Source organism: Chiloscyllium punctatum, chromosome 3 (assembly GCF_047496795.1).
Source record: "Chiloscyllium punctatum isolate Juve2018m chromosome 3, sChiPun1.3, whole genome shotgun sequence".
Taxonomy (NCBI): domain Eukaryota; kingdom Metazoa; phylum Chordata; class Chondrichthyes; order Orectolobiformes; family Hemiscylliidae; genus Chiloscyllium; species Chiloscyllium punctatum.
In genome coordinates this window covers 93,022,124-93,292,539 of record NC_092741.1, presented here as the reverse complement: position 1 = coordinate 93,292,539, position 270,416 = coordinate 93,022,124, and the positions used below count along the sequence as shown (strand labels likewise).

The following is a 270,416-nucleotide window of genomic DNA, read 5'->3' as shown; positions in this document are numbered from 1 at the left end:
AAGGTTGGTGAAGGGCAGAGTTGGTTATCAATTAGGCTTGTGTTAGACCGTACCTGGCTATACCTGCATACACAGCATGAGTCAATCCTTAACAACTGGAACTTTCACTTCTAGTGATAGCTCACCAAAGACTTGGTGCATTATGTTAAGCAAGGTAAGTGCTGTGTCCACAAGTGATAGTCACAACTCATTACATGGCTGTGTGGTTGACCCCGTAGACTGTTTGGCTGGATTGTTTGTTCCCGATATAACGCTTTAAAAAAATTGCCTTCAAGGAAAGCAAGAAACAGTTGTTCTCTATACTTCTGTCCAGGGGCAATCTAATAGCTTTCCCAAAATACACCCTGTTTGAACATTACCATTCTGGGTACAGAGTAACAACAGCTATGATAATAACTAAAGCGATCTGTGGGATTTAGTGTCTCGGAAATGCAGGTTTCCTAGAGGTTCTGCAAAACTTAAAAGAAAGGCCTGATGTATCTATTTTTAATCATTCTCCAATTGCAGCCAGGTACACAGAGGCCTATGTGACAGGGTGGCAGACAGCAGAGGCAAGAAGTGAAGATGAGTTGGAAACTGCTGGGAAGGGTGTGGGTATTGAACATTCGACCCCTGGATGAGTGTTGGGCACAAGATGTGAGGGAGCTGGTGGTAAAGAAATTGGGAAGTGAAGAATTTAGACCACAGACATTTTGGGTAAGCATTAAACAGCAGACAGTGGGGTTGATGGAAGGTTAGACATTGCAGGCTATTAAGGTAGGTGTTACACTCAGTCATGTTTATCGGACAGCTGATTACTGCAGCGTTAGATTGAGAACTGCATAGATGTCACTGTGATGACCCCTGTGGCTATGTAGCCAGTTTATACTTGTCTACACTTTTATATAAAAAGTATATTTGGACCAAAAGCTCGAGACTTTCTGGCGGCACCGAACAATGTTCAATGTGACTCACTGCCAATAAAGAGGATTAAAGGAGGTGGTTCCATAATAGCAGAAACGCTCAGCACAATACAGTTTCTATTTTTCAAAATGTCTACAATTTCTAGTAATGTTTTGCATTTCCTTATTTTAAAACTTTTGTTTTAATCTTAACTGACCTAGGCTACATAAGATATAATAGTAAAAACTGTATGAAATACAGTCTTTATCATGTAGTGTTTTCTGGACAGGCAAAATGATACCTGCTTTTTAATATTTTCCAAAATGTTTAGAAGAGGGACAGATTACAATGTGTGAGCAATGAAGTTGGGGAGGGGGGCTGAGAGATTTGTGTTTTTTGTTACCAAGGGATACAGTTCTTTATACGTATGAACAAGAGTAGGACACTCACCCTTTCGAGTCTGCTCCACCATTCAATATGATCATGGCTGATTCAGCATTCTTTCACATTCACTGTCTGTAACCCTTGTTAATGCTATTGATAATTCTATCAGTCTCATCCCTAAGTGTACACATGGACTCTGCCCATACAGTTCTGTGACAAGGTGTTCAAAGGTACTGAATCCACAGTGAAGACATTCCTCCTCATCTCAGTCTTAAATAACCGGAAACAACGCCCTCTGGTCCTAGACACTCCTGTGAGAGCAATTATGCTGTCAAACCAGTTAAGAATCCAATATATTTCAATGAGATCACTACTTGTTCTTATAACTCCAGTAATTGGAGTTCCCTTTAGGCTTTGCTCATTAAACAATTCCTGCATACCAGAGATCACCCTAGTACTCAGTAGTCTTGTAGTGAAGCTATTACAGTTCAGGGGCTTCTAATCTACCTCCATCAGTGAATCCTTTATTATTTCTATCCAAACTAGTTTACATTTTTGATCCTGTGAACCAAAATCAATATCTCATACCCTCAAATGTTTTGGTTTTAGCGGTTGTCAGCTTACATTTTTTTAAAGAATAGCTCACGTTAAACCTTTACTTCTATTTTACTTCTATTTGTGCTATCAATTCCCCTGACTTGGGGTAAATGTTGTGTGTATTCTGAAGAGGAGTCACAGGACTCATAATGTCAACTTTGCTTTCTCTCCACAGATGCTACCAGACTTGAGTGTTCCAGCAATTATTGTTTTCATTTGTGCGTTCAATAAAGAGCCTTTCCCTGCCTTTTTGCCATGTTTCACTACTTTTAAATCTTATATAGTGGTGCATTTTTATGTTTGCACATTGTCCCTTCCTATGACATTAGTTATCATTATCAATACTCTGTATTTTGCACTCTTTTTCTATTTAGAGCTGTATAACATGGAAACAGATCCTTTGAACCAACGAATCAATGCTGACCAGATAGCATAAAATAATCTAGTCCCATTTGCCAGCACTTGGCCCATATCCCTCTAAACTCTGCCGACTCATACCCATTCAGATGTCTTTCAAATGTTGTACCAGCCTCCAGCACTTCCTCTGGCACCTAATTCTGCACGAGCACCACCCTCTGCCTGAAGAAGTTGTCCCTTAGGTTCCTTTTAAATCCCTCTCACCTTAAACCCATGCCCTCTAGTTTTGGACTCCCTTAACTGAGGGAAATGACCTTGGATATTCACCCTATCAGTGCCCCTCATGATTTTATAAATTTCTATAAGGTCACCCCTCAGCCTCCGATGCTCCAGCAAAAATAGCCCCAGCCTATTCAGTATCTCCCTTTAGCTCAAATCCTCTCATCCTGGCAATATCCTTGTAAATCATTTCTACACCCTTTCAAGTTTCAAATCTTTCCTGTAGCATGGAGACTAAAATTGAATGCTGTATTCCAAAGGTAGCCTAACCAATGTGTTAGCCACAACATGCCCTCCTAACTCCTATACTCAATGCACTGACCAGTAAAGGCAAGCAAACACTGATGTCACTATCCTGTCTACCTGTGACTCCACTTTCAAGGAACCATTAACCTGCACTCCAAGGTCTCTTTGTTCAGTAACACACTGCAGGACTTTACCATTTAAGTGTATACATTCTGCCCTGATTTGCCTTTCTGAAGTGTAGCATCTCCCATTTATCTAAATTAAACTCCATCTACCACTCCTTAGCCCATCTGATCAAAATCCCATTGTAATCTGAGGTAACCTGCTTCGCTGTCCACTACACCTCTAATTTTGGTGTTATCTGCAAACTTACTAATTATACCTCCCATATTCATTGCTGAAAAGTAGTGGACCCAGCACTGGTCCTTGTGACACACCACTGATCACGGGCCTCTAGTCTGAAAAGCAACCCTCCACCACCATCCTCTGTCTTCTACTTCAGAGCCAGTTCTGTATCTAAGTGGTGAGTTTTCTCTTAGTGGTTCCCCGTGCTAACCAATCTACCTTGTTGAATGCCTTACTGAAGTCCATGTCGATCATGCCTACCACTCTGCCATCATCAATCCTCTTGGTTACTTCTTCACAAATCTCAATGAAGTTAGTGAGGCATGATTTCTCATGCATAAAGCCCTGCTGACTATCACTGATCAGTCCTTCTCTTTCCAAATACATATAAATCCTGTTTCTCAGGATTCCCTCCAATAACTTGCCCACCCTCTATGTCAGGCTCACCAGTCCACAATTCCCTGGCTTCTCCTTACCACTTTTCTTAAATAGTGGCACTAATGTGAGCCAACTTCCAGTCTCTGGCACCTCACCTGTGTCTTGCTCTTTTAATGTTCAAAATCATCTCTCATTTGAACCTTTCTCCCCCTTAGTATTTAGTTAAAGCCCATAATATTCAATTTGCTAGAACCCTGGTTCCAGTGTGGTTTTGTGGAAGCTGTCCCAATGGCACATTTCATAGAGGCTGGGAACATCGGACCTACAAGCATGAATTGGCCCTTCATGCTTATTTGGCCCTTCTCCCAATCTGTGGTCTCATCACCACATTCCTGTCTAAACCTGACAACCCTTGAGTCTCTTGATAAAAAAAATCTGTATAATTTAGCCTTGAATACATCTAAAGACCCAGCTTCTACTATCTTCTGGGTAAGCCTCTTATTTTTGCAGTACTGGTACAGGTAGACAACCCTTTATCCGAAATCTGAAAAGCCCCAAAGTCCAGAGGCTTTTTATGAATTTTTTTCTCATTAACAAGGTTGTTTGGTGTGCAGTTAGCCCAAGTCAGCAGGCACTCTATGCGTGGTCACTCGGATGCGATATGGGAAGGCGTGGCCCAGCACTGGCAGGCCTCCATTTTTCTCTCAAGGCCTGTTTTACTCAGTGAGTCTGCTCCTCCAGTAAGGTTTTTAAAACTTTCACCATCAAACTATCACTTATTCTGAAATTCGAAAAATTCTGAATTCCGAAAACCAGCTGGTCCCAAGCATTCCAGATAAAAGATTGTGCACCTGTACCAAAGTCATATGACTTGGAAACTCTTTTTCAGATACTAATCTTTGAGTCACCCATTTAGAACTCCCAGCCTAATGACATTTTAAGTCTACCTACCCCTATTGGACTGCGGCAGTTCAAGCAGTTAGCTCACCATCACTCTTCCAATGGCAATTCGGTATGAAGAATTCTGAGGAAGGGTCACTGAACCCAAGACATTAATTCTGATATCTATCCACACATGCTGCCAGACTCACTGAGCTTTTGCAGAAACTTTGGTTTTTGTTTCTGATGTACAGCATCTGCGTTTCTTTTTTTAATGAAGAATGGGTGGCACGGTGGCACAGTGGTTAGCACTGCTGCCTCACAGCGCCAGAGACCCGGGTTCAATTCCCGCCTCAGGCGACTCTCTGTGTGGAGTTTGCACATTCTCCCCGTGTCTGCGTGGGTTTCCTCCGGGTGCTCCGGTTTCCTCCCACACTTCAAAGATGTGCAGGTCAGGTGAATTGGCCATGCTAAATTGCCCGTAGTTAGGTAAGGGGTAGATGTAGGGGTATGGGTGGGTTGCGCTTCGGCGGGGCGGTGTGGACTTGTTGGGCCGAAGGGCCTGTTTCCACACTGTAATGTAATCTAATCTAATTATTGCTGGCTCAGCCTGTAAAACTCATATCCACAGAGTGAACAAACAGAGATAACTCTTTGATCTTGTTTACTATATGCAAATTTGCTAATAGCTCAGACAGTACACTTTTGTGGTTCAACTTTTCACTATGATCCCTAGATATTCAAATTTCTTTAATCACACTTATGTTATTGGTGTCTGGGTGCACCATGACTTATTTATCACCACCTCTGTTAATATCTTAATATGCCATAGATAACGGTGGATAAGATAACACATTCTATGGTCCAAATGATCATATTTTTACTTGGCATATTAGTTCAGTCCTTTCTTGCTAAAATATTCTATACTTGCTTTTATTTTCAGCTTTAGTTTTTCATCTCAAAATGCATATTTTACTTACCTTAAGACTGTATGAGATCAAGGTGACAACACAGACGGTTACCAAGATGATGCACTGGAATTTAAAACATGTCCACATAGAGAAGATTGTACATGCTGCTGGAAGAACAAAAATGGACCACTTGACAAAAAGAATGCAGTACAAATCTGGTTTTGAGCTAAAACTAGTAATATTTGTTAACTTGACAAATAACTGTGCTGCAGCAAGGGAATTTGGTGTTAGTGAAAAACTGATAAAGAAAATGGAAGAAGGAATCTGCCCTGATGCTCAAAGTCAAATACTTCAGGAAAACATGGACTAATCTGTGGTGTGATCCTGAGAAACAACTATTGGGATAGGTCTTGGAAAATCATCCAAATTACCAAGCCATTACTGGGAATGGAATGTCTATGCACTTCAGTGGGCCAACCCAAACCTTAAAGGAAACTTTTCACAGCAATAGCTGGTAGGTGTAGCTTATATAATGTCACAAAACTCTGGTGTGTGGTGAAAGTCCAAGATTGCTCGGAGACTAACAAGACTACAGACTGAAGTTACTAGTTTCTAGTAATTTGTTACCATGTAGTTGCAAAAATATAAGTACCCGTTCTGCTAACTTGGGTGGAAAACCCATGAATTTCAGTATTCTCAAAAACTAAACTGTGGAGTAGAAAGGTTTGAAACAATTCTAGTGAATAATTGGAGGAAAAAAAATCTTTTCACTTAAAGTGGAAATGTATGTGTTCTCCCTAATTATAACTGCCATCAGATTAGGCTAAAACATATGTGGATTATGCATTCAATAGATGGAGAAGATGATTATTTGTTATGGTAGGATGCTTCTGAAACTGCTAACTTTGCATCATTGTAAATATCCCACTTTGGATCAAAGTGAATTAAAATCAAAAGACTATGAATCTGATGGTTTTACAATATTTTATAATTTAAGGTCTTCTTGGAGAGATTACTTAATAAAATGTCACCTTGATTTGATTTGAATTTACTTCACAAAATGAAGTGCCCCACAACAACTCCACTTCATTCATATTTGAAACTTGACACATATGATAGATCTCTTTTGGTACTGCAATCATTCTATAGAGTATTTAACCTTTGTAAGAAAACTTTGCTTAGCATCCATGCCTGTATTAAGTGGCAGTCAAGAGGGAGAGAACATCATCAATAACAACAGAGGAAGAAAATGATTAAGGTCCAAGTTCAGGTCTATTGTACAATTGTGAAGTGTAGTCACAAACCTGGGTAGTTCTCATGCACTGTCCTGGTAAATAGTTTTCCCAAAAAGCAGATTCTTTGGTCATTCTAATATTGCAGTTTGTGGCACCTTGCTGCGTAATGTGGTTGCAACGACCATGGCATTCTGACAGAGCTATAATCTCAGAACTCTTTCACTGGAAGTGTTCTGTTGTATCCTAAGATCATGAAGGTTGCTTTATAAATAGAAGTTATTTCTTTGATTGTAGTTGGCTGTATTCAGTGGAAAGGTTGTCATGGACCAGGCCAAACCCCTTCAAAAACGTTCAAGAAAGTAGCCTCGACCCTAACTTTTTCTTATTTTAAGGGCAGATGTGAAGTGGATATTCCTGGGGTGAAGCAGCTGGTCAAACCACTTGGCTTTAAGCAAAACATAATTTATTTTAATGCTACAGTGCAAGCACGATCAAAAGAAAACAGACTTTGAAATAACAACTATTTGAAAACTCAACTGACTCAAAACTGCAACTTAACTAAGGAGCTGTTCCAGTAAACATCCCATAAACACACCTTTGGCAAAAGGTAAATCAAAATACAGGTTCTTACAGGCAGGAGAGGTTTCAGGAGAAACATCAGACAGGGATCATCTGCGGAAGCATAGACCTTTTTCTCTCCAGCAGCTATAACTAAACCAAACTAGAAAAATGTGAACTGGAAGAACTGACCACTCACTGGCATTGTTAAACAAGGCTCTTTGCCAGGCATTTCAGTACCCCTGCCTTTGCAACCACTTCTAAAGAAAAACCCAAGGACAAAATAACATGTTAAAGTGACAGGCATCGTCACAAGGTTTCCTGAGTTATGTTTAAAGGTGATGAAGTAACAATGTAGAGACAAGGAAGTTCTCACATTTGTTCTCCAGTTAATACTGATATTATTGATCTATCCCTCTCGTCCACTCCCTATACCACCAATGCTCAGTATCTACAAGGTGCACTGTAGAAAATCACTGAAGATCCTTAGACAGTACCTTCTAAGCGAATGACCACTTCCTTCTTGAAAGATAACAATGCATCACCTGCATTTTTCCTTCCAAGCCCATTCACCATCTAGGTGTGGAAATATATCACTGTTCCTTCACTATCGCTGGGGTCAAAATCCTGGAATCTCCTCCCCAACAGTATTGTGGGCTTACCTACAGCATGTGGACTGCAGCAGTTCAAGAAGGCAGCTCACCACCACCTTCTCAAGTGTAACTAGGTATGGGCAATAAATGCTGGTCTAGCCAGCGATGCCCACATCCCACAAGTGAATTAAAAAAAACAAGGAAAATTATGAAGGCATTACAAATGGCCATAATGTCTTGAATTAGTGATGGTAATTGGTCTAACATCCTGAACACTTCTGAAAATGTATTTGGGATTTTCAATTATCAATATGGCTTACCAATATTCAATGTCTTATCTGCAAAAAATCAATAGTTGGATGAGGTATTTCAGGTCTCTCGGTTTTACTCAGCATTTGCATGGAGAGAGTGATATATAATGTTGTTAAATCTCTCTTACAACCTGTTGTCAGGGGATATAGAGAGTGTTATTATTACAAGAACTCTTGCTCTGTGCTGAATCCCTTTGGTGAGATCATCAGTAATATTTAAACAATATTTTTTTCAGACAAGATCAGATGGGAAAATTGAAATAAACAAAAGATGGTTTCAGTTTATCCATGATTTTTGCAGCCAATTGTTTTTTGAATTGATATACCTCCGAGACCCCACAGCCCCATGCAAAGATATTTTGAAAGTTAAAGCAACCATATGTTGTTATACACATAAGACATCTAAAAGTAGTAAAGATGCATGAAGCTGTGACTAAATGTGACAAAAACAATCTTTCAGAACATTTGGGAAAAGCGAGAACCCGCTTTTCTCATTTAGACAGGTTTAGAAGCATGTTGTAGCAGAAAATACCAGAAAGGCTTAATTCTACATGATGCCTCTGCAGGCTTTTTAGCAGCAATCACATTGTACATTGGCACCACTAACAGGTCAGAAGGAAGCATTGCAAAAGCAACTCACATTGCATAATAATGTTGAAGTCTGTATGAGGTGGCAGTAGCTGACACCATGCACATTCCGTTTGGAACTCCTAATAGCTAGCAATTTTTTTTCACAGTATGATATTTTAATCCATTCAATATTGAACATATAATCTAGATTTACATTAAGCACTTCCCTTGTTTTATTAAATTAAGACAAATTTCACTCAGTTGTTGGTATGAGGCAACGGAAGGGCTTCTACGTGACTGCCTAGACTTGGTGGACTGGTCCATATTCAAGAACTCAGAGGCCAACGAAATGAGTATGCCACCACTGTCACAGACTTCATTCGTGAGTACGTAGAAGTCTATGTACTGAAAACGTTAATCTGAATGTTCACTGGCCGGAAACCATGAATGAACTGAGAGATCCACACCCTACTGAAGTCTAGGTCTGAGGTGTACAAGTCGGACAACCCTGATGCATACAGAAAATTTTAGGTATGACTTTCGTAAAGCCATCAGAGATGACGAGGCAATACTAACTATGCTTGAGACCCAGACCAACACTGTCATTTGTGGCAAGACTTACATGATATAATGGGCAACAAAGCAAAGTCGAACAGTATCATGAACAACAGTACATCCCAACTTGACAAGATCAATGTATTCTACACTCGCTTTTAACAGCTATCCCAACAGCGTCAGGTGCATCTGTATCCCCAGTTACCATTGCAAGTGTTAGATTGGCCTTCTTGAGAGTGAATTCATGAAAAGCGACTAGTTATTGACTAAGTTCTGCCTCCAACATCATAATTTTAAACAAACTCATCTCTACACTAAAACACTCTGGATTTCAGCTCCCTGCTCGGTAACTGGATCCTCGATTTCCTGACCCCACAGACCACAATCAGTAAGGACAGGAGACCACGCCTCCTTCTGCATAACCCTCAACACCAATACTCTGCATGGCTGACTACTCAGACCCCTAGTACACTCCTTATAAACTTACAAATGTGTCGAATTCCACCCAACTATATTTGCAAGTTTGCTGATGACATTACCATTATAGATTGGATCTCAAATAACGATGAGACAGAATACAAGAAAGAGATTGAGTACTTAGCAGCATCATGTAAAGAAAAATCCTCTCCATCAACATCAGCAAAATGAAAGTTGGTCACTGACTTCAGGAAGCAGAGTGGAGAACATGTCTCAAACAATAGTGCTGAAATGGAGATGGTTGAAAGTGTCAAGTTCCTGGGAGTGATGATCACTGACAATCTGTTCTGGTTCACCCACATCAACACGACAGTCTAGAAAACACAACAACATCTCTACTTCCTCAGGAGGCTAAGGAATTTCAGCATGTCTCACCAATTTTTATAGATGCACCCTTCCTGGATGCATCACAGCTTGGTATGGCAACTGCTGTTCCCAAGACCACAAGAAACTACAGAGAGTTGAGAACATGGCCCAGTCCATCACATAAACCAGCCTCCCATCCATTGACGGCATCTTCCCACTGCCATGGGAAAACAACAAACATAATCAAAGAACTCTCTCATCAGAGTTTTCCTCTCTTCCATACTCTTCTGTCAGCCAACACACGGTTTAAAACACAGTCATGTTTAGAAACAGCGTCCCCAGTTTGAAAATCGTGTTACAATGAATTCGCATAAACGAAACACACATTATAGCAGATGACCTGTACTTCGTAATTTTCAAGAGGTGCAGGAACTCTTGTTTATTTTAGCCTTCATAAGGTGCAGTGCTGGAATTAAATATTTACTGTCTTCCACTTCTCTTATAAACCACTGTCTCAGAAACAATTATGCTCACAAACAACCATTCTGGCATAAAACTATCAATATTCTGTTTTGAAGATGTGGGTGTACTGTACCTTTAAGAGAGTTAAAAGCGAGCAGAACTACCTGACAGCACCAAGTGTTCTGAATAAGATACAATGTAACATGTGGTCCAGCAGCTAGGGTAGCTAGTTGCCTGGAGACCAAAAACAAATTTGAATTGGGCCAATCAGTTTAAATTATACCCACAAAAAAACCCAAACTCCAATTAAGTTTGAATTGAGTATATTGACAATATTAAAAGCCAATGACACAATCCAATGCTTTGGTGGTATAAGACAAGGAACATTGAATAGTTGGAGGAGAACTGACAAAAGACCAATAGATATAGGTTGCTGGCAGAACTGGCTGAGTGATACCTGTCTAGAGAAGGGAGTTTGCACAGCAAGAAACATCAACACTGACCTGGAGAGCAAACCTGCAAAGAGAGGATTCGACAGCTGGCTGGTTTTGAAATTTGAATTTTTCAGTAAATCTTAATCAGGGGTTTTATCAAACTAGTATTATAGAAGGGAAAGTAAAAGATAGATAAGAGGAAGGCGTTGTAAATAGTTGGTTAGTTAATTATTCTCTGTTATACTTCAAGAAATAAAGTTGTTAATTTTTACTTAAATAGTTCTTGGCCTCTCGAGTTTTCACAGATTTCTGCACAGGATAAATCTTTCTCTGTTGCTGGCTTAAATTAAGCAGTGGGGGGGGGGGGGGGGTGGGGGGGGGGGTTTACCCGTGTCAGAAATGTTTGGGGGCTCATTGTTGGGATTTGAATGGTTTGGGGGGCTTTTGTCCACGATTTGAACAGTTTGGGTCTTGGATTTGGGATTTGAACTGTTTAGACAGATTTGAATAGATCTGGGGGTACGAAAAATCCCAACAGATTTAAACACTTAGTCATAGAGTCATAGAGATGTACAGCACGGAAACAGACCCTCCAGTCCAACCCATCCATGCCGACCAGATATCCCAATCCAATCTAGTCCCACCTGCCAGCATCCAGCCCATATCCCTCCAAACTCTTCCTATTCATATAACCATCCAAATGCCTCTTAAATATTGCAATTGTGCCAGCCTCCACCACTTCCTCTGGCAGCTCATTCACGTACCACCCTCTGTGTGAAAAGGTTGCCCCTTAGGTATCTTTTACATCTTTCCCCTCTTACCCTAAACCTATGCCCTCTAGTTCTGGACTCCCACACCCCAGGGAAAAGACTTTGTCTATTTACCCTATCCATGCCCCTCATAATTTTGTAAATCTCTGTCAGGTCAGCCCTCAGCTTCCGATGCTCCAGGGAAAACAGTCCCAGCCTGTTCAGCCTCTCCCTATCGCTCAAATCCTCCAACCCTGGCAACATCTTTGTAAACCTTTTCTGTACTCTTTCAAGTTTCACAACATCTTTCCAATAGGAAGGAGACCAGAATTGCACACAATATTCCAACAGTGGCCTAACCAATGTCCTGCACAGCCGCAACATGACCTCCCAACTCCTGTACTCAATACTCTGACCAATAAAAGAAAGCATACCAGACACCTTCTTCACTATCCTATTTACCTGCGATACCACTTTCAAGGAGCTATGAACCTGCACTCCAAGATCTCTTTGTTCAGCAACACTCCCCAGGACCTTACCATTAAGTGTGTAAGTCCTGCAACACCTCGCATTTATCTGAATTAAACTCCATCTGCCACTTCTCAGCCCATTGGCCCATCTGGTCCAGATCCTGTTGTAATCTGAGGTAACCTTCTTCGCTGTCCACTACACCTTCAATTTTGGTGTCATCTGCAAAGTTACTAACTGTACGTCTTATGCTCGCATCCAAATCGTTTATGTAAATGACAAAAAGTAGAGGACCCAGCACTGATCCTTGCGGCACTCCACTGGTCACAGGCCTCCAGTCTGAAAACCAACCGTCCACCATCACCCTCTGTCTTCTACCTTTGAGCCAGTTCTGTATCCAAATGGCTAGTTCTCCCTGTATTCTGTGAGATCTAACTTTGCTAACCAGCCTCCCATGAGGAACCTTGTCGAACGCCTTACTGAAGTCCATATAGGTCAAATCTACCACTCTGCATTCATCAATCCTCTTTGTTACTTCTTAAAAAAACTCAATCAAGTTTGTGAGACATGATTTTCCAGACATAAAGCCATGTTGACTATCCCTAATCAGTCCTTGCCTTTCCAAATACATGTACATCCTGTCCCTCCAACAACCTGCCCACCACCAACGTCAGGCTCATTGGTCTATAGTTCCTTGGCTTGTCCTTACCCCCTTCTTAAACAGTGGCACCACGTTAGCCAACCTCCAGTCTTCCGGCATCTCACCTGTGATGATACAAATATTTCAGCAAGAGGCCCAGCAATCACTTCTCAAGCTTCCCACAGAGTTCTAGGGTACACCTGATCAGGTCCTGGAGATTTATCCACCTTTATGCATTTCATGACATCCAACGCTTCCTCCTCTGTAATATGGACATTTTCCAGGTGTCACCATCTATTTCCCTACATTTTATATATCTTCCATATCCTTTTCCATTGTAAATACTGATGCAAAGTACTAATTTAGTATCTCCCCCAATTTCTGCTGCTCCACACAAAGGTCACCTTGCTGATCTTTATGGGGCCCTATTCTCTCCCTAGTTACCATTTTGTCCTTAATGTATTTGTAAAAGCCCTTTGGATTCTCCTTAATTCTATTTGCCAAAGCTATCTCATGCCCCCTTTTCCTTCTCCTGATTTCCCTCTTAAGTATATTCTTACTGCCTTTATACTCTTCTAAGGATTCACTCAATCTATCCTGTCTATACTTTACATATGCTTCCTTCTTTTTCTTAACCAAACTCTCAATTTCTTTAGTCATCCAGCATTCCCTATACTTACCAGCCTTCCCTTTCACCCTGACAGGAATATATTTTCTCTGGATTCTTGTTATCTCATTGCTGAAGGCTTCCCATTTTCCAGTCGTCCCTTTACCTGCGAACATCTGCCCCCAATTAGCTTCGAAAGTTCTTGCCTAATACAGTCAAAATTGGCCTTTCTCCAATTTAGAACCTCAACTTTTTGATCTGATCTATCCTTTTCCATCACTATTTTAAAATGAATAGAATTATGGTTGCTGGCCCCAGAGTGCTCCCTCACTGACACCTCAGTCACCTGCCCTGCCTTATTTCCCAAGAGCGGATCAAGTTTTGCATCTCCTCTAGTAGGTATATCCACATACTGAAGCAGAAAATTTTCCTGTACACACTTAACAAATTCCTTTCCATCTAAACCCTTAACACTATGGCAGCCCCAGTCTATGTTTGGAAAGTTAAAATCCCCTACCATAACTACCCTATTATTCTTACAGACAGCTGAGATCTTCTTACAAGTTTGTTTCTCAATTTCCCTCTGACTATTAGGGGTTCTATAATACAATCCCAATAAGGTGATCATCCCTTTCTTATTTCTAAGTTCCACCCAAATAACTTCCCTGGATATATTTCTAGGAATATCCTCCCTCAGCACAGCTGTAATGCTATCCCTTATCAAAAATGCCACTCCCCCTCCTCTCTTGCCTCCCTTTCTATCCTTCCTGTAGCATTTGTATCCTGGAACATTAAGCTGCCAGTCCTGCCCAATCCTGAGCCATGTTTCTGTAATTGCTATGGTATCCCAGTCCCATGTTCCTAACCATGCCCTAAGTTCATCTGCCCTCCCTGTTGAAATAAATGCAGTTTAATTTATTAATCCTACCTTGTCCCTGCTTGCCCTGACTGTTTGACTCACTTCTGTTATCAACTGTACCAGTCTCAGATTGATCTCTTTCCTCACTATATCCCTGGGTCCCACCCCAATCGAGTTTAAATCCTCCCGAGCAGCTGTAGCAAATTTCCCTGCCAGTATATTAGTCCCCTTCCAATTTAGATGCAATCTATCCTTCTTATACAGGTCACTTCTACCCCAAAAGAGATTCCAATGATCCAAAGATGTGAATCCTTCTCCCATACACCAGCTCCTCAGCCATGCATTCATCTGCTCTATCCTCCTATTCCTGCCCTCACTAGATCGTAGCACCGGGAGTAATCCAGATATTATTACTCTCGAGGACCTCTTTTTTAAATTCCTGCCTAACTCTCTGTAATCTTCCTTCAGAATCTCAACCTTTTCCCTTCCTATGTCATTGTTTCCAATGTGGACAATGACCTCTTGCTGGCCCCTCTCCCCCGTGAGAACGTTCTGCACCCTCACTGAGACATCGTTGATCCTGGCACCAGGGAAACAACACACCATTCTGCTTTTTCTCTGCTGGCCACAGAAACATCTGTCTGTACCTAGACAGTCCCTAACACAATTGATCTCTTGGAACTCAACATACCCTTCGTTGCATTAGAGCCAGTCCCAATACCAGAAACTTGCCTGTTTGTGCTACGCTCCCCTGAGAATCCATCACCCCCTACATTTTCCAAAACAGTATACTTGTTTGAAATGGGGATAGCCACAGAAGACTCCTGCACTAACTGCCTACCTCTCTTACCTTTCTTGGAGTTAGCCCATCTATTTGACTGTATCTGAGACTTTCCATCCCTTCCTATAACTGTCATCCATCACATACTGTTGCTGTTGCAAATTCCTCATTGTTTCTAACTGTCTCTCCAACTGATCCATTCGATCTGATAAGATTTGCAACCAATAGCATTTATTGCAGATATAATCTGCAGTAACCCCTAAACTTCATTTAAACTCCCACACCTGACAAGAAGTGCATTTCACTCTCCTAAAGGCCATTTTTTCTCCTTCACAATTTACAGACCAAAAAATTAACATGGTCTTATTCCTCTACAAAACACTGCCCCAGGTTAAATTAATAGTTATGGCTTATATTTTAAGTTTAATCAAGAGACATATCTCAAAAAACATATAATCAAGAAAGAAGCCACTCTATTCACTATTGCAGACTTTCTGTAGGCCACACTTAAAACAATTCACTTATCTGCTTCTGTGCTGTGAACTTCACCCAAACAGTTCCTTCAAGATTAGTTGTGAAATTCACTGTTAGTTAATTTTCCCAGACGCACTTCAATGTACAGCGATACATGAATTCAAACAGCAAAGGTAGTAACTGTGCAAAGCCATTGTGATGTCAGTTTCTTTCTCTCTCTCTCTCCTGCACTGACCTCACCATGTGCTTCCTTTGCCTGTTCTTCTCCCTTTTAAAACTGCTGTTGTTTTGAGGTTTTTTTCCAAAGTTCCAAAACAATGCAACAGCATATAAAACAGTAATTGCTGCTCCTGGAATTCGAGGAAATCACCTCCAGCATCTAAAATACCTCAAAAAAAGGAGCAGCAGTTACAGCCAGAAATTTTTCCCATCCTCCATCTTGGATTACCCAGAAACCTTGCAGGTTAGTGTCCTAGATCTTAAAATAAAACTTAGGTGAGGCACTTTGTTTAATTTCAGTGACTTGTGGTTGATTAAATTCAAAGTGAGAGAAATGTCTCTTAAAATTGTAAATGAGGTTCTGGGATTTGAAGATTATTCCCAAACTTGCCAAGAAAGCTTAGAAGGAAAGAGAAATACTCTTAGAATTAGCAAAGAAGTTAGATTTGGATTTAACCAAGGACAAAGTAAAGCTGAAGTTGTAAGAGAGTTACTCAAACACTTACATGTGTCAGAGAAACAGACAAGTGCAGTAGAGGTAGAAAAACCTTAATTACAATTGAGGAAAATGGAGTTGGATGATAAACAGAGAGAGAAAAGAGAGAGGGAGGGAGAGAGAGGAAAAAGAGAGAGAGAGAAGGTCTTGGCTGAGCAAAGAGAGAGATGAAAGGGAGAGAGACAGAGAGAGTGAGAGGAAAAAGAAAGAGAGAGAAGGTTCTTAGCTGAGCAAAACAAGAGGGAATTTGAACTTGAAAAGTTGCAACTTAGTCAGCAAAGTCAAGTTAACAGGATGGAGATTAAAAGAGAAGGCAGTGATATATACAAATATGTCAACACTCTACCATATTTTGATAAGAAAGATGTTGAAGCCTTCTTTATTTCATTTGAAGAATTGGCGAAGCAGATGGAGTGGTCCAAGGATTTTTGGGTCATGCTAGTTCAGGCTAAACTGGTCGGCAGAGCTGGTGAGGTATTTGCTGCGCTGTCAGATGAGGGCTAAAGTGAGGACTGCAGATGCTGGAGATCAGAGTCTAGATTAGAGTGGTGCTGGAAAAACACAGCAGGTCAGGCAGCATCAGAGGAGCAGGAAAATTGATGTTTCAGGCAAAAGCCCTTCATCAGGAATGAGGCAGAGAGCCTCCGGTCCAACCCTGGAGGCTCCCTGCCTCATTCCTGATGAAGGGCTTTTGTCCAAAACGTCGATTTTCCTGCACCTCGGATGCTACCTGACCTGATGTGCTTTTCCAGCACCACTCTAATCTAGACCCTGTCAAATAAGGTGTCAAGAGATTATGAAGAGGTTAAAAAGGCTATGTTAAATGCTTATGAATTGGTACCAGAGGCATATAGACAGCGATTCAGAAACACAAAGAAGGAACCAAGTCAGAGTTATGCTGAGTTCAAAGGGTGTGTGCTTTAAAAATAGATAAGACCTCTGAAGCTCTAAGAGAGATTATTCTGCTGGAGGAGTATCAAAACTCTCTTCCAGAGTTGGTAAGAATTCACGTGGAGGAACAGAAAGTTCGGGAAGTGAGAAGGGCAGCAGAATTAGCGGATGGGTACATGCTGGTGCGTAAGACAAGCTTCCAGTCAGAATTTCGTCCTGTGAGGGATAGAAGTTGGGAGAAGGGGAGATCCTACACTACAAAACCAAGAGTAGAGAGCACTGGTAAGAATTTACAAGTTTAAAAAGAAGTTTAAAGAGAGTGGAAAGGAGGTGAAAAGCCTCAGGTGTTTCCACTGTGGTAAAGTGGGACATGTAAAGTCACCGTGCTGGTCATTAAAGAAAGGCACTATGGGAAAAGATGTGGTAAAAGAAGCTAAGCCAGTGGCATTAGTGAAGGTCGTAAAGGAGACCCCCAAGAAGAGCCAAGGAGCTGCAGGAGGGTGCACAGCCTAGGCAGGGGCTGGGTATGGAGTTAGTACCTTATCTCTACAAAGAATTTGCCTCTGTGATTAGATTAGATTAGATTAGATTACTTACAGTGTGGAAACAGGCCCTTCGGCCCAACAAGTCCACACCGACCCGCCGAAGCGTATACCACCCAGACCCATACTCCTACATTTACCCCTTCACCAACACTACGGACAATTTAGCATAGCCAATTCACCTAACCTGCACATTTTTGGACTGTGGGAGGAAACCGGAGCACCCGGAGGAAACCCACGCAGACACGGGGAGAATGTGCAAACTCCACACAGAGAGTCGCCTGAAGCGGGAATTGAACCCGGGTCTCTGGGTAAAGTTTACTCAGAAAGAACAGGGGGAGAAGGACAAGAAATTATAATTTTGAGAGATACAGGATCTAACCAGTTGCTGATAGTAAGGGATGAGAAAATATGCACTCTTACCGATCTGTTACATGAGAGTGTGGTAATTTGTGGGATAGATGGACAGAAATTTAGCAATTCCCTATGTAAGGTTAGGCTGGAGTGCCAACTAAAGACTAGGGATGTTACAGTGGGAGTGATTGGTAGAGTGTCAGTTCCAGGAATTCAGTTTGTTATTGGGAATGATTTGGCAGGATCCAAGGTGGGAGTGATACCCCTTGTTGTGGAGAAGCCCAAGGAAGACCAAGAAACTGAGGACTTAGAACAGAAATATCCTGGTATTTTCCCAGATTGTGTGGTAACTAGATCCCACTATCATAAGTCACAGCTCTAAATGAAAAGTAAAGAGAAAGATGAAGGAGTTGACATTCAGTTAGTGGATACCCTGTTTGATGTAATGGTGCAGGAAAAATCGGCAGAGGATCAGACAGAAATGTTTAGTCCTGAAAGCTAAGAGACTTGCAACAGCAAGACAATATGATAAAAGATATATATGTGGATGCATACTCCGAAAAGGAGGCAGGGAATATTCCAGAGGGTTATTATCCAAAAGATAGAATCCTAAGACGGAAATGGAGACCATGGCAGGTTAGTGCAGAGGAGAAATGGGCTGAAGTGCACTAGATTGTGTTGCCTGTAGCATACAGACAGGAGGTGTTATGGGTAGCACATGAACTATCCGTAGGAGGTCACCTAAGGGTATGAAAGACTCAGGCTAAGGAACAAAACATTTTTATTGGCCTAGAATGTACATGGATGTGGTTAATGTTTGCTGAACATGTCATACATACCAAAACCAGCACCTTTGTTGCCAATTCCCACATTCAAAGAACCTTTCACGTGGGTTATAATTGATTGTGTAGGTCCCCTCCCGAAAACTAAAAGTGGGAACCGGTACTTGCTAACCATAATGGATGTGTCTATCAGATTGCCGGAGGCAATTCCATTACGGAGTCAGAAAGGGTAGTAGAGGAGTTAGTAGCTTTCTTCACACGGTCTGGGCTACCCAGAGAGATTTATTTGGACCAAGGGTCAAATTTTACTGTGAGGCTGTTTAAGGAGGTTATGGATAGCTTAGGGATACAGCACTTTACATCCAGCGAATATCATCCTAAATCTCAGGGAGCTTGAGAAAGGTGGCATCAGACCTTGAAGACCACGTTGAGAACATACTGTCAGGATTACCAGAATGATTGGGATAAAGGTATCCCATTCGTTTTGTTTGCCATTGGAGATGCCCCAAACAAATCTACTCAGTTCACTCCCTTTGAGTTAATATTTGGGCATGAAGTTAGAGGTTCTTTGAAATTAATTAAAGAAAAATTGACAGGACCAAAAGTCGGGGATCTCACACTTAGATTATGTATCAGAGGTGAGGGAGAGATTAAATTGAGAAGATGAATTAGCTAAACAGCACCTAAAGAGGGCATAGTATAGAATGAAGCAGATGGCAGATAAAAGCTCTGAGACTCAGACGTTTTCCCAAGGAGATGGTGTGTTATTACAGTAATCAGTGATAAGAGATCCCTTCAAAGCCAGGTTTAGTGGTCCCTATCAAATTGAGAAAAGGTTGAGTCAGGTGAGCTATTTAGTAAAGATGCCAGATAGAAAATAAAGTATCAGGTATGTCATGTGAACATGTTGAAACCGTATTATACTAGAGAGAAAGAACTAGAGAAACAGGTGTTAGTTACTGCCCCGCAAAGTGAGGAATCAACTCTGGATGAGGTGGATTTTGATGTACCTCAAAATAGATTTTAAAAGTGGAGAAGTTCTTGAAGAGTGAGATAGGTTAGTATGCCATCTGTATCAGAAGCACAGAACACAGTTGAAAGATTTGTTACTGCAGTATGAGGACATATGCAAGAATCAGATGGGGGGGACAAATGCTAATAGTACATGAAGTAGACATAGGAAATACCGTTCCAATGAAACAACCCCTATCAGCTTAATCCTTTCAAAGCCATACAGGCCCAGATGGAGGCGGAGGCCATGCTCGACGAGGACATCATCGACCCAAGCCAGAGCGAGTGGACTTCACTGATCGTCTTAGTTCCCAAACCGGACAGGACTCAACGATTCTGCGTGGATTATCAGAAGGTCAATGCCGTTACAAAATCGGACTCATATCCAATTCTTAGATTGGAGGACTGTATCGAGAAATTCGGACAAGTCAGTTACACCACCAAATTGGACTTAATGCGTGGTTACTCCAACTACCTTTATCAGAGTTGGCGAAAGAAATTTCTGCATTTGTAACCCCAAATGGGCTATATTAGTTCCAGCTGAAGAACGCACCCGCCACATTCCAAAGACTCATGAACAGATTTGTGGCTGGGTTAACAAACTGTGCAGTCTCTTTGGACAATGTAGTGATCTTTAGTAAGTCCCAGAAAGATCACATGGTACAGTTGGCAGAGCTCTTTGAATGACTACAAAATGCAAAACTGGTGATAGACCTAAATAAAATGCAATTCGTGAAAGCAGAGGTCACATTCTTGGGACAGAACATCAGTCATGGAAGGTTGACCCCACAGAACGCAAAGGTGAAGGCCATCGAGGAGTTTCCATGACCAACCTTGAAGAAAGAGGTGCTTCAATTCTGAGGACACAATGGATTCTATCGGATGTTTATTCCACACTTCACCATTGTAGTGGCACTGTTAACCAATTTGCTGAAGAAAAACAAAGAATTTCGGTGGACAGAACCATGCCAGGAGGCATTCGGCCATTTGAAATCAATGTTAACCACCAAACAGTTACACCAAATTTTTAAAAACCTTTTAAATTTGCCATCAGTACTGGTAACATAGGAGTTGGAGCTGTACTCCTACGGGAAGATGAGGATGGGATTGAACTGCCAGTTAGTTACTTTTCGAAGAAGATCAACATTCACCAGAGGAAATACTCCATGATTGAAAAGGAACCATTGAGTTTGGTACTGGCTTTACAACATTTTAATGTGTATGTCACAAACAATGTGTCGGAGACAGTGGTGCACACGGATCATAATCCACTTACATTCTTAGAACAGTTTAAAGACAAGAATATGAGACTATTTTGTTGGAGCCTTATGTTTCAGACTTTTAATTTAAAAATCGAACATGTTGCAGGTCGTAAGAATGTAATCACAGATGCGTTATCATGGATTTAACTCATAAAGATTAGATGAGATTTGTATTTATTTAATGTTTGATTTCTATACAGTTACATGGGAAGAAGTTAAGGTGAACTTAGATTAAAGTTATTGGTATTTTAGAGTAATGTGTTCAAAGAATAGAATAAAAATGAAGCCATCTTTTCATTATGTTAGTTCATGTTTTCTTAAGTGGGGGAGGTGTTTTGAAGATGTGGGTGTACTGTACCTTTAAGAGAGTTAAAAGCGAGCAGAACTACCTGACAGCATCAAGTGTTCTAAATAAGATACAATGTAACATGTGGTCCAGCAGCTAGGGTAGCTGGTTGCCTGGAGACAAAAACAAATTTGAATTAGGCCAATCAGGTTAAATTATACCCCCCCCCCTCCACCCCCACACCAAAATACAAAACTCCAATCAAGTTTGAATTTAGTATGTTGGCAATAGTAAAAGCCAGTGACGCAATCTGATGTTTTGAGGATATAAGACCGGGAAAAATTCAACAGTTGGAGGAGAACTGACAAAAGACCAACAGATGTAGGCTGCTAGGCAGAACTGGCTGAGAGGTACCTGTCTAGAGAAGGAGTTTGCACATCAACACCGACCTGGAGAGCAAACCTGCGAAGATTCGACAGCTGGCTAGTTTTGAAATTTGAATTTTTCAGTAAATCTTAGTCAGGGGTTTTCTCAGACTAGTATTATAGAAGGAAAAGTAAAAGATAGGCTAGAGGAAGGAGTTGTAAATAGCTGTTAGTTAATTATTGTCTGTTATACTTTAAGAAATGAAGTTGTTAATTTTAACTTTAATATTGCTTGGCCTCTCGAATTTTCACACATTACTACATGGTATAAATCTTTCTATGTTGCTGGTTTAAATTAAGTGGGGGGTGGGGGGGTGGTTTACTTGTGTCATAACAATTCAACATCATCTATGTCGTCAGCCTTTTGATTAGTATTCCAATGTGTTACCTCTGTTGTTTCTTACAAATCTTCTCAATCTCTGTTCCCATTTTCTGACCACAGAATTCAACACACTCTGTTTCCTTTGTCAGTCTTCCATTATGTTCAAGACTGCAATAAAAATTCTCAGGAAGCAAATCCATTTAGTAAATCAAAAAGCAAACCATTTATAGATTCAAACATAATAGGAAACATTGGCCAAAATCTTCCTGTCCCTCGATAAACAGCAATTGCACAGACAATTCTACAAAGATTAGAATAAAATAAAATGACCAAGAATGTTGTTGTAGCAAAATTAATAAAACTTAAATTTAGGAGCAAGTCAATCAAATGTAGAAAATCAAAAGCTTTTGGGAGGGGCAGTGTGATTCTGACCCTAACTGCGGAACTTGACCCCGCCATCTCTCCCTGAACAACATGTACAGCAGTTTTTATAGTCTGGATGATGTGTACAACAAAAGCCTGCAAAAGATGGTTTCTTGTGTTCTGTGCATGTCTGCGGTGACTCCCAGGCAACTCAACGTGGAAGCTAGCACCCAGCATAATTTCCGCTGTCAAAACTTTACAACATGAGTAAAGGACAGCCATAACAATGAACGTGATGAAGGCATGCAAAAGCCACAAGCCCCAAGATCTTCCTTGTAGCCACCCGAGCCACCCCAGGGGATTATAATCATGGGTGGCAATTACCCCACCCAACACCTGTGCTAACAGCTGCAAAGCCATTGGCAGTTTCATTAGCCAGCCTTTCCAAGGTTGAGGCCATATTGATCAGTTCCCTAGCAGCCTAAGCAGTCCCATAGGCAGGAAAGGTGATCATAATGAATCGCTCAATCTCAGTGATGGACTGTTTGGATTGAAGTAGGTGTAGGTTGGGATAAAGGTGGAGGAAACTGTAATGGCAACCAAAAGGGACCACATTAGCAAGGTAGCAAGATCCCGACCGATCTGGAGGGAGCCAAAGGTAGGCCTTGAGACCACAGACGGAGTAAGTATCATTACAAGTCCTCAGGTAATCAGTCTGAATTATGGTCCAACTGGATTTGAATGATTTACCTGTAGTCATGTTGACAACCTCCAGGCTCAGAATACTCAGACTGGAGGCCTGTGACCAGTGGAGTACCACAAGAAGCGGTGCTGGGTCCTCTACTTTTTGTCATTTACATAAATGATTTGGATGCGAGCATAAGAGGTACAGTTAGTGAGTTTGCAGATGACACCAAAATTGGAAATGTCGTGGGCAGCGAGGAGGGTTACCTCAGATTACAATAGGATCTGGACCAGATGGGCCAATGGGCTAAGAAGTGGCATTTGGAGTTTAAGTCAGATAAATGCGAGGTGCTGCATTTTAGGAAAGCAAATCTCAGCAGGACTTATACACTTAATGGTAAGGTCCTGGGAGTTTTGCTGAACAAAGAGACCTTGGAGTGCAGGTTCATAGCTCCTTGAAAGTGGAGTTGCAGGTAGATAGGATAGTGAAGAAGGCATTTGGTATGCTTTCCTTTGTTGGTCAGAGTATTGAGTACAGGAGTTGGGAGGTCATGTTGCGGTTGTACAGGACATTGGTTAGGCCACTGTTGGAATATTGAGTGCAATTCTGGTCTCCTTCCTATCAGAAAGATGTTGTGAAACTTGAAAGGGTCCAGAAAAGGTTTACAAGGATGTTGCCAGGGTTGGAGGGTTTGAGCTACAGGGAGAGGTTGAATTGGCTGGGGCTGTTTTCCCGGCAGCATCGGAGGCTGAGGGGTGACCTTATAGAGGTTTACAAAATTATGAGGGGCGTGGTTAGGATAAATAGACAAAGTTTTTTCCCTGAGGTTGGGGAGTCCAGAACTAGAGGGCATAGGTTTAGGGTGAGAGGGGAAAGATATAAAAGAGACCTAAGGGGCAACTTTTTCACACAGAGGGTGGTACGTGTATGGAATGAGCTGCCAGAGGATGTGGTGGAGGCTGGTACAATTGCAACATTTAAGAGGCATTTGGATGGGTATATGCATAGGAAGGGCTTGGAGGGATATGGGCCGGGTGCTGGCAGGTGGGACTAGATTGGGTTGGGAATCTGGTCAGCATGGACGGGTTGGACCAAAGGGTCTGTTTCCATGCTGTACATCTCTGAGACTCTATGACTTCCAGAAAGAAACGATTGGCAGGTGACCGGTTGAGGAGCAGGAAATGGGTACGTTCACTGGTTCCAGCATTCCACCCTGACGTGCGATTACATATAAAACAAATAGTCCCCGTGGGCGTTCCTTCACCTGTGGTGTGTGTGAGGGACAGAGCCGGGGTGTTTGCAAAAGGTTGTAGTGAGGCTGGAACCGGCCTTTATAGTTTTGCCCGTAATCTCTCAGGTGACATTATCATTAGCAGCATAAATGTTCTGGTCAGGGCCTCACATGAATGACTCGTCAGATATACCCAACCCCCCCCATGCCACCCCCAAAAAACAAGGATAATTGTGAGGATCGGGCCTGGTCCAACCACCAATCCGCCATTTCAGATTTATTAAACGGAATAGGTTTTAAGGGAGTCCCCTTACTAGAGTGTGCAGGGATTCAAATACAGACCCAGCATTTAGAGATGTTATTTTGCTGTGCATACATATAGGACATGTATAGGTAAGTATTAACATGTAACCTGTGCCTACTCTGGTGAAAAGTACCTGGATTGGCACAATTCCTTCGGTGCTCCCTCCCAGTGGCTACTAGGCAGAAGGCGAAGATAAAAATGAACAGAAACATCCCGGAGTTTACCAAACGGAGTTATACAATTGTCCAAAGGCTATACTGCCCGTGCACAACAGCCCGTGTTCTTGGTCTGTCTGCAACAACTGCGCACACACAAATGACGTCAGCAGACCTTGAGAAGAGTCAGTCTGTAAAGAAAGCAGAAGGTGAGGATTATCATCCAGTGTCTGTATATTACTTCAGTTGTGACCAGTGCTTCCAGATCCCCTTCCCTCGCATGTCAATACAGGTCACTGTTAATAATAACCTCATAGGAACCATTCCACTTCGGGGCGAAGCCAGGTTTAGTGGGTAGAGTCTGAACCATAACTTTACTAACCACCAATGGGACCTCTGGACAATTCTCTAATTGCCTCTATTCATCCCCCACCTCCTGTTTGTCCCTGACTGTTTTTCACATCTCCTTCAGCTGGGCGTATTGTATCGCAGAGAGGGCTAACATTGGAATTCCCCATGATGATGGACTGAGGCATTTGCATTGCCCTACCTGTCATCAACTTGTAAAAGGTCAAACCAGTTGACCAGCTTGTGATGGACCAGAGTTGCGTGAGTATAGCAAGCAGGATCTCAGTCCAGCGTTTGTCAGAGTCCTGCATGGCCTTAGCAAGGGAGGTTTAAGAGTTCTGTTCATTCGCTCCACCATGCCAGAACTTTGTGGATGGTAAGGTATGTGAAATTTCTGTTTAACACCCATCAGCTGACATATGGTTTTCACAATTCTTCCAGTAAAATGGTTCCCCTGGTCGGCGTCAATCTGGGATGGCACTCCCATTTGGGAATCACCTTCTCAGCTAAAATCCTTGCCACAGTGTTAGCTGAGTAGTTCCTGGTAGGGTAGGCCTTGATCCACCTGGTGAATTGGTCAATAACCAGAGGCAGTCCACTTTCCCATGGTATCGGGAAAGAGATCCTGTAAAATCTATCTGTCCATGCTCCCAGAGCCCCTTTGGGCGTGGCTCGTGCCCTATTCTAATTTTAATGGGCCTGCCTGCGTTGTGCTGGGCATACGTCACACAGTGGTGACAGAATCGAGCTATACCTGTGCCCATGCCCTTCCATCATCATTCCTTTCCGATGCTGATCAACATAGCATCATGCCCCACATGGGAAATGCCATGGTGTAATTGTGTAAGATAATGTTGGAACCACACGGGGGCCAGGACCTTGTCATTCAATCTCTAGGCATCTTTCTCATCTGGCGTGGCCCCCTGCGCCTTCCACCTGGCACATTCACCCTCAGGGATATCAGCGTGCAGTTGGGTAATGCTTATGGTGGAGCCATCTTCAGCAAAGGTGGCAGACAAAGGATGGATGTCTTTTGTCTCTTGAGCTGATTGAGCAGCTTTGTCAGTGGCCTGGTTCCCCTTAAAAATGTGCCACTCGGCATTCCGTTTATCTGGTTCTCTCTGGTGGGCCTTGACCTTCAACCCTGCAGCCTCCGATTGGAACTCGCTGGCCTCCAGGAAGGTCTTTATTATCTGCCCATGCTTGACAGGGGTGCCCCTGTGGTGACAAAACTCTGTCTTCCCCAAATAGTCATATAAACATGGACAATCCCGAACACGTATCTACTATCAGTGTAAATGTTAACCCTCTTCCCTGTGGCATCCATGAAGGCCTGATTGAGGGCCACTAACTCCGCCACCTGGGCTGACAGGCCTCCCTCTATTCACCGCGCTCTGACAACCCGTAGTTCCACGTTCACTACTGCCCATCCCATTCGTGACAAACCGTCTACGTATCTCCGCGAGCCGTCCAAAAACAGGGTCTCATCTGGTGCCTCCATGGATACATCCTTTATCCCATTTTCTTCTACTTTGTTGTCCACATTCCCACACACATGGTTCACCACCGCCTAACATCCCTTCCGCTGGGTTTTCCCGGGTATCTTGTACTATGGTAATGGATTTGGTGGGTGGCAAAAGAACAGCCCCCATTTTGCCCTTCTCATGTTAGAAATATTGCATAGTGTTCTCGTAATTAACATTTCTACGAGGGCGTATTTGGTATGCAAGACTGAATTCCCTGTCATCACAATAGGCTCACTAACTCTCACAGCCTTTGTAGCACAGTCTAAAGCAGCTATACATCTAGGCAAGCCGTTCACTATGGGACCCTCAGCAGTAGAGTGGTACCCTATAGGTCGCTGTTTATCGCCATGGAGCTGGGTTACTACTGCCGAGTAAAAACCTCCCTCTTCATTGCAGTAAACGTGGAAGTCTTTACGAGTATTTGATAATCACTGTCCTGGTGCTGACATTAACTCTGCTTTCAGTTTTGTATAGGAGTCGTCTTGCTCCGGTCCTCAGTCAACAGGGTCCGTTGCAGGTTTATCACCTTTTGCCAATCGTCGTATGGATTCGACAACTTTGGCAAACTCAGGGATAAAATCCCTACAGTGATTAAACAAGCCCAAGCCCCTTCTCACACCACGGACTGTCACGGGCCATGGCATCTGTTGTACAGCTAGCTTCCTGTCTGCAGGCATTTCTTTCATGCCTTGGGAAATTAAATGTCCCAAGTAAAGAACTCTAGCTTTCCCAATTTGAACTTTCTTTGGGCTGGCTTTTAACCCTCTGTCCTGCAAGTGCTTCAGGACTAAGTACAGCACTGCCTGATGTTTTGGTTTGGATTCAGAAGCCAGAAGGATGTCATCGACATATTGGAGTATGGTACTGCCATGGGTCAGGTCGATCTCCCTGAGTACCTCACTCATTGCACAGTGAAAGATGGCTGGACAATTATGGAATCCATGGGGTAGTCCGGTCCAGGTATACTGTTTATCCCTGACGGTAGATGCAAACTTATCTTAGGAGTCACGATGGAGGGGCAAATAGACCAGGATCCATTTGTAATATTCCGTACAGTAAAGGTTTTGTGGGTTAGGGAGAGCCCATTTAAGGTTATGGGTGGACTGGCAACTATAGGGTATAATTTAGAAGTGACCCTGTTTAGGGCTGTATAATCAATTGTGAGATGGTAACTTCTGTCAGGTTTATGACTGGCCATGTGGGGGAATTAGTAATGCTCATAGTATCTCGGAGAATTGCCCTCTCCACTAATCCTTTCACAGTTTCCACAACCGTCCTTCTGGCTTTGGGTTTTATGGGGTATTAGCAGTGCAGCTTGTGTTCCGGACTCTCCACGACTATGAGGTTGATTTTAATCAAGCCTGTATCTAATTTAGTCTTTGCCCATACCCCTGGGACGGAGGTGCAAATGGCTCCAAAGCCATTATCCTCTTGCTGCCAATCACATCCCATAGAGGAGGCGACTTGGACAGTGCTCAAGTGGCACACGTAAGTCCCCATTGTTTCCTTTCTCCCATCAGGATGGGGCCAGATTAATTCACCCTTCCCACAGTCTATAAGGACTTTGTACTCCTTCATTAAATCGTTTCCCATCATAGTTCCATCATTGTTTTTACATACATAAAATCGCATCGGTGCATACAGATATTGATTTCTACTAGAGTGGTCTCACTCAAGTACGCAGGAGTTTGTTGTCCATTAATCCCCTTCACATAAATCATTTTGTTAGTTGTCGGCAGGGGTAGGTAGTCATTGACATGGAGGCACCCGTGTCCACTAGCATCTCACACTGTCTGGCCCCTACCAGTGCAGACACGTAAATCCTTCCCTCCCTATCACCCATGTCCATGAGGGCTGTCAGATGTCAGGCCAATGTATTTTTGGTGTTTGTTGGTTTGTCGTGTTTTTCCCAACAAGTGTTTTCAGAATGGCTCCTTTTGCCACCGTCCTGACAGACACAAGTGGGCTTCCCATTGTTCTGTTTCCTTGCCCTACAACCCCGGACAAAGTGACCTGTCTTATCACAATTGTGACATGTGGGTCTGGATTTTGTCTTTGTGACGGTGCCTAGGTTTTCCTGCTTTACATGCACAAGAGGTTTTCCTCCTGTGTCCTCCTTAATGCTTGTTGCCCATTCTACCAGTGTCATAGTCTTGGAGAATGATGACCCCCATTTTTAGGACTTCCTGCTGCGTGGGACTAAGCCCATCCTTGAATGCCTGAACGAATGCACGGTTCAGAGCGGTCTATCTGGGGAATCCCTGAGCATTCTTGGTCAACCCTAAAAGGTCATTCCCCATATTTGGAGGTGGCCTCCCCCTTCTGTTGTCTGGTGTTTGTTATGTTTGACCAATTGGTGGGCTGTTCCCCTGGAACTGGATTTCAGTCTCAAATCTGTCGAAGGGCTCCTGCTGATCCTCAGATATTTGTTTTAATTAGGGTGCCCTGGGTCCATCTGCCTCTCCTATAATCTTGAATTTGTTGATGTATGGCATCGGCTATGTCAGACCCATCAGATACCAGACACCACTTGTCCTGATGACATGTAATCTGGACCATTTGGTGGATGTCCCTTAAATGTATTGGTGGCCCGCCCAGATCTAGCAAGCAACAATCTGATTTCAGATAGTCAGCATGGTTTCGTCAAGGCCAGGTCATGCCTCACAAACCTCATTGAGTTTTTTGAAAAGGTGACCAAGCATGTAGATGAGGGTAGAACAGTTGGCATGGTGTACATGGACTTCAGAAAAGCCTTTGATAAGGTTCCACATGGTAGGGTCTGGGAGAAAATGCAGCGGCATGGAATTGAGGGTGATTTAACAGTTTGGATTAGAAACTGGCTTTCTGAAAGTGGTGGTTGATGGAAAATATTCAGCCTGGAGTCTGGTTACTAGTGGTGTGCCACAAAGATCTGTTTTGGGACCACTGCTGTTTGTCACTTTTATAAATGACTTAGATGTAGGCATAGGTGGATGGTTAGTAAATTTGCAGATGACACTAAAGTCGGTGGAGTAGTGGACAGTGTGGAAGAATGTTACAGGTTGCAGGGGGACTTGGATAAACTGGAGAATTGGGCTGAGAGGTGGCAAATGGAGTTCAATGCAGCTAAATGTGATGCACTTTGGGAAGAATAACAGGAAAGCAGAGTACTGGGTCGATGGAAAGATTCTGGGTAATGTGGATGTTCAGAGGGATCTTGGAGTCCATGTACATAGATCCCTGAAAGTTGCCACCCAGGTGGAAAGTGCTGTTAAGAAGGCATGTGGTGTGTTAAGTATTGAGTTCTGGAGCCACAGTATCATCCTGCAACTATACAAAGTGCTGGTGCGGCCACACTTGAAATATCGTGTACAGTTCTGGTCCCCATATTTCGGGAAGGACATGGAAGCATTGGAAAAGGCGCACAGGGGATTTACCAGGATGTTGCCTGGTCTGGAGGGAAGGTCTTATGAGGAAAGGCTGAGAGATTTGGGTCTGTTCTCATTGGAAAGAAGAAGGCTAAGAGGGGATTTGACAGAGACATACAAGATGATCAGAGGATTAGATAAGGTAGACAGTGAAAGTTTTTTTCCTAGGATGATAACGAGGGGGCAGAACTACAAATTGAGGGGTGATAGATCTAAGATAGATGTCAGAGGCAGATTCTTTACTCAGAGAGTGATAAGGGTGTGGAATGCCCTAGTTCCTACTGTAGTCAACTCAGCCACATTAGGGAGATTTAAACAATCCTTAGATAAGCACATGGATGATTTTGGGATAGTGTAGGGGGATGAGTTGAGAATGGTTCACAGGTTGGCACAACATCGAGGGCCGAAGGGCCTGTTCTGCTCTGTATTGTTCTATGTTCTATGGTATCTAATTCAGCCCAAACCTTTGTATTATTACCGTGGGGCTGTTCGCGTCCCAGGGAAGCTAGGCTCTGGGGCAATTCATCCGGTGTAAATGGCTTATATTTTGCATTCGCATTAGCTCCTTCCTCACTGTGCGTCACCGGGGCCGAAATAATTCCCTCAGGAGGGCGTCCGAAGGTTCAGGGGGTATGACCAGGCCCTCCTGAGCATTATAAGGTGACAATGATCCCCACTGACAATCCTCCAGGAACTGATTTTTCTTTTCCTGTTCCCTTAGTCGGGATTGAAGCATTTGTTTTTCCTCGGTCCAGTTCTTTGTGGAATACACAGTCTGACCTATGAGGCCAGCCAATTGATGGAGCAAAAGGATGCCTATTTTCTTGGACTTACCTTTCTTTTCACCAATGAGCTAATTTTGCTGATGATCTAGGGTCTGGGACGGATCCCACCCAAGCTTTCTCATCTGTCTAATGAGTGAATGCCGGTCTATCATATACTAGTTAATGAGAGATCCCGGGGGTCCCCATTAATCTCCCTGCCCTGCCATAACACTGATAGGTTTATACTCACAGTTCCTCTGCTGGTCGATCGCGTTTACCCACCAGCCACAACTGCTGCGTGTTTTCCCACCGGCTGCGTCTCACCTGGAATCGTTCCTATCGGAGTCCGGCATTACTTGTTTCAGGGAGTGATCATTTCCCCGTATCCCGCTTATTTAAGCTAGGCCTTTATCTCAGACAGGAACAATCACACTGGCATCTGAATATGACTCAACTCAGAGACCACACAACTGACCCTCTCTCATTCACTCTTACCAGATCAACAGCTTCTGTAGTTTCATCTGCTTTTGTCTGATATCCTACCCTGACTCCCAGAAGGTGGCCACTCTTCCTGGGACCGTGAACAACTTGTTGTAATAAAATTAATAAAACTTAAATTTAGGAGCAAGTCAATCAAATTTAGAGCATCAAAAGCTTTTGGGAAGGGCAGCGTGATTCTGACCCTAACAGCAGGACTTGACCATGCCATCTCTTCCAGAACAACAGTACAGTAGTTTTTATAGTCTGGATGACGTGTACAACAAAAGCCCATGAAAAACAGTTTTTTGTGTTCTGCTCATGTGCACGCAGAGGAGCGATATACTACACCGTTTATTCTGTCAGTATTTCTTTTTTAGTTAGTTTCTGTCTTCAATACATAGGAAGAAAATATTAGAATGCAGAGACAGCTAATGCATGTAAAGAATTTCCACAAGTATTTAAATACCTGGCTTTCATTATCAGGACACTGAGTATAGAAATTGGGATGTTAAGCTGTAATCTTACAGGATGTTGGTGAGGCCGCACTTGGAGTATTGTGTTCAGTTTTGGTCACCTTGTTATAGAAAGGATGCTACTAAACTGGAAAGAGCACAGAGGAAATTTAAAAGGATGTTGCCTGGACTCAATTGTGTGAGTTATAGGGAGAGGTTGGACAAGTTAGGACTTTTTTTTAGAGTGTAGGAGACTGAGGGGTGATGGTATAGAGATGTATAAGATCAAGAGAGGCATGGATAGGGTGAATGCAGTCAGTGTTACTCCCAGGGTTGGGGAATCAAGGACTGGAGGGTATCAGTTTAAGGTTAAAGGGGAAAGAATTAGAGGGAACGTGAGGGGCAACCTTTTTACACAGTGGGTGGTACGCATATGAAATGAGCTGCAACCAGAAGTGGTTGAGGTGAGTACATTACCAACATTTAAAAGGCATTTGGACAAATACATGGATAGGAAAAGATTAGAAGGATATGGGTCAAATGCAGGGAAATTGTACGGATTATAATTCTAAATGGGGTTAGTGTGGATGGCCATTTTGGGCAGCATGACCAGTCTGGGCCAAAGGGCCTGTCTCCGTGCTGTAGGACCCTATGATTCTATGACCCTAAATAGGAACAGAGTAACCAGTGAGAGTGTTAGTCTTCTGGATGGCGAATCTGGGGAATTAATAATGAAAAATAAGGAAATGACAGATGAAATGAATAACTGCAAGAGGAGACAAATAATAACACTGAAATGAATGTGCATCAAGAGTTGAAAGGAAAGGTAGAACTTAAAAATGATTACAAACTAAGAAAAAGGTTCTGAGAAAATTATCAAAAGTCCTCAGATCTTGATAAATTTCATCGCAGGCTATTAAAAGTAACATCTGCTAAGGTGAATCGGTTTTCATTTTCTGAAATTCCACTGATTTAGGAAGGTCCCAACAAAGTACGGAATGTAACTTTTCTTTACAGGAAAGAATTGAGACAGGAAAGAAAAAGCTACAGGCCAATCAGCACATCATCTGAGATCATGACAATAAATGAAACTACTGTTGCAGAAAATATCAATGCAGAGTTAACATGGTATTATGTTTGATTCATTTACTTGATTTCTTTGAAAAAGTAACAAGCAATAAGTAAAGTTAAACCAGTGGATGTACAGAGAGAACTAGCCATATGGATACATAACTGGCTTCAAAGTAGAAGACAAAGGGTGGTGGTGGAGAACTGCTTTTCAGACTGGAGGCCTGTGATCAGTGATGTGCCACAAGGATCAGTGCAGAGTCCATTGCTTTTTGTCATTTATATAAATGATTTGAATATAGAGAGAGGAGACATGATTAGTAAGTTTGCAGGGACACCAAAACTGGAGACGAGGTGGACAGCGAAAAAGATTACCTCAGCGTATAACCGGATCTTAATTAGATGGGCTAACGGGCCGAGGTGTGGCAGAAGGAGTTTTTTTTAGGATAAATGTGACATGCTGCATTTGGAAAGGGAAATCAGGGCAGAGCTTATACACTTAATGGTAAGGTCCTGGGGAGTGTTGCTGAACAAGGAGACTTTGGAGTGCAGGTTCCTAGTGAAGAAGGCATTTGGTATATTTGCCTTTATTGGACAGTGCATCGAGTATAGGAGTTGGGAGGTCCTGCTGTAGTTGTACAGAACATTGGTTGGGCCACTTTTGGAATACAGCATTCAATTTTGGTCTCCATGCTATAGGAAAAATTTGAAAATTGAAAGATTTCAGAAAAGACATATAAGGATGTTGCCAGGGTTGTAGGATTTGAGCTAGAGGGAGAGGCTGAATAGCCTGAAGCTATTTTCCTTGGAGCATCGGAGTCTGAGGTGTAACGTTATAAAAGCTTATAAAATCATGAGGGGCATGGATAGGGTGAATAGCAAAAGTCTTTTCCCCAGGGTAGCAGAGTCCAAAAATAGAGGCCATAACTTTAAGGTGAGAGGGGAAAGATTTAAAAGGGATCTAAGGGGCAACTTTTTCATGTAAAGGGTATTGCATGTATGGAATGAGTTGCCAGAAGAAGTGGTGGAGACTGGTACAATTACAACATTTAAAAGAGATTTGGATAGGCAAATGAATAGGAAGGGTTTAGAGGGATATGGGCCAAATGTTAGCAAATAGGACTAGATTTACTTAGAAACAAAAACAGAAATTACTGGAAAAGCTCAGCAGATCTGGTAGAATTTGTGGAGAGAAATCAGAGTTAATGTTTCGGATCAAGTGATCCTTCCTTAGAACACTGTGATTTATGTAGGATATCTGGTCAGCATGGGCAAGTTGGACTGAATGGTCTGTTTCCAAGCTGTACATCTCAAAGACTCCATGACTCTATATGGGGCACTTGGATTTCCGGAAGGCATTTGACAAGATACCACATTAAAATTTAACAGCTGTTTGGGAAACAGCTTGCATGTTTAAGAAGATTAAAATAAGGCACATTGGAAATCTAATTTCAATGAAACAGAAAGATTTGGTTTTGTGATTACTTCCTCAATGAATTCCAATAAAGTACCAAGCAATGTAGATAAAGGGGAACTCATGGATGCCATACTTTAAATTTTAGAAGCATATTGAGCAAAGTGCCCTGTACTTACTGTGCAAAATAATTCATGGTGGATGATAACTTATGAGCTTGACTGAATGATTGGTTAGCTAATAGGAAACTGAGTAGGTATAAATGGTTCATTTCAGGATAGCAAAATGTGGCAAGTGGTGTGCCACAAGGATTAGTACTGGTATTGCAATTATTTACTTTTACTACATCTACAGAAGTAAATATGCAATTCGAACAATATTTGTCAATTGGGAAATGTGTTTCAGGAATTTATGGTTGATCTGACCATATATTAGGGATTGCCCGAGAAGGTTAAAGTTCTGATGGACTGAAGGGCTAATGTTGAAAGCCTTGGAAAATGTCTGTTTGGAGACTTGGACTAGATACACAGAATGTAACTGTGTGCCTACCCAGGAAATATTAGACAGCTCAAAACCTAGTCCAACAGCTGCCTATTTCCATGATCTATCTCCACCAATTACCTTGCATGCCCCTGAACACCTGACATCCCCCTGAGTATGACCTCCACTGCTTGACATGGGTACCCAACCAAGTCACCTTAGTCTATTGCGCTTGCTAATTGGTATTCCAATTTGGAAACTGGTGAGGCTGATGGTTCCTCAGGGGAATTCAGCAAAGCCAAGCTCACAGAAACATGGGTGACTCAGCTACACAGGAGGAAGAGAAAGAAAAATGGAAGAGTAATAGTAATTAGAGATTCCATGGATAGACACACATTTCTATCGTGGTAAATACAACTTCAGGATGGTGTGTTACCTCCATAGTGCCAGGGTCAAAGATATCATGGAGCAACTGCAGGGCATCCTTCAGAGGATGAGCACTTAGCCAGAAGTCCTGGTCCACATTGGCACCAATAATATAATTAAGAAGAGAAATGAAGCCCTGAAGGGAGATTTCATGGAGTTTGGAAGGAAATTAGAAAACAGGACTTCAAGAGCAGTCATCTCAGGATCACTCCCAATACCACATGCTAGTGAGCATAAGAACAAGAGGATTTATCATTTGAATGCATGGCATCAGATTTCTGAGGAACTGGGACCACTTATGGGGCAGATATAATAATCACAAGCTAGAATGGTTGTACCTTAACAGGATTTGAGTACCAACTACAGTTTTGGTCTCCTTACCTCAGGAAAGATATTATTGCTATAGAGGGAGTTCAACTAAGGTTCATCAGGCTTGTTCCCAGGTTGCAAGATTGCTCTGTGAAGAGAGATTGGATCAACCGGGCATGTATTCTCTCGAGTTTTACACAATGACATGTGATCTCATTGAAACCGACAAAATACTTAAGAGCTAAACAGGGCAGTCACAGGTAACAAAAACTGAAATTGCTGGAAAAGCTCAGCAGGTCTAGCAGCACCTGTGAAGAGAAATGTTTGATTCGAAATGTTTAAAGCACTGGCTCCTTCCATCAACAGCAGCTTTAATGGGGAACAGGGGAGATCACTGACACACTGTCCACCAGATGAGTCAACATTTCAGGTCCAGTGACGCTTCCTCACAAGTAAGATGTTTCCCCTGACTGGGGAGTCTGAAACCAGGGGGAGTAATTTAAGAATAAAAGGAGGCTGCCACTTAGCTCCAAGGAGAACTTATTTTACTCAGAGGGTTGTGAACGTTTGGAATGTTCTACCACCAATGGCTCTGGAAGTACACAATCTTTGAGTATGTTTAAAGTAGAGATTGACAGACTTTGGATTATCAATGATATATAGGGTTATGGGGATGGGGTGAGTAAAAGGCAGTGAAATGTTCAATCAGCTACGATCATAATGGATAGTGGAGAAGGCTTGACAAACTGAATGTCTTACTCCTGTACCCATGATCCTGATCTCTCTCTTCATAAAACAATCCCACAATCCAAGATATTAATTCAGTGAACCTCCATTGCTCTCCCTCTCAGAAAAGTATTTTCATTCTTTGATAAGAAGACTAGGTGTTATTTCACCAAAGATATATACAATCACCAAGAGTGATAATTACCTGTACTCAAATTAATACAAATGCATGGTTGGTCTTTCAAATTGCTTGCTGTATCTGCATGCTAGCTTTTAATGATTCTTGTCAAGAACACCTAGATCATTTCTGCCAGCTGCATTTCCCAGCATCTATCATTTAAGAAATATCGTACCTGTATTTTTTCTACCAAAGGGAATAAAAATATATTTGTCAGAATATTATATTTCAATTCCCCGTGTTCTAGCCCATTCATGGAGTCTATCAACTTTCTCAGGAAGTTTCTTGCACCATCCTCAACTTGTGTTCCCATCCAAATTAACATCATCAGGGAATGTGGAAATATTACAATTGGTCCCCCACATTCAAATAATTTATGCAGTTGTTCATCTAGCAATGACCTTCCACTATCCCACTCGTAATAGCCTATGATTCAGAAAATGATCTGTTTATTTCCCAACTGTCTGCTTTCTCTTAACCAATTATCAATCCATACCAGTATAGTTACTTACTGCTTTCCAGTCAGCAGGAACTTTTCTAGAATCTGTAGAATTATAATCATCAAGTAACATCCATAATCTCTAATGCTACTTCCTTCAACACTATTATATTGATTGATGCTAACACTTTGTTCAATCTACACTGTGTCCCTTGTTGCAACAGCATGCAACTTAATGATCAAACCTCTGTCCTCCATTAAAATGAATGGCAATCCCAATGTTTTTGATTTGTTATTAAGTTGTTTCTCTCCACCAGTTAGAATGAAAAGTTATGGAGCAGACCATATCCAAGTTTCGTAAATGAAATTTTGGTTAAGGTCGCATGTTAGTCATGTTACTTTGAGTACCTTCCAATATGTTAAACTTTTATTGATTTCATGGAGATTTTCTGTACCAAAAATTCCTTGGAATTGATCATAATATGAATTCAAATTCTGAAATCCAAAGACAATTGGGACATCAGATTCAAATGGATGCCAGTCAAAATGTTGCATTTGTTAAGTAACAATTCCCACAAAAACAGCTAGAGTTCCTGAGCCAGTTGGTGAGGAGGTACTTCTTGTCCCTCAGAGAGTAATCTGCTACCTAATATTCTGTTCCACCCAGACTAGGTATTGACAATGAACACATAATTAATACATCAAGACTATCAGAAATCAGGCCCAGACCTGCATGACCTTCTGTTGCCAGTCACAAGTTTGAATATTGAGTGTATGAACTGAGCCAGACTCATAGATGTGGTCTACAATGCCCAAAATCCCGAAGTCCAGGCAGTTTCACAAACCCCAGCGGTCTCTCTTTCTGCTTGTCAGCCTCTTTGAGGAAACATGATGAGCAGCTGTCATCTGGTGAACAGTGTGTCAGTGATCTGCCCAGTTCCCCATTATAGCTGCTGTTGATGTTGCACAATGTTTGTAAGGAGCCAGTGCTTTAAACATTTCAAACCAAAGTGGCCTTTACTGTCAGGACATGATCTTAGGTTGGGCTCCAATTCACATTTCCACACGTGGCACAGGTCAGGGACCTGTCTACGTGCAGAAATGCAGTCACCAGCACACTGTTGCTCTGGGACAGTCATCTCTAGTGTTCTGTTTCTGAGCATGTAGGTATTGTAACGACTCCTTAGCTTTTTTCTTAAAGCCCACACAAGTCTTTAGTACCATCTTTGTGCTTGACTTCCTTCTGAATTGGGAGCCTCCAGGCATAATCATGTTCATCAATAGAAAATGAGCAGATCTCATATCCTGTTTCACTAACAATATTCTTTTTGGGCTTTTGTGGCACAATTGGTCAGTGTGTTTGGCTGTTAACTGGAAGTTGTTTGTTTGAGATCACCCAAAAATGAAGCCATGGATGTTTTAGGGCCCACCTGTTGTGCAATGATAGTGTCCCTGCACCTGTACCACAAGACCGAGGTTCAAGTCCCACCCGCTCCAGCAGTGTGTAATAATATCTCTGAACAGGTCGATTAGAAAAATTGGTTAAAAACAATGTGCTTTATCGGCTCTTTTGATGCAAAGGCAGCATCCCCACTTCTGAGACCAAGACACTGGGTTCAAGTCCCACCTACAGAGGTGTGTAACATCTCTGAAAATGTTGATTAGCAACGTATGAAACATTGTTCTGTTGTCTTTGTGTTATAAGACAGTGCCTTTGTTTAGCATGAATTTCTGTAAAAGAATGGGAATTTGACAACCTTTGAGAATACTTTCTCTTCACCTTGCTCACACACTGCTATCAATGCCGGTGTTGAGGTTCTTGAATGTTTTATATATCTCTGCGGGAGGAAAGCTTTGGAGGGATATGGGCCAAAAGCAGGAAGGTGGAACTAGTTTAGCTTGGGCCTATGTTAGTTTTGGACCGGCTGGACCAAAGGGTCTGTTTCCGAGCTGTATGACTTTATGACTACGCTTCTATGTAGCTGTCCCACTGACCATCTCCGCTGTGCTGCCTCGGCGGTTTCTGCTTCAGGGATCCCCCCCCCCCGTTTTAACCTGGGGCTAGTGGGCGGTGCCTCGATCTGCCTGAAGTCACTCTCAGTGACTCTGGAACAGAGGAGGAAGTACATTACCCAATTGGACTGGACTCAAAACTTGCCAGCGATCCTCACACGGGGCAAGAACAGCTTTGATGTAAACCGAATCAGCCTTTCTCTCGGAGGAAAATCAAAGGTAAGAAAGACTGCCCGTTTCGGAATGAGAAGTGTTCGTAAACATAAGTCTTTAAAGAAAACATACATTAGAGCTGAAATACATTTCCAGATTGACATTGTGATAGGTGGAAGATCTCCTTTGTGTGTGATAGTCAATGAGATCGTAACCTGGTTGTTCATAAACAAGTTTACCATTCACCCAACAAGAGGTCATTCTCCCTCTTCGAAATAGTCAAGCTCTTTATATCAGGAAACATTGGAGGATTTTGAAGGAATAATACCTTCTTTAAAGTTCTTGAAGTATTCTTGTACTTCTATTTTGACTTTCTTAGTGTTGTAAACGGAGTTCTGTGTGAATCTAGAAGTAACGGCCTAACTTTAGACTGGTCCTGATGTGAAACGAGGATGTTCTAAGATAAAGTGCCGGGTTTGCCACTATTGGAAGAGGGGAGGTTTAAAACTGCAGAAGTGTGCTATTAAATTTCTTGGGTGCGTGAAAAAGATGATCTCTGTGCTTGTAGAAACATGAATACATGGAGTTCTATTCAAAGTGGGTATAGTGTGTCATAACCAGGTAAAAGCTGCAGTGTGACTCCAGTCTTGAGAGTTCCCCAAAGTGGAGTTCCCCACAATGGCACCTCAATGAAAAAGATTCTTGGACTTAAATTAAGCCACTGCAGATTCTCAGACCGATTGTGTTTGCTAGATGACAATCTTGTAAAAGACTTTGAAGTTTTTAGTCAATTAAGTGCAGTGCTTAAATGCACTTGTTGTTAGAAACTGCTTTGAATAGGGGAAAAAAGTACACATTAAATACTGCAGTACACTTTAGGTTGAGGTGTTGGAGCAAAAAAAAAGCATCAAAAGGTAGAAATCTCAAATTAGTATTTTTTACAGTCTGTATTTAGAAGTGAAAAATAGCTGAATATTTTCGGTGTAGCCCATCATTAAAGTTGCCATAAAGTGTACTTATCCAAAAATAATAAACTGTCTTTGCTCTTTTCTATTGTGGAAAAACCTGCAATTAGTTTCTGACATATATGGATTCTGTTTTTAGATCTGATAAGGAATGGAACTGTTAGTATCGATAGTAAAATTTGAATAATGAATATGTACAAGAAACTGACTGGGATAGAAAAAAATAGGCATAATTTGGATAATACACAAGTCAAACAATAAACAAGTTTTGGGACCTGTGTTGAAGGTTTGAAAGATAAAATTGGCTACCGTGAAATTCTGAAGAAGAATCAGTGGACCTGAAACATTGACTTTACTATTTCTCTGCAGATGCAGCCAGATCTGCTGAGTTTTTCCAGCTATTTCTGTTTTTGTTTCAGATTTCCAGAATCTGCAGTTTTGTTTTTTCAACAAGGGAATCAATGTTGTTTCAGCACAACTGATTTTAAATCTGTTCTTCCTGTTTGATTATTCTTCCTATTTTTCCACACATGAAAAGGTTTGGTCAAGGGTTTAATTCAGAACATTACCTAGTTATCAAAACACTTCCAGATTTTTTTTGTTTAAATGTCCCTGGCATTTACTGAATAGAGGAATCTTGTTTCCTTTGTAAAAAAATTCTAATTTTTTTCTGTCTTTAGCATTTAACTGAAATTTCCTGTTTTGGTCCTAAATTTCCAAAACTTAGCATAGTTTTATGAGGTCTCCACTGGAATAACAGTTAAAGTCAAGTAATAAAGTGAATCTGCTGAAATCATTTCTTCTGCAATTCTGGTCAGCTATGTCTTTCTGTTCAGAAGAATATGAATTTTGGAATGCCAGTGCAACTGAGTACAGGGTGCACCTTAGAAAAGGTTGTTGGTGTTCCTTGAAAGAGATTTTCCTTGGTTACTGGATGCCAATGTGAGCTAGGGAAGATGTGTCCCTGTTCAGTAATTGCAATGAGAAGAGCATCAGATCAAAGTTCATGAGCTGGACATAAAGTTGCAAACACTGACACGTTAAGCAGGGGAATATTACCAGGATCCTTTGTACCAGGAGGCCAAATGATAGAACAAGCATCAATTTGGTCAGTGGTAGGGTGTAGGAGAATATGACTGTAAGTGAAGCAAGTAAGGGCACCTAGAGGGCAGGAGCAATGTGGATGAGCAAACTGAACATTCAAGTAGAGGGGGCATAAAAAAATATAGTGGCCATAGGGGAATATATAGTGAAGAGGACGGATACCGTTCTTTTGCAGCAAAGACTAAGAATCCAGAAACCTATGTTGCAAATGTCTGATAGGCTTAAGATGCTTTCAGCTTAGTTGGATGAGAGCAAGGGATGCGATGTGGATGAGCAAACTGACCATTCAAGTAGAGGGGATATAAAGAAATATAATGGCCATAGGGGATTGTATAGTGAAGAGGACTGATACTGTTCTTTTGCTGCATAGACCAAGAATCCAGAAACCTATGTTGCCTATCTTGTGTCAGGATCAGGACACAGCTCCAGGCTGGAAAGGAACTTGTAAAGGGAGGGGAAAGATCCAATTAGGTCCCAACATATACACAGAACACGAAAAGAGATTCCGCAAGGTTAGTGGGAGGAGCCAGGCATCAAATTACAAAGCAGAACCTCATAAAGATAATAGTCACTGAACTATCACTCAAGCAAGAAGCAAACTGGCAAAGGACAAACATAATTAGAGAAATGAATGTGTGCCTCAAAGACTGGGAGAGGTAGTTTCTGATTTGTGGGGCACTCGTGCTGGGGAAACTGAGAACCACCTGGATCTACTACAAACCTAGAGAATCCCATAACTACCTGGACCACACCTCCTTCCACCCCATATCCTGCAAGAACGCCATCCCATTCTCCCAATTCCCTGCCTCTGCTGCATCTGGTCGGACGAGGAGAAATTTCACTCATGAGCCTCCCAGATATCCACCTATTTCGCACAACATGCTCTTCCTCCCTCTGTCATCCAGACACATGCTTAATCCTTCCTCATGGTTATGCCTGTCCATCTAGTTATCCCAAATCTAAAATGATTAAAGTCATCGATGGTTATTGCATAGCCATTTCTTACATTCCTTCATTACCTCCCAATTTATTCTCAGTCCTACTGAACAGCTACAGTTAGTGGGTCTCTTGATTATTCATACCAGTCTTCCTCTCCTTATTATTTCTCATCTTCACCCGTATAGATTCTACTCATTCTAATCAAGACCATTTCTTGCTATAGTGCTTACGGCACCCAATACCAACAATGCTACTACCAACCTTTCCCTCCTGTCTGTCCTTTCGAATTTAGTTACCCACTTTGCTCTCCTTATTACCATGGTTATGTAATGGCTGTAAGTTCATACCCAGTTACTGTGTTTGTGCCATTAATCTGTTTATTTTGTTTTGAATACTACCTGTATTCATAAAAAACCATAATTCTGCCTCTTTGCTACTTTCCCCTTTTACCCTATTTACTGCTGTTAATCTATGTTTGAATACTGTATCTCTTCCCAGCCCACTCTTGGGTATCAGTATCCAAAGAACTGTCCTGTAATACTTTGATATCCTTTTGTTCTGTTTCCTGAACCCTTCCTTCACAATTAGTTTTAACCCTCTCTACAGCCCTAGCTACTTGATTTACCAGGACATTGGTTCCAGCATGGTTCAAGTGAAGCCCACTCGAGTGGAACAGCTCTCTTCCAGCCCAGTACTGCTACCGTTGCCCCATGAACTGAAACGCATTCCATCACTACCAATCTTTGAGCCATGCATTTAACTCCTTGGCTTTATTTACTTTATGCCAGTTTGCTCATGGCTCAGATAATAATCTGAAGTTATTATTTTGGAGGTTCTGCTTTTTAATTTAGCTCCTAACTGTTCACAATCTTTCAGCAGAATCTCTTTCTACTCCTACCAAAGTCATTGGTACAGATCTGGATGACAACAATTGGATTCACCCCCAACTCCAAGTTTTTTTCAGCTCCAAAGACATGTCCTTAACCCTGGTACTGAGCTGGCAACACAGTCTTCAGGACTCCTGACCATGGCTGCAGAGAACAGTATCTATTCCTCAACTTAAACTGTCCACGACCATGACTATATTCCTTTTTCCACTTTCCACTTTAATGGTTCCCTGTCCCAAGGTGTTGTGTCACTTCATTTATCCTCCCTATAGCGCCCATTCTTGTCCACACAGCTTTCAAGAACCTTGTAACCTTTGGTCAACGGCAAGGGCTGGAAGTCCTCAGTTGCAACCCCTTTGGCTCACTTGCAGTCAAACCCTCCTGTCCCTGGTCACAGACCAATTTTGAATTACTTTATCTATGCCGTATAACCATGTCCTGGAGCAAAATGTTCAGGTAACTTACTCCATCCATAATGTGTCACAATATCTGCAACTCTCGTTCCAGGTCCTCAACTCTGATCCAAAGTTCCTGAAGCTGCAAACACTAACTACAGATGGATCACTTTGGGTATCCAACTGCTTCCACATGTTTCAGCAACTACACATCATCTGTCCTGTCATCACTTTTGTAATTGATTTACTTTAAAACATCTAGGTTGCCTGGTTTTTAAAAATATACTAGTATTTTTAAATCACAGTGTCAGTCTTATATTTGAGCATCTATTTTTAAGGAAAGAGAGAGGGAAAACACATTGACGATCTAAGCACAAACTGAGCAGCTTATTTTTAAAAACTAGAAAAATTCACCAATAATCTACTCATCAATCCTGCACTCATGTCATGCTGAGGTGGGTGATGTCACTCCACTGGTCTCACTGCAGGTTGAACTCTAAGTCCACAGCATTTATCCGCTCCTACTCAACTCTTTCACTGAAGAGTTTTCTTCTTGCAGTAAACATTCATGAAAGCATCTTTGTCCCTTCCTGCACAACCGTTTCTAAGAGTATATTTACTCAACCTCCATCTCACTCTACTGAAATCTCCTGCACACTGACTGTGTGGTGTAAGAATTCTCTTTCTTATATGAATTTGATCAAGTCATACTTACACTGACCAACACCTCATTTAGACAAAGCAATTCAGATACTTGAATTCTAATTGCTACCATCAGGCAGCTACCTCCTTTAATAAGACTATTTAACTTATTTAAAGGCTACTGTCTTAATTGGACTTTAACAAAAAAAAATGAATTTGGAAAGGATATATTCATTTAAGCCCTACTGTGAACCAAAAATCTTTCAGCAGAACTTCCTTTTTAGTCCAACCAAGATCTCTGGTGCAAATGTGGATAATGACAACTGGATCCCAACCCCCTGCCCCCAAGTTCCAAGAACTCCAAGTTCTTCTCAGCTCCAAGGGCGTGTCCTTAATTCTGGCAGTGGGCAGGCATACTCATTTGGCCTTCATCTCACTCTGCTGAAGTCTCTTCACACGGACCATATCCTTTTCTGGAGACTCTCCATTTACATAATAGTCTGTCTTTTGATTCTTCCTGCCAAATTGCATGACCTCACACTTCACTACATTAAACTTCATCAGCCAAGTTTTGCTCAACGCACTCAACCTATCTATATTCTCTTGCAGATTCCTTATGTCCCCATCATAATGTGCTCTCTGACCTATTTGAATAGATTACACACCACACCCTCCTCCAAATCATTAATATAGATAGTAAATAATTGAGACCTCAGGGCTGATGCTTTTGGCATTCTAATAATTACACTTTTTTGGGGGTATTTGCATATAATTCTTTGAAGGAGGCATGGGTGGAGAGTGCAGTCAATATCACATACAATATCCTAGGCTTCATTAACAGGTACATAGAGTAAAAAAGCGAGGAAGTTATGTTGAATTTGAATAAGTCACTAGTTTAACCTTAGGTCAGTACCATATTAAGAAGGATGTAAAGGCACATCAGAGTGCAGAAGAGGTTTTTGGGAATAGTTGAATAGATGAGGAATTTTAATTATGAAGGCAAATTAAGTTAGAACTGCTGACCTTGAAGAAGATGAAACTGAGAGGAGAACTATTAGAAGTCAATATCATGAAATGTCTGAACACAAAGCATTCCCATTTGTGACCAGTTTGAGAATGAATGGGCACAAATGTTTTAAAAAATTAGTCAAACAAACAAAAATGATTTGAGGAGAACCTTTTCACATCGCCAGTGGTTAGGGTCTGGAATGCACTTCCTGAGTGTCTGGTGGAAGCAGGTTCAAACAATGTATCCAAGGGGAATTGGATGCTTTTTGAAATTTTGCAGGGTTATAGGGAGAAGGCAGATGAATGGCATTAATTGAGATGCTTAATTGGACAGCCAGCATAGACATGATGAGCCAATTAGCCTACTTCTGTGCTGTAACAATTCTATGAGTCTGTGAATACCAAAAACTGCAAGAACAATTTTAAAAGGAACTTTGTTTAATTTATATAATACAAAGCTTCATACACGTGACAGGCAATCTGTCTCTATAGCCTTCAAAACTGAAAAGAAGCATATTGCCTTAAGTACTGATTTCAAAATAGTTTTTAGATAATTCTTTCACAACATTTATGAAACAAAGCTGATACAACAAAGGAGTACAGTTCTAAGTCAGATGGTCCAGTACATTAAGTAACTGGCATTCTTGCACTTCATAACTTCATATTCAGCATTTGCCTTTTTGGTGATGGGTACTCTGTTGGGCTGATTTCTCTGACTGCAGTTTGTGATGGTGCTGGCTGACTGAGGGCACACGAACTTCCAAGTGAACATTAGGATTTTTATTTCCATATACAAAGGTGCAAATTCCTACAGGCATAGCTAAATTATGCATTTTGTTTCTTCTTAACTCCATCAGGATAACATAATGGTTCAGTGGTTAGCACTCCTGTCTCACAGCACTAGTGACCTATGTTCAATTCCAGCCTTGGATCACTGTCTGTGTGGAGTTTGCACATTCTCCTGGTATCTGCATGGATTTCCTCCAGGTGCTCTGCTTTTCTCCCGATCCAAAGATGTGCAGGTTAGGTTGGTTGGCCATGGTTGGTCGTGTCCAGGGATATGCAGGCTAGGCGAATCAGCTGTGGGAAATATAGGGATGGGGTGGTGGCTTTGAGTGGGTTGCTCTTTGGTTGGTTAGTGTGAACTTGGTGAGGCGAATGGCAATTCTATGTCAAATATTGTGGGTAGCATACTTTCAAGACAGAGCTACGTGTATGTGGAGAAGAGGCCATATAACCTGAAAAATTTGTAAAGACTCTGTTTTTCCACCTCAGTGCCTCCCCAAGAGGCTTATTATGTCATACCTGAACTCTCATCCTTCAATTTGCCATATCTAATATTGTGCCCTTAATATCATATCTTACCTCCTGCTTTAAGTCAATATTTTGGCTCCCCCTTATTGTCTTTTTCCTTATAAATAATGATGCAAGGTTGTTACATATCAAGGGGAGGTGATGGCACAGTGGTATTGTCACTGGAATAGTAATCCAAAGACTTGGGCTCATGTTCTGGGAATATGAGTTTGAATCCCTTCTTGACAGATTGTGAAATTTGAATCAATAAAAATCTGGAATTAAAAGCTAACCCAATGGCAGCCATATAATGATTGTTGTAAAAAATCCCATCGGGTTCACTAATGTCTTTTAGGGAGGGAAATCTTATTTGGCCTGGCCTATGTGTGACTCCAGACTCACAGAAATGTTGTTGACTCTTAACAACCCTCTAAAGCTAGTTAGTTGAATAAGAGATGGGCAATTAATGCTGGCCCAGTCAGTGACTCTTGCATATTTCTTACAAATCAGCCAATTTTCTCTTTATTTCTTATAGTATTCATTTCTCAGCAAACTTCCATTTCATATTGGTTCATTCTATTTTCACCAACTTGTGTGCAGATTACTTCACATTATGTCCTGGCATCTATTTTGTTATTCATCTGGGATATAAGCATTGCTTGCTGTTTTCTTGAATCATTGAAGTTCATCTGGTGTAGGCAGACTCTCAATGCTGTTAGGAAGGACTTCTAGGATTTTTACCCTGAGACAATGAAGCCAAGATGGCATGCATCGAGGAGAACTTGCAGATGATGGTGTTCTCTTCCCTTTATACTTTATTCTGTAAAAGGATGAGGACGTCACTGACTAAGCAGCATTTATTGCCCATTCTTAATTACCCAGAGGACAGTTGAGAGTCAACCACATTGCTGTGGGTCTGGAGTCACATGTAGGTCAGATAGGTAAGGATAAAGTGAGGACTGCAGATGCTGGAGACCAGAGTTGAAAAGTGTGGTGCTGGAAAAGTGCAGCAGGTCAGGCAGCATCCGAGGAGCAGGAGAATCGACGTTTTGGGCATAAGTCCTTCTTCAGGGATGAGGCTGGGGTGCCAAGTGAGCTGAGATAAAAGGTGGGTGGGGGGGAGTTTGGGGGAGGGGCGCTGGGAATACGAAAGGTGAAAGGAGTTGAGGGTGAGGGTGATAGGCCGGAGAAGGGGTGGGGGCGGAGAGGTTGGGAAGAAGATTGCAGGTCAAGAGGGCGGTGCTGAATCCAGGGATTCCCAATTCCTTCACCTCTGCCGCATCTGCTCCCAAGAGGACCAATTCCACTAACGAACAGCCCAAATGGCCTCCGTCTTCAAAGACCACAATTTTCCCTCCGACGGGGTCAACAATGCTCTCCACCGCATCTCCTCCACTTCCCGCACTCCCACCCTTGAACCCTGCCCCTCCAATCGCCACCAGGACAGAACCCCACCTTCCACCCCACTAACCTCCAGAAACATCGTATCATCCTCCGTCATTTCAGCCACCTCCAAACAGATATATTTCCCTCCCCACCCCTATCAGCGTTCCGGAGAGACCACTCCCTCCGCGACTCCCTCGTCAGGTCCACACCCCCCCCCACCAAACTCCACTCCTGGCACCTTCCCCTGCAACCGCAAGAAGTGCAAAACTTGCGCCCACACCTTCCCCCTCACCTCCCTTCAAGGTCCCAATGGATTCTTCCATATCCATTACAAATTCACCTGCACCTCCACACACATCATTTACTGTATTTGCTGCACCCGATATGGTCTCCTCTACATTGGAGAGACAGGCCGCCTACTTGCGGAACGTTTCAGGGAACACCTCTGGGACACCCGCACCAACCAACCCAACCGTCCCGTGGCTGAACACTTTAACTCCCCCTCCCACTCAGCCAAGGGCATGCAAGTCCTTGGCCTCCTCCATTGCTAGACCCTGGCCATACGACGCCTGGAGGAAGAGCGCCTCATCTTCCACCTGGGAACCCTCCAACCACATGGGATGAATGTAGATTTCTCCAGCTTCCTCATTTCCCCTCCTCCCACCTTATCTCAATCCCAACCCCCGGATTCAGCACTGCCCTCTTGACCTGCAATCTTCTTCCCGACCTCTCCACCCCCACCCCTTCTCTGGCCTATCACCCTCACCCTCACCTCCTTCCACCTATCGTATTCCCAGCGCCCCTCCCCCAAACCTCCCCCCCCCCCCCCCCCCTACCTTTTATCTCAGCCTGCTTGGCACCCCAGCCTCATTCCTGAGGAAGGGCTTATGCCCGGAATGTCGATTCTCCTGCTCCTCGGATGCTGCCTGGCCTGCTGCGCTTTTCCAGCACCACACTTTTCAAGACAGGTAAGGATGGCAGTTTCCTTCTCTAAAGTACGTTAGTGAACTAGATGAGTTTTTCCAACAATTGGCAATGAATTTATAGTAGTCTTCAAATTCTTAGTTCCAGATATTTTTTGAATTCAAATTCCACCATCTGCCATGATCATACCACTGGCCATCGCCTCCCCATTCATTTGTTGTCCTTGACCTAGAGGTAGAGGTTTGCAAGGTGCTGTCTAGGGATCCTGCGGAATTTCTGCAGTACATCTTATAAATGATACACACTGCTGCAACTCAGTGTTGGTAGTGAAGGCAGGCTGCTTTGGCCTGGTTGGTGTCAAGCTTCTTGAGTGCTCTTGAGTTTAGTTTGACTCTAATTTAGAAAAATTGTTTCTTCATCCCAGCAGAAGAACAGGATTTTTAGTTCAGGCAAGTGGGAATATTCCATCACATTTCTGACTTGCATCTTATAGGCTTGGTGAGTCAGAACCTGAGTTACTTCCTAGATTTTGACTTGTTCTTGTAGTCGAAGTATTTATATGGTGATTCCAGTTTAGCTTCTAGTCAATGGAAACCTTCAGGATGTTCGTAATGGAGCATTCAGCGATGGTAATGTTGTTTAATGTCAAAAGAGATAATTAGGTTTTCTCTTGTGGAGATGGTCAATGCCTAGCATTTGTATGATGTGAACATTATTTGCCACTTATCAGCCCAAGCCTCGATATTGTCCAGATCTTTCTGCATATTGACATGATTGCTTCAGTTTTTGGAAGGTCATACTGAATTAAACATTATACAATGTACAATGAACATTCACTCTCTGACTTACAATGGAAGGAAGGTCATCGAAGAAATAGCTGAAGATGGTTGGGCCTATGACACCACCTTGAGGAATTTCTGCAGTGATGTCCTAGGATTGAGATAAATGACTTCCATAAAGAAAACAAAACTTCATTTGTGCCAGGTATGACCACAACTATTGGAGGATTTTCTTGTGTTTCTGGCCGTAATGTTAATAGAGGACCAGAATCATCTGGATTGATAGACCAAGAGTTTGATTTTTGCGTTTAGTTACACTGGTGGACAATCACTGAATATACTGACATGAAATTGCCAAAGTTCTTTTAATACAAGAATATGTTTGTTACAAAAAAGAAACAAAAATAGCTATTTGAAAAACCTCAACAGAAATACCAAAAACATTGATTCAGTCTTTTCCTCAGCAGTATCTTTTCCAGATACTCCATCCCAGAGAAATATCACTCCTGTTTAAGCTCTTTAGTTTCTTACTTAGCATTCCTGCTGGGACTGCTAAAACAGTTTAATATTCATTTAAAATTAGAATGGCCTGAACCTCATTCCAGTTCCAGTGACATAAACCACTTTTCCATTCTGGCAGCTTGATCACTTCTTTACAAACTCTTTTAGCTTGTGACTTTGCAAATGGACTTGCCCTTTTGCTGTGAAACTGTTGCTGTACTAAAAGCCCTATTCGTCTGCTGGGATGAAAAAAAGATTTTTCTAAACTAGAATCAAACTAAACTGCCAGTGTCCCCTTCCATTTGTTTTTCCACATGTCATAAACTCAGCAGCATAAACACTTCATCAGTTGACAACACTAGTATCATGTCACATGCTTTGTTGGAAATTAAATATTAGGATCACTCTTCCAAATTACTTTCTTACCTCCTAAAAAAGCTGATCTTTAAAGACACTTCATGAATCTTAAATTGAAACCTATCTGACTCTATTTTAAAAATTCAAATTTCCAAATTATATTAATTATTATTTTACAGATTTGATGCAACATAAAGCTCCTGAACATGAAGCTCCTGAACTGCACATTCAGTTAAATGCAGCCTTGATGTCATCTCCTCTTGGGAGTTCAGTGCTTTCTTCCATGTTTGGGCCAAGTTTGTAGTGAAGTCAGGAGCTTTCAACCTGGCAGAACCCAAACTGAGTGTTAGCGAGCAGGTTGTTTTTGAGTGAATGCCACCTTGTAACACTCTCCCTGATCCCTTCTATCATTTTGCTGGTGATCAAGAAAGAACAAATGGACGGTAACTAGGTTGGTTTGTACAATACAACAAAAGCGAACTATATCCCATATTGTTGGTTAGATGCTAGTTTAGTAACTGTGCTGGGTTAGTTTGTCTAGGGGCACAGTTAAGTCTGGGGCATGTGTCTTGAGGACAATTGTCAGACTATTGGCAAGAATCAAATTCTTTGTTATATTCAGTGACCTTAACCATTTCTAGACATCATATGGAGTGAATCAAATTGGATGAAGACGTGGCATCTATTGTACTGCAGATGTCAGGAGAATGGATTGACATGGCTGGCTCGCTATGGTTGCCAATTTGCGAAACTTATCTTTTACAATGATCTGTAGGACTATTCCATCATTAAGGATGGGGATATTTATGGCGTTTCATCATTTTTTTTAGTTGTTCAAGTTTGTACAACTTTTCATGGCTGGATACACAGTATGCAGACCTACAATCTGATCAGTTGGCAGTGAGATCTCTTAGCTGTCTGTTGTAGGTTGCTTACACTGATTGGCTGGCAAACAGTCCTGGGTTTGAGCTTCACCAGGTTGATACCTAACCTTTGGGTATCTGGAGTAGCTCATTGCTAAGAAGGGAAGCAGAGTGACTGCATAGTCAGCAAAAAGAGTGTCGTATGACAAATTTGTCATGTTCAAAAAGCATCTTGATGACAAAGACATAGCAGGAGATGCACCATCTGTAAGAGCTGAGGGAAAGCTGACATCCAGGAGATCAGAAATATAAGCAACAATTTATGGTTTACCATCCAGAGGGAAAAATGCATCAGATTATTGTTGGGTGAGCTTCATGGTAGCTGGTCTGCCCTCAGTCTCTGTTGCCTTCTTTCACATAATCTTCTGCCCTTCAGCTTGTTCATTATGCAGTTGGACTCTCTCCCTCCCAGCCTATGGAATCATGAATATGGGAGGTGGAGGTGCTAGCCACTGTCAGGATTTTACGATGTCAGGCCAGTGACAACAAACCTAAATCCCGTTTTCACTTTAGCTGCTACAAGCCAAGAGATGCTGTTCTCATTGTGGTCCTGGACCCACTTTCCTGAAGGAAATGAATTAGAATGGCAGGTTAGCTTCTCGGTTTGCCGATACAGGCCTTCAAATGCTGGTAGACACAAGAGTGGAAAGGCAGGCAGTGACAGCAAAGGAGGTCACCCAACCAGGCTCACCCAGCTTCCGCCAAGATATTGGCTTTGGACACTGCAATGAGTTAAAAGAAATACGCAACAGTGCTAAAAGAATGGTAACAACCTTCTGCGCTGAACAGGATGAATGCCACCATTTCCTCTCTACTACCATAAACCCACAGGGCCACACATACCTATCGCCATGGCTCATCGACTGTAATTCTCACTATTCCATTCATCACATCAATTCATTGGCTCTAATCCACTTAATCCTCCTAAACTACCAACCTTTTTGACCCTCTGCCCTTCCTATTCACTCACTGGGGACACAGTAACTCCTTTCCTGCTCCTGTAACACCAGCAAGTCCTGTTGCACCCACTAAGTGCAAAGTAGCAAGATCTTTGGGTGTAAGCTAATAGCCACAAGATGCGTTCTGTGTAGATTTCTGACACGCATGTTCCCTTAAACACAAAGTGACCACAAAGCAGAATCCAGGGTGTAGGCCTGAAGTTATGCTTGAATTGTCCAATGCAGCCATGATGATGTAGTGAGGCTGATGGTTTGGTGATGCCAACTTGCCAAATTGTCGGTGAAAGAGGACCGTGTCTATAGAACCTGCAGGGACATTGAAGTGAAACCAGAACAGTCTGAAAGTCTACAGAAAATAAACAGCAAACTGCAACTGCCAAGGAATCACACTGACATATATGGCAGGAATTGGTGCCTCAGTTTTTAGGGAAAGAGGAAAAGAATTGGAAGCTTCACAGAAATGAGGCAAGATTAGCTCATTATAAAATACAAATGCATGGAACCAATGTAGATGCCACTCATGTGAGTGAGATTCAGAATTCACTGTTTAAATCCTCCTTGATATATAGAAACTGCTTTATCCATTTGCACCATATTTTCCAACCATTACCGTCACTACCAACATCAGGTTAGTAAATAATTCTGCCCATAGGATTCAGAAGGGCAATGAAACTTTATAATCCTAACGTGATAACCAGTGTTCCAAAGACAGCAGGGCAATCCTCAATGAGAGAGGAGACCACCAAAGCAATATGAAGATTTATGTGATTTAATGACAAGATATGAAATTGGAAATCAGTTTGGTGCAATGATTAGTGATTGAAAACAAATGTGATCTGAAGTTGGAAAATAGTAGTTATTGACACAAAACATGTGCTTAGATATGAAGATTTTTTTAATTCCTGATGAAGGGCTTTTGCCCAAAACGTCGATTTTACTGCTCCTCGGATGCTGCCTGAACTGCTGTGCTCTTCCAGCACCACTAATCCAGAATGAAGATCTATGTACTGTGATTTTTCAAAATTGAGGGTGCATGTCGAATATGCTTTGATTTCTAAGTTCAGGAAAGTGAAATACCACTTCAGGGTTTGAAGCTATATTGGACTATAATGCCATTCACAGTTGAAGTTACTCAAGTAGACAAAAAATAGTTTTATGTTTGTTTGCAAAATTAATTGCCGTATATATAGTAAGGCAAAACTGAAAGTGATGAAGGAAAATTTGACTGGCATGTAAATGTCATACTCCAGTGACTAAATAAATTTAATTTACATGTAAATGTAATAGTCAAATTTAGAACATTGTAAAAGAAATTTGACTGGCATGCCATTATTAGAATTATATAATCTAATAATCAACACACCATCAGTCATCATCATAAGATCCCTCCTTTACCAAATTGGAAAGCCACCATCTTTGCTTTGTTTTTATTTCTTCATCATTAAAACTTTTCTCATTATTCTACATGATAGCTTTTCAAACAATGACATGAATACCCAAACTCTAATAATTGCATGCAAGTCAAATTTATTTTACAATGTTCTAAATTTGACTATGACATTTGCATGTAAATTAAATTTATTTAGTCACTGGAGTATGACATTTACATGCCAGTCAAATTTTCCTTCATCACTTTTAGTTTTGCCTTACTATATATATGGCAACTAATTTTGTCTTTCTTTAAGGTCAGCTCCCATGATGACATGCCGTTCTCTCTTACATTTCAGAATCTTTTCTAGTCATTTGGAAATGTCCTTCACCTTGCACTTGGAAGACAGCAAAGTGCACAGAATTCTTGAATGCTCTGCTAGAGCAAGTGCCCATCTCTCTCACCATTGAATCTTTACCTCCTGATAATCTGTTTGCTTGTAGATTAATGTTAGGTCTGACTGGTTGAAAAAATCTCACCTTCAAACTGTTTCAAAGATGAAAGTAATATTGTGTTAGTAGCCTGAGGTGGGTTATTCCAGGATGTATATCCAGCAGGGTAAAATTTACATTATCTGACTGTCAGTTATATGGTACAGTGGAACATTGAATCAATTAATACGATGCGGAACTGAGTGCACTTGCATCTTGAAGTGAATATAAGTTGGAATGTAACAAGGATTCAAGAGGTCAAGGCAAAATAACCAGTTATTCCATTAAGGTAGATAGCAGGTATAAATAGAAGTTTCTTTGGTCCTTTTCTGAGTTGGTCCTGATTTGACAGCAAGCTATGTTGCAAAATGGAATCAATTATTGTAATCTGGTTCACAGTCCACATATTTATAGCATGCTGTGACCTAATCATGGGATTCTGTATTGGGTTTATCCCATTTACATTTGATATTCCTTTCACCATTATCTACCTATCAACCCAGACCTTCATATCTTATTCATTTATTTATGGGCTGGGCTATTGCTTGTGTATCATTTTTCAAAAGGGCAGTTTGGAAAGTTTTCTGGTGATTGTCAATTAAATAGAATAAATAGTGAGTTTTGAGAAGATTTGTAGCTCAGATTGAGGTTTTGGATGTAGGTTTGCTCGCTGAGCTGGAAGGTTCATTTCCAGACGTTTTGTTACCCTACTGGGTAATATCTTCAGTGGGCCTCAGGTGAAGCAATACTGAAAATTCCTGCTTTCTATTTATATGTTTGGGTTTCTTTGGGTCAGTGATGTCATTTCCTGTGGTGATGTTATTTCGTGTGGGGAAGTCACTTCCTGTTCCTTTTCGCAGGGAGTGGTAGGTGGGGTCTAACTCGATGTGTTTGTTGATAGAGTTCTGGTTGGAATCCCATGCTTCTAGGAATTCTTTGTGCGTGTCTTTGTTTGGCTTGTCCTAGGATGGATGTGTTGGCCTAGTCGAAGTAGTGTCCTTCCTCCTCTGTATATGAGAATACTAGTGAGAGACGTCCATGTCTTTTTGTGGCTAGTTGGTGTTCATGTATCCTGGTGGCTAGTTTTCTGCCTGCTTGTCCAATGTTGTGTTTATTACAGTCCTTGCACAGTATTTTGTAAATGACATTAGTTTTGCTTGTTGTCTGTATAAGGTCTTTTAAGTTCATTAGCTGCTGTTTTAGTGTGTTGGTGGGTTTGTGGGCTACCATGATGCCAAGGGGTCTGAGTAGTCTGGCTGTCTACCACCCCCTGAGAAAAGGAACCGGAAATGACTTAGCCAAAGGAAATGACATCACCACAGGAAATGACATCGCAAACCTAATGAAACCCAAACATATAAATAGAAAGCAGGAATTTTCCGTATTGCTTCGTCTGAGGCCCACTGAAGATATTACCTAGTAGGGTCATGAAATGTCTGGAAATGAACCTTGTAGCTCAGCGAGCAAACTTACATCCAGAATAAATAGTTTTCTGGCTGTCATGTAATGGAACAATCTGTTGTTAGCATTGCTTTGTAGAAGGGTCCACGAAACAATGCAGATGCTCTTCAAATTCTGTTCTTCAGTTTTGATTTTAAGAAATCAATGATGAAGTGACCGATGATCTATCCTCACAATAGGTTTGCATATATTCTTGGTTTTATGGATCAGGATCTTTCTAATTTTCTGAAAAATCTGTATGCACTTTCCAGCTTTTCCTGAGGAGACAGTCAAATAAATTCACCTGTATTTCACTATGCAGAAACTTTATCTTTTAGTTTGGCTCATAGAAACACTGATCTTACTTTATCCTTGCACCTACCAGACATTAACCTATTTTTGTAATGGTCATCTGGCCCATGGAGCAGCTTGTGCACATTTGATGGTAACAAAATAGTTTTATAAGCTGAAATCAAAGATTTTTTTGCATTATGTACTGGCACTTCCTTTGATGCAACATCGATTGTGAATTGTGATCAGATGGCAGACGATTCAGAAAAGAAATGCTGAACACTCTATTCTATTGGTCATTCTATACTGATGCATTTCTCTTTGGAGGTCAGCAAAGAGGTAATAAATAACAGAAAATACATAAGAAGGTTTAGGGCTGTACAAAGAGCCCTGGTGTTATCAGTGAGGTAATTTACAGCCCATTGAAAAATCAAGCTACAAATCACTACATTGCATTGTTGTATCAGTGGGACCTTCCATGTGCCTGCCAGAATGTTGTTGGGAATCTCAGCCATATAAGAAACCATAAATTTTTGATATACCTGAAGCTCCTTACTGAATGAGATCGCAACTCTTGTTTTCAGCAAAAAGCACAAGTAGCAGGAATGATCATTTGACCAGATAACAGAACATTGTCAACTGCACCTGCTGTGTGCTACTTTGCATGCTTCCTCTTTGACCAGGACCAAATATGGATGTAAGATACTTTAAATTTCTAAACTTACTGAGGCAATGTTGAGGCTGCAGCATTTACAATGTGTTTTTGCTATTCTTTATTGACTACTGTAAGTCCACAAACTTCATCAGTGGCTTTCCTTTTTTAAATGCAATTGTTGAGCTAGTGTGATGCTCAGTAACATGTGTCCTGGCAATTAAACCCCAACCTTTGATCCTATGACAGTCATGAGTGTGCATTATCAAGAAGGATGGCGTTGACCACAGTCAGGATGTTGCACCCATTCTGTATGCATTAGCATCATCCTCGTTATGTAACAGTAGGACTGCTAACTGCATAACTCAGTAACAGCTGCAGGCGTGTGAAAATGAACCCCTAATTGGTCAGTTTCTGGTGATTACATCATGGGACTTCCACCAATTCAGAGTCCTTTCCAAGTAAGGGGTAGTGTTTAAATTGATTCAAATACTCTGTGTTATGGTTTATTGTTTTTGATAGTCATCCCATCTAGTTTGGGTAAGAAAAACATCTTGATACAAAGAAAAGTTGATAGTGTTCAATCATGTGAACTGATTTGCCATCTATCCTTTTGTTCAGAATGAACCCTAGAGACAGACAGACTGAAGATTCCATCGTCCTTTTGGTTAGTCCATCTTTCAAGAAAGGTATATTTGAATACTCTTTATCTCCAATCCAGCTGCCTCCATATCATTCCCAATCTGCAGGAGTCACCAAATCCAAATTTATTTTGGCTTAGAGCTTTGTGTCAATTTGTAGTCGTCAGCCAAGATGACTTTTGAAGCATCTTCTTCTTTGAGGTGAGCTTTTAGCTGTAGGGAAGACAATTCTTCAATTCCTCGACAGTACTACTTCTCTTAAACCTTCATAGATAACTCTGTGCTATTGTTAGCACCAGAATGATTCCTAATCAAGAAAAGATACAACTTGATTTATTAGCTGTTCTTTCAATCCCTTCCCTTTCTGAGAGCTTCTGGCAATTTGCTATGGCCCAATGAGCTTGTGCATAACAACCTTTGGTTACCTGTAGGAAAGGCTCAATACACAAGTACACTTTAATGGCACTTTTAAAAATATTACTATTACTTTTTATGAAAGTCCTAACAGTAATATATAGAAATTTGATTTAAATGATGTTTCTGAAAAATCAGTCATTCCTCCACGATGGTGTAGAGAACACACAAACTTGGGAAACACAGGCAGTGGTAATGTTCAGTCAGGAGATTGCTTTATTATGATAGGCAATAAACTGTTATGAATGTATGTGTTAACAGCAATTTACAGCGAAGCTATGGCTTGTGAGAAGAAATGCAATATCATGAGCAAACATGGAGCCTATTTCTTTTAGCAATCAATTACAGCATTGGTTAGATATAAAGAAAGATTTGATTTTCATAGTACCATTCACAAACTCAGGATGTCATTAAGCACTCAAAAACCAATTAAGGACTTTTAAAGTGGAGGCACTATTACTTTGCAGGAAATGTATTAAAGCACCAGATAGGTTGCACTCAACAGAAAGAAAACTATAAAAGATAATAATGTCAGACAGATATCCTTTGCTTTGACAGTTGAAAAGATCCCTCCTACCTTTCTGATCCTGGGCTTGGAGAATTCATCTTCATGTGACCATGTTAACTCCATGCACAGCATGTTTTGGACACAGGACAAATACGCACAATGCTGTCTGTTGCTTTGGGGGCTTAAGATGAATTTTATGATGAACTGAAATGAATGACCAAACACATTACAGTCAAAAAATGTCGAATCGACATTTCAGGCATAATCTTTTCATCAGGAATGTTGGGGGGAGCAGGAATAAAGATCTTATGTCTGAAACGTTGATTCTCCTGCTCCTTGAATGCTGCCTGACCTGCTGTACTTTTCCAGAGCCACATTTTTCGACTCTGATCTTTAGTATCTGCAGTCCTGACTCTCTCCTAGTTGCTGAAACATACTACAGTCCCTACTTGTGCAAATCTTTTCAATGGGTAGAGATTTTATTTGACAGCGACCAAGGAGGTGCTGTGTGTCAAACTATACATTTGACTTCACATGAAAATACATTTATTAACTAAGTCAGCATTGTTAGAAGCTGCAAAAGGTTGATTGAGATGATAAATCAATAGAAACTGCCTGAGATACCTGAAGTTAAATCCAAAGGCAGGAGAGAGTGCTGAATGCCTTTGAAATCTCTTTCATGATATTACAGTTTCAAATATTGGAGTGTTTCAAGTACAATCACATCTATATTTATATTTCTTCGCATCTGATTAGACTTGAGAGTCTAGAACTACCTTATTCTATACTTTCTGGTATGTTACACCCATCTACAAAAAGGAAATGGGGCTAAATATTTTTTAAAAATTGGCCAGTTAGCTTAAATTTGTACTTAAGAGTCATAGAGTCATAGAGATGTACAGCATGGAAACAGACCCTTCGGTCTAACCCGTCCATGCCGACCAGATATCCCAACCCAATCTAGTCCCACCTGCCAGCAGCTGACCCATATCCCTCCAATCCCTTCTTATTCATATACCCATCTAAATGCCTCTCAAACGTTGCAATTGTACCAGCCTCCACCACATCCTCTGGCAGCTCATTCCATACATGTACCACCCTCTGCATGAAAAAGTTGCCCTTTCAGTCTCTTTTATATCTTTCCCCTCTCACCCTAAATCTATGCCCGCTAGTTCTGTGCTCCCCGACACCAGGGAAAAGACTTTGTCTATTTATCCTATCTATGCCCCTCATAATTTTGTAAACCTCTATAAGGTCACCCCTCAGCCTCCGACGCTCCAGGGAAAACAGCCCCAGCCTGTTCAGCCTCTCCCTGTAGCTCAGATCCTCCAGCCCTGGCAACATCCTTGTAAATCTTTTCTGAACCCTTTCAAGTTTCACAACATCTTTCTGATAGGAAGGAGACCAGAATTGCACGCAATATTCCAACAGTGGCCTAACCAATGTCCTGCACAGCCACAACATGACCTCCCAACTCCTGTACTCAATACTCTGACCAATAAAGGAAAGCATACCAAACACCTTCTTCACTATCCTATCTATCTGCAACTCCACTTTCAAGGAGCTATGAACCTGCACTCCAAGGTCTGTTTGTTCAGCAGCACTCCCTAGGACCTTACCATTAAGTTTATAAGTCCTGCTAAGATTTGCTTTCCCAAAATGCAGCACCTCGCATTTATCTGAATTAAGCTCCATCTGCCACTTCTCAGCCCATTGGCCTATCTGGTCGCGATCCCATTGTAATCTGAGGTAACCCTCTTCGCTGTCCACTACACCTCCTGGGAAAGTGTTAGAATCCATTTCAAAGGATTTAACAGCAAAACATTTAGAAATACATCACATGATCAAGCAGAGTCAGCGTGGCATCTAACATGTGAAATCATGCCTGACAAATTGATTAGATGGTCATGAGGGGTATAGATAAAGGGGAGGCAGTAGATGTAACATGTTTGGATTTCTAAAAAAAAATTAGAAAGATCATAAGATATAGGAGCAGAAGTGACACAGTCAAGCAATTAAATCTGCTCCACCATTCAATGAGGTCATGGAATATTAGTTAATTAATTAAAGACAGAGAGTTGAGATAAATGGAGCATTTTCAGGGTGGTGACCTGTAACTAGTGAAGTGCCAGATGGATCAGTGCTGGGCCAAATTTATATACAAAATATATTGATGATTCGGCTGAAGAAGGTGAATGTACTATGGCCAAATTTGTGGATGACACATAATCGGGCTTTGTAGGTCCTGGTAAAATCTGATTTAAAAAAATACTTGATGAAAGAAGATAGATTCTGCAGTAGCATCATTTGGAAGACTGTGTACCCTGATCACAGATAAGTTAAATTTTGATATTCTTGAAAGCACTTTGGGCATGTATTGGTGACTTGCTCTATTTTTCAGTTTGATTTGTTGCATCCTTTCAGGTACAGCACAAAATCTGGTGACTTGTTCTCACACAGGCAGCAGAAGGTGGGGAAGCAGTAACTGCCATGGCTTGAGGCCTGTAATATGACGGGGAGGCAGCACAACTGCCTCTAATGTTCCCTCTAATAAGCACAACCTCTCCACAAAATAAAGGTTCATCTGACTCATTCAGCTGAAATGGCAGGATTGACCTCTAAGGATATACTGAGGAGACTGAGCCCATATTCTCTAGAATATAGTTCAATCAAAGGCGATCTCATTGAAACATGCAAACTTCTTACCAGGTTTGAAGGGTAGACTCAGGAATGATATTTCCCTTCTCTGGGCACCTAAAACGAGGGAGCAAATTGTCAGAATAAGGGACAGGCTCTTTTACATTGTGACAAGGAGGAAGTTCTTCGCTCAGAGGTTAATGGAACTTTTGGAATTCATTTTACATTGCATCTGAGATACATGATCATCTATTGTGAGAAATCAGGCTCAAGTAAGGATACATTACCATTCACTACCTGGATTTAGTACTAGGACCAACAGCTGGAACTCTCAGATACAGACATGAAACTTCATCCTAGCTTCAGTTCTTTATACATATTTTCTAACCAACTTGTTCCGAGTTGCTGTTACACTCCCTGGAAGCAGGTGGGACTTGGACACTGGCCTCCTGGCTCAAGGGAGAAAGGACATCAAAAGTTAATTCTGAGAGAAAACTCAGAGAGAGAATGTAACAGATGGGAGAGATTTACTGCCTTCCGACTCTGCTGAGAATGCAACAACAACTGCTGAAAGCTAACAACAAATCCTGCATCAGTGAGAACTTGACCACACCCATTCAGGTTGCTTCGAATGTTGCAATTTTTAAAAACCCCAAGGTTTCACAAATTGGTAATCTTCTCAGAGATTGCCCGCCTCCTGTCCCCCAATCTCTCTCTTTGAAAGAAACCAGGAAAAGACACACCTCTTAAAGTCACAGTATCGTCACAACTGGAATTCTGTTCTCTTGCTGGGCAGCTGATAGTCATTGTTCGATGAAATTGAATAATTTGTCTGTCAGTCTTAAGGTGTACTTGATGGATTGGATTATATCCACGATAACCACAACCGTTCTTAAAGGTGAAAGAGTATAATTTTGACTAACAAAATATCGTAAAATTGTAAAAAAAAAATCAGCTGTCGAGGGGTAATAAATATCTACCCAGTGCCAAAGATAATATGATGAGCTGACCCAAAAGTGACATATTGCTAAATAGCGAAATTTACAATAGTGATCCTCACTAGGTAGTCGTGCAGTGGCAGAATTACATTGAAGTTCCAATTGTGACTGCAGTCTAGGAGAAGTACCAAAGAAAATTAGGTCTTGTGGCTCTTTTTACCAGATTTTGGAAAAGAATATTTATTCATTCTTAAGGTCTGCTCGCAGCGTTGACAAGCACTAGAGTATCAACCACCTTTTCTTGGTTTAAAAATTTGTTTTTCACTGGCAATTTCGAACAAACAGAAGGTGAGAGGAGTTGTAAGCTTATGAATGAAGACCAAAACTTTGACAAAGGGCTACAGAGGATTGTGGACATCTGAGGCAATGCTTCAATTTTGAGGCAGGAGAGGAAATAAGGGGTCAGAACTCAGTTTGAAAACTTCATGTGACTTGATCTGTCATACAATCCTGATGAAGGGCTTTCGCCCGAAATGTCGATTTTCCTGCTCCTCGGATGCTGCCTGACTGGCTGTGCTTATCCAGCACCACTCTAATCTAGACCATCATATTACTTTACTACCTGGTCTACCATCCCCACCGTGATCACATGTGGAACTCCTAAACAACTATATTTCAGAACTGCCTGACTGCACATTGTTGGAGGCTCGAATAATTTCTTCATTAAAAATATGTGTTCAAGATCAATATGTAATGGGAACATTCTGATTTCTGTCCACAGGTACTTTCAGATCTGCTGACCTTTTCCAGCAATTTCTGTTTTTGTTTCTGATTTCCAGCATTCACAGTTCTTTCAGTTTTTTTTGTCAAATATACACTACTTTAACAAAAAACAGGAAACTGCTTTTTAACAACAGATTGCCTTACCTGGAACATACACTCTGTTTCTCCATCTGCAATGTTGTCAGACCACATTTGGAATATTGTGCACAGGTTTGGGCCCCATATCTCAGGAAGAATGTACTGACTTTGGAGCGTACTCAGAGGAAGTTCACAAGAACGGTCCTAGGAATGAAAAGCTTAACATATGAAGAACGTTTGAGGACTCTGGGTTTATACTCAATGGAGCTTAGAAGGATGGAGGGGGGGATTTAATTGAAACAAACAGAAAGGCCTGGACAGAGTAGAAGTTGGGAAGACGTTTCCATTGGTAAGAGAGATGAGGACCCAAGGGCATAGACTTAGAGTAAAAGGAAGACCTTTTAGAATGGAGATAAGGAGAAGCTTCTTCAGCCAGAGAGTGGTGAATCTATGGAGTTCATTGCCACAGAAGGCTGTGGAGGCCAGGTCATTGAGTATATTTAAGACAGGGGAACCTCGATTATCCGAATGTGATGGGCGGGCACTATTTCGTTTGGATAATCACTTAATTGGTTAACCGATTAAATGCCTTTCCTCTGGGGCTCGGACTTTTTAAGGCAGCAGCACACCGGGTGCAAAGGCCACCACCCCCAAACACCCCGCCCTCTATGCCGTCAGACACCTCCCCTGCCCCCAACAACGGCCCCTCGCCCCGAACCACGTGCAACACCTCCCCCCAACTCCATCACCTCTCCCCACCTCGAACCTGCCCCGCCACCCCCAACTTCGTGCAACACCTCCCCCGCCCCAACCCCGTGCAACACCTCCACCCGGCCCCAGCCCCGCCCCCCAACCCCGTGTAACAACTCCCCAGCCACCAACTCTGCTCCCAACCACGTGCAACACCTCCCCTGCCCCCAACTCCACCTCCAACCATGTGCAACACCTCTCCCCAGCCCTACTCGGCCCCTAACCCCGTGCAACACCTCCCCCACTCCCAAACCTGTGCAACACCTCCCCTGCCCCCAACCCCATGCAACACCACCCCCCCAGCCCCACCCCAACCCCGTGCAACACCAACCCCTGGCCCCCAACTCCACCCCAGCCCTGTGCAACACCTCCCCCGCCCCTAACTATGCCCCCTGTGCAACACCTACCCCACCCCCAACCCTGTGCAACACCTCCCCCCGGCCCCAACTCCGCCGCCAACCCCGTGCAACACCAGCCCCCCGTCCCCCAGCCCCACCTCAATCCCATGCAACACCATCCCCCGCCCCCAACCCTGTGCAACACCTCCGCCTGGCTCCAGCCCCACCCCTAACCCCGTGCAACACCTCCCCCCAGCCCCAGCCCCACCTCAACCCCAACCCCGTGCACCACATACCCCACCCCCAATTCCACCCCTAACCCTGTGCAACACCTCCCCCCCGGCCCCAGCCCCACCCCAATCCCGTGCAACACCTCCCCTACCTCCAACTCCACCCCTAACCCCATGCAACACCTCCCCCTGCCCGCAGCCCCGCCCCAACCCTGTGCAACACCTCCCTGCCTCCAACTCCACCCCCAATGCCACTCACCCGCCCCCAACCCCGTCCAACACACCTCTTGCCCTCAACCCCACCCCCTCCTCATCCCATGCCCCATCCAACATGCCCCCATTCACCCCCCAACCCCATACACACCTGCCCCCTCTCTCGGGCAGCTGGACTGGACACCAACAATGATTGCTGCAGTTGCCTTTGTGGGGTAAGTCTCCAAATAGCACACACACACAGCCACACATGTAACTTTTTACTGCAACATTTTGACAGGTTCCACTTTTGCCCTGTACAGGACAATGTTGGAGAGATTATGTGGGGAAGGTGGGTTTAGGGTACGCCCTGTGTAGAACTCCAGGGAAAGTGTGGAGAGAGAGAGTGAGGGTGGGAGATCAGTCATTTGGAGCCGGTGCCTATTTAATCACTGTAAACAAAAGATGCGATCACTGTTGGAAACACGTCTTTGATGTAATGTTTCCATTGGGACCTTGAGATCTCCTTTGGATAATCCAATTTTCAGATAATTGTTATTTGGATAATCGAGGTTCCTCTGTAGATAGATTCTCAAGTACAAGGGGATGAAGGGTTATGGGGAGGAAGCAGGAGAATGTGGTTGAGAAACATATCAGCCATGATTGAATGGTGGAGCAGACTCAATGGGCTGAATGGCCTAATTTCTGTTCCTGTGTCTTATGGTCTTATGTGTTAGGTATTTTACGTCAGATTTCTAGCACCTGCAGTATTTTGCTTTTGTGACTATGCTGCTGTATTCTAATCATGTCTTTTTATTGTTTTCCAGTATATATCAATATATCTCTTTGGATTTGGACACTGCAATGGCGAGGCAATATAAGATTATATTACATTGTCTGTTGCTGTTGCTTGCCAGTCAACATGCAATAGTTGAAGTTGATCAGCCACATAATTCAAATGTTTCTCTTTTGGTGAGTAACTATTTTCTTGTAACAAAGAGGAAAGACACTAAAATACAAGCTTTCAAATCATATTTTTAAACTCTGGTCTCCTTCCTATCGGAAGGCAGTTGTGAAACTTGAAAGGGTTGATAAAAGATGTTGCCAGGGTTAGAGGGTTTGAGCTATAAGAAGAGGTTGAATATTATGGCGCCGTTTTCCCTGCAAAGTCAGAGGCTGAAGGGTGACCTTATGGAGGTTTATAAAATCATAAGGGGCGTAGATAAGTAAATAGACAAGATACTTTCCCTGTGGTGGGGGTGTCTAGAGCTCGAGGGAATATGTTAAGATGAGAGGGAAAAGATTAAAAAGGGATCTGATGGGCAACTTTTTCACACAGTGTGTTTATGGAATGAGCTGCCAGATGAAGTGGAGGAGGCTACAAAATTTAAAAGGCATCTGGAAGGATTTATGAATAGGAAGGATATGTAGGGATAAAGGCCAAGTGCTGGCAAATGGGACTCGATTAATTTGGGATATCTGGTCAACATGGACAAGTTGGACCTAAGGGTCTGTTTCTATCTTGTACACCTCTATGACTATGACAAAGAGGACTACCCTTCCCTCAAACAAAAACAATCAATGCAAAATTTGATCTGTACTTCATAAGTGAAAGGTACCTCGGGCTAGTTGGTGCAATTTGCCTCATGCATAATCAAACTATCGAGGTCATGGAAGCAGCTATGTTGTGCCAGACGTTTTCAATCATCTTTCTCTCAACTTTGTATGCAGTTAGAGTCCACAGTCTCTCTGGCTCCTTCTTACAATACCCTCATCAGTGACCAAGTGTCAGGCTGGAATCTGGTTATATATCCTTGTCCTGGAAATAAGCAGTTCTTGAATGACCCAGGAATGGAACCCCTGACAGGTTTGTGAAGGGCGGTGCAGCTTAATTTGAAGAATAACAATAATTATTTAACTTGTTATAATATAGTTATTATATTATTAATTTATTATATCCTTATTAGAACCATTTGCAAGTTAGCTACTTTCAGAGAGTGCCTCATGGCAAAGATCACATATTACAGCTAAGAAGCTCATTCATGCATTTTCCATCTCAACAGCTCCATCTATTCTGAAACAAAGGGATGAAGGATCAGGGCTCTGGCAGGCAACGCCTAAATGAAGGGATTCTTGCATGTATAGCTGATATTGACTCAATATTTCAATGGCAGTATGTCTGTAACTAACAAAGACTGAATTGCCTCTCTGCCAACTGATACCAAGTCTCAGAATACTGTGGCAACATATGTCATCATTCAAAAGGCCTCCACCATGCCAGGGAACTCAAACATAGAATGCCCATCTATGCCATCCCAGGATGGCATTCTTAGGCAGTCTGGCTCAACTTGTAGATGAGACAAAGATAGGTGGAGGGACAGGTAGTATTGAGGAGGCGGAGAGACTGCAGAAGGATTTGGACAGGTAAGGAGAGTGGGCAAAGAAGTGGCAGATAAAATACAACATGGGAAAGTTGTGAAGTCATGCACTTTACCAGGAAGATTAGAAGCATGGACTGTTTTCCAAATAAGGAGAAAATTCAGAAATCTGAAGTGCAAAGAGACTTGGGAATCCTGGTCCAGGATTTGTCTTAAGGTAAACTTGCAGGTTGAGTCTATAGTTAGGAAGGCAAATACAATGCAGTCATTCATTTCGAGAGGACTAGGGTATAAAAACAGGGATGTATTTCTGAGGCTTTATAAAGCTTTGGTCAGACCACGTTTACAGTATTGTGAATAGTTTTGGGCCCCATATCTCAAGAAAGATGTATTGGCCCTGGAACGGTTCCAGAGGAGGTACATGAGAATGATCCCAGGAATGAAAGTCTTAACATACAAGGAATGTTTGAGGACTCTGGGACAGTACTTGATGGTGTTTGGAAGGATGAGGAGGGGGTGTCTGATTGAAGCATACGGAATACTGAATGGCCTGCACAGAGTGGACCATGCGACCATGGACCAGAGTTTCCAGCAGCAGGAGAGACGAGGACCCGAGGGCACAGCCTTAGAATAAAGGGAAGGCCTTTTATAATGGAGATAAGGAGAAACGTCTTTGTCTAAGACAGTGGTGAATCTGTGGAATTCATTGCCATAGAGGGCTGTGGAGGCCAGGTCAGAAATAGATAAGTTCGTGATTGCCATGAGGTTCAAAGATTACGGGGAGAAAATGGGAGAATGTGGTTAAAATACCTATTGGCCATGATTGAATGGCAGAGTGGACTTGATGGGTTGAATTGTCTAATGTCTGCTCCAATGTCTTGTGGTCTTACAGATCCCGTGTGCAATTTAAGTCTGGTTTGTGGCTCAATCATTACGCTCCGAGCAACCCTGCAAAGAATGTCACTTATCAATGAGGTCACCATATAAAAGAGATTGTCAGAATCAAACTTTGCATATTCTATGGTCAAGGAAGTCAGGTACCAAAACAGTTTAAAATTGTTGAACCTTCTGGTAGGATTTGCACATTCTCCATCACAGAAGTTAAAACAAAAAATTGTGCTAGTGAACTCTGTCTCCTCACCTTAATTGGAATGTTTTGGCTTTTAAGGCTATGGACATGAAAACGTCTTTTCAGAGCATGACCTATGAAAACACCGTGCTGAATGTTCCTAAAATAAACTCCTTAACAACAATTGCAAATTTACTGCACCAAACCTAAACAAAACTTGAGCTTAATGCTGAGGCAATAAAACTTAATAGAAAAGTAATGGGTGATTGTTTGGCATATTGATTGCCAGTTAAGGGTGGTAAGTAATAGAAACCCTCAATAAGGGAGAAGACAGAAGGTGGTGGAGGGTTGTTTTTCAGACTGGAGGGTTGTGACCAATGGAGTGCCACAAGGATTGGTGCTGAGTACACAACTTTTCATAATTTATATAAATGATTTGGATGTGAGCATAAGAGGTACAGTCAATAAGTTTGCAAATTATACCAAAATTGGAGGTGTGGTGGACATCGAAGAAGGTTACCTCAGATTACCATGGGATCTTGATCAGATGGGCCAATGATAAGTGGCAGATGGAATGTAGTTTAGACAAATGAGAGGTGTTGCATTTTGGGAAAGCAAATCTTAACGGGACTTTACACTTAATGGCATGGTCCTGGGGAGTGTTGCTGAACAAAGAATGCAGGTTCACAGCTCCTTGAAATTGGAGTTGTAGGTAGCTAGGATAGTGAATAGGCATTTGGTATGCTTTACTTTATTGATCAGAGTATTGAGTACAGGGGTTGGGAGGTCATTTTGTGGCTATACAGTTCATTGGTTCGGCCACTTTGGAATATTGTGTGCAAATCTGGTCTTGCTATTGGAAGGATATTGTGAAAGTTGAAAGGGCTCAGAAAAGACTTACAAGGATGTTGCCAGGGTTAGAGGATTTGAGCTAGAGGGAGAGGTTTAATAGGCTAGGGCTGTTTTCCCTGGAGCGTTGGAGGCTGAGGGGTGACCTTATAAAGGTTTATCATCAGGGGCATGGCTAGGATAAATAGACAAGGTCTTTTCCCTGGGGTGGGAGAATCCAGAATTAGAGGGCATAGGTTTGGTGTGAGGGGGGAAAGATATGAAAGAGACCTAAGGGGCAATTTTTTCATGCAGAGCGTGGTACGCGTATGGAATGAGCTGCCAGAGGAAGTGGTGGAGGCTGGTACAATGACAACATTTAAGGCATCTGGATGGGTATATGAATAGGAAAGGTTTGGAGGGATATTGGCCAGGTGCTGGCAGGTGGGATTAGATTGGGTTGGGCTGTCTGGTCAGCATGGATGAGTTGGACTGAAGGGTCTATTTCTGTGCTGCACTTCTCTATGACTCTATAAGTGTATGGATATGCATTTGCAATGCCAAGGCTTTGGGGAGGTGCTGGAAAATGGGATTGGAACAGTTAGGTGATTGTTTTTGATCCTTTGATACAATGAACCAAAGGGACTTTTTCTGGCTTGTAGATCTCTTTGACTCTGTGATTCATTTGAAATTTCTCCCATCACTATCTAAGTGGAGGTGCCAACCTGACAAAGAAAAAGTAAATTAATGCTGAAACAATCGATCAAGCAAGTTAGGCCCCTGTATTAAGTGTCTATGCCTGTTATCTGGAAACGTTGTTGGAATGTACACAGAGAATGAAACAGTATTTTTGTCCAATTTGAAAGGAACAGGTATATTTTGGCTATTTATTTAAATAGATCAAAGACTATTCAAAAGCATGAAATACTCCTGATCTACACTTTTCTTACAAAAGTGCTCCGTGATACCCAGTTTGGGATCCTGCAGGATCACTCAGCTCCTGACTTCATTACAGACTTGGATCAAACATTGACAAAAGAGCTGCATTCCAGAGAAGAGGTGAGAGTGACGGGCCTTGATTTTAGGCTGCATTCGACTGTGTGAGGCAGTAAGGAGCCCTAGCAAAATTGGAATCAATAGATTTCAAGGGTCAACATCTCCTCTGGTTGGAGTCATACCTGGCACATAGGAAGATGGAAGAAAGTGAGGACTGCAGATGCTGAAGAGTCAGAGTCAAAAGGTGTGGTGCTGGAAGAGCACAGCATTCCTGATAAAGGGTTTATGCACAAATCATCAATGTTCCTGCACCTCGGATACTGTCTGACCTGCTATGCTTTTCCAGTGCTACACGTTTCGGCATAAGAAGATGGTTGTGTTTGTTGGAGATCAGTCATTCGAGCTCCAGGACAGCTCTACAGGAATTCCTCAGGAGCATCCTGGATCCAACTATCTTCAGCTGCTTCATTAATGACCTTCCCTCCATCGTAACGTCAGAAGTGGGGATATTTGCCCCACTGAATATTGCACAATATTCAGCACCATTGATGACTCCTCAGACACTGAAGCAGACCATGTTCAAATGCAACAAGATCTGGACAATATCCGGGCTTGGGCTGGTAAGTTGCAAGTAACATTTGAGCCACACAAATACCAGACAATGACCATATCCAATGAGAGACAAGTTAACAACCAACTATTGGCATTCAAAGGTGTTATCATCACTGAATCCCCCACTATTGACTTCCTGGGATCAACTATTGATCAAAGACTCAACTGGCCTCACCACGTATACACAGCGGCTACAAGAGCAGGTCAAAGGCTATTAATACTGTGATGAGTAACTCACTTCCTGACTCCCAAAACCTATCCACCACCTACAAGACACAAGTTTGGAGTGTGATAGAATACTCCCCACTTGCCTGGTTAAGTGCAGCTTCAACAACACTCAAGAAGCTTGACATCATTCATGATAAAGCTGTGCCTACTAACTACAACATGCACAGCAGAAATTCACCCCAGACAGCTCCTTTCAAACCCATGGCCACTTGCACCTAGAAGGACAATGCCAGAAGATACGTGGAAACACCACCACCTGCAAGTTCCCTCCGATTCACTCACCATTCTGACCTAGAAATATGTTGTTGTTTCTTCAGTATTGTTAGATCAATATCCTGGAATTCCCATCCTAAGGGCATTGTGGCTCTATCCACAGCACAAGATGGCAGCAGCTTAAAAAGGCAACTCACCACCAGCTTCTCAAGGGAAGTCAGGGATTGGCAAGAAATGTTCGCCAGCCAGTGATGCCCATGTCCCATTATTAAATTGAAAAATGATCAGTGGTATCTGCGTAATTTGGAATCTCAGAAGGGAACTCAACTTTTATATATAGTTGGACTGTAGAATAGAATCGAGTCCATACTGACCCACTGAAGAGCGTCCCACCCAGACCCACTCACCTATCCTATCCCTGTAACTCTGCATTTCCCAAGGGTAATCCACCTAGCTTGCAGATCCCTGGACACCATGGGCAATTGACATTTGTGTCAGAAGTTATTATACCGTCAGCGCGAAACTTGAACTACTGTGGGAGGGAGTATATTCCAGAGTGTGCCACATTCTCCAGGATTACTATTCTCTGTACAATTGGAATGAGCAATGAGGCGAATCATTAGGTTTGATTATTCCAAAGTACTTCAGGCTGACCTCCTAGAATCTACTCTCTGTAAATTGATGTCATAAAAAAACTCTGTAGCCAATTTCCAGACTTAGAGTCCTGTTCAAATTCCTCCATCAAGCATCATATCACTGTAATCCCTTTCAGATGCACAACCCTCTGAGCTATTGCATATGTTGAATTCTGATCTCTTCTGCATTCTGGATTTTCATTATTTCAGGATTGATGGCCATACCTACATGTGGGTTGGTCTTGAGTCCTGAGATTTCTGTGTTTCTCTCTCCTACCTACTTCTTAAAAAGATTTCGACCAACCATTTGGTCATCTGTCTTAAGAACTTTTTATATGGCTCGATCATATATTGTTTTATTTTCTCTTAATTTCTTCAGTACTTCTTCTCTGCTGATATTACTTACCATAATTTCATAACATCTTAGGCTCTATGTTACCCCTAAGTTCGGGACTGCAAGTTCTATCAAGACTAACACAACATTTATTCAATGCCTCTATTTCCATTTTATTTTCCTGTTTCTGCTTCTTAGGGACCAATATTTACTTTAGTTGTTCTCTTCCCCTTATTATTTAAATAAAAGGTCTTACATTTTATTTTTTATGCTTCTGGCTAATTTCTTCTCATTCCATTCTTTTCCTTTTTTATCAACTTGTTACACACTTATTTCTAAAACATTTCAAATTCTGAGACTAGGTTCCTTTCATTCATATGAACCTCCTTTATCAATCTAATAGGGTATCGTTGATTCCAAGATGAGACACAGACGTCATTTATTGAGATTTTGTTTCTCAATGCAGTGTTCTTATGTGGAACAGTGTGAATTGTTTCTTAAATTGTTCCCCACTGATATTTTCCATCATGTCTGACAATCTAATTGTTCAACTGACCAGCACTCTGCTCATCAATATGTCAGTGACTTTGTTTAAGATATTTGCTTCTGATTGACGTATGTCATTTTCAAATCTTCTTATGAAATGACAAGGTTTTATGATCAATATTTCCCAGTGAATTGTTTACCATGAGATTACTAATTAACCCAGCCACATTAAATAATACTATGTTGAGGATAATTCTATCCCTAATTTGTTCCACAATATATTGATGCAAGAGACTGTCATGGAAACATTCGAAAAACTCAGCACCTGGTCTTAGGCTTGCCCTTTCAGCCTAAGGAGCATCAGATTGCTTGTTGGCTTTGTCAACAAGCCAGTGCTGCAGGGTTTTTCATTGGGCCTTCCACCTCAGGAATCCACCCAATAGCTTCAATTTGAAGCTGAGTATAGAGAACGCCATTAAGGGACCCATATCACTTGAAGCTGAGCCTTGAAAACATTTATTCCAGGCCCCAAGAAATTTCAAAATTATGTCAAACATTGCTTGAATACAATCAAGTAGGGCTTCAGATTGAGTAATTCTTTCAAAGTAGGATTGTATGGATGCATTCAGCTGATCATGTTGGTTAATAAACTTTGTTACAAAGACATTTTATGTTTAATATTGCTTGGGGGTCAATGGATTTGAAAGATCATGGAAAAAGGAGTCTGTTTCAAGGTTTGTGGACATTCCTGGAGTGGTTTCTTTAAAAGAGGTCATTGAAACTTCACTGTAAACATTGGGAGTTGTTTATTTCAACAACACTTCCCAGGAATTATGTGACTCATGATCGCAGACAAAGTGGATAAGATGGGGTGAATAGCCTCTGGCTGTGCTGTGAAACCCTGTTGGTGCTGTTTTGAACAATGACTAGCTCAGTGAGGTTCCTGTATTCTCCAAATGAGTTGGAAGAAAGCCTATTAAAACAAGCTCTGTTGGAAGGAATATTAATCAGAGCACACTTATCAGTCCTACATCTAAAAATATATGCTCCATATCAGTTTAAGGTTCTTTTGAAAGGGTGACAGAAGAACATCTTAAGATTGTAAGCCCTGAGAGATCTGTGTCAACAGCTCAATGGTAATTATGCATGATTAGTGACTGCCCAAGTCAGAACACTGAAGCAACAGACTCTGGAATGTCCTATACTTAATCCTTTTGCCATCAAGAGTGACCCATTGGCCAAGATGATACTTTTACATAAAGACAACCTTTGCAGAGAGATTTCTTTCTGTCACCCTCTATTCTGGAAAGATGTACATGTGTATTTACGTGTGCATGTTGGGGATACAGGGATAAGGATTTTTTACATTACTGAATGAGTTTGTTGATAAAATATAGCAGCATTATTGATAAGCCCATAATTGTTTATTAAGAAACATGGTTAATCTCCTTTATATAAAACCTTACGTAGACAAGATACTTATTTGGCTATCTTGGTAACTGGAAAAGGTATATTTATTTTGAAATTGCAATCCTGGAGTGGTGGGACTACAGTGATAGCTCTTTCCTTCAGCCTTGTTCATAATAATTTCCAAACTTCAACTTTTAATAAGTACTCTGCTTTTCATGTCTAGATTTCTTTAATGTAGTTGCATTCCCATCACTTCAGCTAGCCTAGGCGAAGTAACAGTAGAGGAATTGTGAATAAATCATTGCTCTGTAGAGGAGCTATTGATATCAACTACACTTTTTAATAAGTTTTGTAAGTAGCACTATAGTAAATTTCTGCAGATTTCCACTATCTTCTCAGATATTCACATTCTTGTGGATAAGTGATAACAGAGAGCTGTGGCCATGAAAAGAAGAAAGTAGAAAATTAGAAAAAGTGAACATCATTAATGTCTTATTGTTAATGTCTTATTTTAAAGTCAAATTCTGAAGGCAAATATATGCTAATTTTCTTGATCACTGCTGCTATTATTTAATAAGACAAACATCCTGAAATTGGATGCATGAATTAAATATCACTACATCTTTACTGTTGTTTCTGAAGAAACAGTGAGTTTTGTGAATTAGCAGCTCTTTATCAAATCAAATAACATTTATATATTCTAATTTAGGCAGATAGGTCTTCCTTAACAGAAGACAATAAGATTCAAATCCATCACAACAGAGTGGAAAGAAATGGTAAGAAATAAATGCATTACTATTGTTGGATTTTCTGTGGTGTTCATAATGATTAAGATAACATTTAAAAATGGTTTCCTAACTTAATTTGTCTTTTCAGACCAAAGATTTGTTTAATATTGTCAAATTGACTTTGCAATAATGACATTCTGATTTTGCTAGTTAATGTAAAAACAATGCATGATTGAGGTAACTAAAGTTTGAATTTCATTGCATTAGGAGGAATAGCACAATAATTTGTTGTCAATCTTCCACTGGCAACATTTAAGCTTGATTTGTTGTCATTAAACTTGTTTTGTTTATAAAAGTCAGGCAATCAACTCAACAGAGTATCATCCAGGTGTGTACCATAAAAGTCACTCCATGGAGTCTTTCCAATGCTTTTGGGAATTGGTGTTTGATTAATAATGTAGCAGAGAGACGTTCATTCCGAGGAAGCATTGAGCCAGTAATAAGTAATTAATCAAATACTAGGCTCTTGTAGTTTGAGGTCTTTAGTTAACCTCATATGAAAAACAGTTTTCAAATAGTTTCAGTTTCCCATGCTCTAGGAGATTTAGCAGATTATCTCCACAATCTTTTTGAGTGGATTCGTATGTTATATATTCACGTTGTTGAAGATTGAGCCAATAGTTGAGGATGTTGACAAAGCAATAGGTTGAAGCCCTGCTCTACTTCTCTTGTTGTGCAAAAGTTTGTAAACATCAGATCTATTGCTTTTAATTTACAAACATTGTACAAATATTATACCTATCATCAAGTGAGACTGTAGCAACTTACATTCCCGAGTTAAAGAAATTCTGTGATACAAAGTTAGAAATCGATTTTTGAAGTATTGTCATAGGAGGCCTAAAGAACAATTAAATCCAGGCCAAGCTTTTAATTAAGGCAATATGTTGATGCAGAAGGAAACCTGCATTGAGACCACAGTCAATAAAATGGCAGGAAGAGTTGTTACAAATTGCTAGGGAGCTTTTGTTTTTCAAGCTTACAGGCAAGGTAAATCAGAACTGATTTGATTTATTCCAGTCACATGTACCTAGTACAGTGAAAAGTTTTGTTTTGCGATCAGTACAGGCAGATCATAGCAAAGAAGGATATACAGATCATTGGGTGCTTTGCCAGAGCACGGAGTACAAGTTTAGGGCTGCATTGGAGGTGCACAAAGCAAGATCAACATTAGCAAGCTGAGCATTATTTGAAGTTAGAGAGGTGCATTCAGCAGTCTAATAACAGGAGGGAAGAAGTTGTTCTTGAACCTTAGGTATATTTGTTCAAGCTTCTGTATCTTCTGCCTATTGGAGCCAAGTTCACAGTCTCAGAGTCAGAAAATTAGATTTTAGAACTCAAAGGAGGAGCACCAAGAAACTGATGAAGAAATGTAGAATAAAATTTGCATGTAAACTAATAAGAAACACACAAAATGAGCTATAGGAGCTTCTATAGGTAAGTAAAATGCTAAGCTTTGCAAAGACATGCAGGTTCATTACAGATTGGGACAGGAGAAGTTTCAATACAAAATCTTGGGTTGTTGTAGCGTGAGAAGTTGTAAAGTTTGTATGTTAGTGGGTGTTACTTATTCTGTGAAGAGTTTTCTTTAAAGGAAGTACGAGATCAGAGAATCCTTCCAGAACAGTGATTTAAGTTCAATATTCCAGAAGAGAACAGGTAACTGCAAACCCTTGTGGTGTAAATGGAATATTTATATTATTGTTTTTTATGACAGTTTGGAGTAGGCATGCAAAGCCTTTAGCTTTGTTTTCACTTCAGAAAATCAAGGATGAACAATTATCTTAAAAAAAACTAGTTCAGTAGCAAGTTTTTCATTTTAATTCATGTGTTCTTTGTTCAGAATACATCAATGTTGAGTTTAGAAGCCATTTTAGTTTATCTCCTAGGAATAATTTGGGTGTCAATTATTTCCACAAGAATTTAGTTTGTAAAACTTCCAAACTTGGAGAGTTTTGTTCGAAACCTTCAGATTATTAGAACTCAGAGTTACAGCTGTCAGATTTTAAACTTCTATCTCAGTAACCAATAGCTTGGGATACAAGTTAGAACTTTTGTTTAGCCATATGTTTTGAGATTGTTCTAACTATCATATATATTTTGAAAGTTTGTTTTGTTTTGCTCTTGTAGAAATGAAGAACAGCAATTACTATTAGTAAAAAAGAGTAGAATTGGGCAAGTTAATGCGACTGAAACATAAATCCCTGGGACTCAATCATCTGCATCCTAGAGTGTTGAGATGGATGGCTATGATGGCAATGCAGATATTGCTAACCATTTTTCAAATATCAATAGATTCTGGAAAAGTGCCTGCAGAATGGGAGATCACAGGTTAAACCCATTATTTAAGGAAGGATGAAGGGAGGGAGAAATTGTGGACCTACAAACATGTTATCTTGCCATTTCTTAGGAAAATCTTGGAATCTATTATTAAAAATGTGATAACTGGACATTTAGAAACCAATAACATGGATAAGAAGGGGAAATAGTGTTTCACAGCCTATTGGGTTTTTTGAGAACATTACTATTAGAGTAGGTAAGGGGGATCCATTAGATGTGGTGTATTTGGATTTCAGAAGGCTTTTAATATAGTCCCACATTAGGGATTAATAAACAAAATTGGAGTAAAAGTGATAGAAATAATATACAGGCATTGATTGAGGATTGGTTTACTGAAATTAAGTAGAGACTAGGAATAAGTTGTTCATCCTCAGGTCAGCAGGCTGTGACTAGTGAGATATTGCAAGAACAATTGATTGGACCCGAGCAATTCACAATTTACATTAGTGATTTGTATGTGGTGATCAAATGTAATATTTCCAAGTTGTGGAAGATAGAAAACTATGTGTCAACATATGTTCTGAGGAGGAAGCAATGGGGTTTCAAGGAAATTTGGATAGGTGGAATGAGTGGACAAGAACACGTCAGGCGAAATATAATGTGGACAAGTGTGAAGTTATCTACTTTATTAGGAGTAAAGAGGCTAATTTAGCACAAACGTATCTCTGCAAGCACAGAGAGTGGGTGGATTTTGACTAATGAAGGCTTAGCATAGCACAAACATGTCTTAACCTACAAGGAGTGGGTGAACCCTGGCTGACAGGTTAGGCAAATAGCCAAACAACAAGTATGCAAACTTTGATTGAGAAAAGATATTGCACCAACTGCATTCTACAAATTTGGATGCAATCTTTTGTTTAATAGATTGACGGATCATGCAAAAATTGTATGCTTCACACTAAGATAATATAACATATACTGCCACCAGTTTACTGGGAGTCAAAGGAGAGACATCACTCGACCTTTTGGCTCCCCTGCGTGTGCTTGGACATTGGAAACCAATAAAAGAAACCTTGCGCTTCTTAACTGGGTCATTTCTCCCACCAGAAAACAGCTGGAACCGAGGTGTAGGGCATTTCTTAAATGGTGGGAGATCATATTATCATTGCCACAGTAGCCACCAATCATCTAAATTCTTTATTTCATTTAAAACTTCTCAGGCTGTGGAACAGTCATTCATATCCAGAAGAAACTGAAATGTTCGAGATCACAATTAAACTCAGCAGCATTTGTAAGGAGAGGAACAATGTGAATGATTTGAGTCCATTTGACTCTTCTTTGGATCTTAATTTATAATGCTGAATTTGAAGTTAAAAGTAACACAGTCATTAAAGTGGAACTTTATGAAATGTCTTTTCAAAGTCCAGTGTCATTATGCTGCAGAATTTATATAATCGACCAAGGGTGTCTAGTCTTGAAAGAATTTGAGGTGATTCAATAGGCAGTTGCTTTTATATGTGAATCTATATCAAATGTTCACTATGAGGTTATTGTTGTCTAGATATTTCTCATGTTTTCTCCAAGTAAACAATTTCATTAGTTAACATAAAATTGGTGCATGAACAGTCAGTCCATAGTTTCTTGCATTTGTTTTGTTCACTGTCTGAACATGAGCGCCAGATCAGGCTGTATCCAATTTTCATGGATGTTACAAATGTTATTGAAGCTGATACTTCCGGGAGGTTAAATTATTCATCAGATTTGATATTTTTCCTTTAAAATATTCTGTTCATTGTTTGACATTGAGCCAACTGTTTATTTTGTTTGTTAAATGCTATAGTCAACCAACAACGTAAATATGAACTGGACATTGCATTACCGATATCAGAAAATAATTTGTCTCATAATGACCTGACGTTAATGCTGGAAGGTTTTATGAATCCCATTACATTGTCTCCTGATGGAAGCACATTTAATATCACTGACATCACCCTGACAACAGGTGAGTGTGACTGCAATATATAATAAAAACCTTAAAAAATAAAGAGCATTGTAGAAATGGTATGTTTTGTGATGAAGGCAGATAAAATATTTTTGTTATTTATAAACTTAGGTTATAAAATAGAGGAAAATTGATTTTAGATTTCAGACCTGCCTGTGAAGGTCTTGCTTTTAATTAGTATTTTGCAGACGCGAGTTTTACAAAACAGTCCAGATAAGGCAGGAGGAGGTAGATAATTGTTGAGAACAAGACTCCAAAAAGAGGACTGAGGAAATTTCATTTGAGGTTGACATCCTACAAAGATGTTGAAAACTTGAGTTCAAAGAGGCATTAGCACAAGTTTCCAACTTGATAAAAGATATCAGGGAGAGACATCAGGGGAGGGAAAAAGTAATGACTCATACAAAGAAATTTATCAAAAAGTACATTGATTACAGCCATGCAAGCTGAGCAAGAGCCTTTAGCATGGAGGTAAGTATGAATTTGTTAAATCCAAAAGACACTGGAGCAGACGGCCATTCATCCTATTGAGGACGCTCTGCCAGTCAATGAGATCATGGCTAAACTGATAATCCTCAAGTCCATTTTCATGGCATTGCCATCTCACCCTTGATCCCCAGTCTGATTAAAAATCTCTCTATCTCAGCCTTACTTAATATATGTAAATATATGCAACATATAGTTAATCACCCAGACATCTGTGGCAAATATTTCTACAGATCCAGTACTCTCTAACAAAAGAAATTTCTCTTCCCCATTGCATTAAATAGGTGATTCCTTATTCCAAGTTTACACCCACTGGTCCTTAAGTCTCCGACAAGGGGAGACAATCTTTCCACATCTACCTGAAAGTCACGTAGGAAACGTATATATTTCAATATGTTTTGCCTCGCATTCTGCTAAATTCCAATTAGTATAGACCCTCTCAACCTCAGACCCTCCATACCCGGGTTCAGCCTAGATGAAACTTTTCTGGACGGCGAATGTATCTTTCCTTGAAAAACATGATCCAAACCTTTTACTGTGTTCCAGATCTGACTTGTGCCTTGTCTAATTTTGGCTAGACCTCCCTAGTTTTAAACTTTTTGTTTTTAGTACGTAATAACTGATGGATTTGTACACTAGTTTTTGTGATTTATGTATGAGGGCACCCAAATCCATCTGTGGTGTGGCTTTCTGCAGTCTTGCTCCATTTAAATAATATCCCACTTGTCTGTTCTTCTTACCAATCACCTCATATTTTCAATCTGACAAGTTTTTACCCACTCTTAATCTGTCTATATCCCTATGCAGACTCTTTTTGTATAATTCTCAGTACTTGCTTTTTCACATTTGTGTGTCATTCACAAACTTGGTTGTAAGTACATTAACCCTTCTCACCCAAGTCATTTATGTATATTGTATATATTTGTAACTCCATCACTGATCCCTGTGGCATTCCACTCGTTACAGGTTGCCATTCTGAAAATGTCCCACTTATCCTAAATCTCTTTCTTCTTTTTGCTAGCTGATCCTCTGACCATGCTAATATGCAACCCTTAATATCAGGGACTCTCATTAAATAGTCTAAGGTGTGATAATCTGTCAAACTCTGAAAATCCACATATATTACATCCTCTATTTTCCCTTTATCTATCTTGTTTGTTACTTCCTCAAAAAAATCTAAGAATTTTATCAAGCATGATTCCTCCTTCCTGAAACTATTCTGCAACTCTTCAATCATATTATGTATTTCTAAATGCTTTGCTGTTACATCAGAAGCTGAAAGGTATTCCCCCACCTCCCATAACCATATTGGTCAACAAGACTCAAATTTCTTTATTTTAGTATATGTAATGGGGACTATCCACATCACAAGATAATGAACAGTTTTACTCGTTAATTACACAGGGTTATGGTTATACTATTTTCAGCTTTCCAAGGCTGGTACACTTATCCAATTAAATGTTTTTACACAACCTTGTTATACTATCCCATCACAATTCATTGCACTTTCATCATAACATCATTACATATTCTATGAAAAGTTATTGACTATATTCTTGCGTTATCACTTGGTCTTTATGCCAACTCTGACAGTCATATCTTACTGGTCTTAATCAGTTCTCGCAGCTTATGTTTCTGAACTTCATTGTACTTTTCCTATTCATTCCCCCTTTTGGTCATTGGAAAAGCCCAATAATGCCATCCGTTTATGTTGAGAACTCCTCTCGCTTCTTCAGATTGATCGTTGTCTGAATTGAACAGGAATCCCACTGTCCTTCTAGGTAAGTGGAAGTTTCCTTAGAAAGAGAAATAACTGCACACAGGCCAGAATCCCATCACCAAGTCACCCTTTATTTGCTTGTGCACATTACACTGCCTGTGGCTAGCCAGCTCAGAGTCAGTCATGTGAACTGAGGAGATCTAATATCCTGGTAATAGTGGTCAGCCAGGGCTTTCCTGAGTGGTCCAGGTTAACAACCTTAATAAATGACATCGTAGTCAACCAGGTCAACCTGGTTCCAGTCACTACCGAAAAAGTTCAACAATCTGGGTGAAGAAACTTGCATACACCACACTCATCAAATTACCAATCGTGATTGCATTTCACTTGACCAGTGAATCAGGAGGAGGAAGTGAGGACTGCAGGTGCTGGAGATTAGAGTCCAGAGCGTGGTGCTAGAAAAGTACAGCAGTTCAGGCAACATCCGAGGAGCAGGAAAATCGACATTTCGGGAGTAAGCACAAGTTGGAATTGCTTTCAAGAGGGCAGTGTACCATTCAAGAGTATAGTCCCTGTCCATCCACATCCTGGATTGATGAACCTAACTGGTTTCCAGATTTAGTATAAGTTACGTTCATTGGTCATATTACTTTTACCAGCTTGAGTCTGATGATTGATGGGAGTCACCCTGTCCGGTACCCAAACATTTGGCTTCTTGATTCACTTTCTAGTTCCTCCTAATGATAGTTAGCCATATTACCATGGGTTTTTCTGTGCTCCCAGCTTTCTCAATTAATCACTCCCCCTCAGTCGCTCCCCGAAGCCAGGTTGTGTTGATCCCATGAGTAGGTCTTTCACTGCCACTACATGTTTTTCTCCTTCATTGTCCATTATATCCCTTGTAACCTTAGCTGCCTGGTTATTTCCTAACTTTATTGTCCTACATGCCTTGGTTTTAATTGCTGACAGCTCCTGTGGTTGCTGGACAGCCTCCAACAAAACTTTGAATATTTCATGTTGAATGGTATGGCCACTAGATGTCCTGTATTCCTTTTGGCTCCATGGCCCACTGCAATTGTACACTACTCCAGGTGTGCACAAACTGTCAGTATAATTATTCACTCTATCACCTTTTTAAAGCCTCAATTAGCTTTGTGCATTCTGCTACTTGAGCTATATTTTGCTCTGATGTGGCTTTTGTTCTTCCTTTATTCTCTAATATTGCCCATCACAGTTCAAGAACTTCCCTTCACTATTATCTGTGATCCATCTACATATTAGGTCAGATCCAGTACCACAAAGGCTTCCTCCTTGTTTCTGTCCTTCTATATTCATAAAATCTGAAGCGTTACTGCCATTACTTCTGACTACAGAAATTCAGCCATTTGGGGGAGCAAGCATGTCTTCCATTGTGTTCAAATGATTTGTTAACTTGTGATGACTTGACACTTTTCACAGATTGCCTGCCTGCCAAGGGAAGGGTAGATTTAATCTTACATTATATTAGCATATTCATACCATAGAATGGTGACGCAGACATTCTCACGTATGTAGTTTAATTAAGATTGGAAGAGCTGATGCAAAAGACGTGGTTACAGAATTCAATCATTTTTGATGTCATAAATGTTATTTACAACGTGGGTGAGTCATTAACAAAAACCTTTCTTGTAATTTTCAACTTTCTCATCTCACGTCTCAACATTATTCAAGATCATTTTCTTTAACCTTTGAGTGTGGTGATCTTCTTAAATCGTCTGCATTTCTTTTTAGATTTTAATTTCTGCACTTCCATGATTTGTATAAAACTGGTCAATAATCTCTAAATAATGTGAGGTCAACTTTATGCTCCTGAATTCAATTTGGTATTCTTCAGTTCCTCACCTGCAGATCACTTCACTACATAACATTAAAATAACATCATACACATACCTTAAAATTCTCCGCTGTGCTTTCATTGTTTGTATCTTGTAGATACTTCTTAATAACTTACTCCCAAACCCGTAATTATTCAAAAGCTTTTTTTTCTCCTTTTACTTTAACTTTACTCTGTCAATGTGTTTAGCTCAATTCTAAATGTTTTACGGTCAGTTTTTCCACAGACTTTACAGGCCACATTAACCATTTCAGGCTGTGCTATTTGTCAAGTAGTTACATATAATTACAGCCCAGTGCTTCTAGACACACAAACATCCTTCTAGCACTGCCCTGTCTCTCTGACCACTAGCCCAATTGTAGCTTCAACTTGCCAAGTCAGCCTAGATCCCATGTGCTTTTACCTTCTTTATCACTGTCCCATGTACTTTTACCCTGCCTAAGGCTTTGCTAAAATTCATCCAAACTAACCATTCCTGGAAAATTACTACCAGGGTATCCACTATCTCTGTTACTACTCCTTTTAATAACCGAGGGTATATTCCATCAGGTCCTGGGGACTTATCCAAGTTTAGACCAATTATTTTCCCTACCATATTTTCTCAAGCTTTAGGTATTGCATTTATCTCCTCTCTTCCTTTTTGCCCTGAGATTATTTAATATTTTTTGGAATGCTATGTGTGTTTTTCTTCAAAGACTCATGCAATGTATTAATTCAATTCCTCCTCCATTATTATTTCGCCAGCCTCATTCTGTAATGCGCCTACCTTTGAGATGGCCTATCTCTTCCTTTTCATATATTTGAAGAACATAGGGCATAGAACATTATAGCACAATACAAGCCCTTCGGCCCTTGATGTTGTACCAATCTGTGGAACCAATCTGAAGCCTATCTATAGTACACTATTCCATTTTCATCCATATGTTTATCCAATGACCATTTAAATGCCCTTAATTTTGGTGAGTTTACTACGGTTGCAGGCAGTGCGTTCCATGCCCCTACTGCTCTCTGACATCTGTCCTATATCTATCACCCTTCAATTTAAAGCTATGTCTCCTTGTGGTAGACATCACCATCTGAGGAAAAGGGCTCTCACTATCCACCCGAACTAACCCTCTGATTATCTTGTATGTCTCAATTAAGTCACTTCTCAACCACCTTCTCTCTAACAAAAACAGCCTCAAGTCCCTCGGTCTTTCCTCATATGAACTTCCCTCCATACCAGGCAACATCCTAGTAAATCTAATCTGCACCCTTTCCAAAGCTTCCACATTCTTCCTATAATGTGGTGACTAGAACTGTACTCCAAATGCAGCCTCACCAGAGTATTGTACAGCTGCAGCATGACCTCATGGCTCTGAAACTCAATCCCTCAACCAATGAAAGCTAACACACCATATGCCACCTTAACAATCCTATCAACCTGGGTGGCAACGTTCAGCGATCAAATGTACATCTGCTCATCTACACTACGAAGAATCTTACCAAGTTAAAAATCAACCACCTGATGAAGGAGCAGCACTGCAAAGGTTAGTGCTTCCAATTAAACCTGTTGGACTATAACCTGGTGTTGTGTGATTTTTAACTTTGTACACCCCAGTCCAACACCAGCATCTCCAAATCAAGAATCTTACCCTTAGCCCAGTACTCTTTCTTCCTTTTGCTCCTTCCAAAGTGAATCTTTCTGCGTTAAACTCCATTTGCCACCTCTCAGCCCAGCTGTGCAGCTTATCTATGTCCCTCTGTAACCTGCAACATCCTTCAGCACAATCCACAACTTTACTGACTTTAGTGTCATCTGCAAATTTCCTAACCCATCCTTCTATGCCCTCATCTAGGTCATTTATAAAAAGCACAAACCGCAGTAGATGCAAAACAGATCCTTGTGGTATACCACTAGTAACTGAACTCCAGGATGAATATTTCCCATCAAACATTACCCTATGTCTTCTTTCAGCTAGCCAATTTCTGATCCAAACTGCTAAATCACCTTCATTCCCAAAGCCGCCATATTTTATGCAATAGCCTACCATGGGAACCTTACTGATACCCACATACACCACATCCACTGCTTTACTCTCATCAACCTGTCTGGTCACCATCTCAATGAACTCAATCAGGTTTCTGAGGCATGACCTACCCTTCACAAAACTGTATTGACTATCCCTAATCAACTTATTCATCTCTAACTGATTATAAATCCTATCTCGTATAATCTTTTCCAACATTTTATCCACAACTGAAGTAAGACTAACTGGTCTATAATTACCAGCGTTGTCTCTACTCCCCTTCTTGAACAAAGGGGCAACATTTGCTATCCTCCAGTCTTCTGGCACTATTTCTGTAAACAATGATGACATAAAGATCAAAGCCAAAGACTTTGTAATCTCCTCTCTGGCTTCCCAGAGAATCCTAGGATAAATCCCATCTGGCCCAGGGGACTTATCTTCTTTCACACTGTCCAGAATTGCTAACAGCTCCTCCTTGTGAACCTCAATCTTGTTCAGTCCAGAGGCCTGTATCTCAGTATTCTCCTCGACAACATTGTCTTTTTCCAGTGTGAATACTGACAAAAATTATTCATTTAGCACTTCCCTTATTTCCTCAGACTCCACACACAACTTCCCACTATTATCCTTGATTGACCTTAATCTTACTCTAGTCATTCTTTTATTCCTGACATACTTATAGAAAGCTGTAGGCTTTTACTTGATCATATCTGCCTGTCTGGTGTCCTCTCTTATGTCCCCTCCTGGGTCTTCTTAGCTTTCTCTTTAGGTGTTTCCTAGCTAACTTGTAACTCTCCAAAGCCCTAACTGAACTTTCATGACTCATCCAAACAAAGGCCTTCTTCTTCCTCTTTACAAGAGATTCAACTTCCTTAGTAAACTGCTGTTCCCATGCTTGACCACTTCCTCCCTGCCTGACAAGTACATACTTATCAAGGACACATAGTAGCTGTACTTTGAATAAGCTCCCCATTTCAATTGTGCCCATCCCCTGCTGTTTCTTTCCCCATCCTATGCATCCTAAATCTTGTTTAATTGCATCATAATTGTCTTTCCCCCAGCAATAACTCTTGTGTTATATATCTATCCCTTTCCATTGCTAAAGTAAACATAACTAAATTGTGGTCACTATCACCAAAATGCTCACCTATCTCCAAATCTAACACCTGGCCAGGTTCATTCCCCAGTACCAAATCCAATGTGGCCTCGACCCTTTTTGGCCTGTCTACATACTGTGTCAGGAAACCATCCTGCACACACTGGACAAAAACTGACCCATCTAAAGTACTTGAACTATAGTATTTTCTGTCAATATTTGAAAAGTTAAAATCCCCTACAACAAATACCCCGTTAAACTCGCTCCATCCAGAATTATCTTTGCCACCCTTGCCTCTGGACCTATTCGAAGGCCTATAGAAACTTGCAACAGGGACAACTGTTCCTAACTTCAGCCCATTATACCTCAGTTGACAAGTTCTCTGCCACTGTAATGCTGTCCTTGACTAACAATGCCACACCTCCCCCTGTTTTAATCTCTTCTCTGTTCTTACTGAAACATCTAAATACCTGAACCTGCAACAACCTTTCCAATCCCTGCTTTGTCCATATCTCCAAAATGGCCACAACATTATAGTTGCAGGTACCAACCCATGCTGAAAGTTTACTCATCTTATTCTGGATGCATCTGGTGTTGAAGTAGACACACTTCAAACCATCTTCTGGCTTGCCGGTGACCTCTTGTGACCTTGAAACCTTATTTCTGACCTAACTACTTTCAATCTCTTGGACACTGGAGCTACAATTTAGGTTCCCATCCCCCTGCCAAATTAGTTTAAACCCTCCGGAAAAACATGGGCAAATATCCCCCCCAGGATATTGTAACCCTTTGGTTCACGTGTAGACTTTCCAGTTTGTAGAGGTCTCACCTACCCCAGAATGAGCCCCAATTACCCAGGTATCTGAAACTCTCCCTCCTGCAACATCCCTGCAGCCATGTGTTCAACTCCTCTCTTCCTTATTCCTTGCCTCGCTAGCACCCATCTGCCTCTTTCTTGCACCTGAGGTGTGACTACCACCCTGTAACTCCTCTAATATGTTGCCTCCCGAATGATCTGAAGTTCATTTAGCTCCAGCTCCAGATCCCTAACGCGGTTTTCGAGGAGCTGGATTTAGTTGCACTCACTGCAGATGAAGTCAGCAGGGACTCTAGTGGTGACCCTTACCTCCCACATTCTGGAGGAGGAACATTCAACTACCCGAACCACCATCCCCACTATTCTAAATTCCCAAAGAGACTGTAGAAAAATAAAGAGTAAATAAAAACTAGATACCTTATCAATCCAGCATACAGAACCTTGCTTTTTGGCGGAGCACGAGGATGGGTGGGAGACACTATCCGAGTAGTGTTTTAGGTAATGCAACCACCCAAAGATATTACTTCACTTACTCAGCAGTCCGTGTCTGCTCCTGCTTAGCGTGCGCTCCACCTGTTCAGGAGGTAGGTTTTTAACTCAGTGACTCACTCAAGAAAGTCTTGCTTTTGCGAGTTTACCCTCAACATTTATTTCTTCCTTTTTTTTGGTCATCTTTTGTTGTTCTTTAAAACTTTCTCAATCCTCTGGCTTATAACCAATCATATATTGTTTTTCTTTCAATTTGACGCTAACCTTAACTTCCCTAGTTAACCATGGCTGGCTTATCCCTTTCCTAACATCCTTATTTCTTTGTGGGATATATTCTTTTTCTGTGAGCCGTTGACTATATTTTTAAATGTTTGCCATTATTCCTCAACTGTCTTTACTGCTGAAATCCTTTACCAGTTCACTCCAACTAGCTCTTCCCTCACCTTTGTAATTACTCTTATTTAGCAGTTGTTTCTGTTCTAACTTTTGCCTTCTCAAACTGAATACTAAATTCGAACATGTTTTGATCACTGTTTCTGAGGGGATCTTTTACTCTGACACCATTTAATAAACATGCTTCAATACACATCACTGGATCCAAAATATCCCAAACCTAATAGGATCCATGCACATATTGTTCAAGGAAACTACCCAAATATGTTATGAATTCTTCTTTGTAGTTGCCTTAGCCAATCTGATTCTCCCAATCTGCCTGGAAACAGTATTAGGCCATTCAGCACTTCATGCCTGTTCTGCCATTCAGTGAGATCATGGCTATTGTGTAACCCAGCTCCATATACTTGCTTTTGGTCTGCATCTCTTAATACCTTCGCTTAACCAAATTTTAGCTGTCTCAGATTTAAAATTAACAACTGATCGATTATCAACTGTCATTTGTGGGACAGACCCCAAACGTCTACCACCCCTTTTGGGTAGAAATACCTCCTGAGTGGTCTGGGTCTAACCTTTAAGACCATGTCCCCTAGTTCTAGAATCTCAAACCAATAAAATATCTTTATCTATCCTGTCTTTTCCTGTCAACATCTTAAGACTTAATCAGACCATCCCTCAACCTTTTAAATTCTAGAGAAAAAAGGCCTGATTTGTATAATCTGTCTTCATACTTATCTCCTAAAGTCCAGTGATCATTCTTGCAAACCCTTGTTGTGCTCTCTCCACGGCCAGTATATCCTTCCTAATGTATGATGCCCAGATCTGCTCACAGTTCACCAAGTGGGGTATGACCACGTTTTTGTATAACTGCAGCATAATTTCTGCACTCTTGTACTTCAGTCCTCTAGATATAAAGGTCAGCATTCCATTGATTATTTTCTGATCCTGTTCATGGCATTTTAAAGATCTATGCACTTATAACTCAAGACTCCTTCGGTACCTAATTTCACACCATCTAGAAAGTATCCTGATCTATCCTTTCCTGGTCTAAAAAGGATAACCTCACACTTGCTTACACTGAAATCCATCTGTCACACTTTTATCCATTTATTTAGTCTCTCCATATCCCTCTGTAATTTTATGCTATTAGCAAGACTGTCTACAATGTCTCTTAACTTTGTCATCAGCAGATTTGGACATATGGCTTTCTATGTCATTATCCATGTTATTAATAAGTAATGTGAATAACTGAGACACTAACATAGATCCTTATTTCCCTACTTTCTGTTATCTTCCACTCAAACCAATTTTCAACCCATGTCAGTAATTTCTCTTGAATTCCTTTTATGTGGTGCTTTATCAAATTGCTTCTGAAAATCCATATGCAGAGGAATCTCGATTATCTGAATGACATGGGCGGGGAGTATTTTGCTCAGATAATCAAATGCCGGATAACATAGCTTAACCAAGCATCGGGACCTTGCGATCTTGTTCGGATAATCTGAAATTCGGATAATCGAATGTCGAATAATCGAGGTTTCTCTATAAACAATATCAACAACACTCTAAGGTCCACAACATTCGTTACCTCTTCAAAATTCAATTAGGTTTGTCAGGTATCACCCAGCTGTCATGAATCCATGCTGGCTCTCCCTGATTATCTGAAAATGTTCAAGATGTTCAGTTACCCCATCCTTGATTGTAAACTTCAACAATTTCCACACCACAGATGCCAGGCTAATTTACTGGTTTGTAATTTACTGGTTTTCCTCTTTCATCCTTCTGAAAAAGTGACGTGCAATTTTCCAACCCAGAGAGATGACTCCTGTATCTAGGGAACTCTGAAAGAGGGCATTGATAATATGTTCCCCTATTTTCTTTTAGCTCTTGGATCAAAATCATGAGGTCCTGGGGATTCGTCCCTCTTCAGTTCCACTATTTTCCTCATTGCCAATGCTTTATTTATGTTAATTTTAGTCCCCAATCCACTATTACTTTCCTCAGGACTTCTGGCAGGCTATCCTCCTTTCCTACTGTAAATACTGAGGCAAAGTAATTATTCAACATGTCTGCCATTTCTTCATAGTCATTGACAATATTCCCAGTTCAGATTTTTAGTGGGCCAACATTACTCCTGACCGCCTGCTTTCCCTTTACATAACTATAATATTTCTGCTCATTGATTCTGATGTCCCTGACAAGTTTTTTTTCTTAATCCTTTCTCACAGCTCTAATAAGCTACTTTGTGGCCCTTTCCTGGTATTTGTACTTTTCCCAAACAGCAGGATCTATATTTCATTAGCTGTTTTTACTGTGAAGTGGAGCTTTTCTCTCTCAGATGTGTAAACGAGTTTTGTGTTGTGTTACATGTTTCTTTAAACATACTCCATTAGCAGATTTTCCCAATTCACCGTGGACACTCTGTCTTATTTCATTAAATCTAAAACTCTAGGAGCTGATTTCTGCTTTTTGCTTTCAAACACTATGCTGAACACGATTATCATTTGTTAAATTTTCACACCCAATTTGGTTACTAATTAAATCTGACTCTTTACTAAAACCAAAGTTGCTTGTCCCCTTGTTGCATCCATGACATACTACTGTAAGAAAGTATTCTGGACACCTCCAGAAATTCACCGCCTTTCTGACGGGTCTTGTCTGCCTCTCCCAATCTATGTTAAAATTTTTAAAAACCCCATTACTTTGGCTTACTTTGCATTTCCTCTTTTATGCACTTATACTTCAGAGCTGCTACTCAGGATCTGTATACAACACCTAGTAGAGTTTAAAATCCTTTACAGTTCCTAGTTCTACCCATATGATCTCCAGTGATTGCTTTCCCCTCATTATATCCTCCCTCATTATTGAAGATTTTTTAAAAAATCAGTAAGGTTACACCACATCCTCTGTTATTCCCCCAATTCATCCTGTAAATCTTATAACTGGTATATTTAGTTCCCAATCCTGATATCCTAAAGCCACATCTCAGTAATGGCTATGTGAAGATTAAAACTATGCATGATTACTAGTGCTTTTCTTTACATACCCTCACGATGATACCAAGCTGGGTGGGAGGGTTGTAAATGTTGTAATTGTACCAGCCTCCATCACTTCCTCTGGCAGTTCATTCCATACAAACATATCACGCTCTGCATGAAAAAGTTGCACCTTAGGTCCCTTTTAAATCTTTCCCCTCTTGCCCTAAACCTATGCCCTCCAGTTCTAGACTCCCCTGCCCCAGGGAAAAAAGACCTTGTCTTTTTATCCTATCCAGGCCCCTCATGATTTTATAAACCTCCATAAGGTCACCCCTCAGCCTCTGATGCTCCAGGGAAAATAGCCCCACCCTATTCACCCTCTACCTATAGCTCAAACCCTCCAATACTGGCAAGATCCTTGTAAATCTTTTCTGAATCCTTTCAAGGTTTGCAACATCCTTCTGATAACAGGGATACCAGAATTGCATACAATATTCCAAAAGTGGCCTAATCGATGTCCTGTATCGTTGCAAGATGGCCTCCCAACTCCTACACTCAATGCTCTGACCAATAAAGGAAAGCATACCAAACACCTTCTTCACTATCCTATCTACCTGCAACTCCACTTTCAAGGAATTTTGAACTACAATCTGCACTCCAAGGTTTGTTTGTTCAGCAACACTCCCTAGGACCTCATTGTGGATAAATGTGAGGTTTTCCACTTTGAGAGCAAAAACACGAAGGCAGATTATCTTGTGAATGGCTGTAAATTGAAAGACGTACAATAAGACCTGGATGCCCATTCCCTGATTGTCAAGAAGGCAAATGTTATATTGTCCGTCAAAGTGTAAATTTGTAGACGGTACTACCCATAGTAGATTTGTGTACAGGATCAGGGATGCTTTGCTGCAATTATACAGGATTTTGGTGAGGCTGTGCCAGGAATATTGTGTGTAGGTTTGGTCTCCTTAGCTGAGAAAGGATATTCTTGCTGTAGAGGGATTGCAGTGAAGAATTACTAGACTGATTCCTGGGATGATGAGACTGATGTACAAGGATAGGTTGAATTAGTTAGAACATGTTTCACTGGAGTTGAGAAGAATGAGGAGGATCTCATAAAAAGCTATAAAGTTCTAACAGCACTAGACAGGATAGATGCAGAAAGGATGTTCCTGATGATAGGAGTCACATTCTAAGGAGAAAGTGAGGACTGTAGATACTGGAGAGTCAGACTGCCTGACTTGCTGTGCTTTTCCAGCGCCACACTTTCCAACTTAAAGTGTAATGATACAAGGCAAACCATGAGGGATTGAGATCAGAAAAAAATGTCTTCACCCAGAGAGTGGTGAACCTTTGGAATTCACTACCACCGAAAGCAGCTGAGGCCAAAACATTTTGTGACTTCAAGAACGAGTTGGAAATAGCACTTATGCTGAAAAGATCCTTCCTATATTTAAGGAAGTCACATACTGCTGAATATTTAGATCCCAACTTAGCACTCCTTGTAACCATGGCTCTGTTAATGCTACAATATTATACCCAGTTAAATGTGTTTGTGTCATTAATTCATCTATTTTGTTTTGAATACTACCCTCAGTGACTGACCTGTGCAATAAACAAAAAAACTTTAGTGATTATTTTGCTGCGTACCACTTTAGGATCTGACTTCTCCAGCCACACCATCAGGTATTATCATAACAAACTGTGACCTCTTTGCAAATTGGTAAATGCTTGAATTTAAGAGAGATCTATGAGTTTTTCAAAATGATTTATCTTCTGAATGAATATTCTTGAACAAGATTTTTTTTACAAAAATTGATGATCGTTTCATGGTTGTCATTACTGAACTAGCTTTATATTCTAGATATTTATGAATTGAATTTAAATTCTAACAGTTTCTGAATTACTAGTCCAAAGACATTAACACTAATCATGTTCTTCCCTCCAAAACATACTACACAAACTAATCTCCCCCCATAGATCACGAGAAATTTTCAATTTTCTTTTTTCTTTCACCAGTTTGTCAGAACGTGAACAATGAACTTCAGTGCATGTGCAAAGAGGGATTTACTTGGAACTCAGCGTTCTGCAGTAAATACCAGCCTTGCAGTGGGAATTTCACATCGGGTCAGACCTGTGACTGCATCAGGGGTGAACCAACAGAAGGGACATTCTGTGAGCCCACTGCCATAATGACAACCACTACACCAAGCGTTATGTCCACATCTACACCAAGAAGTACAATACCCACAACTGTGTCAACAACAACAATGACCCCACAAGATAACCTAGGTATACTGAACAACATTTATTCCTTTCACTTACACAGTTCTGAGTAGGAGTCATACTGTATTCAAAATAGTAACTATTTTTCTCTCCACAGATGCTGCCAGGGCTGCTGCGTTTCTCCAATGTTTTCAGTTTATATTTCAGATCTCCAGCAAGCAGTGGTTTTTGCAGTTATATAATATTATGCATGAATTGAATGCCTTATGGCTAAGCTTATTTCAAAAAATAAACAGTGACAATGTTGAGCTGTGTTACAAACTTTTATATTAACAGTTTATTTGCAGAAGAAAAAATTGAAAATTGATACTTAGGCCTAGATTTCTATGGAGGCATGGAGAACAAATAGCTCCGGGAACCTAGACCTAGAAGTTCTGCCCCCACTTCTGATAGATTCCAGGGAAAACATGGCATACACATGATGGAATGCTGTCTACTGCTCGGACATGTGCAGTTCCAACAGCACATAATAAGTTCAATATCATTCAGGACAAAGCAAGCTGCTTGATAATTATCCTGTACACAACCTCCAATATACAATTTTAGCAATGTTTGCTATTTCTAAGATGCAGCACAACAGATCAGCTAAGCTCATTTGACAAGCATCTTTCAATCCATGACTTTTATCATCTGGAAGGACAAAGGCAGCAGATGCATTAGATAACAGTACTTGCAAGTCCCTGTCCATTGCACACACCATTCTGACTTGGTACTACATCACTGCGGCTTTCTTTTATGGAGTCAAAGTCCAAGGCCTCCCTTCCTAATAGCACTCTGGTTGTACCTAAGACCATAAGATATAGGAGCAGAAGAAGGCCATTCAGCCCATCTGCTCCACCATTCAATGAGATCATAGCTGAAATGATAACCTCTTAACCTGTCCCACAAGACAGTCCCTCCATACTCTGTATAACCTTCTCTGGGCTGTCTCCAATGCCAGTATATTTTTCCTTAGATAAGGAGGCCAAAACTGTCCACAGTATTCTAGCTGTGATATGATGAGTACCTTGTATAGTTTTATTAAAACCTACCTACTTTTATACACTATTCCCTTTGAAATAAAGGCAACATTTTATTTGCTGAACTTGATTGCAGAAGGACTCCCAAATCGCTCTGTGCTTTAAAGTCACCATACTCTTACCAGACCATAGAGTTGTTCTCCCATTCGAGAAAGAGAGACAACTTATGGTGGTTTTAACTTGAGGGTTACCACACCTCAGACAAGGGGAGTGGTGGAGAAGGAGATATCTTCATGAAACCTCAGCTGCTGTGGCAACTGAACACATGTTGTTGGTATTATTCTGCACTACAAACCAGCCATCCTGCCCACTGAGCTAACCACCACTCCACCCCAAGCTGTTGTATTCTGCAGCCTTTTTCCATTTACTGTAAATGTTATTAGCTCTTCTGTTCTTCCTGCCAGACTGCATTATCTCACAGTTGCCCACAATATTTCTTCTGCTAAGTTTTTGCCCACTCAATTAACCCATCTGTATCCCTCTGCAGACTCTTTGTCGCATCTTCACTGTTTGCCTTCCCACCTTTTTTGAGTAATCCGCAATGTTTGCGATAGTAGTTATTTTCCTTGTCCAAATCATTAATACTTACTGTAAATAATTGTGATCCCAGTAATGATCCCTGTGGCATACTACTGGTTACAGGTTGCCGTCTTGTAAATTTCCGTTATTATAACTGCCTGTCTCCTAATGGCTTATCCCACTTGGACTGCAATGGTTCAAGAAGGCAGTTCACCATCCTTAGAGCTATAAGGGTTGGGCATTAATGTTGGACTATTGTGTGATGGCTGCATCCTGTGAAAGAACAAGGGTATATATAGGGACCTGATAAGTGAAATGTAATTTGAAAAGTTCTGACCAGGCCAAATGCAACCTTCCATTTTCATCTCCATTGAATTTTGACTATGTATTTCATTAACTAGGAGCAAGTCTTGTTTTACCAGAATACCAAAGGTCAGTTTGCAGGAATGAAGTTAGAAACTGAATATTGGCTAGGAATGCAGTCCTTATAGATCAGAAACTAAAGAACATAATAGAGGGAGCAGGAAGGCACCATCGGGCATCTGGGGTCTGCTCTGCTATTCAATACCAATCCGATGACTGATCTTGAACTCCAGCTCCACTTTCCTGCCCAGTCATCACATCCCTCTATTTCAGAAACATCTCTCTATTTCAGAATTAAATAAATTCATCAGTGAAACAGCCACAACCACAAAGTGGAGAATTCTAAATATTTGCAACTCTTTGCAGTGAAGACATCTGTCCTCATTTCAATTCCAACTATTGACATGCTACAGTACTATTCCTGTATTCTAGTTCTCTTGCATTTAGATTGAACAACCTTGCTCATTATACTCAATCTGTCATTTTGCTCTGCACTCAATTTAATGAGTTAACATGCCTTTATAACCATTCTATGTTTTCCTCATACTTTATATTTCCATGCAACAACACTAAATTTAGACACGTAGATGTTTGTCTCTCTCTCTCTCAGTAGGTCATTGCTTCAGATTATAACTAGTTGAAACCCCAGCACTGACCCTTGTGACACTCCACTTGTCACAGCCTATTAACTTGAGAATGATAAATTACTATGTCCATTTTAGTTCCTATAAGTTAACAAATCCTCTATCTATACTGCTATATCACCTTCTACATCATGACCTCCTTATCTGGTGTGTAAAACGTTTGGATAACACTTTATCCAATGCCTTTTGGAAATCCAGGCATACTATTATCTACAAGTTTCCCTTTGTCAATCAAATCAGTTAATCCTCAAAAACATATTAGAAAAATGTTGAACAATAGTTTTGCAGAAGCCCAATCTTCATTTTTCTGAATATAATTTGAACTTCTAGGTACATTGTTAAGACTTTTTAAATAATACATTTCATCACTTGACTGCAGTCAAGTCAATGCCAGTAGTTCACTGCTTTATCCCCTCCCTTCTTTCTTGAATAGCAGTGTTATATTTGCTAACTTTCAATTTGCAGTGACAGTTCCAAAATACAGGGGAGTTTGGAAAATCATGTCTAGTGCATGTTCCAGTGCTATAGATTTCTCTTTTAGAACCTAACAATATAAGAAAGCAGGAAAAGTTAATGCACAGAAATTTCACCCTGCTCGTAACATATTTGTGTCTTAACAGTGGCTAACATGAGGGTCATAAAATAAGCCAAAAATTGAAATTCAACCCCAAGATTACATAATCCTGTTACAAGTGCACTCTACATTACAATGTGCTGAGAAGGAGGTAGATGTGTGTAGTCCTGACAAATTTTGTATAATTACTATTTGAAATAATAAAGTAAAAATGATTTTATTTTGCAGTACGTCAGAATCATGCAATCAGAGATGGAGAATTGGCCTTTGTAGAAGAATTAAATAATCGGTCCTCGTCTTTGTTTAAAAATCACTCAAAACGATTTAAGGAGTTGGTATGTAACAATGAGTAAAGTTATAAACTCAAAGTGTTTTATTTGTTACTGTCTGCTTTTGGTAAGTAATCTTGCATTTCAGAAATGTCTGATTCTGTAAATGAAAATCATTGTTTGAGATCTTAAAATTTTCAAATGTGAGTATGTAAGCCTGCCACTGTGCAGATCTGATGTTTTTAATTACTGTGAAAATTAGTTTAGCATCTAGCCTAAGAAACAAACGATTCATTGACTTGGTGCAAACCTTTTTCACAAAACATTTTGAGGGCATCAGTAGTTTCTCTAAACAATTGTGCCAATAATACGTTTCATGTTATGTTTCCATTTTAAAAAAGTTTCCTTATGGCTTCCGTTTTAAGTGTTCAAATGAGAAGTCTTGCAGAAAGTGATGTTTCTGATGCAAAGCACCCTGAATACAGATTGAGATTTTAAAATGATAGCTGAAAATGTGTTGCTGGAAAAGCGCAGCAGGTCAGGCAGCATCCAAGGAGCAGGAAAATTGACGTTTCGGGCATGAGCCGATACACAAGCAAAGCATGTTTTTAATATAGAAATGAATCTGACTTGCTAACTGTGAAACATTTGTATAAAGTGGTTTGCAGTCTTCTGCTGAATCACAGAAACTGACAGATCTTGATCACTCAGGTACCCAGGCCCTGTTTTGCTTTGATGAGGTCATTAATATGGTGGATAATTGAACCATGAGATCCAATCAAAACCCAGGGCTAGTTTTCTTTTTTACCGTTAATAAATTATTCTTGCAATAGTTCCTTCTCAGGTTATGTTACTTTAATTATTTGATGCGTGTGTTTATTAGCTGCCGTAAGGGATTATGCCGTAAAGTGGTTATGTTACTGAACAAGTAATTCAGAGGCTGGACCAATAATCAGGTGACACAACTTCAAAGTGTCTTGCAGCATTTGGGAAATTCAAATTTCGTCAATTCAAGAAATCTGGAATAAAAAGCTGGTATCAATAATGGTGATTTTGAAACTATTAGACCCAAAATATGTTTACTCGTGTCCTTTAGTGAAGAAAATCATTGCCCTTACATCAACCAGCCCATCTCCACAGCAAAGTTTTTGACTTTTGACTTTTGACTGTCCTGTAATTCAGTTTCGCAAATTATTAATCTCTCTCTCCCACTGTGACCCTGATCCCTTTTATCTGTCTCTTTTTCTATCTCTCTGAGACCCTAGTTCATTATGTTAGTCTCTCTCTCTCTCTTTCTCAAGAAGAACATCTCAAGGAAAATTAAAGACAAATAATAAACATTGACCGGTTAAAAAAAAATGTTGCTTTGATGGGTCGTGTGGTACAGTGGTAGTGCCCCTATTTTCAGGCTAGAATGCCCAGGTTCAAGTCCTACCTTTTCCAGAGGTGTGTCACAATATATCTGATGTGGCGAGGAGAAAAACAATTGGCTCCTGAAAATAAATAAAGCAATGTTGGTCTTATGCATTTTTGTGCCTGCAACTGGGTTGGAGGATAAGAGTTTGGGCCTCATCTGCTATGGATGTAAGTCTTTACATTTCTCAATCTTTTTGATATATACAAGGCAGACTAGCAAGTTTTAAAAAGAAAATAATCAATGTTGACATGGTGTTGTGGCACAGGGGTAGTTTCTCTACCTTTGGGGCAGAAGGGCTGAACCTGCGATAGGGATGAATTGTAATATGTACAAGCACGTTTGTTAGAAAAAATGCTGGCCTGCCAGCAATGCACATGTTCTGTGAATCAATCAAAACCATTGACATTAAACCTTTGCCACCTTAATGTTTATGAAGAGATATTATTCAACATCCAGGTGACATTCTTCTTGGGTCGAGATAATAACTCAGTACATTAAGTATGTTTCAGAAGAGTGGCTCACTCCTGGTCATTATCTTACCATTGGTAATATGTTTTTAGCAGCCAAAGTGGTATAAGTATAAATTTGAAATCAGCTTAATGTCTATGAATTGCTCCATTCTCAAGAATCTATTAATAATGCTCAGGATATAGTTTCGGGAAATTTGTACTGTTTGTGCAGTTCCATCTAGTGGTGGAAATATGAACTTTGCAAGCTGTAACTGCTTTAAAATACTAAATCCTATTGATCAGCTGTTACAATGTATGGTGATGTTGCTGGATGATAAGGAGTGTGTGTCATACAAAGTGAATTTAATGGGCTAAAATTTGCTGTCAGAATAACTTTGAGGATATGCAATTTACGCTTAAATGTGACAATGATTTTGCACAGGAATCATGTAGAGGTTAAACTCAAGAATCCAACTCTTGCTGTTTACAATCCACTGCTATTCCATTAGCTTTGCAAAAAGGACATTGTCTGCCACATAACTGACATTCATTGACACAAGCTAATCTCCTCAAGAAGTTTTAAATACTGTTCATACCAGTCTAGCTAGCCTACAAATAACATGCTAAATATTTCCGCCAAGATCATTGCCAATCAACTTCCTGCCACTGAAGATTAGTTATTCCAGTTAGGGAGTTTTATTTCTTCAAGTTTTGATACTTGTCAAACATTTTAAAAATGTTAACTTTAAATTTCATTCATAAGTGGAATCCTGCCAGCCCTAAATGACATTGTTGAGAAAATATGGCAAGGGCAGAAAAATGAGAGTCTTGACATAAGGGGATAAATACATTCAGATTTTCCATCCAGTTTGAACGGTGAGTTTAGAATCTCACTGATAAACACAGAGATGGCCTACTCATATGCATTTGAATCTCATTATCACCTATACTAACCTCATTCATATGCACTTTCCTATTCCCCCACATGTCGGAGAGAAACTAAATGCTGTCAGTTCACATCATGACAGTCAGTGCAGGTGCATGGTGATGCTAACTTGCTGCTTGTTCCTCTGGGCCTCCATCCTAACCAGCAGTAATGAGCATGATTAAGAGGTAAAGGTAAAAACAATGACTGCAGATGCTGAAAACAAAATACTGGATTAGTGGTGCTGGAAGAGCACAGCAGTTCAGGCAGCATCCAACGAGCAGCGAAATTGACGTTTTGGGCAAAAGCCCTTCATCAGGATTAAAGGCAGTGAGCCTGAAGCGTGGAGAGATAAACTAGAGGAGGATGGGGGTGGGGAGAGAGTAGCATAGAGTACAATGGGTGAGTGGGGGAGGAGATGAAGGTGATAGGTCTAGGAGGAGAGGGTGGAGTGGATAGGTGGAAAAGGAGATAGGCAGGTCGGACAAGTCCGGACAAGTCAAGGAGACAGTGCTGAGCTGGAAGTTTGAAACTAGGATGAGATGGGGGAAGGGGAAATGAGGAAGCTGTTGAAGTCCACATTGATGCCCTGGGGTTGAAGTGTTCCAAGGCGGAAGATGAGGCGTTCTTCCTCCAGGCGTCTAGTGGTAAGGGAGCGGCGGTGAAGGAGGCCAAGGACCTCCATGTCCTTGGCAGAGTGGGAGGGGGAGTTGAAATGTTGGGCCACAGGGTGGTTTGGTTGATTGGTGCGGGTATCTCGGAGATGTTCCCTAAAGCGCTCTGCTAGGAGGCGCCCAGTCTCCCCAATGTAGAGGAGACCACATCGGGAGCAATGGACAAAATAAATGATATTAGTGGATGTGCAGGTAAAACTTTGATGGATGTGGAAGGCTCCTTTAGGCCTTGGATAGAGGTGAGGGAGGAGGTGTGGGCACAGGTTTTACAGTTCCTGCGGTGGCAGGGGAAAGTGCCAGGATGGGAGGGTGGGTCATAGGGGGGTGTGGACCTGACCAGGTAGTCGCGGAGGGAATGGTCTTTGTGGAAGGCGGAAAGGGGTGGGGAGGGAAATATATCCCTGGTGGTGGGGTCTTTTTGGAGGTGGCGGAAATGTCGGTGGATGATTTGGTTTATGCGAAGGTTTGTAGGGTGGAAGGTGAGCACCAGGGGCGTTCTGTCCTTGTTACGGTTGGAGGGGTGGGATCTGAGGGCGGAGGTGCGGGATGTGGACGAGATGCATTGGAGGGCATCTTTAACCACGTGGGAAGGGAAATTGCGGTCTCTAAAGAAGGAGGCCATCTGATGTGTTCTATGGTGGAACTGGTCCCCCTGGGAGCAGATACGGCGGAGGCGGAGAAATTGGGAATACGGGATGGCATTTTTGCAAGAGATAGGGTGGGAAGAGGTGTAATCCAGGTAGCTATGGGAATCGGTGGGTTTGTAAAAAATGTCAGTGTCAAGTCGGTCGTCACTAATGGAGATGGAGATGTCCAGGAAGGGGAGCGAGGTGTCAGAGATGGTCCAGGTAAATTTAAGGTCAGGGTGGAATGTGTTGGTGAAGTTGATGAATTGCTCAACCTCCTCGTGGGAGCACGAGGTGGCGCCAATGCAGTCATCAATGTAGTGGAGGAAGAGGTGGGAAGTGGTGCCGGTGTAATTACGGAAGATCAACTGCTCTACATAGAGACAGGCATAACTGGGGTCCATACGGGTGCCCATGGCTACGCCTTTGGTCTGGAGGAAGTGGGAGGATTCAAAGGAGAAATTGTTAAGGGTGAGGACCAGTTCGGCCAAACGAATGAGAGTGTCAGTGGAAGGGTACTGTTGGGGATGTCTGGAGAGGAAAAAACAGAGGGCTTGGAGGCCCTGGTCATGGCGGATGGAGGTGTAGAGGGATTGGATATCCATGGTGAAGATGAGGCGTTGGGGGCCAGGGAAACGGAAGTCTTGGAGGAGGTGGAGGGCGTGGGTGGTGTCTCGAACGTATGTGGGGAGTTCCTGGACTAGGGGGGATAGGACAGTGTCAAGGTAGGTAGAGATGAGTTCAGTGGGGCAGGAGCATGCTGAGACAATGGGTCGGCCATGATTCAGAGGTAGGTTTTGCGCTTGGATATTATTAGAAGAAGAAGACTTAAGTTAAAGAGTTGGATGGGAATGTTTGATTGACCTCACTGCCCCAATTGAAGCCAGCAAGTTATTCATACAATTTGAGACAGATCACACCATATAATCTCTTTTGCCCTGATGAGATCCTTGCTTCAGATGGGCAATGGGCTTTACCATGATAGCTGGTTTCCTCCAGATTGAGATTGTACACTTGTGTAATGTACATACAGCATGATTGGTTCTGTTGATAACAGCAATGTACAAGTCATCTGTGATCATCAGGATCTCCGTTTAGAAGAATGCACCAGGAACCCTGGAAACTGCCATGATGCCTATGTCCTTGAGAAGCCTCAGGTTCCTGCTTCATTTCAGGGGCTGGAATTCTTATGAGGATGGTTCCAGGGAGACAATGACTGCTGACTGCACCATGGCCTATGACGCCATTGCACAACCCCCTGACTGAGGCATAGCGTAGATACAATGCAGTCAAGATTAGAGTGGTGCTGGAGAAGCACAGCAGGTCAGGCAGCATCTGAGGAGCAGGAAGATCGACGTCGCGGGCAAAACCTACCTCTTAATCATGCTCATTATCATGATGCACTGTTTCTTTGATGAAGCCACGACAGTAATGATTATCAATGAGCCTCCCTCCTGCAGTAGACTTTCAATGCACATTTGTCCTACTCTTATACGTGTGTTGCATTGTTCATTCTACATCGCAACATGTTGCTTCTAATCCTCACAATTGATTTGCCCGACTTCCTTAATGCAGCAACAGCTCCGATAACAACTTTGACGTCGCGTGAACAGACACCCCAGGATGGACTGTGACACATTAGCCAGACTGTAATGACATGGAATCCCTGATTCTGCCTGGTCCAAGTAGCAGCCTTGTCTTCTGCTAGGGACATCATGGAGATGATGATGGGCCTTCTGAAGGTGAGGTTATGATATATGGATTGGTGTGGGAGGCTTTGCAGTATGATCCAGAGGGAACGTCCTGCATAATCCTGCCACAGTTGAAACCGGTAAAAAAGGATGTGATGGAGGGCTGAAAATCTGGGACAGACTTCTAAGGGGGAAGATAAGGAGATTGAGTAGGAGCAACAATAATGAGGACTATAAATCTTGAAAGGCAAGCAGCCCCTGTTTATTCCCAGAAGCAAATGCATTTTTTTAATCTTTGTTTTTCCTTTTGTTCAATATAAGGTAAGTCTTTCAACCCTTTGAAGACTTTGCAACATATAATATTTCCTCATTGAACAATGAAAAGGTATTATGTTACAGTAACATTTCGCAAAAAGTAGTAATCCCTAAGACATAGCTCTAACATGATATGGATCATCAGCGTAGCTTTATTGTTATGGCTGCAGTAACAGTAATAATCGTTTAGACAGGTGATCATGTAAAGTAGCAATTCATTTACAGATGTGAGTTTCTGTTTCCATTTCATACAACCTTTTTGCCCTTAGAGAATGTTCAATTTCATTGCCCTCCCACTACGTGCATTGTAAAGGGCTATTCATGGCTGGCAATGATTGACCTCGTACACAGCTGATTTTTAAACATGGTGCCAATGGTGGAAATCCTGGAAGGTCCCATGTGAAATAATGTGCTTGAACTCACTGAGGCAAAACCCTCCATGGAACTTCCTGAAATTGACACTCGGTCAAGTTTTGGTAAAATTCAGCTCCAGGTTGCAAATGGTTTACCTTTCTATGCAGTTAGTAAGTCATGCTACCGGCAATGTGGCATTTAAAATATAGCAACTTGGCATGGAAAAGAACATGATAATGTACAACACATTAGGCTCCCTAATAAAGTAAGAGTCCATGGTGTTGAAGGCTGTATTTTAGCATGAATAGAGGATTGAGTACCTAATATAAGACAAAGAGTTGACAAAAAAGGGGCATTTTCAGGATGGCAGCCTCTAACTAATAGTTTGCCACATGAGTCATTGTTGGAGCCACAATTATTTACAATAAATATTATTGACTTTGATGAGGAAAGTGACTATATTATAGCCACTATTGAAGAATAGTTTGGAAGGCAAGTGGTAAGGCTGACACAAAGAGTCTGAAGAGAGATACAAGCTGGTTGAGTGGATGGACAAAACTTGACAGAGGGAATATAATGTAGGAAAATGTGAGATTTTGCACTCTGGCAGGAGGAATAGGGGAGCTAAATATTACTTAAATGGTAAAAGGCTGCAGAAAGCTACAGAACAGAGGGATTTGGTAGTCCATTAATCATAAAAAGCTAACATTCAACTTCTGTAGGTAATAGGGAAGGCAAATGCAAATTTGCCTTTATTTCAAATGGAATTGAGTATAAAAGTAGGGAGATTTTGCTTAATCTATATAAAGCACTAGTCAGACCACAAGCTGGAACACTGAAGAATTTTGGGTCCCTTATCTAGGGAAAGATATACTGATGTTGGAGGCAGTCCAAAGAAGATTCATTAGGCTGATACCAGTTATGAAGGGACAAGCTTATGAGGTGAAGTTCACTAAGTTGGTCTATACTTATTGGAATATAGAAGAATGAGAGGTGACCTTATCGCAACATACAAGACTCCTGGAGCACTTGACCAGGTAGATGCAGAGAAATTGTTTCCTCCTGTGGGAGAGACTAGGACCAGAGGGCCTCCCTTTAGAATTTATGTGCCCATTTAAGACACAGATGAGAAGCAATGTCTTCTCTCAGTGAATTGTGCATCTGGATGTTTTTATTACAGAGGCTGTCGAGACTTAGTCATTACGTATACAGAGGAACCTCGATTATCTGAAGGACATGGCAGGGAATTTTTTTTTGGTTAATCAAATTCTGTATAATTGAATACTGGATAACATAGTTTAGCCGAGCATCCGGACCTTGCGGTCTCGCCAGATAATCCGATATTCAGGTAATGGAATGCTGGATAATCGAGGTTCCTCTGTATTCTGGCTGAGATGGATAGCTTTTTAATAAGTATTGGAATCAAGGGTTATGTGACAAAGAAGGGAAAGTGGAGTTGAGGATTACCAACATCACACTGTAAATTTTTGCTATAAATTCTATCCCTTATAATTGTGTCCTCCACAACTACCTGATGAAGGAGCGGTGCTCCATAAGCTAGTGTGCTTCCAATTAAACCTGTTGGACTATAACCTGGTGTTGTGTGATTTTTAACTTTGTACACCCCAGCCCAATACCGACAACTCCAAATCAAATCAGCCATGATACAATTGAATGGCAGAGCAGACAATTGGGTTGAATGGCGTACTTCCCTCCTACATCTTATGGTCTTATGGTATATATTTACCAGGAAAGCAAATACAGCTCATTGAGGATACCAGAAGATACCATGCTACTATAATCTCTTTGTCTCAATATTGATGAGTGCTGATATGAAAGTATTTTATTTATATACCTATATTCTGGTAGAATTTGAATGTTTTGTTAAGTCCAGACATTTATGTTTTAGAATGTCACATTTCTAATCTAATTCCCTCCCTTTGTCTAGTTGGAAAATGCTTACCGAATTGTGCACCGTGATGCTGTGGTAAACATTTTAGGATTCACGTAAGTGAAGTATTTTGAGGAGAGATTTCTCTCCTCATTATTAATATGTGATATAAAGTCTAACAGAGTAGGGAGGAAGTATGGAGGTGCAGCAGTGACAGAGGTCTAGGATAGTTGCATCTTGTCATTTATGATGACGTGTAGTTCCCTGCGAAATAACATGGCTGCAGTCTGTATTAGATTACGATTTAGGTTCTGAAAGAACTTTCGGTGGCACGGTGGCTCAGTGGTTAGCACTGCTGCCATACAGCACCAAGGACCCAGGTTCGATTCCAGCCTTGGGCAACTGTCTGTGTGGAGTTTGCACATTCTCCCCATGTCTGCGTGGGTTTCCTCCCACACTCCAAAGATGTGCAGGTTAGGTGGATTGGCCATGCTAAATTGCCCATAGTGATAGATCATTAGTAAAGCATAAATGTAGGGGAATGGGTGTGGGTTGGTTACTCTTCAGAGGGTCAATATGGGCTTGTTGGGCTGAAGGGCCTGTTTCCATACTGTAGGGAATCTAATCTGATCAAAGGCGGTTTTAATGGGATGATATATGATACCTATCCAGGTCACTAATGTCCTTTAGGGGAGGAAACTTTCATTTTTATATCTGGTCTTGTCTACATGTGACCTCAGGCTCACAGCAATATGGCTGACACTTAACTGCCATCTGGGCAATTAGGGATGACAATAAATGATGACACCCTTGTCCTGTGAATGAGTAAAAAAAATCACCCTGAATGTCCTTGACAAGGTGGAAAGGATGTTTTCTCTTGTCGGTCAGTAAAGAATTATGGGGCATTTTTTTCAAATTATGGGTCACCTTTTCAGGACAGAGCTGAGAATTTTTCTTCTGAGGGCCGTGCTACTTTGGAATACTCCACATCAAAAGGCAGCAAAGAATATTTTTGAATGTTTTTTAAATGAATATTCATTAAGTATTTTTAAGGCGGAGGTGGATAGATTCTTGTTTCAGAGGAGATGGGAATGTGGAATTTGAAGCACAAACAGATCAAGCATGATCTTATTGAATAAAAGAGCAGGCTGAGAGGCCAGATAAAAACGAGGTAAAAACAATGACTGCAGATGCTGGAAACCAGATTCTGGATTAGTGGTGCTGGAAGAGCACAGCCGTTCAGACAGCATCCAAGTAGCTTCAAAATCAACGTTTCAGGCAAAAGCCCTTCATCAGGAATAAAGGCAGTGAGCCTGAAGCGTGGAGAGATAAGCTAGAGGAGGGTGGGGGTGGGGAGAAATTAGCATAGAGTACAATGGGTGAGTGGGGGAGGGGATGAAGGTGATAGGTCAAGGAGGAGAGGGTGGAGTGGATAGGTGGAAAAGAAGATAGGCAGGTAGGACAAGTCCGGACAAGTTATGGGGACAGTTACTGAGCTGGAAGTTTAGAACTAGGGTGAGGTGGGAGAAGGGGAAATGAGGAAACTGTTGAAGTCCACATTGATGCCCTGGGGTTGAAGTGTTCCGAGGCGGAAGATGAGGCGTTCTTCCTCCAGGCGTCTGGTGGTGAGGGAGCGGAGGTGAAGGAGGCCCAGGACCTCCATGTCCTCGGCAGAGTGGGAGGGGGAGTTGAAATGTTGGGCCACGGGGCGTTGTGGTTGATTGGTGCGGGTGTCCTGGAGATGTTCCCTAAAGCGCTCTGCTAGGAGGCGCCCAGTCTCCCCAATGTAGAGGAGACCGCATCGGGAGCAATGGATACAATAAATGATATTAGTGGATGTGCAAGTAAAACTTTGATGGATGTAGAAGGCTCCTTTAGGGCCTTGAATAGAGGTGAGGGAGGAGGTGTGGGCGCAGGTTTTACAGTTCTTGCGGTGGCAGGGGAACAACGACTCCCACAGCTACCTGGATTGCACCTCTTCCCACCCTACCTCTTGCAAAAATGCCATCCCGTATTCCCAATTCCTCCGCCTCTGCCGGATCTGCTCCCAGGAGGACCAGTTCCACCACAGAACACACCAGATGGCCTCCTTCTTTAGAGACCGCAATTTCCCTTCCCACGTGGTTAAAGATGCCCTCCAACGCATCTCGTCCACATTCCGCACCTCCGCCCTCAGACCCCACCCCTCCAACCGTAACAAGGACAGAACGCCCCTGGTCCTCACCTTCCACCCTACCAACCTTCTCATAAACCAAATCATCCGCCGACATTTCCGTCACCTCCAAACAGACCCCACTACCAGGGATATATTTCCCTCCCCACCCCTTTCCGCCTTCCGCAAAGACCGTTCCCTCCGCGACTACCTGGTCAGGTCCACACCCCCAAACAACCCACCCTCCAATCCTGGCACTTTCCCCTGCCACCGCAGGAACTGTAAAACCTGTTACAGTCATGTAAGTCATTGGTGAGGCAGCACTTGGAGTATTGTGTACAGTTTTGGTCATCTTGTTTTCGGAAAGACATAGTTAAACTGGAAAGTGCGCAAAGAAGATTTACAAGGATGTTTGCCAAGACTAGTAGGCCTGAGTTATAGGAAGAGTTTGGTCAGCATAGGACTTTATTCCTTGCAACATAAGAAAATGAGGGGGTGCCCTTATTGAGGTAAATGAAATCATGAGGGGCATAGATAGGATGAATGAATATAGTCATTGCCCGAGGGATGGGGAATTGAAAATGAGAGTGCATAGGTTTAAAGTGAGAGGGTAAAGATTTAGGAAGGACTTGAGAGGCAACGCGGAGAGTGGTGCGTATATAGAATGGGCTGCTAGAGAAAGTGGTTGAGGCAGGTACAATTACAACATTTAAAAAAACATTTGGAATGGTACATGGATGGGAAGAATTTAGAGGGATATGGATCAAATGCAGCAATTGGATCGAGTTGCGTGAGCATCTTGGTCAGCAGGCGAAAAGGCCTGTTTCCATGCTGTGTTACTCTTTGACTCTATTTGGCCCACTGAGTCCACGCTGACCTCCCATCCAGACCCAGTCCTATCCCTGTAACCCTGCATTTCTCATGGCTAACCCACATAGCCTGCACACTATGGGCAATTTAGCATGGTCATTTCACCTAACTTGCACATCTTTGGATTGTGGCAGGAATCCAGAGCATCCAGAAGAAATCCCTTGCAGACACAAGGACAATGTGCCAACTCCACACAGTCACCAGAGGTTAGAATTGAACCCAGGTCCCTGGGGCTGTGAGGCAGCATGCTAACTACTGTGCCACCAATGTGGACTCCCTTCTGTTGCAAATGCTCATTTCTTGGTACTTATTTATCATCATCCTGAACATTGTTTAGATCTTGTGAATGAGCACATAGACTACTATAAGAAATGTAGTGGGCAGCCGATAAATTACAGAGATAATTTATTAATATATAAAAGCAGTACTAAATTAGGCAGTAAAAATGGTGAATAATTGTTCTGTTAATTGGAAAACAGAAAAGAAACAGCTTGCATTTGTGTAGCATATTTCATGACCCCAGTGTTGCTGTGCTAGACATGGGAAGAGTTTATAAAAGACTTTCCCTTATTGAATTTGCACATTAATTTCAAGGCAGCTGTTAATGGATTCCCTCTACCTCTCCTATGTGCTATTGATACTGATAAAACATAATAAGAATTACAGTAGAAAGTGAGGCCATTAACCATGTTTTGTGTCAGTTGGAAAAGAGCATTTTTTTTTCAAATTTCAACTTGCATTCCTTGTTCTGTACCCTAAGGAATTAAACATGGAAAATGCATATCCAAATAGTTTTAAATTCATTGAAAGCTTTTCCTCTATCATCTTTTCAGACAGCAAGTCTCATATCCTAAACAAACTCTATGTTTTAAAAAAAATCAATTCTCTAATTATTCTTCCAAACATTTTACATTTGTGTGCTCTGTTTATTTGTTCTTGCGATCCCCTAGCCCTTTATAATTTTAGATAACTGAATTAAATCTCTACCTAGTCTTCTCTGTCTTAAAGTAAACAAATCCAGCCTGTCAATTATCTGCTTCCAAATAAAATTCTCCATTCCTATCAACATCCTTGTAAATCTCCAAAGTTCACTCTGATCATTTATGGGCAGCACGGTGGCACAGTAGTTAGCACTGCTGCCTCACAGCGCCAGAGACCCGCGTTTAATTCCCACCTCAGGAGACTGATTGATTGTGTGGAGTTTGCACATTCTCCCTGTGTCTGTGTGGGTTTCATCCCACAGTCCAAAAAATGTGCAGGTTAGGTGAATTGGTCTGTAGTGTTAGGTGAAGGGGAATGGGTCTGGGTGGGTTGTGCTTTGGCAGGTCGGTGTGGACTTGTTGGGCTGAAGGGCCTGTTTCCACACTGTAAGTAATTAATCTAAAATTCTACTGTTTTGATCCTTGCTTCGCATTTCTCCAAGTCATATACAACAAGTTGTTTTTGTGAACTTGTGTGGAATACAATGTACAATAAAATCCTTCCAATGATTTACTTACAGTTTGAAAGGTATTATGCTACTAGTATGTCATGTGTTTTTGAAGACTGAAAAATCTGACAAGGAATCCTTTTCACTTGTCTCTCTTCGATTATGGTCATGCATGGGTTTTTGGCCAACCTGTCAAACTGGTTTGAAGTGTTCTCGTAAAGTGTGTGAGAGCTTTAGTTTCATACGGGAAAGTAATGATGAGTCAGCATAGTTTCAGATCTCTACAGTCACATTGTTTGCTATGCTTGCACTTCTGAAATGTTGTCAGTATTTGAATGTTAATAATGCAGAAAATTAGGGTTGTTTGCCATGTTCAGTTGCAGTATGACAGGTTAAGAACCTGTATTGAGATTTAAGAAAATCTATATATAAAAACTTGTTGCGTGGTTGAGTCAACCTAGACTCTGAAATAGTGGGGTGATACTATGTGAACTCTCCTAATCAATATTTCATTCATAGAACACAAGAAGGACCCTTTAACCAGGCTGGAGGCTGACCTAAACAAACAAGGCACTTAAACCTGCTTGATGTTCCAGCTTCAACAGCTGAAGGAGGCAGCACTGTTGCTGGCTATACTTGGAATTAGCTATCGAGGTTTTCTTTAACAAAAAAATTATATAGCTTATTTGAATATGGAATCAGAGTCTACAGTGTCCAGTTTTTACTTTCAACTATCATACCTCCTGTTGTTACCGTAACCTCCCCCTGGTCCTGGTCCCTAGACTCCCAATCCAAATCTTCCAGCCCTAATTTCCCTGTCCCAAGATTGTTGAGCTTCTGAAATGATGATAATCCACAGTTCTTTTAGTCTATCACCTTCCATTCTTGGCTGACCCTTAGATGTAAATAACTGAGGATGGCCGACACCCTAACGCTGGCCCAAATTTGTGCTGATACTTTATGTTTTGTTTTAGTAAGACATGAGGCCCAACATCAAGATGACTCAGACTTTATCAAAAGTGTGTGTTTCCCAATTTCGAGGTACTGGATTAGAGAAAAGAATTGGTGATGACTGAGCACATTTGCTCTGAACACTTCAATCAATATTGAAGCAGTTAGAGAAATGTCTTAGTTGCTACATGGTCTGAAGATACCAACCTACGTCATAGAGTTGACATTACAGGCAGTGTCCATTATTCTCAACTTTTGCCTTCTATTCTAAGGCTGGAGGATTGGAAAGAAAGCTATTAAGCTTTATGTAGGGAAAGCATGAACTATGAATTGCTGAAAATGTGTTTCTGGAAAAGTGTAGCAGGTCAGGCAGCATCCAAGGAGCAGGAGGATCGATGTTTCGGGCATGAGCCTGGAGAAGGGCTCATGCCCGAAACGTCGATTCTCCTGTTCCTTGGATGCTGCCTGACCTGCTGCGCTTTTCCAGCAACACATTTTCAGCTCTGATCTCCAGCATCTGCAGTCCTCACTTTCTCCATGAACTATGAATTGATCAGGTAGTTGAGAGGCCTTTATCCAGGATCACTGCTCTGGTGGCAGAGATCCAATTGGTTAACCAGTTCAACCAGAAATAAACACTTAGCATTCAACAATGGGAATGTTATATTCTTATAATTTGTACGTGTGAGCAGGTTAAAGAAAATGCAGCCAATATTTTAACCGTAACTACTCCAAGCTATACAAATTCAGAACCTCTTATTCATTTGCACCTTTATTTAATAGTTAGTTAGGATTTTTACTTTAAAAGATATTTGCAATAATTGCCTTTTCATATCTTTTGAATTTAGACGGGGAAGTACAATTATACTCCATCAAGTAGTCTCTAAAATGACTTTTAATGCAAACCAATTCACCACAATTCGTCAAAATCTGTCAAAACATTACAAGATTAGCTTTTTACCCGGTAAGCGGTCATTTGAATAATAAAATATTTTTACGAGAGAGATTTTGATTTTAAAAATGTGTAGAAATTGAATACCTGTTGTACTGCTAAGTGGAGTGCCTACATTTGTATCATTGCATGTTAAAGCACTTTGCCAACTGTGTAATTGTAAGTACATTTATTTATTTAGGGTGCTGAATAGCATGAGTCACAACAGCTATGATGCACATTGAATATCCAAAAAATCAGGACTCCTATGGTCTGGAAATATTTGGAGCTGGATGGTTATGAGAAGTTAAGAAATTCAACTGAACTTTCATAAATTTTCAGGTTTTGTCATTTTGGATAAATTGGAACATGCACTCTCAAATGATTTTGGCCCAGTACTACTCTATGCACAGTTCCTAAGTGCAACTGTTTTTTCCTTTGGTGTTTGGAAGTTGTTCTTGCCAAAACATGCATGTGGCTGAAGGTAGCTCAGTTCAAATAGCTGACGCTTAAGTTCTGAGTGTTTGTTATTTTATGAGGACGAATTTTCCTTCTAGACATCCTGTTCGGTGGATGCCAGGTATGTTTTACCCAATGTCTACAGTCAGAGAGGTCTTTTCATGACACCAGTCTAGGATGGTCTGTTCTCGAATTAGTTCCTCAATGTCATGATCCAGAAAACCATTGTGTAAACATTCCAGGAATTACTGTTCTACAATTAATATTGTTACTAATTTGATTTCCCAGTTTATATACAGATTAAAGTCAGCTATAATTACAGATGTTCCTTTACTGCATGTGTTTCTAATTTCCTGTTTAATGCCTAATATCACCCCTACACTTTCAGAGTCTATGTGCAACTTGCACTCAAGTTTTTTTTACACCTTGGTGTTTCATAGCTCTGTCTTTTCTGTTTCCACATCATCAGAGCTAATATACTTACTCTCTTTGGTGTTAATTTCCTCTTTAATGAGCAATGCAACTCCATTGCCTTTTTATTTTTGTCTGTTCCACCAAAATTATGAATACCCTGCATATTCATCCCCACTTTTCCAGTTACCACAATGCCTGGTCTCAAAAACAAAACGATTGTGTCTTGTACCTCTGTTAGAACTGTCATATACATCTCCCCTTATTTCTACTTATTTTGTTACAATGTAAACTCTCATCTCTCCTCATTTACTGTTGCACAAGCAGCTCACCCATAATGGTTTAATTAATCTAAGATATAAAATGTCTCCTGACTGCATCAGTTGGCAAGAAGGTTTCCTTGAATTACACACTTCAAAATCACTCACATTGTATCCTGAGTCTCCTTTGTCCCTTTCATTCCTTTTAGTTTGTCTTTCCTGTTTTGATTTGATTTAGTTGATTTGATTTATTATCGTCACATGCACCTAAGTACAGTGAAAATCTTTGTTTTATGAACAGTACAGGCAGATTATAGCAAACAAGGACATATAGATCATAGGGTGCTTAGACAAAGCGAAGCATCCAAGGTTATGGCTGCGCAGGAGGTGCACAAAGCAAGATCAACATTATTTGAAGTTAGAGAGGTCCAATCAGCAGTCTAATAACATCAGGATAAAAGCTGTTCTTGAACCTGCTGGTGAGTGTGTTCAACTTCTGTATGTTCTGCCTGACGGAAGAGGTTGGAAGAGAACATTAGCGAGGTGGGAATGGTCTTTGATGAGTTTGGCAGCCTGTGGCAACAGGAAGTGTAAATGGAGTCCATGGATGGGAGGTTGGTTTCTGTGATGGTCTGGGCTGTGCCCATAACTTTCTGTAGTTTCTTACAATCCTGGGCAAAGCAGTTGCGTACCAGGTTGTTATGCACCTGGATACAATGCTTTCTGTGGTACAACAGTAAAAGATGGTGCAGTTTCTTATGGACATGCCGAATTTCCTAAGCCCCCTGAGGAAGAAGAGGCATTGTTGTGCCTTCTTGACCGTCACGTCTACATGGGAAGTCCAGGAAGGTTGTCAGTTATCGTCACTCCTAGGAACCTGACCCTCTCGACTCTCTCCATAAGGGTCCTTTCTTCCTGAAGTCAATGATCAGTTTTTTTGTTTTGCTGACATTGAGAGAGAGATTGTTATTAGTGCACCATAACACCAAGCACTCTATTGCTTTTCTCTATTTTGAGTCATTGTTATTTGATATCTGGCCCACCACGGTGGTGTGGTCAGCAAACTTGGAGATGGCATTTTTACAGGATTTAGCTACATAGTTGTGGATGTACAAGGAGTACAGTAGGGGGCTGAGGATGTATCCTTGGGGGCATCAGTGTTGAGGATTATCATGGAGGAGATGCAGTTGTCTATCTTCACTGATTGCAATCTGTGGGTTCGGAAGGTGAGAATCCAATTGTAGAGAGTGAAGCCGATACCTGGATCCCGGAGTTTTGAGGTCAGTCTTGAGGGGATTGTGGTGTTGAAGGCGGAGCTGCAATCAATGAGTAGGAGCCTGACGTAGGTATCCTTGTTATCCAGATGTTCCAGGGTTGAGTGTAGGGCTAGGGAGATGGCATCCGTTGTGGACCTGTTTTGCCTCAAGGCAAATTTTCATTCCAATTCCAGAGGAATCATATGATGTTCATAAAATGCTCATGGATAGAAATACTTGACAATCATTAATTGTTCCACATTCTGCTTCTGAACATATCTCATGCTGTGGCACATATCCTCATCTCAGTAGTTGAATGTGCATTGAGCACGTGAGTATGGAACAGATGACCTACAGTTGCTGGTTGGTGGTAATTCTGTGCTATTGCCAGTGAAGATTTTCCAACATGATGCTTCTGTGCACTTCCTCTGGGGTATTCGGATCTTGCCTGAAGAAGAAATGCACATTGCAGTGTCTCCCAGGGAACTCCAGATCATATAGAGTTGAGGGAGGATAGGACACAACTGCGTTTTACAGTACTATCAGCCATATTCTGGTTAGTATTTAAAGCTCCAGTTTTATCATATATGTGTGAATGTCTGAGTGAGTGTACATGTAAGCTGGGAAGGCGGTGAGGTGCATAGGCAGGTGAGGTGGATTAGTTAGTAGCTAGATAAGTAGCAAATGTAAAAGAGGGATGGGTGAGTGAGGTGAATCGGGTGATGGGGTCAGAGTAAGGTGAATGGGTAGTCACGTTGGCGAGCTAGATAGGTTAGGTCGGTGAGGTTAGGTACTCACATGGTCAGGAGTACTTTAGCGTTAAGGGTCATTTGGGTCTGGTCTGAAGGTGGGAGGGTGGTTGGATCTATAGTTTAGGGATCAGAAGGATAGTTAGATGCTTGTGCACTTTAGTCAGGAAGTTGTGGAGTAGTAAGGTTGGATCAGTGGGCAAATCTGATTAGTGGCTAGTCGGATTGGGTCAGGAATAAACGATTGATCAGGGGTTAATTGGCTAATTGTCAGGGACTGGGCAGGTTATTATGTTCATGGAGTAGCCGAGTCTGTTTGAGAGCAATCAAGGGTGTAATTAGGTTGGGGTAGTCTTGTCTGATTGGGGGAGTAAGTAGTCATTGATAAGTTGGATTGTCAAAGGTTGATTATGGAGTTACTTATTTGGTGGGCTAGCTTTTCTACTGTCTAACAATTCTGGAGTAACTTTCAAAGCATGTAGATCAAGCCCAAGAATCCAACTCGAGCTCAAAGAGACTCATGCGTACAAGGTCTCGGGAAATAGTTAACCAGTCCATTGGACGTTGAAACTTCTCATACAATTTCCTCATTGGTCTACATATCAGGATTTCTGCAGGGCCCTGATGTATATCTTCCATTGTACATCCAATCTCCAACTGCCTGAGCAAGGAATTACTAAATTATGTAGCTTTTGAATGTTGCTTTCTTTAAACAGATGATAAAATACCATGCATTGATGAAAAATATGGCATAACAAATTATAACACTTCTGCAAAACTCCAGTGTGAAAATATGATGGGAACGAAGACCAGCAGATGTGGAAAGAATGGACTGTATGAACTGGAATTAAATTTCTGTGTATCGGAAGAAATCTACAGAATCTGTGAGGTATTAATTACGGGAATAGAAACTGCATTCAGAGCTGTTCTTTTAAAATGCACTTGCACCAATATCTTCATTGTCTTATTTTAGTTATTTAAACAAATTTTGCTCAAAAACACAATTTATCCTTGTTTAGTGGATTACATAATACAGAATGATGGAGCTCACATAACCACTGCACTTAAAGTATCTAACACTTAGCATCTCATTAGAAACATCCTGTCAGTGATACTTTTGTAAGATCTCCCAAATCCAGTGGCTGGAAAGGCATACAACAATAGCATCCTCTCCCAAACCAGGCATTAAGTACTGTCTCCCTCAAATCCTGCTTTGCTGGGCAAGATATATCATTCTTATACTTGACTCCAGTTCCTGAAGCAATTGCTGTATTTCAAACTCACATTTCAGTAAACTGGAAGGAAGACACTGCTTTAGGGATGTCCTCAAGGCACTCCTGAGGAAGTCAAAAATGTATGTTGACTCATGGGAGTCCCTGGCTTGTGGTTGACAAAAATGGAGAAAGTAGAATAAATAAGTAAATACAGAGGCTGTAGGTCACATATTGTATTTATCAGCCCTCTCATTGACTTAGAGCAGAACAAGTCATCCTTGATCCTGAGGGGTGCCTAAGAAGAAGAAAACATACCATCCCTGCCCAAGTCTGGATGCTGGACACCCATTGGACAATGATCATTGTCGAAAAATAAAGGCCAACTATATTCCTTTCTCTTTCCAGAGCAGGACAGTTGACATATCATTGCTATATTCCAAGTTGATCTGAAGTTTAACTGAGCCAGCTGCATTAATATTGTGGCTGTCTGATCAGGGTCGTGGATGATTACATCTGAGTCCTCAAAATCTCACTAAATCTCTGAAGGCTGCAAGTCAGGGATTTGAAGAAACCCAATTCCATCCATACACAAAAATTGTTTTCTTGCATAGTTGCCAATGACTTCAGTATTTAGCCCCTTTACTACTGATGAATTGTGGCAGAAGTGCTTAAATCCTCAACACTTTGACTCTTCAATCTTGAGTTTGGGCTCCTGTCTGCATTTTGTGTGGTGACTGACAAGTCCAGAATTTTCTCTGCTTAAGTGCAGGACAGTTTGTCTTGATCTTTAAGTTCTGTGTGGTTCAGCAACCTACAACCCCCTAAACTACCTTTCTTCTCTCAAAGCCTAATTTTGTGGCAATGATTGACATGTTATACTTTCTACTAGAAAGTAACATATCATAATATAAAAGTGGAATTTGTTCATACATGAGGAGCTTTCTTTCTTTCCACACACTGAGATCAGTTTTTGCAAGATGTTGCCACCAATGTAGACTAAGAGTGAACTTGTTGCACATGTTCAGATGGGATGAGTTCTTGTCTTTGGCTGATATAACAGCCTAACAAAAGAAAGTGAAGGATTTGACAAAATGTCACAAAGCCACTGTCCTCTCTTCTAATGGGGAGGCAAATATTGCTATTAATCCAGAGACCCAGGTAGTGTTCCGGGGAACAGGAATTCAATTTTTTAAATATCTAACATTGAACCTGTTGTTCATTGTCAGAGAAAGCTCGTCTGGATCACTAATGAGCTTTAGGGTCGGAAACTGTCACCCTCACCTGATCTGGCCTACATGTGACTTGGACCAACAGCAATGTGGCTGGTTCTCAATTGCCCTCTGAGCAATTAGGGAAGGGTAACTAGCCAGTGATGCCCACATCTTGTGAATGAATAAAAATTATTTTGATTGAACTTGTGGACGAGAGAAGTATTTCCCAAACATTTCCCCCAAACTTCCATAGTGCTTTAAGAAGTCATTTTTGCCCCCTTTTTGAGGAGATTGTGTAACAGATAGTGGGGTGGAAGTGGAGTGTGCACTAAGGATCATAATGATCAGTTGCACCATGACTGCTTTTATTATTTAGCTTGTTTGTCTCCTAGTCTACCAACTTTGTTTATTTCTGTAATACTTCCTAATTTACTTTTTTAGGAGTTAAAAACAAATGACTTGGAAAAAACTTTTCCCAGTACTCTTCAGCAACTCTCCTGTGCCACACGTATGGACAATATAACCAGCCCTGGTAATGTCAAAGCTGTGGTTGATATTCTGTCAAACATTTCAACTGTGAATTCCACTGTTAATGAAACAGATATGAAGGTAAGAACTGACATCTTCCAGAAACAATATCAATATAGCATGTTTTGACATGATGTTTGTTTTGTGATTAAGTGAAACTTGGGAAGGTAGAATCACTTTTCTTGGTATTACAACACACTAGGTAATTACGTTAATCTATTACCTCAATAACCAGGTCCAGGGCCTATGTGATAGAGTAAGGTGTGCTTTTTTTGGCTGCAAAGAATTGACTTTGCTTAAGTTTAGATTGTTACACCTCCTTTATCGTAGTACAAACTCTCCGTAAATTGGGGATGAGCATCCCATTTCGAGCTTACACTACCTGGCTTGTATAGAGAATGAAAAATGTGATCACAAATGATGCTTTGGGATTATTCTTTTGAGGTTTAAATGGAAGTCACATGCTTTAACTTTCACAATATATAGTCCAGGATGATTGGCATGTACGTTTAATTCATAATTATGAGAAACTACATAGGTGCGCTATTGTAGTCGAGATTGTTCAATTTTTAACCAAGAGACTTCAGTTGAAACTAAGGTTTATTCAACCTGCCAAAACTCTTCATCTTTTCCTGAGGGGTCTTTCGTCTCAACAACTCTTTATTTGTCAGAGTCTGTCATGATTCATGCATGCATGATTCATAGAGGTAGATAGCTATTTCAATCAACAACTGTGTCCACCTAAAGCAGATTTTAGTAACCTCAGAATATGAAGTGCAAGTGTACAGAATAGGCTTGGCAAGTGCAAGTCTGAACTGACCTTTATACATTTAGTTAGATAGCCATAATGCCCCTTTGGAAAGGTTACGTTCCTTTCCATATGGTCCTTGGACATCTTTAATTCCAGTATGCTATTGGAGAAGTAAGATTGACTTTTGGATTGTTAAAACGAGGCATGAATGAGCATAATTATGCATAAGCTCAGGAACTATCACGTTCATACGAACTGTCAATGGACCTGCCAAAAGAAGCCAGAAACAAATATCTAAAATATTTGTTAGAGCCCATAACAAGAAGACCTGCCAAAATTATCAAGAGGACCTGTTTCAAATAACCTGGTAAAGGGTATTATCAAAGATATGAGGAAGAACTCTCAAAATTACTTGCCAAAGGGAATTGTCAAGCATTTAAGATATATAGAAATCCTGGCCTTTTAAAAAAAAGTCTGGAGTATTTAAAAACACAGTTTTTTGTTTTCTTCCTCTGTCTGTTGACATGAACCTAAAGGCTTTCATTTTAGGATTAGTGCTACATGACTGATTTCACAATCATGTTTTACTACACTTGAGTCAATTTCAAAATGCATTAGACAGCTGTGAGTGGTTATAAATCTTTGATGTGTGACTTTGAATTCCAAGGTTTGTTTTAATAGATGAAGCATGTAGCTTGGCATGGAAGATGTGAGGAGCAATGGGGATGGGTAGTGGCATGGCTTCGTATGGATGATGCATGGAGTGTTTGTGTGAGGTTAAGGATGAATAAATGATAGAGATGGAGGGCCATTTTATGTTTTATTCTTTATTTAAACTTCAATGTAGTGCCCGTGCATACAGGCAGCTCTTCTGTTCAGTCTGCCTCTGCACATGGTGTAGTCCTCAGTACTGAAAATGTGTTGCTGGAAAAGCGCAGCAGGTCAGGCAGCATCCAAGGAGCAGGAGAATCGACGTTTCGGGCATAAGCCCTTCTTCAGGAATGAGGAAAGTGTGTCCAGCAGGCTAAGATAAAAGGTAGGGAGGAGGGACTTGGGGGAGCGGTGTTGGAAATGCGATAGGTGGAAGGAGGTCAAGGTGAGGGTGATAGGCCGGAGTGGGGTGGGGGCGGAGAGGTCAGGAAGAAGATTGCAGGTTAGGAAGGCAGTGCTGAGTTCGAGGGATTTGACTGAGACAAGGTGGGGGGAGAGGAAATGAGGAAACTGGAGAAATCTGAGTTCATCCCTTGTGGTTGGAGAGTTCCTAGGCGGAAGATGAGGCGCTCTTCCTCCAACCGTCGTGTTGCTATGGTCTGGCGATGGAGGAGTCCAAGGACCTGCATGTCCTTGGTGGAGTGGGAGGGGGAGTTGAAGTGTTGAGCTGCGGGGTGGTTGGGTTGGTTGGTCTGGGTGTCCCAGAGGTGTTCTCTGAAACGTTCCACAAGTAGGCGGCCTGTCTCCCCAATATAGAGGAGGCCACATCGGGTGTGGTGGATGCAATAGATGATGTGCGTGGAGGTGCAGGTGAATTTGTGGTGGATATGGAAGTAAGGAGGGAGGTGTGGGTGCAAGTCTCGCATTTCTTGCGGTTGCAGGGGAAGGTGCCGGGAGTGGAGGTTGGGTCGGTGGGGGGTGTGGACCTGTCGAGGGGGTCACGGAGGGAGTGGTCTTTTCGGAACGCTGATAGGGGAGGGAAGGGAAATATGTCTCTGGTGGTGGGGTCCGTTTGGAGGTGGCGGAAATGACGGCGGATGATACGATGTATATGGAGGTTGGTGGGGTGGTAGGTGAGGACCAGTGGGGTTCTGTCTTGGTGGCAGTTGGAGGGGCAGGGCTCAAGGGCGGAGGAGCGGGAAGTGGAAGAGATGCGGTGGAGGGCATCATCGACCACGTCTGGGGGGATATTGCGGTCCTTGAAGAAGGAGGCCATCTGGGTTGTACGGTTTTGGAACTGGTCCTCCTGGGAGCAGATGCGGCGGAGACGAAGGAATTAGGAATATGGGATGGAGTCTTTACAGGGGGCAGGGTGGGAGGAGGTGTAGTCTAGGTAGCTGTGGGAGTCGGTCGGTTTATAGTAAATGTCCGTGTTGATTCGGTTGCCCGAGATAGAAATGGAGAGGTCTAGGAAGGGGAGGGAGGAGTCTGAGACGGTCCAGGTGAATTTGAGGTCGGGGTGGAAAGTGTTGGTAAAATGGATGAACTGTTCAACCTCCTCGTGGGAGCACGAGGCAGCGCCGATACAGTCATCGATGTAGTGGAGGAAAAGGTGGGGGGTGGGGCCAGTGTAGCTGCGGAAGATGGACTGTTCCACATATCCTACGAAGAGGCAGGCATAGCTGGGGCCCACGCGGGTGCCCATGGCTACTCCTTTGGTTTGGAGGAAGTGGGAGGATTGGAAGGAGAAGTTGTTCAGGGTGACGACCAGTTCAGTCAGTCGAAGGAGGGTGTTGGTGGAAGGGTACTGGTTGGTACGGCGGGAAAGGAAGAAGCGGAGGGCTTTGAGTCCTTCGTGATGGGGGATGGAGGTGTTACAGGGACTGGATGTCCATGGTGAAGATAAGGCGTTGGGGACCGGGGAAGCGAAAATCATGGAGGAGGTGGAGGGCATGGGTGGTGTCCCGAACGTAGGTGGGGAGTTCTTGGACTAAGGGGGACAGGACCGTGTCGAGGTAAGCAGAGATGAGTTCGGTGGGGCAGGAGCAGGCTGAGACAATGGGTCGGCCGGGGCAGTCAGGTTTGTGGATTTTGGGCAGGAGGTAGAAATAGGCGGTGTGGGGTTGTGGGACTATGAGGTTGGAGGCGGTGGATGGGAGATCCCCTGAGGTGATGAGGTTATGGATGGTCTGGGAGATGATGGTTTGGTGGTGTGAGGGGGGGTCATGGTCAAGGGGGCAGTAGGAGGAGGTGTCCACGAGCTGGCGTTTAGCCTCAGCGGTGTAAAGATCGGTGCGCCAAACTACTACCGCGCCTCCCTTGTCTGCTGGTTTGATAGTGAGGTTGGGGTTGGAACGGAGGGAGTGGAGGGCTGCACGTTCCGAGGGTGAGAGGTTGGAGTGGGTGAGAGGGGTGGAGAAGTTGAGGCGGTTAATGTCGCGGCGGCAGTTGGCTATGAAGAGATCGAGGGTGGGTAAGAGGCCAGCACGGGGTGTCCAGGTGGATGGGGTGTGTTGGAGGCGGGAGAAGGGGTCGTCAGAGGGTGGGCGAGAGTCTTGGTTGAAGAAGTAGGCACGGAGGTGAAGGTGGCGGAAAAATTGTTCGATGTCACGCCGCGTGTTGAACTCATTAACCCGAGAGTGTAGGGGAATGAAGGTGAGGCCTCTGCTGAGGACTGATCTTTCATCCTTAGAGAGGGGTAGTTCTGGAGGGATGGTGAAAACATGGCAGGGCTGGGAGCTAGGACCTGGTGTGGGGCTGGAGCTGGGAGTGGGGGCGGGGTTGGGCGTGGGGGCAGGGACGGAGATCGGCGTGGGGGCGGAGTTGGGTGTGGTATCGGAGATTGGCGTGGGGGCGGGGTTAGGCGTGGGGCGGAGTTAGGCGTGGGGGCGGGGTTAGGCGTGGTGACGGAGATCGGCGTGAGGGGGGAGCGTTAGGCATGGTGACAGAGATCGGCGTGGGGGTGGAGTTGCTCACCCTGGCATCCAATAGAGCTCTTCACCTGGGCTAAAAATCTGACTTTGGCAGAAATTTTAAAAAATTGAGTTTGCAGAGCCAAGAGCTGGCCTGACTCTGTGCACGTGACTCACAAATGACAATTCAGGCCCTCATGACTGATTTGGTGGTTGTGCTTTGTTCCATTGTAATATACAAATTGTAATCAAGCAAAAAAAATGTCAACCCTGGACACAGTGCTCCAGAAAAAAGATATGGAGATGTTGGACTGGGGTGGACAAAGTTAAAAATCATACAACACCAGGGTATAGGTTTAATTGGAAGCACCAGCCTACGGAGCGCTGCTCCCTTATCAGGTGGTTGTGGAACATAACATCATAAGACACAGAATTTATAGCAAAAGATTACAGTGTCATGCAACTGAAATGATGTATTGAATAAACCTGGATTGTTGTCAAGGGTATCAACATGGATACACCCATTACCCTTGGGACACCACCCACCCCGTACACGCCAGGTACTCGGGATTTGGCCAACGTTGGCGACCTCATATGCTGCAGGCAAGGATGCCCCAAGGCATGGTGCATTGGCAAGACCAAGCAAACGTATGACAACGGATGGATGTACACCATGCAACAACCACCAGGCAGGGGTGTTCCCTCCCATTTGGGGAACACTTCAGTGGTCAAGGACATTCGGCTTCGGATCTTCAGGTGACCATCCTCCAAGGCGGATTTGGGATAGGCAACCATGCAAAGTGGCCAAGCAGAGTCTGACAGCCAAGTTCGATACCCATGAGTATGACCTCAACTGGGACCTTGGGTTCATGCCACACTACAGGGATCCCCAGTACACTACACATTCTCTCACACACACACACACACACTTACATACGCACACACTCATGCAGACCCTCTCTCATATGTGTGCTATCTTCAAACGCACACACATGCACCCCCACAGTCTCACTCATGCACTCACCCTCTCACAGGCTTATACTCCATCACACCCACACACACACTTTACCAAGCTTTCACACATGCAAACACACACTCTCTCACATGCACACACTCACTCTCTCTGTCTCTCTCTCTCATGCACGTGCACACGCAAGGGGTGATTTTGTATTTGCAGCATTATATTTGCAGATACATTCTATTTTGCTCAAAAAATGCACAATTTGCAGGCAGTCAGTGTAGCCAGTTAATACATGTAATATTTTGGAAATTCCACTTTGGAAATAGGACCAACCTGATTTAGGATTGGGATGCAGACAGACTCTAACCTCACGCCTTTAATGCATTGTCTGAGCTGCGATGTCACCTTTTGTTATAAAACCTTAAGTTATCTCGAGAAGGTGACTTAAAATAAGTTCTGGGTTTTACATATTAATGAACTGAAACCTGCAACCCATTCTAAAAGATGAAAGAGTAAACAACAATCCAGGTTTGTTCAATATATCATTTCAGTTCCATGACAGTGTAATCTTTTGCTATAGATTCTGTGTCTTATGTTGTTATGCTCCACAACCACCTTATTAAGGAGCAGTGCTCCGAAAGCTGGTGCTTCCAAGTAAACCTGTGGACTATAACCTGGTGTTGTGTGATTTAAACAGAAAGAGGGTGACACTGAAGTGAGTTGCAATCTGTTGTTGTGCATACTGCCAGGAAAGACTGACCTGAGAAGAGCTCTTTTTTTGAGGAAATGTGAGGGATGATTTGAACCAAGATCTATAAGATAATTGAATGGTTTGATCGTGTAAGTTTAAATTAGATGCTTCCATTTGTTGGGAGAATGAATCTAGGGGGACAATAATTTAGGATGGCCACTCATGAATTCAATGGGAATTTCAAGGAGAAACTAAAAAATTAGTGATTCACATTTAGGATTTGCTACCACTGATTAATTAATGCTGTCATTAGAATTAAGTTAACACTAATTTTCATCTGCACTGTAGGTTTTGTATAGGATAGTTAATTGAGCTCTCAACAGCTCTCTATTTCAAGTGATTTGAACCATTACTATTCACATTGGGTTTAGCTCTGAGGAATCAACCGAACAGATACTTATTAAAGGTCAATTTCCAACTAAATGTAAAGAAGAATAACTTGGTTAAAGTTCCTGAGGGTTGCTGAATGGTGTGAAGTTACAGTGTAGTTTCACTTAGTCCACAGAATCAGTATGACATCATACTTAAAGGGACCACATTTCCAGTATAATGCTATAGTATTTTAATTCCAATTCTTTGATGAAAGTTAATATTAAATAAAATTCCTGCTGGGATGATCTTTAGGCCTCAGAATTTGTCATTTCGTTTCAGATAATATTCTATTTACTTTATTCTTCCCAACTATGTGAACAATTTCACATTACTCGATCTCTTCCCATATTGTACTCAAACTGCCAGGTCTCTGCTCTTTCACTCAAATATATCAATATGTAAATGCAATTTTCATGTGTCCCATTCATAACATAGCTTCCTACTGTTCTTTGAAGAGTAAACTGAGAGACTTATTGAGTTGGTCATCATCAGCACACCAAATTAAGCCTTTAGGCAGGATCTGTTGGGTAAGAAAAAAGGCCCTCCCATTCACACATTACTTCAGGGTAGACACAAATATGAAATCAGAATTGCAAACTGACAACAATTACATGTTTTAGGTAAATCCATTGCTGCAGTCAGTGAAGTTCATTAAACCAGCAAAATCTGTAACACATGTGATTTGTCAAACTATTCAGATTTTCTTGCTATCTGTAAAGCATTTGGCACAAAAAGGCAATGAGCACGTAGGCAATCTCATTCCAGAGATCAAACTGAACCCAGAATGACACAGATTGTGCAACAAAGTCCCTACAACACCAATACATCAGCAGCAAAGAGAATGTTAAGAAATCATACAAACAAAACACTTCAATGAAGTTCAGAGTTCACCAAGTGAAAGGCTATTTCAGAAGATGCCCAACCTATCTATACTCTTAACTCCTCCGCCATGTAACTTCTATGAGGTGATCAGAAGCTTTTACAACCACCACAATCACCATCAAGATAAAACAAGTCCACAGATATTAAAAACTAAGGACAACATGGGAGCTAGTGCCAACATATTACTAGTACACATCCTGAAAGATATGTACCTCAACAAGTGGTGCCTCATTGTACACCCTACAAGAGACCATTTCACAGTGTAGATCATCAACACCGTGCATTGACAGAAATCATGACAGTACCAATACCTAAGCTTTTAGTAGTTTCTTGAAATCTTTTATCTTGTTGATACCAATGGTCCAGCAATAGCAGGACCACCAGTATGCACAGATTCTCAGTATCATCACAATTCATGATATTCTACATGATATTCTAAACCCATTCACTATGGCAGAACAGATCACACATGACACAATCAAATCAGTCAACAATCGCCAAGGATGTGATTTTTGATGAGGTATGATATGTACGTGATATATATGAGATATCAATGAAATTACAAACAGAGAATGCTGGAGAAACTCAGCAGAATTAGCAGCACCTGGAGAAAAGCAGAGTTAATATTTTAAGCCTGGTACGAGTGTTTTTCAGAACTTTGGGATGATTATATCTGACATACTGCATGCATTACAACCCACACAAAGACTAAGATGTTCCTCTTGATCTTCACATTGAAAGTCTTGACTTCGAAGCTGAATGCATTCTCAAAGTTAATCTGTGATACTTTGGCCAGAGTCAGCATGAGCAGCCATATTCAGCAAATGCCAAAGATTAGCAACTAAAAGATTGCAAAAGATTATTATTCAGGGATGGCCTCTCAGTATTAAAAATAGCTGAGATGAATTAGACATTTTGTCCATAAGGAAGCAAACTTGGTGTATCACAACATGTCATTTTCAAGGGTAAACAAGTTGTTGTCCCAAAAGCATTATGCCAACATATCATATACATGCTTCACTAGGGACACTTGGGTATTGAATACATAAGATCGCTAATCTGTGTGCGGGTCAGGATTGAACATGATGCATACTAAACAGATTCACCTCAGCATTAGAGGGAACCACTCTAACCACTCGATCTTCCATCCATTCCTTGGATCAGTATGGCAGCTGGATCAGTATCACAGTCCCCAGGGAAAAATGTGATGGATCACTTTTTCAACTTTTCCATTGATACAAATGCCATGACTGTTACTGATACAATGAGTACTAATTTCAATTTATTCAATAATCCAGAACAGAGAGTGTCTGACAATAGACTGCAGGTAAACTGTTTCAAGGCATGTACTTTGTGGGAATGATCCATGTCACTTCATTACTCTACTAATTATGCCGAGACTGTTTAGCCAAATATCTGGAACATATTAATAAATCAATTATCATTATGTACTGAGCGACAAACCAAGTTTTTGTAATGCTGCATCTTAATGCAACATCACTGGTGAAGAGATTATCCCCCTCCGTGCTTGATATATGCTTGAAAGGCAAGTGTGAATGATCTGGCCCTAGCAAACAATTTTCGACTCATTCTTAGTCACAGACATTGATCAATAAAGATGGAGAGAATGAGAGATACGCAATGAGTGAGTTTGTACAGAACTGGCCAGGGTCCTTGTCCCCAGTAATCCTTCCTTTGGTGGTCAGTACTGAAGGGATGGAGTGCAGGGATGTGTGGCTCTTTAGCAGACCCTGAAGGTCTGGCTGTCTATGGCAGCTGTCAAACCATTCGTGGGAGCACCCGGACAATCATTTGCTTGAGAAAGCTGCATTCCATACTGTAGCTGCACTCAGGTAGCTTCTGGGCAATGAAGGTCATTGTATCCCACAGTCTTGTTTACTGCTGCTCTTCTTCCTGTGCATGTGGATGAAGTCTCTAATTACTGATACTGCAGGACCTGCTATTGCATTGGGGCTGAGCAGGTGCCTGATCTCCATCAGAGTCAAGATTAGAGTGGTGTTGGAAAAGCACAGCAGGTCAGGTAGCATCTGAGGAGCAGGAAAATCAACGTTTCAGGCAAAAGCCCTTCATCAGGGCCCGATATGTCAATTTTCCTGTTCTTCAGATGCTGCCTGACCTGCTGTACTTTTCCAGCACCACTCTAATCTTGACTCTGATCTCCAGCATCTGCAGTCCTCCCTTTCGCCTGGTCTCTATCGGTCCTCTTGAGTGCCAGCAGAGTTGGGGCATTCTCCTGTGGCCAGACATGGAACTGTCACAGTGAGGTACTCAGAAGAAAGTGCTCCAAAACTTTCTAAATATGACATTCCTAACAAGAAGTCAGGATAAACTGGTCGGGGGTACATGAGGCAGCTTTCCTGAACTCTTTCCTCCACAATACCCTTGTCCTCACAGATCAAGAGATGGCATCAGGAGAGGCAGGCCGTTTCTCTGATCTGTGTGGCCATGCAGCTGCTCAGTGAGCCCGGGCACACTGGTGTGCAAATGTTGTTCCCAGCATTAACTTCCAGTTTCTGAAGTTGCTGTTGCGCATTAATGTTAGAAGTCCACATATATGAAAACACAGATAAGAGGCAACGTAGGTGGTAGATATCCCCAGATACCTGAAAGACCAAAGGGAGACAAGGCTTTGTCGCTGCCAATGGTTCGAAAGTGGTGTGCAACGCATGCAACTGACAATGGGGATAATATAAGAGTTGCAATGGAATATAGAGTGGTACTTAATCTGTTGGCAGAACGTGGATGTTTCTGTATCTCCACAAGAGTGATCTGAGTCGTCTTCTGCTAAGGGCTGAATTTTCTCTTGATAGTGGGTGAAGAATCTGATATTGGCACCCCTCCACTTATCTGGACCATTTCTGCCCTACTGTGAGCAGTTTTCTCTGACAATGACAGAAAGTGAGGGGGTAGGGGAGGGGTTGTGTGAGATGAAAGTGGATGGTATTGCTAGTGCAGGTAGAAAGCTGGTAGGTTTCTGGAAGGAATGAGTAGCCAGCAGAATGCCCATGCAGGATGAATGGTGTGGGAAGTTGGTCATTTGGCAGCATGTGAGAGAGAGTCTTACAGGAAATAATGATTGTGGCATTGTCATTGAACATCTTGTGGCCCTGCTGGCCATTCTTTCACACTGTGGATATGACACTGAGCTGGATGGAGACCTTGGAGGTGGCTGCCAGGGTGTAGTGTCATGGCCTCTTCCGCTGTTTCTCTGGGAAGATGGTAACTCACTCTGCCAGATCCTCCAAGTCTGTCAGAGAATCACTGCACCATCACTCTCCTCTTCACCATCTTCACACTGTGTATATCACCGAGAGGGGCAGCTCCACACTGTGTATATCACCGGGAGGGGCAGCTCCACACTGTGTATATCACCGGGAGGGGCAGCTACACACTGTGTATATCACTGGGAGGGGCAGCTCCACACTGTGTATATCACCGGGAGGGGCAGCTCCACACTGTGTATATCACCGGGAGGGGCAGCTACACACTGTGTATATCACTGGGAGGGGCAGCTCCACACTGTGTATATCACCGGGAGGGGCAGCTACACACTGTGTATATCATCGAGAGGGGCAGCTTCACACTGAGGGACAGCTCCACACTGTGTATATCACGGGGAGGGGAAGCCTCACAATGTTTATATCGCTGAGAGGGTCCATTTCACACTGTGTATACCATTGGGAGGGGCAGCTTCACACTGAGAAGGGCAGCTTCACACTATGTATATCACTGAGGGGGAAGCTACACACTGTGTATATCACTGGGAGGGGCAGCTACACACTGTGTATCTCACCGGGAGGGACAGCTCCACACTGTGTATATCACCGGGAAGGGCAGTTTTTCATTGTGTATATCACTGGGAGGGGCAGCCTCACACTGTGTACATCACTGGGAAGGGCAGCTCCACACTGAGAGGGGCAGCTTCACACTGTGTATATCACTGAGAGGGGCAGCTTCACACTGTGTATATCACTGAGGGGGGGCAGCTTCACACTGTGTATATCACTGGGAGTGCAGCTTCACACTGAGAAGGGCAGCTTCACACTGTGTGTATCTATGGGAGGGGCAGCTCCACACTGAGTATATCACCAAGAAGTGCAACTTCATACTGTGTATATCACCGAGAGCGGCCGGTTCACACTCTGTATATCACTGAGGGGGAAGCTACACACTGTGTATATCACTGGGAGGGGCAGCTACACACTGTGTATCTCACCGGGAGGGTCAGCTCCACACTGTATATCACCGGGAAGGGCAGTTTTTCATTGTGTATATCACTGGGAGGGGCAGCCTCACACTGTGTACATCACTGGGAAGGGCAGCTCCACACTGAGAGGGGCAGCTTCACACTGTGTATATCACTGAGAGGGGCAGCTTCACACTGTGTATATCACTGAGGGGGCGCAGCTTCACACTGTGTATATCACTGGGAGTGCAGCTTCACACTGAGAAGGGCAGCTTCACACTGTGTGTATCTATGGGAGGGGCAGCTCCACACTGAGTATATCACCAAGAAGTGCAACTTCATACTGTGTATATCACCGAGAGCGGCCGGTTCACACTCTGTATATCACTGAGAGGGGCAGCTTCACACTGTGTATACCATAGGGAGGGGCAACTTCACACTGAGAATGTCAGTGGGAGGGACAGCTTCACACTGAGTATATCACCGGAAAGTGCAACTTTATACTGTGTATATCACCGAGAGCGGCCGCTTCACACTCTGTGTATCACTGAGAGGGGCAGCTTCACATTGTGTATATCACTGAGAGGGGCAGATTCACACTGTGTATATCACCGCGAGAGGCAGCTTCACACTATGTATATCACGGGGAGGGGCAGCTTCACACTGTGTATAACACTAGGAAGGGCACCTTCACACTGTGTCTATCTATGGGAGGGGCAGCTCCACACTGAGTATATCACCGGGAAGTGCAACTTCATACTGTACATATTACCGAGAGCGGCCGCTTCACACTCTGTATATCACTCAGAGGGGCAGCTTCACACTGTGTATATCATCCAGTGGGGCAGCTTCACACTGTGTATATCACCGAGAGGGGCAGCTTCACACTGTGTATGTCACTGAGAGGGGCAGTTTCACGCTGTGTATACTACGGGGAGGGGCAGTGTCACACTGTGTATATCATTGAGAGGGGCAGCTTCGCATTATGTGTATCACCGGGAGGGACAGCTTCACACTGTGTAAATCACTGAGAGAAACAGCTTCACACTGATTAGATTAGATTATTTACAGTGTGGAAAGAGGCCCTTCGGCCCAACAAGTCCACACCGACCCGCCGAAGCGTAACCCACCCAGACCCATTCTCCTACATTTACCCCTTCACCTAACACTATGGACAATTTAGCATAGCCAATTCACCTAACCTGCACATCTTTGGTCTGTGGGAGGAAACCGGAGCTCCCGGAGGATACCCACGCAGACACGGGGAGAATGTGCAAACTCCACACAGCGTGTCGCCTGAGGCGGGAATTGAACCCGGGTCTCAAGCACTGTGAGGCAGTAGTGCTAACCACCGTGCCACTCACTGTTTATATTACTGAAAGGGGCAGCTTGACATGGTGTATATCACTGAGACGGGCAGTTTCACAATGTGTATACTACCAGGAGGGGCAGCTTCTCACTGTGTATATTACTGGGAGGGACAGCTTCACACTGATATATCACTGAGAGGGGCAGTTTCACAATGTCTGTATCACTGAGAGGGGCAGTTTCACACTGTGTATACCATTGGGAGGGGCAGCTTTACACTGTGTATATCACCGGGAGGTGCAACTTCACACTGTGTATATCACTGAGAGGAGCAGCTTCACACTGTGTATATCATCCAGTGGGGCAGCTTCTCACTGTGTACATCACTGGGAGGGACAGCTTCACACTGATATATCACTGAGAGAGGGCAGTTTCACACTGTATATACCATTGGGAGGGGCAGCTACATACTGTGTACATCACTGAGGAGGCAGCTTCACATTGTGTGTATGACCGGGAGGGGCAGCTTTACACTGTGTATATATCACTGAGAGGGGCAGATTCACACTGTGTATATCACCGAGAGGGGCAGCTTCACACTGTGTATATCATCCAGTGGGGCAGCTTCACATTGTGTATATCACTGAGAGGGGCAGCTTCACACTGTTTATATCACTGAAAGGGGCAGCTTCACACGGTGTATATCACTGAGAGGGGTAGTTTCACAATGTGTATACTACCAGGAGGGGCAGCTTCTCACTGTGTATATCACTGGGAGGGTCAGCTTCACACTGATATATCACTGAGAGGGGCAGTTTCACAATGTCTGTATCACTGAGAGGGGCAGTTTCACACTGTGTATACCATTGGGAGGGGCAGCTTCACACTGCGTATATCACCGGGAGGTGCAACTTCACACTGTGTATATCACTGGGAGGGACAGCTTCACACTGATATATCACTGAGAGGGGCAGTTTCACAATGTCTGTATCACTGGGAAGGGCAGCTTCACCCTGTGAATATCATTGGGAGGGGCAGCATATGTGTATATCACTGAGGGGGCAATTTCACACTGTGTATACCATTGGGAGGGGCAGCTTTACACTGTGTATATCACCGGGAGGTGCAACTTCATACTGTGTATATCACTGGGAGGGACAGCTTCGTACTGTGCGTATCTATGGGAGGGGCAGCTCCACACTGAGTATATCACTGGGAAGTGCAACTTCATACTGTGTATATCACCGAGAGCGGCCGCTTCACACTGTGTATATCACTGAGAGCGGCAGCTTCACACTGTGTACATCACCGGGAGGGACAGCTTCACACTGTGTATATCGCTGAGGGGGCAGCTTCACACTGTGTATATTGCTGTGGGGGCAGCTTCACCATTGGGAGGGGCAGCTTCACACTGTGTATATCACTGAGATGGGTAGTTTCACAATGTGTATACTACCAGGAGGGGCAGCTTCTCACTGTGTACATCACTGGGAGGGACAGATTCACACTGATATATCACTGAGAGGGGCAGCTTCACACTATGTATATCACTGACAGGAGCAGCTCCACACTGTGTATATCACCGGGAGGGACAGCATCTCACTGAGAGGGGCAGCTTTACACTGTGTATATCAATGACAGGCGCAGCTTCGCCATGCCACTGTTCGTTCTGGTGCAACATTACCTGTCAAAAATGGCGCAGGCCTCAAGGATATTAACCTTTTGCCAGGTTTCTGGTGAGTGGCAATTGTTCCCACATGGTAATTTGGGATTAAAGTTGAACAAGAGGTCCACCAGAGGGATGAGGAAAACTAAGTGATGGGATGACGAAAACAGGAATTGCTGTAAAAACACAGCAGGTCTGACAGCATTTGTGGACAGGTGTTCTGAAAAAGGGGATCACAGAATCCGAACATCAATACTGCTTTGTGGAGAGAAATCGTGTTGACATTTTGTATTCAGTAACCCTTCTGCAGAATGTCTCTCCACAGGTGCTGTGAGAACTGTTGTGGTCTTACAGCAATATCTGGTTTTGTTTTGGATTTTCAGCATCTGTACTTCTTTTGGGTTTTAATTATTGGGGTGAATTTGGGAAGATATGCTGGGAATTCCTGTTAGGCCGCACAGCAAAAGACCCTCCAAAAAGCTCAATGCAACTCATTCTTAGCTAAAAGTCATCATCAGATTCAGATCATGGATCTTGTTGCATTAATTATTATGAATATCTAGCTTTGAGAGGTCGAGCTAATTATTGCCTTGCAGCCCTCTCTGGACTCTGTTTGACAAACGCAAGAGTCAGAATAAGGAAGACAAGCCAGAAGCTACAAGGGTGTATCCTGAACTGTTAATATAGGTGCAAGTTTCTTCAACTTGGCAGGATTTCCAAATACTAATATTTTGCCACCCTTGTTAAACCTGGCATGGTGGCAGACTGGAAACAAATAACATGAATAAATGTAATAGCAGACAATGAGTACCACAGGGATCAGTGCTTGGACCCATCAATTTACAACATGAAGACTAGATTCCCTACTGGATGGAAACAGGCCCTTCGGTTCACACGTACCCTCCGAAGAGTAACCCACCCAAACCCCTTTTCCCCTCTGACTAATGCACCTAACACTATGGGCAAATTCGCTTGGCCAATTCACCTAACCAGCACATCTTTGAACTGTGGGAGGAAACCCACGCAGACACTGGGAGAATACACAAGCTCCACAGAGACAGTCGCCCAAGGCTGGAATTGAACCTGGCTCCCTGGTGATGTGAGACAGCTGTGCTAACCACTGAGATACCGTGCTGCCCGTGTGATTTAATTAAGTGAACCAAATATATTTCCAAATTTGCAGGCGAGACTAAGCTGGATGGGAGGCTGAACTGTGAGGAGGATGCAGAGACACTTCAGTGTGATAGGAACAAGTTGAGCGAGTGTGCAAATGCTTGGCAGCTGAAAGATAATGTTGATAAATGTGGGACTTTTCCACTTTGGTAGTAAAAGCAGGAAGGCAGATTATTAGCTAACTGGTGGCACATTGGAATATGGAAAGGGATAACAGGACCTGGGTGTTCTCATACACAAGTCCCTGAAAATAGGTGCAGCAGTCAGTGAAGAAGGGAAATGGTATGTTTGCCTTCATAGTGAGAAGATCGTAATTTAAAAGCAGGGATGTCTTCCTGCAATTGTATAGGGTATTGGTGAGACCATACCTCAAGTATTACGTGCAGTTTTGGTCTCCTTATCTGAGGAAAGATGTTCTGGTTATGAAATGCGATGAAGATTCACTAGACTGATTTTGGATTGGTAGGACTGACATATGAAGAGAGACTGGATCAGTTAGATTATACTTATTGGAGTTTAGAAGGATGAGGAAAGATCTCATAGTAACCTACAAAATTCTAACAGGACGATACAGCAAGCATGTTCCCTCCTTCCTATTGGAAAGATGTTGTGAAACTTGGAAGGGTTCAGAAATTATTTACAAGAGTGTTGCCAGGATTGGAGGATTTGAGCTTTAGGGAGAGGCTGAACAGGCTGGGGCTGTTTTCTCTGGAGCATCAGAGGCTGAGGGGTGATCCTAGAGAGATTTACAAAATTAGGAGGGGCATGGATAGGATAAATAAACAAAGTCTTTTCCCTGGAGTGGAGGATTCCAGACTAGAGAGCATATGTTTAGGATAAGAGGGGAAAGATATAAGACACCTAAGGGGCAACTTTTTCATGTAGAGGATGGTACGTGTATAGAATGAGCTGCTGGAGGAAGTGGTGGAGGCTGGTACAATTGCAAGATTTAAAAGGCATTTGGATGGGTATATGAATAGGATTTGTTTGGAGGGATATGGGCCGGGTGCTGACAGTTGGGACTAGATTGTGTTGGGATATCTAGTCGGCATGGACAGGGTCTGTTTCCGTGCTGTACATCTCTATGACTCTCTGACTCTATGACTGAGAAGTCCAGAACTAGGTGTCACAGTCCAAGATGCAGGATTGGCCATTTATGACTGAAGCAGGGAGAAATTTCTTTACCCAGAGATTTGTGCGTTTCCTGCCACAGAAATAAATAAAGGCCAAACATTTAGTGTTTTCAAGAAGGAATTAAATATAGTTCTTAGAGCTAAAGGGATCAGAGATCTGTATAGAAAGCAGGAACAGGAGACTGAGTTGGGATAATTAGCCATGATCATATTGAATGGTGGAACAAGCTATAAGGACAGAAAATAACCTACTGTAGTTCCTATTTTCTCTTTCTTTTACGTTATATTGTAGCATTAAAGAAAAGTAATTGCCAATGCTGGCAAATAAATCAAGTTATTTGTCCTAATGGTGGAAATCATAGAATTGTAGATTCATAAAATCCCCACCATTCAGTCCATCAAGTCCACACTGACCCTTTGAAGAGCATCCGACCCAGATCCATCCCTCTATCCTATTTCTGTATCCCTGCATTTTCCATGGCAAATCCACCTAGCCTGCAAATCCTTAGACACTCTCGCAATTTATTATGACCAATCCTCCTAACCTCCCCATCTTTGGAAATGGTGGAATATTACATCTTGATTATCAGTGCATTCCCCAGTCACAGTGTTAGCGCAGTTTAAGGGTTAGTCTGCGATATTGAATCCAGCAATGTGAAAAATACCAGAAATCAGGTTCCTCATATTGTTAGATCAGGATGACATTGGAAGTAGATGAAGGGGATATCCTTGACTGGTTTCCCTAATTCAACCGATACTAAACTAGTTGAATTGACAAAGAAATTAAAGGTTGGAGTTGCCTATACAATCTATGAATACTGAGGTAATTCATATATCACAGAGTATTTGGGACTGGTGAAAATAGGTTGATCATTAAAGAAGCCTGATAGACTTTCTTTTTATTCTAGATAATAGCACCAATGAGATGCAATTAGTCATTCCAATAATTGAATCAACAGACTTACACCAGTGGTAAAACTGTTGGAGTTGTGGAGCTTGATTATTCGAACTTTCTTCATTTAACAGTTGTTACCATTATATTAAATTGAAGAGAATGCATACATTATGCAGGCCAGAAAATTGGGCAGTAGAGTCCGATTTGATTAGATTACTCACAGTGTGAAAACAGGCCCTTCAGCCCAACAAGACTATACAAAGAGTAACCCAGCCAGACCCATTCCCCTACATTTACCCCTGACTACGGCACCTAACATGACAGATAATTTAGTACAGCCAATTCACCTGACCTGGACATCTTTAGACTGTGGGAGTAAACCCACGCAGACTCGGGGAGAATGTGTAAACACCACACAGACAGTCACCCAAGGCTGGAATTGAACCTGGGTCCCTGGCGCTGTGAGGTAGCAGTGCTAACCACCAAGCCACCACCCTGTACGTAGAGATGTTCAGCATGGAAACAGACCCTTCAGTCTAACTCGCTGACTAGATTTCCCAAATTAATCTAGTCCCATTTGCCAGCACTTGATCCATGTTCCTCTAAACCTTTCCTATTCATACACTCATCCAGACGCCTGTTAAAATATGTAATTTTATCAGCCTCTACCACTTCCTCTGACAGCTCAGTTGCCTCTTAGTTCCATTTTAAATCTTTCCCCTCTCACCCTAAGCTAATGAGCCCTAGTTCTAGACTCCCCCATCCCAGGGAAAAGACCTTGGCTATTTACCCTATCCACACCCATCATGATTTTAGAAACCTCTATAAGATCACCTCTCAGTCTCTGATGGTCCAGAGAAAATAGCCCTTGCCTACTCAGACTCTCCCTATAGCTCAAAACCTGCAGCCCTGGCAACATACTTGTAAATCTTTTCTGAATCCTTTCAGGTTTCACAGCATCCTTCCCATAGGGGGGAGACCAGAATTGCACACAATATTCCAAAAGTGGCCTAACCAACATCCTCTACCACTGCAACATGATCTCCCAACTCCTATATTCAGTGCTTTGACCAATAAAGGAAAGCAGACTAAACACCCTCTTCACTATCCTATCTACCTGCGATTCCACTTTCAAGGAGCTATGAACCTGCACGCCAAGGTCTCTTCATTCAGCAATGCTCCCTATGTCCTGACCATTAGGTGTATAAGTCCTGCCTCTGATTTCCCTTTCCAAAATGCAGCACTTCATATTTATCTGAATTAAACTCCATCTGCCACTCCTTGGCCCATTGGCCCATCTGAGCAAGATCCTGTTGTAGTCTAAGATAACCTTCTTCACTGTCCACTACACCTCCAATTTTGTTGTCATCTGCAAACTTACGAACTATACCTTCTATGTTTACACCCAAATCATTAATATAAATGACGAAATGCAGTGGACCCTTGTGGCACCCCACTGGTCACAGGCATGCAAGTTCCATATCCAAATGGCTAGTTCTCCCTGTGATCTAACCTTGCTAATCAGTCTACCATTAGGAACCTTGTTGAACTCCTTACTGAAGCCCATATACATCACATCCACCACTCTGCCCTCATCAGTCCTCTTTGTTACTTCTAAAAAACTCAATCAAGTTGGAGAGATGTGATTTCCCTCACACCAAACTATCCTTAATCAGTCCTTGCCTTTCCAAATGCATGTATAACCTGTACCTCAGGATTCCCTCGAACACCTTGGCCACCACCGATGTCAGTTTCACCAGTCTATAGTTCCCTGGCTTTTCTTTACCACCTTTCTTAAATACTGGCATCACATTGGCCAAATTCCAGTCTTCTGGCACCTTACCTGTGACTATTGATGATCCAAATATCTCAGCAACAGGTCCAGCAATCCCGCTTCCCTAGCTTTCCATAGAGTTTTAGAGTACGCCTGATCAGGTCCTGGGAATTCACTCACTTTTATGCATTTTAAGACATCCAGTACCTCCTCCTCTGTAATATGAACATTTTTCAAGATTTCACCATCCGTTTCCTGACCTTCTGTATCTTCTATATTCTTCTCCACAGTAAACACTGATGCAAAATATTCCTGTAGTATCACACCCATCTCCTGCAGTTCCACACATAGGCTGCCTTGCTGATCTTTGATGGGTTCTATTCTCTCTCTGGTTACCCTTTTGTCCTTAGTGTATTTATAAAATCCCATTGAATTCTCCTTAACCCTATTTGCCAAAGCTATCTCATGTCCCTTTTTGCCCTCCTGATTTCTCTCTAAACTATACTCCCACTGCCTTTATACTCTTCTAAGGATTCTCTCGATCTCTGCTATCAATCCCTGACATATGCTTCCCTCTTTTTCTTAACCAATTTCTCCAGTCAGCCGGCATTCTCTGCACCTACCAGGCTTTTCTTTCATCCTAACAGGAATATACCATCTCTGGACTCCCGTTATATCATTTTTGAAGGCTTCCCATTTTCCAGCTGTCCCTTTACCTGCGAATATTCATATCAAATCAACCTAATACCGTCAAACTTAGCCTTCCTCCAATTTAGAACATCAACTTTTAGATCCAGTCTATCCTTTTCCATCATTATTTTAAAGCTAATAGAATTATGGTCGCTAGCCCCAGAGTGCTTCCCCACTGACACCTCAGTCACCTGCCCAGCCTTATTTCCCAAGAGTTGGATCAGATTTTCTACTTTCTCTAGTATGTACATCCACACACTGAATCAGAACATTTTCTTGTTCACACTTAACAAATTCCTCTCCACCTAAACCCTTAACACTATGGCAGTCCCAGCCTATGTTTGGAAAGTTAAAATCCTTGCCATAATCACCCTACTATTCTTGCTTTTAAGTGAGATCTCCTGAGAAATTTGTTTCTCAATTTCCCGCTGACTATTGGGGGTCTGTTGTACATTCCCAATAAGGTGATCATAACTTTCATATTTTTTAGTTACACCCAAAATAACTTCCCTCGACGCGTTACCAGGAATATCCTCCCTCAGTACAGCGGTAATGCTAGCCCTTATCAAAAGTGCCACTCCCTCTCCCTTCTTGCCCCTTCTTTCTATCATTCCTATAGCATTTATATCCTGGAACATTAAACAGCCAGTCCTGCCCATCCCTGAGCCATGTTTCTATAATTGCTATGATATCCCAGTCCCATGTTCTTAACCATGCCCTAAGTTCATCTGCCTTCCCTGTTAGGCATCTTGCATTGAAATAAATGCAGTTTAATTTATCAGTTCTACCTTGTTCTCTGCTTTGTTCCTACCTGCCCTAACAGTTTAACTTGCTCCTTTTCGCAACTGTAACAGTCTCAGATTGATCTCTTTCCTCACTATCTCCCCGGATCCCACCCCCCACCCCCCCACCTTACTAGTATAAATCCTCCTGAGCAGCTCTAGCAAATCTCTCTGCCAGTATATTAGTCACCTTCCAATTCAGGTGCAATCCGTCCTTTTTGTACAGGTCACTTCTACCACATAAGAGATTCCAATGATCCAAAAATGTGAACCGTTCTCCCCTGCACCACCTCCTCAGCCGTACATTCATCTGCTCTATTCTCCTATTACTACCCTCACTAGCTCGCAGCACGAGCAGTAATCCAGATATTAATACCCTTGAGGGCCTCCTTTTTTAAATTCCTGCCTAACTTCCTGTATTCTCCCTTCAGAATCTCATCCTTTTCCCTTCCTGTGTCATTGGTTCCAATGTGTACAGTGACCACCTGATGGTCCCTCTCCCCTTTGAGAACACTACACCATTATAACTTCTTGCTGCTCCAGACTAACTTAGTGCCTATATCTAATATTTTTAAATTTTAATCGAGAGACAGATCTCAATAAAATATATAACCAAAAAAACACTCTACTCACTATTTAAGAAAGACACCAAGGTTACACTTAAAAACTATGTTCTTATCTGTTCCTGTGTTATGAGCTCCCCCTCACAGGTTCCTCCAAGGTCAGCTGTGAATTTCGCAATTTGTTAATTTTTCTTAGACACATTCCAATGTCCAGAAGAACTTGAAGTCAAACAGCAAAGGTAGTAGCTGTGCAGATTCACTGCTGTGTCAGTTAGCACTGTAGGTTTCTCTCTCTCTCTCTCTCTATCTCACTCACCCTCACTGACCATGCAGTCTCTGCCTTTGTCTATCTTCCTCTTTTTTAAAATGCTGTTGTTTTGGTCTTGTGACCCCAAAGTTCCAAAACAACGAAACAGCTTATAAAACATGCATTAATGCTCCTGGTATTCAAGGAAATCAGCTCCAACATCAAAAATACCTCAAAAAAGGAGCAGTTCTCACAGCCACAATTTTTTCCTGTCCTACATCTTGGACTACCCAGAATCCTTAGTAGGTACAAAAAGCAAAACACACATAATGACTAAACAAATATTTACGTTGAACAGTAGGATGGCTAGAAATATAAAAACATTTTAAAAGCATATAGTAAAGAGTTTCTAGAGATGCTTAAGAAGAAAAGTGAGTGTTGAACCTATAAAAATGTGTCCATCAGTAATGGGAAAAAGAATCAGGAGATGGTAGATGAATTGAACATTCGTCTGACCCACTATTACAAGTGTACAAGAAACATTGGAGAAATAGCTGAATCATAGCAAAAATCAGGAATTTGATGGGAGAGGGGAACTAATGAAATCTGTTATCACCAAGGAAGCAGATTGAGCAACTTGTTGGAGCTGCAGACTGAGAAGTGCCCAGGTCTTGATGAACTTCATCCCCGGGTCTTAAAATAAGTGACGAGTGACAGGTTGCATTTATTGGTTTGGTGGAAATACAGGTGATCTCAATGAAACATTCAAAATTCTTAAGATAGATGCTTGACAAGATAGATGCTGAGAATATATTCCCTCGGGGAGAAAGTTAAGTCTGCAGATGCTGGAGATCAGAGTCCTTCCTGATGAAGTGTTTATGCCCGAATCGTCGATTATTCTGCTCCTCCGGTGCTGCTTGACCGGCCGTGCTTTTCCAGCACCACACTCTCCCATATTCCATCTGACCAGAGAATCTAAAAGCTGGGGATCAAGAATACTAAAACGAGGCAGGTAGCCATATAGAATAGACATTGCATCGCTCAAAGGTTTGTGAACCTTTGGATTCTCTATAGATGTGGATTTATAGTTAATGTACATATGGTCAAGATGACCAGCTGGAAGTGATTTGACCACCTGAAGGGTTCAAAGAAACTCTTCCTCAGTTGATTTTACTTTACTCAGTTCGTCTCTTTTTTTTCAAAGGATATATATAATTGTGCAAGGAGGTGGTGTCAATAAGGTTTTTTTCCACCTTTATGAATGTGAAACAAGTTTAAAGGACAGTGTTCTATCCATGCACACAATTTATCTATGTTCAAATGTGTATCTTTTAGCAATTTTCAAATGCTAAGAATATTTGATTTCTGCGAATTTGCAAATCAATAGTTGAGTAATAAAGACTTCTTGTATTTTTCAGAATTTCTTGCAAACAGTGAGCAGAATGATCTCTTCTTCATCAAAGGATACATGGGAAATTCTCTCAGACTCAAGTGAAAATACTCGCAACTCTAGTTTTCGATTAGTAAAGTCAGTGGAAAATTTTATCACTCGTTTCAATATGCAGAATAATAGTTTAGATATCAAAGAAGAGAATCTTATGTTCAAAGCTCGTAGAAATGTCCATCAAGATAATAAAACATCTATTAATTTAAACTTTGATAATATTTCCACTGCAGAATATGACAATTTAAGTGCAACTCTATTCATTTCATCTGAAAAACCGAATGAGGCACCAAATGTCACAGTTATCAGTATTGCATATCCAACCTGGATTGATATTTTACCCAATACCACAACTTTTGATGGAAATTTTTTGATTAATAGTCTCGTCCTGACAGTAGTAATAAACATTAAGGAACCTATTAACGTCAAGATGACCTTCTCACTAAGAAATCGCACACTAGATTTCAACACTGCAGTGTGTGGCTTTTGGGATTTTACAGGCAGGGGTGCGTGGAATGATACTGGCTGTGAGCCTGAAATCAACGAAGAAAATATCACATGTCACTGTGACCACTTGACATCCTTTTCGATTTTAATGTCCCCTGATATCAAAGACAGCCCAGCTTTGAGTTATATCACCAGTATCGGAGTTGCCATCTCAATCGGAAGTTTACTAATCACTATTGTTATAGAAGCCATAATGTGGAGGCATGTGACCAAACATAAAACCTCATACATTCGCCATGTTGGAATTCTGAATATTGCAGTAAATCTGCTGGTCGCTGACGTATGGTTCATTGTGGCTTCAGCTGTAGAACCAGGAACACGGGCTTGCACAGCTGCTACTTTCTTCACTCATTTTTTCTATCTTGCCTTATTCTTCTGGATGTTAACCCTGGGCCTGCTGCTTGTCTATCGTTTACTATTCCCTTTCCATGATCTCAGCAGATCAGTTATGATGGGAATATCATTTGCCATTGGTTACCTGCCTCCATTGATAATCTCGATCATCACAATCGGAGTTACCTTTCCAAGAAACAGTCACACCAGAGAAGGTGCCTGCTGGCTCGGTTGGGAGACCGAATACCCTCTGCTTGCATTTGTTATACCTGCATTGGTTATAATCGCAATCAATGTTATCATTCTGATTATAGTCATTTTTAAGTTGCTGCGACCAACAATTGGGGATGGATCCAGAGCCAATAATCAGGAGAGAGATGTATTCAAACAGATTGTGAGAAGCATTGCTGTGCTAACCCCAATCCTTGGACTCACCTGGGCATTTGGAATACCAACCTTTCAACAAGGTTCCCCTATTGCTTTCCATTATATATTTACAATTCTCAATGCTTTTCAGGTATGTGTCAGTTATGTTTCATGACTTCTGACTTCTCTTATGTTAGATCAAAATGCGCAATAGACTTCACAAAAAGCATGACCAACAACTGAACATGTAGATTAGGAGTGACAGTGGAATAGTGATATTGTCACTGCATTGGAAATTGAGAGTCCCAAGCTGACTCTCTTTGAATGTCATAAGGCAGGCAGTGAAATTTAAATTCAACTGGTAAATCTGGAATTAAAAGCAGGTAGATAGGATAGTGAAGAAGGCGTTTGGTATGCTTTCCTTTATTAGTCAAAGTATTGAGTACAGGAGTTGGGAAGTCATGTTGCGACTGTTCAGGACATTGGTAAGGCCACTGTTGAGATATTGTGAACAATTCTGGTCTCTTTCCTATCGGAAAGATGTTGTGAAACTTGAAAGGGTTCAGAAAAGATTTACAAGGATGTTGCCAGGCTTGGACGATTTGAGCTATAGGGAGAGGCTGAACAGACTGGGGCTGTTTTCCCTGGAGTATCGTAGGCTGAGGTGTGACCTTGTAGAGGTTTACAAAATTCTGAGGGGCATGGATAGGGTAAATAGACAAAGTCTTTTCCCTGGGGTTGGGGAATCCAGAACTAGAGGACATAGGTTTAGGGTGAGAGGGGAAAGATATAAAAGAGACCTAAGGGACAACTTTTTCATACAGTGGGAGTACGTATATGGAATGAGCTGCTGGAGGAAGTGGTGGAGGCTGGTACAATTGCAAGATTTAAAAGGCATTTGGATGGGTATATGAATAGGATGGGCTTGGAGGGATATGGGCCGGGTGCTGGCAGTTGGGACTAGATTGGGTTGGGATATCTGGTTGGAGTGGACAGGTTGGACTGAAGGGTCTGTTTCCATGCTGTACATCTCTATGACTCTAATATTCCGATACTCCCTTAGTGAAAGTTCTCCATTGTTGATCTCTGCAGCCACCCACTTCAAACCTCTACTCTTGTCACATCTACACCTCACCCCATATGATCTCCTGACGCCTTTGTTCAGTGTCTCCTATGTGATCGCAGAGTGCATTCAAATTTCATAATCGCTTTCCACAATCTTAATACTAATCACCCCCAATGATTTCTCCCCCTCTCAATCTCCAGACATTGTCTCCGCTCTCCAGCTACTCTCTTGTGGGGATACCCTTCAGTTTGGCCAGTTGCCATATTCTTTACCTCCCCACTATTTCCCAGTCACTGCTCTTCTCCTCAATAACCATTCATGGTAAAAAGCAGAAGCAAGGAACTTAGAGGGAGATAAATCCAGATTCTAGGGCTCAGGCAGCATGAAGACGTGGTTGCCAGTGATGTCGTGAAAATATGTTTAACATTGTAGCCGAAGGACCACCAGACCCAACAAAACTTTGCTTTGATCAACATGTTAGTGTACTTTAAAAAAAGCTTGGATTTTATTTTCTATTGTAACCTGATTAAATTATTTACAAATGGTCAATTTGGAATAATTAATGGGCTATTAAAGAAGTGGTTGCAATTAATTAAAGATCCATTGGTTAACTGCTTAAGAATATCTTTCTGTTTTTAGGGACTCTTTATTTTGGTCTTTGCAGTGTTGCTAGATAATAAGGTAAGCTGCAGATGCTATTTTGAGCAGTTTTCTGACATGTTCTATTTTCACTACATCTAACAATTTGTTTTCTTGCACTACTAATTTAGGTACGGCATTCCTTGATGAAGAAGTCTATGTTGTCACAATCCTCTTCCAAAGCACAGGTGAGATTAATAAAATTGAGCATGACACAATGTTGCCATCTGAAATAGAAAAGATACATCAATGCTTTCGATAGGAAGACCTTTCCTCAGAATTGGTTGGAATTGGTTGGTCAGAGTGATTAAACCAATGGGAATGGAAGGACAATAACAATGTTCATGATGTCACAAGGTAGTGTTCAGAGAATTAACGAGACGAATGGTTGGTTAAAGGTCACATATAAAGAATGCTGCAACCAGTGTTGTGGCCTTATTCTGATCCTAACCGATATTGCTACTGGACAAGATTCCACAATATAATCTGGCTTGACAGATCATATTTTATTTGTTTAACATGGTGATCATTACCCAACACAAAGTACATAAAACTGCAGATTTTCTTTAACAATAAAATAGATTTTATTACATGAAATAAAAAGATAAAGTAAAGCAAACCAAGCTATTTAAGAATAGAACACAGATTGAAAATCTTAAAACACACAGCTAAACAAAGTTTCATCTGTTTCCCAATACCATCACTTTACAATATTTCAAATCTAGAAAAATTACTGTTCTATACTAAACTTCTAGGTTGAATTTAACTACTTCTCCCCAAATCTTCCCTGTCCTCTGTATGGTTTCCTTACAAGAATACTCAGAAAACTGAAAGTTTAGACTTTCTCAGTCTAATAGAAATCAACTGGTTTCTAACTAACACTCCTGGCCTGCAACTAACAAACTAAACTTTTACATTAAGGCCTGGCACTCTTTTATAAGAGGGAAAGTTTATTTGCTTTTGACCCAGTCAGGTCTCCCTCAAAACTGCCCTAAAAAGCTTTCAATTTATAGGATTTCAAAGCTAAGTTAAATCCCTGACTATTCTAAACCAAAACAAGGAAATGGATTCAATGTTCACAATCTGTGTTGTAAACCCTAGAAAATAAAGTGGCAGGGTGGCAGAGCTCAAAATCAAGGGATCAGATAAATGCTACAATCCTGACACATCAACTTGTCAATGGTGGTGGGCTATTCACTCACAGGTGGAGAAGGCTCCATAAATATTCCCATTGTAATGATGGGAGAAAGCTAGAATATTAGTGCAAAAGAAAAGGCTGAAGCATTTGCAACAATCTTCAGCAAAAGTGCTGGGTGGATGATCCATCTCAGCCTCCTCTAGAGATCCTCAGCATCACAGATACCGGTCTTCAAATAATTTGTTTCACTCCACATGATATTAAAAAATGGCTGGAGGATGCAACAAACTGAATACGTCAAAGGCTGTGGACCCTGACAATACTCTGGCAATAGTACTGAAGACTTAGGCTCCAGAACTTATTGTGCCTCAAACCAAGCCACTCCTTCCTCCTGAATGTTAGAAGTGCAGTTGTATGCTGATGAATGTATTAATATTCAGCATCATTTCCAAATGCTCAGACACTGAAACAGCCCTTTTCCAAATGCAGCAAGACCTCAATAGCATCTGGATTGGGTTGCCAAGTGGCAAATAGCGTATACATGCATTTGCACTTCACAAGTGCCAGGGAATGACCATCTCCAACAAAAGGAGATTGAACCATCTCCATTTATGGTCCTATAAACATTCAATGGTATTGCAATTGCTGAAACACCCTCTATCAATTTCCAGGGCATTACCATTAACCAGAAACTGAACTGGACTAGACATATAAATAAATTGACTATAACACCAGGTCAAAGGAATCAAAGTAACTCACCTCCAGACACCCAAAGCTTGTCCATTATCTACAAGGTACAAGTCAGGAGTGTGATCAAATACTCATCACTTGCCATGATGGGTGCAGTTCCAACTAACACTCAAGAAACTTGCCATGCATTCAATTCCACGGGATCTAGAGAGGAGAGGGGAGATCAGGTTCTAGTGACAAAGGTGGATTGGGGGCACATCAGAAAAGGGGCAGACATGGAATTTGTAGTGGGAAATTTGAAATTCCTTGAAGTTAATTTTGGGAGTTTGTTTTCCTCCATCATTTTTGTAAAAGAAGAGAAATTCTTAGTTGTTATTAAAATTGCTCCAGAGGCTTGTATCCAGAAACCTATTGTCTGAATCTCCCACCTGCCACCTTTGTAGGGAGCAAATGGGGATATTTCTGATTTGCTACTTGTGGTTCATTAAAGCAACAGCATAAGTTAATATATAATTAATCAACTGATCTGATTTTCATTCGTGGGATGTCCAAATCATGGACCGGTTAGAGAAGATCTTATACTGCTAAAATTTCTTTGAAGATGTAACATACACTCTTGGAGAACATAAGAAATAGGAGCAGGAGTAGGCCATCTGGCCAGCCAAGCTTGCTCCACCACTTAATAAGATTGTGGATGATCTTTTCATGGACTCACCTCCATTTACCCACCCGCTCACATAAACCGTAATTCCTTTACTATTCAAAAATCTATCTTTCTTTGTCTTAAAAACATTCCATGAGGTAGCTTCAACTGCTTTACTGGATAGGGAATTCCACAGATTCACAACCCTTTTGGTGAAGAAATTCCTCATTAACTCTGTCCTGAATACGTTCCCCCTTACTTTGAGGCAATGCCCCCTAGTTCTAGTTGCATCTGCCAGTGGTAACAGCCTTCCTGTTTTGAGCTTAATTATTTCCTTCATAATTTTATATGTTTCTGTAAGATTCCCCTCTAATTCTTTGCAATTCTAATGGGTATAGTTACAGTCTACTCAATCTCTCCTCATAAGCCAACCCAATCAACTCTGGAATCAATCCAGTGAACCTCTGTTGCACATCCTCCAGTGAAGTATTTTAGCCTTTTGGATATCATTATGGGTCACCTTTGGAAATCTTAATTTCTATCTCCTTTTTCATCCAGGGAACTCTGAATGTGTTTGATGTACTGCCTTGATGATATCCAAACATTCCCTCTTTGAAAGTAGCCTACTGTTCACTTACAGCTTCTCCTGCCAACTGCTGGCTTCCAGCTCTATTGCTCCATTGAAGTCATGCCACTGTTCCTGTCTATATTCAGATAATTAAAGTCTTCCATTATAAATATTCCATAATGTTTGTGTATCTCTTTAATATCTTTGCTCACTTGTTCTTGTACATCCTTCCTACCAGTTCCTTTAATTCTGGCCCTGAGTCTCTGGGTTCTCTATCTACAGCATTACATTGTTCCCCTTAATCACTACCACCAATTCTCTTCCTTTTCTTCCTTTACTGTTATGGCCACAACATAATAATTTCACATGGCAGTCTGCCTGTAACTTGCCAATCTTATTTACTTATACTCTGTGTGTTCCGGTTTAGAAAGTGTGAATTTCTCTCTTATTCTTACTGCACCTTAACTTATTGTTCTGTATTCAAGTGCTATCTGTCACACAAAGTTTGCAACTTTAATTAGGAATGCATTTTCCACTTCAATTAATCATGTAGCACAAAATTGAAACAAATGCTTTCTAAATGAGGAGAAACTCAGAAGTCTGAAGTGAAAAGAAACTTGAGAGTTCTGTCCAGGATTATCTCAAGGTAAACTTGCAGGTTGAGTCTGTGCTTAGGAAGGCAAATGCAATGATGACATCTATTTTGAGAGGGCTTGAATATAAAAGCAGGGATGTACTTCTGAGGCTCTATATGGCTCTGGTCAGGCTACATTTGGAGTATTTTGCACAATTTTAGGGCCCCATATCTCACAAAGGATGTTCTGCCCTGGAGTGTGTTCAGAGGAGGTTCACAAGAATGGTCCCAGGAATGAAAAGCTTAACATATGAGGAACGTTTGAGGACTCTGGGTTTATACTTGATGGAGTTTAGAAGGATGAGGGGGGATCTAATTTAAAGATACAGAATATTGATTAGCCTGGACAGAGTGGATGTTAGGAAGATGTTTCCATTGGTAGGACAGACTAGGATCCGGAGGCATTGTCTTGGAGTAAAAGGAAGTCCTTTTATAACAGAGATTAGAAGAAACCTCTTCAGCCAGAGAGTGGTGAATTTATGGAGTTCATTGCCACAGAAGGCTGTGGAGGCCAGGTCATTGAATATGATTAAGACTGAGATCGATTAGTTCTTGAGCGTCAAGGGGATCACGGGTTACGGGGAGAAAGCTGGAGAATGGGGGTTGAGAAACGTATCAGCCATGATTGAATGGTGGAGCAGACTCGATTGACTGAATAGCCTAATTTATGCTCCTATGTCTTATGGTCTTAACAATTTTTATTCCAATATAATTGTTTATAGGTCTAATAAGTCATTTCATATTATTACTGTCTGATTTCATGAAGTAAATGTTTAAATGTACTTTGCACTAGAGTGAAACCTTCATCTATTGGTAATATTTCTAACTTTAAGTTAGAAAGTGAAAGTTATTAAACGAATTCTGTCTGTTGCAAATGGAAACTATTTTATCTGTTCCGAATCTTAAATTATGTTTGGAATGACAAATTGTATTCAACAGCTATGGGTGGATACAATTCCTAACACCGCTGATGACTGGAGATTGCAACTTAGCGACTATTACATTACCTCTGACAGTACTAAAACATCCTACTACATGTTGGAAATCATTCCAAGTATTCTCCATCTATCTTAGATACTACAATGGGTTGAAGTTATATAGTGATAAATGAAAGACACAACATTATTGTTTCTTTTTATGATGACTTGCTAATCTTGGTTGGTCAGAATGATAAATCAAGTGAAAATGTTTCTATCAGGGCAAGGAAAATGAATTACCTTTGCCATTCTCAAATTCTAAGTGTTGGACCAAAATAACATGGAGACAAACTGTCTGTGATGGCTTCCTTTGGGAATATCATACATTTTAAAAATAATTGTCATAATCTTATGTCTCCAGCAAGCAACTGTGCTTTTAGAGACAAGTCACAAGAATCCCCAGGCAGGTTGCTGATAATTTTTGTCACGTGTCTCAGTGATCGCCGTTGTGCTACTGAGGCTTTATAAAGCTCTGGTTAGGCCCCATTTGGAGTACTGTGTCCAGTTTTGGTCCCCACACCTCAGGAAGGACATACTGGCACTGGAGCGTGTCCAGCGGAGATTCACACGGATGATCCCTGGAATGGTAGGTCTAACATATGAGGAATGGCTGAGGATCCTGGGATTGTATTCATTGGAGTTTAGAAGATTAAGGGGAGATCTAATAGAAACTTACAAGATAATACATGGCTTGGAGAGGGTGGACGCTAGGAAATTGTTTCCGTTAGGCAAGGAGACTAGGACCCGTGGACACAGCCTTAGAATTAGAGGGGGTAAATTCAGAACAGAAATGCGGAGACATTTCTTCAGCCAGAGAGTGGTGGGTCTGTGGAATTCATTGCCGCAGAGTGCAGTGGAGGCTGGGGCGCTAAATGTCTTCAAGGCAGAGATTGATAGATTCTTGATGTCACAAGGAATTAAGGGCAATGGAGAGAATGCGGGTAAGTGGAGTTGAAATGCCCATCAGCCATGATTGAATGACGGAGTGGACTCGATGGGCCGAATGGCCTTACTTCCACTCCTATGTCTTATGGTCTTATGATCCTTATCCAATCACTCTTCAGAGAAATAGGAAGTACAAAAAGAAAATGAATAATCAAGGACAGCTTCAAACATTAACACATGATTTTCTTTGTACTTTTCAAACTCTACAGAGCACTTCTACTGCAAACTCTCCCCCAAAATCCAATCATTGGTTTCATTCTAGAAAGAGTAAGTATAATAATGAAGCTGAACAAAATTGGAAATAGTTTCTTGATAAAAGTTACTGTAAGGAAATATTCTGTGTCGTTATCTGTAACTTAATGGCTACTACTGAGGGGAAGGGATTCATGTTCTGGATAATAAGTGATCAGCTTGAGTCTGAATTTTAACTGCTAACAGATATCTGATGGGAAACTGCATTTGAGTTCATTCTGGGCCAACTTGAAAACCCGGCAGTTTTTAATGGAGAAGCCTCATATAAACACTTTTTTCCTGAGTGAAAGTCTAAAGGAAGCTGCCCTTAATGCTCAGCAGGTACATACTTTGTTCTCAGACTCATCTTCTGAGGGTTCCTGTGATTGAGCAGGATTAGGGGTGATAGTCACAAGTCTGCAGCACACCAGCTTTTCCTGACCATCTCAAATGAAATGTTTTACACTTCACATCAAAAGTGTCTCTGTCCTTAAATCTGTTTCTGCCTATCGCTGCTTCAGCTCCCCTACTTCAATTGTCAATCACATTCTAGTCTAAATTGTATTCAATCCTATTAATGTGACAGGACATTGATTTGCATAAATTTCTTAGGTTTTTGTCTGCTTTAAGCAAGCATTTTTCACTTGCAAAAGCAGAAGTGATTAGAGATCTGCATGGGTAAATAACCTAGTCTTTCTAATCAATGGGTCAAATTGGGAAAACGTAATTTGCAGTGTACCAATCAGGATGATGTACTCTGGAGGTTTAGCTTATTTTAAAAAATACTGAAAACAGAAGAATACACTAAATGCATAGTTAAATTCTCCTGGATGAGAGCGTGATAACTGATAGATCTAGATTTTGCATAGTACAAGATGTATCACCCATATCTGCATTTCACACCCAAATTCTTTACACAACAAATTCTTTACACAATCCTACATTTCCCATGGCGAATCCACTCAATAATCTTTGGACAGTGGGAGGAAACCCACACAGACATGGGAAAAATGTGTAAACTCCACCCAGTTAAAAATCACACAACACCAGGTTATAGTCCAACAGGTTTTATTGTAAGCACACTAGCTTTCGGAGCGACGCTCCTTCATTAGGTGGTTGTGGAGGGCTCGATCGTAACACAGACTTTATAGCAAAAATTTGCAGTGTGATGTAACTGAAATTATACATTGAAGAATTTATTGTATGTTAAGCCTTTCATCTGCTAGAATACAGTGATAGTTTCACCTCTTTCATATGTAAATCACAAAACCCTTCTTTTAAAGTTGCATTCTCGGGTTAGCTGTTAACAATGGTGATAGCTAGACAATATGTTGAAGGTAAAAACAATAACTGCAGATGCTGGAAAACAAATACTGGATTAGTGGTGCTGGAAGAGCACAGCAGTTCAGGCAGCATCCAACGAGCAGCGAAATTGACGTTTCGGGCAAAAGCCCTTCATCAGGAATAAAGGCAGTGAGCCTGAAGCGTGGAGAGATAAGCTAGAGGAGGGTGGGGGTGGGGAGAGAGTAGCATAGAGGACAATGGGTGAGTGGGGGAGGAGATGAAGGAGATAGGTCAGGAAGGAGAGGGTGGAGTGGATAGGTGGAAAAGGACCTAGGCAGGTCGGACAAGTCCGGACAAGTCAAGGAGACAGTGCTGAGCTGGAAGTTTGAAACTAGGATGAGGTGGGGGAAGGGGAAATGAGGAAGCTGTTGAAGTCCACATTGATGCCCTGGGGTTGAAGTGTTCCGAGGCGGAAGATGAGGCGTTCTTCCTCCAGGCGTCTGGTGGTGAGGGAGCAGCGGTGAAGGAGGCCCAGGACCTCCATGTCCTTGGCAGAGTGGGAGGGGGAGTTGAAATATTGGGCCACGGGGCGGTTTGGTTGATTGGTGCAGGTGTCTCAGAGATGTTCCCTAAAGCGCTCTGCTAGGAGGTGCCCAGTCTCCCCAATGTAGAGGAGACCACATCGGGAGCAACGGATACAATAAATGATATTAGTGGATGTGCAGGTAAAACTTTGATGGATGTGGAAGGCTCCTTTAGGGCCTTGGATAGAGGTGAGGGAGGAGGTGTGGATACAGGTTTTACAGTTCCTGCGGTGGCAGGGGAAAGTGCCAGAATGGGAGGGTGGGTCGTAAGGGGGTGTGGATCTGACCAGGTAATCACGGAGGGAACGGTCTTTGCGGAAGGCGGAAAGGGGTGGGGAGGGAAATATATCCCTGGTGGTGGAGTCTTTTTGGAGGTGGCAGAAATGTCGGCGGATGATTTGGTTTATGCGAAGGTTTGTCGGGTGGAAGGTGAGCACCAGGGGCGTTCTGTCCTTGTTACGGTTGGAGGGGTGGGTCTGAGGGCGGAGATGTGGGATGTGGACAAGATGCGTTGGAGGGCATCTTTAACCACGTGGGAAGGGAAATTGCAGTCTTTAAAGAAGGAGGCCATCTGGTGTGTCCTATGGTGGAACTGGTCCTCTTGGGAGCAGATACGGCGGAGGCGGAGAAATTGGGAATATGGGATGGCATTTTTGCAAGAGATAGGGTGGGAAGAGGTGTAATCCAGGTAGCTGTGGGAGTCGGTGGGTTTGTAAAAAATGTCAGTGTCAAGTCGGTCGTCACTAATGGAGATGGAGAGGTCCAGGAAGGGGAGCGAGGTGTCAGAGATGGTCCAGGTAAATTTAAGGTCAGGGTGGAATGTGTTGGTGAAGTTGATGAATTGCTCAACCTCCTCGCGGGAGCACGAGGTGGCGCCAATGCAGTCATCAATGTAGTGGAGGAAGAGGTGGGGAGTGGTGCCGGTGTAATTACGGAAGATCAACTGTTCTACATAGCCAACAAAGAGACAGGCATAGCTGGGGCCCATACGTGTGCCCATGGCTACGCCTTTGGTCTGGAGGAAGTGGGAGGATTCAAAGGAGAAATTGTTAAGGGTGAGGACCAGTTCGGCCAAACGAATGAGAGTGTCAGTGGAAGTGTACTGTTGGGGACGTCTGGAGAGGAAAAAATGGAGGGCTTGGAGGCCCTGGTCATGGCGAATGGAGGTGTAGAAGGATTGGATATCCATGGTGAAGATGAGGCGTTGGGGGCCGGGGAAACGGAAGTCTTGGAGGAGGTGGAGGGCGTGGTTGGTGTCTCGAACGTATGTGGGGAGTTTCTGGACTAGGGGGGATAGGACAGTGTCGCGGTAGGTAGAGATGGGTTCAGTGGGGCAGGAGCATGCTGAAACAATGGGTCGGCCAGGGTGTTCAGGCTTGTGGATCTTGGGAAGGAGGTAGAACTGGGCAGTGCGGGGTTCCCGCACTATGAGGTTGGAAGCTGTGGGTGGGAGATCTCCTGAGGTGATGAGGTTCTGTATGGTCTGGGAGATGATGGTTTGGTGATGGGGGGTGGCGTCATGGTCGAGGGGGCAGTAGGAAGAGGTGTCCTCGAGTTGGCGTTTGGCTTCAGCGGTGTAGAGGTCAGTGCACCAGACTACCACTGCACCCCCTTTATCCTCTGGCTTAATGGTGAGGTTGGGATTAGAGCAGAGGGATTGGAGGGCTGCGCGTTGTGAGGGTGAAAAGTTGGAGTGGGGGAGGGGGGTCGACAGGTTGAGGCAGTTAATGTCCCGGCGGCAGTTAGAAATGAAGAGGTCGAGGGCAGGTAATAGGCCAGCGCGGGGTGTCCAGGTGGATGCAGTGTGTTGGAGGTGGGCGAAGGGGTCCTCGGAAGGTGGGCGGGAGTCCTGATTGTGAAAGTAAGCTCAGAGGCGGAGGTGACGGAAGAATTGTTCGATGTCACGGCTTTTGCCCAAAACGTCGATTTCGCTGCTCGTTGGATGCTGCCTGAACTGCTGTGCTCTTCCAGCACCACTAATCCAATATGTTGAAGGTGTTAGCCTCCTGTGTTCTCTGTCTATGACCTGATGTTTAGATTAATTCCAATCTAAAAAGTGAGATAACAGAGTTTTACATAAATTCATGCAGTTTTTGTCCTCAGAGTTCTACATGAATGTATGTGGTTTTTGAGCAAAGTGCAATGTAACTCTGCAAGTACAAAAAAATTCACCACACAAAATATATGTGTGCATGTGGGTCTTTATCTGTCTGTGTGTGTGTCTGTCTGGGGTGGGGGTTGTGAGTGTGAGAAAGTGTGTGTGTGTGTGTGTGTAGTGAGTGCAGAGTGTTTTAAGTCTGTGAGGGGGTGCATGTGTGGGAGTGTGTGTGTCTATAAGGGTGTGTGTGGGTGTCTGTGTGCGCGTCTGTGTGTACCTGTGTCCGTGTGTATGTGAGAGTGTGCGTGTGTAGGAATATCTGTGTGTGTGTGTAGTGCAATGGTGGTCACCTGTAGTGTGACATGAACCCAAGGTCCCGGTTGAGGCCCTCCCGATGGGTACCGAACTTAGCTATCAGCCTCTGCTCGGCCACTTTCCTCTGCTGCCTGTCCCGAAGTCCACCTTGGAGGATGGTCACCCGAAGGTCCGAGGCTGACTGTCCTGGACCACTGAAGTGTTCCCCAACTGGGAGGGAACCCTCCTGTCTGTTGATTGTTGTGCGGTGCCTATTCATCCGTTGTCGTAGCCTTTGCTCGGTTTCCCCAATGTACCATGCCTCCGGGCATCCTTGCCTACAACGTATAAGATAGACAATGTTGGCTGAGTCACATGAGTACCTGCCATGTACAAGGTGGGAGGTGTTCCCACGCGTAATAGTGGTATCTATGTCCACAATCTGACACGTCTTGCAGCGTCCACCATGACAGGGTTGTATGGAGTTGTCCTGAGAGCCGGGCAGTTTGCTACGAACAATGATCTGTTTGAGGTTTGGGGGTTGTTTAAAGGCAAGTAGTGGAGGTGTGGGGAAGGTCTTGGTGAGGTGCTCATCCTCATTGATAATGTGTTGCAGGTCACGAAGAACATGGCGTAATTTTTTAGCCCCTGGGAAATACCGTGTCTGTCTCCTGAGGAGGTCATTACGGTTCCTTGCTGTGGCATGTCGGAACTGGCGGTCGATGAGTTGAGCATCGTACCCCGTTCTTGTGAGGGCATCCTTGAGTACTTCCAGGTGTCCGTCACGTTCCTCCTCATCTGAGCTGATCCGGTGTATGTGTAGGGCTTGTCCATAGGGAATGACTGTTTTTATATGTTTTGGGTGGAAGCTGGAGAAGTGTAGCATTGTGAGGTTGTCTGTGGGTTTGCAGTAGAGTGTGGTGCTGAGGTGTCCGTCCTTGATGGAGACGCACGTGTCCAAGAATGAGACAGACAGTCGAGAGTAGTGCATGGTGAGTTTGATAGTGGGATGAAACTTGTTGATGTCACTGTGTAGTTTTATCAGTGACTCCTCGCCACGGGTCCAGAGGAAGAAAATGTCATCAATGTACCTGGTGTACAATGTCAGTTGGAGATCCTGCATAGAGAAGAAATCTTGTTCGAACCTGTGCATAAAAATGTTGGCATATTGGGGTGCAAATTTGGTCCCCATGGCTGTTCTGTGTGTCTGGATGAAGAATTGATTATCAAAGGTGAAGAACATTATGATCGAGGATAAAGCGGATGAGTTGTAGGATGGTATTTGGAGACTGGAAGTTGTTGGTGTTGAGTACTGAGGCTGTTGCCGCGATGCCAGCATTGTGGGGGATGCTGGTGTAGAGTGCGGAAACGTCCATTGTGACGAGGAATGTTCCCGGTTCGACTGGTCCATGGATGCTGAGTTTCTGTAAGAAATCCGTAGGGCTACTTTAAATCATTTATATCCAGTGTGCAACAGTACTGTCAGTAGCATAATCTTGGCATCAATTCTTCAATGTATAATTTCAGTTACATCACACTGCAAATTTTTGCTATAAATTCTGTGTTATGATCGAGCCCTCCACAATCACCTGATGAAGGAGCGTCGCTCCGAAAGCTAGTGTGCTTCCAATTAAACCTGTTGGACTATAACTTGGTGTTGTGTGATTTTTAACTTCATCCTAATGGTTAGCAAACATTGAGACTGTAGTGTTGAGCTGTTCAGTATTTGTTGGTATTGCAGGCTTCAGTGGCAAGGCCCAAGGCTTTATCTTATGGTTGCCGAAGGTTGTTTCTTGCTTTCCTAAATCTTGTTCAACATCAAGTCAGGAATAATTTTCAGGAAAAAGTTTCCTATGACCTTAGTGTTCAGCTACACCAAACAAAGTCAACTCTATTCATGTGAGATATTAAGTGCCTCTTGGCAGCCAGTCTGAACCTTCTCTGAAATCTTTCCAATGACAATATACCTTGCCTTCCATTTGTCTTCCCTGTTACCTGCTGAACTTGTATTCTAGCTTCTGTGATTCATGGACACAGCTGTAGCTTTACATAAAACATCGAATATTACAGCACAATACAGGCCCTTCGGCCCTCGACGTTGCACCAATTGGTGGAACCAACCGGAAGCCCATTTAACCTACATTATTCCATTCTCATTCATATGCTTATCCAATGACCATTTAAATGCCCTTAAATGTTGGCGAGTCTACTACTGTTGCAGGTAGTGCATTCCACACCCCTACTACTCTCTGAGGAAAGAATCTACCTCTGTCTAATATCTATCACCCCTCAATTTAAAGCTATGTCCCCTCATGCTAGCCATTGCCATCTGAGGAAAAAGGCTCTCACTGTCCATCTTATCTAACCCTCTGGTTATCTTATATGTTTCAATTAAGTTACCTCTCAGCCTTCTCTATAATGACAAAAGCCTCAAGTCCCTCAGTCTTTTCTCATAAGACCTTCCCTCCATACTAGGCAACATCCTGGCATATCTCCTCTGAACTCTTTCCAAAGCTTCCACATTCGTTCTATAATGTGGAGACCAGAACTGTACGCAATACTCCAAATGTGGCCACACCAGAGTTTTGTACATGATCTCATTGTCCCAAAACTCAATCCCTCTACCAATAAGAGCTAACATACCATATGCCTTCTGAACAACGCTATCAACTTAGGTGGCAATTTTCAGTGATCTATGTGCTGGGACAGTGAGAGATCTCTGCTCATCTACACTACCATGAATCTTACCATTAGCCCAATACTCTGCATTGCTGTTGCTCCTTCCTAAGTGAATTACCTCACACTTTTCCACATTAAACTGTATTTGCCATCTCTCAGCCAACCCTGCAGCTTATTAATGTCTCTCTGTAACCTACAACATCCTTCGTCACTATTCACAACTCTACCGACTTTAGTGTCATCTGCAAATTTACTAACCCACCCTTCTACGCCCTCATCCAGATCATTTATAAAAATGACAAACAACAGTGGACCCAAAACAGATCCTTGTGGTACTCTACTAGTAACTGAACTCTAGAATAAACATTTCCCATCAACCACCACCCTCTGTCTTCTATCAGCTAGCCAATTTCTGATCCAAACCATTAAATCACCCTCAATCCCATGCCTCCGTATTTTGTGCAATAGCCTACATAGGGAACCTTATCAAATGCCTTACTGAAATCCATATACACCACATGAACCGCTTTACCTACATCCACCTGTTTGGTCACTTTCTTAAGGAACACAATAAGGCTTGTGTGGCATGACCTACCCTTCACAAAACCGTGCTGACTATCCCTAATCAACTTATTCCTCTCCAGATGGTTATCGAGCCTATTTCTTATAACACTTGCCAACACTTTACCCACAACTGAAGTAAGGTTCACAGGTCTATAATTTCCAGGGTTGTCTCTCTCCCCTTCTTGAACAAGGGAACAATATTTGCTATCCTCCAGTCTTCTGGCATTATTCCTGGAGACAATGACAACATAAAGATCAAAGCCAAAGGCTCGGCAATCTCCACACTGGCTTCCCAGAGAATCCTAGGATAAATCCCATCTGCCCCAGGGGACTTATCTATTTTTTACACTTTCCAGAATTACTAACACCTCCTCCTTATGTGCCTCCATCCCATTTAGTCTAGTAGCCTGTATCTCAGTATTCTCTTTGACAACATTGTCTTTTTCCAGTGTGAATATTGGCAAAAAGTATGCATTTAGCACTTCCCTTATCTCTTCTGACTCCATGCACAACTTCCCACTACTGTCCTTGATTGGCCCTAATCTTTCTCTAGTCATTCTTTTATTCCTGATACACCTGTTAAAAGCCTTCAGGTTTTCCTTGATCCTATCCGCCAATGACTTCTTATGTCCCCTCCTGGCTCTTCTTAGCTCTCTCTTTAGGTCTTTCCTAGATAACGTGTAACCCTTAAGCGCCCTAACTGAGCTATCACATCTCATCCTAACATAAGCCTTCTCCTTCCTCTTGACAAGCGATTCAACTTGCTTTGTGAACCATGGTTCCCACGCTCGACAACTTCCTCCCTGCTTGACTAGGAGGAAGTTATCAAGGACCCGCAGTAACTAGTCCTTGAATAAGCTCCACATTTCAATTGTGCCCATCCCCTGCAGTTTCCTTCCCCATCCTATGCATCCCAAATCTTGCCTAATCACATTATAATTGCCTTTCCCCCAGCTATAACTCTTTCCCTGTGTTATATATCTATCCCTTTTAATCGCTAAAGTAAACATCACAGAATTGTGGTCACTATCACCAAAGTGCTCACCTACCTCCAAATCCAACACCTGGCCGGGTTCATTACTCAGTACTAAATCTAATGTGGCCTTGCCCCTTGTTGGCCTATCTACATACTGTGTCAGGAAACCTTCTTGCATACATTTGACAAAAACTGACCCATCTAAAGTACTTGAACTATAGTATTCTCAGTCAATATTTTCAAGTTAAAGTTCCCACTAATAACTACCCTGTCACTCTTGCTCCTATCGAGGATTACCTTTGCTATCCTTTCCTCTACATCTCTGGAACTATTCGGAGGACTATAGAAAACTCCCAACAGGGTAACCTCTCCTTTCCTGTTTCTAACCCCAGCCCATACTACCTCAGTAGATGAGTCCTCAAACGTCCTTTCTGCAACTGTAATTCTGTCCTTGACTAACAGTGCCGCACCCTCCCACCTCCCCTCCCTTTTACCATTTTCTCTGTTCTTACTGAGACATCTAAATCCTGGAACCTGTAATAATCATTCCTGTCCATGCTCTACCCCATGTCTGTGAAATGGACACAACATTGAAATCCCAGGTACCAACGCATGCTGCAAGCTCATCCACCTTATTCTGGATACTCCTGGCATTGAAGTAGACACACTTCAAACCAGCTTCTTGCTTGCCGGTGTCTTCTTGTGATCTTGAAATCTTAATTCTAACGTCACTACTGTCAACTTCCCTTATACTTGAACTACAATTTTGGTTCCCACCCCCTTGCTGAAGAGCATTAGTAAATTCCACCCCCCCCCCCCCCCCCCCAACTCCAGGATATTTTACCCCTCTGGTTCAGGTGAAGACCATTCTGTTTGTAGAGGTCCCATCTAGCCCAGAAAGAATCCCAGTTGTCCAGGAATCCAAAACCTTCTGCCTGGCCCGTCCCTGTAGCCACATGTTCAACTCCTGTCTCTCACTAATCCTCGCCTTGCTAGCATGTGGCATGGGCAACAAACCAGAGATAACAACTCTGTTTGTTCTAGCTCTAAGCTTCCACCCTGGCTCCCTGAATTTCTGCCTTAAATCCCCATCTCTCTTCCTACCCATGTTGTTGGTGCCTATCTGGACTATGACTTGGACTACTCCCCCTCCCCCTAAAGGATCCTTTGAACACGATTAGAGGCATCATGAGCCCTTGCACCTGGGAGGCACACACCAACCGTGAGTCTCTCTCATTCCCACAGAACCTCCTATCTGTCCCCCTAACTACGGAGTCCCCAATGACTATTGCTCTGCTCCTCTTCTCCCTTCCCTTTCTCTACTTAAATACGAGTACTTAAGAGTCGAGCTCCTCTACTCTTCCTATCAAAGTTCATAGCACCAAATTTTCCCACATTTTATTCTATCTGCAAAGTTTTTGCCTACTTGTTTAACCTGTCTATATCGCTCTGCAGACATTTTCTGTCATCCTCACGACTTGTCTTCCCACCTATTTTTGTGTCATCTGCTAACGTGGTGCTAGTATATTCATTTTCCCCTTCCAAGTCATTAATATATTGTCAATGGTTGTGGCCCAAGCACCGTTCTGTAAGACATGCCACTAGTTACAGTGTCCTATTCTCAAACAACATAAAATACTCCTCTTTTTATCTAAAGGTACTAAGTCATTGTTGCCATAGGATCCAGAGCTATGTGCCCAAAACTGGAAAATAAGATTAGTACAGACAGACCTTTGTTGACCAGCGTGGACATAATTGGCTGAGCAACCCCCTTCAGTGTTGTAAATGGCTGAATCTATAAGTTAATGCAGATAATGTTGCTGAGTTGTATCAAATTTATTGATAATTTTTTGCTTCAATCTTTCAGAAAGCTACAACTTAACACACGAATCATGCTCAAGCAATAAAAACCCAACTTTATTGTTCTACTCTGAATTAACTACCGGAGCTCAATAGATAACACTGCTGCTCTTCGTCTGTAGAAGAAATTAAAAAACAAAGATCAATTTACTGTATGTGAAGCTATTTTAAAAGTTATTTGAGAAGAAATTATTTTTCCTCTTAGAAATATATAAGAATTGTGGCATTAAGCACCTAATAAACACCTTTAATTTATTGAATGGGGATAACAAAGTTTTCATTGATCACTGGGGCTATAGTTCACATCAACTTAAAAACAGAACATTTAGCACAGTCATGGAATCCTTACAATGTAGAAAGATGCCATTTGGCCCATTGAGTCTGTACTGATATTCTGAAGATCATCCCACTCAAACCCAGCCCTTTACCCTATCCCTATAAGCCTGAATTTATTGTGGCTAATCTAACTAACCTGCTCACCTCTGGACACTGTGGACAATTTAGGATGGCCAATCCACTTAACCTGCACAAACTTTGGACTATGGGAGGAAACCAGAGCACCCGACGGAAATGCACACAGACATGGAGAGCAATAGGGTTAACCACTGAGCCACCATACCACCCAAGTGACACTTGGTTGCAGAATCATTCAGTTCATTCTAATGCTGTGTTAATAGTAATGGAATTATTCATTCCTCGGTATGTAAGTAAACCAGATCATCTGGTTTTGCAGATAATATCATTATACATTGTCAGAGGGTGTTTTTGTATCTTAGCTCATTTTTTAGAGTGAAATTCTTTCTTTCTATCCTTCCCGCATAAGCTAATTCCTGCTTTGGGTCTGCTAGGTACTCATGTATTTGTGAATTTCAAATGTTTCCAACAATGAACTATAAAGGGAGATAGATCCCCAGGACCTGATGAGATGTATCTGAGATCTTTGTAGGAAGCTAGGGAAGTGATTGCTGTCTCCCCCGCTGAGATACTTATATTATCAAAAGCCACAGGGGAGGTGCTGGAACATTGGAGAATAGCTAATGTGGCACCATTTTTTAAGGTCGGTGGTAGAGAAAAACAGGCAACTATAGACTGACATCAGTGGTGGGTAAGTTGTTTGTGGAGGGGTTTCTGAGGGACAGGATGTACATGTATTTGGAAACACAAGGACTGATGGCCTCCTTCTTCAAAGACCGCAATTTCCCCTCCCCTCCCCTCCCACATGGTCGATGTTGCCCTCCTGCACATCTCCGACACTTCCCACACCTCCGCCTTTGAACCTCGCCCCTCCAACTGCATCATCCTCCACCATTTCCACCACCTATAAATGGACCCCACCACCAGAGATATATTTCCCTCCCCACCTCTATCTGCATTCCATAAAGACCATTCCCTCTGTGACTCTCTCGTCGGGATGACGCCCGCCCCCCTCCCCCCCCCCCCCCCCCAACAATCCACCCTCCCCTCCCGGCATCTTCTTCAGCCACTTCAGGAATTGCAAAACTTCTCCGTCCAAGGCCCCAAAGGAGCTTTCCGCATCCATCATTTGTTTACCTGCAATTCCACATGTCATTTACTATATCCATTGCTCCCGATGTGGTCTCCTCTACATTGGGGAATCTAGATTAGAATGGTGCTGGAAAAGCACAGTAGTTCAGGCAGCGTCCGAGGAGCAGTACTCTACATTGGGGAGACAGGATGCCTACTTGCAGAGCGTTTCAGAGAACATCTCCTGGACACGTGCATGAAGCAACCCAACTGCCCTGTGGCTGAACACTTTAACTCCCCCTCCCACTCCACCAAGGACATGCAGGTGCTGGGCCTCCTCCATCACCAAACCTCAACTATCTGACGCCTCGAGGAGGGACATCTCAACTTCCGCTTTAGCACCTTCCACCCACAAGAGATTATTGTGGACTTGACCAGTTTCCTCAATTCCCCTCCACTCACCTTATCCCAGATCCAACCACTCTCATGACTTGTCCTACCTATCCATCTCCCTTCCCACCTATCCGCTCCACCCTCTTCTCTGACCTATCACCATTTACCCCATCTTCATCTATCTATTGCACTCTCAGCTACCTTTCACCCAAACCACCCAGCCGCGCCCCTCCCCCCCTCCCATTTATCTCTCCACCCCTTGGCTTACACGCCTCATTCCTGATAAAGGGCTTATGCCTGAAATGTCAAATTTCCTGCTGCTCGCATGATGCCTGACTTACTTTTCTGGCACGACTCTAATCTCCACCTTTGAAATATTCCATTCACTTCTAGTCTCCCTACTATAGGAAAGCTGTTGTTAAACTTGAAAGGATGCAGAAAAGATTTATAAGGATGTTGCCAGAGTTGGAGGGTTTGAGATATCAGGAGAGATTGAATAGGATATGATTGTTTTCTCTGAAACATTGGAGGCTGAGAAGTAACCTTAAAGAGATTTATAAAATCATGAGGGTCATGGATTGGGTAAATAGCCAACTTTGTTACCCAAGATAGGGAAGTCCATGGGTGTAATGTGAGAGGGAAAAGATATAAAAGGGACCAAAGGGGCAACATTTTCATGCAGAGAGTGTTGCGGGTCTGGAATGAGCTACCAGATGAAGTGGTGGAGGCTGGTACAATTAGAACATTTAAAAGGCATCTGGATGGATACATTAACAGAAAGGGTTAAGGGGGATATGGGCCAAATGCTGGCAAATGGGACTAGATTAATTTAGGTTATCTAGTGGGCGTGGATGAGTTGGACGGGAGGGGCCTGTTACATGCTATATGCCTCTATGACTCTAGGTCACTGAAATTTTGCTTGACTTTATTGAAAGTATAGAAACCTTTGCAAAGTTTTTCCTCAGGAAATGAATGGACTGGGTTGATTTCCTGCCTTAACTCAGGTGAGCATGGAGCAATTCAATTGTTAATAAGAGTAAACCTTGGTATTGAAGGAAGGGGCAATAACTGCAAAGTTTGATCACCATTTCCTGGCTCCTACCACCAAAGGTGCTTGTTAGGACACATGATAATGCTTTTGTCCCTGAACCCTGCTGCCCCCAACCTCTGCAGATAGACACTCCTTCCCATGTTTGTGTAGCTTGATGTGACATATTCACTAGGTTCCATAAAAGCAATAATAAAATTGCTGGGAAAACCCAGCAAGTCTAGCAGCTTCTGTGGAGAGAAATTAGAGTTAAGTGACCCTTCTTCACATTGGTTGTTGCTTGGAAAAGGATGGTTTTTGTACAGCAGACTGGGTCAGGGAATGGAGGAGTAAACAATTGGTGGTGGTAAATCCCAAAGAGAGAGAAAAACATTTGGACAGACAAAGGAGTGGGTAAAGATCAGCCTGGGAGAATGAATAGTTGCCAGTGGGGACTATTAGTGGCTAACAATGGGTTGTGTGTGTGGTAGCAGCCCATGTGATGACAAGGCCTGGTTTGTTGGGGTTGGGGTAGGGTCATGGGAGAAAGTGTGTTCCCAAGTTGTAAATGAGGTGTTGTTCCCGGCATCTGCAGTTCTTTCATTTTTTTGGGGAGAAAAAAGTGCTGATATGGGGGCATCCCTTGTATCCTTGAACCTTTACAACAAAACCTTCTACAGTTAAGAAGGGAAAATTGACAGGATGCAGAACTAGACTGATAAGTGCCAGTGTTCAGCCTGGAAAAGTGTGAAGTCATTCGTTTTGGAAAGTTGAATTTTAATGCAGATTACCAGGTTAAAGGCAGGATTCTTGGTAGTGTGGAGGAACAGAGGGATGTTAGGGTCCGCGTCGATACATCCCTCAAAGTTGCCACCCAATTGTTGGGGTTGTTAAGAAGGTGTATGATGTATTGGCTTTCATTAGCAGGGGGATTGAGTCTAAGAGCCATGAGGTTATGCTGCAGCTCTACAGAGCCCAGGTCGCCCCATTCCAGGAAGGATGTGGAAGCTTTAGAGAGGCTGCAGAGGGGACTTAACAGGATGCTGCCAGACTGGAGGCCTTGCCTTATGAAGAAAGGTTGAGGGAGCTAGGGCTTTTCTTATTGGAGCAAAGAATGATGAGAAGTGACTTATTGGAGGTTTTCAAGATGATGAGAGGCATAGATAGAGTGAATAGTTAGAAAATTTTTCCCAGGGCAGAAATGGCTATCACAAGGGGACATAATTTTAAGGTGATTGGAGGAAGGTTTGGGGGAGATGTCAAAGGTCAGTTCTTTACACAGAGAGTAGTGAATGTGGGGAATGCACTGCCAACAGTGGTAACAGGCACATAAATGATAGTAAAATGAAGGTATGTAGGTTAGTTTGACCTTAGAGTAGGATAAAAGGTCAGCACAACATTGGGCGGCATGGTGGCACAGTGGTTAGCGCTGCTGCCTCACAGGTTCAGTTCCCGTCTCTGGCAACTGTCTGTGTGGAGTTTGCATATTCTCCCAGTGTCTGCGTGGGTTTCCTCCGGGTGCTCCGGTTTCCTCCCACAGTCCAAATATGTGCAGGTTGGGTGAATTGCCCATGCTAAATTGCCCATAGTGTTAGGTGAAGAGGTAAATGTAGGGGAATGGGTCCGGTTGGATTGTTCTTCGGAGGGTCGGTGTGGACTTGTTGGGCCAAAGGGCCTGTCTCCATATTGTAAGTAATCTAACATCAAGGGCCAAAGAGCCTGTACTCTTCTATGTTCTCTGTTCTAAAATAGGAAAGTGAAAAGAAATCTTGTTGTTTATCAATCAAATGGATTTACATAGCCTCTGGGTCAGTACAAAATACTCAATGAACTTCAAAACACAGGAAAACTGGGTAAAATACTTTATTAAAGGCCATATATTAGAAAGAATTTAAACACTTTCACAGATAATGTAACTAAGACTTATGGCTATTTTAAATGTTATAACTGCTGTTTCAATGCAATAAATCATTACTGCGATAAGTTTGCTGTAAAATTGTTGCATGTTGCTGTGTAAAAATCATTTGTGGATTGTTATAATGTATTTCTTACTTGGATATTTTTTTAAAATTAAGTAACACATTAAGCCTTAGGAAAGGATTTTGAGAAGTAGTTTTGTTTTAAAGATTGTGAATATATTATTGACAGAAATACAAGTTGTTTGTGTACAACTGGTGTTTAGAAATTATCATCAGATGCAATTGTGATTTTTCTTTGTTCATTCTGGTGAAGCTTACAAGATACAACCCTTTGTGAAAACTTAATTGATGATTTGAGTATGGAAGGAGTGGCATAGATAAATAAACAAAACTGCATTTAACGCACTAAATATAATTATTGCCACATGAATGCAATACTTTTGTTATTCTTACACAGGATGTGGGAGTCACTGGCTAAACCAGTATTTACTGCCCATAGACAATTAAGAGTCAAACATAGTGCTGCGAGTCTGAGGTCACTTGTAGACTAGACCACGTAAGACAGCACATTTACTTTCCTGTAGGACATTAATGAATCAGATGGGTTTTTACAACAATGGTTACACATAGTTGTCATTAAGCCAGCTCTCTATTTTAGTTTTTATATAAGGTACACTCATATTTCATCATCTGCCATGATCAGATTCTGAATCCCTATGCCCACACATTAACGGTGGCACAGTGGTTAGCACTGCTGCCTCACAGCACCAGAGACGTGGGTTCAATTCCCGCCTCAGGTGACTCTGTGTGGAGTTTGCACATTCTCCCCGTTACTGCGTGGGTTTCGCCTGGGTACTCCGGTTTCCTCCCACAGTCCAAAAACGTGCAGGTTAGGTGGCCATCTTCCGCAGCTACACTGGCACCGCCCCCCACATTTTCCTCCGCTACATCGATGACTGTATCGGCGCTGTCTCGTGCTCCCACAAGGAGGTTGAACAGTTCATCCACTTTACCAACACCTTCCATCCCGACCTCAAATTCACCTGGACTGTCTCAGACTCCTCCCTCCCTTCCTCGACCTTTCCATTTCTATCTCGGACATTTACTATAAACCGACTGACTCCCACAGCTACCTAGACTACACCTCCTCCCACCCTGCCCCCTGTAAAAACGCCATCCCATATTCCCAAATCCTTTGTCTCCGCCGCATCTGCTCCCAGGAGGACCAGTTCCAAAACCGTACAACCCAGATGGCCTCCTTTCTCAAGGACTGCAATTTCCCCCCAGACGTGGTCGACGATGCCCTCCACCGCATTCCTTCCACTTCCCGCTCCTCCGCCCTTGAGCCCCGCCCCTCCAACCGCCACCAGGACAGAACCCCACTGGTCCTCATATACCACCCCACCAACCTCCATGTACAGCGTATCATCCGCCGTCATTTCTGCCACCTCCAAACGGACCCCACCACCAGGGATATATTTCCCTTCCCTCCCCTATCAGCATTCCGAAAAGACCACTCCCTCCGTGACTCCCTCGTCAGGTCCACACCCCCCACCAACCCAACCTCCACTCCCGGCACCTTCCCCTGCAACCGCAAGAAATGCAAAACTTGCGCCCACACCTCCCCCCTTACTTCCCTCCAAGTCCCCAAGGGATACTTCCATATCCGCCACAAATTCACATGCACCTCCACACACATCATCTATTGCATCCGCTGCACCCGATGTGGCCTCCTCTATATTGGGGAGACAGGCCGTCTACTTGCGGAACACCTCTGGGACACCCGGACTGACCAACCCAACCACCCCGTGGCTCAACACTTCAACTCCCCCTCCCACTCCACCAAGGACATGCAGGTCCTTGGACTCCTCCATCGCCAGACCAGAGCAACACGACGGCTGGAGGAAGAGCGCCTCATCTTCTGCCTAGGAACCCTCCAACCACAAGGGATGAACTCGGATTTCTCCAGTTTCCTCATTTCCCCTCCCCCCACCTTGTCTCAGTCAAATCCCTCGAACTCAGCACCGCCTTCCTAACCTGCAATCTTCTTCCTGGCCTCTTCGCCCCCACCCCACTCCGGCCTATCATCCTCACCTTGACCTCCTTCCACCTATCACATTTCCAATGCCCCTCCCCCAAGTCCCTCCTCCCTACCTTTTATCTTAGCCTGCTGGACACACGTTCCTCATTCCTGAAGAAGGGCTTATGCCCGAAACATCAATTCTCCTGTTCCTTGGATGCTGCCTGACCTGCTGCGCTTTTCCAGCAACACATTTTCAGCATCTGCAATCCTCACTTTCTCCTCCAGGTTAGGTGGATTGGCCTTGTTAAATTGCCCATAGTGTTAGGTAAAGGGGTAAATGTAGGAGAATGGGTCTGGGTGGGTTTCTCTTCGGAGGGTTGGTGTGGACTTGTTGGGCCAAAGTGCCTGTTTCCACACTGTAGGGAATCAAATCTAATCTAAGCTATAAGAGCAGGACAGGAGTTGGGATGTTTGTGACAAGTAAATCTTCCATCTTCCTCAAGCCATTCCACTATCGACATAGCAGAAGTCAGGACTGTGATGAAATGTTCTCTGCTTGATTGGATGAGTGCAGTTCCAACAACACTTGATGCTCAATAATATCCAGGGCAAAGCAGACTACTTGCTTGCCACTCTTCCCATGATCTTAATCATTCACTCTGTCCCACAATAAAACACAGTGGCAGCACTGAGTATCTTCTACAAGATGCATTGCTGCAGAACCCACTCCAAGCTGCATACTATCCCAACATGGAACTGTATCTCTGTTCCTTCATGTTAGCTGGATTAATATGCTGGAATCTGGATTAGTGGTGCTGGAAGAGCACAGCAGTTCAGGCAGCATCCAAGGAGCAGCTGGATATCCCTCCCTAATAGTGTGTCAGCTCTCATGGAATGCGGTGGTTGTAGACAGAAGTTCACCATGACCTTTGTATGGGCAATAAATGCTCAGCCGGTCATTAACACCCTGAATAAATAAAGCACCAGTTCAAATCCATTGGACCAATTATATCCTTCAGTGTTGTAATCGTTTTGGGTGTAGAATCATTGAGGCCTGAATGACATGAACAAAGGCAAGAAATTTCACAACATCATTCAAGAAAGACAGAGAGGCCTAGCTCATTGTTGGGAGCAACTTTCTGCCTCTTTAACTGTGCTCAGGGCATCAAGGCAAAATCCTCACCAGGCAGTGGTGAGTGTCCTATAAAGGGGAAATTATTGTTAGTAACCTTAATAACTGTGCACTTCACCTTATTAATAAGCAGTTTCTTATCTTTCCATCTGCCCCAAGCAAACTAGATGCTGAGAATTCTCAATGTGAATGTCTTAGCAGGCATCTGGCAACTTCAGCTCACCACAAGGTGTGAGAAGCCTCTATGGTGCTCGACACACAACAAGAATTCAGGGCATAATCTATGGGCACCAGCTCCACAACCATCCCCTTCATCCACATCGACCCCAGACATTGGCATTTGATAATTGTCAGCCACTCAGGATCCTCTCTGATCCGCACATGCATAGGAAGTTGAGACCTGCATTTCAGGGCACATCAACAACTAGCGTTAGGCTGCTGCATGATCATTTTGTGTACAGGACAGACATCCAGCTCATAGATTGAACCAGGTTGTATCTGAGGGTGGCTCACTCACTCTTCTTGCTCTTGCTCACTTGGTATTTATTGCAAGTATCCAGCATCCCTGCCTTACGTGCTAATTAGTGCAGTCAAACAACCAGGTGGCTTACTTTGCTAGTCAGCAGCCTTCAGTCATGAGGACAGGTATCTTTCTGTACAGCAGTGTATGCCAATCTGCATGCCAATCTCATGCCTGCAGCTAATGTGCCAAATACATGGCAAGTAAGTAGCCATGTCTGAAAATCTTGAGATATTTCTTATTAACATCCATGGAGACAGCCCTCTGTAAGTCAAGGACAGTCCCCAATATCAGTCCAGTGGATTGGCCATGTTCAGTGTCCAATCGAGATGACCTTGGTCAGGGGTCTGCGCCTCTGGTGTCTCAAAAATACGTCATAGTAAGTACTGCGGTTCCATAGCGGCCACTCTTGGGAGATGTCCAGCAATCATTCAAGGGTCTGGGTACCTTTCAGCTGGAGAAGTCTTTCTAGGTTGGTGGGCCATGGTTATCAGTTGGGTCCATTCAGAGAAAATGGGGGAGAGGAGGAATGGTGTGGGAGAACAAAGCGAGATGTTATTGTTGCAGGAAGTTGAACTGAGAACCAGTTTGTGGGATTGGGGCTTCAGGCTCCAGCAAGAGGGGGCTTACAATTGTGAAGTATTTGTAAAGGAACAATTTGGTATAATATGGATAAAAACAGGACAATGTAGGAGGAGGGTTATCCACATCCCCAGCCAGGAACACCCTAGCCTCAAGGGTACCTGGCATGGCGAAAGGTGGGCAGGTGTAAGCTTATGTAGATGGGTTGAGCTACGATCTGGGGAGGTGTGAAACCTGTGGGGTTCACAGGACTGTCAAGAAGGGGAATTTGATGTTTGGGGCCTGGTTGACATTGCCTTTCCATATGCAATATAGAAGAAAATCCCACTTGCAGCAGTTGGGGTAAATGTCTTGACCTGTGAGGGAGGAGGCTTCAAGACCAACTGATGTGAAACATGTTAGAGGACAGAAACACTACACACTGATTCATGCACAGTATAGGATACAAAACTGCAGGGTCTCTAATCCCTGGTGATTCAAATTCATTGCTGTCCTGTATTGCATCCTAGATGCGAAAAAAATTAAACTTTCTCATCTTTACTCATTGTAAATAATTCGAGTATAGTACCGATCACCATCAGAAGAATGGCTTTTACAGGACTTTGACATGTAATGCTGTTGGTTAGCTATTTTCTTGAGGGCAATTACAAATAGGCAACAGATACTTACATAACAGTGACATTCACATCTCGTAAAATAACAGATAAATATAATTACTGCACATGGATCATGACAGTGCAACCATAAATAAACAAATGCTCACAGTTCTAAAACACTAACTCCGTTACTCCCTCTACAGTAGCTAGATGACTTGCTAAACAATTCCAGCATCCTCTGTTTACATTTTGGTTTTAAGAGCATAAGCTGCATTTTGCTTTAATAAGTAATACGAACAACACAGGCTGACTGCCTTGCTTGAAAAAACTTCATTTGCTCAGAGTTTACTGGACCTTAATGTTGCCCAATGTCTGTTCCATTTGTTCCCACTCAAACAATTTTACTCACACTGTTTCTGCAAGTCTTGAGTTGATAATGGACAACAAAGTGAAGGGAAAGGCAATTATTTTATTTGGGAGTGATGGCATGTGGGATGGTGGATTATAGTATACTAGCCTGGTAACTAGAGTCCTGGACCATTTTTGTAGGTACATGAGTTCATGGTGAATGTAAATAAATATATGGAATTAACAGCTCATCCAACAGATTCAACTTTGCCAGACTCTGAATGGTGTGAGCAATGGTGAGACAGTTGGAAAATGTGGTGAGAGAGGAAAAGAGAGTTTTGAAATCTAGGGGAAATATCTCGTTTTTCCACATGAACTTTCAATAGGTAGATGAGAAACTTGCTGGTGAGTGGCAAGGTGCCTATTTGCATACTTTAGCGTCTCATTATTAGCTAATCTCAAGTCATTTATATGCAGGCTGCTATTTTCCAGATAGTAGAAAGAAACGAGACAGCGACAATTCTCAGTACAAAAGCCAGTGTGGTTACCTGATGGCTGCAATTCATTAGTGCTTCATCCATCACCTGTCTTGTTCAACAATTGTCCAACATCTCAGGGCAAATTCGAGGGCAGCAACTAATTGCCCCCTCCATTCACGAAGGTTGGTATCAGCAAAGCACCAGCCTCACCATATCATCATGGTACATCTCGGACACACTTATAATACAGTCCAGCACTTCGGTACTCCAGTTTGAAGCTCACTGACACCCTACATTGTAATGCTGCAGGCAGGCAACTCTGCACACAGGCCCTGGCAACCAACTCATGCATCGGATTAACATCAAGGCTGTTAATTGACTTTCTTAACATTCTTAAGACTTTATACCTACTTGGATAATCACAGCATTTCTACATTGTTTTATGTTTTTATGCATTGCCATCTCATTCAGAACTCGTCAAATCACTGTAGTTCTGTTTTGACTTGCATTTTAGTGCAATCAGAAAGCTAAGCAGTATGGCATGTTTGTCAATGATGTACATGAAAGAGGAGAGACATGTGATTGTAGGATAATGTGCTACTTCAAAGTCACACCAACGTGGTTCAGCAGCTTGGGCTGCAAATGCACAGCAGTGCTTCAAATGGCCATGTCTGAAGTTGTGAGGGGAATAGTCCTTAATCTATTCATAGCATATGATAGTCAGTCAGGGGATGTCGTCATAGTTAATCGCAGGAAGGCTCAGTTCAGGCTTTGGACGTGGACAGTTGGCCTCTTGTGCAACTAGGATCCTAGGATCTATCTCATTACAGTCCAGGGAGTGGGCCACCACCAGTCTTGCAGATGGAGTCCAATCAGTCAAGAGCTTAGTGTTAAGACAATTGTGAAGAGTTGCATCAAGATCAGGGAAGAGATATTTTTGTTTCATTTAGTGTCTCTTGTTCTAATTTTAAAGTAGAAATGTCCCTTTAACATATATTTCTTAAAATCTTAAATAGTGTGGATGCAACACCTATACTAAAAATTAAACCAAAACAGGGTCTTGCTATGAGTAGCTGCAGATACAAAACGTGGGTATCAGTGGGTGCACAAGCAGTACTGCTCCAGTATTACAATATACCTGTCATTCGTTCAGGGTGTTTCATAGAAAGATATGACTTAGGGGCACAAGTAAGCCTTTTGACCCTTCAAGCCAGCCCTGCTATTCAAAAGATCATGACGAATCTGTTTGAGTTCTGAATTCCATATTCCCATCAATCCCCTGATAACCTTGGATTCCTTTACCTAACACAAACCTATCTACCTCCACCATGGAAAGTTTAAGACAGCGGCTCATTGTTCTGGACTTGCCCACAAGACTGAATATTCTTTCTGAGTCCACCTTATCAAGACCATTTAGGATCTTACATGCTTCAATCAAATCACCCCTCACTTTTCTAAACGCAAGTGGAAATAAACACAGTGTGTCCTATCTTTCCACATTAGACAATTTGTTCATTCCAGGTATCATTGAACTGGACTGATTCCATCACAATTACATTCTTCCCAAAATAAAGAGGCCAAAACTACACTCACAATCAGCAAATATAACAGAGCATAACATCTCTATGTTCAATTTCTGTTATAATAGAGGAGAGCACACCATTAGCTTTCTTAATGACTTGATGTACCTCATATTAATGTTTTGTGATTGATGCATTAGATTATCTAGATCTCTCAGCACCTTGGAATTCTGCACTTGTTCTGTTTAAATAATAATTCTTCCTACCAAAGTGAACAACTTCATATTTTTCCGCATTATACCTAATCTGTCAAATTTGTCCTCATTCACTCAACCTATCTATATCAGTCTACATCCTTGTTGTGCCAACTTCACTGTATTCATTCCTACCTATCTTTATGTTATCTACAAATTCACCCACTATGCCTTCCATTCCTTCACATAAGTTATTGCTATAAATTGTAAAAAGTTGAAGGCCCAGGACAGAACCCTGCTCGTCATAGCCTGCCTGTCTGAAAATGACCCAACAGTGCATACACTCTATTTCCTGTCAGCCAACCAATTTATTTTATCCATGCTAGTATATCACTTCCCCACATCATGAACTCTGATTTTGCACAAAAATACTTTCATATAAAATCTTTTCTAACATCTTCTGGAAATCCAAGTACCGTACACTACAGGCCCCCCTTTATCCATAGTGCATGTTACTTAAACATCTCCAATAAATTAGTTAAGCACATTATCCCTTTTACATAATTATGCTAATTTATCCTCATTATCTTGAATTTTTTCAATAATCAGTTACAACACATTATATAACTATAAACCTGTGAGCCTGACACCGGTGGTGGGTAAGTTGTTTGAGGTAATTGTGAAAGATAGGATTTATATGCATTTGGAGAGGCAAGGAATGATTAGGGATAATCAGCATGGTTTTGTGCAAGGGAAATCATGTCTCACAAGCTTGAGTTTTTTTGAGGAAGTAACCAAAAAGATTGATGAGGGCACAGTGGTGGACATCATTTACTTGGACTTTTGTAAAGCCTTTGATAAGTTTCTGCTTGGTACACCAACTCGTAAAGTTACATCACATAGGATTCAGGGTGAGTTTGTGAATTGGATACAAAATTGGCTTTATGGTAGGAAACAGAGGATGGTGGTGGAGGAGTGCTTTTTGGACAGGAGGCCTGATACCACAGGGATTGGTATTGGGTCCACTATTGTTTGTCATTTATATAAATGGTTTGGATGAGAATGTAGGAGGCATAGTTAGTAAATTGGAGAAAGTGAAGACTGCAGATGTTGGAGATTAGAGTCAAAAGGTGTGGCACTGGAAAAGCACAGCATTCTGATAAAACAAACATGCAATTAATGATGGGGCCCTGGGTAGAGTTGTAGAACAGAGAGACCTAGGGGGTTCAGGTGCACAATTCTTTGAAATTTGTATAAAAGGTAGACAGAGTGGTTAAGATGGCATTTAGCAAGTTTGTCTTCATTGCTCACACTGCTTGGATATAGGAGTTGGGACATTATATTGAGGTTGAGGACATTGATGAGGCCTCTTCTGGAGTACTTGTCGTGGAGAAAATGTAGAGAATCACGAGGAGACACACAGAGTTCTTCAAGAAGTGGGTCTTTTATTTGCAAACAAAAAACCGTGACACTGAGAAAGCAGATTCTTGAATGCCCACGAACCTCAGAGCCCGTGGATTTTTATATTTTTTTAATTATGTTTCTGTTGGCTTATCAGCATGTTCAACTATATTAATCAAAGTACCTCACTCTAACTACACAATAAACCAGTGATGTTAGTTCCCATTATCTGTTTAGTTGTACATTCTACTTAATGCTATTCTAATGTCATGGTTAGATATTTATTATCACACCTGCTACAGTGATCTTCCATTCCAGACTCACCTGTCATGATAGATATTTAGCTATTCCAGCTATTACAGTAGTCTCCTGTCTCAAGCTGACTCTACTAACTATTAATTAGATGTTTAATGTCATGTCCCAAATATTTATGATCCCAATCTTGTCATAATGACACTAAACAGGGAAATTGGCTCTACTGTTATCTCATCTCGCCATCGTGACCTTTCAGCCTTAACCTTACTCTGCTAAGAGCATTCCACTATTCTTATCCCATCTTCCCTTCCACAACCACAGATCGCCAGTGGTCTTCATGCTTTAATCCTTCCCATGCTTTCATGCTCTTTATTTTCCATATACAGTGTCCAGTTCTGATTATCCTGTTAGAGAAAGGATATTATTAACCTGGAGAGGGTTCAGAAAAGATTTACCAGATTTTGCCTGGAATGGAGGTTTTGAATTATAAAACATTTTTCACTAGAGTGTAGGAGATTAATGGGTGACCTTACAGAGGTTTATAAAATCATGAGGGGCATAGATAAGGTGAATAGCAAACTTCTTTCCCTCAGGTGGGGAAGTTCAATCCTGCATATTTTTAGGATGAGAGGAGAAAGATTTCAAAAGGACATGAGGGGCAACATTTTTACACAAGAGAGTGGTTAGAGTATGGAATGAACTGCCAGAGGAAGTGATGGATGCAAATATAGTTGCAGTGTTTAAAAGACATTTGGATAAGTAAATGAATAGAAAAGGTTTGGAGGGATATGAGCCAAATGCGGGTAGGTAGGACTAATTTAGTTTGGGAATCATGGTCAGCGTGGACGAATTGGACATTAGGGTCTGTTTCCATACTATATGACCCTATGACTCTATGAGTCTCTAACACACAATTACAACAATTAGTGATCATTTACAACACCTTCATCCATGACAAACATTAATTTACCTGACCTGTAGGTTACTGTTTTCTGCCTCCCTCCTTTCTTGAAGAGGGGTTGTATTTATTGCTTTCCAGCCTTCTAGAATGCATGAATTTTGGAAAATTAATACACAAGCATTGACAGCATTACATATTTATGTCAATACATCTGGGCACATAAAATTTGTCAACATTACAGGCCATTGACATTACTGATGCGAAATGGTGGAGGCCACATATGTGTGTATCGTGTGCTCAATGATAGTAGTTATATTACAAATTTTTGTTGACATCTGCGTGCATCTCTAATTACCAATTTCAAAACAAATACAAAAATGAGAATTGCCAAATCCTAAAACTTGCTTTCATTTGTATACCTGCCCTTTCAAAATAGTTTTCGATGACAGTTGTTTCATTTTTGACAATTGTTTCCTGACACGAATGGAAACTTGCCAGTAACTCAAATGCTTTTTTGTTTGTTTTGACGGCCTGTTGAAAATAGTTATGCAATGAATCTAATTTATTTAATACTTCAGCACCGGTAATGTGAGGACATGCAGCTTTGCTTGTGCCTCACCTACTTTATTGCAACCTTGGAATCTGCTGTCTTTGAAAGTGCTTCTAAATTGGCATCATCATCCATTGGTACACTAGATAATTCAGCATCATCAGCAGGTGGTCAAACATTCTTCCTTTACCAGTCCCAATTTTTGAGAAGTGTGTGGTGTTGACATCAATTTCCATGACATCACATTGCTGTTGATCGGAAGAACAAGATCATGATTTGCTAAATGTTCTTCTAAGTATTGCTGAGAGGAGACATGTTGTCAAGTCCGTTCATCTTGCACTTATCCAGGACATCGTCCAGAACATAGCAGCCCACATGGTTGGCATCACATCTACAAGCATCCACTCCCTCCTCCTTCAACACTCAGTAGCAGCAGTGTGCACTACCTTAAAGAGGCACTGCAGAAATTATCATAGACAGGACCATCTAAACCCATGACCACTTCCATATGGAAAGACAAGGGTAAACATAGATGGCAACACTATCATTTGCAATTTCTGCTCCAAGCCAATCACCGTCCTGACTTGGAAATATGTCACTGTTTCTTCATTGTCACTGAATCAAAATCTTGGATTTCCCACCCTAATGGCACTGTGGGTCAACTACAGCACATGGACTGCAGCAGTTTAAGAATGCAGCTCATCACCAGCTTCTCAAAGGCAATTAGGGATGGACGATAAATGCTGGACAGCCAATGATGTCCACATGCAATGAATAAGAAGGAACTTATCAGGACAGACACCAGAGTGCCAATTTTCAAAGGAAGCTACAAAATGTAATTGTGTGTGAAAAAGCTTCCGATTGATCAAAGCACTGACATGGACAATGCATCAGGAAGATATTGACATTGTTACACTAACCCTTCATGCTTCCATTTCATTCAAAAAGTGAATAATTCATGGAAATGTTTGTTATGCCTGCAGAGGTCAAGGCCCTCCATATTGAATATATTAAGTTTCTAGCAAGCATTAGTGAGTTTTTTTTAAAGAATGTAATTTGGCAGTGTTTTAATGAATATATTTGCACAATCACGTATTCTCTGTTTGAGAGAATTTTTTAATACACTTAATTTTGGGATGAGTGTCATAGACAAGGCATGTACTTATTGCTCAATCCTACCAGTTCATGAGAAAGTGATGGTAGTCTTCTTCATTAACCATGCTGTGCTGGTAGTGATACTATGGGCAGGATTGTACAGATAGCAGGGCATATCTCTATTCTACTGTTCAAAAAATCAGTGCATAAGCAATGTACTCATGTTCCATTCATCTGAATGTTTTTCATCATTGATTAGAAATAAAAAATATTTCTTTATTTGCACTTATAATCTGAAACCACTGGGTTATCTCTGTCTTCTGTTTTCAAATTAGGTATCGATTTGGGCATATTCCAGTCATCTGACACATACTGCCATTGAATTCCCCGAACATTTTTGCTATAATAATTATGTATGTTGTTATTCTAGAAAAGAGGTTCCAGGAAACTGTGATCTAATTCTGACTTAATTCATGCCGCGGTTTTCTGTGCTATTTGCCCTTGCCCTTGCTGAAACAGTATTTAAGTTAATTATCAAATTGTTGTTCCTCTTTAAAGTCAATGTAAATCCTAATTTTCTGGAATAAATGGTGAGTCATTGTTGTTGCTACTCTAACTCAAATATAGTGGAATGGTGACTTGGTGACCTCCATGAATAACGTGGTTTATGGTTAAATTCAGTTGGTTATATGCTTGTTGGAAAAGATTTCCTTTTGTACATTACTTCTAATACCTTGTGAAATATTAGAATCATAGTTTTATTGAATTTGTGTTTCCTTGTTGTATGTAAAGCTCCTTAAAAATGTCATTGGAATTGATCACAAAGCAAATTTAAATCCTGGAATCAAAATGAATTTCTCCAAATTTAATTCAATTGGATGTCAACCTGAAAAGTACAAGGAAACAATGTTGATGAAAGCAGCTAGAGTTCTTCAGATAGTTGGTGAGAAATTATCTCGTGTCCCTTTCAATTAAATCTGCTACCTGAGAGTCTGGGTGGAACACAAGGATTGGGAATTAATACATTATTTATACATCAGGGCCGTCAGGAATTCAAATTCAGACCTGCATGACCCTGTGTCACCAGTCACTAATTGTATATCAAATGTATGGATGCCCATTAGATTAAGAAAAAGGTTTTCCTAATGGGAAATACATAGGCTACATGGATGCAGTTTATTGTTACACCTCTCTGGGGCAGCATGCTGGAAATCAATCCCTGCTATTCCTGGAGTTGTCACACATGTTAAAAAGTTTATAAAAGTTTGCAAGTCCCCAATAGATTCGGGTTAACAGAAAACACAGACCAGATTTCTGTACTTAACAAGAACTATTCATTACAAATAAATAGATTCTAACCACAGGTAGACAACTCTGAACTGCCAACATGTAACTCTACTGGTTAAAATTTCAATCCACTTCTGAGACTTGCTCCCAATGTTGTGGTTCTGTTCGCCGAGCTGGGAATTTGTCTTGCAAACGTTTTGTCCCCTGTCTAGGTGACATCCTCAGTGCTTGGGAGCCTCCTGTGAAGCGCTTCTGCGATGTCACCTAGACAGGGGACAAAACGTTTGCAAGACAAATTCCCAGCTCGGCGAACAGAACCACAACAATGAGCACCCGAGCTACAAATCTTCTCCCAAACTTTGAACTTGCTCCCAACATGTGCACACAGTCCTACACAGACAGACAAAAAAGGTTGTATGCATGGAGAGGAGAAAAGTAGTGAGGAAACTCTTCAGTAGCACAAGTCCACAGGATTCAATGGAAGGGGTCTATTTGGTTTCCCAAATTCTTTAGTTCTCTGAGATTTTGCTTTGGGTTTTTCTACACAGGAGATATAGAGTGACTAATTGACAAATTGGGAAGTCTGTGACTTACTGATTTGAATCAAAAGCTTACAACAACTGGAGGGAGTAAACAACTTCAATTCTTTAGCTTCACGTCTTTTGCTTGGGAGACAGGAGTCACCACCTCCCCTCCCAGCGATCCCTGTAACATTTACACCTATAAGCTGTTCAGCTACTCATGGATCAATCAGCGAGTCATCGTAAGGCATTTGGCACCCACAACTGATCCCAATTCCCCAACCAATTAGCTACTTGTTACCAGCCAAGTTTCACTTCTACACATACACCAGAGCCATGCCACCTATTAACGACCTCTCTCAGCGACCTAGGCAAGTGTAAGCAACAAGTTTCAGTAACTTGCTTTTTAAAAATACAGCAATTTCTTTCTCAATCGTCTGTTGTGAAAGTTTCTTTTTCCCCAATTCAGACAAGAAGAAAAAATTGTAAACTAATAATACTTATAGTCATGTTACAGACTGTAGCTCTCAAAATTCAGGCAATTTCACTAATTCCAGCAGTCTCTCTTCCTGCTTGACAGCCTCTTTGAGAAAGATGATGAGCTGCTGAAGAGTGTTTGAGTGATCTGCCCTGTCCCCACTACGGCTTTTGCCCGAAACGTCGATTCTCCTGCTCCTTGGATGCTGCCTGACCTTCTGTGCATTTCCAGCACCTCACTCTAATCTAGACTCTCGTTTCCAGCATCTGCAGTCATTGTTTTTATCTGATCTCCAGCACCTGCCGTCCTCACTTTCTCCCACAACAGCATTCACTATCAGGACATGGGCTCCAATTCACATTTCAAAAGTTGGCTCAGGTCAGTGACTTGGTCTCCCCGCGGAAATGCAGTGACTAACTCACTGTTCAATCTCAGGACCGGTCTGACTATAAAACATTCTTCTGTCGTCTTTGTGTAATAAAACAGCGCCTTTGTTTAGCATGAATTTCTGTAAAAGAATGGGAATTCAACGACCTTTGAGAATACTTTATCTTCAATTCCCTCACACACCGCCATTGATGGTGATGTTTTGAATGTTTTACATATCCCTCCGGGATATAGCTGTCCCACTGACCCCCACCCCCCCGCTGTACTGCCTCGGCGGATCCCGCCGTTTTAACCTGGGGCTAGTGGGCGGTCCCTCGATCTGCCTGAAGTCACTCTCAGTGACTCTGGAACAGAGGAGGAAGTACATTACCCGATTGGACTGGACTCAAAACTTGCCAGCGATCCTCACACGGGGCAAGAACAGCTTTGATGTAAACCGAATCAACCTTTCTCTCGGAGGAAAATCAAAGGTAAGAAAGACTGTCCGTTTCGGAATGAGAAGTGTTCGTAAACATAAGTCTTTAAAGAAAACATACATTAGAGCTGAAATACATTTCCAGATTGACATTGTGATAGGTGGAAGATCTCCTTTGTGTGTGATATTCAATGAGATCGTAACCTGGTTGTTCATAAACAAGTTTACCATTCACCCAACAAGAGGTCATTCGAAATAGTCAAGCTCTTTATATCAGGGAAATAGGCGAGGATTTTGCAGGAATTATATCAACTTTAAAGTCGGTTAACTATTATTGCAGTTCGGTTCTAACTTACATGTTGCTGTGAAGCGAGTTCAGGTGTGCATGAAGTGAAAGGCAGCGGCCTAAATTTAGTCTGGTACTGATGTGAAACTTTATGCAGTAAAAGAAAGTGCTGAAGCTTTACAGTTTTAATCAGGAATTGAAAAATTTACAACCGTGCAAGTAGACTTAAATTTCTTGGGTACTTTAAAAAAGTTTATATTGAAGCTCTTTAATATTACAAAGAAGTGGCCATCTCTTTTTGCTGTGCTCAAATATTCCACTGGAAAACGAAGTTTTAACACCTTGATTATGAATTGATGGAGTTCCACTCGTGGTGAGAGTAGTCTGAATGAGAGCTGGATAAAATCCGCAGTTTGAATCCAATCTGGGTCGTTTCCCTTTACATTCCTCAGAGATTTTCCTATAATCTTGCCTCAGCAGGGTCACAGGTTCTGGACAGTCCCATCCTGGTACCTACCAGCTCCCCACAGAGTCTCAGATCAAATGTACTTGTCTGATGGCGTTCTGTGTAGTACATCGGGGCATTTTATTTTTATTAAATACGTCATATCAATGCGCGTTGTTGGTAGAAATAGCTTTTTTTTAAAAAAACGGAAGATACACAAATCAAACACTCTTTTACAATTCTAGGTTGAGGTATTGGATTGGAAAAAATGCACTAATAGTCCCAGTAAACACTGAAATGTCCAAAACGTCAGTCAGCGCCTAAAGAAGAGAAATTGCTGAATATTTTTACTCGTAATTCAACATTTAAGTCGTTGCAAAGTGTACCTCTCTAAAATAATAAATTGACTTTGAACTTTTCCACTGTGGAGTAGCTTTTGTTTTAACAATCACAGTTTCTCTGTTTAATCTGATAGGGAACGGGACTGTTAGTATCAGTGATCAAATTTATATAATTCATCTAAGAACATGGCTGGGATAGGAGTATTATAACATTAGGCAATATTGGTCCAATAATAAACAAGTTATGGGTCTGTGTTAAAGATCTGGGGTAGGTCAGTGTTCTTTCAGCACAACCATTTTAAATCCATTCTTCCTGTTTGATAACTCTACTACACATACCAGAAAAATTGGATCAAAATTCATTTCAGATAATAGCTTAGCAAGGCACTTTGTATTTTCTTTTATCTTCCTGGTGACCTTGGTTATCTTCAAGTTTTTGATTCAAGGAAAGAATCTGAAACTAGTTGAATTTATGATTTGGATGTGCTGGTGTAGGACTGCGGTGTACAAAGTTAAAATTCATACAGTACCAGGTTATAGTCCAACAGGTTTATTTGGAAGCACCAGCTTTCGGAGCACTGCAACCACCTGATGAAGGAGCATTGTTCCGAAAGCTAGAGCTTCAAAATAAGCCTGTTGGACTATAACCTGGTGTTGTTTGATTTTTAACCTAGTTGAATTTATAACATGAAAGGTGCTACATAAACCAGATGAGGAAATGTTAGTCGAGCAGGCTGCCTTGGATATATTTCAATGTTCATAAATGATCAATGGACTAACTAACACTGCCTGCATGCACTTCCTCCCTGTCCTCCCCAGCAATCTCTCCCCTCTGTGAATTACTGACTTTCCCAGATTGCCTACCAAAAAGTAAAACCTGAGTTATGGATCTAAATCACTTAGCGTTTAGCAATTTGTTAAGAAAATGACATCATTTACATTGCACTCAGTAATCTTATATGAAATTTCAGTTTAGGTAGGTTTCATGTCAAAGATGAGGTATAAATGTTATGTTTTTTAATGATTTGTGTTCCCAACAATTTTCTCCCTTTTTTGAAGGCACTGAATCATTCAAACAGCACAAGTAGCTCCCAGAAAGTTATGTAAATTCTATTCTTGTTATATGGGTGTTGACAGGTTGATCCACATGTATAGGTGAGGGACATTGTAACCAAGCCTGGTCCTTTCATCTCATGATTATGTATGTGTGCAATGTAACAATTAGAATAATTGCTTCTCCCTGTTTAGCTCAAGGATGCACACTTGTATACAAGAAACATGTTAAGAAACACCAAAGATTAAATCTGATATTTTGTCTGGTATAGTATCCCGTTAAATAGTACATTTACTTAATTTACTACCTTGACACAATGGAGAGGCTTGTGTGCTTCAACAGTTCCTTGATGTTTGTAGACAGAAATTTGACTTCTTGCTCCTGATAGGGTCACCCTAGTGACAAGGTTCCCAATTGGGGAGTGAGAGGTGCAGAGAAAGTGTGGTTCAAAATGGCCTTAGTGGCAGAACAAGTGAAAGAGTGCAAAGCTGGAAGAAGACTGCAATGGCAAGTTGGTCTCAGTCTACATACAGTCATAGAGATGTACAGCATGGAAACAGGCCCTTCGATCCAACCCGTCCATGCCAACCAGATATCCCAACCCAATCTAGTCCCACCTGCCAGCACCCGGCCCATATCCCTCCAAACCCTTCCTATTCACATACCCATCCAAATGCCTCTTAAATATTGCAATTGTACCAGCCTCCACCACATCCTTTGGCAGCTCATTCCACACATGTACCACCCTCTGCGTGAAAAAGATGCCTCTTAGGTCTCTTTTATATCTTTCCCCTCTCATCTGAAACCTATGCCCTCTAGTTCTGGACTCCCTGACCCCAGGGAAAAGACTTTGTCTATTTATCCTATCTATGCCCCTCATAATTTTGTAAACCTCTATAAGGTCACCCCTCAGCCTCCGACGCTCCAGGGAAAACAGCCACAGCCTGTTCAGCCTCTCCCTGTAGCTCAAATCCTCCAACCCTGGCAACCTCCTTGTAAATCTTTTCTGAACCCTTTCAAGTTTCACAACATCTTTCTGTTAGGAAGGAGACCAGAACTGCATGCAATATTCCAACAGTGGCCTAACCAATGTCCTGTACAACCGCAACATGACCTCCCAACTCCTGTACTCAATACTCTGACCAATAAAGGAAAGCATACCAAATGCCTTCTTCACTATCCTATCTACTTGCGACTCCACTTTCAGGAAGAAGGGCTTATGCCCGAAATGTCGATTCTTCTGCTCCTTGGATGCTGCCTGACCTGCCGCGCTTTTCCAGCAACACATTTTTCAGCTCTGATCTCCAGCATCTGCAGTCCTCACTTTCTCCTACTGTATATAAGCATCTGTTCCAACTTCATTCCCTAGCTGCCAACCCCATCCTTCTTCGTGACAGCTATTTGGCATTGAACTAGACTATTTGGAATCTTGTTAGCTTAATTGAACCCAAGATATGCTTCTAACAATATAATCATGCCATCATTAGATCACTGCATTTTCAATTCTGGTACATTGGCTGAGTTCACTTTACCTGAGCTGTTGCTGAAATATTTATTCATGCCTTTATAACCTCAGGAATTTACAACATACACATGTTTGTTCTCTTTGTTTGTCCCTTTGTGAACTTGAAATTATTCAAAATGCTGCTGCCTGTTTCCCAATTTTCAAGAAATCCCAGTTTATATTCTGAAACCTACAATTGTTTCTGGTCAAGCAAGCATTTTGATTTAAAATGCTCACCCTCGTTTTTAAATTGCAGCACAACTTATTTTCAAAGTCTGCCAGCCCCACAACTCTCCAAGATTTCTGTGCTCCTTTAATTCTGATTTCTTGACCATTCCAAATTTTAATGACTCCTCCTTTGGTGACTGTGCCTTTAGCAACCTTGCCCAAAGCTCTGACATTCCCTCCTCTCATCTCTTGGCCTCTCTCGCTCACTTTCCTCCTCTAAGACATTTCAAAAACTCCCTCTTAGATTGGAGCATTTTGTAACATTTCATTACATTAAAGGTGCTCTAAAAGTAAGTGAGTTTAAGCATGAAATTAATTGGAGTGAGAGAATGACTGCAGAGCATAGAAATAGTTGACCACATCAATTTGAAACGAAGCCTGAAGCTTCGAAAACACAAGGAAGTAATATTATAATTTGATGAACATTAAGAAAGCAAATACCTGAATTCATCTTAAGTTTTACTTCCTGCTCCAAGATTGAACAAGCTTTAATCATTAATGTATTGGAGGATGCGTTCAATAAGAAGCTAGCAATGACCTAGAAAATTAGCATTCATGGAGCAGGAGGAAGAAAGAAACGTACAAGTGGGCAATTCAGTGGAGGAAAATGAAGATTACGTATTGAGTGGTATTCAAGACTCATTGAGCATTCTATTCATACAGCTACCTAGAGCAGTTTCTTAGAAGTCAAACCAAAAGTCATTGGCAGACTTTTACCACTGGCTCAAAAGCACCTGCTGACAACATCCAATAGTCACAAAAGATACTGATAGCTCTTGGGTTGATCAATGTTTCTACCCAGAGCTAGCTGAGGGAAGATGTGCACTCTTCAGTTTCATTGCGCATAAGTGCATCAAGTAAATAATTGATATCTTTCTCTGTATTTGCAAGATATACAATGTAATCATGATTTCTAGATTTATTGGGCTTTGCCTGTACAATTGTATGGTTCTGCTGGTCTCCTCAGGACTCAGGAGATCACTGACTCCATACTTGCAGTCATTTGTCCAATGGTACATAAGACTATTCATTACTCATTAATATCCAATTGGTTTGATAACAGCAGCATAGGCAAATGTAACTTAATGGTTTTATATTAAGGAACCTCCCTGAGCTTTTTGATTGAAAAGAAAAATGCCGCAGACAGAACTTATAGATGCAATTTATTTTCTTCTTAATGTGTGGATACAAGTGTATTTGGTGGCAACTAACATACAGTCTCTACCGACCAAACAGCTCAAGAGCTGAAAGGCAAGAAAGGACATGTATTACATCCTATCACAGGTTAAGTCCTTTTTCAAAGTTTTTCACTGTGTAGGTCCTGTAGAGAGAACAGGGTCAGAAGCAAGGACAAAAATTTTACTTTCATAGATCATCCCATTACCTCATCTCTACCTTTGATGGCCCCAGGTAGGGGCAGTCAGAGGGACCCCCAACCCAGGAGGATGATCAATATGCTTTCCAGTTTTGCAGGCAGAATCCTACAGTAAATACACTATTGGAATCCTAATATTGTACAGATCGTCCACCACATTGAGGTTCTCCAATATGCAGCATCATTTTACTCTTGGAAATGAATAATAATGAAAAAAGCATATAGAATGACCAAGCCAATCAAAGGAGACATAAAATGATGCTAATGAGGGAGCTATAAATTTCTTATTGCAGCAAAGAATGATGTACGTCACTCATTCTGGATATCCTCTTATAAGTTCTAGAATTGTCTCAAATGCAACAAAATCATTCTGAAATCTACTTGGCGTTTGACAATGCCACTAACTTTCTTACTTCCCTGTCCCAATATGATCTGTTGATAACATTGTGCTTGGTCCACCTACTAATCCCAAGGGATGCTTGTTGAGGAATCAGGAAAACTTGTTGGAAATTTATAATTTTTTTTTCAAATGAGGAAGTCCCTGCCCTCTTGTCTATAAGAACATGTGACAGAAGCAGAAGCAGGCCATTCAGCCCATTGAGTCTGCTCTGTCATTCAATGAGATCCTGACTCATTGGGTATCCAATAATCCTTGATCACTTTCTTGCCTATTCTCATAACACTTAATTCCATTACTTATTAAAACCTCTATCTCCCTTGAAACACTTAATATCTGATGTCCATTATTTGCTCCAGGGTACAGGGAGCACGTTGTACAGGAGGCAAGTCCGAACTCAGGAAGTACTTTGAACTCTGGAGAGAGGACAAACAGAGCCCCCTTTGGCAGTTGCAAGAACCTAAACATGCAGCATGGGAGTCACAACCTTTTTTAGTAGAAGTAAAAGCTCTTGAAGGGTGGATAATGTCTGATCTGAAGATTTTTAAATCTCCTGCATGTTAAATGTTATAAAACAGACTGCAGCTATTAATGGTCTTATTGAGTTGGCATGGAGGATGTGAGAGACTGTGGAATGTTACTTAGGTGGTGATAGTGAAGCAGAGCGAGGGTGTGAAGGATTGTGAGGGTAAAGGATCTAAGAACTTCTACAATAGCTGGGACAAACTCTCAAAAAACACTGGTGCAGATCTTCTGACCAACCCACTGTGCAACCTGCCGATCAAGTAGCTGTATACACTCTCTTCCTTCTTTTCTAAGTAAATGCAGCTCTTGGACTCCATTTCACATTGAGGAACTTAATTTTTATTGAGTTATGCGTAGATTACTTCACATTATGCTACTACTTTCAAGATTGTCTCCTCACATTTCCACTTTGCTTTCCTTATTAATTTCCCAGGATTCCCAGGTTTTTCCAGAAGTTGGCTAAGAGTCAATTTTGGCAAGAAGTGGGGATGGTTTCTCTCCTTGAGCCCTACAAATATTTCTCAAGTTGATTTCTAAAACTGGCCAAGTTAGTTATGCGAGGTAAAAACAATGACTGCAGATGCTGGAAACCATGTGCCATACCTCTCCGATGCCTTACTCGTCTTATCTTTCCTCTTGCCAGAGGCAGAAGTACTTGCCATCATCAGGCTCACTCAGGTTTCACGGTGCTGGTGCCTTTTGTAAAGCCCTGCCATGCACTCAGTCAAGTGCTTCCACACAGGAGTTGCTCTTCACCATATACATATCGGGAAGGGAAGCAAAATAAAATGCCTCTCAGGGCACATAGGTGTAATAGTGGCATGTCATTTGCAGATACAAGTTGTAAAGGTGTTGCTATTTAGGAACCAAGCTCCATAGGCTGTCCATCCTTAGCATCATCCCATCTGACAATCCTGCATAAAGGAGTGCTACACTTTCCCTAATACCCCATGTAGCCTATCACATATTAATTATTAGGTGGCACAATGATGCAGTGGTTAGCACTGCTGCCCCACAGTCCAGGGACCTGGGTTTGATTCCAGCCTTGGGTGACTGTCTGCATAGAGTTTTCACATTCCTCCATGTTCGTGTGAGTCCCTTCTGAGTACTGCAGTTTCCTCCCCACCATCCAAATTTGGGCAGGTTAGGTGGATTCGCCATGCTAAATTACCCAGATGGTCCAGGGATATGCAGGCTAGGTGGAGTAGCCATGGAAAAATGTTACAGGGACAGGGTAGGAGGGTCAGTGTGGACGCAATGTGCTGAATGGCCTGCTTCCACACTGTAGGGATTCTATTATTCCACGAATTGCCATGCTTCACTGTGCAATCATCAAAGCCAAGATAGTTGTGACCATCAATACTCCCTGATTTCCCCCTCCCACAGCAACCCATGTCTTTCAATCCCCCACAGCCTTCACAATTCATTGTTCCCTCCTTGTCCTAGTGAACTGCTTTCAATCCCCATAATCAAAGTGACTTCCATTGAGTTGACCTCCAGGACAGCCCAACTGCTAACCTACCAGACCCCTGGTAGATCTGTGTACAGCTCCCCAGTTGATTTCTCACTGCTTCTGGACCGGTTACACTGGACCTGCAGAACTGACGACAGCCAACTCCCTGGATTGTAAAAGTACAGACTCACTGCCCCTGACCACTCTCAGTGGAAGATGGACCATGTTGAAACCCATGGACAAATAAATGATGAAGCCCTTGACTTACGGTGCCAAGACTTCCTGGCTGAAGGTATCTTCTCTTGTCCTGACTGGGAACTACATAGACACAAGTCGTGGTTTTGCTGTGTGTGCTGCTGACAAACAGAGTATGTGTGAGTTTGGCGTAGCACTATATGGGCACTAACATATATGCTACCTTGACTGATTTCTGCTGATAACCATGATATGTCTGCACTAAGCCCCAAGGCCAGGTAGAAAGACAGTGAAATTTTAAGCTCTTGTTGAGGGCCAAAGCACAAAAAGGCAAGGCAAAGCAGAGATAGTGTGAACATCGAAGTAGGTACAAAGTGAGCGAGCACTAAAAAAAATTAAGGAGCCCTGAGATGTATATTGGTTCAATCCCATACATTGTACATATAGTGTACGGGAGTTGGAGAGTTCAGTGGCGCAGGTACTTGTCTGCTGCTAACATCCATGAACAAGAGAGGGGACAGTTGCTGTCTAGGGATTCCAAGAGGGCTGGAGGAGCAAACAATGAGCTAGAGTCACCAGGTACCCCCTCAGAATTTCATGTCAGAAATCATTACTGACTGGGTTTCAGTCCAGTGGGTTTGGGAATGGGAAACTGCAGACAAATAACTCAAAATTAGATAATAATGATATGCAATGCATGCAAATGATTGCAGATAGGCCTTTTGCCACTCACTGGCAGCAATTTCATCTCAGTGTTCACACTTAGTTAGAGAACTGGACTCTTTCTTCTCAACATCAAGAATGTAAAATAGTCCAATAGCAGCGATCTCTCCTCGATCAATAAGCCCAGAATTAAAGTGCTAATCATTCAAATCATCTCGGCTGAGCAAGGTATGTTATGCATAGGGATGACAAGATTCCTGCAGCAACTGCTGCTCTCCAGTCTTGATCATGGCAAGTGACTCTAGGGGTCTTGAAACTGATTTTGGAATGTCTTAAAAACATCCTGAGGAGGTCAGACAGCCCTGAAATGCATGAGGCCCTGGTTTCTGACTAACCAAAATGTTAAAAAGATTCATTTATGAAGACATAAGACACTTTGAACAACTTTGGCAGAGACAAACAGAGGTGGAGTAGAGGCTTTCGCCACTCACAACCTCCAGTAATTCATCTCGTCAATGCTTTGAGCACAACTTTCCCTGGATCTGGCAGTGTCTGCAGATAACTTATTGAAACACACTGACTCTTTCACAAGCCCTGAGACCAGAGCTGAAGCAGCACGCTTTTGATTGCAAGTCACTGCTTCAGAAGTGAAACAATTGATTCTTTGATATAAAACAAAGGTCTACGATCTAGAAAATCAAACTAGTTGTTGTTACTCAACTTGCTGATATGGGGGTGCAGTGGCATTAATGGTGAACATGTAATCCAGAGGCCCAGACTTACACTCTTGGGCTCTGATTCAAATCTTACAATAGCAGCTGATGGAATTTAAATTTAGTTTAAAAAATCTGGAATATTATGATCATCTCAGTAATGGTGACTCGGAAGTGATCATCAGTCCTTGGCTCACTTGAGTATTGGACCTATACATTGAGTATATGAATTGGAATGTCATGTTGTGGCTGCATAAGACTTTGATGAGGCCACTTTCAGAATATTACATTCAATTCTGGTCTCCCTGCTTTAGGAAAGATGTTGTTGAACATGAAAGATTCAGAAAAGATTTACAAGAATGTTGACAGGATTGGAAGGTTTGAGCTCTAGGGAGAGGTTGAATAGGCAGGGGCTTTATTCCCTGGAACATCACAGGTTGAGGGCTAACCTTAAAGAAGTTTATAAATTCATGAGGGGCATGGATTGGGTGAATAGCCAAGTTTTTTTCCCCAGGGTAAGAGTGTCCAAAACTAGAGGGCAAAGGTTAAAGGTGAGAGGGAGAAGATTCAAAAGGAACCTGAGCACTAACTTTTTCATGTAGATGGTGGTGTGTGCATGGAACAAGCTGCCAGAGGAAGTGGTGGAACAGGGTACAATTACAACATTTAAAAGGAATCTGGCTGGGTTCATGAATAGGAAGAGTTTAGAAAGATATGAGTGACATGCTGGCAAATCAGTTTAAGATTATGGTTCGCATGGATGAGTTGGACCAAAGGGTCTGTTTCCCTGCAGTGTACCTCAATAACTCAAATCTCATTACTGCTGATCTCACCTTATTTTACCAACTTTCTCACCAATGCCCACATCATTCGGGAAAGATTCCATCACTAGACTCGAAACATTAACTTGCTGTCTCTCCAGGGATGCTGTCTGACTTTCTGTGATCTCAAGCATTGGTCATTTTCAGTCTAGATACCAGAATCTGCAGTAATTTACTCCTACTTTCTTAGAATATCTGAACATGCATTAGGGATACCAGTGGGTCTTAAGGATTTTACATTCATGGATCCAGCACCTAAGTTATAATGAAATATAATACAGATGCTGAAAATCTTATCAGCAAGTCTGGCTGCTTTTATGGAGGGAGTTAACATTTGGAACGTAATGTTGGACTTTTTTGGCTTCGTCGGCTCCATTTCTCTCTTTAGGTAAGCAGCCAAACCTGTTGCACTCCTGAAGTACTTTCTTTTTTATTATATAAATTATTACATAAAGAACAAAGAACAATACAGCACAGAAGCAGGCCCTGCAGCATGTCAAGCTTTCATTCCTGATCCTGCTACTAATTGCTGGCATAGTGACTCAGTGGTTAGCACTGCTGCCCCACAGTGCCAGGGACCTGTGTTCGAATCTTCAGATGACAGTTTGTGTGGAGTTTGCCTATTCTCCCCATGTTGTGCGGATTTGCTCTGGTTTCCTCCCACAGTCCAAACATGTGCAGGTAAGGTGAATTGGCTAAGCTAAATTGCCCATAGTGTTCATGGATTTGTAGATTAGATGCATTAGTTTGGGGACTGGGTCTGAGTGGGACACTGTTCAGGGGATTGATGTGGACTTGTTGGACTGAGGGGCCTATTTCTACACTGTAGAGATTCTATGTCTATGTGGTTTATATCCGTCTGTTAGCCTCCCATTCATGTCTTTATCTACTCATGGGATTCTGTTTTGGAGTATTTTCTCTACAACTTTGATATTCCTTTAGCCATTGCCCATTTGTCTCCCTTGACCGTCCAGATGTTCACAGTCTCTTCCATCTACTCATGATTCAGTCTGGGACTACTTACTGATGTTTCGCTTTTATAAAAGGGCCAATGTAGGAGGTTTCTCTGATGACTAGCCTCTAAAATAGGAAAAATAGGTTCTGCTGTGATACAGTGTGACAATCAGTTGCTATCATTACTTTGGAAAAAGAATCACAAGAAGAATGTCCTTCAGCTGCTGACCTTCAGTTTTTATTTTAAGAAACCAGCCATGAGGGTGGCAGGATGTCCATCACCATGATAGGATTCCATATTTTCCTGACTTACAGCTCAGAATTTTTCCTTTCTTGCTGAAGTTCCTGAATTCACTTCTGGCCCTCAACTGTGGGAACCAGTCACATAATTTCATCATTGCCTCCTGCTATATTGAATGTAAGCACCATCTTCCAGATCAGTTAAAATAATCACTTTCTCTCATTATTAGTTCATGGGCCATGGGCTTGACAGGCAAGGGTATTCCCCATTCCTTACTGCCCTTGAACAGATTGGCATGCTTAGCTATTTTCAGGGGCAGATAAGATTTAATCACATTGATGTGGGTTTGAAATCGCACATAGACCAGACCAGATCAGGATGGCAGATTTCCTTCTCAAAATGTCTTCAGTGGCTCATCTGGATTTTTACAGCAGTTGATGATATTTTATGTTGTGGTGATGTCCACCTTTTCCATTTGGTACACCTTCGGTAGATTCGCTGGTACCGGTTCTTCTTGTTTGTAACTGAATGAGTCATTGATTTCTGTGGAATAAGATAACCACACTAATAAAAGCAATTCCAGATACCTATCACACTGCATTCCTAAACGATTAGAATCTTTCTTGTACCCTCCAGAGTATTGATAGGAATTTCAGTCTTGAAGGAAGCCACAGTTCTTTTGATGTGCCTGAGGTTCTGTACTGAATTAGATGCAAATCTTTGATATCAATAAAGAGCATGAGCAGCAGAAATGATTGAAGCTTTTGACTTTTCCTTTCAAATACATAAATCACAGCATTATTAATTACACCTATGCTGCACTCCATTGCACACAAATCTGTCCTAATCCAGGATCAAATATGGACAATACATTAATTAAATTAATTAATTTACTTTAATAATTAATGTATTTAAATTTACAGATGCAATGTAGAGGTGACACTATTTGGAGTTATATTTCTGCAATTCTTTGCTGATTTGCTTTAAGTCAATTAGCTTCTTTATGGCTTTATTTTTTACCTTTTTGAGATTGACATCTTTTGCAGATGTCAACAGCAGACATTCGCACAATTTAGTCCCAAAGTTGGTTATCGGGCTGTCCTTTGATCTGAGGGTGGTCATCAGTGTTAGTTCAAGAAAAATGGTATTAGTCACCTTCAGAGTGATGCTTCCATTCCCTGTGCATTAGTCCTGAAGAAGGGCTCATGCCTGAAACGTCGATTCTCCTGCTCCTTGGATGCTGCCTGACCTGTTGCGCTTTTCCAGCAACACATTTTGGTGTCTGAACAATTGCAAAGGATAAAAATGTGGTCATATATATTTAAATAGGGTCTGATTCCATCCCATTTTCCAATAATATTATTCCACAGACATTGATACTATTACATGGAAGACGAAGATGAATAGTGTCAAAATTAAAATTACTGTTTACTTGAATTGGAGAACCGGTGTTGGACTGGGGTGTACAAAGTTAAAAACCACTCAACACCACGTTATAGTCCAACAGGTTTATTTGGAAGCACTAGCTTTCAGAGTGCTGCTCCAAAACACTTGATGAAGGAACAACGCTCCAAAGGCTAGTCCTTTCAAATAAACCTGTTGGACTATAACCTGGTGTTGTGTGATTTTTAACTGTTTATTTGAAGTACCCTTGAAGTGGCAGCTTACCTATACTACCAGTTTCCATACATCAGTTAATTGCCCTAAGGTATTTAACAACTTGATTTACACATACCATCGAAACCATGAACTTGTCTTGCTGGTAATAGGAGGAGAGATTTTTGTTTTGACTCACCTCTCACACATCAGGAATAAGTCTGGGAAATGATCCACTCCCAATCTATTATCACCTGTCTTTTATTAGGTGTGGTCACATTGGTACAAATGTTTGTGAGGGTTTAGAGTTCTGAAGTGGAACAATTACTCAAGTATTTTGTTTTGGTGAGTTTAGTCCACGATAATAACTCTAATAAGAGGCTGCATTTACAAAAGCTCAAAAATTTTTGCTTCCATTTGATTTCATGCCAGTTTCATCATTTTGAGCATAATGTTGAAATACTACACATTGTCGCATTTTTGTCTCTGTTTTCCTCTTGCCTATGTTATCTGTATGTTGCATGTAATGTACGTAAAGTAACTATAAGACATAGGAGTAGAGTATGCCATTTGGACCATTGAGCTTGCTCTTTTGGTGAGATCATGACTCACCATTCCTGCAATATCCCCATTTACCCTTGATTCCCTTCCTGATTAAAAATTTGTCTATCTCAGCCTTTATGTATACTTATTGACATAACCTCGACAGCCCTTTTTGTGGCAAAGAATTCTACAGATTCATGAGCTTCTAAGAGAGAAAAAATATCCTCCTCATCTCTGTATTGAATAGGCAAGTTTACATCTAAGATTATACCCTGTGGTCCTAGGCTCACCCAGAAGGGGGAACAAACTTTCTGCATCCATGATGGTAAGCCTCTATGATTCATTCATGGTGCAATAAGATCTCCTCTCAGTCCTCTAAACCCTAGTGAGTACCAATCCAAACTAGTGAACCTGTCCTCAGTAGAAAATTCCTCCATATCCAAGGTCAACCTAATAAGGTATGGCTAGTTTTGTAAATATTTCCATCGATACCTTTGAAGAATAAAGAGAAATAAGTTGATTGGATTCAAATCTTCCAGTAGCTCTTGCCAAATTGTCAATTGGAGTTGCATGTTAAGATCATGCACAAGTCCTGACATTGCTCATTCTACAGTATTAATAAATCAGTAATTACCCTGCATCTGGAATCCTCTGAAAAGTCTTCAATGCTCAATTGGAGTTGGACACTTTGGCTGATTTCAACTCATTTACCTGAATAGTTATGTAGGGAATATTAGAGGTTTTTAAACTGCTGTGGCTACTGACAAATGATAAACCTGAACCTTGATATGTAACTGATCCTTTGTCCCCGTCTCCACGACCACAGCCTGATCTTCCATGGATTCCTAATTGGCCTCTCTAAGACCCAACCTTCAGCTTTACCCTTCACCTCACCCTGAGACCCAAGGCCCTCATGACTTCCTCCCCTCATAGAATGTCCAACTCTTGTCTCCTTCTAATCCCTTGTCCTGATAGCCCCCAAACCCCATGCCATCTAACCTGAATTCTCAGGCATATATATTCATCAATCATCATGGTTTGCTATGTTCATGTACATGACCAACCTTTATTTGATTCATTAAGAAATCCCAGTCCACATTTCAAATGTGTTGTTAGGAAATCATCTCCAATAATTTCCATGTGTGCCTTTCTTCAAAGTTTTGCCAGTGGGAATTGTTTTGTCTTGTTGGGCTAAAAGGTAACCCCACTATTACCTGTCCTACATCACTACGTCATCACAAAAAAAGACATCAAGTAAAAAGTGGATCAGACTTAATTTACTAGCCGCACCTTCAATCCCTTTCCCACCTGAAAGTTTCTGGCAAATTATGTCCCAATAAGCTTATGCCTGCTGTCAAAAGGTTTACTCTAGATAAAGCCATAATGTGCCAATGCAGCTGTAGGAGTATCAGCATGTTTCTATATAGTGATCAATTTTATTCATGTCAAAACAGTAATATAAAGAAATTTGATTTGAGTGATGTTCTTGAAAAACCCTGGGCTCAATTCAATGTCTTTTTTGGCTTTGTCTGAATTCCTTTGATATTCCTGAAAGGATTTTCACTGCAAGACCGAATGAGATTTCTCACCATATCTTACCAAATGCATTAATCACCTACTCTACTGCCTTGTTGAACCTCATGTCTGATTCTAACCCTATCTTTCTGTGATGTTACCGGAACAGATTGCCTCTGCTGGGATATCTTGGAATTGACCAGTATCTCTATACTGGTACCATCTTTAGCAGGATGTTGTTCATCCAGACAAGCACTAGCAATCTGGAGCTGCCCTGCACAGTTCCTTGCATTTGCCCTGGACACAAGAGACAAAGGCAATTTGGTGCTCCACTTTGCAGGCAGGGACCTGGAGACCCTGCTGGATGGGGTGGTGTGTACGTGAGACATCCTGTTCCCACAGGACAACGGAGGAGGCCACAACACCAAACCATGACAGCATGGTCCAAGGTTGCCACCAGGCTCAGTGCAGTCTTGGCCATCTGTAGGAATGCTCAGCACTGTAGAAAGAAGGTCAATGACCTTCTCTACTCTGCCAGCCTAGGTGTCACAATTCTCCTACCGATACCTTGAACTCACTCCATCTTCTGCCACCTAACAAGGGTTATGCGTTACCACTCTCATTATTGCCTGCAATATCTTCCCTCAATCACTCTGACCAACAACAGCCTCCAAAACCACTAACTCTGTATGCCCTCTTTGCTGCCTACTCATGGAAGTTGTGGCAGAACCCAAACTGAGCAGATTAGGACTGAGTAACTAACTCTAGGTAGCACTGTTGGTGACATGTTCCATCACTTTGCTGATGATTTGGAGTGGACTGAAGGGGCAGAAATGATTTGGATTTGTCTTGCTTTGCATGGAAAAAGCATTCCTCGGAGATTTTCCACTTTATCAGTTTGATGTCACTGTTGTGGTTGAGCTAGAAAAGTTTGAAAAGGACATTACTTAGATCTTGCACTGACAGTTTGTAACTGCAACTGAAACAAAGCATATATTAAAAAGTTTCAGTAAATATTAGAGTGTCTATGGCTCAAAGGCAAAAGACAGAGGGTGGTGGTGGAGGGTTGTTTTTCAGACTGGAGGCCTGTGACCAGTGGAATGCCACAAGGATCGGTGCTGGGTCCACAACGTTTCATCATTTGTATCAATGATTTGGATGTGAGAATAAGAGGTACAGTTAGTAAGCTTGCAGATGACACCAAAATGGAGGTGTAGTGGCCATCGAAGAAGGTTCCCTCAGATTTCAATTGGATCTTGATGAGATGGGTCAATGGGCTGAGGAGTGGCAGATGGAGTTTAATTTAGATAAATGTGAAATGCTACTTTTGGGAAGCAAATCTTAAACAGGAGTTATACTGTAATAGTAAGGTCCTAGAGAGTGTTGCTGAACAAAGAGACCTTGGAGTGCAGGTTCATAGCTCCTTGAAAGTGGAATCGCAGGTAGATACGATAGTGAAGAAGGAGTTTGGTATGTTTTCCTTTATTGGTCAGAGTATTGAGTACAGGAGTTTGGAGATCATGTTGCGGCTGTAAAGGACATTGGTTAGGCCACTGTTGGAATATTGCATGCATTTCTGGTCTCCTTCCTATCGGAAAGATGTTGTGAAACTTGAAACAGTTCAGAAAAGATTTAGAAGGATGTTGCCAGGGTTGGAGGATTTGGGTTATACGGAGAGGTTGAATAGGCTGGGGCTGTTTTCCCTGGAGCATCGGAGGCAGAGGGCTGACCTTATAGAATCATAAAATCATGAAGGGCATGGATAGGATAAATAGACAAAGTTTTTTTTTTCTCTGGGGTGGGGAAGTCCAGAACTAGGGGGCATAGGTTTCGGATGAGAGGGAAAAGATATAAAAGGGACCTAAGGGACAACCTTTTCATGTAGAGGGTGGTGCATATATGGAATGAGCTGCCAGAGGAAGTGGTGGAGGCTGGTACAATTCCAACATTTAAAAGGCATTTGGATGGGTATATGAATAGGAAAGGTTTGGAGAGATATGGGTCAGGTGCTGGCAGTTGGGATTAGATTTGGTTGGGATATCCGGTCAGCATGGACGAGTTGGACCGAAGGATCAGTTTCCATGCTGTGCATCTCTATGACTGCATGACCCTAAGTTATTACTTCTTGTCATGGAAATGAACTGCACAGAAATAGACTCTTCGGTCCAACTAATCCATGCCGATCAGATATCCTAAATAAATCTAGTCCCATTTGCCTGTACTTGGCCCATATCCATTAAAATCCTTCCCATTCATATACCCATTCTGATGCCTTTTCGATGTTGTAATTGTATCATCCTCTACTACCTTCTCTGGCAGCTCATTCTATACACGCACCTCAATCTGTGTGAAAAAGTTGTCCCTGAGGTCCCTTTTAAATCTTACCCCTCTCACTCTAAACCTATGCCCTCTTGTTCTGGATTACCCCACCCCAGGGAAAAGACCTTGTCTATTTACCCTATCCATGCCCCTCATGATTTTATAAACCTCTATATGGTCACGCCTCAGCCTCCAACCCTCGAGGGAAAACAGCCACAGCCTTTTCAGCATCTCTCTATTGCTTAGATTCTCCAACCCTGGCAACCTTCTTGTAAATCTTTTCTGAACCCTTTCATGTTTCACAACATCCTTCCTTTAGGAGGGAGATCAGAATTGTACACAGTATTCCAAAAGTGACCTAGCCAATGTCCTGTACAGCCTAAATTAATCTTGTCCCATTTGCCAGTATTTGGTCCATATCCCTCTAAAACCTTCTTATATACTTAGCCAGCTGCCTTTTAAATATTCTAATTGCACAACCCTCCACTACTTCATGTATTTTGAGTTACTTACTGCTTTATGACTTGCATAACTTATAAACTCAGTCTTTTATGAGAGAAAAACATCCAAAAGGCTCCGATCCTTTCTAAACTAATCTCGTTACAACCACTTGAAGTAGCGTTGGAATAAAGAACGCCAGCCTATTCATCCCTTCTCACATGGGGACTTAACAATTTGGGCAACATCTAACTCAGGGAATTTCAACAGGGGTATGATTGTAACAAATTAGGATGTCATGCCGCAATTTAAACCCACAGACGTAAGCAAAGATTCAGAAGTGCATCCACAAACATTCATTCCATCTACCGCCAACACTCAGTAACAGCAGTGAGTACAATTTATATAAATTCAAGCAGAACTTCACTAAGGTTCCTTAGGCAGCATCTTCCAAACCAAAGCCAACTACCGTCTAGAAGGATGTGGGCAGCAACCTGCACCTCAACTCCCCCCTCCATCCTGACTTGGAAATATATTGCTGTTCCTTTAGTGTTCCTGATTCAATGTCCTGGAACACCCTCCCTAACAGCATCTACAGTAATTAGATTGCAGAATTTCAAGAAGACAGCTCACCACAACCTTCTCAAGGACACCTAGAGATAAAAATGCTGGCCCAGCGCTCGTGCAACCACATCACATGAATGAAAGAAAATAACCCAATAAGTGCTGCCAAAATGTTCTGCCTCTTGTTCCAAATCCTGCAGAATTCTGCTTTTGTTGAAATATATGAATGTGGTATTCAGCTGAGGCTGAGCAACAATATTCTCATGAGATTCTGTTCACAGTGTGGACACTCACTAGGTGGCAGTGCAGTTGTATTGTCATTGTTGAAATTTTGAGTGATGCTGCCCTCTGGGGGAAATGAAGTCTTGTATTTTTGTACCTGACTTTGGAAAACGATATTAGTTGCGTAACATAAAATGAATCAATTGGCTTTTGCTGAGTCTAAGAATTTATATTTCACTTACAATTGAAAAAAGAAGCGAAAATTGGAAAGTGCATGAGTGAAGTTGAACAGAAACCTAACAAAGTTAAAAATCACATAACACCAGGTTATAGTCCAACAGGTTTAATTGGAAGCACACTAGCTTTCGGAGCAACGCTCTTTCATCAGGTGATAGTGGCGGGCTCGATCGTAACACAGAATTTATAGCAAAAATTTGCAGTGTGATGTAACTGAAATTATACATTGAAAATTGATTGTCTGTTAAGCCTTTCATCTGTTAGAATACAGTGATAGTTCCACTTCTTTCATGTGTAAATCACAAAACCTTTCTTTTAAAGTTGCATTCTCGGGTTAGCTGTTAACAATGGTGGTAGCTAGACAATACGTTGATGGTGTTAGCCCCCTGTGTTCTCTGTCTATGCCATGATGTTTAGATTGATTATAATCTAAAAAGTGAGCTAACAGAGTTTTACATAAATTCATGCAGTTTTTGAGCTCAGAGTTCTACATGAATGTATGCAGTTATTGAGCAAAGTGCAATGTAACTCTGCAAGTACAAATTCACCCCACAACATAAAATAAGAGATGTAACTCCAGTCAGAAATCATTATGTGACTTATCCCGATCACATTACTTCACTACCAGAGACATCATGATCATGTGACACTCTTGTGAAATGCACTTTGTAACTCACTCTAGACAGGCTCCAGGATTGCAGACTTTGCATCATTTTTATTATAAATAAATTTACAAGGATGATTATATACAACAATCGATAAAATAGAAAATATGTTATTTCAGAACAGTTTCTGCTGACCTGAAATGTTTGTCTTGTTCTCTGTACAGTGGAGGACATGTCAAGAATTTGCTGCTTTTGCTTCAGATTTCCAATCTCTATTGTATTCTGCTTTGGCAACTATATAGTGGTTTCATAATGATGTGTTTTCATTGCTTTTTGCATTCATCTCAATATTTTTGTGATTTTAGACACCCAGAATAATGTCTCGACACAAGGTTGTATTATACTGGCTGTTTCTGTTGCTAGTTTGTCATCGTGCACAAGCTGAATTTGGTCAGCTACGCAGTTCAAATCCTCCTCTTCTGGTGAGTAACTTCTTCTTTTAGTTATTCATGAGATATGGGCATCACTGGCTGGACCAGCATTTATTGCTCAGCCCTAATTGCCCAGAGAGCAGTTGAGAGTCAACCACATTTCTGTGAGTCTGGAGTCACATGTAGGACCGACCAGGTAAGGAAGGCGGATTTCCTTCCGTGAAGGACATTAGTAAACCAGATGAGCATTTACTGATAATCAACAAGGATCGATTCATGGTCATCAATAAACTCTTAAATCCAGAACTTTATTGAATTCAAATTCAATCATCTGCCATGGGGTGGGGGTTCAAAGCCGGGTCGCTAGAATATTACCTGGGTCTCTGGATTAACACTCTAGCGATAATACCACTAGGCCATTGCCTCCCCTAATCTAGGACAGAGTGTATAGTATGTAAACCTTGCCTTTAGGAGAATGTACCTTTAAAGATTGTGCCATTTATACAGAAGGTTGTGACTTTGTTCACCTGTGAGACTGCAATGAGTTTGCAAGCTGTGCGTGCGCACACGCACACACACACACACACACACTCTCACTCACCTGTTAGTTGCTGTAATATATACTTCATAACAGGGGAGGTGAGGGCACACTGGTATTGTCACTGGACTTGTAATCCAGAAACCAGCTAAATTTCTAGGGGCTTGAGTTTGAATTCCACCATGGCACATCACTTATCGATTAACTTGTTCATAAATGTCATTTAAGAATATAAAACTGCTATGCTTATTTTCCCTGGCCTACATATGACTCCAGACATCTCAGTGAAGGAAAGGAAATGGAAGAATGACCTGGCATTAGAGATGACAATGGCAAACTCAAGCCCGTCAACCGTGCAAAGTCCTTGTTCCCAAATATGGGGCTAGGGCTAAAACTGGGAGACAATCTACACAATATGATACAGTGTGATGCACCCATACAATCATACCTTATACACAATTAGATTTAGATTAGATTAGATATAGATTTCCTACAGTGTAGAAACAGGCCCTTCAGCCCAACCAGTCCACACTGACCCTCCAAAGAGTAACCCACCCCGACCCATTTCCCTCTGACTAATGCGCCTAACAGTATGGACAGTCTAGCAGACAATACCATCATCAGCAGATCTTTTGATCCTGCTCCACAGCTACCTCATGAAGGAGCAACACTGCAAAAGCTAGTACTTCCAAATAAACCTGTTGGACTATATGCTGGTGTTCTGTGATTTTTAACATCATCAACAGAGGCATTGGCACAGTGCACAGTCATGATTGGAGGCCTCAACATTGATTCTGGACCCAATCAAGTTTCACAATATCAGGTTAAACATGGATAAGGAAATCTCGTGCTGACCTCTGGCTGACTCCGCTTGACTGATGGATCAGTATTCCTCCAGGATTAACAGCACGTGGAGAAGGCACTAAGGGTGACAGGAACCAGAATGTGCTCTGAGTGAGGCATTTCAATATCCATAAAGAAATGTGGCCCAAGTACTTAGTGAGCTTGTGGATTCCAATTGAAGGCACTACCAGACTCAAGCAGATAGGAAAAGACCAACAAGGGAGAAAAAGATACTTCACCTCATCTTCACCAATCTGCCAGTCACACATTAATATTTGAATGAGTGACCACTGCCCTTGAAGAAACAAAGTCCCATCTCCACACTGTGTTACATGGTACTATCATTGTGCTAATGAGAAAAAAACAACCAGCTTCAGTAACTTAAGACTCCTCTGTATGGCCCAATAAATGAATCACAGATACTAAAAATGCTGCAGCTGTTGCCAAACTAGTGCTATAGAGACAGATTCCCCTCCATAGTGATGGTGCTAACAACTGTTTCACAGCTTCAATTTTAAATTTTCATCAGATATCTGAAAGAACAAAGAACACAAGAGATGAGAGCAGGAGTTGAACATATAGCTCAATGAGTCTGCTCTGCTAGTCAGCACAATCATGGCTGATCTCAGGCTTCACCTATTCAATCTATCCTTTGATTATTCGAGAGCCTAAACATCAATCTATCCTAGTTTTAATGGGATTTAGCAATGATGACTCCCCAACTTTCTGGGGGATGGAATTCCAAAGATTCATAAACCATTGAGTAAAGTAAATTTCTTTTTCATCTCAGTCCTGAATGATTGGCTTCATAGCATGAGATTATGCCACCATGATCTAAATGTTCTGATAGCTTAAATAATCTCTCAGTGTCTACCTGATCAAACCCCTTCAGTATATTGTCTTTTCGATAAAAATGCCTCCTACTTTACTCGTCACTAGAGAATAAATATAGCCCATCATCATACGACAACCCAAGGATTAATCTTGTGAATATTCCCTGCACCTCTGAATGTAAATATATATTTCCCTGCATATATGAATCAAATTGGACAGTGCTGCAGATACAGTCTCATCAAATCTACCAATCATTGACTGCTGTAAAACCCATTCTGATTCATTAATCTCCTTTAGTGAAGGAAGTCCCGCCCTTGGTCTGGCCCCTGGCTGACTCCAGTTCCAATGCAATATGGGTGACTCGTAACAATCTTCTGAAATGGCCCAGCAAGCCATTCAGTTCGACGACTGGGGATGGATAACACTGCTCCTGCCAGTGATTTCCACATCCCAAGAAAGACAAATGAAAAATCACACGCCGTTAGTCTTGCTGATTGCTTGTTGCACCTGCATTCTAATTTTTGGCACTTTGGTGGGAGCATAGTAGTTTTTGCATCTTTTATGAAAAAGCTATGCTTTGTGAGTTTTTAAAAAATTTTGAGTGAATGTTGTGTATCTGTAGATTTTTTAGACAGAACTGTGCAACCAAATAACATCAATGTACTTCAATTTAGGCAGAAGATCCTTCTTTAACAGAAGACAGTAATATTCAAATCCATCACAACAGACTGAAAAGAAATGGTAGGAGATGAGTGCATGTTACGGTCTTAGATATTCCTTTGGATTTTTAAAGATTAAGGAGACATTCAGAATTACTTCCTAATTTAGTTTGCTTTTATGGGCTAAGATTTATTTATTATTGTCAAATTGACTTTTGAAATCGTTTAAGTCAAAACTAAAGCAGCATTTAATGTGTGTAACTAAAATCTGAATTTCAAAGTACGAGGAAGAATGCCAGAACACCTTGTTGTCAGTCTTCCGTTAAAATCCTTTAAGCCAGTATAATTGTTGTTAAGCTTTTTTTTTATTTTAAAGGATAAATACTCTATTCTCCAGATTACAATATCACCCACATTTAGATTGTGGAATCCACCGCAAACAGTTCTTCCGTCAATGTTGAAATTGATCTTTGATCTAAACTATAGCACAGTGACTTTCATTCTGAAGAAGTACAGAGCCAGCAATACATAATTAGTAAGAAACGTATTGAATGTGACAATACATAACTCAAATATGCATAACCCTTTCATGTTGTCAATTCGGTGTACAATTTTAAAGTAAAATTTGTATTTATGTTATATATAATGGCAAAAGGAGACATTCATAGGGCTACCAAATGACAACTAATTTATTATTTTATCAATAGTAATGTTGGATAGTACTAAGGATCAGCACTGGGATCCTTCCAGATTGTGTGTGTTCCAACTGCTCAAGCGAGACCGGAAGTGCTATTGTCAAGGATGCTGGCAGATGACACACTTTGCTATGTGGTTGGGGCTTATGAAAACGTGGTTAGAAACAAAAAAAAATGCAGATGCTGGAAGCCAAGGAGACAAGTGACAGGCTGGAAGAACACAGCAGGCCAGGCAGCATAAGGAGGTGGAGAAGTCAACGTTTCAGTGTAACCCTTCTTCAGGACGAGCAGGCATCTGGAGAAATGAAGCAAGGTTCTGGAAGAGAAGGAAATGAATATCAGTTCATCAAATACCCAATTTATTGTTTATCAGTTTGAATCTAGGGAAGAGGTTCAGAAGATTTTGGACAGTGTTTTCCATGCTTTGGAGACTTGGACCAGTTTATGTATTAAAGACACTTTATCCAACCTCTCTTATCAGTGAGGTGGACAAAGTGACACAAAATTCAGCTTGCAGTTCAACTTGATTTTAATAAACAAAATATTCCTTATTAAAATCACCATATGTGCATTTCCCAAATTCCCACAATATTTAGACTCTATTTGGCAGTGTCCACCTGAGAAAAGATATTAACTGCAATGGTTTGTGCCGGGCCATTACAAACCCCTTCCTTTCCATTGTTGAGCTGGCTCTTTTCCACAAAGGAGGGTCTTACAGGTCAGGATAGATCTTGTCCATGGTTTTCTTGGATTGATGCACAATCTTCGGCCACGAGTCTTTCTGCAAATCTTCACGGTGAGTCTTTACTGAGGGGGTTGCTGTCAGGTGTATGTTTATATCCCTGTTATAGTGTCATAGAGATATACTGCATGGAAGCAAACCACCCCAAATTAATATGGTCCCATTTGCCAGCATTTGGCCCATATCCCTCTAAACCCTTCCTTTTCATGTACCCATCCAGATACCTTTTAAACATTGTAATTGTACCAGCCTCCATCACTTTCTCTGGCAGCTCATTCCACACATGTACCACTCTCTGCGTGAAAACGTTGCCCCTTACATCTCTTAAATCTTTCTCTTCTCACTTTAAACCTATGCCTTCTACTTTTGCACTCGCCAACCTCAGTAAAAATACCTTGTCTATTACCTTCTCCATGCCTCGCATGATTTTATAAACCTCTATAAGGTCACCCCTCAGCCTCCAATGCTCGAGGGAAAATAGCCCCAGTCTATTCAGTCTCCCCCTGTAACTCAAACCCTCCAACCCTGGCAACATCCTTGTAAATCTTTTCTGAACCCTTTCAAGCTTCACAACATCCTTCTATAGGAGGGAGACCAGAATTGCAGTATTGCAATAGTTGCCTAACCAACAGCCGCAAGATAACCTCCCAACTCCTATTCTCAATGCTCTAATCAATAAAGGCAAGCATACCAAATGCATTCTTCACTATCCTGTCGACTTGCCACTTCACTTTCAAGAAACTATAAACCTGAAGTCCAATGTCTCTTTATTCAGCAATGGTCCCAGGACCTTACCAATAAGTGTACAAATTCTGCACTGATTTGCCTTTCCAAAATACACCACCTCCTATTTATCTAGATTAATGTGGTGGAATAGTGGCTCAATGGTTAGCACTGCTGCCACACAGCGCCAGAAACCCAGGTTTGATTCCCGTCTCGGGCCAACTGTCTGTGTGGAGTTTGCACGTTCTCCCCATGTCAGCACAGGTTTCATCTGGGTGCTCTGGTTTCCTCCTACAATCCAGAGTTGAGCAGGTTAGGTGAATTGGCCATGTTAAATTGCCCATAGTGTTTAAGGATGTGTAGGTTAGGTGCAGTAGTCAGGGGTAAATGTAGAATAATAGGTTAGTGTAATGGGTACTCTTTGGAGAGTCATTGTCACCTGTTTTCCACACTGTTGGGATTCTATGATCTAAACTTCTTCTGTTCATAGGTCAATTGGATCAAGATCCTGCTGTACTCTGAGGTAACCTTCTTTGTTGTCCATTACACCTCCAATTTTGGTGTCATCTGCAAACTTTCTATCTATATCTCCTACGCTCATATCCAAATAAGGGATGAAAAGCAGTGGACCCAGCACCAATCCTTGTGACAAACCAATGATTATAGGCCTCCAGTCTGAAAAGCAACCTTTCACCACCACCGTCTGTCTTTTACCTTTGAGTCAGTTCTTTATCCAAATAGCTAGTCCTCCCTGTATTCCATGGGATCTGGCCTTGCCAACAATCTACCCATGAGGAACCTTGTCTAACACCTTACCGAAATCTATATAGATCACATTCATGCTCTGCCCTCATCAATCCACTTTGTTACTTCTTCAAAAAGCTCAATCAGGTAAATGAGACATGATTTCCCACGCACAAAGCAATGTTGACTGTCCCTAATCAGTTTTTGCCTTTTCAAATGCATGTAAATCCTGTCCCTTAGGATTCCCTCCAACAACTTGCCCACCACTGACATCGGGCCCACCGGTCTATAGACCCCTGACATTTGCTTTCTGCCTTCTGAAATACTGCCACCATATTAGCCTACCTCCAGTCTTCCAGCACCTCACCTGTTACTATAGATGGAACAAATATTCAACTCCCCCTCCCACTCTGCCGAGGAAATGCAGGTCCTGGGCCTCCTCCACCTACGCTTCCTCACCACCCAATGCCTGGAGGAAGAACGCCTCATCTTCCGCCTCAGAACACTTCAACCCCAGGGCATCAATGTGGACTTCACCAGTTTCCTCATTTCCCCTCCCCACACCTTACCCCAGTTCCAACCTCCCAACTCAGCACCACCCCCATGACCTGTCCTACCTGCCTATCTTCCTTTCCACCTATCCACTCCACCCTCCTCTCTGACCTATCACCTTCATCCCCACCTCCATTCACCCATTGTACTCTTTGCTACCTTCCCCCACCCTCCTCTCTGACCTATCACCTTCATCCCCACCCCTATTCACCCATTGTACTCTTTGCTACCTTCCCCCACCCTCCTCTCTGACCGATCACCTCCATCCCCACCCACATTCACCTATTGTACTCTATGGTACTTTCTCCCCAACCCCATGCCCAATCCCCTCTCATTTATCTCTCAACCCTGGAGGCTTCCTGCCTTTATTCCTGATGAAGGGCTTTTGCCCGAAACGTCGATTTTTCTGCTCCTTGGATGATGCCTGAACTGCTGTGCTTTTCCAGCATCACTTTAATTCAGACTCGGGTTTCCAGCATGTGCAGTCATCATTTTTACCTATCTCAGCAAGGGGCCTAGCAATCACTTCCCTAGCTTCCCAAAGAGTTCTCTGGTACACCTGATCAGGTCCTTGAGATTTATCCACTTTTAAGCGTTGTTGTGGTTCTGTTCGCCGAGCTGGGAATTTGTGTCGCAGACGTTTCGTCCCCTGTCTAGGTGACATCCTCAGTGCTTGGGAGCCTCCTGTGAAGCGCTTCTGTGATCTTTCCTTCGGCATTTATAGTGATTTGTATCTGCTGCTTCCAGTTGTCAGTTCCAGCTGTCCGCTGCAGTGGCCGGTATATTGGGTCCAGGTCGATGTGCTTATTGATTGAATCTGTGGATGAGGGCCATGCCTCTAGGAATTCCCTGGCTGTTCTCTGTTTGGCTTGTCCTATAATAGTAGTGTTGTCCCAGTCGAACTCATGTTGCTTGTCATCTGAGTGTGTGGCTACTAAGGATAGCTGGTTGTGTCGTTTCGTGGCTAGTTGCTGTTCATGGATGCGGATCGTTAACTTCATCGTCATGATACCCCTTAAAAAGGAAGTAAGGCAAAAGATGAAAAATTACAGAAATTACAGAAAAATTACAAAAATTAGCCTCAGTCGTCGGTAAGATTTTGGAATCCATTGTGAAGGATGAGATTTCTGAATACTTGAAAGTGTGTGATAAAAGTCAGTATGGTTTCATCAAGGAAGGTCATGCCTGACACATCTGCGAGAATTCTTTGAGCAGTTAACAAGCAGGTTAGACCAAGAATAGCCATTGGATATTATCTACCTGGACTTTGAAAAGGCCTTTGACAAAGTGTTGCACAGGAGGCGGCTGAGTAAAATAAGGGCCCAAGGTGTTAGAGGCAAGGTGCTAGCATGGATAGAAGTTTGACCGTATAGCAGAAAGCAGAGAGTGGGAATAAAAGGATCCTTCTCAGGGTGGCAGCCGGTGACAAGTGGTGTTGTGCAAGGCTCAGTGTTGGGACCACAACTTTTCACTTTACACATTAATGATCAAGATGAAGGAACTGAGGGCATTCTGGCTAAGTTTGCAGACAGTACAAAGATAGGTAGAGGGACAGGAAGCATTGAGGAGGTGGGGAGGCAGCAGAAGGATTTTGACATGTTAGGAGATTGGGCAAAGAAGTGGCAGATGGAGTACAACGTGGGAAAGTGTAAGGTTATGCACTTTGGTAAGAATAGAAGCATGAATTATGTTTTTAAATGGGGAGAAAATTCAGAAGTCTGAAGTGCAAAGAGACTTGAGACTTAGTCCAGGAATCTCTCAACTTCTGGCTCAAACTTGCAGGTTGAGTCAGTAGTTATGAAGGCAAATGTAATGCTGGCATTTATTTTGAGAGGACATAAATATAAAGCAGGGATGTGCTTCTGAAGCTCTATAAAGCTCTGCTCAGATCACATTTAGAGTATTGTGCACAGCTTTGGGTCCCATATCTTAGGAAGGATGTATTGGTCCTGCAGCAGGTTCAGAGGAAGTTCACGAGAATGGTCCCAGGAATTAAAATCTTAAAGTATGAAGTATGTTTGAGGACTCTGGCACAGTACTTGATGGGGTTTAGAAGGATGCGGGGAGATCTAATTGAAACTTACAGAATGCTGAATGGCCTGGGCAGACTAGACATTGGGAAGATGTTTCTATTGGTAGGGGAGACTAAGACTCGAGGGCTAGAGTAAAGCAAAAACCTTTTTGAATGGAGATAAGGAAAAACCTTTTCAGCCAGAGAGTGGTGAATCTATGGAATTCATTGCCACAGAAGGCTAGGTCATTGAGCATATTTAAAACTGAGATAGATAGGTTCTTGAGTATCAAGGGTTATGGGAAGAAAGTGGGAGAAAGGTGTTGAGAAACTTATCAGCTATGGTTGACTGGTGCAGCAGATTCGATGGGCTGACCAGCTTAATTCTGCTCCCATGTCTTATGGTCTTATGGTCTAAAGTGTGTGTACGAAGTCAATCAAGATGCCAGAATATCTGATTGATACTTATCCAATACAGAACCCTCAGGCTGATCATAATTGCTTCCCTTTGACCCATTGATTTTAGTTTCCACTGATCTCCATTGCGAAAAGCAGTTTAGTTTAGTTTGGCCAAGTTTCAGTCAGTCCTGATTTCTCTGGCTATGGGTCAATGTCGAATTCCTATAGTCACTTGACCACAGTCTCTCCCGTTGATCTAGTGAAAATTAGATCACAGGCTCAGAGACTGCGCTCTCATGGAGGCATGTCTCAAATTGCAGATAGATAGCCTAACTTTCTCAGTATCTGAGTTGCCCATATTGTTATTGGAGAACAATGTCCTATACCCAAACTATTTGCATAAGTCAATAAGCTTAGTAGTACTATGTACAGACTAAACACATAAATCGAGATTTAGCCACTATTTACATACACTGGCTCACCCTCAAGTCTCTTTCACAATTAGCAGCATTCGATAGAATAAAATTCACACTACAACAATTTATATCGTCCTTTCGTGATGCAGTCTGAATGTATTAATTTCTTGGCTCCCACTGTAGCAGCATAGAATCCACAGTTCATTTCTGGATGAATTTCTTCATCCAATGGCCAAATTTAACTGCCAATCAAAGTAAGCAGGATAATTTACCCAGTTAGATGTGATAGAACATCTCCCCAGGGGTATATCTACTCAGTAGAGCTCCAGTCCCATTAGTCACAACCCCCCACTTAGTCGCTTTGATTTCCCTGATAGTCTTCTGAACTTGCTGTGTCTGTTGAATAACAGTAGCAAAATCTTTCTGAGCATTTGCCAATTGTATCCGGACTTGCTGTAATCTTTTCTGGTAAGAGTTCAATGTCAATGTTATACTTCTCCCAATAGTTCCCTCAAGTTTGTCTGAGTTTGTCACTGACGTTGACAAAAACCTCACTTCTCCTGTGGTTGTGTGTGAATTCAATTTGATGTACCTTGGCTGGTGTCTGTGGTCGAATACAAAAGGTAGTGTTCTGGATGTTACACATGAAGGCCTTGTAATGGTAGTATTTTAGAGAAATTGTGGTGCAGTATTCTCCTTCCCCCATACACTTCCCTAGTCATATCAGTGTTTAGGCTTTGGATATCTACAGTCCAATTTAGCACAACATTTGCCTGAAAAGTACTTATTTTGTCTGCTGATGGTTATCTAGATTAATACCTATGATCCTATCTAGCGTAAAGAAGAGTCCTGTGTATTTTAACCATACTCTTTCTTGGGTAATGCCAACAGTTTCCACCTCAATGACCTATACCCAGTTTGATTTGGTATTTCTAGCCTTTCCTCTGAGCTGGTAGCCAAACAGCCCATTACTCTACATCCGTCTTTGGAAAAGCCCCATCCGTTACCCATGGTGCCTGTGCTCACGTAGCGATTATCTGAGCTCCCATTTGACTTCCTGTACACATCCAGCTGGTTGCTATCCCCAAACATCTCAGCTTTGTTGGAATGGACCCACAACACTGCCTTAGGTGGGGCATTCGCCTGCCTTAGGTGGGGCAAACCACATCTAGCCAGGATACGTCTACTCTTGTACAGTAAGTGCTTCCACCAATTGTATCCTGTCAATCCAGCTGATGAGCTAGACCTACAGGCTCTATGTCATCATCCTAGAGAGGGGATCAAGGTGGCATCTGCTATTACATCATATTTGACCAAGTTTCGATCCCTCCCCACCCTTCACCATCTGTGGAAGTTTTTTTCTAACTGTCTGGTCATGGCCAACATCAGCAAAAATCCTCCCAAAATTTGCTTTTATTGAATTCTCCCAGTTCCCGTTTTGTTAGTCAATGGTCTGTGTCAAGCTTCACTTCAGGCCTGACCTCAGTGAATTGAAAATGGGGGATTGAAAGTGGGTCAGTGCATAGACACTGTCAGAAGTGCCAATGATTAAAATTTAGGATGGCAAGATAAAAAAACGGCCAAAATGACCTTTAATTTGAATAAGACAAAGATGAATTGACAACAAATGGCAGAAAGATGAAGATGGCCCAAAAGATGAAAATGATGATGATGGCTCTCTATCATACTGCATGGTGCTGTAACCCTCTATGACCAGCATGGACTGGCAGATTCAGGCTACAGTGGTAGCAGACATTTATGACAATGTTCTTCTATGACCAGGATGGATTAGCAAAGTACCAGGGTTGAGGTGAGAGAGAATTAGTCCCCTGCCTTGGTGGGAATGCTCTGGCTGCTAGGAACTTGCTCTTCCATCACATTGCAGTGGGAGCATTGGTATGACTGTCGTCATAAAGTGCTTGTCTCTGTCTCTGGACTATGGTGCCGGATAGGATACTTTCTTGGGTGGACTGATTGTAACAATCCCTTTCACTTCAGGGTTGCTGTGCACTGAAGCCTTTCTTCTTCTGGCTGAAATTGAAGGGGCCAGCTGTGTTTCAGTTCCTGAGGTTGAGTCCTCAGGGCTGATCCAGGATCCTGACCTAGATCAGTAACTGAGGCTGGTCCTGGATTGGGATCAGGAATTTGGACCCTCTCTCATAAGCACACTCTTGCTCAGACACACTCACATACACCCCCACACACTCACCCACGCACACCCTCTCATAGGCTTATACTCCAGCACACTCACACACGTACACATACACTCACACTTGCACTCACTCAAACACAGACACTGACACACACTTGCTCGCTCTCCCTCTCTCTCCACCCCCTTCCCTCCCCCCGCTCCCACTGCCTCTCTGTAGCTTACATGCACACACAGACACATATACGTCTATGGGGTGAATTGACATTTGCAGAATTGTATTTGCAGAATATTATATTCTATTTTGCTCAAAACACAGACAGGCTGCAGACAGTCAATGCAGGCAGTCAATCCATTTGACATTTTATAAACTCCTACTTTGGTAATAGAACCAGTTTGACTCAAGGTTGGAATACATATAGCCTCAAATCTCACACCTTTAATGATTTGTCTGAGCTGAGATGTCACTTTTTTTTAAATAAAACCTTAAGTTATCTCAGGAATGTGATTTGAAAGAAGTTCTGGGATTTACGTATTAATGAATTGAAACCTGTAATCTATTCTAAAAGATGAAAGACTTACCAGCAATCTAGGTTTGTTCAATATATTGTATCAGTTACATGACACTATGATCTTATGCTATAATTTCTGTGTCTTATGTTGCTGCCCCACTAGTTACCTGACGAAAGAGCAGTGCACTGAAATCTCGCACTTGCAAATAAACCTGTTGGACTATAACCTGGTGTTGTGTGATTTTTAACTTCTGATCATAGTACACCTTGCTCTGCTTTTCCCTTTTCACCATTATGATCCCCTCTCCTCTGTGTACAACCTATACATTTCTAATAGAATTTTCACAATTGTCCTGTGGCAGAGGACTTCGACTTTGGGCTCTGTCAAGTCCAGCCCTGCTAAGGGTTTGACACTTATCATGGGGAATCTGGTCATAGAATGTGGAGGGGTTAAATCCAGTTGAACTGGAGGGTGAGTTCCTTCTGAGCATGAGGACTGAGGGCAAAAATACATTCTAGGTTAAGTTGTTTTGTTGGATGACAACCTTTCGCAGTGTCCCTTTGAGGGTGTGATTCATCCTCTCTACATTCTCACTGGATTGAGGATGGTAGGTGATGTGGAACATTTAGTTAATGCTAAATATATTCATCACCATCTGCATTACCTAGGCTATGAAGTGGGTTTCCTGGTTTGAATTGATATTGTGGGAAGACCTCATTGAGTGAAATGGGTAATGCCTCTCCCCACTTGGTAAAATTTCCGCAGTAACCAGGATATACTTATATTCCCCATTACAAGGTAGTAGGGGACAACCTTATCTATTTAGAGTTCAGTCCATGATCCACTATTGGGTCTAGAATGCCTTACCTCCTTGTCTGGTTTATTTGTCTGATTTGTTTAGGGCACAGATGACACAATACTCAACATAATGGTTTATGTCTTTACCCATTTCTTGCCAACAACACAACTCCTCAATTCTGTCAATTGTGGCTTCTGTCTCTTGATGACCTTGGACATTGTGGCATCAATAAATCACTTGACTTCAGTCCTGAACTGGAGTCACATAGCCTCCATCTTTTAGAACAAGTCTGTCCTTAGTACTTAACTCGTCCTCCCACTTGCTGTTCGAGGTGGGGATCATTCCCTCCCATACATATTGTAACTTGGTGTCACTGCTCTGAGCCTGCACCAAGTGCTTGACCTTAGTTTGGTTCACAGCGATGGCGTCTATTTGTCCTGGAATAGGGGGTTGCCGTGGTTCTCCTCCATGGGCACCCAGTACATCTGTCATTATGTTCCCAGTTGGGGAGGTTCAGTGGTGGGCTCTAACGTTAATGACGCTGTATATGTGACCTTGAGAATAAATTTGAGAAGGTTCAGATGGAAGTTGTTTCCTATCACTTGTGATGAATTTTCTAGCTTCTCACAGTGGCAGGGAATCGGTTACACTGTTGAAGATATCTGTGTAGTCTGAATTTATGTCTGCTGGTGGGGAGAATGTTTTAGGGTGGCTGACCAGGTGGCTGACATGTGCTCATTGTGTTTGGAAGCTTCAGTGCTAACTCGATTGGGGGTTCACCTCTGTGATTCTCCATGTATATACCACACTCCGTCTTTCAGTATCCATCTTCCACCAAAGAGCATCCATTGACAGATTCTTTCATGTGCACATATCCTATTTATGTTAATTCAGCACAGTTTGTAACTGAATGGTAAAAATGGAAAAGTTGGGGAATTCAGTTTTAACAAAGGGGACTGGATTAATTATGAATGAAGATTTCAGCCAATGAGGATAAAACAAATGTCTCCCTCCCATAATTGTGCTTTAGTACAATGTCTAACTAGTATTGCTTGAGAGATCTCAGTAATAAGGAAAAGTAATGAAGACCTGTATTGGACTCAATGCTAATTCCAGTTCTCTCTTTACAGATGCTGCAAGCTGAGTTTCTCCAGAATTCTCTTTTTTTAAATTCTGATTGAAGTTTTATTTTTGGTGATGATAAAGTATTGGGCAGGTTTGAATGGTTTGATCTTAGATTATGTTGTTAATTATTTTGGCATTGATCTAACTCTTTGTTGTATTCGCTGAATACTGCAGTTATTCAACAACGTGAATATGAACTGGACATTGAGGTAAACATAACAGAAAATTTAAGTGATGATGACCTGAAATTATTACTGAAAAGTGAAGTGTATCCAATATCAGTCCCTTTTGAAAATGGAACATTAAATATTACTAACATCAACATTACAACAGGTGAGTGTAGATGAATTATATCAAAAAGCTTAATGCAATACAAAGATTGCAACAATAGTACATTTCATACTGATTTAAACTTGGCCTTTGGTTGATTGTGATATGGTAAAATATAACCAATACTTTCTTTTGACATGACAATTTGATTTTAATCTACATATCACTTTAGCTGAAAAGTCTCTTAAGCTTGGTTCATAACAAGTATGACACAGAGGAGGTGTTTTGGGTCTTCTCAAATACATCTGATTGTTTAGGTTTACTAAGTTCTTCTGCTGCCTCACTGTAGAGTTACCATGTTATTATCAACAAACGTGCTGACAAATGCGGTGCTGTTGTTGTCTAGCCCACCAGCTGTTACCGACCAGAGACTGAATGCCGACTAATCACTTGCTCCTATCTTGCTGTGCACTGTGTTCCCACCACCAATCATCAAATCCCTGTTTCCTGAATTCATCTTCTTTGGAGATCTTCCCTCCATCACCTCAAACCTTTTTACGTCCCAACCTCAAACAGCATAACTCAACATTGTTCCAATCTCCACAAACAAGCCTGTCCAGTGAAAATCAACATTTCAGCCTCTTCCTGCCTCACCAAACTGATTTTCTCCAAATCTTACTTCTTTATTTTCTCCAGTATCTTCATATCCATACCTGGATTGTTTGGAGCTTTCCACCATTTTAACAGGCCTCACTTTACTACTCATAATGATTCTTTTCTCCATTGGTGCCTGGTTTTCTACACCCACACCTTCATTTTGATAACTCTCTCCTTCCTTAAAAGGGAGGAACACCATCGTCCTTTGTCAGGTTGAACTTGCTCTCACATTGAATAACTTCCCCTTCAGGTCCACTTCCTGTAAATTAATGCTGTTGTCTTAAGTGGCTGCATTAGTCTGAGCTATGCCTACCTTATAGTGCCATATGTGGAATGTTTCCTGTTCCAATCCTACTGTGGACACACATGAAAATTATTATTTTTTTCTCCATACATTACACATGTAATTGGTGCCACTTTATGCTCTTGGTCTGAACTGGGAAATTTCATCAACTTTGTTTCCAATTTCCACCATTTTCCCATCCTTGTGTAATCTGTCTTTGATCCTTTTCCCTTCCCTGAGTTCTGCTCTCTGCTTTCCTAGGTTATCAGCCAACATTCACTAACTCCATAGCTACCATGTCTATATTTCATCCCACAGCATTTCTGTGTTACAACCTACTGGAGTAACATGATGTAATTCAAGTCCCACTATTCCTGCAGTATATGCTAAAGTTCTTTTTTAAGGTATACATGTACCCCAATTTACCTGACTTTCAGATTACATTAGCATGAAAGCATGGACCAGGATTCCGTAGTGAACATTATTTAATACGATGAACTAAAACTCTAATCCCCATCAAACAGTCTCCGCATGCACACACATGCGCGCATACACACACATACACAGATATACACATACGCACACATATATGCACAAACACACACGCAGCGCAGACACACACACACACACACACACACACACACCAGGAAAAATAGATTATAGATAGAGGTACACAAAAACTGAAAACCTAGCTTAGTGGTCTTTGCTTTCCGATTCCAGTGTTAAGATGATCCATCTTCAGCTTGCCAGGTCCTTAATGTTCAGTTCTCTAGAAACTTACTCTGGCTTTAAGAATACTTGCAAATGATTTATGCTTTATCAGTTCAAACTTACAGCTCACAGAGACTATAGCATAAATTTTTCTTCAAGGTTAAGGTGTATTTTTACAGCAGAGAACAGGCATCTGCTGGGAAGAACAACAGCACACCCTTCTGTGCGTTTCTTTCCTATGCCTGGACCTGTTTCCAGTTCCAACTTGTTCAGTTCACTGACAAGTAATCAGTTTCACTTGTAAACAACCCCTCAGCTCCTGATTGTCTGCATATTGCAGGAACCCATAGTCACAAAATAGAATTCACAATAGGCATCAAATTACTTGCTGTGAAATTATCTAGCCTTCTTGATAAATCCCTGTTTTAAAACCAGTTCTTTCTCATTGCAGCCCTCAGTTCTTCAACACACAAAAATAAAAAAAGGTGTGGTTCTTACACGTGCAGATATTTTATTCCAATCTTCCAGATTCTTGGTCTCTGTTTCTTTTGTTCAGAAAATGCAATCTTCCATAACAGCTTTTCCGGTATGGCCTTCTTTATCCTCAACCTTAGCACAATGTAGTTGACAGGGCACTCAAACATGTCTATTCTACTTCACACACTTTTGCTTTCTCTCTTTGCCCTTCCTTCTGAGTGGCAATGAGATTTGCAATCCTTTCAGCCTCTGCAATTAATGGATCATTCTATGCTATTACTGCAACTGATCACAGCTGTCCAAACAACAGCCCCAACCTCCCCCCACCATATCAGCACTGTGAAGAGACTGTTCCTTCCATAACATTGTGGTCTACTGCTCAGTCTCCATTCAGGCAATCAGTTTCTCCATTTTCTCCAGTATGTTTTCATGCAAGTTCAGGAAAAACAACTGCTCCTCTACATCTTTGCACCTCACAGTTCAATGATCCAAACTCTCTTCCAGGTGAAACACTGATTTACTGGTACTATTGTCTTTATTCATTCACAGGATGTGGGCATCGCTGGCTGGCGAGCATTTATTGCACACCCTTAGTTGCGCTGGAGAAGGTGGGGGTGAGCTACCTTATTACTGCAGTCCATGTACTGTAGGTACACACACAATGGTATTAGGGAAGGAATTCCAGGATTTTGAATCAATGCCACTGAAGAAACATCAATAGATTTCCAAGTCAGGATGGGGAGTCTTGGAAAGGGACTTGCAGGTAGTGGTGTTCCCATGCATCTGCAGTCCTTGCCCTTCTAGATGTTAGTGACTTTGGAAGGTTTGAAAAACGTTGGTAATATTTTTGGAGATGATATGCAATGCTTCTCAGCATTAGTCGTGGAGAGATTGACTGTTTATCTGTAGATGTGGTGCTAATCAAGTGGACTGCTTTGTCCTGGATGGTTGTTGGAGAGAGTTACTTTAGACTAACAATGCCATACTAACATTCCACATTGAGACAGTGAGAGTCAGTGTCTTCAGGGGTAGATTGACATCTGGATTCTAAGGATCAGAATACAGGGAGAGGTTACACAGACTGATGTAGTAATCCACTAAATTTAGAAGGTTAAGGAGTAATTTTATAGGAGGTTTTAAGATATTAAGAAAATTTGAATAGATAAGTAGATCAAAACTATTTCTAGTAATATGAACTGTTAGACTAGGGGACATGATTAAAATGTTTGTTCCTGACTTTTCAAGAATGAAACTAGGAAACATTTCCATTCCTATCAGGTTGCAACTACCTTCACAAATGACCACTGATCAATTGTTAGTTTTAAACCTGAGAATGATTGATTTGTCGTCTCCGAAAGGTATTACAGGATTTGCAACAACTATGATATAATTGAATGGCAGAACAGACTTGAGGTAAATTGTCTGTTCCTATCATTGTAAAAATCACAAAAATGAAGCAGTCTTGTGAACATTACCACTACAATACCTGGACCATTATTAGGAATATCACATGCATCATGTATCTCAATTCCTTTTATGTAAAGAGAAACACTAAAGAAAGGTTAAGAATTAATTGAATATTATTGCTGGTTCATTTCACTACAATGCAAATAAGAATGAAATGACACATTTCCAGAGTAAATTGGGCTTTAATTTTTATAAATGGCATCATATATCAGTCAAAAATCACACAACATCAGGTTATAGTCCAACAGGTTTATTTGGAAGCACTGCTCCTTCATCAGGTAGGTGCGATTTTTAACTTTGTCAACACACCCCAGTTCAGCACCAGCACCTTCTCATCATATATTAGCCAATTATAGTTTCTGACCCTTTTATTTCAATGAAAATTTACGTAAGAATATATTTGTTAACGGTTTTCCATCTCAAGGTGCTTTGCTGGCTGGATTGAACTTGTAGATCTCTACAGTTAGTTCACAAAGTGCCTCAAGAAACTTAATTATCATTGACTTGTAAGATTTGTTACATACATATTCATTCAATTACTAAGTGATAGGGAAAATAATTATTTTCAATGTACATGAAAAACATGGAGGAGAAAGTTGTTTGGAAAGTGTTGCTGTTTTGGGCGAAAGCGCACCCTACAATCTTACATGAACTGTATGGGTTTCCAGATTGGAATCATTGATAAAACTAATGAGAATTATTGTTTGCCACTTTGGAATCGTATTACACTGTTTGTATATATTTGATTGTTACTACATAAACTCATTTCTCCCCCATAAGCTAATGGAAATGTTTTAATTACATTTATTTTCACCTAGTTTGTCGGAATGTGAACAATGAAACTCAGTGCACGTGTGAGGGTGGATTTATTTGGAACTCAACGTTCTGTAGTAAATACCAGTCTTGCAGTGGGAGTATCACAGAGGGCCAGACCTGTGACTGCATCAGGAGTGAACCAACCGAAGGGATGTTCTGCATGCCCGAATCTATAATGACAACCCCTACAACAAGCACCATGTCCACAACTACACTAAGAACTACAACTCCCACAACAACATCAATGATACCCACAACAATGACACCAAAAACAACTTTGCCACCTGGTTTCGGTAACAATGTTTATTTCTTCTGTATTCAATGTAATTATATCCTTGCTTAACCATGGTGATTGAAACAACATAGAGTATTCCACGTGTGGTCTCACCACGTCCTTTACAATTGTCATGGGATGGCTAGGAGCTGTCCTAGGGCCTGTGATATCTCTTCCTGTCCCTGCCCTTTATTCCTTGAGACCTTATCTTTCATATTAACATTTTCATGGTATGTTATTGAATACCTTTTGAAAATTCATGTATACTACATCTGATATTTTCCCTTTGTCAACCTAATCAGTTCCATCCTATTAAAAAAAACAAATACATTTTTCTCACATGGCTTCTCTTTTGTTAAACTATGCTGACTTTGATAATTATATGAACTTTTAAATGTGTTATTCAGGCTTTCTTAAAAACATATTTCAGCACTTTCCTAATGGTTGTTGTCAGGCAAACTGCCTGTCATTCCCTGTGTTCTTTACTTTCTTTCCTGAAATGTATTACATTTGTTAACTTCCAATTTGCTGGGACTGTTTAAGAATCTTGGGAACTCTGGAAGACATAGCTAGTGCATTAAGTATCTCCTTAGCTATCCCATTTAGAACTAAAGAATGTAAGAAAAGCTGTCGTACAAAAACCCCAATCTGTTTTGAAGGTATATAATCCCCAACCCTGACAAATTTGAGGGACATGAGAGAAGCCATTTGCACAATTTCAGGCCTGAAATTGCATAATACTATCACAAGTGCACTTTCTATTACAATATACAGATTTTTAAATGGGGGCTGTAGTGGTGCAATGGTGACACACCTACCTCTGAACTCGGAGGCCTGAATTCAAGTCTGATCTGCTTCAGAGGTGTACAATAACATTTTTGTACAGGTCAATTAAAACAAAATAGAACAGGAGTAGTCCATTCAGTTCCTTTGAGCCTGTTGTAGTTTAATCTCCACTTTTCTACCTACCTCCAAAACCCTTGGACTCCTTCAGTAAGGTTCAAAGAGTTATCTAGCACCACTTGAAGAATATTCAATGATGCTGCTTCCCGAACATGCAGAGAAGAAAATTACAATGATCCATTCTGCTCTGAGAGAGAGAAAAACTCCTCGCATCTCCATCTAAAATGGGTGACCCCTTGTTCTTAAACTGTGGCCTCTAGTTCTGTTTTCTCCCTCAAGGAAAGCTTCCTTTCAGCATCCACCCTATCAGTGCCCTCAAGATCTTAGTAAGATTCAATAAAAGATCACTTTTCGTTTTTCCAAACTTAATGGATTAAGGCCCTGCCTGATAAGTCGTCCCTTTCTGCCCCCCCCAGCACCATCCCAGATATTAATTGATTAAACCTTCTCTAACAAATTTACATCCAAACTATACAAGTTACTCCAGATATTCTTATCAGTATCTTATGTGACTGTAACAATAGATCCCCACTTTTACATTCAACTGCCTCCACAATTATTGACAACAGTCCATTTGTCTTTCTTATCCCTGCACACCAACTTGCTGTGTTTCATGCAAAGGGGGAAGGGTTTGGGTGAGTGCATTCTTGGCAGATTTCGTACAGCATCAACCTAAGGGTGATGTACTCCCAATACACATTGCGTGATTTTTATGAGAAAAGTTCATGGGGAAGAAATGAATCTGTGTGATGAGCAGACACAGCATTTTAAAGGCATGTTTGCACATCATATAGGGTAACATATGGATGATTTGGTGGAAACGCCTTGGTCTGAAGCAGAACACATGGGTCCCAATTGCAAATTTACATATGCAACTTCTCCCTTTACTTATATAGCCTCAGGAACTATTTTCATGCAGGTGCTGGGAAGCAGAACAATATCTTTTTTCATAACAAGACTCTTCAGCAAGATGTCAAGACTTTAAAAGACTCACATTTTAGCTGCCCAGTTTAAAGGAGGTGTTCATTGTGACTAATCTGATGCTGGTATTTATGCAGGAAGTGAATCTTACCTGTGAAACACTGAGAAATAGCAAATAGTATGGGAGAGCAAGATCTAGGGTTTCAGATACAGCATTCAGGTTCTTGCTAGAAGTGAAAAAAAGGAAAGATGTCCTCTATCCATAAAAGATACACATGGTGTACCTGCTGTAGATATTTCCAGCAACTCAATGATTACAACATACTAAGATCATCACAAATATGGTGTCCGTGTAACTCACTCAAAAGTTGTTTTTTTGCATATTACAGATGCCACTTCCAAGCTCTAAGGCCATTGATCACACACAAATGCTGTGTGCGCATGATCTTAATTTGACGCCAAGTAATTCTTTTAATTTCATCGATAGATTATTCTATTTTGCTAAATAATCTGAGTGGCAATTTTATATTTTTTTTTCTGAAAAATTCTACCCATAATTCTTTGTTGAATATTGGGTTATAAAGTAAACAAAGTACCTTAAAACGATTATGCATTTTAATTCGTTAAAGTAGTAAAATAATAATTTTTCTTTTTGCAGAACGACAGAGATATGCATTCAGAGTTGTCGGACTACCGTTTACAAAGGAACTAAGCGATCCTTCTTCAGATGTGTTTCAAAATCGCTCAAAGCAATTTAAGATGGATGTATGTCATTAAATGGATAACATTACAAAGTGAAAAAAAAAATTCTTTTTTTCATATTGTCTCTTGCTGGCAGGTTACCCTGCCTGTCAGGAGTGTATAACAGAAGTTTTGATTTAAGTCCCTATTGCTGTATTAAAGTCAAACCATTCAATGAGATTTTAAAATTCCAAATAGGAAAATGTAGTCTTTCCACTGTGCAGTATCCAAAACTTGTGATTAAAGTAAAAATTTATGTATTTCTTAATTCACTAACAGTGACAATAATTCCTTTCACATTCATTCCCAATATAAAACGTTCAATGTAGCTTCTCATTTTAAATGTTACCATGAAAACTCTTGCAGCAAGTGATGTTTCAGGCAATGTATAACACAGATTTGCAGAGTTTTTAAATAATACATAAATATAGCTAGTTTGGTTTAGCAGTAAATTAACCCAAATGGTTACTGTGAAATATTTGTATTAAATGTTTTACAAACTAAAGTTTAAGCATAAAAACTATCCAGGTCTTGATTGGTTTATTTACTACTTATTTGTTTCCTGATTTGGTTCTGTCATGAATGTGGTGGACAGTTGAACCATTTTTTTCCTAGGTCAGCTAGAAATGGTCTGGCCAGCAAAGCCCAATAGCAAATTATATTTTTGAAAAATTCTGCTACAATCCAACCATAAGTTTCTTCTATAATGGTACTAAATTCTTCTTGCATTGGTACCTTCTGTACCTGTGGTCTTGTTTATATAATGCAAGTTTTAATTGGCTATTATAATGGAACATGATAGCCAAGTTATTATGCAACTGGTCTCCATGAGATGGGTCAAAACCCCATCTGGTCTATTAACGGCCTTTTAATAGAGGAAATTACTGCCCTTGCCTCATCTGGCTGACATGAATTGAGACACAACAAAATAATTGATTCAAATGCTTTTTGAAATGCTTTAGCAAAACAAAAAACCTTAAGTTATATTGAAGAAATACTTTTTGGGGACAATTGCGGACAAGTCATAAAACCTGACCTTGTCAGTGATGCAAACATCCTGTGAATGAATAAATAAAAGCAAAGTTTAGGGTGCTTGTGGCACAGGTAGTTATGTCTTTATTTGAGACTGGGGCATAGATTCAAGTCCTACCTGCACCAGAGGTGTGTTTTAACATCGCCGAACAAGTTGTTTAGAAAATATAAAACCAAAATTTCATTAAGATGTTGCTGCTGTTACATTAGCTTCACAAAAAAAAGCATTGTCCACTATATCATTGACATTCATGGAATAAGGTGAAGTTCAAATGAAGATGCAAATTAATCTCACCACAAAGAGTTAAATATACGTTCAACTGCTCTGTTAACGGTGTGTTAAATATGAATTACTGTCAATCAACCTCTTTAGCTCTGAAACTTAACCATTACAAGTGTGAAATATTATTCCTTTCGATTTTATCTGTTGTCAAAGCCTTTAAAACTTTGAAATTTTGTATTTACTCATTTGGTTAATTGATGATTTTCCTCATTGAGCTGAAAGGAAGTTGCACTGTCTGCAAGCCAGCAAAAACTTTAAAAACTTCAATATATAAGCACTTCAATCTTATATATATATAAGATTGTTGATATAGTTACATAGCCAGTTATGTCAAGTTCTCTGTCACAGTATTGTTGATTATTGATATGAAAGTATTTCATTTTATTTTCCTGTATAATTAATATAGTTTGTCACTCTTCTGTTGTTTATAAATTTATTTTTAGAATGTCATTTTTCTAAAATTTCTTTTTGTTTGTCTAGCTGGAAGTCAGCTTCCAAAGTGTGCGTTCTGATGCTATCGTGAATATTCTAGGTTTCACGTAAGTGGAATTTTTTGAGGCAAAACTTTTTCAGTCACATTTTATTCTTAAAGTTTACTAAATATAGAGTTTCTTATATGTATTTTAGATAGAGAGAGAGAGATGGTAAATGACATCTGAAGGAAAAAAAACATTTACAGATAAATTTTTATTTTGAAAATTAAGGTGTAATTTTTCATTTTTATCACCATTGTCTGAGCCTCAAATATCTGCTGTGCAACTAAGAAAAAACTTAAAGTGACTTGCTTTATAAATTAGCCATAGAGGTTTTTTTAGGAGGTTTTGAAAGAGGTTCTTAGGATATGATAATGTTGTGATACATTTGAGATGCGATTTTAGATAGTACTCACAGGTAGTGGTCACAGGTTTGGAAAGTGCTATCTCAGGAGCCTTGGGTGAATTTCTGCTAAGCATTTTGTAGATGAAACGTATTGCTGCTAATAAGCATCAATAGTGGAGAGAGTGAATTTTGTCAATGTAATGCATATAAAATGTTTTAAATTCTAATGATGGGAGCATATTTATAATAATTCTTACAGGTAGGCACGCCCTGTAGACTCTAGGAACAGCAAGTGCTGTCAGTGAGGTGAGCAAGATATGTTTAAGACATGGGCAGAATTTTTCAATTTGCTAAATATCACACACGCACGCACACAAGCATGCTTGCTTCCGCGCTCTCTCTCTCTCTCTCACTGAATCAAGCCAGAAGCCACCAACTAGACACAGGCTGGCAACTTTTCCCTCCTAAGGTCTGCTGGTCAAGGCCTACACCTTGGGGTATCCAGTAATGAGGGATCAGAAGCAAAGGCAGGGCCTGGATTTCACTGTTCACTTACTTGCATCTCATCCACGGTGTAGCTGAAAAGGCATTAGAAAATAAGAAGTAAATGCTACATAGAAAGATCAGGCTAAACACAAGTGTGTCCATGAAGGAGGCAGCAAATTACACCATGTCAAAAATGCTGAAAAAGAAATCCTCTAACACAAAAGCGAGCCATCTCCCTGAAGTAGTATAATGCATGAAGACAATTATTATATTGGAGGATTATGCTACAATTAGCATAATAAGTCTTAACAAGGAAGGCATGCATTCAAGATAGTGCCAATATTCTACTGGTTATTATGCACCTATTGGTATATCTGAACAAGTTGCAACTGTTTTCACAACTTATAAGAGCCATGCTAATAACAGTATAAAGACTCATCCACCTGTTATAGAGGAGTGACAACACGAAAGTGCAGATATACTAATTGCACACAAGCATCACAATTTCTTTGTATGATAGAGATCCATGATCTGATTGTATTAGAACGACTGGGTGTAAGGACCTAAAAATTGTGACAATCCAGAAATCAATAAATTACCAGTTCTCATGTTGTTGAACAAAGAGACCTTGGAGTGCAGGTTCATAGCCCCTTGAAAGTAAAGTCGCAGGTAGATAGGATAGTGAACAAGGCATTTGGTATGCTTTCTTTATTGGTCAGAGTTTTGAGGGTAGGAGTTGAAAGGCAATGCTGCAGCTATACAGGACATTGGTTAGGCCACTGTTGGAAAATTGTGTGTAATTCTGTTCTCCTTCCTAACGGAAGGATGTTGTGAAACTTGAAAGGGTTCAGAAAAGATTTACAAGAATATTGCCAGGGTTGGAGGATTGAGCTACAGAGAAAGGCTGAAGAAGCTGGGACTGTTTTCCCTGGAGTGTCAGACACTGAGGGGTGACCTTATAGAGGTTTATAAAATCATTAGGGGCACGAATAGGACAAATAGACAAAGCCTTTTCCCTGGAGTGGGGGAGTCCAGAACTGGAGAGTGCAGGCTTAGGGTGAGAGGGAAAAGATATGAAAGAGATTTAAGGGGCAATCCTTTTCACACAGAGGGTGATGTGTGTATGAAATGAGATGCGAGAGGAAGTAGTGGAGGCTGGTACAATTGCAACATTTGAAAGGTATCTGGATGGGTATATGATTAGGAAGGGTTTAGAGGGATATGGGCCAACTGCTGGCAAATGGTACTAGATTGGGTTAGGATATCTGGTCAGCATGTATGAGTTGGACCAAAGGGTCTGCTTCCGTGCTGTACACCTCTATGATTCCAGAAGGCAAAGCCAAGAATGGCACATTGAGCCAAAGAAAGACTTTACAGCTAAAGTACCCAGAGAGGTTAATGCTATGTGGAGTTCGAGGGGAGGTATCCTAATCTGAATGATGACACAATGCCCACAATTGGAAATTCATAGACTCAAAGTGTATTAGAGCATGGAAGGAGACCCATCACGTCTATGGCAGTCATCAGTGCCAAGTCATCATGTACTTGGCGAGTGGACTTGTATGATATGAGTTTTTGAGTGTTCATGTAAATACTTCTTTAAATGTTGTGTTGGTTCCTGTTTCTATCACCCATTCAGGTGGTGAGTTCCAGATGCTCAACACCCTCTGGAAGATTTTTCTTTCCTTAAATCCTTTCTAAACTACTTACCCCTTACATTAGTCTGTGCCCTTGATTATTGACCTCTCCACTAGATAGAAAGGTTCCTTCCTATTTGACCTATTTATACCTGAAGAGCTTCATGAAGGTTACCATTAAAGGACCCTTCTTCTCACGTCTTCCTTTGCATGAGATATGGTGACCCTCATGTTTAATCATTGCTAGTTGTCTCTCTCTCTCTCTCTCTCTCTTTCTCTCTTTCTCTCTTCCTCTCTGTCCAATGAGAGAGATGGTCCCGTACGACTATGGTGAATTTACTTTTTTTCCCGATTGTAAAAAAACCTAGTCCCCTCTCAGCTTTCTATGCTCCAAGGAAAACAACTCCAACCTAACTAATCTCAGTTCACAGCTAAAATGCTCTGGCTCAGGGAATATCCCAGTGAATTTCCTCTGCACACCACCATCTAGTGTAGGCACATCCTTCCTATAATGTGGTGACCAGAACTGCAAAATGTCCCTTTGTGGCCTAACTGATATCCTATATAGATTCATCATAACCTCCTGTCTCTTCTACTCTATGCCTTGACTAATAAAGAAAAGTATTCCACAAGCTTTTTTAACCACTTTATGTGCCTGTCCTGTTATCTTCAATGATCCATTGGCATGCATACTGAGGTTCCTCTGCTCCTCTGTACTTGTCAGGATCCTGTCATTCATCACGTACTCCTTTGCTTCATTAGTATTCCAAAAGGTCATCATCTCACACTGTTCAGGATTGATTCTATTTGCCACATTTTGCCCATCTGATCTGCCTGGTTATAACCTTCAGAAGTTAGAATCTCCACCTTGGAAGTTACCTGACCACCAATTTCTGTGTCACTGTGAATTTACTGATCAAACTTCCCACATTCAGATCTAGATTAATACAACAAGCATGAGGAACTCAGCTTTGTATCCTATGGTACACCACTGGATACAGGCTTCTTGCCATGAAAACGACCGTCAACCTGTACCCCCTGTCTCCAGTCACTGAGCTGATTTCTGATCCAAATTGCGCCGGAATGTATAGGCTTTTACCTTCGTGACCAGTTTCCCATGTGAGACCTTGTGAAAAAGCCTCACTGAAGTCCACATAGACAACATCAATGACATTGCCCTCAGCTAGACATCTGGTCACCTCTCAAAAAATTCAATCAAATTTGTTAGACCTGATGTCCCGCAAATATAGCAATGGTGATGATTTTTGGTTAGTATTTGCTCCTCCATACTACCCTTCAGAATTTGTTCCAAAATTTTCTTTATCACCAATGTTAGACTTGGTGGCCTATTTGTAACACCCTTCTTGAAAAATGGTACCACATTAAATGTCCTCCAATCCTCTAGCACCTTTTCTGTGGCCAGAGAGGAATTAAATATTTATATCAAAGGCCTTTCCATCTCCTCCCTTGCCTCCTACAACAGCCTGGGAAGTATCTCAACTGGGTTTACAATATTGTCCAATTTCAAGCCTGCTAAAACCATTAATATCTCCTCACTCCCAATGCTTACTTGTTTTAGTTTATCACAGTCCGACTCTCTGATTTCTACAGCTGCAGTTCTGTTCTTTATTGTGAATACAGGTACAAACTACTAATTGGAAATCTTAATCTTCTGATTCAGCCTGCAGATTGCCACTTTGGTTTATTGTGGGCCCTATTCTTTTTCTGGTTATCATCTTGTTACGAACATATTTATGAAAGACCGTTGGATTTTCCCTTACTTAAGCTGCCAGTAGTTTTTTCAAGCCCCCTCTTTGCACTCCTATTTTCTTTTAGTTACCTTTTTCTATACTCTTGTTGTTATTTTAGTCCTGGGTAGCTACCCCTAAACTTTCCATTTTTTCCTTGTCCAGCCCTGTATATTCAACAACATCTAGTGTTCATTGGATTTGTTGCCACCTCACTAGGAACATGTTGCCCCTGTACCTCCAGTATTCCCACTATTTTTTGAAAGATTCACACTCACACCAATTCTCCCTTGTTTGCTGTATCTACAGTAAATGGCACCAATTTACAGGGCATCTCCAGATTGTCAACATTTGATTGGGTGCAGAACAACCTTTTAAACATGGTGCTGGTGCCAGGAATCCATGGATATCCTAGCAATAGTTAGTACTTCCACCCATAGCAAATGGGAGAGTAGGATGAATGGGGTGTTATAGCAGCATCAGGCAAATTTACAAAGGTAGTAAAAAAAATTCACTTGGCATCACACAGACAAAACTTTTATGAACTTGCTAAAAATGTCACGTTGTCAATATTTGGTAAGATTCAGTCCATTAACTTTGCTTCTCTCTCACTGTATAGTGTGAGGATCTGATAATCGAGAACAAATTAACTGGCTGTCAAGTATCTCCTTTGTAGCACAATACAATTCATACTTGGACTGAAACAGTTGAGGTTTTTTGTTACTTCCCTTAGTGTAAAGAACATTTCCTGATCAGCAATTTCTTCTCCATCTTCCCGGCAAGTATTGCCCAAGAGTTCTGCTTTCGCTGGATCTACCTAGTACTCTCCTCAGGCTGAGTTTTATCATAATGTGGGTGGACCACTGCCTTAACCTGGCAGCAGAGTATTGAATCTCTATCTCAGTCATGGTGGTGAGCTGTATAGATGGCAATAGATTGTTGGGAATCAATCTAAGTACAGGTAGCCCATGGTTTCCACAAACCCAAACAGAAAAAAAGTCAATGATGTTTTCCAAGATAATTCGGCAACAATTCCAGTAAAAGCCAAACTTTGTTCTTGTTTTAATTTGGCCTTCCTACCTGCTCCCCTGGATAGCAGGAATGAACAGGCTGGGATAAAAAATTCTGCAAGTTGCATCAAATCTCAGAACATTCTCATGGGTATGGACAAACATATTATGTTTTCATCAAGGGATTCTTGATATGGCAAGGGAACTACTGAAGTTACTCCAAAGAACTGCTGCCACTTTGGTGGAAGATTGGTGAGTCTGTCAGACTGGTGAATCTCCAATTTCAAATTTGGAACCTTTGTTGAAGAGAATACAGCATTTATTTTAACCTTTCTTCAAACTATGTAAGATAAAGATAGAATTTCCCTTTTGTTTGTTTAGGTTAAATTACATTATTTAAAAATTGTCTGCGATAATTCTCTTTTTTTCACTTTATTAATTTAGAAATGGGAGTGTAATTATACTGTTTGAAGTAATTACCAGTACATCTTTAACTTCTGAGGAATTCACCGCCAGTCGCGAACAATTGCAAAACCATCTTAATGCAGATTATAAAATTGAGTCTTTACCTTGTAAGTAGTCTTTCATGCAATATTTTGTGAAAAAGGGCTTGAAATTATAACTTATAGAAATAGATTACTTATTTATTGTGGAAACAGAATGTTCACGTTTGCATTAGTGGATGTTAAAGCGAAGTGATAGAAGGGGTCTTTTACAAGAATCACTTGCTTAGTGACTTACACAATGATGCCACACTTGGATTCCACCGGGGCCAACCAGCTCCTGACCTTATTGGTGCCTTAGTCCAAACATGGATGAAAATCTGGACTCTAGTACCAAGGTTGGAGAGACTGCCATTGACATCAAGGTAGCATTTGATCAAATATGACCAAGGAGTCTGAATAATATTGGAATCAAGGGAACATTTCTCTTCTGTTTAAAGTCATATCACCATGGTGGTTGTGATTGTTGGGGGTCAAACATTTCAGTCTCGAAACATCGCTGTATGTGTTCCTGAGGGTAGTGTTTTAGGCCCAATTACCTTCAACTGCTTCATCAAATGCCTCTTTTCCGTGATAACATCAGAGGTGAGGACCCTGTCACATAACATTCCGCTTATTTGTGATGCCTCAGGTTCTGTAGCAGTACATGTTAATTTGCAGCAAAAGCTGGACAACATCCAGACCTGGCTGATAAGTGGCAAATCACATTTGCATCACATGAGTCCAAGGTAATGACTCCTCCAAGCACAGGAAGATCATTTCTAGACATGCAGTGGCATTATATTCGGTGAAGCCTCCACTATCAACATCCTGACAGTTACTAGAAATTGAACCATTCTGAGAAACTGAACTGGAGCAGCTGTATAAATACAACAGCTGCAAGTGCAAGTCAGAGGCTAGGAATTCTGTGGCACGTAACACATTTCCTGACTATCTGAATTCTGACCACCATCGATAACGCACATGTCAGGAGTATGATGAAATTAGCAAGTTTTGAGAAGATTTGTAGCTTAGTTTGGTAACTGAGATCCAAGTCAATGTGTTTGTTGATAGAGTTCTGGTTGGAATGCCATAGTGCTTTCGTACTGTTTACCACCCCACAAGAAAAAGAATAGGAAATGACATCACCAACCCAAGGAAACCCAAACATATCAATAAAAAGTGGGCTACACCACCAGTGCTTCATCCAGAGGCTCACTGAAGATGTTACCTAGTATGGTGATGAAACGTCTGAAAGTGAAGTTTCCAGCTCAGCGAGCAAATCTACATCCAGTATGATGGAATACTCCCTACTTATCTCGGTGACTACAGTTTCAACAAAACACCAGAAGCTGAACAGTACTGAAGGAAAAGCAGCCCAACTTGCTTGCCATCTCATCTATCTCCTCAACTAATGTACTCTCTCTGTTGCTTATATACAATTGGAGCTGTACATCCTACCTAAAAGGCACATAACAGCAAACTCTAGGGAGTGAATTTGGGGAATTGATCATAGAAAATAAAGAAATGGTTGAAGCTTTGCAACAGATATTTAGTATTGGTTTCCATTGTAGAAGGCTTAGGAACCTTCCAAAGGTAATTGAACATCAGGAGGTGAAGAAAGGACTGATTTAAAATAATCGCCATCAGCAGGGAAAAGGTGCTAATAAAATTGTTCAAGCTAATGGCTGACAAATCCCCAAAACCGGATCTTACATTGCTTAAAGACGTAGTGTTGCAGATACTACAAGTAATGGTTAGAATCTTTCAGTAGAATTCCTGAGATACCAAGATTCTTCAGGATCCCAGAGGCTTGGCAAATAACAAAAGTAGTACCTTTAATTTAAGACAGAAAGGAGGAAATTATAGGCCATTTAAATGAACATCTGTCATAGAGAAGTGCAAAAGAGATGAAAGCCGAATATTTACAAAATCAGTTTGTGATCAGACAGAAGCAAGTTGGCTGAGTAAAAATAAATCATGCTTGACTAAAGTATTAGACTGGTTTTGAACAAGTACCATTCCTGGAAGGTACAACAAAAGGTTAAGCAGGCTAGGCCTATCTACTGCAGTTTAAAAGAGAAATGATTTTTATGTTTCAGTGAATAGTTAAGTTTTGCATTATCAAACTGTGACTTATGGGTATCACAAGGATCAGTATTTAGGCCCTCGCTAAATATATACCATGCTTTGGGACCAAATGTAATATATACCTCACAATATATACCATGCTTTGGGACCAAATGTAATATTTACAAATGACTCAAAACTAAGCAGTGATGCGTCATGATGAAGATGTAAAATGTTTTTAGGGTGATCCAGGCAGGCTTAGAATTGAAGTGGAATAAAATGAGATTGTACATTTTGGCCAGAAGAACGTATGTGTAGTGTGTTTCTTAAATCGAGAGAGCTTTGGAAAGTGTTGATGTCAAGGGGACCTATGTTTTCTTATCAATAAGTCACTGAAAGCTACTGTGTACTTTCTACTTACTGTGTACTAAACTAACAGGAAGGTTAAGGGAATAGTAGAATGGTAGTCTTTATCACATGTTAATGTGAACACAGGAATGGTGAAGTCTTGCTTCAGTTGTGTAGGAGTTTGGCTAGATCGCAGCTGGAGTACTGTGCATGTGTTTGGTATTCTTATCTCAACAAAGGTATTATTGTAATTGAGGAAGTAAAATGATGGTTTGACAGATATACCCAGAATAGTGGACTCTCCTGTAAAGTGATTGGGCAAACTGAGCCTGTATTGCACAGAGTTTCAAAAAATTAGAGTCAATCTCATTGAAACTTACAAAATATTTAAATTAGTATCCAAGGTAGATGCAGATAAGATGTTTTCTTAAGATGGGGAGTCTAGAATTCGGGGCACAATTTTAAACCAAAAGGGCTGCTATTTAGGAGAGAGATGAGGAGAAAGCTTTTACTCAGATGATTGCGAATCTTTGGAATTGTCTATCTCAAAGGCCTGTGAAATCGGAGTCTTGAGTTTATCTGAAGTAGTAGTTGATATGCTTTTGGTTATCAATGGTATAAAGATTTATGGAATAGTTGGGTAAAAGACATTGAAATGTTCCTCAGCCGTGACTGTATTAAACAGTGGGGCAGGTTTGACAGGCAAAATCCTGATCCTATTTTCCTATCTTGAGAGATGAGACAGAGTGAGTATCTGAAGGATGTTTCTACTTTTGGGGACACTAGATGATATGGGTGAAACATCAAACATCTACTTTTAAGGTAGAGATGAGTGCCTTTTTTTGTAGAGTTTTAGAGTCGGACAGCACAGAAACAGACCCCTTGGTTCAAGTTATTCACACTGACCAGACATCCCAACCTGACCTAGTTTCATTTTCAGCATTTGGCCCATATCCCACTAAATCCTTCCTATTTGTATATCTATTCGGAAGCTGAAACTATGTTGTAATTGTACCCGCCTTCACCACTTTTTCTGTCTGTTCATTCCACACAGGCATCACCCTCTTTAAGAAAAAGATTCCGCTCACGTTCTTTTTAAATTTTTCCCTTCTCACCTTAAACCTATAGTGTCTAGTTTTGACTCCCACATCCTAGGAAAAACACCTTGGCTATCACCCTATCCATGCCCCTCATACTTTTATAAACCCATATAAGTTCACCCCTCAGCCTCTGATGCTTCTGGGAAAGAAACCCCAGCCTATTTGCTTCCCCCCCCCCCCCCCCCCCCCCAGCGTAAACCCACCAGTCCCATCAACATTCTTGTGAATCTTCTCTGCACCCTCTCAAGTTTAACAAGTTCATTCCTGTAGAAGGGCAACCAGAATTGTATGCAGTATTCCAAAAGTGGCTTCACTAATTTTCTGTACAGCAGCAACATGACATCCCAACTCCTATACTCATTGTTTTGACCAACGAAGGCAAGTGTGCCAAACGTCTTCTTCGCTATCCTGTCTACCTGTGACTCAGCTTTCATGGAAATATGCACCTGCACCCTTTGGTCTCTTTGTTCAGCAACTCTCCCCAGGCTCCTAACATTAACTATATATGACCTACCCTGTGTTTGCCTTACCAAAATGCAATACCTCACATCAATCTAAATTAAACTCCATCTGCAACTCCTCAGCTCACTGGTCCATCTCAACAAGGTCTCATTGTACCCTGAGGTAATCTTCTTCACTGTCCACTGCACCACCAATTTTGGTGTCATCTGCAAACTTGCTAACCATACCTCTTTTATTCACACCTAAATCATTTATATAAATAATAAAAAGCACTGGACCCGGCACTGATCCTTGTGGCACATCACTGGTCGCAAGCCTCTCGTCCATAAAAAAACCCTCCATCACCACCCTCTCTCTCTCTCACATTCAAGCCAATTTTGTATTCAGTTTGACAAGCCACTCCTTCCCCCTCCCCCGAATCCTATGTGACTTAAGCTTACTAAACAATCTGCCCTGCAGAATCTTGTTGAAAGCTTTGCTGATAAACAATGTCTGCCACTCTGCCCCCATTATTCTTCTTTGTCACCTCTTCACCTAACTCAATCAAGTTAACCCTAACCCTAATCAAGTTAGTGAGATACAATTTCCTACTCACAAAGCCATGCTGACTATCCCTAATCAGTCCTTGCCTTTCCAAATGTATATAAATACTATCCCTCAGAATCGTCTCCAACATCCCCACTGACTTAAGGCTCACTAGTCTACAGTTTCCTGGTTTTCCTTACAGCCTCTCTTAAATAATGGCACTACATTAGTTAACCTCCAGGCTTCTCGCACACCTCACCCATAGTTATCAATGATACAAATATCTCAGCAAAGGGCCCAGCAATCTCTTTCCTAGCTTCCCATAAATGTTTGGAATAGACGTGATCAGGTCTCAGGGATTTATTTACTTTTATGCATTTTAATACCTCCAGTACCTCCATTTGTATTGTGAACTCTTTTCAAGACATCACGATTTATCTCCCCAAATTCCCTACTTCCACGTCCTTCTCCACAGTAAATCCTGATGCAAAATATTCCTTAATATCTCATTGATCTCCTGTGGTTCCACACATAGATGACCATGATGATTTTTAAGGGGCCCTAATCTCTCCCTAGTTACTCTTTTGTCCTTAATGTATTTATAGAATCACTTTAGATTCTCCTTAACTTTATGTGCTAAAGCTTTCTAATGTCCCCTTTTATCACTCCTGACTTCCCTCTTAGGTATACTCCTACTGCATTATAGTCTTCCAGGGATTCATTCAGTCCCAGCTGTTTATACATGATGTATGCCTCCTTTTTCTTGACTAGAGCCTCAATATCTCGAGTCCCCACACCTACCAGCCTTGCCCTTCACACTAACAGGAACATACTGTCTATGAACTCCCATTATCTCATTCTTAAATGCCTCCCACTTCCATCACTTTATTTGCCATTATAGGTCACTTTATTTGCAAACAGCCTCCACAAATCAACTTTTGAATATTCCTGCCTAATACTGTCAAAACTGGACTTACTCCAATTTAGAACATTAACTTTTGATCAGTTCTATCCTTTTCCATCACTATTTTAAAACTAATAAAATTATGATCACTTGCCCTAAAGTGCTCCCCTCTGACACCTCAGTCACTTGCCTTGCCTTATTTCCCAACAATAGAACTACTATTGCTCTTCTCTAGTAGGTACATCCACATATGGAAAAAAAAAGTTTTCTTGAACACATTTATCAAATTCCTCTCCATTGAAGCCCTTAACACTATGACTGTTTCAGTTTATGTTTGGAAAGTTAAGAGCCTTTATCTTTACAACCCTATTTTTCTTCGAGGTATCTGAGATCTCCTTACATATTTGCTTCCCAATTTCCCACTGACCTCCCGCCAACCATGCCTCTTATCCATTCAGGCTCATTCCCTCAATTCCTATATTAAATGTCATCCCCTGAAGTAAACTATCTCTCTCACTTAGAGAAGTCTTGTGTCCAGTATTGGTATTCTCATGGGAAGACCTGGACACTGATGTAGCTCACTCAAAAGTTGGGTCTCAAGAGTGAACATGATGTCTGACCACTCGGCAGTGTTGGATTCATTGAATGGAATGTGTCAAGGGGGGGTTCCCCCTTCAGAATGGATGGGAATATAAGCACTCTCCCAGCAGTGGGAGCGGTTAATATCTTTTGCAGAAGTGTAAATTGTGCAGGAAGGTATTAGTATGTAATTCGTGAATGACAGAGTTCAGTGCCCTGTACCCTTTGTCCCATTCATGCCCTATCAAAGTGTGCAGGGCCATGAGGGACACAGAGAAGAGACAGACAGTCATTGCCCACATGGTGCAGCTGGTGGGCACGCTGGTGCTTCTGGTGTCTCCTGTTCAGGTTATTCTGGCAATGGCGCTTTCTTGCATGTGTTCACTCAGGTACGCCTTTGACCATGATGGCCATCTGGGTCATCAAGAGGAGGAGGTATGGGCCTTTCCACCTAGAAGAAAGAGAACACTTTTCAAATGATTTTATCATCACATAGTCCCCTGGGTGGCCACATTGCAACTTCCTAGTAGACTTGAGTGATTGGGCTTCATTCAAACAGATAACAGTTGCTAGTGCTGGAAATCAGTGGGTTATGACTTGGACAACTACAAGGGCTGGTTCCAACCCTGGTACAACCTCTCGCATACACCCCCAGCCTTACAAACACCACGGGCATGGGCACGCATGTGGGAACTATTTGCTTTGGGAGCAACTCTCCCAGTGGATGGAATGCTGGGTTCAGCAGATGCACCTATTCCCTGCTCCTTATCTCAAATGCAATTCGGTCCACAGTGAGGGAAAGTATACTTGACTTTAACACTCTCAACAAGACTGCAGGCAACACCACTTTTAGAACTTTCTGGACTGGCACACAGATGGACCGGCTGGGGACCTATAATGGCATCGACTTTATTTTCAGCCATAAGGCCTACCCTGGGCTGCCAATCTCCTGGATTGGTAGCTGCTATGTAGGATACGTTGTTCCTTTCATCTACCACTTCCACTCATCCCCATTTGAGCAGCCCATCGCTCACACCAAGAGAGCTTTAACTGCATTTGAGGAGTTCCTAGCTGTATCCAGCCCCTTTTACGGGACCACCCAGCTGACCATCGAAATCAGACACCTGGCGTCACTCCTAGAGAAAGTGGCGAATAACACAGCCTTAGCTTTTAATGAGCTTAATGCAGAGGTGGTTGCCATCTGCACAGTTGTCCTCCAGAACAGGATGGCTCTGGATTACCTATTGGCCAAAAAAGGGGGCATATGTGCCCTCATTGGCTCTGCCTGTAACACCTAAATCCCTGATGCGAGTGAGAATATGACCAATCTTGCTGACCACATCCAAAAGGCGGCCACGAGGCTCCATAATGCCATCTCTCATTGAGATCTTTGGTCCTGGATGGGCAGGTGGTTCGGGTCTTTGGGAAGCGCCATTGGTCAGAGTCTTTTGGTCCTTGTTATTGCCTTGGTGATCGTCACGCTCCTGATCATTTTTCTCAAACAGTGTTGTTAATGCTGCAGCTCACTGCTACTGCCTTCGGCCCCACCGTCAGCCCAGTTGGTCAAAAACCCCCTCCCAATAAACCCCGCAATAACACTAAGCCTTCAAGTCCAAAACCTATCAAGGCTGATGACTCGGATTCCAAGGATTACCTATCCGATAGGGAGCCTCCCCCTCCAGACAACTGCCATGGCTCTGGCTACATTTCCTCTTTTTCTGAAGTCTCGGACCTGCTTCTCTGATTGTGAAATGAAAAAGGAGGGATTGTGGAGGAAAATTTAGCATGGTTTGCCAGGAAGCTATTTCCCTATTCTGTCTGAGAAACCATTTTGTAAAGCAAGTGTTCTGTTAGCTGTGCAACCCTTACTATGAGGTAATGCTAAAAGTAGGCCTTATCCTTCCAAGGCCTCTAGCCTGTCGAGTTAGTGTTTTTCCCACTTTGATGGATGGCTACTGCATGCAGCATAGTCAGTCATGCGGACATGGACTTGTTCATTAGTACTGTTCCCCTACGAATTATTGCCATTTCACGGTTGCTCAGCTAATTAAGGACATCTTTGCTTAGTGTTAACAGATCTGTGTAACTACAACACATGGTGATAACATTCATTTTGGTCCACTTGTAGAATGTGTAATAGTATTTAGTTTTGATCCAAACGGCTGACCTCTAATTCAGTACCATCTTGTAAGCATGCCGAAGCCTTGTAATTAATGATTAACTCCTATCTGTTTCCCTATATAATCCTGTAATGTTCTGATGTATTTCGAATAGCACCGAGCCACAGTCAGGACGATGAATTCCCCATGGTATATCATGTAATAAGCTAATCAGTTCTCAATATCTGTGTCTCAAGAGTTTTTCTTCAACATTTCCCTACCACAAAAGCAACTCCCCGCCACCATGGCAAGAATGTTGGCTCTGTTCCAGTTCAGATGCAATGTGTCACACTTGTCCAAGTCTGATCTTCCCAAGAAGCAGCCCCAGCAATCCAGGAATCTAAAGCCCTCGCTCTTTTTCAGCCATGTATTCATCTATTCCATCCACCAATTCCTATGTTCACTAACACATGGCATCAGAAAAATACATATCATGTTGAAAAACCAGTATCCAATCATTCATAGTTTGATGCATCTACTACAGATTTATAGACAGCTTGCCAATTATACTTAAATGAGTCCCAGGCATAAAAATGGTTCTTGGCTGCTTCAGTTATTTGGATAGCTGACTTCATGTACTGGACTTTACAACCTTGCTTCAATTGTCTCTTTCCCTTTCATTCATTATATATTTTAGAAAGTCAACACATTCTATTCCATTCAAACTAATTGGCATTTGTATCATTATAACAAATTGTTAAATAGCATGTTATACTTCTAAACACTCAAAACAATAAAGATGAACTTTTTTACTCTGTGGAAGGTGAGGCTTGAACTTAGATGTTCTGGTGCAAAAGTAACAAAGCTACTGTTGCTTTGCAAGAGACTCTGAAGATATGTGCTTGAATGGAAGCATGTTAAGTTACTCAGAAGTCAGTAATCAAGTACATACAGACGAAGTTAGTTTGAAACAAATTATAAATTTAAAGGAGCAGTACGGACTACATTTTCTGGATTAGTGGTGCTGGAAGAGCACAGCAGTTCAGGCAGCATCCAAGGAGCAGCGAAATTGACGTTTCGGGCAAAAGTCCTTCATCAGGAATAAAGGCAGTGAGCCTGAAGTGTGGAGAGATAAGCTTGCCCACGCTTCAGGCTCACTGCCTTTATTCCTGATGAAGGACTTTTGCCCGAAACGTCGATTTTGCTGCTCCTTGGATGCTGCCTGAACTGCTGTGCTCTTCCAGCACCACTAATCCAGAATCTGGTTTCCAGCATCTGCAGTCATTGTTTTTACCTCAGGGACTACATTTTGTAGATTTTGAAAAACCGTATGAGTGTTTTCTTTAAACAGCTGATGAAATACCATGTACGGATCAAACGTTTGGCACAACAAATTTTGATATCATCGCAGAAATCCCATGTGAAAACATGCCAGGTGTCAAGAAAAGAAGATGTGGAAGGAATGGAGTATATGAACAAGTATTAGATTTCTGTATATCAGAGGAAATCAATAATATTCTTGAGGTACGAATTATGAGAAAGTAAAGTAATTGCTGTCTTTATTTTATTGTAGCTCTCCTGGGGCCTTTTAGCAGCATGTCAGGCTCCTCCATCTTTGCCTCTGATACAGGCGGCATGTAAATGTCTCGAAAGAAATTCATCCACTTCTTCAGGCAGCAAAGGCGCCAAGGTGCCGACAACCACTGTGTCCATCTCAGATTCAGAGTATGAATGTCTTGCACCATTTTCCCAGTCAAACACTCTAGGTCCCCTTTTAGCCTTTAATAATCAAGATTGTCAGGCAGAAGTCAGAACTGGTCACGTAATGTCCTGTGCTTCTGTGTTTTACTCTAAAGAAATAGTCCCAAAACATCAAGCTTGCAAACTCCATATTCTTGACTTTGGCTGATAATGTAGCAAACAAAAGGAAAATAGAACATTGTATTATTAGCACAGTGATTCCTTGAAACATGTGTTGATTACATTTATGGGCTAAAGAGGAATTTTCCAATGTTTTTCCACCGGAGTTTCCATAGGGCATTTAAAAAGTTTTGGCTTGTTTTGCCTTTATGATGAAATTCTGCCACGGTTAAGGGATGGGATTGGAGGCTGTACAGCAAGCAGAATTGTCAGTTGTACCATGACAGCAGGAATATGCAGGATTTTGCTAATTATCATTTCTAATTTTATTTTCCAGGCAGTAAACACTACTGATTTGGAAAACAATTTTTCCAGTCTTCTTGAACAGTTGTCCAATGTGGCAGATGAGGACACAGTGAACACGCCTGGCAATGTCCAAGCTGTGGTTGAAATTATGAGACAAATTTCAAATGTAAATAGCACTGTTAATGAAACAGATATGAGGGTAAGAACCATCATCTACCAGAAACAATTACAAGCCTACGTTTCTGAATTGTATCTGTTTAATGTGAAAGAGAAGGTTAACAAGGTGAAAGTTGTATGTGTAGTTTATGGAATCACACTAAGACCTATTTGAAGGTTAGTTATAAGTGTGTTGGGAAGATTATCTTAAGCAATTGTTATGTAGTTTCTGCTGTAATATTGTGAAAGTGATTTATCTCATTCCATCTCAAGCAATGATCTATGATAATAATGAACATCTTGCCTTTGAATTTGGAGAAATATATTCCCGAGGACTCCCATGGCCTTGAAGAGAAAAGATGATAATTTTTTTCTTTTGGCTGTTCACCATGCATAAAACACAATTATTGATAATTTTTTACATTGAGTTTGAGATCTTTGGCACACTGACAGTTGTGCCCTCACAAGACACTTTCTAATGCCCAAATGACCTCAATGAATCCTCTAAATATTTTCAAGTTTAAGTGCTCTGCTATCATTAATCTCTTACTGAAGACGAGAAAGTTATTGATGATCGTAAGATGCTACACTGCTCAAAGTACTGGCACAGTATAGCATTATTTGATATCTCATCTCGTTAGCCTTCCAAACCAGATCTTCTTGTTTGGATGAATTCTGCATCACCATTTGTGTACTTCCCAAATTTCTTGTAGGGTTTCTTTCCTGTAGCTGGTAACTGACTTCTGGCTTCTGACATGTAAACTTTGACTCTGTTAGGAAATCTGTGTTTGCTTTCTCTGCTCCACATATTGGTATCCAAGTTATTGTGTCTGCTGTCAAGTGGTACTTCCCTGGCAAGTATTCAGTTGTTGTTCATTAGCCTCAATCTAAACCATTGAATTCTAGGTGATATCTTAGCTATTTAATTTGTTTTCAGAAGACCGACCAATGGTTAATGGTCAACTTCTTTCTTAAACTGTGGGCCCATTACATAATCTGAACATTTTCCGCATGTTCATGTTCCTGTTAAAGCCACCTTTTCAATTGTTAAAGCTGCTGGTCCATCTTGGTGAATTATCCAGTAGCATAATAGACAGGTTTCCATCCTTTTGCACATGAAATTTCAGTGTCCTTAATCCATTTGAAGAATGCATCAGATATGGATTATAGCATGCTTCAGTTTCTGATGAGATCTGGCCAAGTATTGTTGATCCAAGCATAGTAAGTTCCATATAGAATCATTTCTACTATATTTGGAAATAACATTTTCCCCAGGTTTATTATCCTAAAGAAATTTTGAAGCAAATGGTCTTTGAAATATGTGGCCATTCTAGTCCTAGTATTGTGGATTGAGCCCAGCCAAGTGATTGAAATTCTGGTGGGGCTGCATTTCAGGAACAGTGGCCATAATTCTGTAAGTTTCAAGTTACTAATGGATAAGAACAAGAGTAGCCTTTGAATGAAATTAAATTGGGGTGAGGCTGATGACCATAATATTTGGTGGGAACTAGGAAACGTAGACTGGGGAGAGCTATTTGAGGGTAAATCCGCATCTGGCATATAGCTTCCTTCTAAAGGTCAGTTGATCAGAGTTCAGGAACAGCATGTTCGTCTGAAAATGAAGATTAGGGATGGCAAGGTTTGAGAATCTTGAGTGACAAGAGAAATTTAATGCTTAGTCAAAAAAAAGGAGGTATATGTAAGGTTTAGGAAATTGAAGACAGACAGAGCCCTTAAAGAATACAAGAACAGCAGGGAAAATATCAAACAAGGAATTAGGTGGGCTAAAAGGGACCATGAAATGTCTTTGGCGAAAAGGATTAAGGAAAATCTCAAAGTGTTTTACATGTATATAAGAAGTAAGAGGGTAGCTAGAGAAAAGGTAGGTCTACTCATGGAGAAAGGAGAGAATTAATGTGTGGAGCCGGAGAAAGTGGGTGAGATCCTTAACAAACACTTTGTCTCGGTATTCACAAAGGTGAAGGACCTGGTGGCTGTTGAGCCTCGGAGGGGTATGTTGATATTCTAGGACAAGTTAGTATAAAAAAGGAATTGGATGGTTTGGAAAGCATTAAGGTAAACAAGTCTCCAGAACCGAATGGGATCTATCCCAGAATGCTAAGGGAGGCAGCTAGGAAATTACTGGGGCCTTGAGAAAATATTTGTGTCCTCTTTACTCACAGAAGGTGTCCCAGAGGACTGGAGAATAGCCAAGGTTGTTCCTTTGATTAAGAAGGGCAACAGGGATATTCTGGTAAATTACAGGCCAGTGAGCCTTACATCAGCGGGAGAGAATTTATTGGAGAAGATTCTTAGGGGTGGAATTTATTCACATTTAGAAAGATACAGACTTATTAGCTACTTTTTCATTTTCAAAGTTTACATTTTAGTTTGGAGTATCCCCTTTTTTTATTCTCGCAAACAAATTCATTAGCTGGTTCAATATTTGTATTGACATGTGAATTATTTAGATGCGCCCAAAATCAGAGTTGGATCATTACCCCTCTTTTAAACTTAAATTTATGATACACATTCACTACTAATTTTACAGACACCCCAGCAATTAAATTCACATAACAGAATACACAAGCTAACAGCGAAAGTTAATCCCAAAATGACTGACAGACACGTCTCTAGACACGAAGCCATCAATCTAAGCAGGTCTTCCATAGACTGTTGAGGCTACATGAAATGCATTTCCTTTACATACCCACAAAGCTAGAAGATTTTAAGTTGGTGGTTACTTCTTTTTTCACTGCATTTGATAGATTTAACAATTGACAATGTTCATTTCAATAGCAACTGATTACATTCTCAGCAGTGTAGAAGGTCTGAATTTTACAAGTCTTAAACCAGAAATTCCACAAGCATTTATAAGATGTTCCTCACCTCAGTGTCTTCACATTTTCCTCGTTCCCAATTAGCTGAATATCCCTTTAAGTAGTATGAAACTGCTGTCTCTGCTTTGCAGCTGACAGCTGTTCACCATCCTTTCAAACTCTTTCTTACCCATCTCCTGTAACCTCCCTCCATGACAGAGGAATTTGTGCTTCTCCAGAGCTGGACCAGAAACTTCCATTTTATCAGCCTGGCCCCGATTTGATTAAGGTTACCATTAAACTTGTCACTGCTTCTCTAATCATAGGCTGTTTCTCTCCCATGTTTGCTGTTGATAGTTGCACTGAACACTGAAGAGAGAATCAGCCTGTGCTTGAAGAAGCAGCATTTCAGAGTACTGTCAGTTATGGAGATTAATTTTTTTTGCCAGGGCACTGGCAGCTTTCAGGGTGAATTTTCTCTCCTCCTTATGTTTTTGGAGAACTTTTTTGATTCCTTGGAGATCAGATTTTCGGATCAGTGGAATCTCTTCAGGGGTAGAAGGGACCTATACAAAAAGAATGGATTGCACCTGGATTGGAAGGGGCCTAATATATTGGCAGGGAGGATTGCTAGACCAATTTGGGAGATTTAAACTAGTAGATTTGGGGGAGTGGGACCCAGGGAGATAGTGCCAAAAGAGGTCAATCTGAGACTTGTACAGTTGGGAAAAGGAGCAAGTCAAACCGTTAGGGCAGGCAGGAACAAGGTAAGAGTGATAATTTAAACTGCATTTAAACTCCAGGACATAAATGCTAGAGGAAGGACAAAAAGAGGGGCAAGAGAGGAGGGGGAGTGGTGTTTATGATTAAGGATAGCATTACAGCTGTACTTAGAGAGGATATTCCTGGGAATACATCTAGAGAAGTTACTTGGGTTGAACTGAGAAATAAGAAAGGGAAGATTATCTTATTGGGATTGTATTATAGACCCCCAATAGTCAGCGGGAAATTGAGAAACAAATTTGCAAGGAGACTTCAGTTATCTGTAAGAATAAAAGGATGGTTATGGTAGGGGATTTTAACTTTCCAAACATAGACAGGGACTATCATAGTGTTAAGGGTTTAGATGGAGAGGAATTTTTTAAGTGTGTACAAGAAAATTTTCTGATTCAGGTATGTTGATGTGCCTACTAGAGAAAATGCAAAACTTGACCTACTCTTGGAAATAAGACAGGGTAGGTGTCAATGGGGGAGCACATTGAGGCCAGCAACCATAATTATATTAGTTTTAAAATAGCAATGGAAAAGGATAGACCGGATCTAACAGTTGAATTTCTAAATTGGAGAAAGGTTAATTTTGACGGGAATGAGCAAGAACTTTCAAAAGCTGATTGGGGGTAGATGTTTGCAGGTAAAGAGACAGTTGAAAAATGGGAAGCCTTCAAAAATGAGATAACGAGAGTCCAGCGAAAGTATATTCTGGTTAGGGTGAAGGGAAAGGCCAGTAAGTGTAGGGAATGCTGGATAACTAGAGAAATTGAGGTTTTAGTTAAGAAAAGGAACAGGAGAAATTGAGTGAATCCTTAGAGGAGTATAAAGGCAGTAGGAGCATACTTAAAATGGAAATCAGGGGGGCAAAAAGAGGACATGAGATAGCTGTGGCAAATAAGGTTAAGGAGAATCCAAAGGATTTTTATAAATGCATTAAGGACAAAAGGGTAATATGTGAGAGAATAGGGCCCCTGAAAATCAGCAAGGTGGCCTTTGTGTGGAGCCACAGGAGATGCAGTGAGATACTAAATGAGTATTTTGCATCAGTGTTTAATGTGGAGAAGGATTTGGGAGATATAGAATGTGAGGAAACAGATGGTGATGTCTTGAAAAATGTCTATATCACAGAGGAACAAGTGCTAGATGTCGTGAAACACATAAAAGTAGCTAAATTCCCAGGACCTGATCAGGAGTACCCTAGGACTCTGTGGGAAGCTAGGGAAGTGATTGCTGGGCATCTTGCTGAGATATTTGGATCACTGATAGTCATAGTTGTGGTCCAGAAAGACTGGAGGTTGGCTAACATTGTGTCACTATTTAAGAAAGGGGTAAGGAAAAGGCAGGGAACTATTGACCAGTGAGCCTGACATCAGTAGTGGACAAGTTTTTGGAGGGAATCCCAAGAGACAGGATTTTGATGTATTTGGAAAGGCAAGGACTGATTAGGGATAGTCAGCATGGCTTTGTGTGTGGTAAATCATGTCTCATGAACTTGATTGAGTTTTTTGAAGAAGGAACAAAGAGGATTGATAAGGGCAGAGCAGTAGATGTGGTCTACATGGACTTCAGTAAGGCATTCGACAGGTTCCTCTTAGGAGACTTGGTTAACAAAGTTAGATCTCATGGAATACAGGGAGAACTGGCCATTTGGATATAGAACTGGCTCGAAGATGGAAGACAGATGATTGTGGTGGAGCGTTGCTTTTCAGACTGGAGGTCTGTGACCAGTGAAGTGCCACAAGGATCGGTGCTGGATCCTCTACTTTTCGTCATTTATATAAATGATTTGGATGTGAACGTAGGAGGTAAAGTTAGTAAGTTTGCAGATGACACCAAAATTGGAGGTGTAGTGGACAGCGAAGAAGATTATCTTAGAGTACAACAGGCTCTTGATCAGATGGGCCAAAGGGCTGAGGAGTGGCAGATGGAATTTAATTAAGATAATGGTGAGGTGCTGCATTTTGGAAAGGCAAATCAATGCAAGACTTATACACTTCATGGTAAGGTTCTAGGAAGTTTTGCATAACAAAGAGACCTTGGAGTGCAAGTTCAGAGTTTCTGGAAAGTAGAGTCACAGGTAGATAGGATAATGAAGAAAGTATTTAGTATGCTTTATTGTATTGGTCAGCGCATTGAGTATAGGAGTTGGGAGGACATGTTTCAGCCGTAGAGGACATTGGTTAGTCCACGTTTTGAATATTGATTGCAATTCTGGTCTCCTTCCTATCGGAAGGAGTAGAGTGGTGCTGGAAAGGCACAGCAGTTCAGGCAGCATCCGGGGAGCAGGAAAATCGATGTTTCGGGCAAAAGCCCTTCATCAGAGTGCCTGAAGGGTGGAGAGATAAATGAGAGGAGGGTGGGGGTGGAGAGAAAGTAGCATAGAGTACAATAGGTGAGTGGGGGGGTGAGGATGAAGGTAATAGGTCAGAGAGGAGGGTGGAGTGGATAGGTGGAAAAAAAGATAGGCCAGTAGGACAGGCCATGGGGATGGTGCTGAGCTGGAAGTTTGGGGGAAGGGGAAATGAGGAAACTGGTGAAGTCCACATTGATGCCCTGGGGTTGAAGTGTTCCGAGGTGGAAGATGAGGTGTTTTTCCTCCAGGCGTCGGGTGGTGAGGGAGCAGCAGTGAAGGAGGCCCAGGACCGCCATGTCCTCAGCAGAGTGGGAGGGGGAGTTGAAATGTTGGGCTACAGAGCGGTGTGGTTGATTGGTGCGGGTCTCCCAGAGATGTTCCCTAAAGCACTCTGCTAGGAAGCGTCCAGTCGCCCCAATGTAGAGGAGACCGCATCGGGAGCACTGGATACAATAAATGATATTGGTGGATGTGCAGGTAAAACTTTGATGGATGTGGAAGGCTTCTTTAGGGCCTTGGATGGAGGTGAGGCAGGAGATGTGGGCGCAGGCTTTGCAATTCCTGCGGTGGCAGGGGAAGGTGCCAGGATGGTAGGGTGGGTTGTTGGGGGGCGTGGACCTGACCAGGTAGTCATGGAGGGAACGGTCTTTGTGGAAGGCAGAAAAGGGTGAGAAGGGAAATATATCCCTGGTGGTGGGGTCTTTTTGGAGATGGCGGAAATGTCGGGGGATGATTTGGTTTATGTGAAGGTTGGTGGGATGGAAGATGAGCACCAGGGGGTTCTGTCCTTGTTCCGGTTGGAGGGGTGGGGTCTGAGGGCGGAGGTGCGGGATGTGGACGAGATGCGTTGGAGGGCATCTTTAACCACGTGGGAAGGGAAATTGCGGTCTCTCAAGAAGGAGGCCATCTGGTGTGTTCTCTGGTGGAACTGGTCCTCCTGGGAGCAGATATGGTGAAGGTGGAGGAATTGGGAATACGGGATGGCATTTTTGCAGGAGGTAGGGTGGGAAGAGGTAGCTGTGGGAGTCGGTGGGTTTATAAAAAAAAATGTCGGTGTCAAGTCGGTCATCATTAATGGAGATGGAGAGGTCCAGGAAGGGGAGGAAGGTGTCAGAGATGGTCGAGATAAATTTAAGGTCAGGGTGGAATGTGTTGGTGAAGTTGATGAATTGCTCAACCTCCTCGTGGGAGCACGAGGTGGTGCCAATGCAGTCATCAATGTAGCGGAGGAAGAGGTGGGGAGTGGTGCCGGTGTAATTACGGAAGATCAACTGTTCTACATAGCCAACAAAGAGACAGGCATAGGTGGGGCCCATACGGGTGCCCATAGTTACCCCTTTGGTCTGGAGGAAGTGGGAGGATTTGAAGGAGAAATTGTTAAGGGTGAGGACCAGTTCAGCCAAACGAATGAGAGTGTTGGTGGAAGGGTGCTGTTGGGGACTTCGGGAGAGGAAGAAACGGAGGGCTTGGAGGCCCTGGTCATGGTGGATGGAGGTGTAGAGGGATTGGATATCCATGGTAAAGATGAGGCGTTGGGGGCCGGGGAAACGGAAGTCTTGGAGGAGGTGGAGGGCATGGGTGGTGTTTCGAACTAGGAGGGGTAGGACAATGTCGAGGTAGGTAGAGATGAATTCAGTGGGGCAGGAGCATGCTGAGACAATGGGTCGGCCAGGGTGGTCAGGCTTGTGGATCTTGGGAAGGAGGTAGAACCGGGCAGTGCGGGATTCCCAGACTGAGGTTGGAAGCTGTGGGTGGGAGATCTCCAGAGGTGATGAGGTTCTGTATGGTCTGGGAGGTGATGGTTTGGTGATGGGGGGGTGAGGTCATGGTCGAAGGGGCGGTAGAAGGAAGTGTCCTCGAGTTAGCGTTTGGCTTCAGCAGTGTAGAGGTCACTGCACCAGACTACCACTGCACCCCCTTTATCTGCTGGCTTGATGGTGAGGTTGGGGTTGGAGCAGAGGGCGTGGAGGGCTGCGCGTTGTGAGGGTGAGAGGTTGGAGTGGGGGAGGGAAGTGTAAACAGGTTGAGGCGGTTAATGTCTCGGCGACAGTTGGAAATGAAAAGGTCGAGGGCAGGTAATAGGCCAGCACGGGGTGTCCAGGTGGATGTAGTGTGTTGGAGGTGAGTGAAGGGGTCCTCGGAAGGTGGGCGGGAGTCCAGATTGTAAAAATAAGCTCAGAGGCGGAGGCGGCAGAAGGAGTGTTCGACGTCACGCCGTGTATTAAATTCATTGATGCGTGGGTGGAGGGGGATAAAGGTAATTCCTTTGCTGAGAACTGATCGTTTGTCCTCAGTGAGGGGGAGGTCTCGGGGGATGGTGAACACTCGGCAGGGCTGGGAGCTGGGATCTGGTGTGGGTGTGGAGCTGGGAGTGGGGCGGGGCCGGTAACTGGAGTGGGTGTGATGGTGGGGTGAGTCAGGGTAGAGTCATGAGCAGGGATGGTGTTCCCCTCCGGGTTCTGGGGGGCAAGAATGGTGACAGTGGGATCTGGGAAGGGCGTGTCAGCAGAATGCAGGTGAGTGGCGTTGGTGGGGGTGGAAGTGGTGGCAAACATGGCAGTGGGGGGGGGGGGGGGGGTTGCGGAAGTCCTGAGCGTGTGACATCAGCGATGGTGTGGGGGTGGAAGTGATGTCATGTGTGGTTGTGAAACATGAAAGGATTCAGAAGTGATTTACAAGGATGTTGCGAGGGTTGGAGGATTTGCGCTATAGGGGGAGTTTGAATAGGCTGGGGCTGTTTTCCCTGGAATGTCGGAGGCTGAGGGGTGACCTCATAGAGGTTTATAAAGTCATGAGGGGCATGGATAGGGTAAATAGACAAGGTCTTTTCCCTGGGGTGGGGGAGTCCAGAACTAGTGGGCATAGGTTTAGGGTGAGAGGGGAAAGACATAAAAGGGACCTTAAGAGGCAACATTTTCATGCAGAGGGTGATGTGTGTATGGAATAAGTTGCCAGAGGAAGTGGTGAAGGCTGGTACAATTACAGCATTTAAAAGACATCTGGATGGGTATATGAATAGTAGGGTTTAGATGGACATGGGCCAAGTGCTGGCAAAGGGGACTAGATTAGGTTGGGATATCTGGTCGGCATGGACGAGTTTGACCGAAGAGTCTGTTTCCGTGTTGTTCATCTGTATGACTCTATGACTCTATCTCCAGCATAGAGAATTGTGCATGCTTAATTATTGAGATTTTCTAGATAGTTCAATCTTTTTTTTTGATAAATGGAGGTAGTGTAAGAAGATGGAATTAAAGTTGAAGAAAATGCCATGATCTTCATGATTTGCAGAAGTAGTCTCAGAGAGCCAAATGGCCTAATCCAATCTCTATTTCAATCATAAATATATATAACACAATAAATTAGTTAGATTAAGTGCTAAAGTATAATTAAGCTGAATATTAAATGTTCCTTGAACAGGTGGTATGAGGCATCATTTTTAATATTCACTCATGGGATGTGGGCATCACTGGATAGGCCAGTGTATCCCTGATTGCCTAAAGGGCATTTAAGAGTCAACCACATTGTCTGGAGTCACATGTAATCCAGCACCTTCCTGTCCTAAAGGGCTCATGCCCGAAACATCGATTCTCCTGCTCCTTGGATGCTGCCTGACCTGCTGCGCTTTTCCAGCAACACATTTTCAGTGTTTCTGACAATCAGCGTGGTTTCATGGTCATCATTAAACTCTTTAATTCCAGATTTTTACTGAATTCAAACTTTATCTGCCATAGAGTGATTTGAAGCCAGGATCTTTGAACATTACCTGAGTCACGTGATTAATAGTCTAGCAATAACACCACCAGTCCAATGCATTCTGGATTGGTTTGGATCACCTGAGTGGTTTAAAGTGACATTTTAACAGTTTGATTTTATGTCATGAAAAATCTGTCCTTTCTGGCATTTTGGGAGATTTTTATGACTGTGCAAGAAGGGATGGAGTACTTGGTGGTAGCGGGGATTTGTGGGGTAGGTGGTGGGTGGTGGTGGTGAGGCTGTATATACCTGGCATGATTACTTAGATCTTTCCTGAGTTTCAGCGTGGAACAGGTTTAATAGACCTGTTGTGCTTTCTCAGCGTGCCACTTTGATTCATTCCTTATTCAAGCCTCCATCTTTTGGCCATTTTCTGGTGCCAAGTATGTTAATTTTCAGAAAAATTTGCAAGTAATTATTTGATTAATAAAGCTTTCTTTTGTGTTTTTCAGAATTTCTTAGAAACCGTGAGTTCGGTTATATCTTCTGCATCAGTAAATACGTGGAGAATTCTCTCAAATACCAGCCAAAGCAATACCAATCCTAGTTCTCAATTATTGCAGTCAGTAGAAAATTTTAATACTCGGCTCAAGTTGCAGAATAACACATTACGTATTAAAGAAGATAACCTTGAACTCAGTGCTAATAGAATTGTTCAACAGACTGATGTCTCTGATTTTAATGTCACCTTTGCTAACTTTTCCGCAATGGAATATTCCAATTTAAGTGCTAATATATTCATTTCGACTGAAGAATTTTCAGATGTAGCAAATGCCACAGTAATCAGTCTCGCATATCCAACATGGATTGACATTTTACCCAATACCACAACTTTTGGTAAAAACTTCTTGATTAATGGTCTCGTCGTGACAGTAACAATAAATGTTGAGAAACCTATTAACATCAACATGACCTTCTCACCAAGAAATCGCACATTAGATTTCAACAGTGCCATGTGTGCGTTCTGGGATTTTAATGGCAATTTATGGAATGATACTGGCTGTGAATCCGAAATAAGGGAAGAAGAAATCATATGTCACTGTCAACATTTAACATCCTTTTCGATTTTAATGTCTCCTGTTACCAATAAAAGTCCAGCTTTGAGTTATATCACCAAAATCGGAGTTGCCATCTCAATCGGAAGTTTACTAATCACTATTATTATAGAAGCCATTGTGTGGAAGCATGTGACCAAAAATAAAACCTCATACATTCGCCATGTTGGAATTCTGAATATTGCAGTAAATCTGCTGGTCGCTGACGTATGGTTCATTGTGGCTTCAGCTGTAGAACCAGGAACACGGGCTTGCACAGCTGCTACTTTCTTCATTCATTTTTTCTATCTTGCCTTATTCTTCTGGATGTTAACCCTGGGCCTGCTGCTTGTCTATCGTTTACTATTCCCTTTCCATGATCTCAGCAGATCAGTTATGATGGGAATATCATTTGCCATTGGTTACCTGCCTCCATTGATAATCTCGATCATCACAATCGGAGTTACCTTTCCAAGAAACAGTTACACCAGAGAAGGTGCCTGCTGGCTCGGCTGGGAGACCGAATACCCTCTGCTTGCATTTGTTATACCTGCATTGGTTATAATCGCAATCAATGTTATCATTTTGTTTATAGTCATTTTTAAGTTGCTCCGACCAACAATTGGGGATGGATCCAGAGCCAATAATCAGGAGAGAGATGCATTCAAACAGATTGTGAGAAGCATTGCTGTGCTAACCCCAATCCTTGGACTCACCTGGGCATTTGGAATACCAACCTTTCAACAAGATTCCCCTATTGCTTTCCATTATATATTTACAATTCTCAATGCTTTTCAGGTATGTATTATTTAAGATTTCTAACTTTTGATTTCCCACTGGTTAACCCATATTTATGCAATAGAATTCATCAGGCAGTTATCAACAAACTGTGATCCATTAGTTTAGTACTGTCTGTATCTGGAAATGATCAAAATCCGACATCAAATCAGCCCAGTGCAGCCAGCAGATCAAAAATATTAAAACTGGAAATCAGAAACAAAAACTGAAATTGCTGGAAATGTTTAACTGGTCCAGCAGTATCTGTGGAGAGAAATCAGAGTTAACTTTTAAGGTCCAGTGACCCTTCTTCAGGACCCCACTCTTCACAGATTTCTCTCCACAGATGCTGCCAGATCTGCTGAGCATTTCCAGCAATTTCTGCTTTTTGAGCAAAAAAGATTAGTTTTCTTGACAATTATTCTCTATGGTAAGAAAATGAACTGGAATATCACTATTTCATATGAGATTTGTTTATGTAGTGTCTAACACATCAGAACTTCCCTAAGTTTGTCCAGTATATTTTTTGAGGTCTACTCATTATAATGTGGAGAAAGGAAGAAATTTTAGCCTTACATAGATCACCAGTGGTTCTACATATATATATTAATATGAATTGCTTTTAACTTTGGATGTTCGCATTTTCAACTCGTGACAAATGAATTTTTCTGTTTGTCTGATGGGTTTGGTGAATTCTTTTCAAACAACCTGATAGAAAATTTGCATTTAGGATGAATGGGTTTTTGCTTATATTAGGAAGTTTACAATCAACAATATTAATAATTGTGAATTAAGGTTTCTGTTATAGGTTTCTTAGTAGAAAATACATGGGAATTGCCTATTGCTTAGAAGAAAATTATTTATTCATTTTCATGTTCCACAGTCGTCTATGGATTAAAAAAAAAGGACATATAAAGCAGTGTTCCCAAGAAATAGAGGGGTTAGTAAAGGAAAAGTAACTTAGAGCAAGGAATAGTAATTGTCCCAGTCCAGAGATGTCATAAAATCCTGAAGAGGTTACTTGAAGTTGAAATTGGTTAAGCACAGGTATATGATAACTTATCAGATTTTCCCAATGTGGAGCTGATGTCACAGTAACTTAATTCATTTGAAGTACTAGATGAAGAGATTTTATTCTCTGGGTGAGTACAGTACAAAGGATGCTTTTGGGTACTGTAAAAGGAGATTTTTGGGAATTGATCAGATGATATGTTACTGTGTGTTCCAAAACATTTAAGTTTTGTTATAAGTAAACAGTATGGTTTATTTTATTTTCCTTTCATTTCTTTGATTTGATAGACTTTTGTTTTATTGTTAAATGAGTGCTTCAGTAGGAGACCACCATGTTAAAAAGAAATCAAAACCATTTATGATCTATCAAGTCAGATTTAAATCCAGGATTTGACTTGTCCAGAAATATTATTAGCTGAGATCATGAAAACACTTAGAATATCTCTGTGCATCATGAGGCAAAATTTGGAACATATGAGGTATTAATTGGGGCAGAGTTAGATCATGGGGTAAGTCTTTGCCAAGTCAATATTAAGTTTCATATCACATAAAGATGCCAGCAAATAAGCCAATTTCTGATTAAAGCTGCTAGGTTTGAATCCATATGAGTATCTGCATCTTCACGGCGAAGTAAGTAATTATAACATGATAAGGTTGCAGTCTCAGATTTTACTGTTTTTTGAGATTTATGGGCTCAGAAAATCTGGCAGTAATATGGAAGATAAGGTTGCAGATGATAATTGCATTTCCAAAACAGCTTGTGGGTACAAAAGTAGCAGTGATTTTCCTGAACCCTCTTTGTCCAACAATCATCAAAACAACTGCTGTGATCTCCACAGCCTCTTCTGCTCACTGTGTCTAAAGAGCCTCATCCTCTGTCTCCAGGTCCTCTTCCTCCTCATATTCTTTCAAGGCTTGTTCCACCTTTATTTCTGGAGTCTTTCCTTGACAATGGTTTCTTTGTGATGGCTGAAGCTCAGTCTCTTTGATGCTCCTCCCTTCCGTGACAATCTTCCGTGAAATCTCCAAACCTCTTTCTTCTTGCAATGTCCAGAACCCAATCCATTTGTTCAGTCTCTATAACCCCACACTTCATTATAATACTGACTCCATGGGAACTCTCTGTAGTGATCTTTCTTCCAGAACTCCTCCTCATTTTGCCCAGAACTCCTCCTTAAAACTTTCCTCTTACCAATTCCAGAACACCTCCACATGACCTCCGTACACCATCTATTCACTCTCTTCCTTGTGATCTTGGACTATGTTGTAACCTTTACAGCCTCTTCCCACAACTTCCTTACTGATCAAACCACACACCCTCTCGCTGTGATTTCTCTCCCAACATCTCCAGATCTTCAGTGTCCTCTTCTGCTGCAGTCTTGTGGATAAGCCCTTCAGTTTGGTCAGCTTCCATACATGAAACTGAGGATTAAAATCACGTTTATCTATATTTCACAGCCACTGTCTATCCACTCTCCATGCCCACCTCATGGTATATATCAAAACAAGGAAATGCTGTTTGGAATGCGTTAGGGAGAATTAGAACATCCAAATTTGGGGCATAGCTCCAGTGGGAGAGTGATTTATAATGAGCAATACACAGGAGGACATAACAGAGATATAGACAGACATCTCAAAAGATTGCAGCACATGTTACAGAATGGGATAAGGTCATGAAGTGATCGGAAAACACATATGAGAAAGTTAAGCATATTGATCACCTCTGCAGAAGAAATCTGCCATTAGAGGGAGCAGAATTGATAAGCTTAAAGCCAGCCAGGCAACATGCTTGATGTTGTTCTGCAGATTCACCAGAAATTTGCTCTGAGAAGCATTCTGTTAGATATTATTGCTTGAAAGAAACCTCTGCTTTTAGCTTCTATTTCAGTATGAATAAAGTATTGACAGTTTTTCTAATAGTTAAGATAATCATTTAAAAAAAGTGTTTACAATCAATTAAAGATCTATTGATTAACTGCTTAAGAATTATCTTCGTTTTTTAGGGATTCTTCATTTTAGTCTTTGGAACATTCATGGACAATAAGGTGAGCCATTGATGCTATTTCCATCGCTTTTCTAACATTTCTGTTTTCACTTCACCTGATGAAATGCCTTGTTTTGCTGTTAATGTAGGTACGTGAAGCCTTGCTGAAGAAGTTTTCATTGAGAGGATTTTCTTCAAGATCAAAGGTGAGGTTATGAAACTAAGAATGACAGCAATATGCATATGAAAGAGAAAAATATATTAATGATTTTGGTAGAAACCTTTCTCAAAACTAACATGGATAGAATTGGTTTGCTATTGTAATAATGAACAAAACAAAGGAAACGGAAGGATATTAACAGTGTATATGATGTATTTTTATATATATGTATGTTTAACACAATGTCCCATAGCATGATCCAGAGAATTAACAAGAGGAATGGACACTTGAAGACTCTTTGTAAGGAATGAGATTAGTGTAGGTTTTCAAGGGAAGGTAGAGGGATAGAGAGAGACGGAGAGTCTGGGAATGAAATTCTCAACCACTTAGGTTGAACCCTGAGGGATTAGTAAGAAGCTTTTCTGCAGATCAGAGGGCAAAGGAAGAAGAAACAAGATGAAGAAGTGTTTAATGAATGGCAGGGCACACTGGGTAGCTCAGAGGAATGGAGAGATCTTGAGATACTTATTCACAGATCCCTGAAGTTGGCAGAACACATAAATAGGATAGTTAAGGCATGTGGGACACTTGCTTTCATCAGTGATGGCATAGAGTATAAGAGCAAGGAGGTAGCATTGATGTTGTAACGAGCATTGGTCAGGCCACAGCTGGAGTACTGTATGCAGTTCTAGTCACCTCGTTATGGGAAGGATGTGAAAGCACTGGTGGGGATACAGAGGATATTACCTGAGATGGAGAAATTGAGCTGTAAGGAGAGACTAGATAGCTTGGATTGCTTTCTAGAGAGCGCAGACTGATGGGGGCATGATTGAGGTATGTAGGAATACCAGAGGTATGGCAGAATGAATAGAGAGCATCAACCCCTTTAGTTGAGGGGTCAATCACAAGGGGACATGGCTTTAGGGTGAGGGGCAGAAGATTCAGATGGGATTTGGGAAAAACCTTTTTCACTCAGCAAGTGGTGAGAATCTCGAATGCACTACCTGGCAAGGTAATGGAGGCCATAAACCTTACAACCTTTAAAAAGCATTTGAATGAACAATTAAAATATCATAACCTTCAAGGATATGGGAAAAGTACAGGAAATTGGGATTAGTGCACTTTTAGTTGTAGTTATGTCAGTAGAGACCCAGTGGGCTGAAGGGCCTTTTCTGCACTGTATGAATCTTTGAAGCTATGAATATAAAGGAGAGGAGTCATACAAAGGGGACCAATTTGGGACACCAAAGGATAAAGGAAAATATACAAGATTGGAAAAGGCTCTAGAGATGAGGTAAACCTGAGACTATGGTGTGAAGTGAAGAAAAATTGGGATGTGCATTGATAATCTGCTTCATATTTAACCAGACTAAAATAAAACTGTGACTGATCATAGAGCCACAGGCTTCAATTTTTCATTCCTGGGTTAGAAGTGCAGAGTCGTGAATTTCCTGGTTCTGTGAATCTAGCTGGGGATTTTCAGTGCAGGATTTTGGCATTCCTTGGAAGGTGGGTCAGTCAACCCCAGGATGACAGCAGATGCTGGCTGGGTCTAAGGTCTAACTCTAAGCAACAGCAATATACTACCGCTTAACAAAAAAAGGATTGAAAGTAATTCCAACACACACACACACACACACACACACAAAGCTTAGATGTGAAGACTGGGACTTGTGTCTGATCTGACAATAGAATGCTCAGGCATAATTTACCGATTTCTCTTGCAAAGTGTGGAGGGCAGTGTGTCAGGTTACAGCTAACAAATAGTTCTCTACCATTGTATTAATTTGGCCCCTCACTGGCTATCAGCTGAGCATTTTATTGCAGACATGGTGAGAAGAGACAGCAACTGTCTAAGGCAAACTCATCCCATTATTATCCTTTTTTCCATCTGTCTCACCACTGCCAGGATGGGGATAGTCCCAGCTCTTGACTACAGTACTCTGTCAGTAAGAGGGTATTCCACCAATTAAAGAGCAAACAAAGCTCACTTAGCATCACTAAGACTGTCTCTGTAGATCTGAGGTAGAAGCAAATTACTGCCGATGCTGGAATTTGTACTGAAATCTCAGCGGGTCAGATAACTTCAGTAGAATGAGAGCAAGCTAATATTTTCAAGTCTATGACTTGGAGGTGCTGGTGTTGGACTGGGGTGTACAAAGTTAAAAATTACACAACACCAGGTTATAGTCCAATAGGTTTATTTGGAAGCACCAGTTTTCAGAGCGCCGCTCCAACTACCTGATGAAGGAGCATCACTCTGAAAGCTAGTGCTTCCACATAAACCTGTTGGACTATAACCTGGTGTTGTTTGATTTTTAACTAATTTCAAGTCTAGATGATACTTCATCAAGCTCTCTATGCTGCCTGACCTGCTGTGTCTACCAGCACATTTGTTTTCAATCTATATAGACATGAATTTGATTTTGCAACTCCTTTTTTGCCTTTGTTACATCTAGACATGACCAAGGCTCACCCGTGCCAACCCATGCAACCTCATACCATCTCTCCATTCCCAATGCTGTCTCATACCCATGCCAGTTATAGCCTATTTCACTCACAGTCCTTTTGCTTTCACCTCCCAGTGCCAACACTTTGAGTATTTACATGTACCCATGCACATTAGAGAAAATACTATTGTTCTGTTACTCAAATTTCTATTTTCTAGACTACAAAATTTTGAGAAAAACACTTTCATTCATAAATATTCATTTTGACACTTGTTGCTACTTCTCTGCTGTTGTAGACTCATCTTGACAGTTCATCACTTGTTGACAGTTCTTGGCAAATTGGTCAATAACAAAGGATTGATGTATAATCTTGTCCACAGTTCACAATCCCAAAGGCAACTGACCTGCCCAATGCATCTGTGACTACCATCTTCAAAGGATCCCTGACCACCAGACTAAATTGGTCTGGGACCAGAGAAGTACCTCAATTTCTCAAGGAGATGGCAATGAGAATAGACCTGTTCTTAACCAGTCTAAGATCTGAACTACAAACACCAGGGACTTGAAAATCTGATTTTCAAGTGGAGATCATTTAATTGCCAGCTTCTTCCAGGAACTGCATGTGGTGGAACTATAGTCCAGATCCAGCCCAATCCCACAACTGCAAACATTAAAGATGCAAAGTTTGAGAATGGACTTTGAACACCCAACCTCTTCAGGCATTTTCAACACTATAGGTATCATCACCAAATTGGCTGATGTTTTGTCTCAAATAATACTCTAATTCCATTATGAGGAATATTGCTGTTCTCCAATTTTGACTGCCTTACTAGCCTTGGGCGGAAATAAAAGGAGCTCAGATTTTCCTTGTTTAAGCCACATTGGTTTGATTACGTTTAGTCAAACTATGCAAGTCAGGTAGTACCTATGAATATCATAAGTCAGTTTTGCTGGCTCCTTTTAAAAACAACTTTAGTCCATGAAAGACGCAGGTATTATTTGAGTGATGGAACTCAAAACAGTCACTGGACCTGAAATATTAATTCCTTTTTCACTCCATAGTTGCTATCACACCTGCAGAGTTTCTCTGGAAATTTTTGTTTTTGTTTCCAGTATCCACAGTTCTCTATAGTGTCTATATTTTGTATCGCCTTGAAATTGTTCAATTTTATGAAGTAAATTTGATTTTATTTGATTTACTGTAGTCACATGTACCTAAATACAGTGAAAAGCTTTGTTTGTGAGCAGTACAGGCATATCATAGAAAGCAAGAACATCCAGATCATAGGGTGCTTAGACAGAGTGAAGCATTCAAGTTACATTGCACAGGAGGTGATTTAAAAAAAACTTATTAGCAATTTTTACAAACTTAGAATTTAGGTTGAAAAGTGTGGAATGCTTACAAGAAATTAACAAGTTTTGAGAAGATTTGTAGCTCAGGTTGTAGTTCTGGATGTAGATTTGCTTGCTGAGGTGGAAGGTTCATTCCCAGACGTTTCGTCACCAAATAGAAAGTGGGCCATATCAGTAGTGCTTCATCCGGAGGCTCACTGATGTTACCTAGTATGGTGACAAAACACCTGAAAACAAACCTTCCAGCTCAGCAAACAAGAAATGTTAGAATAAGATCTGCTGTAGGGAGCTCGCAAGGAGTTGCCCAATGTCGAGACCATCTTAAGTGTACTATTCGATGGAGTGAACCTTCAGTTTATTGGTAACATCCCTGTCTCTGAGTTTAAAAATGAAATGCATTAAAATCATTCTGTTTCTTGAATGTGCCAGCTCTGGATATTAGGTTGATATCTAGAGGGATGAATTGTATTGAATATATATGAATGGATCCAATTTCTGATATACCTGGTGACTGGACACTAAAATACAAGGAAAACAATACGATAAGAAATAATTATCAATGTTCCCCAGCTATCTTAGATCTAATAACAGGTTGATGTTGCAATGTGACAAACTGCAGATACTATATTATAGATTGGTGGCACGGTGATTTGGTCAGCTCGGCTACCCTTAAAATCATTAGGATGCTAATGAATTACTTTTGCCATTCTCAAACAACAGGTGTCTGGACACAAAATGACATGGAGGTAAATTGTCTGCTGATGGCTCCCTTTGGGAATTATATAAATTTGAAAAAATAGCCTAATTGTCACAATATTTTTCCCCAGTAGTGGTGCTTGTAGAGACAAATCTCATGATTTGTCATTACCAGCTGATTGCTGGTAATTTCCTGAGACATGCTCCCAGTAAGTTCTAAACCTTATCAAATCCCTCTACAGGGAACAGAGAAATGGGAAGAGCAGGAATAAAAATGAGAACTGAATAAGGATGTATGCGACCATACATTAAAACATGTTTTCTTTTGCTTTTCAGACTAGTCAGAATGTTTCTACTGCAAAACCTTCCTCAAAACCTCATCCTCGATTTCATGCTAAAAGGAGTAAGTATAACAATGAACCCAAACAAAAAAAAGAACCACAAATAAAGCTATCCAAAAAATATTTAATGCAATTAGCAGTAATTTAATGGTTGTTACTGAAGTGAAGAGATCTTGCTCTATATAATAAGTGATCAAGTTGGCCCTAAATTTTTGCCACAAGAAGATTTCAGATGAGAAACTGCATTTGAGTTTCTCTGCCCATCTGCACCAGAAGAAAACTTGGTGGATTTTAATGGCCAAGCAGGAATGGAAGTCAGCAGGAAGAAATATATTATCATGCAAGTCTATGTCTGCCTGTTGACAGTGAGTAAACGTATGCTTGAGTCCCTGAACTATCTTATAAGAACACCCAGAATTGGGGAATGATAGCCTGCTCCACAATTCAATATGATCACTGCTGAACCAGCAAACATCTTTCAATCTTTCACCATCTACCTTTTCAACTTCCTGAACATTATAATACAACCTTCTCAACTGAGGTAATAAATTACTGAACCTTTGTTCCAATGCACTTGTTTTTAAATATGGAGAGCAAAACTCCACACAGTATCCCACATGTGCTCAGCTGCAACAATAATTCACTATTCTTCTCTTCAGTCTCCTTGCAATAACAGCCAACATGCTATGTTGCCTTACTAATTGCTTGTTATACTTGCGTGATAAAATTCTGCATATCTTGCATGAGTACACCTTTGAACAGCTACACCTACAGGCTTCACAGTTTTTCTATTTTTGCAACCAAAAGGAATAACTTTACACATCCCTACAATATAATCCATTTGCCATCTTGTTATCCACTCAATTCATCAATATCTTTGTCCCTATATCAGTCTATATCCCTTTGCAGTCGCACTCTCCCACACCCTCTCTACTGCTAACCTTTGCGCTAAGCTTTATATTGTCAACATTCTTAATAAATTACGCTCTGTTTATTCAACTAAGTCATTGATGTACATTATAAATAATTGAGACCCAGCACTGACTCTTGTGGCACTCTACCATGCCTGCCTAGTTAAAAATATCACATATATGTATATTACTGTTTTCCGTTTGATAACCATCTTGTTGATACATTGCCTTCAGCTCCATGAGCACCTAACTTGACTATTTACCTTTTGTGCAGCATAATATTTAATGCTTTTTGGAAATCCAGATATACTACATCAACTGATTGCACTTTATTTAACTCTAGTCACATCCTCAAAACGTTCCAATAGATATATCAACTGGGATATCCATTTATTAAAACCGTATTGGTTTATCCTAATCATTAAGCTTTTCTAACAGTATTGCTAAAATTTTCTGAATAATAGATCCCAATTTTTTCCTAATAATTGATGTTAGGCTAACTGGCCTGTAGTTTCTAGTTCCTCTCTCCGTCTTTTCTTGAAAAAAATTGTAACATTTGACAATTTCCAATCTGAAAGGACCATTCGCAAATCTAAGACATTTTAGACAATGGTAACTAGTAAACTGACTGTCTTTGCAGATATCTCTCTTGGAAGCCTAGGGTGTAATCCATTGGGTCCGAAGGACAGGAAGGCATTAGACCCTTAAGTTTCCCCAAAACTTTGATATTCTTCACTCCCTTTAGCCGCTAGGTTACCATCTATTTCTGGAAAGAAAACTGTGTCTTCTACTGTAAAGAGAGACTCAAAATATTTGTTCAATGCTTCAGCCATTTCTTTATTCCCTATCATAATTTTTCATCTCTCTGCTTCTAATGGACTGACATTTATTTTAGCTGGGCAAAAGCGAGGCCTGCAGATGCTGGAGATTAGAGTCAAGCTTAGAAATGCACAGCAGGTCAGGCAGCATCGAGGAACAGGAAAATCGGGCAGGAGCCCTTCATCAGGGTTTATTTTAACCACCTTAGCTTTACTTTAATATGTTTATGTACTTGTAAAAGATCTTACAATCAGCTTTTCCATTTCTAGTCGACATGTCTCTGATTTTACTTTTTCTCTTCCTATTAAGGTGTTGGTTATCCTTTACTGGTTTGTAAAACACATCTAAACCTGAGACCAATCTTGCTGTTTTATAAGCCTTTTTCCACTCTAATATTATCCTTAATTTTCCCAAGTGAACCACAGATGGTTATGTTTGCTGAACTCATTTTCAATGTATTTTTTGTTGTTGAATATTTTCAATTATTTCTTTAAATTTTCTTACTGTTCATTTCCAGCCATATGCATTTAGTCTATTTGCCCAATTAATCTTAGCCTGCTCTCCTCTCATACCCATATAGCTGGCTTTGTTTAACTTAAAAATCACTGTTTAAATTTGTAGTGTATTATGTTCAAACATAACATTGAGTTCAAGTTGTTTTATTCACTTTTTCCCAGCGGATCATTGACTGTGACATTACTTATTATTTCTGCTTCATTATACAATATTAGAGTTAAGATGGCTTTACCGTAGTTGATTCCTAGTTAACTATTACTTCAAGAACCAACACAGGAAAGTTTATGCAAACTTATCTTCTGCTGCACTCCTGCCAATTTTATTATCCCAGTTTATTGAAGATTAAAGTTCCATGCAATAATTCCATGCAATAACGTTCTGCATAATACAGTAACTCCTATTAAGAGGGATATAAATTAGCCCTTACAATGTTTTCTGACAATTGCATTTCCTAATTTCCATCCATATTGATTCTACTTCATGATCTTCTGACTCTATATCTTTTCTCACTCATGTCTTTATGTCATCCTTTACTCTCAAAGCTATTTCTCATCATTTGCCATTCTGCCTGTCTCCCCAAACATTATGAACCTTGGAATATTTATTTCCCACTCAGAAAGGCAATATAGCTTTAAGGCAGCTAGGTGACATTGTGGCGTGTGACACTGTTATAAACGTCTCCATCTTATTTTTTTCAATGAAATTTTTAACACAGTCTTGTTGTTCAACTTTGCCAAACAAAGTCTATGCCCTAGTGCTAAAGGTTGCTTTCCCCCCTCTTGGTAGATTGTGCAGAACTTTAGCATTGTGTTTGACCTTGACTTGTGTCTCAAACTCTACATTGGATCCATTACTAAGATTATCAGCTTGCACCTCAGCAATATTTGTCTCATGCACAGTCATGAATTGCCTGTTTTATTTCACTCTCTATAAATGCTGTCAAACCTGCTGAGTTTCTCCAGCACTTTCTGTTTGTATTCCTCATTTCTGACTTCCATTACTGTAGTGGTCTTTTGTCAATCATTCAAATTTCAAAGCTCTGCTGTATACCAGGAATCCTGCTCCTTTATCTTCTAGCTCTTATCAATTTCAATTATTTTCTCAATCTGCCTTAACTCTCACTACCTCTGCCAGTTCCTGTAGATCTACATTCCAGAACATGCGCTCTAGTTTTTCCATCTCACCCTCTCTTCACTCTATTAGTTTATAGCCTTCAGCTTTCTCAACTCCATATTTTTATGACTTTCCACAATCCCTTCCCACCATATGAAAAGCTCTTCATAATTCACCTTTAGGATCATATCTTAAACCTTTACCTTTTTATTATTTTTACTTTATCTTCCTTCCATCACAACTAGTGTCCTAAAACCAGGTCATCTCAAATGTTTCTAATGCATCAAAAGGCACTATAAAGTGCAAATTATTGTTGTTGTTGTAGCCCAATGCCGTAGTTTAAATAAAAGCTGAACAGATAAGTTATTTTAGAATAATCCAGTGTTGTTGTGTGAATTTCAACTCTTCCTGATCTTGTTGTTTTCTTCAATCTTTCAGAAAGTTACAATTTAACTCAGCAACTTCACTCGAGTGATAACAACCCATCTCTTAGCTATTCAAGTCTGAGTTAACTGCTGGAACTCAATACATCAAATTGAACATATTTCGATGCAGGAGGAAAAATTAAAATGCATTTACATCCCTAGAAAACTTTTTTAAAATAATTCAAGAAATAAAATATTGCTTATCTGAAACATGTATGAAATTAAAATGCGTAAAACTATGTGCCATGCGACATGAACAATGATTATTTTAATTGCAATCAGAAATATCTTCTTTGTGTCTTGGGGAAATAGTTCTTATCAACAAAAATAAACATAAGAGCAAGTGTGGCACAGTGCTGCCTCACAGCGCGAGGGACCTGGGTTTGATTCCAGGCTTGGGTGCTTTTCTGTGTGGAGTTTGCACATTCTCCTGTGTCTGCGTGGATTTCCTCCCATAATCCAAAGATGTGCAGGTCAGGTGAATTGGCCATGCTAAATTGCCCATAGTATTCAGGGATGTGTAGGTTAGGTGCATTAGTCAGGGGTAAATGTAGAGTAATAGGGAAGGTGTCTGGGTGGGTTGTTGTTTGGAGGGTTGGTGTGGACTTATTGGGTCACAGGGCCTACTTCCACACTCTAGGGATTCCATAATGTAATGTAAACTCATGATTGCCTGCAATGCCATTAAGCTCATTTTAAGATTATATTAATATTAGAGAATTATCCATGACTATAGATTCTTCTTTTCTTATAATCAATCTATTTTTGCAGGCAACATTGTTAGTATCTTTAGAAAAGTGTTTGCCTGTCTTGTTTAATTGTTAAAGTGCTTATCCCTCTTTTTCTCTCTCCTCCCCCTTCATACACCTTGGTTTATTCCACCAGGCTCTACTATGGGTCTGCTCAGAATCCCTTAAATTCTTGGGCTTCAAATGTTTACAAGAATGTAAAATTGGTGTAGTGCACTGAAATTTTACTTGATTTTCTGTTAAGTTATCTAGAATTTTGGTGAAACTTTCCTCAGGAAACTTACGTTCTGGTTTGTTCTCAATAACTCAGGTTGGCACAGTTCTTCTGGTAGGATTAGTGACAGGAAAAAAATGAAAAATGCCTGCTGCCAATGATGATGTCACGATGGCTCAGTGGTTAGTGCTGCTGCCGAACAGTGTGAGGGACCCAGGTTCAATTCCAGCCTTGGGTGACCATCTGTATGGAGTTTGCATGTTCTCTGTGGGTTTCTGCCAGGTGCTCCTGTTTTCACTCACAGCTCAAAGATGTGCAGATCAAATGGATTGGCAATGCAAAATTGTCTCATAGTGTCCGGGGATATGCAGGCTAGGTGGATTAGTCATGATGAATGTGGGGTTACAAGGATGGGTTGCTTCTGGGTTGGATGCTCTTTGGGGGGAGTTGGCGCAGACCCAATGGGATAAATGCCTCTTTCTGCAATATAGGGGTTCTAGGTTTACCAGGAAGCTGGGTAATGCTTTAGTAACCCCATCCTCCCTCCATCACTCCCTTCCTCCTACACCCACCTCCTCCCATATCACTACACACTACAGCTCACCCCTTTGAGGAAACAGCAGGCTGTGCAAACAAAGGCAAAAACCATTCCATGGATTAAATTCCATGGATCTACAACACAAAACCTTCTACAAAATAGAAAAGGAAAATAATTGTCTTGCTCACCTTCAAATAAATTCTAAACCCTTTGTTCATCTGTATGAAATGCTCAGTGAACTCCAAACCATTGAGTAACATGAAATAAAATACTTGAAAGGAAGCATATGAGAAAATAATTTGCATTTTATTTATAGTAAATGTAACTAAATTTAACAATGTGGTTATGTATAAACTGCAACTACAGTTATTAGCATAAGATTGCTGCATTTTGCTCTAAAATATCTTTTATAGTAGACTTGAAATCTCTTTTTTAACTTGTAAATTTAAAATTCTTTTGAATAATTATTTAAACTCATGAAGGAGTAGCTTTGGTTTAAAGATTATGAATATATTACTGTGAATGGAATTATATCCAAACAAAATTGTCATTTAGAAATTACCCTGAAGTTCAAATGTGAATTTGTTCTGTTCCTTTTCATTTTCTTCATATAAGATATTTCCTCTGTGTATTTTTATGAAATTTGCGATTACATGATACAACTCTTTTTGAGCACAATTTGTTAGTTAAAGAAGGAATGATATAATAAAGAAATAAAACCGTTTGTAAAGTTGGGACCTTCAGTGTAACATTATTGAATTTTCTCTGTGCCATTTGAGTTACATGACAGCTGATTTGTGAAGCAGACTGATGTCAACAGCGTGTTCAATTCCTACAACAATTGAGGTTACCAAGAAGGACTGTCCTTCTCAATGTCTCTTCTTGTCTGAGCCATGGTGAGCCTCAGGATAAATCACCAGCAGTCATCTTTCTCTAACAAGAAAATAGCCTGATGTTCTCTAAAACTATGGTGACCTAAGTTTTACATGTAGAATACAGATTTATAGATGTTTTTTGTATTATTAGATGTTTCATATTTCAGTAATTATTGTCTTCTGGTAATCTTTTAAATGATGACGGTAAAGTAATAAATTTCAAATTATCCACCAAAAATTTGATAGGAACATGGTGTCAGCATGGCTCAGTGGTTAGCACTGCTACCTTATTGCGCCAGGGACTTGGTTTGAATTCCAGCTTGGGACGACTGTGTGTGTGTGAAGTTTGCACATTCACTCCGTGTGTGCATGGGTTTCCATCAGGTGTTGCGGTTTCTGGTCTAGAGATGTGCAGACGAGCAGATTAGCTGTGATAAATGTGGGGTTACAGGCAAGTGGTTGGGGGATGGGTGAGGGTGGGGAAGAGGCAGGAGGGCTGGGTTTAGATGGATTGCTTTTCAGTGAGTTGGTGCAGACTCAATGGGCCTCTTTCTGCACTGTAGGGATTCTATGAACAGGGATATAACTGCAAGTTGTAGGCTGTTGCAATTAGACAGAGGATGGTTTGGAAAACAAACAAGAGGGTAATTCAAAAGTAGAGACTGTGTAGAAGAGCAGAATAGATGTGCTTGAAGTTAAAAACACAACAATGACACCAAATTTATACCATTGCTCCATGTTTGACAAATGAACACTATGCTTATCTAGCCACTTTAAGGTGAAAGGGCCAGCACAGTCAATATGTAATGGAGCTCAGGGTTTTCCTGGCCATTCCCATGAATGTGGGGGAGCTACGAGCAGTAATATGCGTCCTTGTTGGCACTCTGGGTACTGGTCCACCAACACAGCTGTATTTGCATCCAGTCCTGGCCACCAGACATAACTTCTCGCCAACATCTTCATTTTGGACACCCCTGGATGATCCTGGTGGAGTTCAGCCAGTATCCGGCAGTGACCTTTGCTCAGGACAATCACTCTTGCTCCCCATAATAAAATGACGTTCTCTACTTTGATCTGGTCTCACCAAGTGCAGAAAGGTTTCTGTTCTTGTTGTGATGGCTCTTTTATTTCCCCCATCACTAACAGGTGTTTTAGTTTTGCCAGGACCAGAACCTTTGTGTCCATAGTCTGATATTGTCAGTGGTGAGTGAAGGGTATCCAGAAAGTTTAAAACCAAATGAAACCCTTCCAGGGAGGCACCACCGGTGGTGTATCTGCCAGCAGGAAGCGGCTCAAGTCATCTGCATTTGCTAGTTGGCCTCCTGGACAGTGTTTCACCTTGTATTTATAAGCACTTTGAATGAGAACTCACTGCTGAATTTGACCTGAAGCTGTGGACAGCACAGACTTGTCCTCTTTGAGTACACCTAGCAAGGATTTGTGGTCTGTTACTATTACAAATGTATGTCTGTAAAAGTATGGGTGGAACTTTCTCACACTAAAGATTACTGCCAAACCATCCTTCTCTATCTGGATGTATTTGTGCAGCAGCCAATCTGCGGAAAATATATGCTATTGGACGTTCCCCTCTATTGGGCGACCTGTGAGCCATCACTAACCTGATACCATAAGGGAAGGCAAAGTATCAGAAGTAGATCTCGCTTGGCATTATAGTATGCCATCAGCTTAGAAGATGATAGCTGCTTCTTCACTTACCTAAAGGCTACGTCTTGGCTGCGAGACCATTTCCAAGGCTGACCCATTTTCAGTAGCAGATGTAAGAATTGAGGCCAGATTATGTATGAACTTTCCATAATAATTCACCAAACCCGGAAAAGATCTACGCTCCAGTACAGGCGTGGGAGCTGGGACACCTTTGATCACCCTCACTTTATCTTCCAACAGGTGTAACTGTGGACTGTGTAGCCCAAGTAGGTCACTGGGGGTGCCTGAAACACATATTTTCTCCTTCTAAGGTGTACATCCGCCTTGGAGAAATGTCAAAGGAGTATTCTAATGTTATCTAAGTGCTCTTCTCTGTTATTAGCACGTCATCCAGATAAACGGCAATCTGGGGTAAAATATTCTCCATTTATACTGAAAAATACCACAGGCTGAAGACACCCCAATAGATAGTCTTGTATACTCCTAAAAACCCTTATGGGTATTAATTGTACATACTTCTGGGATTCCTCATCTAACCACAATTGCAGGCTCATGTCCAGCTTCGTGAAGGACAAGCCCCACACCAGCTTTGCATATAAATCCTCTTGTAAGGGATTGGATATTTATCCAGCTACAAGAAGCAGTTTTACCGTTTGTTTAAAATTCCCCACAAAGGCGACATGACCTGTCGGGCTCCACTGTAAAACCGAGGCTACCCATTCCACAAACTGGGCTGGTTTGATGATCCCTCCACTTTCCAACCTCCTGATTTCTGCCTCTATGTTTGCCCATAAAGCAAATGGCACTGGGCAACCTTACAGAATTGTGGAATTGCTTCCTGGTCAACATGCAAGGTAGCCTTGCTGTTCTGATAGCCCCAAGACCTTCCTGAAAACTTCTGGATTTTAATGAGGATTTCAGTCAAGCAGCCAGTTTCTAGTCAAAAATTGTTGAGCCAATCAAGGTGAAACTTTCTCAACCAATTTCAAGCTTGGATCCAAGCCTTTTGCTACAATCAATGTTAACTGCACCAGTTACTTCTTGTATGAGACAGTAACTGAAGTTCATCTGTGAAAGTTCCCTTGTATAGATTCTCAGTCTAGCCGAAGGCTAACACAAACTTAAGAGCTGGAGTTCAGACTGAATTTTGTTAAAGACTGGTTCTGCGATCACTGACATAGCCACGCTGGTAACACCCTCCATTGGAAACCAGGTGACCATTTAACCAAACCTTCATTTTAAATGTTTTGAATTGGAATTTGTTAAGCAATTTGACTGTTCCAAGCCAGACGTAGGTGGACATTCCAGGGTGTGCACTCTCCTGGATACCATCCTACCCAGTTCAGGCCCAGTGGGACTTTTTTTGCTGTCTCATGTCTGCATATTGGCAGCAACTACAATAGCATGTTTTGAGAGTTTGCTGTGAGTTGATCTAGAGTTCCCTCTGTTCAGGGTATGTTCTGCATGAGGCTGTGGAACGGCGTACACTTAAGTGGTGTTCCCCAGCTCAGTCGGCCTGGCCAGGGCGGCCACTTCCATCGGTACACCCTGTACCTCATATGCTCCACTTGCTGCATTTTCCGGGAGAAACGTGCTCAAGTTCACAGAGTACTCAGAAAATTGCAATCTCTACCTGAATCATATTGTGGATTGGCATACTTGCTGGTCACATGACTGGGAAGTAAAGAGGATTTTAAATGAAATAGTGGGGAAAGGGACAAAGTTAAAATGATGTGATATACCAAACAGTAGAGTTAAGTTCAAAGGGAAAGGTAGTAATGCAAGAAATTATAAACAAATCATTGCAAGAAGGGAATATGACAAAAAGAGTACGAATCCAAAAGTTAATGAAAAGTTAAAACTAGAATTTTTAAACAGAGAATAAAATGATGAAATTAAAGATTCTGTACCTAAATTCATGTAGTATTTGAATCAAAACAGATCATCAGAAAGTCTAAGTAAGAGTAAGAAACATAAATGAGAGGAAATTAATTAATACAATCTGGTAGCCTTTCAAGACACGTGGCTGCAGGATGACTTAGAGTTGGCCCTGAATCTAGAAGAGTACAAAATATTTAGGTACAACAGGAAAGCAGGAAAAACTGGGCATATGCCTTTGTTAGTTCATGATAATGAGAAGTCATTATTGGAGTAGTGTAGGCCCCCTAACAATAATCATATGGTCAGGATTTAGTATAAAAGAAGAAATAATGAAAGCTTGTCAGAAAGGCACAGTGATAAGCATGGGGGATTTTAATCCATAAAGATTGGAAGTGTCAGTTGAGCAAAGTTAGCCTAGATATGTACCATAATTTTTGCGATAGTCCCTTTGACCAGCACGCTCTGAACCAATCAAGGAGCGATCTATGCTAGACTTGGTATTATGAATGAGATAGGATTAACTAATCACCTAATTCTGAGGGTGTCCTGAAATTTCAAAGCCCACAACATGATTTGTTTTCTAAAAAGAAAATTGAACAAAGTATTTCTAAGGCAGAAATAGATAGGTTCATGTAAAGCAAGTAAGTGGAAGTTTATTGGAAATAGGTATGAGTTTGATGTTACAGCTAGATCAACCATGATCTGAGTGAATGGCAGAGCATGCCTAAGGGGCGGAATGGCTTGCTCCTTCTCTAAATTTATATGTTCATATATAAGGTTGATCATTCCAACTCAAATATTTCTGAGCCACTCATTCATCTCTCTAAACTCATTGGTCCAATTTACACATGACTCATAATAAAGCACAAGTAATGATCCTTAAGATTCTGCTTCTTAATGGGGCACCTAGTACTTCATACTGACAATGTGGAATCTCTATTTTTATGTCTTGCTAATGTTTGTACTTAAATGGACTATGACAACTGGATCCAATGCCTCCCATTGCAAGTTCCTCACTGGCTTTAGCCCTGGCATGGGGAAGGCAATATAGTTGCCTGGACTCATTTTGCTGCAGAATAGTATCAATCCCCCTCCCATTATATTATCCACATTACCACTTCATTCTTCCTTACTTCTCCCCACCTGAATGGCTTCTTGTAATGTAGTATCATGATCAGTCAGCCTAGTCACGCTGCAGCCCTCAATTTAATCCAAACAAACTGTAAGATTCTCCAATCTATTAGGCTGAAGTTGAAAAGGCTGAGACTCCTGTGCTTCTAGCTTCAGGGTCCCCTTACCTGCCTCACTCACAGTAATTCTGCCCTGTCTCAGAACACTGACCAAATCAGACCACTGAAGCCCAAGAGATGCAACTGTCTCCTGTTTCAAATAATTCAGGTAGCTTTTTCTTATAGTCTTTCCCTGTACAGAACATGTACAAAAACAAAGTTTAGTCAGTTTTAGCTGCAGTGGACATTGTTGGTATTAGTGGCTGCACAATGAGCCCTTTCCTCTATTGCAATGTGCCTATCATTATTGCAGGATTTTTCTCTTTTCAGTATCTCAGAACGGAGCATTCCCATTTGGACATCCATTGCTGAGTGTAATGGTGCTGAGAAATGATACTACAGTCATGAGAGACAAAAAAAAATCCACTAATGTTAGGAAAAACAGTCAAAATTGACAATGCAACAAAAATAAGCTTCTGTGTGGTCATTAAAATGGGTGGCTCAGTGACTGCTGTCTCACAGCACCAGAGAACCCGGTTTGATCCAATCTCAGGTGACTGTCCGTGTGGAGTTTGCACATTCTCCCCGTGTCTGCGTGGGTTTTCACCAGGTCCTCCGGTTTCCTCCCACAGTCTAATGATGTACAGGTTAGGTGAATTGGCCATGCAAAGTTGTCCCATAGTGTTCAGAGGTGTGGAGGTTAGGTGCATTAGTCAGTGGTAAATGTAGGGTAGGGAGAATGGGTCTGGGTGGGTCACTGTTTGGAGTGTGGACTTGTTGGGCTGAAGAGCCTGTTTCCATACCTTAGGCATTCTAAGATACCACCCTTCACCCAGTGAGCTTTAGATTGCTCATAATTTTTTTTTCAATTTAGGCATGAAAAAGACATTACAGGCTTCAGGGCATCACTTATGAGTCATTTAATGCTTAAAATAAAGCCCTGCCTATATTAATGAAAGCTTACACCACTCCACCTGCCAACCTGTAATGATGTAGCATATACTGCTGTGGCAACAATACAGGAGTGTCTAAACTTGTTATTATCTAAGCAACATAAAACAGGCTGGAAAGAGGGAAAAGGGTTAATTTCCTTTCTGGGGGAAGAAAACTTAAAAGGAACTATTGCAATCTAGAAGGCTGAAAGAATGTCACTTTGAAAGTCTTTTTCAAAAGGTGCAAAAGATTTTTTGTTTCTTTAATTAGTTTATATGTAGTGCAGTGCTGGAAATAAAATGTCACTGTCATCAATTTGTCTCATATTAAAGTCATCATATTTCCAGAAAACAATGTATCAAAAACAATTCATGATCACAACCGGCTATTCTTCAGTTTGGCTATAAACCTATCGTATTTCAACACCATCTTGATCAATTCTTAATTTTTTGATTAACATTCGAATGCATTATCTCTTTTCTGTGCCATGACTCACTTGGGAAAGTGCACTGATACTCAAGTTCCCTTACTCCTGGAGTCTTAGAGTCATAGAGTCAGCACAGAAATAGACTACTCGGTCCAACCAGTCCATACTGAATATAATCCCAAGATTTAGTCAAATTACTCAAAGTCTTTGATTTTCCTGACTGATTAAATCAGACTAAACATGGACTCTGAGGGCTGACTATAGCACATCCCCTTGAGTTACTGAAATGGACAACCCTGAGTTACGATCTGTACAGCTCCCCAACTGTCTTTGTATGGAATTCCAGATTGAGAATTACTCGCCTTACACTTTCGACAGAGGCTTTTGCTCGAAAGACATGCAGTGTGTTTGATCTGCATACAGATGATACATGGTGCATGTGTGATAGTAGTCTAGCAATGTGCTGTCCAACAAGGTGTCCACATCCTTAATGAGTGACTGCTGACAACCATAAGAAAACTGGTTGGCTTTGTGCCTGCACTAAATAGTGAGACAAGGTAGAAGTATCACGAGTCTTTAAGTTCTGGTTGAGGAGGTAAAGCACAAAAAGGCAAGGCTGGAACCTAAAGTAGGCCTAAAGTGACTCAGCACAAAGAGTGAGATGCTTCCTGGTCCAATCGATGAGCTGGGTGCACAAACAAAATACTACAGATTCTGGAATCCAAAGAAGACAAACAGGAAGCTGGAAGAACACAGCAAGCCAGGCAGCATCATGAGGCAGAGAAGTCAATGTTTCAGGTAGAACCCTTCCTTGGGGCTGGTGGTGGGTGGGGGGAGGGGGGAGTGGTGAGGGGAGCTGCAGATAAACGGGATGTGGGAGAGGGTTTTGCATGGGAAAAGGGGTGGAATGGGTGAGGCAGTGACAGGTGAATACAGGTAGAGGGTATGGCCTGGTTAGTCATGGGAGGAATGAATCCGACTGGTGACTAGAAGGAAGGATCGGTAAGTGGAATGGAAGGGACGAGGAGGGGTAGGATCTGGAAAGGAAGTCAGGGGTTGGGAAGAGAGCTTACTTGAAATTGGTGAACTTAATGTTGAGCCCCCTGGCCTGGATGCTGCCCTGGCAGGTGTTGTTCCTTTAATTTGCGGTCCGATTCACTGTGGCAATAAAGGAAACTAAGGATGGTCAAGTCAGAGAGGAGAAGCAGAAATAATTCCATCTCGATGAAACTATTAAAAATAAGGACAAACCTCTACAGGAATTGAAACCATTTAGGAAAAGAGAGAGTTGAAACTACATGAACAAAGCTGTTTTGACACCTCTTGATAAACTAAATGCATTATTGCCACAAAGGACAAGGTTTGCCCTGCAGAAGAATTAAGTAATCACAGGAAAGCTGTGTCTCCAAACAGGCAGTTAAGGTTAAATGTAACAAGGAACAAAGAAGTTACTTCTGATAAGGAAGCAAGCTGTAGTCTCAAGGACTCCAGGAGAATAATCAATATTTTGGATGAAACGACTCTAGGGAATCATCAGTATATCACATCAATATATAAAATATCACATCAAGATATAAATATATATTTGTATAAGAATCAAACACCAGAACTCACCCTTTAGCAGAACTCTGAAGAACAACACTGCATAAAGATTGGTCACATCCAAAGACTGACAGTATTGGTGGAATTGTGGCCAAGTTCCACCATTACTTGGATAATATCCAAATTGGATTCTGAGACTTAACCTGCTTACTTGAGGTGCCTTATTTTAGTTGTTAAATGCAATAAAGTTTAAATCATTGTTTCAATACTTGATAGTCTGTG

General features: G+C 41.5%; 2 protein-coding genes across 2 annotated transcripts; both read left to right on the top strand.

The window, feature by feature from the left end:
* The first annotated feature begins 26,886 nt into the window (after positions 1-26,886).
* On the top strand, positions 26,887-148,505 carry LOC140454251 (adhesion G-protein coupled receptor F2-like). Its single transcript, XM_072549046.1, is given in 13 exon segments — positions 26,887-26,956; positions 77,757-77,918; positions 91,799-92,068; positions 94,708-94,761; positions 95,413-95,519; positions 103,853-103,911; positions 110,046-110,161; positions 113,980-114,152; positions 116,130-116,297; positions 139,353-140,735; positions 142,290-142,331; positions 142,421-142,477; positions 148,323-148,505. Coding segments are annotated over 13 exon segments (2,844 nt in total).
* Positions 148,506-177,753: 29,248 nt separating this feature from the next.
* Positions 177,754-262,322, top strand: LOC140454235 (adhesion G-protein coupled receptor F1-like). The gene is made up of 15 exons (XM_072549045.1): positions 177,754-178,017; positions 197,562-197,678; positions 200,517-200,583; positions 211,544-211,702; positions 216,053-216,343; positions 218,807-218,913; positions 220,685-220,743; positions 226,349-226,476; positions 235,825-235,997; positions 236,671-236,838; positions 246,944-248,323; positions 251,317-251,358; positions 251,447-251,503; positions 256,293-256,359; positions 260,095-262,322. Exons 1-15 carry the CDS (start codon positions 177,754-177,756, stop codon positions 260,166-260,168), a joined length of 3,153 nt encoding a protein of 1,050 aa, XP_072405146.1. The 3' UTR covers positions 260,169-262,322.
* The last annotated feature ends 8,094 nt before the right edge of the window (positions 262,323-270,416 follow it).

What these genes read in the sequence shown, in the direction of transcription:
- LOC140454235 (XM_072549045.1), top strand. Translation starts at nt 177,754, where the DNA reads ATGTTTTACATATCCCTCCGGGATATAGCTGTCCCACTGACCCCCACC. An exon ending in GTTCAAATCCTCCTCTTCTG is followed by an intron (nt 197,679 to 200,516) that starts GTGAGTAACTTC and finishes ACTTCAATTTAG; the next exon opens with GCAGAAGATCCTTCTTTAAC. An exon ending in GTGAATATTCTAGGTTTCAC is followed by an intron (nt 220,744 to 226,348) that starts GTAAGTGGAATT and finishes TTATTAATTTAG; the next exon opens with AAATGGGAGTGTAATTATAC.